This window comes from Rana temporaria, chromosome 8 (genome assembly GCF_905171775.1).
Source record: "Rana temporaria chromosome 8, aRanTem1.1, whole genome shotgun sequence".
Classification (NCBI taxonomy): domain Eukaryota; kingdom Metazoa; phylum Chordata; class Amphibia; order Anura; family Ranidae; genus Rana; species Rana temporaria.
The window spans coordinates 48,099,554-48,387,911 of record NC_053496.1 but is presented as its reverse complement, the minus strand read 5'-3'; the positions used below and the strand labels follow the sequence as shown (position 1 = coordinate 48,387,911).

The following is a 288,358-nucleotide window of genomic DNA, read 5'->3' as shown; positions in this document are numbered from 1 at the left end:
CACGCAGTCAATATGACCATCCTCCCAAAGATTCTTTATTTTTTTCGGACTCTTCCTGTTCGGGTTCCTGTATTTTATCTACGGTTGCTCCAGAACAGACTGCTGTCTTTTATCTGGGCATATAAGCGCCCTAGGGTCTCTCGCGCTACCCTCTATGCCCATAGATTGCGGGGCGGGCTGGGTGTTCCGGATGTTGCAAGGTATTATCGGGCAGCTCAAATTTCCCAACTTACCATGCTCCATGCAACGTCCGATGTTCCTCTTTGGGTTCTGCTGGAGGTGCCTAATTGTGCACCGGTCCCTATTTCCGCTTTATTATGGCTACCCCCTAAATTGCGACCCCCCTCTGTTAGCCCCCTTATGATTCACAGTCTGAAATTATGGGACTCGATTCGGTACTCGAGCAAACTTATGTCTCCATTCCTGCCTCTACTCCCCCTCCTGAATAATCCTATGTTCCCGCCTGGCTCAGAACAACCCCACGTTTTTTCTTGGTGGCCTGCTCATGGGTTCTCATTGGTTCACCACTTTCTTCGCACTCGAGCCTTTCCCTTGTGGCCCTCGATTTGTGAGACCCATGATGCCCTGTTTACTGAATTTTTTCGCTATATTCAGCTGCGACACTGGATAACCTCCCTTCGGCGTCTTGGCTCCTTCCCGTATCAAATAACTGCCTTTGAGCGCTTATGTCAGCATTGCCCAGGTGCTCGCGGCACCATCTCTACGATCTATTCTTTACTTGCTTCCGGTAGTTCTCCTACTACCCTTACTTATGTGGTTAAATGGGAGCGTGACCTATCCCCTATAGATCTTGCAGACTGGAGTAAGGCCTGGTCCAGCATAGCAAAATGTTCCTTCAACACTGCTACCTTGGAGGCAGCTTATAAGGTCCTCCTACGCTGGTACTGGGTCCCAGCTCGCATTGCCAAGTCGAACCCTTTGTGTACTGACAGGTGCTTTTGTGGTTGTGGTCAACGAGGAGATGAACTGCACACATGGTGGTCCTGCCCCCGCCTAGTTGGATTTTGGTCAAGGGTCTTTGGCCTATTATCCTCCCTATTTCATGTCCCCTTCCGTAAGGATGCCAAATATGCATTACACCATTGCCCAAACCCCGGCCTCTTCTCACATCAGCAGAAATTAGCCACATACCTATTTATCGCTGCCAAGCGGACAATAGCGAGGGCCTGGAAAAAGCCTTCTGTGACATTCCCAGAGGTCAAGAATATCCTGACAACTCTTATGATCCATGAAAAGATGTCTAGCGTCCTCCACGACTCTCATGCTAAATTTCTTAAGGTATGGGCCCCGTGGTGGTCCTATACGCTCCCTAGTCTGCACCAGTCTAGTCTGGGGCTCTAGATTTAATCTGTCCGTATTTACAGCCTGAGGGTTCTTTCTTCCTTTCTTTGTTTCTGAGCTTTTGCTCGCTGCTCTGCTCTATTTATCCCTTCTTTCTCCCTATGTTATATGTTATATGTTATATAACATATAACAGAGGTTATATGTTATATGTTATATGTCATATTATGTAATATATATATATTTTTTTCTCCCCCGTTTTGCGGATAACTCCGCCCCCCCCCTTTTACCTGCCTTAGCCCCTGGGTCTTCTGGCTCAGGCATAACGCACTGCCCCCTGGCCCCGGCCGGGGAGACAGTGGTGGTAATTTGTAATTAGTTCCTTTGATTGCATATATTTTGTTATGTGCTTTTGTGAGTGCTTGTGTTTTATGTCCATATTCCCTGCGTGGGAACTTGTTGTTTGTTTTTACTTTTACTTTTTTAATAAAAAATATTGTACCGAAAAAACAAAAACTGGCAATTGTTTATGATACCCATGAATTACTGGATTCCATGCACATTGCATGAACTTTAATTCTTCTTTCTGTTTCTTTTCAGCTCATAGATTATCCCTTTGTTAAAAAAGTGGAGACCAATGAGAACACCGTCTTCATTTATCTGGATGAGGTTGGTAAATTCAAGGTTTACTCTTAAATCTATGAATAGTTTAATCGTCAGGAGATGAACACCAACAAGCCAATTCAGTAAGTCTATCCAAACTGCAACAACCCATAGCAACCAAAGTACAGCCTCCATCATCCAGGAAATAGGCTTTCTCTGATTGGTTGTAACGTGTTGCTGCAAATCCCACATCACCGCTGGTGTTTGCGCTTCCTTATTGGATAAACACCAGAGTTTGCTACAGAATGTACTTCCCAGCACTCAGAATGGCAGGGGGCAGTTCGGGTGTTTGTAAACACTGGAGTTCCCCTTTAACATTTAACTGATTTATTTTGTTTTATAGCAGGGACCGCCACATTTTCCAGTACAAGGGCCACATTGTGGGTTTTACAAACATTCACAGGCTGAAAAAAACTCTGTTTTATAACGAGCCCTCCCCTACACCCGGGATTGTCCATCAGAGTTTCCCCTTACATCTGGGAGAGCCTATCCAAGTCTCCTTTAAATCCAGGATTGCCCATCAGCGTCCCCCCCTTACATTGCAAAGTGCCCATTAGAGTCCCCTCAGATCCAGAAGTGTCCTCTCTTACACCCAGAAAAGCCCATAAGAATTTTCCCTTACATACAGAAGTGCCCATCATAGTCACTCCATACATCCAGAAGAGCCCATCATTTTCCCACTTGCATCCAAGAGTGCCCATCAGTGTCCTACCTTTGTCCCAGAGTGCCCATTAATGTCCTACCTTCATCCCAGAGTGCCCATTAGAGTCCCCCCAGATCCATGAGTGTCCTCCCTTACATCCAGAAATGCCCATAAGAGTTCTCCCTTACATGCATAAGTGCCCATCAAAGTCACCCAATACATCCAGGGGAGCCCATAATTTTCCCTCTTACATCCAAGAGTGCCCATCAATGTCCCCTCTGAGATCCCAGAGTGCCTATCAGTGTCCCCCTATCATCCCAGACTGACCATCAGTTCCCCCCTTACATCCAAGAGTGTCCATCAGTTTCTCCCTACATCCCAGAGCCCCCAAATGGAATCCCCCTGTACCTTTCAGAGCGCCCATCAGAGTACCCCCTTACATCCAGGAGTGTGCATCAGTGTGCCCTCTTACATCCAGGAGAGCTTATTAGAGTCCCCCTGTTACATCCAATAGAGCCCATTAGAGTTTCCCCTTACATTAAGAAGTACCCATCAAAGTCCCCCCTTACATCTCAGAATGCCCATCAGAGTCTCCATATTACCATACATGGACCACTGCCAGCCTGTTGGGGTATTCTCAAGGACAGTTGCTGTGGCCAGACATGTTTTGAATGTAGTTTGAAGACCTTTCAGAAAAGGTTACAGGTCTATAACCACTTCCGTGACATTTTTGTTTAACCACTTACCCCCCGGACCATATTGCTGCCCAAAGACCAGAGTACTTTTTGCGATTCGGGACTGCGTCGCTTTAACAGACAATTGCGCGGTCGTGCGACGTGGCTCCCAAACAAAATTGGCGTCCTTTTTTTCCCACAAATAGAGCTTTCTTTTGGTGGTATTTGATCACCTCTGCGTTTTTTATTTTTTGCGCTATAAATAAAAATAGAACGACAATTTTGAAAAAAAATGAATATTTTTTACTTTTTGCTGTAATAAATATCCCCCAAAAATATATAAAAAAACATTTTTTTTCCTCAGTTTAGGCCGATACGTATTCTTCTACATATTTTTCGTAAAAAAAAATCGCAATAAGCGTTTATTGATTGGTTTGCGCAAAAGTTATAGCGTTTACAAAATAGGGGGTATTTTTATGGCATTTTTATTAATATTTTTTTTTACTAGTAATGGCGGCGATCAGCGATTTTTTTTCGGTATTGCGACATTATGGCAGACACTTCGGACATTTTTGACACATTTTTGGGACCATTGGCATTTTTATAGCGATCAGTGCTATAAAAATGCATTGGATTACTATAAAAATGCCACTGGCAGTGAAGGGGTTAACACTAGGGGGCGGGGAAGGGGTTAAGTATGCCTGGGTGTGTTCTTACTGTGGGGGGGGGGGGGTGGCCTCACTAGGGGAAACACTGATCCTCGGTTCATACATTGTATGAACCGAAGATCAGCATTTCCCCTGCTGACAGGAACGAGAGCTGTGTGTTTACACACACAGCTCCCGTTCCCCGCTCTGTACCGAGCGATCGCGTGTGCCCGGCGGCGATCGCGCCCGCCGGGCACACGCACGGGAGCCAGTGGCGGCTAATAGACAGGACGTCATATTACGTGCTCTCGCCTAGGAGAGCCACCTTGTGGACGTATTTCGGCGGTGCGCGGTCGGCAAGTGGTTAATTTTCGCACCTGTTAAAATCTGCAATTTTGTGCTGGAAATTATCCGAAACCCAAAAATCAATTCGATAGTCTCTGAAAGCAAAGGCCCTGGAGAATAAAGTTGGATTTTTTATATTTAGCACGATATTTGCGCAACTATCTACCAAATACACATTTTCAAGAAAATAATACAACCCCAATTCCAAATAAGTTGGGGTGCTATGTAAAATCTACATAAAAACAGGATGACATGATTTACAAATCCCATAAACCCATATTTCTTTTTTTGGTTTCATAACGTTTTCCATATTTCATTCACAATATAAAATAGAAAACTTTTCTGGCACTTTTTGTTCACATGTAACAATCAGCATTTTTTACTAGATTAAAATGACTTTGAACCCCAAAACATATATGTGTGTGTGTGTGTGTATGTATATATATATATATATATATATATATATATATATATATATATATATATATATATATATATATATATATATATATATATATATATACATACAGTACATACCAAAAGTTTGGACACACCTTCTCATTCAAAGAGTTTTCTTTATTTGCATGACTATGAAAATTGTAGATTCACACTGAAGGCATCAAAACTAAATATAAAAATAAATAAATTATATTTCATATTCTAGGTTCTTCAAAGTAGCCACCTTTTGCTTTGATTGCTGCTTGGCACACTCTTGGCATTCTCTTGATGAGCTTCAAGAGGTAGTCACCTGGCGCAGCACCCCATCACTCTCCTTCTTGGTCAAATAGCCCTTACACAGCCTGGAGGTGTGTTTGGGGTCATTGTCCTGTTGAAAAATAAATGATGGTCCAACTAAACGCAAACCGGATGGAATAGCATGCCGCTGCAAGATGCTGTGGTAGCCATGCTGGTTCAGTATGCCTTCAATTTTGAATAAATCCCCAACAGTGTCACCAGCAAAGCCCCCCCCACACCATCACACCTCCTCCTCCATGCTTCATGGTGGGAACCAGGCATGTAGAGTCCATCCGTTCACCTTTTCTGCGTCACACAAAGACCCGAGGGTTGGAACCAAAGATCTCAAGTTTGGACTCATCAGACCAAAGCACAGATTTCCACTGGTCTAATGTCCATTCCTTGTGTTCTTTAGCCCAAACAAGTCTCTTCTGCTTGTTGCCTTTCTTTAGCAGTGGTTTCCTAGCAGATATTCTACCATGAAGGCCTGATTCACACAGTCTCCTCTTACCAGTTCTAGAGATGTGTCTGCTGCAAAAGGTGGAAGAACCTAGAATATGAAATATATTTTCAGTTGTTTCACACTTTTTTGTTATGTATAATTCCACATGTGTTAATTCATAGTTTTGATGCTTTCAGTGTGAATCTACAATTTTCATAGTCATGAAAATAAAGAAAACTCTTTGATTGAAAAGGTGTGTCCAAACTTTTGGTCTGTACTGTATATCAATATGTATATATATACAGTGGCGGAACTACCGCCATAGCGACCCACGCGGGCGCTATGGGGCCCGCAGCCGAGTGAGGATCAGGGGGGCCCGGTGAGGATAAGAGCATCGCCGGCATGGTCTCCCAGCCAGGGGAAGAGAGAGGAGAGGAAGAGGCGAGCTGTCCGTATCAGCAGAGAGCGCAATTGCCCGCTGTAATAGCTTTCATTTGAACTTCCAGTGTTCCCGGGGCTCATGTCACATAGCTCCACCTCTTGGCCCGGCACCTTTGATCAACAGAACGCTGGTCCAGTGTGGGACATGTGACATCATCAAAGGCGTTGGGCTAAGAGGTGGGGCTATGTGACGATGAGCCCCGGGAAGACGGGAAATTCAAATGAAAGCTATTACAGCGGGCAATCCCGCTCTCTGCTGATCCGGCCGGCTTGCTTCTTTCTCTGCACAGGTGAGGCTGTATTGGGCACAGGCAGGCCAGGCTGTATTGGGCACAGGTCATGCTGTATGGGGCACAGGCAGTTCAGGCTGTATTGGGCACAGGCCAGGTTGTATTGGGCACAGGCAACGCTGTATTGGGCACAGGCAATGCTGTATTAGGCACAGGTCATGCTGTATGGGGCACAGGCAGGCCAGGCTGTATTGGGCACAGGCAGGCCAGGCTGTATTGGGCACAGGCAGGCCAGGCTGTATTGGGCACAGGCAGGCCAGGCTGTATTGGGCACGGGCAATGCTGTATGGGGTACTAGTCACCCTGTATGGGGCACAGGTCAAGCTGCATTGGGCACGGTCACGCTGCATGGGGCACAGGTCACGCTGCATAGGGCACAGGTCCCGCTGTATGGGGCACAGGTCACGCTGCATTGGGCACAGGTCACGCTGCATGGGGCACAGGTCACGCTGCATGGGGCACAGGTCACGCTGCATGGGGCACAGGTCACGCTGCATAGGGCACAGGTCACGCTGCATGGGGCACAGGTCACGCTTCATTGTTCATTGGGCACAGGTCACGCTGTATGGGGCACAGGTCACGCTGTATGGGGCACAGGTCACGCTGTATGGGGCACAGGTCACGCTGTATGGGGCACAGGTCACGCTGTATGGGGCACAGTTCATGCTGCATGGGGCACAGGTCACGCATTGACACTAGGGCGGCTCTGGGGGGCCCCATACAACATTTTGCTATGGGGCCCTGTGATTTCTAGTTACGCCCCTGTGTGTATATATATATATATATATATATATATATATATATATATATATATATATATATATATTAGGGGTGCACCGAAATGGAAATTTCAGAACCGAAACTAAACCGAAAAAAAAAAAAAAAAACAGTCCGAAACCGAAAATGACTTTTCTTTTTTTCCCCCTATTTCAATATTTTTTAAATAATTGTATGTATTACATGAGACATTTTAATTAGCTTCATTTATTGGCACAGTGGCTACGTGTGATAGGCACAGTGGCTGTGTTTGATGTATCGATGCATCCCTAATATATATAGTACCTCACTTTGCTACAATGTAAAGTAGTAAGTGTACAGCTTGTATAACGGTGTAAATTTGCTGTCCCCTCAAAATAACTCAACGCACAGCCATTAATGTCTAAACCACTGGCAACAAAAGTGAGTACACCCCTAAGTGAAATTGTCCAAATTGGGAACTGCCTTAACACTCTTGGGCATGGAGGTCACCAGAGCTTCACAGGTTGCCACTGGAGTTCTCTTCCACTCCTCTATGATGACATCACAGAGCTGGTGGATGTTAGAGACCTTGCGCTCCTCCACCTTTCATTTGAGGATGTCTCACAGGGTTTAGGTCTAGAGACATGCTTGGCCAGTCCATCACCTTTACCCTCAGCTTCTCTAGCAAGGCAGTGGTCGTCTTGGAGGTGTGTTTGGGGTTGTTATGTTGGAATACTACCCTATGGTCCAGTCTCCGAAGGGGGAGGATCATGCTCAGCTTCAGTATGTCACAGTACATGTTGGCATTCATGGTTCCCTTAATGAACTGTAGCCCCCCAGTGCCTGCAGCACTCATGCAGCCCCAGACCATGACATTTCATCACCATGCTTGACTGTAGGCAAGACACACTTGTCTTTGTACTCCTTACCTGGTTGTCGCCACACTCGCTTGACACCATCTGAACCAAGTACGTTTATCTTGGTCTCATCAGACCACAGGACAGGTTCCAGCAATCCAAGTCCTTAGTCTGCTTGTCTTCAGAAAACTGTTTTGCTGGCTTCTTGTGCATCATCTTTACAAGAGGCTTTGTTCTGGGACGACCAATCAATTTGGCGTATAGTCTGAGCACTGACAGGCTGACCTCCACCCATTCAACCTCTGCAGCAATGCTGGCATCACTCATACGTCTATTTCCCAAAGACAACCTCTGGATATAACACTGAGCAAATGCACTCAACTTCTTTGGCCGACCATGGCGAGGCCTGTTCTGAGTGAAACCTGTCCTGTTAAACCTCTGCCTGGTCTTGGCCACCGTGCTGCAGCTCAGTTTCAGTGTCTTGCCAATCTTCTTAAAGCCTATGTCATCTTTATGTAGAACAACAATAATTTTTTTTAGATCCTCAGAAAGTTCTTTGCCATGAGGTGCCATGTTGAACTTCCAGTGACCAGTATGAGAGAGTGAGAGCGATGCTGCTTATAAATGTACCTTGGTAGACAAGAGGTTAAAGTCATAGTAAAGGTGGTTTTTGTATGTATATCTACAGGTAAGCCTATAATAAGGTACAGTGACTATCTCTTTAACGTGTACAGTTAAGGCGATATTTAACTAAACTTCATCAGTGATGTCACTGGTGGATGCGCACTGCACTCTCAGTGGACGGTGTGCTGTCCATTGAAAGAGCTGTGCCACAGTCGTGAATCCCACGTGCGTGCATGGTAGTCGCGGCTCGACATCGCAGCTCGGCCAATCCGATAGCCGCAGCTCTTCCCGGAAAGAAGACCGAGTGAAGATGGAAGCCATGTCAGCAGTCGCAGAGCGCCGCTGGAGGGCTTTGTTTTCAGGCAAGTCTTTCATAATGCACATTGTGACACTACCTTGCAGGGAGAAGTTTTTTTTTTTTTTTTTTTTTTTTACCGTTTACTACTTTAATGTGCAAAGGTTAATTGAATTTTTTTCTCTTGTTCTCTTTTTCAGCTGGACCACTCAATTCAAGATTACAATATTCTCATTGTGCAAAATATGGTTGTCTTTGGCCTCAAACCAGTCAATGTAAAAATATACGACTATTACCAAAATGGTAAGAAGTAGACCAGCATGCAGTATGAAAACGACTTCCCCAAACATTATATATACCGTATTTTTCACACCATAAGACGTACCTGACCATAAGACGCACCTCGGTTTTAGGAGGAGGAAAACAACAAAAAAAATTCTGAGGAGGTTACTACACATTACTGCTTGCTGATTAGTTGCTAGTGGTTACTACACATTGCCACTCACCATTCAGTTGCTAGAGGTTACTGCACACTAATTTCCTGCAACTCAGTGTCCCCCTCTGCAAGCTGCTCAGTCCTGCTGCTGCTTTATTAATCCCGAACCCGCTGCAGACAGAAGGGTGAGGAAATAGAATGCACACACAGCCCACTCTGTGTGTTTTTGATCTCCTGCTCGGCTCGTGCTGCTGCCCAGAGAAGAAGGGGGGAACAGAGAACCCGTTATGCCCGGAGAAGGAGGGGGGACAGAGAGCGCGGTGTGCCCGGAGAAGGAGGGGGGACAGAGAGCGCGGTGTGCCTGGAGAAGGGGGGACAGAGAGCGCGGTGTGTCCAGGGAAGGAGGGGGGACAGAGAGCGCGGTGTGCCCAGGGAAGGAGGGGGGACAGAGAGCATGGTGTGCCCAGATAAGGAGGGGGGACAGAGCGCAATGTTCCCGGAGGAGGAGGGGGGACAGAGAGCGCGGTGTGCCCAGAGAAGGAGGGGGGACAGAGAGCATGGTGTGCCCAGATAAGGAGGGGGGACAGAGAGCGCGGTGTGCCCAGAGAAGGAGGGGGGACAGAGAGCATGGTGTGCCCAGATAAGGAGGGGGGACAGAGAGCGCTGTGTGCCTAGAGAAGGAGGGGGGACAGAGAGCATGGTGTGCCCAGATAAGGAGGGGGGACAGAGAGCGCGATGTTCCCGGAGAAGCAGGGGGGACAGAGAGCGCGGTGTGCCCGGAGGAGGAGGGGGGACAGAGAGCGCGGTGTGCCCGGAGAAGGAGGGGGGACAGAGAGCGCGGTGTGCCCGGAGAAGGAGGGGGGACAGAGAGCGCGGTGTGCCCGGAGAAGGAGGGGGGACAGAGAGCGCGTTGTGCCCGGAGAAGGAGGGGGGACAGAGAGCATGGTGTGCCCAGATAAGGAGGGGGGACAGAGAGCGCTGTGTGCCCAGAGAAGGAGGGGGGACAGAGAGCATGGTGTGCCCAGATAAGGAGGGGGGACAGAGAGCGCGATGTTCCTGGAGAAGGAGGGGGGACAGAGCGCGGTGTGCCCGGAGGAGGAGGGGGCACAGAGAGCGCGGTGTGCCCGGAGAAGGAGGGGGGACAGAGAGCGCGTTGTGCCCAGAGAAGGAGGGGGGACAGAGAGCGCGGTGTGCCCGAGGAAGGAAGGGGGACAGAGAGTGCAGAGGGGGAGGGGGAACCAAGAGCACGGTATGCTTGGAGAAGGAGGGGGAAAAAGAGAGCCCACTATGCCCAGAGAAGGAGGGGGAACACACTCCCTGTCACATACTCAGTGCCTGCTTCCCTCTATATTCGCTCCATAAGACGCACAGGCATTTCCCCCCATTTTTTTGGGGGGGGGGTGCGTCTTATGGTGCGAAAAATACAGTATATTTTAAGCAGAGGCCCTAGAGAATAAAATGGTGGGTGTTGCAATTTTTTATGTCGCACAGTATTTTCACATTTTGTTTTTTAAAACACACTTTAAAGAATTTACTAAAAACAAACACAATATAATACCTAATTTTTTGCTAAAATATAAAAGATGATGTTACACTGAGTAAATAGATACCAAACATGTTCCGCTTTAAAATTGCACGTGCCCATGGAATGGGGACAAACTACGGTACATCAAATTATTCATAGGTGACACTTTAATGGCCTTTACAGGTTACCGGTTTTGAGCTACAGATGAGATCTGGCAGGAGAATTATTGCTCTTGCGCTGACGTTTGCAGTGATACCTCACATGTGTGGTGCAATCACCTTTTACATATGTGCGTGGGACCTAAGTTATAAACTTTATTGTTATTGCAAAGGATGAACAACTTCCCTTGTGATAGCATGAGCTTTAACAGGTCCTCTTTTAGGAGAGATCTGGGGTCTATTAGACCCCATATCTCTGCCCTGGCCTCCAAAGCATCTGCTCACACCACCACATTTTTAACTTGGGCTGCAAAGTCTGACAGGCTGCACCACCTGTCAAACTGTCTCATTGAGATCAATGGGGCCAACCTGCAACTGCTTGCTATTTTCAATTAAAAAAGTAAAAAATAAAATAGGCCTTAGGAAGGGGGCAGTAGTGCCTCCTGGATGCCCGTCAGCCGCTGCTCTACTACTGATTGGAGGATAGTTTTTTAGGGATCATTCACACCAGGTGCAGTAGGACTGCGTTGAGCAGCTATTCCAGTTGTGTCCTACCACAAGACGAGGCAAAATGCCTCCTCTCCTGCCTGGCCGGTGCACACCACCAAGTACAAGGGGTGTGCACTGGAAAAAAGTATGGCAGGCATGACGCTTTTTTTTTTTTTTTTGTGCCAAGCGACGCAGTCCACCACAATGGGTTAAATGGAACCCAATGACGTCTCACTGTATAACATTTATAATAAAGTTAATATAAAAAAAGGAAATAGTGTAATGCGCCATGATCAGCGCTTATGCACTTCTTTCATCCAACCTCCGTCTTGCACAGCGGCGTAGCATTTAGTGGTAGAAGCTGCCGCCCATGTCAAAGAGGCCTATGCGGAAGCCTTTTGACAGCATTTGACAGGCGGTGAGGAGGTGTCGTATTACCTCCTCACCGCCTGCTTTAACCCCTTTGAATCCAGCACTAGCATGCCGCAGCCCAGTGTTAATTTTGGCAGCAAATTTCAATTTAGTTTTAGTCTTAATCTTAGGACTAAAATGGCATTTTAATATTAGTCCCATGTTAGTCTTTTGCAGTTGTTTTAGTCGTATTTAGTCGACTAAATCTCCAGTACATTTTAGTTGACTAAAACTAATTTTATTCGTCTAAAATCTAATGAGTGTAATTAAACTGTAATGCATTAGTTAACATTTCTCTACAATTTCCAAACTCATTATATACTGCTGGAGTGAAAAATCGAATATGTTTATTATTTAGGGTATTGAGGTATTATGAACATGCACTACAGACCAGTGTTAAAAGTGTTGTGAAGGCAACATGTTATATTTACCTCCACTGTGCAGCTCGTTTTGCACAGAGTGGCCCCAATCCTGGTCTTCTGGGGTCCCTCGGCTGTCTCGGTTCCTCCCCGCAAGACCTAACCCCTTTTATGCAAGCTCTCTCGCATGGTGGTTAGTTCTTGCGGGCACGCTCCCGTGATACAGCTGGCGGCTATAGCCGCTCACTGTATCACTCAGCCCCGCCCCCGGCACGCCACATCATTGGATGTGATTGACAGCAGTCCGAGCCAATGGCTGCACTGCTTTCAATCCATCCATTCTAGCCAATCAACAGCCAGGCTGAGCGGCGAAAAGGAAGTCGGGGGCAAGCGCAGCAGGTGAACGGGCTCAGGTAAGTAAAATGGAGGGGGGGGGGGGGGGGGGGGGCCGGTATTGTCGGATGTTTTTTCACCTTAATGCATAGGATGCAGTAAGGTGAAAAAACATGAACCTTTACAACCCCTTTAATTTTGAAGTAAAATTTCAATTTAGTTTTAGTCTTATGCCGCGTACATACAATCATTTTTCGGCTTGTAAAAAACTTAATTTTTCAGCCTCTAGAAAAAACAAAGTTTTTTCCAACTTCATCATTAAAACGGCCTTGCTTACACACGATCGTGAAAAAAAATGCTCTAGCAAAGCGCGGTGACGTACAACACGTACAACGGCACTATAAAGGGGAAGTTCCATGCGAATGACGCCACCCTTTGGGCTGCTTTAGCTGATATTGTGTTAGTAAAAGACGATTCGTGCTTTTCTGTCTGTTACAGCGTGATGAAAGTGCTTACTCCATTACGAACGCTAGTTTTACCAGAATGAGCACTCCCGTCTAGGGTTGAGCGAACCCGAACTGTAAAGTTCGGGTTCGGTACGGACTTTGGTTTTTTTTGTACCCGAACCCGGACATTTTGCTCAAAGTTTGGGTCCGGTGTTCGGCAATGTTACGGCGGGCTGCAGGGCAGCCAATCACCATTGGTTTTACTTGTTTTACCTAGAAGCCATCACAGCAATGCCTACTATTGGCATGGTGGTGATTGGCCAGTGCAGCATGTGACCCAGCATGTGACCCAGCCTCTATATAAGCTAGAGGCACATAGCACAGCTCGTCACTCTGCATTAGCTAGGGTAGGGAAAGGCTGCTGCTGATCTGAGGGAGAGATTTAATTAGGAATATCCTGCTTCAGAAATCTACACCAGCAACGTTTCTTTCTGTGAGATACTCTACATTAGATAGTTTAGGGCAAGGTTCCTGCTGATCTGAGGGAGAGATTAAGATAGGACTATCCTGCTTCACAAATCTACACCAGCACTGCATCTGTCCCTGTGAGATACTCTGCATTAGACAGTTTAGGGCAAAGTTCCTGCTTGTTCTTATAGGGAGAGAAGTATATAGGAGATACTCTGCATATTACAGCAGCACTGCATCTGTTCCTGGGAGATACTCTGCATTAGACCGTTTAGGGCAAGGTTCCTGCTTGTTCTTATAGGGAGAGAATTATATAGGAGATACTCTGCATATTACAGCAGCACTGCATAGGTTCCTGTGAGATACTCTGCATTAGCTAGTTTAGGGCAAGGTCCCTGCTTGTTCTTATAGGGAGAGAATTATATAGGAGTGAGTCCTGGTTCACAAATTAAATTGCAGCAGCACTGCATCTGTTCCTGTGAGATACTCTGCATATTACAGCAGCAGCACTGCATTTCTTTCTGTGGGATACTCTGCATTAGCTAGTTTAGGGCAAGGTTCCTGCTTGTTCTTATAGGGAGAGAATTATATAGGAGTGAGTCCTGGTTCACAAATTAAATTGCAGCAGCACTGCATTTCTTTCTGTGAGATACTCTGCATTTTACAGCAGCAGCACTGCATTTCTTTCTGTGAAATACTCTGCATTAGCCTAACCCCCTAACCCCAACCCCAACCCTAACCGTCCTCCTAGGTCAAGATTTTTTATTGGTTTTATTTTTATTTTTTATGTTATTTTAAGTGATTTTCCAATCCACATTTATTTGAAGAGTCCTTGCCATGCTCTTCACGACATTTTGCTGCCATTTGCAGCCCTCTAGCCCTTTCCATTCGTTTTTTAGAGACTTTTTAGTAGTCAAAAGTCCGGGTCCCCATTGACTTCAATGGGGTTCGGGTTCGGGTCAAGTTCGGGTCCCGAACCCGGACTTTTTTCTGAAGTTCGGCCGAACCTGTCGAACCCGAACATCCAGGTGTCCGCTCAACTCTACTCCCGTCTCATAACTTGCTTCTGAGCATGCGCAGGTTTTTTTTACGTCATTAAAGCCCACACACGATCATTCTTTACAACCCGAAAAACGACATTGTTTAAAACGTCATGAAAAAATAGAGCATTATCGAAAAAAAAATTGCCGTTTTTCAGAACCCGAAAAATGCTCTGAAGCCCACACACGATCGTTTTAAATTACATTTTTTTAAAACGTCGTTTTTTACAAGCCGAAAAATGATTGTGTGTACGCGGCATCAGTCTTTTGACTAAAATTGTATTTTTATTTTAGTCACCTGAATTGTTTTAGTCGTATTTTAGTCATCTGAATTGTTTTAGTAAAAGTTGTATTTTAGTCGATTAAAATAGTATTCATTTAGTCGACTAAAATGTTTTAGTCGACAAAATTAACACTGCCGCAACCGCATGCATTGACTGTGGTTGCAGGAGGCTTGCAGAGTAAATGGATCACATTTGGTGAGCAGTAAACACGTACAGTTTGTTTCAATTCGAATCAAAATTCGCACAAATTTTTTGTTTTCCGGGAAATCAAAAGTATCTGAATTCCTGAATTACAATAGTAATGAATTTAAACAAATCCAAAATAACAAAATGAAAATTTTCGAACAAAATCCAAATTGTTTTTGAATCAAATTTGAATTCGCATTTCAAAAGAGAATAAAATAGACTAGAAAATAAAGGAATGAAATTGAATAAAATAGGAAGAAAATATAACATCTTCTGAAAATCGAATTTCAAATAGAATAGAATAGAATAGATCCCCACAGGATCTTATGTCTATCCATTCTGTCAGAAACACACAAAGAAATCCAGAGTTGTTAAGTCGTGCTCCACAGGTAAAGAGCTCCCAATCCGTGGTCACATTAATTGTGGTACTAATAATGTGATCTATTCAGTAGAGCGAACTTCCCGCAATCTACAATATGTAGGATGCACCACAAGACCATTGAGAACAAGGATAGGAGAACATTACCATGCAGCATCTTATCCAAAGGACTCTCCAGTGGATCAAAACATTTCAAACATCTTCATGCAGGGAATATGTCTGCTTTTTCTTTTTATGGCTTTGAAAAAATAAAATAAAATATACCGCAGGCTTCTTAAGAGAGAAGTCTGGTGGATCTTTAATTTACATATCAAAGTGCCCTCAGGTATGAATCTCCGCTATGATGTTGACCTTTTTCTTCAATAGGATTAGTTTTAGCAACTTTTATTTTTTTTAATTTTGCAATACACATTTAGCTTTTTTTTTTATTAAATTTTTTTGTGATACACATTTAGCGATTTAAAAAAAAAATTGTGATACACATTTAGCATTTTGTTTTATTTTTTTTGCAATACAGATATTTGTCTATTTTTCTATTTTATTTTGTATTTTTTTGCTATTTTTAAATGATGATATTTCTTATACTGATCTCTGTTTCTTTTTCTTTTCTTTCTCAGTGATTCATGTTATGATAAGTCTTGCTTGTTATCACTTCCTGAGAAACATACACCTGCAGCGGTGTTCTCATTTACCTTCAATTACTGACATCATCTAATTAGTGGGAGTGACATGCATTATCCTTTTATTTTTTTTGCACTATTTATGTGTTGTATTTTTCTATGGTGACTGTGCTGTGAACAAGGCTAAGTGCCGAAACGCGCCAGTTGTCGCGTTTTAATGGTCATGTTATAATAAAAGTTTACAGAAGAATTGATAGCATTTAGTTTTCTTAACCTCCCTGGCGGTATGATTCTGTCTGGAATTACGTACCAAAAGCGGTACAATTATTTTGCATGGAAATTCTGCGTTTTATACTGTAGGCCTGCAATTCTTAGGAATAACTCACTTAAATCTGTCCGAACAAGAGTCTAATAGGCATCCCGGGTATGATAAAGTTTGAAACACCAAATCATAAAATTATAATATAATAAATAACTATAAATAATTAAACCAAATGATAATGTAATTATAATAAAAATGATTCAATAATGTAATCAAATCAAAATCACTGAAATTTGCTCAGTTGCAGAATTGTCGCTGTCATTACTTTTATTTTTTTATGACGAATTTCCCCACAAATCGCTATCGCACAATTCTGCAAGTGATTATAATTTATTATCGCTGTTTTCTAGCTGCTCTAAAATCACTTTTGACATAAAGGGACACTTTTGGTTGCTATGGACAATATACAGTTTGCAGGCACAAAAAAAATGTTTTTATTATATAAAACAACATGCAGGACACTGGGCAGACTACTAGGGACAAGGGGTGTGTGTATTTTTTACATACAGTACTGTAATCTATAAGATTACAGTATACTGTATGTAATGTGTTTGTTTACTTTTTTGAATTTGCCGCCGGTCTCCGCCCCCGTGCGTCGTAACGTCGCAGGGAACGGAGATCGGCGGCACGCGGGTACTGTGTGAATCGAATGGAGGACGTCGCTCGCTCACACAGCGGGGATGCATCGCTGGATCCATGGACAAGGTAAGTACAGTAACCCTGCCTGGAAAAGGTAAGCCAGCGCGCGCTGCAGGCTCTGCACATCTACCCCGAGTAACGCTCGGGAATACCGCTAAGGGGGTTAATCTTTTCATTCTGCACATGTCGTGGGCAGTACACCCCCCCCCCCCCAAAGCAACAGGGGCTATAATTCCACGGCAGCTAAAAGGAGTTGCTTTGGGGTTGGGGCAGTGGTGGTAAAAGCATGGCCCGATCCTGGGTTTACCACCTCTCAACCACTAGTGTGAATGAACCCTTAGTATGTGAATAGTGTGGGCGAGGATTAGTATTTTGTCACATGAAATTAATTGTTTTCTATTCACTTTACACAGAGGATAGCGCCACTACTACCTATGGCCCATGTCCTACTGATGGGAGAAGCATTGTAAAGAAATTAATCATTAAAGAGGAGCAGATATAATCAACATCAACAGATCACAAGGTGGAGGACAGCAGAGAAAAACATGGACTGCTATCCTTTGAGTTCTTATCCAGAAACCCCAATAACCAATCATTATAAATGATTGTTCATTCATAGTATTACAGGGAAAATGTACGTAGCTTATTAGATATTTATGGGAAGATTGGATTTCACCATTAAATACAAATATTATAATGCACTACAATGTTAATGTTAGATGTGTCAGAGTCTAATATCAAATTAAACTTGTAATTTTGCCTACAAAACAGTTTGTCAGAAAATCTGTATTTTGTGCCAACTATCTCTTAGGCCCCTTTCACACTTGTATGACTTGTCCTGCGACTTGGGACAAGTCGTACCCCATGATTTCCAATGAGTATCTGTGCGACTTCAAAGAGCTTGATTCTGGTCTCATCTCACCACAAAGCTTTCACCCAGTTTTCCTTTGAATCATTCAGTTGTTCATTAGAAAACTTCAGATGGACCTGTACATGTGCTTTCCTGAGCAGGGGGACCTTGCGGGCATTGCAGGATTTCAGTCCTTCACGGTGTAGTGTGTTACCAATTGTTTTCTTGGTGACTTTGGTCCCAGCTGCCTTGAGATCACTGACAAGATTTTCCCGTATAGTTCTGGGCTGATTCTTCACCGTTCTCATGATCATTGAGACTCCACGAGGTCTTGCATGGAGCCCCAGACCGAGGGAGAGTGATAGTTATTTTCTGTTTCTTCAATTTGCAAATAATCACACCAACTGTTGTCACCCTGACATACTCTTTGGTCTTGGTCATGGCGAAGAGATTGGAATCTGGTTGATTGCTTCTGTGGACGAGTGTCTTTTATACAGGTAACAAGCTGACTTCAAGTGCCGGTTCACACTGGGGCAGCTTCAAAGTCGCGTGACTCTGAAGCTGCCCCATACAGAGCGGCTTGCTGACAGGTCACCTTAGACCCCTTTCATACCGGGGCATTTTTCAGGCACTTTTGGGCTAAAAATAGCACATGTAAAGCGCTTGAAAAATGTCTCCCCTGCATTCTCAGTGTGAAAGCTCGAGTGCATTCACACTGAGGCGATAGGACATAAAAAAAACTCCTAAAAGCAGCATCTTTGGAGCCGTGAAGGAGTGGTGTATACACCGCTTCTTCACCGCTCCTGCCAACTGAAATGAATGGGCAGCGCGGCCGAACCGCCGGCAAAGCGCCGCTTTGTGGGTGGTTTTAAATTTTTTTCTGACCGTTAGCGGGGGTTAAAATCGGCAGAAAACCACTGCAAAAACGATGGTAAAGCGAAAAAACGTCATTTAAAATGATCGTGTGTGGGCAAAACGTCGTTTTTTGTGTCATTTAAAATGATAGTGTGTGGGTAAAACGAAGTTTAAAACAACGTTTTTAAACACACGCATGCTCAGAAGCAAGTTATGACGCAAGCTTGAATGGAACAGAGTGTCGTCGTACGTGCTGAGCGTAACCGCGCTTTGCTAGAGCATTTTGAAAAAACGATGGTGTGTAGGCAACGTCATTTTTTAAAATGAAGTTTTAAAAACGTCGTTTTTTTTCATGAGAAAAAACGATGTTTTTTTACAAGACAAAAAACGACGTGTGTACGCGGCATTGGTGTGAACCGGGATTAATGCCCCGTACACACAAACCAAAAATTGGATGATAGATTGTCCGTTTTTTTTGCATGCTAGTCAAATATCAAACCTGAAGTGTTTACAACAGTTACGAAAATTCTCGTACAACAGAATCTCTGCACAGTGTGCGGGGACCGCCCTGTCCGCCGACAGCTCAGCGGGGATTTACGGATGATCCCCGCTAAACCGACGGACACACACGGAGCGGATCAATACGGATCCGCTCTGTGTGAAAGAGCCCCAAGAGAGTGCTCCTAATCTTAGCTCATTACCTGTATAGAAGACACCTGGGAGCCAGAAATCTTGCTGATTGATAGGGGATCAAATACTCATTACACTCATTAAAATGCAAATCATTTTATAGCTTTTTTGAAATGCGTTTTGGATATTTTCGTTGTTCTGGATATTGGTGTTGTTGTTCTGTCTCTCACTGTTAAAATAAACCTACCATTAATATTATGGACTGATCATTTCGTTGTCAGTGAGAAAATGTACAAAATCATCAGGGGATCAAATACTTTTTTTCCTCACTGTAAGAGTGGCCACAGTTGGTTATGCAATAGGGCACAGGTGTCAAACACAAGGCCTGCGGGCCGAATAAGGCCTCCTCTGGTCCTACTCCAGACCCTTACTTTCTGCTTTCAAGCAATGCATCCAGCTTCTTCCCAGCAGCAGCATAAAGTTAGGGGGTGCACTGTGATGTAAGGGAGAGTGGGGGACTCAACTTCTGATGGTGGGGTGGCTTTTGACATCTAATGTAAGGGGGAGGATGCACTGGACATCTAATCTTACAGATACAACCGTCCCTTTTGAGGGCAATCATAATGTTGATGCGGCCCACGATGATTTTGAGTTTGACATCCCTGCAATAGGGGATAACAGAGACACTTGCTTGAGATTAGCTGTGAGTGTTTCCTCAAGGGTGTTGCCCATGCCCACACACACACACATGCATACATTAGTACACCTCTGTACCCTTCCAGATCAGTTTCTCTCTGTACACCCCCCCCCACACACACATTAGTTCACCTCTGTATCCCCCCCAAATAAGTTCCCCCCTTGTACCCCCCCAAATCAGTTTCTCTCTGTATCCCCCCCCCCCCACACACACATTAGTTCACCTCTGTACCCCCCCCAAATCAGTTCCCCTCTGTACCCCCCAGATCAGTTTCTCTCTGTACCCCCCCCCCCCACACACACATTAGTTCACCTCTGTATCCCCCCAAATAAGTTCCCCCCCCTGTACCCCCTCAAATCAGTTTCTCTCTGTACCCCCCCCACACATTAGTTCACCTCTGCACCCCCCCCCAAATCAGTTCCCCTCTGTACCCCCCAAATCAGTTCCTCTCTGTACCCCCCCACATTTATTAGTTCACCTCTGTCCCCCCCAAATCAGTTCCCCCCTTTTCCTCCTCCCAAATCAGTTTCTCTCTGTACTCCCATACACAATACAATGCACTTGACAACGGCGGTGGTGGCCTCACCTCGAGGAGAGCGGCGCTGCTGCCTGTCCTCCCACCACAGATCACCGACAGTCCAGGAAGAGGGAGGGGAAATCGCGGCAAGCCCGGACCTAACATGCAGGGCTTCCTTCTCGGGCCGCTTCCATGTATCATGCAGTACTCCGGCTGTCTGCTCTGTTCCCCGGCTCTCTCTCTCCCCTCCTCTTCTCACTGCCGCCGCTTGGGCGGCATTGCAGGTTGGGGACAGAGCTCTAAAAAACAGGTTGGCAGAACCGGGGATGGAGGGATGGAGAGGAGAGGTGGCCGGCAATTAGCCTCACACAGTGGAGTTTGACGGCGAGCGGCAATTTGATTTACAGTGGAGCGGAAAGCGGAGCTGGCAGGCGGCAATTTGCCGCCCCCTTGAAAGTGCCGCCTGGTACCATGGTACCAGCGGGTCCCATGGTAGGGCCGGCCCTGGCTCCATAGCATTTTTATACCAGCCCAACAGCAAACGTCATTATCTTCTTGTTCATGAAAGGGAAAGCCATGCATTTTAAAGCACATTTGAAGAATGTATTATATGTACAGAAGACAGATATGAAAGCACATATTATATAATACATATCAAATTCCAGTTAAAAGTGCTAAAAGTGGTCAAGCTTCAGGGGGGACCCCAGGAACTCTGAGAACCTGGGGGGGACGGGACTCTGTTGAATAGAGACCACCTTCCACAGAAAGAATACACATTCGGGTTACTAATATTGGGAGAAACCTTTATATCAGAACCCCCTCTTATCTTGTTGTATTCACTCCCCCCTTACATCAGTGACCCCCCCCTCAGACTGGCCTTGCGGCGCTGTCACTGACCTCCTCTCAGGTGCACCGTGCAGGGGTCAGTCAGTTGGCTCCAGCTTTGGTTTTATCCTATAGTCTCCTCTCCACAGTCCACACATGTCTGACTTTTCCCATGACCCCCATCCCAGCAGCACTCCCTCTCTTGACTCCTCTCCAGACTCCCTCAGAGACTGCAGACATGATATAAGACAAGAGATGGTTAGAGGTTGCGGACATGATACAAAAGATGGTCAGAGACTGCAGACATGATACAAGAGATGGTCAGAGATTGCAGACATGATACAAGAGATGGTCAGAGACTGCAGACATGATACAAGAGATGGTCAGAGACTGCAGACATGATACAAGAGACGGTCAGAGACTGCAGACATGATACAGGAGATGGTCAGAGACTGCATACATGGTACAAGAGACAAGAGATCAATGCAACCTCACTGTGCCCATCAATGCAGCCTTACCGAGCATATGAATGCAGCCTTACCGAGCATATGAATGCGGCCTTACTGAGCCTTCAGCTGAACTCGCACGATTTCACTCCCGCCGGCAGTCCCGATTTCGGCCGCGATTACAAAGACATCTGTGCAGGATTCTGCACAGATGTCAATGTAAATCGCAGGCCGAAATCGCAAAAAGTAGTACAGAAACTACTTTTAGAAATCGGTGCAGCGCCGCAGATGCGGTGTCGCACCAATTAGGACGGTGTCATTGCCGGCAAATCGCAAGTCAAAACGCACCAGTGTGAACCAGGGCTTACTGTCCATGAAAGCAGCACATCCTTACTGTCCATAAAAGCAGCCCAGCCTTACTGTCCATAAATGCAGCCCAGCCTTACTGTCCATGAAAGCAGCCCAGCCTTACTGTCCATGAAAGCAGCCCAGCCTTACTGTCCATGAAAGCAGCCCAGCCTTACTGTCCATGAAAGCAGCACAGTCCAGCCATACTGCCCATGAAGCAGCCCAGTCCAGCCTTACTGTCCATGAAAGCAGCACAGTCCAGCCTTACTGTCCATAAATGCAGCCCAGCCTTACTGTCCATGAAAGCAGCACATCCTTACTGTCCATAAAAGCAGCCCAGCCTTACTGTCCATAAATGCAGCCCAGCCTTACTGTCCATGAAAGCAGCCCAGCCTTACTGTCCATGAAAGCAGCCCAGCCTTACTGTCCATGAAAGCAGCCCAGCCTTACTGTCCATGAAAGCAGCACAGTCCAGCCATACTGCCCATGAAGCAGCCCAGTCCAGCCTTACTGTCCATGAAAGCAGCACAGTCCAGCCTTACTGTCCATAAATGCAGCCCAGCCTTACTGTCCATGAAAGCAGCACATCCTTACTGTCCATAAAAGCAGCCCAGCCTTACTGTCCATGAAAGCAGCCCAGCCTTACTGTCCATAAATGCAGCCCAGCCTTACTGTCCATGAAAGCAGCCCAGCCTTACTGTCCATGAAAGCAGCCCAGCCTTACTGTCCATGAAAGCAGCCCAGCCTTACTGTCCATGAAAGCAGCCCAGTCCAGCCATACTGCCCATGAAGCAGCCCAGTCCAGCCTTACTGTCCATGAAAGCAGCACAGTCCAGCCTTACTGTCCATAAATGCAGCCCAGCCTTACTGTCCATAAATGCAGTCCAGCCTTACTGTCCATGAAAGCAGCCCAGTCCAGCCTTACTGTCCATGAAAGCAGCCCAGTCCAGCCTTACTGTCCATGAAAGCAGCACAGTCCAGCCTTACTGTCCATGAAAGCAGCCCAGCCAAGTCTTACTGTCCATGAAAGCAGCACAGTCCAGCCTTACTGTCCATGAAAGCAGCCCAGCCAAGTCTTACTGTCCATTAAAACAGCCCAGCCCAGCCTTACTATCTATGAATGCAGCCCAGCCTTACTATCTATGAATGCAGCCCAGCCCAGCCCAGCCTTACTATGATGCAGCCTTACTGAGCCCACATATACACCGGGTATCTCCAGCGATGTGTGTGAGAGCTGGCTGGGTCTTTGTTAGGATGTACTGCCTGTAGAAAGGTCCAATCAGTGTTCCATGATTCATCTACTATCACACGAGCAGGTCTAGAGGGGCGGGACCTTCCTACAGGCAGCACAGCCGAACACAGACCCAGCTCTCACACACAGCGTATATGACACATAGGAGAGAGCGAGGGAAGGGAGCGCTGCATTCAGCCACAGCTCAAAGCAGCCCCAGGACAGGAAGCCCTTCCGGAAATTATCCCGATGGGCCAGTCCGGCCCTGGCCCAGGCTGATTGGCAGAAAGCAGCTGGAGGAAGGGGGGGGGCGTCCCCTCCCACTACTTGTGATAACCGCCGAGAGGCTGCTTAGCCGCATCAGTTGTTATTACAAGTAAGCTGGCTGTCCGCTCTAAAGGATGGTAGTGGGTGATCACCCTGGTACAACCACTTAAAGCGATATCGGTAATACCGGTAAATTTGTTATCGATCCTTCAAAAAAAGTGAATAGCGCCCATAACCGATCGACCCCTAGTAGACACTATAACTTTTGGCAAACCAATCAATGTACGCTTAGAGCCGGTTCACACACAGCCGGCACGATTTTGGGGGCGACTCGGCAAGGCGATCTCAAGGCGACTTGAGAGGCAACTTGCAAAATTACTTCAGTATTTAAGTCAATGCAAGTCGCCCCCAAAGTCGTACAGGAACCTTTTTCTAAGCCGGAGCGACTTGCGTCGCTATTAGAACGGTTCCATTGAATACTGCGGACCGCGACTTGTCAGGTCACCCCTGTGTGAACCGGCTCTTATTGGGATTTTTTTTACCAAAAATATGTAGCAGAATACTACACACCACCAGGTATGCCACCCTAGACCACCAGGGATGCCAATCAGTGCCCACAATGGGCATCACTTATTGGCAGGCATTATTGTTTGGCACTGATTGACATCCATAAGTACAATATAATACAGTACATCCGTGCCACCTATCAGTGCCCATCCATGCCCATCCGTGCCATCTATCAGTGCCCATCCATGTCCATCCGTGCCACCTATCAGTGCCCATCCATGCCGCTTATCTGTGCCCATCCGTGTCGCCTATCCATGCCGCCTATCTGTGCCCATCCGTGCCACCTATCTGTGCCAATCCCTGCCGCCTATCAGTGCCACCTATCAGTGCCGCCTATCAGTGCCCCATCAGTGCTGCATATTAGTGCCCATCAATTCCACCTCATCAGTGCCACCTCATCGGTGCCCATCAGTGCCCGTCAGTGCAGCCCCATCAGTGAAGGAGAAAACTTACTTATTTACAAAGTTTTGTAACGGAAACAAAAAAAAAGCATTTGTTTTTCAAAATTTTCGGTCTTTTTAATTTTTTTTAGCAGAAAATAAAAATCAAATACCACCAAAAGAAAGCTCTATTTGTGGGAACAAAATTATAAAAATGTAGTTTGGGTACAGTGTAGCATGACTGCGCAATTGTCATTCAAAGTGCAACGGTGCTGAAAGCTGAAAATTGGTCTGAGCAGGAAGGTGTATAAGTGCCCTGTATCAGGGGTCGTTAACCCCCGGTCCGCAGCCCACTACCGGGCCGTGGCCCTTCTGCAGCCGGGCAGTGGGTGCGAGTGGGCAGCATGAGAGAGGCCGGCGGCCGGCCGTAGGAAATTAAGTTCCTCGGAGTAGATGAACAATGTAAGTGAGAGCCAAACACACAGTGTTGTTTGTTATGCACCGTGGCCCCTCTGTCTCTCACACGGACACTCCCCATGCAGTGTGAATGGACGTGCCACCTCCTCACTGCGCTCGCCCCGCCCTTCTGTCATAGGGGAAGGCGCAGCACACCATCACCTCCAGGACAGCCCACAGTAACAGGGAAGCCACTGGTGTCCCTTGGTAACGGGGCTGGACAGAGCTGAGAGGAGACGAGTCCACACTTCTTCCCGGGATGCAGGGAGCCGCCCCCTCCCCTCTGATCCCTCCATATATTTACCTGCTGCTAATCCTCAGCCCTCACAACATGACTGAGCTCCGGGGAGCCCAGAGTATAACAACACTACCAGTGACAGGGTGAGTGTGACTGGGACACATGTGTGCATGGAGTGTACAGGGCCTAGTGGGGGCACTACTTTCATCTGTGGAGGGGGGCACTACCTTCATCTGTGGAGGGGGGCACTACCTTCATCTGTGGAGGGGGGCACTACTTTCATCTGTGGAGGGGGGCACTACCTTCATCTTTGGAGGGGGCACTACCTTCATCTGTTGGGGCCTTACCACATCTGGTGGCAGGCAGCGTGGCAAGTGACATTCCGCATCTGGTGGCAGGCAGCGTGGCAAGTGACATTCCGCATCTGGTGGCAGGCAGCGTGGCAAGTGACACGCTCAAAGCTCCCACTGATTCTGCATTATGGTGGGTTTAACTATTTCATTTATTACTACAATGTAATAATAGAAATAATGCGCTGACAAATTGCCCGCGAAAAATCACTTACCCCCCGCGTGCCATCCCCAACCTCCCCCCAACTGGGCCTTGGCAAAATGTTCTTCCACGCAGCCGGTCCCCGGTGCCAAAAAGGTTGGGGACCACTGCCCTGTATGGAAGTGGTTAAACATTAAACTAATTTAGGAACTCTCAGACTTAGAATAATTGTAACGCAATCTACAGTGCGACAAGGACTGAGTCCCTTGAGAATACAAATGATATAAATGCAATCCACTTCCTATAATTTATTAACTACTTGAGCCCCGGACCATTTGGCTGGCCAAAGACCAGGCCACTTTTTGCGACAACCTGACAATTGCGCGGTTGTGCGACGTGGCTCCCAAACAAAATTGGCCTTCTTTTTTTCCCACAAATAGAGCTTTATTTTGGTGGTATTTGATCACCTCTGCAGTTTTTATTTTTTTGTGCTATAAACATAAATAGAGCGACGATTTTGAAAACAATTCAATATTTTTTACTTTTTGTTATAATAAATATCCCCAAAAAATCTATAAAAAAAAAACATTTTTTTTCCTCAGTTTAGGCCGATACGTATTCTTCTACAAATTTTTGGTAAAAAAAAAAAGAATCGCAATAAGCGTTTATTGATTGGCTTGTGCAAAAGTTATGGCATCTACAAAATAGGGGATAGTTTTATGGCATTTTTATTAATATGTTTTTTTACTAGTAATGGCGGCGATCAGCGATTTTTATCGTGACCGTGACATTATGGCGGACACATCGGACACTTTTGACACTATTTTGAGACCATTGTAATATTTACAGCGTTCAGTGCTATAACTGATTACTGTAAAAATGACACTGGCAGTGAAGGGGTTAACCTGTAGGGGGCGCTGAAGGGGTTAAGTGTGACCTAGGGAGTGATTCTAACTGTTAGGGGGCGTGGCTTGCCGTGCCACGTCACTGATCGCTGTTCCCGATGACAGGGAACAGACGATCAGTGACATGTCACTAGGAAGAACGGGGAGATGTTGTGTATACACTGACATCTCCCCGTTCTTCAGCTCTGTGACCCGATCGCGGGGCACCAGTGGACATCGATTCCACTGGTTTCACGGGAACGGTCACGGAGCTCACGACAGGGTCATGAGCGTGCCCCGGGCACGTGCGCAACCACAAATTAAAGGGGACGTATATATACGCCCATTTGCCCAGCCGTGCCATTTTGTCAACGTATAAGTGCGCGCGGCGGTCGGCAAGCGGTTAATAGGGGACAGTGCGGTATTATATTATAGGAGGATAAGAGGTAATATCATTGTGTTTGTGAGCAAAAACGTCAACAATAACATTTTTTTTTTCTTTCTTTATTTTTTACTTTTTTTTAACCTTTAAAAAGCTTTGACCTACGAAAGATCTTACCCCCTTAATGACCAGGCCATTTTTTGATATTCAGCATTGTGCTAAAATACAGTAACTGGCAATCACTCGGATGCAACCCTGTACCCAAATTAAAAACATTACATTTTTACAAAAACAGAGCTTTCTTTTGGCGGTATTTATTCACCACTGTGTATTTTATTGTTTTCTATATAAACAACAAAAAAAAAGGTTGAAAATAAACTTTCTTCATAAATTTAGGTCAAAATGTATTCTGCTACATTTGTTTGGTAGAAAGTAACTCAAATTAGTGTATATTATTTAGCCTGTGTGGAAGTTATAGCGTCCACAAACTATAGAATATTTGAAAATTGGTCCATCCTGATGTACTGACTTCCTATCTCATTTCTAAAATGCCAGGGCAGTACAAATATACACCAAATGGCCCCTTTTTGAAAAGTAGACAGTCCAAGGTATATAGTAAGATGCATGGTGAGTTATTTGAAGTTGTCATTTTTTTTGTCACAATTTTTTGGAAAATTAAATGAAATGTAAAAATATTTTCCACAATTTTTTTTTTTACATACTGTCACTGGTGCAGTATAGCGCCATCATAGGACTGGTGTGGTAGTGATTTAGGAAGCTTGCTGGTAACAGTATGTAAACAAATAAATAAATAAATACGTTTTTCTTAAATTGTATTAATTTGTTTTTCTTTTTTTAAGAATTTTTTTTCTTTTTTTTTTTCTTTTTTATACTGTCTACATCCACCATACTGACACTGTACTACTGTTGGGTACACTGTTGTTGATTATAACAGTGATCATCTCTGTTATAAGCAATAGCTTTAAAGCGGTGTTCCGGCCCAAAAAATAAAATTAAAAGCCAGCAGCTACACATACTGCAGCTGCTTGCTTTTAATAAATGAACACTTACCTGTCCTGGAGTCCCTCGATGTCGGCACCGCAGCTGATGTTCCCATCAGCTGTTGGGTGCTGCCGCCGCCATTGCGGGTAAGGGAACCCGGCAGCGTAGCCTTTCGGCTTCATGCTGGGAACCCTACTGCGCATGCACGAGGCCCTGCTCCTCTCTCCTATTGGCCAAGCCGCCGGGGGGAGGAGGAGGGACCCCCACGGTGATGTCACGGGCCGCGGCCCGGACTCCTGGAAGTGGGAAAGGATACCTGTCAAAGATATCCTGTCCCCCCTCCCCCGAAAGCTGTCGTAAATGGCTTTCATTCATGACAGCTTGCTTACTGTTGTAATCTGTGATTGGCTACAGCCAATCACATGGTACAGGGTGATAGCTGTGGGCCAATGAATTTACAATAGTAAGCCATTCATGACTGTTTTGTTTACATTGAAACCATGTCATGGCTATGATTGGTTATAGCGGTCACATGATGAGCAGCCAGGTACTGAGCGCCATAACAGAATGGTCACAGTACCACTCCGCCTGCTGCCCACTTACGGCAAAAGTACTGTGTGTGGGCGGCAAGTGGTTAAAAAGAAGCATGAGGCTCAAGCTGGCCATATACACTTAAGGGTGTATTTATAAGAAATGTGAAGAGCTATTTGTCCTGCATAACTTCATCTACATATGTTCTGTGCGAATGCTGGCAAAATCAAATGTTTCCAGGATATTTGCTCGTCATGTTCATTGGCTAACTCTAATGGCCATATAACAGCATTTTTCTGATTCACTCTGCATGAATGTATACTATTCAGGGCTGGACTGGGACAAAAATGTGGCCCTGGACTTCATCCAGACCGGTCCAGGGCACAACACATCAGGGTACAATACACATCAGGGCACGGTACAGAGCTCAGCACATCAGGGCACAGCACATCAGGGTACAGGGCACAGCACACATCAGGGCACAACACATACAGGGCACATCACACAGGGCATGGGGCATGTAGCACATCAGGGCACAGGGCACATAGCACATCAGGGCACGGGGCACATAGCACCACAGGGCACATAGCACATCAGGGCATGGGGCACATAGCACATCAGGGCACAGAGCACATCAGGGCACATAGTACATCAGGGCACAGGGCACATAGCACATCAGGGCAAACAGCACATCAGGAAACGGGGCAGATCAGGGCACATCAGGGCACATGGGCACGGGGCGCACATCAGAGCAAATTGTTTACCAGCCAGCATGCAGAGTAGCGCAGGCAGGAAGCGTGTGTAATACGTTTTCTCTCATCATATGTCTCGCTGCTGCTGCTCCCGGCCCCCCGGTGGCCCCTCCTCTCTTCTCATCCAACCCAGATGATGTCACAAGCAAATGGGGATGGACGAGAATAGAGGAGGGGCCACCGGAAGGCCGGGAGCAGCAGCAGCGAGACATATGATGAGAGAGAACGTATTACACACGCTTTCTGCCTGTGCTACTCTGCATGCTGGCTAAGTGGCTAAATCTCAATTTACCCGTCAAGCGCCAGCTGTCGGCGATTGACAGGTAGATTGCCGCGGACCTCAGATGGCCCACTGAGCCATCGGCCCACCGGGAATCTCCCGGTAGTCCCGATGGCCATTCCATCCCTGATACTATTTGACTTGGAGAGAAAATACATTAATTCCAATAGATTTTGCCCCTATTTGTACAGAATATATGTATGTGCAGTTTGAATGAATAGCTCTGCATATATATATATATATATATATATATATATATATATATATATATATATATAAAGCCATTGGATTTTTTTTTTCCTTCAGCTGAACAAAACATATCTAACAGATTTCTCCATCCATGTTGAACAGGATGGAGTAATCTCCCACTGTGGCTATTATTTTCTGAAAGCCAGTACTGTCAGCGGTCAAAGCCTGGATTTGATTGGATGCAGGAGGTGTTCAGATGACGATTTGCCACCCCTCTCCTTTTAATATTTACAGTAATGAAGATACATGTAGGCAGGCATGTTTAAAGTCCAACCACCACTAAAAATAGGATTTTTATAACAGCTTACCTGTAAAATCCCTTTCTTGGAGTACATCACAGGACACAGAGCAGCCATAGTAATTACTATGTGGGTTATACGCCACCTATAGGTGATTGGACACTGGCAACCCAAGAAAGGAAGTCCCCCTCTATATAACCCCTCCCACACAGGAAGTACCTCAGATTTTGTAGCAAAGCAATATATACATATATCCCAAAAAGAGGGGAGGGACCTCTGTGTCCCGTGATGAACTCCAAGAAAAGGATTTTACAGGTAAGCTCATATAAAAATCCTGTTTTCTTTATCGTACATCACAGGACACTGAGCAGCCATAGAAATGACTATGTGGGATGTCCCAAAGCAATGCCACTGAGGGGAGGGGGACACAAATAAAAGCAGGCCGTTATCAGACAAGAGGACCTATACTGCTGCCTGCAGCACACTACGCCCAAAGGCGGCATCCTTTTGCCATCTTACATCCACCTGATAAAATGTAGTAAATGTGTGGGCTGATGACCAAGTTGCAGCCTTGCAAATTTAAGTTATAGAGTAGGGTGACCAGACATCCCCAGTTTCAGGGGACGGTCCCCTGATTGAGGACACTGTCCCCAGACCAAGTCTGTCCCTGGTTTTGTCCCCAGATTGGATTTAATAGGGGGCAGGGGCAATTTCAAAGACAGTCAGTGCAGAATTAAAATAGAATTACACACCCCCGCTCCACCGTGCCTACTAGCTTAGGGGGGGTGTATTTTTCCCATTATCTGTGCCCCTTTCTGATGATCATGTGCTGGTCGGAGCGGAGGGAATAATTCTTCAGCTCCGGGCACATGCCCATTCAGCTCCGCTGGCATGTTCTTCTGCCTTGGCTCAAATCCTGGCCACCTACCTGCCTATCTCCTTGCCTTCCCTGGCGGAGTGATCTTCCTCCGCTCCCCATCCAGTAGTAGCCGGGGGTCCGGAGAGTAAGACTCGAGAGGCTGTGAGGCGGGCGGCGACAGGCAGAGAGTCGCTGATTGGCGCCATTAGTAGCAAAGAAAAAATATGTCCCCGGATTTCATTTTAAAAATCTGGTCACCTTATTATAGAGGCTTGGTGATACACCGCCCATGAAGCACTCGCTGCTCTAGTAATGTGTGCTTTACCTTGAAAAGGCGGAACCTTTCTTTTCAAACCATAAGCCTGGATTATAACTTGCCAAATCAACTTTGAAATAGTCAATTTTGACCCTGCCTTCCCTCTCCTTGGCCCTTTTGGCAGCACAAAGCATCAGTTTGTCGTATCTGAGCTGTCACCTTTAGATAAAGCCTGACAGCGCTTACTAAATCAAGAGAATGTAACAATTTTTCCTCTGGCGTCTGATGTTCTGGAAAAAAGAAAGGCAGGGAGACATCTTGGTTCAGATGAAAACTGGACACTACTTTAGGTAGAAAGGTTGGGTGAGGACGCAACACCACCTTGTCCTTATGAATAATAAAGTATGGCTCTTTACATGAGAAAGCTGCCAATTCTACATAAAGATGGCCTAGGCTATAAGAAGTTTGCCAAGAACCTGAAACAGAGTGGCCAAGACCATACAACAGTTTAACAGGACAGGTTCCACTCAGAACAGGCCTCACCATGGTCGACCAAAGAAGTTGAGTGCACATGTTCAGCGTCATATCCAGAGGTTGTCTTTGGGAAATAGACGTATGAGTGCTGCCAGCATTGCTGCAGAGGTTGATGGGGTGGGAGGGTCAGCCTGGCAGTGCTGAGACCATACTCTGCACACTGCATCAAATTGGTCTGCGTGGCTGTCATCCAAGAAGGAAGGCTCTTCTAAAGATGATGCACAAAAAAGCCCGCAAACAGTTTGCTGAAGACCAGCAGACTAAGGACATGGATTACTAGAACCATGTCCTGTGGTCTGATGAGACCAAGATAAACTTATTTGGTTCAGATGGTGTCAAGCGAGTGTGGCGGCAACCAGGTGAGACGTACAAAGACAAGTGTGTCTTGCCGACAGTCCAGCATGGTGATGGGAGTGTCATGGTCTGAGGCTGCATGAGTGCTGCCGGCACTGGAGAGCTACAGTTGTACTTTGACATACCGAAGCAGAGCATGATCCCTTCCCTGGAGACTGGGCCGCAGGGCAGTATTCCAACATAACAAGTATATATATATATATATATATATATATATATATATATATATACTGTATATAATTACAAGCCTATAATAAATATAAAATACAAGGTGTATCTCCTGGAAAAAAATCCTTACATCCATACAGTGCCTTGAAAAGTAGTCATACCCCTTGATATTTCCCACATTTCCCACATAATTGGGAAGTGGAAGGAAAATTATAAATGGCTTTCAATTTTCTTTTACAAATAAATATGTGAAAAGTGTGGCGTGCATTTGTATTCAACCCCCTTTACTCTGATACCCCTAAACTAACTAAACTAAAATCTTGTGGAACCAATTGCCTTCAGAAGTCACCTAATTTGTAAATAGAGTCCACCTGTGTGTACTTTAATCCCAGTATAAATACAACTGTTCTGTAAAGCCCCTTTAGAGGTTTGTTAGAGAACCTTAGTGAATAAACAGCATCATGAAGGCCAAGGAATGCACCAGAAAGTTCAGGAATAAGGTTGTGGAGAAGTTTAACCACTTACCGCCCAGCCTATAGCAAAATGACGGCCAGGCGGTGGTTCAGTTATACTGACTGGGCATCATATGACGTCCAGCAGGATAACAGCCGCCGTGCGCCGGTGTGGGAGCACATTGCGGCGATCAGTGGTGCGGTGTGTCAGTCTGACACACCGCTACACCAATTTTGGTAAAGAGCCTCTGACGGAGGCTCTTTACCACATGATCAGCTGTGTCCATTCACGGCTGTTCACAATGTAAACAGGAAGAGCCGTTGATCAGCTTTTTCTCACTCGTGTCTGACAGACGCGAGTAGAGGAGAGGCGATCGTCAGCTCCCCTGACAGTGGGGCCTGCGCTGATTGTTTATCAGCGCAGCCCCCCACGGATGCCCACACTGGACCACCAGGGAAGCTGCAAGAAGCCATGTGGGGGATACAGCAATCATGTGGGGGATACAGCAAACATGTGAAAGGTGCTCTGGTCAGATGAGACCAAAATTTAACTCTTTGGCCTAAAAGCAAAATGCTATGTGTGCCGGAAAACTAACACTGCACATCACCCTGAACACACCATCCCCACCGTGAAACATGGTGGTGGCAGCATCATGTTGTGGGGATTCTTTTCTTCAGTAGGGACGGGGAAGCTGGTCAGAGTTGATGGGAAGATAGGTAGAGCCAAATACAGCGCAATCTTAGAAGAAAACCTGTTAGAGTTGCAAAAGACTTGGGACTGGGGCGAAGGTTCACCTTCCAGAAGGACAAAAAAATCCTAAACTTACAGACAGAGCTACAATGGAATGGTTTAGATCAAAGCATATTCATGTTTTAGAATGGCCCAGTCAAAGTCCAGACCTAAATCCAATTGAGAATCTGTGGCAAGACTTGAAAATTGCTGTTCACAGACACTCTCCATCCAATCTGACAGAGCTTGAGCTATTTTGCAAAGAACAGGCAAACATGTTACTCTCTAGATGTACAAAGCTGGTAGAGACATCCCCAAAAAAACTTGCAGATATTGCAGGGAAAGGTGGTTCTACAAAAGTATTGACTCGATGTGGGTATTCTAGCAGTGAATATACTGTATATAGAGTATAAGCCAAGTTTTTTAGCCCTTTTTTTGGGTTGAAAATATCCCCCTCGGCTTATACTCGAGTCAGTACCTTCATTCTTGACAGGCATCCATTTTTTTAAAAGTCACGGCTTCCTCCTGGCATTCCGTTCCGTGATAGGCATTTGACACTGTGTTCCGCCTATCACGGAGGTTCTCTCATCCTCAGACAGTTTCCCAGCAGACACTGTGTTCAGTGTTCCGCCAATCATGGACTTCCTCTTGTCCAAGGATGAAAGAATTTCCGTGATTGGCGGGACACTGAACACAGTATCTGCTGTAAACTGAGTCCGAGGATGAGAGGACCTCCGTGATAGGCGGAACACTGTGCCATACCTCAACCCTCAAAGTCCGTAAGGTTCAATATTGAGTTGGCCCACCCTTTGCAGCTATAACAACTTCAACTCTTCTGGGAAGGCCGTCCACAAGGTTTAGGAGCGTGTCTATGGGGATGTTTGACCATTCTTCCAGAAGCGCATTTGTGAGGTCAGGCACTGATGTTGGACGAGAATGTCTGGCTCGTAGTCTCCGCTCTAATTTATCCCAAAGGTGTTCTATCGGGTTGAGGTCAGGACTTTATGCAGGCCAGTCAAGTTCGTCCACCCTAAACTTGCTCAAACACCTTTGGGATGAATTAGAGCGAAGACTACGAGCCAGGCCTTCTCATCCAACATCAGTGCCTGACCTCACAAATGTGCTTCTGGAAGATTGGTCAAACATTCCCATAGACACACTCCTAAACCTTGTGGACAGCCTTCCCAGAAGAGTTGAAACTGTTAGGCCGCGTACACACCATCGGTCAAAACCGATGAAAACGGCCTGAAGTTCAGTTTCATCGGTCCAAACCGTCCGCGTGTACGCCCCATCGGTCTGTTGTCCTTCGGACAAAAATTAGAGAACTTGCTTTAAAATCGAACCGATGGACCGCTGACCGATAGGTCCAAACCGATGGTTAGTACACAAAAGCATCGGTTCACAACCCGCGCATGCTCAGAATCAAGTCGACGCATGCTTGGAAGCATTGAACTTCGTTTTTTTTCAGCACGTCGTGTGTTTTACGTCACCGTGTTCTGACACGATCGGATTTTGAACTGATGGTGTGTAGGCACATCAGACCATCAGGCCGCTTCAGCGGTGAACCAATGAAAATGGTCTGTCGGACCATTCTCATCGGATGGATCGAACGAACGCGTGTACACGGCCTTATAGTTGCAAAGGGTGGGCTAACTCAATATTGAACCCTACGGACTAAGACTGGGATGCTATTAAATTTCATGTGTGTGTAAAGGCAGACGTCTCAATACTTTTGAAAATATTGTGAATTTATATCCAATTCAGCTGATCAGACACAGATCAGTATAATTGGCTGCTTTCCTGGCTGCTAACGGCCAGGTAAACAAAGAGACAGAGCCGGAAGTGACAAAATCCTTGTTTCTTCTGGGGTCACAGAGAGGGAGGAACAACCTCAGTTCCTCTCTATCTTTGTAGTGATGCCGTCGCCACCAGTCGCGTTCGGACAGCAAAGCCCAGGAAAGGCGGCAGTGGTGGAAGGGGGAAACCCCCTTCCGCCACCCACAGAAGTGACCGAGTGGCTGTTCAGCCACTCAAATCACTTCTGCTGAACAGGAAATCTATCAGTACTATGACCACTTCAACCTAAGCATGTCCATGGGCATCCTACAGTATTGTGGTTAAACATCTTTCGGACAAGGTGCTCTGTAATCATCAGAGAGCACAGGAAGTTAATAAAGAGGAACTGCAGTCTGCTCACATAATCTGTAATAAAAACATCTTTGCCATTCTGAAGCTTCCCTACAACCACGGTGCATTTTATTTTATATATACTGTGATTCTGTACTTGCCAAATATGCTGCAGAAATCTTCCTCCACTGAGTCTGGCTGCAGCCATTTTAACTGTGGGCAGCTGAAGCTGCTGCCTGTTCTCTTCCTGGATTTACACAGACACACCTCCAGCTCTGCAGCTTTTGTTGGCCTTCTTATGATTCACCCCGCCTCCCTTCCTGGAGAGAGAGAGCTGTGCATGGGGTCATAAGCCTAGGCTAATGACCAGACAAGAAGAGGAAGTGGGCTGTATAAGGTAGTTACTGGCAGAAAAAAATTATGTTTTACTATCCAAAAGTAAAACAAGAAGAATTAATAGATGAAAAGATGAAAAAATTACTGATGGTTCGCTTTAATTCACCAGGCAGGATCAACAAATTCGTTTTTGTACTTATCGAACAGATACGATTTTGGCATTTACTAAAGGAATGCGCTGCCAAAGCAGCACAATTCCTTATTTACTATAATGCCGAGTGCGCCCAGGAGGGGGCTGGCGCACGCCATTTAGAAATGTAAAATGAAAGTGTTTGGGAGTTTATTAGGGGGGGGGGGATGTGGGATGATGTGGGGAAGTGTAGTGACATGTGTTTGTTTAACATTTATGGGCCGAATTGAAAGTGAAAGTGACTTTTGTGAAAATGAGCGGCTGCGCCCGCTAGTACATTTAGACCTGTACTATTATATTGTACTAAATATTGGTAAATATCAAGCGGCGTAGCTGCCTTTGCGCGGCTTGAACCGGCGCACGTGAATGCTCGAATCGTTTTTAGCTTACGCTGATCATGAAGGGGAAACAAATTTAAAAAAAAAAACAGCGTGGGTTCCCCTTCAGGAGCATACCAGGCCCCTAGGTTTGGTATGGATTGTAAGGGGGAACACCTACACTGGGAAAACGGCGTGGGGGTTCCCCCAAATCCATACCAAACCCTTATCCGAGCACGCCGCCTGACCGGACAGGAATGGGGGTGGTGACGAGCAAGCACCCCCCCTCCTGAGCCATACCAGACCGCATGCCCTCAACATGGAGGGTGGGTGCTTTGGGGCAGGGGGGGCACTGCGCCCCCCACCCCAAAGCACTCTTGTCCCCATGTCGATAGGGACAAGGGCCTCTTCCCGACAACCCTGGCTATTGGTTGTCGGGGTCTGCGGGCTGGGGCTTATCGGAATCTGGAAGTCCCCTTTAATAAGGTGGCCCCCAGATGCCGGCCCCCCACCCTACATCGTACCCCTAACCATTCATCTGGGGGGAAAATATTAAGTTAAAAAAACACACTACACAGATTTTTTAAGTAATTTATTAGTCAGCTGAGGGGTTTTCTGCCGAACCACCCCTTTCTTCTTTAAGCTCTTTTACAAGGGGGGGTAGGCCCGGTCTTCTCTGCCGTTTTCTGCCGGGGGGGCCTGGTCTTCTCTGTTTCCTCTTCTGCCGGGCTCCACCGCGGGGCCCGGTCTTCTCCTCCGCTGTCTTCTCTCTTCCCTCTTCTGCCGGGCTCCACCACGGGGGCCCTGTCTTCTCCTCTGCTGTCTTCTCTGTTCCCTCTTCTGCCGGGCTCCACCATGGGGCCCGGTCTTCTCTGCTGTCTTCTGTTCCCTCTTCTGCCAGGCTCCCCTGCGGGGGCCCGGTCTTCTTTTCTAGCGATGTTGACACAACGAGCTCTCCCGCTGTAATGCCGTGTGAGCGTTGTGCAAATACTTATATAGGCATGGGGCGTGGTCACCGGGTGATGCCACCCGGCGACCCCACCCTTTGTTACATCACATTCCCATCATGCCCTGGGAATCTGATGTAACAAGGGTTGGGGTCACCGAGTGGCATCACCCGGTGACCACGCCCCATGCCTATATAAGTCATTGCGCAACGCTCACACGGCATTACAGCGGGAGTGCTCGTCGTGTCAACATCGCTAGAAGAGAAGACGGAACAAGACAGCGGAGAAGACCGGACCCCCGCGGTGGAGCCCGGCAGAAGAGGGAACAGAGAAGACAGCGGAGAAGACCGGGCCCCCGCGGTGGAGCCCGGCAAAAGAGGGAACAGAGAAGACAGCGGAGAAGACTGGCCCCCGTGGTGGAGCCCGGCAGAAGAGGGAACAGAGAAGACAGCGGAGAAGACTGGCTCACCCCCGGCAGAAAACGGCGGTAAAGTCCGGCTCCCCCCCGGCAGAAAAAGATGGAGAAGACCGGGCGCACCCCCCCAATGTAAAAGAGCTTAAAGGGGGAGGGGGCCCCGGCAGAAGGCGGCGGTGAAGTCCGGCTCCCCCCGGCAGAAGACCTCCCAGCTGACTAATAAATTACTTCAAAAATCTGTGTAGTGTGTTTTTTTAACTTAACATTTTTCCCCCAGGTGAATGGGTAGGGGTACGATGTACCCCATACTCATTCACATAGGGTGGGAGGCGGGTATCTGGGGGCCACCTTATTAAAGGGGCTCCCAGATTCCGATAAGCCCCCCGCTCGCAGACCCCGACAACCAACGGCCAGGGTTGTCGGGAAGAGTCCCTTGTCCTCATCAACATGGGGACAAGGTGCTTTGGGGTGGGGGGCGCCCACCCCCCCATGTTGAGGGCATGCGGTCTGGTATGGCTCAGGAGGGGGGGGCGCTCGCTCGTCCCCACCCCCATTCCTGTCTGGCCAGGCAGCGTGCTCGGATAAGGGTTTGGTATGGATCTTGGCGGGAACCCCCACGCCGTTTTAATGGCGTAGGTGTTACAATCCATACCAAACCTAAGGGCCTTATATGCTCCTGAAGGGGAACCCACGCCGTTTTTTTTTTTATTATAACTTCTCTCTATGTAAAAATCATCATATTTTTTTACTAGAAAATTACTCAGAACCCCAAACATTATATATATATATATATATTTTTTAGAAGACACCCTAGGGAATAAAGTGGGGGTCATTGCAACATTTTATCACCAAAGGTATTTGCGCAATAATTCTTAAAACACAATTTTTTCCCCCAAAAAAACGGTTTCATGAATTAAAAAATAACAAAACAGTAAAGTTAGCCCAATTTTTTGGGATAGTGTGAAAGATGATGTTACACCGAGTAAATACCTTACTTGTCACGCTTTAATATTGCACACACTCATGAAATCGCGCCAAACTTCGGGACTTAAAAATCTCCATAGGCGACGCTTGTTTTTTTTACAAGTTACCAGTTTAGAGTTACATAGGAGGTCTAGTGCTTAAATTATTGCTCTCACATACACTAGAGACAGGGGCGTTTTAATTTTTGTTAGGTTGTCAATGTATGTTTTAGGGTGTTCACTTTGATGTATTTGTCTGTGCTGCATTATTTTGCGAAATATTTCTCAAGATGTTGTGTGACTAATTAATGTTTTAATCCTTAACCACTTCCATACAGGGCTTTTGTACACACATCCATACCATCCATACACATCCATACCAGGCCAATTCTGAGAATTCTCTCCTACATGTACAAACATTATATATGTTTTTTTAGCAGACACCCTAGGGAATAAAACGACGGTCATTGAAACGTTTTATAATTTTTCAAACGCCTTTTTTTTGGAATTTTTTTTTTCATGAATTAAAAAAATTACAAAACAGTAAAGTTAGCCCAATTTTTTTGTAAAATATGAAAGATGATGTTACACCGAGTAAATAGATACCTAACATGTCACTCTTTAAAATTGCGCACACTCATGGAATGGCGCCAAACTTCGGTACTTAAAAATCTCCATAGGCAACGCATTGAAATTTTTTACAGGTTACCAGTTTAGATTTACAGAAGAGATCTAGTGCTAGAATTGTTGCTGGCACTCTAACGCACGCGGCGATACCTCACATATGTGGTTTAAACAGCGTTTACATATGTCGGCGGGACTTGCATGTGCGTTCGCTTCTGCGCGTGAGCTACCGGGGACAGGGGCGTTAAAAAAAAAATGTATTTCCTTTTTTTTTTTTTACATATTTATTTATTTTTTTACACTTTTTTTTATTTTATTTTTTTTATTATCACTTTTATTCCTATGAGGCCCCGTACACACGACCAAACATGTATGCTGAAACTGGTCCGCGGGCCAGTTTCAGCATACATGTTCGGTCGTGTGTAGGCGCGAGCGGGCCGAATTCCAGCAAACATTTGCCCGCCGGGTCTTTTCCCAGCGGGCAAATATTCCTGGACGTGTTTTAAAACCGTCCGCTGGAATCCTGCCCGCTCGGACATGTACGGTCGTCAGTACAGACCTACCGTACATGTCCGAGCGCCCGCCGTCCCTCGCATGCGTCGAATGACTTTGACGCATGCGTGGAAGCCTTTAAATGGCAGGCCCGCCCACGTCGCCGCGTCATCGTCGCGGCGACGACGCGGACACGCCCCGCGTATTGTTTACGCGTGGACTTCTGTACGATGGTTAGTACAACCATCGTACAGAAGCCCTCTGGCAGGCATGTACGGTGAAAACGGTCCGACGGACCGGTTTCATCGTACATGTTTGCTCGTGTGTACCGGGCCTTACAAGGAATGTAAACATCCCTTGTAATAGGAATGTGTGTGACAGGTACATCTCATGATTACTGTTGCTTAGCAGCCGCAATTGCGGCTTTGTTTACTTACGGGGACCCGGGTGTGACGTCATCACATCGCGCCCAGGTCCTCCGACGGTCATAGAGATGACTGGTGACCAGAGGTCCTTTGTGGACGTCATATGACAATGGGCCGGTATTGAAGTGGTTAATAGATGTCTGTGGGTCTATTTATCCTGTTAATTTCCAAAGCATAAACCATATTCTGTTTACTGTCTCAAATTAACCTATGTTTATTTTTATTTTTTATATTTATTTATTTTTGTTTGATTTTTTTTTGTTTTTGCTTTCCTTGTTTTGTTGACCAACAAAATTACTTTCAAATTTTGAAGTTTGTTTTTTGTTACTTTTTCATGCTACAGATTTTGACAGCTGCAGCAGAAATAGGCTGATTGGCCAAACAAAACAGGTGTGATTTTTGTCTCGAAGCTCCTTTCCTGGTGCCTTCATGCATGGATTGTGTCCTGTCATGGATGGTCACCAGGAAAGGTAAAATACAGAGCGGTAAGTATTATTTTTTTCCTTTTTACTGCAGTGGTTCTCAGCCTCAGTCCTCAAGTACCCCCGACAGGACAAGTTTTGTGGATTTATCTTATCAAGAATTGCTGTCCAGACTAGGGTTGCCACCTCATCCCTTTAAAACAGAACACATATGAATTACACAGGTTCTGTGGCTGATTTAATGCAGGTAAGGCACCAAATGAGTCTAATTACCACCTTAATTAGCCACAGAACCTGTGTAATTCATATGTGTTCTGTTTTAAAGGGATGAGGTGGCAACCCTAGTCCAGACGGTCTTTTAAAGCACATGTGCAAGATGAAGGAAAACCTGCAAACATGGCCTGTTGGGGGGGATTGGCGGACAGGCTTAAAGTGCTGATTTACAGCACTGTGCTTAAATCTAGCGCAAGGCAATCCTATTCTAATTGTGGGTGTTTGAGGGAAGCCAAGTGAGTGTTAGAACCCCTGCTTGTGATTTTTGGGTTGGGCTTTGTTGTTACTTTTCTTAAAATTGGCTTCACTTCCTGTCACACAGCTGAACAGGAAGTGAGGTTAAAACCCTACCAATGTCTTTTCTTGGGGATACACAGGTCAATCTAACTAGTGTCCCCATTAAGCAAATTGCACTCCAGCACCCCAGTGTACACCCCAAATGATTAGTTCGTTTTGTGTTTAGTAAAGGCAAAGCCACTCTGCAGTACAAGCGTAGTCGCTGAAAATCTGAGGGGAAGCAATGATGATTTTAACATCCAATCCTGTAGAAGCAAAGTTTTTTGTTTTTTTTTTGTTATTTTCTTCCTTGCTTGTCCACTTGTAGTGCAAAGTGGATTTGCCTTTAGTAAATGGACCCCAAAGTCCAAGATCCCTAATAATTTGGGGTGTACACCGCAAAATGCTAGAGTGCAATTTACATAATGGGAAACTATTTAGATTGATCTGTGTGTCCCCAAGAAAAGACATTACTAAGGTTTTACCCTCACTTCCTGTTTGGCTATGTGAATGAATTTGAAGTAGAAAGTGACAAAATCTGGGAGGTGACTTCACTTCAGGGGTGCAAACATCCCCAAAAAATGAGCAGACTTTTTATCCCTCTGCACTCTAGCCCCCCAAAAAAATAAGAAAGGATTTCATTTACCGTATTTATCGGCGTATACCGCGCACTTTTTTCTCCATAAAATCAGGGGGAAATCGTGGGTGCGCGTTATACGCCGATAGCATACCTCGGAGGGGAAGGGGGGGGACGAGCGCCCGCCGGAAATCACTGAGCCATCATCTCCTCTCGGCTCTCACTCGGCAGTCACGTCACACACGCACAGTCCAGCCTCCGCCACCAGCATTGGACCAGTGTTCTGTCTATCACAGGAGATGGTCCAATGCCGGAGGCGGGGCTGTGCATGTGTGACGTGAGAGCCGAGTGGAGAGGAGATGACGGCTCGGTGATTTTTCTGGCGGGCGCTCGTCCCCCGCCTTCCCCTCTGAGGTATGTGTGAGAGCCGAGCCACCATCAGCACTGATCACCCGCCAGACCAGGCTGGGCAAGAGAGCACATTTAATTGTTCCACAGCCAAAAATCTGTTCAGCAATCATATTTTCAATGACCTGAAATATTATTGCTTGGCTTTAGACTTTATTTCAAGAGGGCCCTGTGTAGTGCAAACTTATAATTTACTATAAATAAGAGTTCTATAATGAGGTTAAGCCGTTTTACACAATATTATTCATATAATGTAAATTACTATACACAGGATATGTGAGGTATGTGTGTGAGACCCTTAGGCCTCGTACACACCAGCGGACAGTCCGATGAAAACGGTCCGCCGGACCGTTTTCATCAGACATGTCCGCTGGGAGATTTCGGTCTGATGGTTGTACACACCATCAAACTGAAATCTGTGCGGACAGACAGCGCGGTGATGCGCGACACTGGAAGGTCAATGCTTCCACGCATGCGTCAAATCACTTCAACGCATGCGAGGGATGGCGGCCGCTCGGACATGTACGGTGAGTCTGTACAGACGACCGAACATGTCCGACGGACAGGCTTCCAGCGGACATGTTTCTTAGCATGCTAAGAAACATTTGTCCGCTGCAAAACGGTCGGCTGGACAAATGTCCGCTGGAATCCTGTCCGCTCGGGCCGTACACACGACCGAACATGTCTGCTGAAACTGGTCTGCGGACTAGTTTCAGCAGACATGTTCGGTCGTGTGTACAAGGCCTTAGCTTCAAAGCTGTTTATTTAAAAAAAAATATAAATTCCAGAAAATTCCCTCTTAAAATTGGGGTGCGCGTTATACGCCAGCGCGCGTTATACGCCGATAAATACGGTAGTTTAAATTTGCAAAGACACATTCCTCAGATCAACTGTGATGCATGTCAATGGCCAATTTAGCCATTGTTTAATAGAAAACACCAGTTGCCTTTCACTAGAAACATTTGTTAGTCCGATCCTGGAAATCTGCATCTGCTTTACTATCACTTTTCATAAAAATTGGGTTCCTGCACGTAGATGTGCGACCACCGTGTATTGGATATGCACATATGTGGTTCTTGGAAAGCGGTGGTCAGCACACAGGACATCAGGAAGTTGCTTGTACTGCTGCTAAGGTCTCTGGGGAAGAGATTATACTTACCGTATTTTCCGGCGTATAAGACGACTTTCTAACCCCTTAAAATCTTCTTAAAAGTCGGGGGTCGTCTTATACGCCGGTAACCTAACCTTACCTTATCCTAAGACATGCAGAATCTCGGCCGTACGTTTTTTCAAAAGCCGCGCCTCCTACGTCTTCTGTTCCGTGATAGGCGGTACACTCAGCTTCCCAGGAGGCACTGTGTTTAGTGTCCGCCTATCACGGAGGCCCTCTCGTCCTGTGTTTAGTGTCCGCCTATCACGGAGGCCCTCTCGTCCTCGGACGAGAGGGCCTCCGTGATAGGCGAACACTGAACACAGTGCCTCCTGGGAAGCTGAGTGTTCCGCCTATCACGGAACAGAAGACGTAGGAGGCGCGGCTTTTGAAAAAACGTACCTTAGGATAAGGTAAGGGCTTTAGATATAATTTACCGAACAGCGGAATAACTGATTTCCAAGGGCAGAAAACCCCCCAGGTCTGCTCAGCGAGTCTGGCATGTAATGGGGCACAGTCTGGCATGTAATGGGGCACAGTCTGGCATGTAATGGTGGCACCGTGAGGCGAGGCATGACTAGTAGGAAGGGGGTAGTCTTATACGGCGAGTATATCCCAAAACCAACATTTTGGCTGGAAAATCAGGGGGTCGTCTTATACGTTAGGGGGGTCGTCTTAGGCCTTGTACACACGACCGGATCTATCCGCTGGGATTTATCTGCAGATCAGTTCCAGCGGATAGATCCGGTCGTGTGAACGGCCTAGCGGACATTTATCGGCGGATAAAAATCCGAGCGAGCGCCCCCCTCCTCAACCATACCAGACCGCATGCCCTCAACATAGAGGGGGTTGGTGCTTTGGGGCAGGGGGGCACTGCACCCCCCACCCCAAAGCACCCTTGTCCTCATGTTGATGGACAAGGGGCTCTTCCCGACAACCCTGACCGTTGGTTGCCAGGGTCTGCGTGGGGGCCCCACATATCGGCCCCCCACCCTATGTGAATGAGTATGGGGTACATCGTACCCCTACCCATTCATCTGGGGGAAAAATGTTAATTTAAAAAAACACTCTACACAGATTTTTGAAGTAATTTATTAGTCAGCTGGGGGGGCCTTCTGCAGGGGCCCCCCCCTTTCTTCTTTAAGCTCTTTTACAAGGGGGGTGGGCCCAGACTTCTACGCTGTCTTCTGCCAGGGAGGGAGCCGAACTTCACCGCCGTCTTCTGCCGGGGCCCCCCTTTCTTCTTTAAGCTCTTTTACAAGGGGGGGTGGGTCCAGGCTTCTTCGCTGTTTTCTGCCGGGGGGGGGGGGGGGGCCGGACTTCACCACCGTCTTCTGCCGGGCCCCCGCTTCTTCTTTAAGCTCTTTTACAAGGGGGGGTGGGCCCGGACTTCTTCGTTGTCTTCTCCTGGGGGGCTGGTCTTCTCTGCCATCTTCTGCCGGGGCCTCCCCCTTTCTTCTTTAAGCTCTTTTACAAGGGGGGTGGGCCCGGACTTCTTCACTGTCTTCTGCCGGGGGGGGGGTTTTGGACTTCACCGCCGCCTTCTGCCGGGGGAGCCGGTCTTTTGCTGCTCCCCTTTTCTTCTTTAAGCTTCAACGACTATGTCAGAAGACAGAATAGAAGTCCGGGTCCAACCTCCCCAACCGCCCGGCAGAAGGCCCCCCCCAGCTGACTAATAAATTACTTCAAAAATCTGTGTAGTGTGTTTTTTTTCATTAACATTTCCCCCCCAGGTGAATGGGTAAGGGTATGATGTACCCCATACTCATTCACATAGGGTGGGGGGCCGGTATCTGGGGGCCCCCTTATTAAAGGGGGCTGCCAGATTCCGATAAGCCCCCTGCCCACAGACCCCGACAACCAACGGCCAGGGTTGTCGGGAAGAGGCCCTTGTCCCCCTGCCCCCACCGCCCCATGTTGAGGGCATGCAGCCTGGTACGGCTCAGGGGGGGGGGGGGGCGCTCGCTTGTCCCCACCCCCATTCCTGACCGGCCAGGCGGCGTGCTCGGATAAGGGTCTGGTATGGATTTTGGGGGAACCCCCACACCGTTTTTTCGGTGTAGGGGTTCCCCCTTAAAATCCATTCCAGACCTAAGGGCCTGGTATGCTCCTGAAGGGGAACCCACGCCGTTTTTTTATTTAAAATTTGGCGCAGAGTTTCCCTTCATGGTCAGCATAACTTAAAAAACATTCGGCCATTCAGGTGCGCCTCTTCAACCCGCACAAAGGCAGCTACGCCACTTGATATTTACCAATATTTTGCCGGCGTAGTCACCTGAATGGCCGAAAATGCCGCTCACGCATGCGCAGTACATAAATAAACCTACCGTGGGTTTAAATGTACTAGCAGGCGCAGCAGCTGTTTTTTACCAAAAGTCACTTTCACTTTCTATTCAGGCCGTTACACAACACATGTCACTACACTTCCCCACATCATCCCACATCCCCCCATAATAAACTCACCCCCAAACTATTTTTATTTCCATTTCTAAATGCTGCGTGCCAGGTCCATAGTGGCGCACTGTGCGCCCCCTCCTGGGCGCATTCGGGCATTATAGTAAATGCGGAATATGGCTGCATTGCCGGCGCATTCCTTTAGTAAATGCCGAAACGGCCGTTGCACACGCCGATGCGACATTAAACAGCAAATACTTAGTAAGTCAGCCCCTAAGTGTACTCCGTATGGTTTATTTAATAAAACACATATAAAAAAGCTCAGCGCAATGAGCGCTAATGGTAAAATAACCGCTAGGGATAGCTGGTATACAGCAAGATCCGAGGATCGAGCAGAGAGATGGCAGCGGGAGACGTCCGTGCATAAGCTTCTCCCCCCCATACGCGGTGTTACGCCCTAACAGGACTTTGTCAGCATGGGTGGAGCTAAAGTGTCACCTGGCTGTTTAAATACATGTACATAAGCTGGTTACCATAGGAACCAAGGCGAAACCGGAAGTCAGAGATACTAAACGGCTGCCATTCCTTGTGGGGACACAAGCTAATAAGGATATAAAAAGGGGTAAAGTTGGCATGAAAAGCAAAATAGTTGCACAACAGTCCCTATGTTAGAAGTCAAGATAGAAAATAATACTAAAAACGGACATTTGAAAAAATACCCAAGGCCATCTCTTTACATATGTTCAATGTATTGCAAAAAGTAAAAAAAACAGTCAATTAAAACAGTAAACATGTCAGGAATCTCTATTTATCCGATATGAAACAATTGAGGTCAAACTCAACGTTTAACCCCCTAGGTATCCCAAACTTGGTTTCATGGATCCATAGGGATTCACGCTGACTTTCTAATGTAATTTCCCCCTCTCCAATGTTTATTCACTTTTTCTAGACCCCAAAACTTTAGGCATCTCGGATCCCTGTTATGGAAGATTCTGAAGTGCTTGGAAACATTGTGACTTTTCATACCTCTTTTAATGTTGTTTAAATGTTCAGCTATGCGGACCCGGGGACCCCCATAGGTCTGGATGTCCCCCCCACATATTGGAGTCCGCAGTCGCATTCTAATATGTACACCACCCCAATTGTGTCACATGTTATGAGTTTTTTTATCTGATATTTTCTATTGGTGGCAGAGGCAGTAAACTTCTTCGTTTTTTTGAGGTTATGTTTGCATTTCCTACATGTTGGGCATTTTCGGCATGCATAGAATCCCTAATTTTTTTTTGAAAAGTCTATTTTCTCTTATGACAGGGGGGTCCACGACACTTGGAGCCAAAACAGCCAAAACATCCCTCAAGGTGGGTGGTCTCTTGTAGATGAATAAAATAAAAATTTCCCAGTGCTTCATAATTATTCTTTTTAATTTTTTATGTTGACTGTTATAATCTAAAATTATTTTATACTCAAATTTGTTGTCTCTACTGTTCTTATTTTTATTGGTATCTGCGACTAGAATGGCTCGATCCATATATTTTGGATGTCACCTGCAATGTGTTCCTTTGTGTACCTTTTTTGTAAAAATCGATCCGCCAATACATTGGCTTTTGTGTAATAGTCAGCCTCAAGGGTGCAATTTCGCTGTAGGCGAATAGACTGACCCCTTGGGATATTATACAGCCATGAATGGTGGTGACAGCTATCCAATGTTATTTACCCGTTTGTCTGTGGGTTTGAAAAAAATCCTGGTTTTAAAGGAACAACCCTGCATACAGATTTCTAAATCCAAGAATGTCATGCAGGAAGCATCGGCATTCCATTACAAACAAATATTCTTAATGTTCCCATTAAGCTTGGACATAAACATCTGAAGGCCAATGAGGTCCCCCTCCCAAATCATAATTAAATCATCTATGTACCTTTGGTAACCTACTAGCTGAGCCGACCTGCTACCTACGATAGTCTCCTCCTCCCATAGGGCCATGAATAAATTTGTGACACTCGGGGCAAACCGAGCACCCATGGCAACCCCGTGTCTGCAAAAATAATTTACCGTCATACCAGAAATAATTTCAGGCCAGGCAAAACTCTAAAGCCTTGTACACACGATCGGATATCTGATGGAATCTAATCCGATGGATTGTTTCGTCGGATATCCGATGAAGCTGACTTTCATCAGTCTTGCCTACACACCATCAGTCAAAAATCCGACCATGTCCTAACGCGGTGACGTAAAACACTACGGCGTGCTGAGAAAAATGAAATTCAATGCTTCCGAGCATGCGTCGACTTGATTTTGAGCATGCGTGGATTTTTGACCGATGGACTTCCACACAGACGATCGTTTTTTTCTGTCGTCTTTTTATCTATAGTTAAAATTTAAAACATGTTCTATTTTTTTTCACCAATGGAAAACAAACCGATGGGGCCCACACACGATCGGTTTGACCGATGAAAACAGTCCAGCAGTCTGATTTCATCAGACAAACCAATCATGTGTACACGGCTTAATGTTTCTATGAGGACGTTTTTGAGGGGAACAGGCAGATCGGATCTGTCCATAGCCCATTTCACGGATGTTAGAGCATCACGGTGACCTATGATGGTGTATAGTGAGCTAACATCTGCTGTTACTAAAAGGCTATTTTCTTTACAGGGGATAATTTCCAAAATCTGGATAATATGTTTGGTATCTTTAACCACTTGCCTACTGTGCACATACACCCCCTTCCTGCCCAGACGAGATTTTAGCTTCCAGCACTGCGTCGCTTTAACTGACAATTGCGCGATCGTGCGACGTAGCTCCCAAACAAAATTGACGTCCTTTTTTCCCCACAAATAGAGCTTTCTTTTGGTGGTATTTGATCGCCTGTGCGGTTTTTATTTTTTGCACTATAAACAAAAATAGAGAGACAATTTTGAAAAAAAACACAATATTTTTTACTTTTTGCTGTAATAAATATCCAATTTTTTTTAAATATATCTTTTTTTTTTCTCAGTTTAGGCCGATACATATTCTTCTACATATTTTTGGTAAAAAGAAAAATCGCAATAACCTGGTTTGCGCAAAAGTTCTATTGCCTACCAAATTTTTTTTTTTACTAGGAATGGCGGCGATCTGCGTTTTTTTTTCGGGACTGCGACATTATAGTGGACACGTTTGACACATTTTTGGGACCATTCACATTTATACAGCGAACAGTGCTATAAATATGCATTGATTACTATATAAATGTGACTGGCAGGGAAGGGGTTAACCAATAGGGGGCGGGGAAGGGGTTAAATGTGTATCCTGGGTGTGTTCTAACTGTAGGGGGAGGGGGGTGACCGATCTGTGTCCCTATGTAAAAGGGACACAGATCGATCTCCTCTCTCCCTGACAGGACGTGGAGCTCTGTGTTTACACACACAGAGCTCCACGTCCCTGCTCATTTACTGGGCAATCGCGGGTGCCCAGCAGCCATCGCGGCCGCCGGGCACGCGCACTGTGTTCCCAGTGACGCAACGGGTGCGCACACGCCGCCGGCGCGCGCCCTAGAGGCTTTAAATGACAGGACGTCATATGACGTCCTGTCGGAACAATAGAGCATTCCGCCCGCCGTCATTTGACGGCGGGCGGGTGTCAAGGTGTAAAAGGTGTAAAGGTTTGTTTTTTATTTTCTAAATAGGTTCTTTTAAGCTAGTGCATTGTTGGTTCACTTACCTTTTCCTTCGATTTCCCTTCTAAATGTTTTTTATCTTTGTCTGAATTTCTCACTTCCTGTTTCTCCTCAGAACAGGAAGTGAAAAATTCAGACAAAGAAAAAAAAACATTTAGAAGGGAAATCAAAGGAAAAGGTAAGTGAACCAACAATGCACTAGCTTAAAGGGACACTAAAGGCAAGATTTTTTTTGTTTAAAAATAACAAACATGTTATACTTACCTCCGCTGTGCAGTTCGTTTTGCACAGAGTGGCCCCGATCCGTGTCTTCTGGGGTCCCTCGGCGGCTGTCTCTGCTCCTCCTCGCAAAATCTTTCCACCTTCATGCAAGCTCCCTCGCATGGTGGAAATCTTTTGCGAGTGCGCTCCCGTGATACAGCGGCGGCTATAGCCGCCGACTGTATCACTCGGCCCGCCTCCCGTCGCGCTGCGTCATCTGTCCGATGTTTTTTTACCTTAATGCATAGGATGCATTAAGGTAAAAAAACTTTTACCTTTACAACCCCTTTAACCACTTGTCAACCCCCTTCCTCCTGGAGGAAGACCTTGTTGTTCATATGACGTTGCGCCTTTAAAAGCCACTAGGAGGCGCGCGCGCCCGCCGCGTCACTGGGGACCCGATGCGCGTGCCCGGCGGCCGCGATGGCATCCGGGCACCAGCGATTGCCCAGTAACTGAGCAGGACAGTGAATCTGTGTGTGTATTCCAAATCACTAGAGAAAAAAGAAAAAATTGCGCCAACCAAGTAATATGCAATAAAGTCCTTTGTGTATTCACAAATAGATAATCAAATTAAAAAAGAAGAAAAAATCGCACAGATATAAGTGCAAATATAAGTGCAAATAGGTCCTTAATACATGCACATATGCAATAATAAAGTCCAAAAACGGTAAAATCCAGGACAAACAGCCGCGATATCCGCCAGGTGCCCGCAAAAGGCAGTGACAGAGCAAGGACGTGGAGCGTCCTGTCAGGGAGAGAGGAGACCGATCTGTGTCCCTTGTACATAGTGACACAGATCGGTCACCTCCCCCAGTCAGTTCCCTCCCCCCACAGTAAGAATCACTCCCAGGGAATACATTTAACCCCTTCCTTGCCCCCTAGTGTTAACCCCTTCCCAGCCAGTCACATTTATACAGTATATTTATATATATATTTATAGCACTGTTCGCTGTATAAATGTGAATGGTCCCAAAATAGTGTCAAAAGTGTCCGAAATGTCTGCCGCAATATCGCAGGCCTGACAAAAATCGCAGATCTCCGCCATCACTATAACAAAAAGGAAAAAAAAATTGTTGATGTCTTTTTTGGGGATATAAACAGTAAAAAATATTGAATTTTTTTCCAAATTGTCGCTTATAGCGTAAAAAATAAAAACCGCAGAGATGATCAAATACCACCAAAAGATAGCTCTATTTGTGGGAAAAAAATTATAAAAATATAATTTGGGTACAGTGTTGCATGACCGCGCAATTGTCATTCAAAATGCGTCAGCGCTGAAAGCTGAAAATTGGTCTGGGTGGGAAGGGGGTTTGAGTGCCCAGTAAGGAAGTGGTTAAGCACCAAGCCTGTTTTCAGACTCTGGGCCAGATTCTCATAGAATGCACGTTGGCGTAGTTTAAGCCATTTACACTACGCCGCCACAACTTCCTGGAGCAAGTGCCGTATTCTCCAAGCACTTGCTCCGTAATTTGCGGCGGCGTAGTGTAAATGGCCCAGCGTATGGCTGCGTAATTCAAAGGGGGCGGCTTGTATTCAAATTAAGCGCGCCCCCGCGCCGATCGAACTGCGCATGCGCCGGGCGGAAAAATAGCCCAGTGCGCATGCTCCAGCTCATGATGGAACCGACGGAAAAAGACGACGCTGACCCGACGCCATACTTAACATGGCATACGGCGGACTGTCGTAAGGTTACCCCTCATATAGCAGGGGTAACCTTACGCTTACGGAAACGACATAACGACGACGACGCGGCGCAAATTCGTTCGGGAATTGGCGTATCAGGCTCATTTGCATAGTCAAATGAGAACTGAATGTAAACGCCACCTAGCGGCCAGCGTCGAATTACATCTAAGATCCGACGGTGTAAGTGACTTACACCTGGCGGATCTACGCCGTATCTATGCGAAAATGATTCTAGGAATCATACGCATAGATACCCGGGGCCAAAAACAGAGATACGACGGTGTATCCTGAGATACACCGTCGTATCTCTTCTGAGAATCTGGCCCTCTGTGTTTACAAGTTTAAAACATTTTTATTGCTAGAAAATTACTTAGGACCCCCAAACATTATATATATTTTTTCTAACACCCTAGAGAATACAATGGTGGTCATTGCAATACTTTTTGTCACACTGTATTTGTGCAGCGGTCTTACAAGTGCAATTTTTGGGGAAAAAAACACTTTTTTTTATTAAAAAATAAGACAACGGTAAAGTTAGACCAATTTTTTTTATATCGTGAAAGATAATGTTACGCCGAGTAAAATGATGTCACGCTTCAAAATTGCGCCCATTCGTGGAATGGCGTCAAACTTTTTCCCTTAAAAATCTCCATAGGCGACGTTTAAAAAAATCTATAGGTTGCATCTTTTGAGTTACAGAGTAGGCCTAGGACTAGAATTATTGATCTCGCTCTAACGATCGCGGCGATACCTCACTTGTGTGATTTGATCACCTTTTTCATATGCAGGCGCTACTCACGTTTGCGTTCGCTTCTGCGCGCTCGTCGGGACGGGGCGCTTTAAAAAAACATTTTTTTGTCTTATTTATTTTACTTGATTTTATTTATTTTTACATTGTTTAAAAAAATAAAAAAAATGGGTCATATTTATTCCTATTACAAGGAATGTAAACAGCCCTTGTAATAGAAAACAGCATGACAGGTCCTCTTAAATATGAGATCTGGGGTCAAAAAGACCTCAGATCTCATATTTAGACTAAAATGCAATAAAAAAAGTGCCTTTAAGACGCATGGGCGGAAGTGACGTTTTGACGTCACATCCGCCGTCCTATGCTATGGAGACGGGTGGGGGCCATCTTGCCCTCACTCATATCCATGGCAAGCAGAAAGAAGGACCCGATCGCCTCCGCCGCTACCAACGGCTCCGATAAGGGGCCCTCTCCCGCTGCCGATAACGGTGATCTTGCAGCGAATCCGCCGCGGAGACCACCATTATCGTTTACTGGACCGGCCGTTGCCAAGCTGCTGCCGTTACCAAGATATTCATCTTTAAAGTGCCGGCGTATATGTACGTGAGCCGGTCCTTCAGTGTAATTGTGCTAAGCCAATTACTCAAAAGGGATAAGGAGCTTCTTTTGGGAAAACAAAACTTCCATTTAAGTGAATGAGCTGCCGTATGCACGACACACAAAATAGATGTAACCCGTTCCAGCCCGACTTAGCTGATTACAGATGGGGGTAAAGGGCCAATCACAGTGGCCCTTTACCAAGTGATCAGCTGTATCCAATGACACCTGATCATCGAAGTAAACACAAGTCGGTTATTGGCTTTTATTTCCTCACACTGACAGCGTGAGGAGAGAAGAGAGCCAATAACCAGCTTGTGGTAAAGGGACATTGGCACTGATTATCAGTGTTGTCCCAACAGTGCCCACCAGTGCTGCCAATCAGTGCTCATTCGTGCTGCCAATCAGTGCTCATAAGTGCCTCTCCTATCAGTGCTGTCTACCAATACCTATCAGTGTTGCTTCATCAGTGCTGCCTCACAAGTGCCCATCAGTGCCGCCTCATCAGTGCCCATCAGGGCCACCTATCAGTGCTGCCTATCAGTGCCACCTATCAGTACACATCAGTGCCACCTATCTTGTCCCATCAGTGCTGCCTATCAGTGCATCCTCATCAGTGCCCACCAGTGCTGCCTCATCACTGTCCATCAGTTCTGCCTCAACAGTGCCTATCAATGCCCATGAGTGCAGTCTATCAGTGCCCATCAGTGCCACCTCATTAGTGCCTATCAATGCCCATCAGTGCAGCCTATCAGTGCCACCTCATCAGTGCCTATCAATGCCCATCAGTGCAGCTCATCAACACACATCAGTGAACGAGTAAAATTACCTGTTTGCAAACTTTTTTAACAAACTAAAAAATGTTTTTGTTTTCCTTTTCAACATTTTTGTTCTTTTTTTTTGTTTGTTTAGCAAAAAATAAAAAACTCAGTGTTGATTAGATACCACCAAAAAGAAAGATCTATTTGTGTGGAAAAAAAAGGTTAAAAATGTCATATGTTACAAAGTTACATGACCGTGCAATTGTCATTGAAGGTGTGACAGCGCTGAAAGCTGAAAATGGGCCTGGGCAGGAAGGGGGCCCAAAAGTGGCCAGTAGGTAAATGGTTAGTGAATACAAAATTGCACTTTGCAGTTCTTTTATCTCTTCCTGGAGTTAAAGGGGTTGTAAAGGAAACATTTTTTTCATAATAAGCATCCTTTACCTGCAGACATTCCTCTTTTCACTTCCTCATTGTTCGTTTTTGCTCAGAAGTTGCTCTATTTCTTCTCTGTTCTGTTCACTTCCTGCTTGTCTGATTGTTACTCACCACCGTGAAGGGAGGCTTTACTGCGGTGGTCAGTAACGTGCTCACCCCCTCCTGGGAACTACATATGTGCGGCAGGACGCTCTCTACGTGTTAGAGACTTCAAGGAGGTGTGAATTACTGGGTGTGCCGCAATGCATACTGGGAAATGTAGTTCTTACATGAACGAGCGCCGCAAACCAGGAAGTGAATGAGAGAACAAAAACTAGAACGCCGGAGGTGATATAGATGAAGGAATTTAATAGGTATTTACTCGTTTTTTAACAGAATCATTACACTATTCTGTCTGTCTACCTTGCAGACATTAATTTTAGGCAAAAAAATGTTTTTCCTTTACAACTCCTTTAAGCTTTAAAGATCTTCAGACTTTCATGTACTGTGTGTGGACACTGGACACCCCCAAAGCGATGTCCTCCATAGGGTGCTGGCTGGCAGGTAGCTGGCCTCTATGGAGCTGACAATACTTAGCTGTGGTATTTGCTCGGTTGATTTGATGACAAGGTTGTGTGACCCGGGGACACAATGACATTAATGGGTAATAATAGGAGCCATTGTTTAACAATTTACCAACTCTTGTAATACATTAGACACAAATGACAGCATTAATGTCAATGACACTTCCAACTTCTGCATAAAAAAGTGAAGGAAAGGTTCTAACTGAAACTCCTCATCAGGTGGAAATCCAAACCCCATTACATTTCACATCACTGATAACGGCCGTATCTTTGCTTTAGAAAATTCTGCTTTCCGTTTCTATCACTGTGGCCAGTGGGAGTAGAAAATGTCCGATGTCACTGGGTGTAAACAGTGCGGCGGGCTTGGTGGTCAATGAGAGTTAAAAAAAAAACATAACGCCTGTGGTCAGTAGGAGGAGGAATAGTGCCCCATTGTTGGTGTCAGTGGAAGTAATAGTGCCCCATCTCTGGTGTCAATGGGAGGAATAGTGCCCCATCATTGGTATCAGTGAGAGGAACAGTGCCCCATCATTGGTGTCAGTGGGAGGAATGGTTCCTCATTGATGGTGTCGGTAGGAGGAATATCTGGTCCAAGGGCCACAGTTTGGAGACCACTGCACTATAGCAATGCCTGTAACATGTTTGACTATTCTTCCTGAAGTGCATTTGTGAGGTCAGGCACTGATGTTGGATGAGAAGGCCTGGCTCACAGTCTCTGCTCTAATTAATCCCATAGGTGTTCTATCGGCTTGAAGTCAGGAATCTGTGCAGGCCTGTCAAGTTCCTCCACCCCAAACTCGCTCATCCATGTCTCTATGGACCTTGCTTTATGCACTGGTCCAATCACTTGGTGGAGGGGGATTATGGTGTGGGGTTGTTGGGCTTGGCCCCTCAGTTCCAGTGAGGGGAACACTTAAAGCGGAGTTCCAACCTAAAAATGAACAGCTTGCCTTTAATGTAAAAAAATAAAATGTTTTACTCACTTTTATCTGGCTGTTACTAGGCAGTATTCGTAATCTGCTTAGTTCCTGGTTCTAGGTGGTTCAACTTCCTGTCCTAAGACCCCATTGCCTCCTGGGAAATTACGACACTCATTTCCCAGGAGTCTCTGTGCCTAAAAATCCCAGCATGCACCTCTCCCTGAAAACCAGGAAGAAAAATTAACTGGGCTTCACAGGCCCACACATATGATGGATACGGCAACAACATGGGCTGGAGGATATAAGGTGAGTGTTTGCAATGATTTCTGGAACCATTGGGGAGCTTTAATATGTTTTAGGGACTATTTAATGTAATTAGTTTTAGCTTGCAAAAAAAAAGAAGATTATGCCCGGAACCCCGCTTTAAGGCGTCAGAATACCAAGACATTTTGGACAATTTCATGCTCCCAACTTTGTGGGAACAGTTTGGGGATGGCTCCTTCCTGTTCCAACATCACTGCGCACCAGTGCACAAAGCAAGGTCCATAAAGACATGGATGAGTGAGTTTGGGGTGGAGGAACTTGACTTGCCTGCACAGAGTCCTGACCTCAACCCGATAGAACACCTTTGGGAGGAATGACAAGCCAGGCCTTCTCATCCAACATCAGTGCCTGACCTCACAAATGAGCTTCTGGAAGAATGGTCAAACATTCCCATAGATACACTCCTAAACCTTGTGGACGGCCTTCCCAGAAGAGTTGAAGCTGTTATAGCTGCAAAGGGCGGGCCAACTCAATATTGAACCCTACAGACTAATGCCCTGTACACACGATCGGTTCGTCTGATGAAAACGGACCGATGTTTTATCGTCGATGTGTTTTATGTCACCGCGTTGGACACGATCGGCTTTTTAACCAATGGTGTGTAGGCAAGACTGATGAAAGTCAGCTTCATCGGATATCTGATGAAAAAATCCATCAGACCGTTTTCATAAGGCGAACCGATCGTGTGTACAGGGCATAAGACTGGGATGCCATTAAAGTTTATGTGCGTGTGAAGGCAGGCGTCCCAATACTTTTGGTATTATAGTGTATGTGGCTGTATGGAATGAGGTCATCCCCTGTGCTGCCACATATTTGAACATTGCCGGCAGGAAGTGGTTAAAGTAGATGTAAAACCCGTCACTACAATATATAAGCTTCATCATATTAATGTTGTTTCAAAGTGCCCATCAAACGCAGCCACTGTGCCCATCAAACGCAGCCACTCAAATGCAGCCACTGTGCCCATCAAATGCAGCCACTGTGCCCATCAATTGCAGCTACTGTGCCCATCCATCAATTTCCACTACTGTGCCAATCAAACGCAGCCACTCAAATGCAGCCACTGTGCCCATCAATTGCAGCCACTGTGCCCATCAATTGCAGCTACTGTGCCCCTAAAACCCAGCCACTGTGCCCCTAAAACCCAGCCACTGTGCCCATCAAACGCAGCCACTGTGCCCATCAAACACATCCACTGTGCCCATCAACTGCTGCCAGTGTGCCCATCAATTGCCGCTACTGTGCCCATCAAATGCTGCCAGTGTGCATCCCCTGCCCGCCTGGCACTTACCATGTCTCGATGGAGCAGTGGGTCATGGCAGAGGTCTCCTTCACGCTCTTCAATGTCTTCTCCTGTCCTCTCTTCCTGTCCTCTGCTATGATTGGACGTCTGATAGGAGGTGTCCAATCACAGCGCCTCTAGTTTCAGCCAATCAGGTGACAGGTAACAGACCCGAGCACCTGATTGGCTGAGAGGCTGTTCAGTGTTAGGAAAATGAATATTCATTCGCTTTCCTAACAACGCTGAGTGAACAGTGAGCGCCCAGCATTGCGCCGGCTGGTCACCTTTTTGGACGCCTATTAGAGCCTACAGATCTAATCAGGCGCTTCCAAAAAATACCCCACCGCTGTAATTCAGGCTCCCGAAAAGGGTCCGGCGCCTGAATAAGGGGGCGGCGACCATAGATAGATTCATGCAATGCATGAATTTATCTATGGTGATAGAGGTGGTGGCAAGAGAGAGAGGGTGGCGCCCGTGCGCCCTTATGGACGATCCACCACTGGTGACAACACTTTCCCTATCTCCCAATCGCGCTCCTGCGTTGTCACCCTGTCAATAGAAAACTACAAGTTGCTGTTTCCACAAACATTAACCAGGCACATTCCACAAATGCCCTAAGAAATGCCACACAGCCATCACAAGCGGCTGCAAAGGGGCTGCAGGAGACCAACAGCACCGAGTTATATAACAAAGGATGGAAAATAAGGAAAACTTTTTTATTTATTTTTTTATAACTTAAAAACGTGCCAGTTGGTTATGATCCATGGTGCTTTAGCAAAGTAAATCTTTCAATTGGGGTTTAAATCTTCTTTATGAGCATTGCAGGCCGCGGTGAGTTTTGATCAGATGACAGACAATTGTTTTTCCTGTAACAATAGAAGTGAAGTGTGCAAAATATTATTGGTTACCCAATTATAATAGAACAGAGGGATGGAGAGGAGGGCAGGGGCAGAAGGGATATAAATCGGACCGCAGGGAGTGACATCAGAAAATTCGGCCAGGAAGATAGACGGAAGGAGACGGAAGGACGCGGTGGAGAATAATGGGAAAGTCAATGAGGGTGAAGGTGCCTGGTCTGCTGGAGCACTACCTACCTGCTCTGTGCCTCTTCTACCTATCTGCACTCCTCGGACTGTCATCCACACAGTCATCAATGTAAGTGAATGCCGCCCTGATTCCACTTCTAGGATATGTAGGGGAGCTGTGCTTTATGATTTAACTGTAGTGTGGGGGGTCAACTTTCTTGATATGGGGGGCTTGGAAATTCCAACAGCAAATGTCCGATGCAGCCTACATACGGTCGGATTTTCCGACAACAAGTTCACATCCAACATTTGTATTGGAAATTCCGACCGTGTGTACACGGCAACAGACTATGGACATGATAGAGGAGATGGTCAGAAACTGCAGATATGATACAAGAGATGGTCAGAGACTGCAGACATGATACAAGAGATGGTCAGAGACTGCAGATATGATACAAAAGATGGTCAGAGACGGCAGATATTATACAAGAGATGGTCAGAGACGGCAGATATTATACAAGAGATGGTCAGAGACTACAGACATGATGAAGGAGATGGTCAGAGACTGCAGACATGATGAAGGAGATGGTCAGAGACTGCAGACATGATACAAGAGATGGTCATAGATTGTAGACATGATACAGGAGATGGTCAGAGACTGAGCTTAGGACATAATATAAGAGATAATCAGAGACTGAGGACATGATACAAGAGATGGTCAGAGGCTGCAGACATGATGCAAGAGAAGGTAATAGATTGTAGACATGATACAGGAGATGGCCAGAGACTGTAGACAGGATACAGATGATGGTCAGAGACTGAGCTTAGGACATAAAACAAGAGATGGTCAGAGACTGCAGACGTGATGCAAGAGATGGTCATAGAGTAAATACTAGATATAAGAGATAGTCAGAGACATGCTGCAGGAGACATATTACATGAAACAACTAGAAATGACTGCAATAACAGGGCAGTAGGAAAACACAATAAAACAAACAATAGTGTCTGCAGAGACTCTGAAGGTCACACAAAAGGTGCAAAAGGGCCACAAGCATCAAGTGTGACCCCCGACATCACCAAAGGGCCACACATAAAATTCAGTAAATATTCAAGTGTCAGAGGCAGCAGGGACACAATAGGATCTAGCCAAAGACTATGGACATGATACAGGAAATGGTCAGAGGCTACGAACATGGTACAGTAGTTGTTCAGAGACGGCAGACATGATACAGGAGATGGTCAGAGACTGCAAGCATACTACAGGAGATGGTCACAGACTGCAAGCATACTAAAGGAGATGGTCAGAGACTGCAGACATACTAAAGGAGATGGTCAGAGACTGCAGACATAATACAGGAGATAGTCAGAGACTGCAAACATAATACAAGAGATGGTCAGAGACTGCAGACATAATACAGGAGATGGTCAGAGACTGCAGACATGATACTATATCATTGTCCCCCGCTGGCTCTAACACCGAGAACCGAGCAATCAAACACTGCTGATTGCTTGGATCTTAGAGCTCTGTGAGCAGAGAGCTTGTGACTGTCAGTCAGCACCTCTCTGCTCTGCCTCCCTGCGCTCACTGGACCATATGGTTGCGATCCTTCCTGAGCCTGAAACGGCTCGGAGACATCAGGCAACAGCAAGCATCTATGGGCAGAGGGCAGAACGAGCTGCACGCCTGTTATCCACCAACAAGCTTTGGCTGTACTTCTCCTTTAAGCTCTGTCTCCTCAGGGGGCATGTTGGACCGCTGCAGAGAGACTATTGCTTCCACACAGCAAGCAAGGGTCCTTCTCTGCAGCATAATGAAAGGGGAGAGACTTTTCTTCTCTGGATGTGGATGCTTTCTAAGAAAAACTGCAAACCTTTTTTTTGTTTGGAATGTATTTTACTGTTATAGAGCTCAGTTGGGCTATAAGGATTGTGTTCTATGTATCACAAGTCCAGCTTGCTTTGATGTGTTTTTCATATTATCCTATTTATAAAAATGTAAGATTAATGATCTGGATTCCTGAATAAGCTCAGCTGTAACGTGTGATCTTCAAGGTGGAAGAACACGGACAGTGATGAAACGGCTCATCATACGGTTACAATTATGCGGAACAAAATCTTTACAAACATTACAACATACACAACCCATGGTGAAAGTACAGATAACACTTCTATAAAATACTGGACTTCATTTATGTTGTCAATAGATAATTAGAAAATGTTTGATAACTATAATAGTAATAGTTTGGGAGTGAAACTGGGGTGAACAGATTATATATGTTTTTGGGGGGGCTGTTCGACCCCTCAGTTGATTTTCCTGCTCTCATGTGAATGTCCTGAAATACAATCCAAAATGAAACCACACACAGTGCCTTGAAAAATAATTCATACCCCTTGAAATTTTCCACAAATTCACAAAGACATGGATGAGTGAGTTTGGGGTGGAGGAATTTGACTGGCCTGCACAGAATCCTGACCCCAACCCGATAGAACATCTTTGGGATGAATTAAAGCAGAGACTGTGAGCCAGACCTTCTCGTCCACGTCAGTGCCTGACCTCACAAATGCCCTTCTGGAAGAATTGTCAAACATTCCCATAGACACTCCTACACCTTGTGAACAGCCTTCCCAGAAGAGTTGAAGCTGTTATAGCTGTAAAGGGTGGGCCAACGCAATACTGAACCCTACTGACTAAGACTGGGATGCCATTAAAGTTTATGGGCCAGATTCTCGTAGTTTTCCCGCGGCTGTAGCGTAAGCCATTTACACTACGCCGCCCCAACTTACAGGAGCAAGTGCTGTATTCCTCAAGCACTTGCTCCGTAGTTTGCGGCGGCGTAGTGTAAAAGGCCCGGCGTATCCCTGCGTAATTCAAAGGGGGCGGCTTATATTTAAATTAAGCGCGCCCCCGTGCTGATCGAACTGCGCTTGCGCCGGGCTAAAAATAGCCCAGTGCGCATGCTCCAGTTCTCGACGGAAAACGTCAATGACGCCGACGTGTGCGTCATTGACGTAAAGTCATATTCAAGAACGACTTACGAAAACGACGTACCCAATGGGAAAAGACGACGCGGACCCGACGCCATACTTAACATGGCATACGTCGGACTGGCGTAAGGTTACCCTTCATATAGCAGGGGTAACCTTACGCTTACGCAAACGACGTAAGCGACGGTTACGCGACGCGATTTCGTTCGGGAATCGGCGTATCAGGCTCATTTGCATAAACAAATGAGACCTGAACGTAAACGCCACCTAGCGTGACTTACACCTACAGCGTATCTATGCGAAAATGATTCTAGGAATCACTCGCATTGATACGCGGGTCAAAAAACAGAGATACGACGGAGTTTCCTGAGATACTCCGTCGTAACTCTTCTGAGAATATGGCCCTCAGTGCGTCTAAAGGCAGGTGTCTTAATACTTTTGGTAATATAGTGTATATTGGGTATACAACTGAAGCCTTGTACACACAACCGGTTTTCCCGGCAGGAAAACTGCCAGGAGAGCATTTGGCCGGCAATCCTGATGGGGAAAATAGAGAACCCTGCTCTCTATTTTCCCGTCGGGATTCCTGCTGAGAAAACCGGTCGTCTGTATGCTTACCTTCAGGGTAGAAAAAACGTGCATGCTTGATAACTTCACGCATGCACGGTAGCATACAACGTTAGTCTGGGGTGTAGCAAGATGGCGCCGATGGAATCGAATGTGATGAGACACCGGTGACTTGTCCTTAAGGTTCCCCTAACGGGGAAGTTCCTTCAAGGACTGCGCAGGCGCAAACTTGCCGACGAAAATCTCCGAACCTCGCCCGCCATCCAGGCTCATTCTTTAACATCCCCGTGGATTGGAGGATGTTAAAAAAAGAGCCAGGAAGCCGAGCGAGTGGAGCGACTGGCCACTTACCTCGAAATCCAGGTCGCCCTGGATGCCGGCCGAGGTTCGGAGATTTCCCTCGGCAAGTTTGCGCCTGCGCAGTCCTTGAAGGAACTTTCCTGTTAGCCGGAACCAGCTTGGCAGATCACCAGCTCGTCGTAGTCGATGACGTCAGGTCGATGACAGGGTTTTTTTGTGTGGCAGTGTGTATACACGGCTTTTCAGGGCAAGCCTGCCAGGATTCCTGGTCGTGTGTACAGGGCTTGAGAGTATATTTCCTCCCAGCCTTCTGCTTTAATACTATTTGATGATTCATGTCTTTCAGTAACTACATGGTCCTTCTCCCGGCCCAATTGCACTACCCATGCATAGAAACAGCTTGCCTCGTGCTGGATGGTGCTGTTGGCCATCCCAGAATAGATATAACTGTGACCTTGGAGACTTTAGGAGAAACTATCGTTATTTATCCTAAAGATGGGTGTTCCCAACTGCCCATTTCTTGCTGCAAGTTCAAGGTGAGTGCGTTGTTTCGTTGTGGGCTAAGATGATAGACTATGTCTTGTAACTTTTCACTTCTTACCTTTAAAGCAGGGGTGTCCAAACTATGGCCCGTGGGCCGAATCTGGCCCCCAGCTAGGGTCAGTGGCATACAGTAGGTGTTTGTGATATTGTGTTTTTAGCATGACAGCATCGCGCTGATTCTCGGCGACATGGTGCCGAGATCTCGCCGACATCTCGCACTCACTGGAATAGTGACAGCACATTCCAACGTGCGCGTCATAGAAGCGACGGGAGATCCGACTTGGATTCCCGCCAATTTTACACGTGTGCGGCGTTTGTTATGAATCCTGAGGGGGAAGTCCCCGCCGGATTTTAAATAAAAATTCGGCATGGGTTCCCCCCTCAGGAGCATACCGGGCCCTTAGGTCTGTTATGGGTTGTAAGGAGAGCCCCCCTACGCCGAAAAAAACGGCGTAGGGGGTCCCCCTACAATCCATACCAGACCCGTATCCAAAGCACGCTACCCGGCCGGTCAGGAAAGGAGTGGGGACGAGCGAGCGGCCCTCCCCCTCCTGAGCCGTACCAGGCTGCATGCCCTCAACATGGGGGGGTTGGGTGCTCTGGGGCAGGGGGGCGCACTGCGGGGCCCCCCCACCCCAGAGCACCCTGTCCCCATGTTGATGAGGACAGGGCCCCTTCCCGACAACCCTGGCCGTTGGTTGTCGGGGTATGCGGGCGGGAGGCTTATCGGAATCTGGGAGCCCCCTTTAATAAGGGGGCCCCCAGATACCGGCCCCCCACCCTAAGTGAATGGATATGGGGTACATCGTACCCCTACCCATTCACCTGGAGGAAAAGTGGTAAAAACACAAATAAAAAACACAGGGTATTAAAATATTTTATTAGTCTGCTCCGGAGGCTCCCCCTGTCTTCTTTAGCTCTTTTACCAGGGGAAGCTTCTTCTTCCGATTTCCGGGGGTCTTCTCCTGCTCTCCGGGGTCTTCACCGCTCTTCTGTGACGTCTTCTCCGCTCCGGGGGGTCTTCTTCTATGTTCGCCGCTCTCCGCTCTTGACTCGGCGCACCCCGGTTCTTCCTCCCGCTGTCCGGTGCCTTCTCCTTCTTCCGCTGTTCTGTGACGTCTTCTCCTCTTCTTCCGCTGTTCTGTGACGACTTCTACTTCTCCCTTCAGGCCGCTGTGCTGTGACGTCTTCTCTTCTTCTCTTCTCCCGATGTTGACACGCCGGCTCTTCTCGCTGAAATGGCAGGTGCGCTGCTTTCATCGGACCTATATAGGCCTCACAGTCCCATCATGCTCTGTACCTACCCATGTGATACCTACCCACGTGGGTAGGTATCACATGGGTAGGTATTATTTTATTAATCATTTTTTTTTTACTACTAATGGCGGCGATCAGCAATTTTTTTCGTGACTGCGACATTATGGCGGACACTTCGGACAATTTTGACACATTTTTGGGACCATTGTCATTTTCACAGCAAAAAGTGCTATAAAAATTCATACTGTGAATAGGACAATTGCAGTTTAGGAGTTAACCACTAGGGGGCGCTGTAGGGGTTAAGTGTGACCTCATATGTGTTTCTAACTGTAGGGGGGTGGGGCTGGACGTGTGATGTCATTGATCTTCTTTCCCTGTATCAGGGAACAGACGATCAATGACACTGCCACTGTGAAGAACGGGGAAGGTGTGTTTACACACACCTCTCCTCGTTCTTCAGCTCCTGTGACCGATCGTGGGACACCGGCAGCAAAAGGCTCCTTGGGTCTCGCAGCCACGGTCACGGAGCTTCGGACCGGGTCGGGTGCGCGCGCGATCCACAGCTGGGCTCTTAAAGGCAACGTACATGTACGTGCCTGTGCCCAGTCGTGCCATTCTGCCGACGTATATGTGCAGGAGGCAGTCCTTAAATGGTTAATGGGGTTTTGCATATCTCTAAATGGGTCTAGCTTTAATTAACCACTTAAGGACAGGACCAATATGCAGCTAAATGACCCAAGGGGTTTTTACAATTCGGCACTGTGTCGCTTTAACAGACAATTGCGCGGTCGTGCGACGTGGCTCCCAAACAAAATTGGCGTCCTTTTTTCCCCACAAATAGAGCTTTCTTTTGGTGGTATTTGATCACCTCTGCGGTTTTTATTTTTTGCGCTATAAACAAAAATAGAGCGACAATTTTGAAAAAAATGCAATATTTTTTACTTTTTGCTATAATAAATATCCCCCAAAAACATATCTAAATTTTTTTTTTTCCTCAGTTTAGGCCGATACGTATTCGTTTACCTATTTTTGGTAAAAAAAATCGCAATAAGCGTTTATCGATTGGTTTGCGCAAAATTTGTAGCGTTTACAAAATAGGGGATAGTTTTATTGCATTTTTATTTTTTTTATTTATTTTTACTACTAATGGCGGCGATCAGCGATTTTTTTCGTGACTGCGACATTATGGCAGAAACTTCGGACAATTTTGACACATTTTTGGGACCATTGTCATTTTCACAGCAACAAATGCATTTAAATTGCATTGTTTATTGTGAAAATGACAGTTGCAGTTTTGGAGTTAACCACAGGGGGCGCTGTAGGATTTAGTGTTCACCTAGTGTGTGTTTACAACTGTAGGGGGGTGTGGCTGTAGAACTGACGTCATCGATCGAGTCTCCCTTATCATGAGATGAAAGAAAAATCCTGGATCGCCGCACTCCTCAAACGATGTCTTTATTCAAAACATGAAAAAACAACACAAATTCAAATGGAAAAAACAGCCAAAATTCATGCAGTCAACCAAGAAGTGGATTAGGAAAAAAGAGCTGACATGTTTCGCATCCTGTGATGCTTACTCATAGTCTCCCTAATAAAAGGAATCACCCGATCGATGCGCCGCCACAGTGAAGCACGGGGGAAGCCGTGTTTACATACGGCTCTCCCCGTTCTTCAGCTCCAGGGAGCGATCGCGACGGAGCGGCTATAAACGAATAGCCGCGCCGTCGTCCCGGATCGCTCCCCGAGGGGATCCGACCGCCGCATGTAGCGGGGGGTCCCGATCGGACCCCCGACCCACGTCTAGGCAGGCACGTACAGGTACGTTGATGTGCCTGTCCGTGCCATTCTGCCGACGTATATCTACATGAGGCGGTCGGGAAGTGGTTAATATAACAAATTATGTATATAACACATATGTAAACCATTGTATGGGTAGTTATAGAATTTTTTAATAAAGTCTTTCTTTCCTCTTACCCAGGTTCCACCTCCCAGCCAGCTCGCCGAAGTGGCAACAGTCAAAATTGTGGCGAAGGGAGACCTCTCTTTTACGGAAACAAAACAAGTCTTCATCCAGGGGATATCGGATGGTATTGTGGTCCAAACAGACAAACCTCAATACAAGCCTAGAGACATGGGTAAGGTTTGGAATGGGATTGGGGGTATAGTAGACAAGACAGAACACGATAGACAATGTCAAGGCCTACTTTTTTCCCAGATGGCTCTGTTGTCTTTATTTTCAATATTAATTATTTAATAAAGCCATAAGGGGACCAATGATGAGCAAAATGGAAGAATGTAAAGCAGTCAATCAAACCTGAATCAAAGGGTTGCGGGGATGCAAACGTGTTTTTTTTGTTTTTTTTTATCAACTTATGTTTGTCTTTTGGTTAAACTTGAAAATGTCATGTGTTTTTTTTTTTTGTTTTTTTTTTTTTAACCTGACTATGTAACTACACTAAGTGGCTAAAGGTTTGTGGAGACTTGACCATTAAACGTATCTGTTTCAACAGCCAGCTCCATAAAGACATGGTTTGATGAGTTTGGTGAGAAGGAAATTGAGTGGCCTGCACAGAGCCCTGACTTTAACCCTACAGAACAGCTATGAGATGAGCTGACAGGCCAATTATAGACCATGTCTTCTCATCCAACATGATAATGTACACAAAGCCAGCTCTATAAAGATATCGTTTGATCAGTTTGGTGTGGAAAAACTCAAGTGGCTTTCACAGAGATCCAATCCTCACTCATAGTCAACAACCACGTGCACAAAGCTAGCTCCATAAAGACATGGTTTAATGAGTTTACTGTGAGGGAACAGGAGTGGCCTCCACAGTGCCCTGACCTCAACCCTACAGAGCATGACAAACTACACAAAGCTAGCTCTATAAAGATATGGTTTAATCAGTTTGGTGTGGAAGAGTTCAAGTGGACATCCCAGAGGTCCAAACCTCAATTATAGTGAACACCACAATGTACAAAAAGCCAGCTCCAAAAAAACATATGTACTACCCTCTACCTATAAAGGAGTTGTAAAGATAAAAAAAAATTCCCTAAATAGCTTCCTTTACCTTAGTGCAGTCCTCCTTCACTTACCTCATCCTTCCATTTTGCTTTTAAATGTCCTTATTTCTTCTGAGAAATCCTCACTTCCTGTTCTTCTGTCTGTAACTACACACAGTAATGCAAGGTATTCTCCCTGGTGTGGAGAAAACCTCTTGAGGGGGCGAGCAGGAGGGTCAGGATGCTCTCTACTTTGCAGATAGAGAAAGGTGCTGTGTGTTAGTGGGCGTCTTGACACTCCTGCTCGCCCCCCTCAAGAGGCTTTCTCCACACCAGGGAGAAAGTGTCGCATTACTGTGTTTAGATACAGACAGAAAAACAGGAAGTGAAGATTCCTCAGACGAAATAAGGACATTTAAAAGCAAAATTGAAGGATGAGGTAAGTGAAGGAGGACTGCACTAAGGTAAAGGAAGCTATTTAGGGTTTTTTTTTTTACCTTTACAACCCCTTTAAGTAAGTAGGTGCTAGTGAGGGTTTTGTGTAAGCTGCCAGGGCAGGTAAAATTAAGCAGGCCTATACTGTGAGCTAGGCCTGTTTGTTTAGATCTAGGGCAGTGGTTCTCAACCCTTCTAGTGGCGTGACCCCTTGATAAAATTTCCCAAGTTGTGGGGACCCCTGGGTGGCCACCGACTCCAGGGACAGCCCTGCTGAGTGGCCGCAAAAAGCCTGGGAGAGGCTTCAGGAACAGCCCAGGATTCTGTGACCCCTGGCAAATTATCATTTGACACCCGAGGGGGTCCCGACCCCCAGGTTGAGAACCACTGATCTAGCGGCAGGGGAGTGGTTTCGTGTAGCAGCAGGTGACTGACATGTACTTCAGCTCTTTGGCGCCTCCTCTGTTTCCAGGGAGAATGTTCTGGAAAAGGGGCAGGGCAGAGAGCTGGAGTGACATGGGGTGCATGTGAGGTGCTCTGATCAATCCCCAACTAGGGAGCTGGGAGGGAGCCTCTCCTTACATGGTCATGGAGAGGTGTCTTGGAACAGAAGCTGGAGGAGTCAGTTGGTCGCACGTCAGGAGTGAAGTCATTTAGGAAAGATCCAGGGCAGGTGTCAGTGAGAGGAAAGCACAGTGGAGAGATGTGGAAGAGACATGCCATGGGAGCTGGATGTAAAACCAGAGGGAGAGACTGTGGGAGTTTTGTGTCAAGTCGCTTCAGCCAGGAGGGTGGGCAGGATTTGCAAGTCAGACTTGCTGGGATCAGTAGTCCATCTACATTTATTCTTCTCAAGTAAATCGGTTGCTGCCACAAAGGGGTACTGCAGGCCCCGGCCTACAAAGGGTCATCAAGTAAAGACACTGAGACTAATTCAGAGTGAGGCCTAGTCATGTTCTGATGGTGTGACAGGATTACTAAACTTGGACAGTGAAGTAGTGTGCTGGAGGAAGAAGTGTTCTGAGGTAAAAGTCTGTCAAGTTTAGCTTCAGCCATCTTGTTCTGCTGAGAAGTGTGATGCAGTTACTTTATTCTACTACTTTATCCTATGGGTCTCCCATGTCCCTTTTACACAACCAATCCCCTAATAAAAACAACAAAAATAAGCAAAATTGTTCATTGACTAAGAAGTGTGTCTAATAGATGTCTGGCAGCAGGGTGAAATGTGTGGATGCTGTAACACGTAGCGACCCCGCTGGGTCAGCGCTACACATGGTTCAACCAATTTGGCGTGGAAAATCTTGAGTGCCCTGCACAGAGCCCTAACCCCAACCCTACTGAACACCTTTGGGATAATCTGAAATTCTTCTCATCCAACATTAGTACCTGATCCCACAACTGTTTTTATTTTATTTTATTGGCAGAATGGTTGCAAATTCCTATAGACAACCTCCAAAATCTTGTGGAAAGCCTTTCTAGATGAGCTTAGGCTTTAAAACCAAAGCTCTGTTTTCATTTGTTTATAGCTTCGCAAAGAGTCATTACTTCTGTCACATTCTTTAGTTGCTGCCCATAACTTCATTATACAGATTCCACCTCACCTTCAGTTCTTATTTATTCTGGTGACCGCTGACATATGTAAGTGAAAATGCAATGTTTTGTGTTGTAAAGGGAATAGTTATGGGGACACTTGTTCCAGAGAAAAGATGGGAATGCCTTCATTTTCAAGAGATTTTCTTTTACTTCCTGTTGTGTATACAGGTCAGTGAGTAAAGGAAAATCTCTCCAATGCCCTCCAAGGATATTTCCTTTCACTTCCTGTCCCAGAGGGCTAAAAAAACTACTTTTCGTTTCCCTTGTATTTTTATAATTCATATTTTTTTTTTTTTGTTTTTTATTCTTTTATTTTTATATTTTTGTTTTTTATTTTATTCCTATTTTATCTTATTTTAATATACTTTATCATACACTAAAATACTCTAAACTACTCAGGTTTTTGACAAGTAATCTAGAATTGTTAAAATGTTAAACTGATAATGGTCCAACTGTTCATCCATGCTTAACAATTATTATTACGTTAAGAGTACAAATTATTATGAACTGCACATACTGTACCATTCTTCCAATATAAGCGTTATTTGCACATTCTGTATGATAACCTTTTTGTTTGTACCAATTATCCAGAAAAAAAAATTATGGGGGGGAAAAAAGAAACCTTTTTTTGCTTTATATAGATATATACAGTGGGGTAGATTCAGAAAGCAATTACGCCTGCGTATACATAGATACGCAGCGTAATTGCTAAGTAGCGCTGGCGTATCTACTTTCTGTATTCAGAAAGCTAGATACGCCGACTGTAGCCTAAGAGACGACTGGCATAAGTCTCTTATGCCGTCGTATCTTAGGGTGAAATCTGCCGCTGGCCGCTAGGTGGCGCACCCCGTAGTTGTCAGCGTAGAGTATGCAAATTGCATACTAACGCCGATTCACAAACGTACGCGCGGCCGGCGCTCGTTTTTTACATCGTTTGCGTACGCCGTTTTCGCCGTAAGGCTGCTCCTGCTATTAGGAGGCGCAGCCAATGGTAAGTATGGACGTCGTTCCCGTGTCGCGATTTTGAAATTTTGCGTAACTCGTTCGTGAATGGCGCTGGACGCCATTTACGTTCACGTCAAAGCCAATGACGTCCTTGCGACGTCATTTACCGCAATGCACGTCAGGAAATTTTCCCGACAGGGCGTTGCGCAGGACGTTTGGCGCAGGAACGCGCCTAATTTAAATGATCCACGCCCCCTATGCGATCATTTAAATTACGCGCGCTTACGCCAGCCCCTTTTACGATACGCCGCCGCAAATTACGGAGCAAATGCTTTGTGAATGCAGCGTAGCTCCAGTAATTTACGGAGGCGTAGCGTAAAAACAATACGCTGCGCCGCCGTATCAGTGCGCGCCCCTACCTGAATCTGGGCCCTTATATCTATATAAATGCTGATGTCTTTTTGGGTACTTTTGGGTCCCTGAACATCACTGCTTTTTAAATTTTATTACCAATTTAAGTCATAAAATATTAGAACAAATATATTGTACACAGGTTAGTCTTATGTTTTGTCTTTTTTTGCAGTTGGCTTTCGCATTGTGACGTTAGATGAGAACTTTTTGTGCAAAAAGCCGATGGTAATATATTGATATTTAAAAGCACACTGCAGTCAGAACTTTAACATGTAAGCCCTGAAATCCATACAGTGAGCACAGCCTAGCTGCTCAGTACTTCGGTTTCTCATCTAGACCTTGCCATAGGGTACCAGCTCATGCCACTTCTTATTTTGATAGTCCAACTCCAGTCGAAATGCATTCACTTGTTTTAAATGTGGTAGGGAAAGGCTAGAATGTCAAGTTTTTCTATCTGTGTCCTTACTGGGGCAATTATCTCTCACTTCCTGTTGAAACACGGGACACAAACAATGGGGACACATACAAGGAAAGAAAAAGTTTAGTACAAGTGTAGAGTAGTACAGAGGAAGAGTTAGACTGCATTCACACCTAGGCATTTTTACGCCCGACGCTGAAATACGCTGGAGGGGTGATTAACATTGTCGGCTATGGAGATGGTTCACATCTCCACGCCGAACGCCGAAACGCTGTACGCCTGAAGCTCAAAACAAGTCCTGGACCCTTTTTTTCAGGCGGCTTTTGGCTTTCGGCATAGCCGACAAATCACCCCTCCGGCGTATTGTAGGCTTAAAAAACGACGCGTTTTGTTGCGGCAAATCGAGGGACAAAACGCTGCAATTTGTCACGGCAAATCGCGGTACAATACGCCGCGTTCAGGTGTGAATGCAGCCTTAGAACAGGGGTTATCAAACTTTTCGTTACTAAGGGGTCTATTTATAAAACATTCATTGCACAAATGTCAGAAGCATATAATGGCCAGTATTCTATCTAAGAGATTGATGCCTGTATCGTCCGCTCCATCTAATGGCCAAAATGCGGCACCATTTTCTTATTGAGGATTTTTAGAAAACTGTACTGCATTGTGGCCTTTTGATGGAGCTGATGGTACAGGCATTAATCTCTTGGAAAAAATGTGGGACATGTTTTTAATTTGCACGAATGCCTCTGACATTTGTGCAATTAATGTTTTATAAAAAAAAAAAAAACATAAACCCATGACTTCGGATCAGCCCTGTTACATAAACTTTAGACCTCAGATCAGCTCAGTACATGCACTGCAGTGCTCAGATCAGCTACAATGTATGCACTTCAGACCTTAGATCAGCTCCAATGCATGCATCTCAGATCATCCCCAATGCATGCACTGCAGAGCTCAGATCAGCTCCAATTCATGAACTTCAGATCTCAGATCAGCTCCAATGCATGAACTTCAGATCTCAGATCAGCTCCAATGCATGCATCTCAGATCATCCCCAATGCATGCACTGCAGAGCTCAGATCAGCTTCAATTCATGCACTTCAGATTTCAGATCAGCTCCAATGCATGCACCTCAGATCATCCCCAATGCATGCACTGCAGAGCTCAGATCAGCTCCAATTCATGCACTTCCGACCTCAGATCAGCTCCAATGCATGAACTTCAGATCTCAGATCAGCTCCAATGCATGAACTTCAGATCTCAGATCATCCCCAATGCATGCACTTCAGAACTCAGATAACCTCCAATGCATGAACTTCAGATCAGCTCCAATGCATGCACCTCAGACCTCAGATCAGCTCAAATGCATGCAATTTAGACCTCAGATCAGCCCCAGTACATAAACTTCAGATCAACCTCATGATCTTCAAACCTCAGATCAGTTGCCATATGTGTGTTTGGAATTGCGCCAGAATCACGGCAATTCTGCCCACATTTCCAAATCGCCTAATGTGTACAGGGCCTTAACTAATAACCTGCACAGTAGGCTTTTAAAGTGTCCACAGTTTTTAACTATTTTTGGGGCGCATGCAATTTTGAGTCTTGATGTGTTTGGTGTCTGTTTTCTCAACGCAAACCCCAACTTTTATGTGTTTTTTCCCCTGAACATTCGTGTTTCATAGACAGTTGCACAACGATTGTGTCACATAAAAAATTGTGACCACCATTTTATTCTCCAGGGCTTCTACTTTCAGAAAATATATAATATTTGGGGACCTTAAGTAATTTCCTAGCAAAAAATTGTGCGTGAAAATGTAAAAACTGCCCTGACATGAAGTGGTTAAGGTTAGACCCCTTTCACACTGGGGCCACTCGTTTTAGTGGTGCTTTACCGCTGTTTAAACATCGCTTTTAACCCCCAAAAAAGGGCCTGTGATGCAGCGCTTCCGAAGCACAGCAGGGTGCTTTGGTAGTGCTAAATACATTGCTCCCAAACCACGACAAAGATGCTGCTTGCGGGACTTTTTGTAATGTCCCGCAAGTGCACTGCCCCAGTGTGAAAAAGACACACTGAAATTTATGGGAGGCAGTTTTCAGGCGCTATTTAGAGGCTATTTCTAGCGCTAAAATGCCGGAAAACCGCCTCAGTGTGAAAGGGGTCTTAGTGTTAGTCCATGTTAAATGCATTGGGTGCAGGTATTATACATTCTAATTAGAGATAAGCAAATCAGCTTGAGCCTTGATTCATTCCAGACCAGGCAGATTTATGGAAACCTGGGTAATGGACAATCCTGCCTGATCGGAGAACAGATTTAATGTGAATTGGAAATGTGTTTGGAAACCTTCTTCTTTCACTTCTGCAGCAAATGTTCTTTTCCACCCCCAGGAGCGTGGGCACAGTGGTCTCTTTTCCAGATACAGTGAATAAGCCAATAGGAAATCTCCTCTGAGAGACCTACACATTATATGTTCTCCTAGATATAATTTTGATTTATTATATACAAGAGACTGCACAGCGGTATTTCTGTGCTGTACTCTGTGTTCTTTGCATAAGAGGTGAGATATGTAATTAGACCGATTGTTTCCTCTAATTTAATGTTCTTTTTTCTTGCAGTATTCCATAGTGGAGCTGACGGTAAGTGTTGGTGGTCGGCTCTGGTATTTTTTGAAAAGTGAACTGAACAGACATTAGACACAATGAAATTAGATCAGAATTTCGTATTTAACCACTTGGATAAGGAAAAAATGTAGCGCTAATAATATATATATACAGGTGTTGTGATCGACCTGTTTGTGAATAAAATATAAGGAATGCAATGCAATAATCATACATTAGACACCTCTATATAAAAAAAACTTGAATTAAATAGATAAATTATTAAAGTGACCACAGACGTGAATCATGTGTGACTAATAGTCCAAACAAAATAAAAGTTAAGATCCAAGGAACTAAACAAAGTCCAAATGAGGATGTTTCTTTTCAAGTGAAGAGCAAAGTTGCTAGAAGGACCACCACCAATTGAAAAGAGGCTTACTGGATATCACAGACTTAAAGAGGCTTATACCTCATAAGTCATGAAAGGCTTGTTGGTATTAACCGAAAAGGTACAGCTGGTCCTGGTAAAGCTCAGCAAACCGAGTCTTCAATTGGGATTCAAAAATTGTATGGCGTGGTTCTTATGAAGGACAAACAGCCGGTATCCACATATTCATGCGTAATGATCAAAATTGAAAAAGAACACTGCATAGCGTTATACCGTTATAGAAATTTTTAATGTTTAATGTAAAGTATAGATAAAAACACTCACATTTTAGGTAGTAAAAAAAGGCATATCAAGGTGCTGGAATTGGTGCGATGTTGTAGATGTGGTCCACCCGACACGTTTCAACTAACCACATCTACAGGAGAGTATTGAAATAATGCACTGGAAGTTTCTAGTTTGCAGCAATAGCTTTGCTTTTATGGAGATTTGGCAATGCATGTTTTTACAGCATGAGAACATGAAGCAGGAGCTAACCACATACAAGTGCACTGAACTTAGATAGATGGTACATCCTGTCATATCATAGAATACACATTATAACACTATAATACTAGAACACCACCTGCTGCATAGATAAGTGTAATGCATACAGTATATAGTTCACAGTACTTTACATTACATGCTGTTGCTCTTCTAACATCATGTACCTGGTAGAAGAGCCTGACACGATAACAAAGGCCTATTTTACACCTCTGACTCGGGGCCCATATTAGAGCAGACAGAAGGCACAGGAGTACAGAGTGGCACGAGTGCCTGTTGGTCTTGCTAGCAGCAGGGCTGGAGGCACACTCTGGGTCAAGCAGGGGAAGACTGTCAGTAGACCACAGCGGAGCAGGAGTGCCAGATGGACACCAGTGAGCAGGAGACAGAAGCAGGCTGGCACTAGCAACAGCAGACAGGTACAGGCTGGAAGCAGACAGGTGGTGAACAGGTGCCAGAGGAATATAGGCAGAGGCTTGCAGCCAGAGGCCCAACATTGATGGGAACAGAGACAGAGTCAGACAAACCAGGTCATACACAGGCACAAATCAGGTGCAGATGCGTAGGCAGGAGTGAATTTAGGATACAGGCCAAGTCTCTAACAGATCTGTGGAGCAGCAGCAAGGGGCACAGGGAGAAGCGAGGTCAGAGGCAAGCCAAGGTCTGTGCAGGTGGAGTTCAGGAGTAGTCAAGACAAGCCAGGTCGGAAACAGTAGCCAGGTGCAGAGGAACAGGTTGCAGGAATGCACGGAAACACTGTAGACAAGACAGTACTGAAGCATAGCACAGACTCAGTTTAAATAGCTGTGTGCATATACCCACGATCATGCGCGTGTGCACATGCATTAGCACATTCACATTTCCTACATGCATGTAAAGGACATGAATAAGCCAGTGCCTATGCACAGGATGCTGTCCTTCCTGACAGATAGACTATAAAATGAGGATTGGAGATTTTAGGCATTGAGAGCTTGCTATAATTTCCAAATAGTTTCCTTGCTTTACGTTAATTTTGTCACTTTGTCCCACAAGTTCTATTAGTCAAGCATGGTGATGTAACTGGATGTTTCTTGGCTTTCTCACCTTTATTGTTCAGGATCCCCAAAATAACCGAATCGCTCAATGGCTCAAAGTCCCCACCAGAATGTGCATCGCAGAACTGAGCTTCAAACTGACATCTGACCCTATTCTGGGCACCTACACCATCCTTGTGGAGAATACCCCAGTACAGACCTTCATTGTTCTAGAGAAGGGTGAGTGCCTGAAACTAAATAGAGAATGAATTACTTCTAACTGAGTAGTAGTGATTATGTAGGAAGTTAAATTACACCTCAATCAAAACTGAAATGTAAAGCTTTGAGGTGCATAAATGAGACATAGACTCTCTATTAAGGGAATATGATGGGGAAGGGGGTTATATATCAGACATGGGTGGCATAGCCTTTCCGCTACCTAAATATAAGGGCATAGTCTAAGTGGATACAAGGGCATAGCCTTTTCATTGAGTGGCTAAGGGTGGCATACTCTTTCCATTGAATAAATACAGGGGCATAACATTTTCATTGATTAGATATGTGGGTATAGCCTTTCTATGAAGTGGATATGGTAGGCATAACCTTTCAATTTGGTGGATTTGAAGGGCATAGCCTTTCTACTGAGTGCATATAAGTAACATAGCCTCTCTATTGAGTGCATATGTTAACATACAGTAGGTGGCATAGCCTTTCCATCTAGTGTATACGGGGGCATAGCTTTTCCATTTAGTGGATATGGGGCACATAGTATTTCTATTGATAAACAGCGCTTAGTTATTGGTTAAAATGTCCAATTTCATAGAAGCATTCGTTGGTGACAGATTTGCAAATCAGAAAAGTGAAGACAGTCTATAACGTATCCTACACCTCTTCCCAGAGAAAACACCACACGTGGGGCACACTCCCCTTCGGGGTACTCACTCACCAGAAGGCCAGGTAATAAAGGCAATAAGAGGTATCTTTTTTCACTGGATCATCCGTTACTCAAGCTGGGGTCAATGAGGGTAAAGTTCCACATAAAAATACAAAAGGGTACCAAAAATAGTGTAATCCCGTTTATTATTTTCTAAAACAACAATCCCTCCACAACATGTAAGACCCCCGCTCCGAATGCACGTACCATCAGCAGATGTAAACAAGCAGAGGATAGGATAGTGGCAGTGTCTTCCTAATGGTGTCCAATTCCCCAGAGGATAATAGTCAGCACAGCGCGCTGGACTCCTTCCGGCGTTTCATCCAGGAAGGAGTCCAGCGCGCTGTGCTGACTGCACTGAGTGCATAACATTTCTATTGAGTAGATACAGTAGGGCTTTCTGCTAAGTGGGTAGATTTTTATTGAAGTTTATCATAAACAAGATAAATATAAACATACATTGTATGGCGTTGTCATACATTAGGAGACGGTAACAAACGTCTCAGGATTAGGGATGAGCCGAACACCCCCCTGTTCGGTTCGCACCAGAACTTGCGAACACACCAAATGTTCGTGTGAACTTTAGAACCCCGTTAGTCTATGGGATTTGAACATTTGAAATATTAAGTGCTAATTTTAAAGGCTAATATGCAAGTTATTGTCCTAAAAAGTGTTTGGGGACCTGGGTCCTGTCCCAGGGGACATGTATCAATGCAAAAAAAAGTTTTAAAAACTGCCGTTTTTTCGGGAGCAGTGAATTTAATAATGCTAAAAGTGAAACAATAAAAGTGAAATATTCCTTTAAATTTTGTACCTGGGGGGGGGGGGTGTAAAGTTAGCATGTGAAATAGCACATGTTTCCCGTACATAGAACTGTCCCTGCACAAAGTGTCATTTCTGAAAGGGAAAAAAAGGCTTTTAAAACCGGACTTGCGGCTATAATGAATTGTCGGCTCTGGCAATTCAGAGAGAATTCATTCATAAAAAAAAAAAGAAGCATGGGGTCCCCCCAAATTCAATTACCAGGCCCTTCAGGTCTGGTATGGATATTAAGGGGAACCCCGCCAATTAAAAAAAAAAGACGTGGGGTTCCCCCCAAATATCCATTCCAGACCCTTCAGTGCCCCCCTCTTTTCTGCGGCCGGCCAGGTTAACATGCTCGGATAAGGGGTCTGGTGTGGATTTTTGGGGGAACTCCATGCCATTTTTTTTTAAATTTGGGGTGGAGTTCCCCTTAAAATCCACACCAGACCTGAAGGGTCTGTAATGGATATTTGGGGGGAACCCCACGTAATTTTTCTTTTAAATTGATGGTGGGGTTCCCCTTAATATCCATACCAGACCTGAAGGGCCTGGTAATGGAATTTGGGGGGACACCACGCTTTTTCTTTTTTTAATGAATGAATTCTCTCTGAATTGTCAGAGCTGACAATTCATTATTGCCGCAAGTCCGGTTTTAAAAGACTTTTTTTCCTTTCAGAAATGACACTTTGTGCAGGGACAGTTCTATGTACGGGAAACATGCCCTATTTCACATGCTAACTTTACACCCCCCCTAGGTACGAAATTTAAAGTAATATTTCACTTTTATTGTTTCACTTTTAGCATTATTAAATTCACTGCTCCCGAAAGAACGGCTGTTTTTAAAACTTTTTTTGCATTGATATTTGTCCCCTGGGCCAGGACCCAGGTCCCCAAACACTTTTAGCACAATAAATTGCATATTAGCCTTTAAAATTAGCACTTTAGGTTTCTCCCATAGACTTTAACAGGGTGTTTCGAGGCTTTTCGAATTTGCCGCGAACACCCCAAATTGTTCGTTGTTCGCCAAACAGGCAATGTTCGAGTCGAACATGAGTTCGACTCGAACACGAAGCTCATCCCTACTCAGGATTGTGTGCTTAAACACAAACAGGTTAAAAAACTGATAACATGGCCATACAGAGTGAAACCTACATAACATCAAGTTTAAGGCAATCAAAGTCCAACTTATCGTTATGTCACAAAGAGAAAAACATTAATTTTAAATAAGTTATAGAAATTAATCATAAAAATGTTGCTGCTCTAGACCACCTTTCCCACTGTGACCAAGTGGCCTTACCTTTATTCAAATTACCAGCGCCGGATGCTAGAGTCAACTCATATCCGTAGGGACCCTCCCTTTTTTTGAACACTATCCAGGGATGGAGATGCGTTTCAGGAGTGGAATAAAGTGCCTCCACAGATCTACCACTGAGAGTTAATTATGCATTGTCATTTTTGACTAGCTGACCCAGGTTGATGTGGTCCGCCTTTAGTTTGGTGGTATTTTGGTTTGGTAGGCATGTTTGGTTCCACTCCTGCATTTCTTTTGTTTTTCCAGTGCTCTTTTTTGCCAGACCAACTATAGGTAGGGGCGGGTTTAGGTGATCACCTGCCCCCTATCTATTGATTGGCACGCCTGTGCTCCTTTTTAGGAGACTATAAAATTCATAGTTAGGACTGCAGGACACGGAGTGCCTTGACGTTGGCCTGCAGCTTACACAGGTATTTGCAAATACATGCAACTAAACCTCTGTTTTTAATGCATACAGCTAGACAGATTAATTTGGTTTAGTGCTTTTTTGGTTGGCAACTTTGAGCCTGGCTATTATGGAAATATTTTTTATATTCCATAGATATATATTTAATCGCATACTACTTAAAACGAATCTCATTTAAAGTCCCAAACCCTCCCCCCCCCTTTGTATCAATTTACAGGGATGGAGGCCTGTGGTAGTTTCTATCATATGCCTCATCTAAAGTCCCAACCCTATCCCCCCTTTTTTTGAACGGCTTTAGCAGAAGTTGCCCAAAGGGTGGCGCTAAAGAGCTGAAAAACAACTTAGTTTTGTGTATGTTGGCTGAAAAAGTTCTGCCGTCTGTATGCAGAACAAGTTCACGGCCAACGCCCTTCGGAAAAAAATGCACAGATTTGTCCAATGGAAATCCGATTGTGTGTACGAGGCTTTAGACTCCTTGGCTGGAAGGAGAATTAGGAAGACAATAGCGAATATAAATTTGCACGCATATGTAAACGGTGCTTGCACCACACATGTGAGGTACCGCTGCAAGCGTTAGAGCGAGAGCAATAATTCTAGCGCTAGACCTCCTCTGTAACCTGTAAAGGCATTTAAAACACTGCCTATGGAGATTTTTAAATACCGTAGTTTGTCGCCATTCCATGAGCGTGCGCAATTTTAACCACTTGCCTACCGAAGACGTTCTCGACTTTGTGCAGTGATATCTGAATGATGCCTGCAGCTACTGGGGGTGATGGATTGACCCAGAATGGGCGGGGGCGTCCATGTTGTTGCGGGATAAATCTTCCGATTGGCCTGAAACAGGAGAAGTTCTGTTTTTGAGCCATTGAGTTTAAGGTAACTCTTTGTCATCCACTTTTCTATCAAAGAAATCCATTTCTCTAGTCCGAGATAATGATCCTTTTTGTTGCAGATGCGAAAATATAGTTGTGTGTCATCTGCATAAGAGTGATAAAGTAACTTCTGGTTGCTGATGATTTCAAAACGAGGGCGGAGATAGATATTAAAAAGAACAGGCGACAGAGGGGATCCCTGGGGGACTCCGCATGACACCGTGCATTTTTCAGAAGTGAAAGGGTTCAATTTCACCAGCTGGAGTTGTTTTTCTGGATGCACGTTGTGCGTTTTGGCGCTACTAAGTCGGCTGACTGTAGTAGAGCCTTGTTTATAGCATCAATAGTTTCTGTGGCTGTTTGATGTAGTTGGATTGTTTTTATTTTGTTCCCTAATGTAGTTTTGAAGAGTTCCGAGTGGAGCTTCTTCTTCTGAGATCTAGTCCAGTGTGTTGTCACCGTTTTTACCGTTTTTTTGAGGGGGTGTTTATGTTGATTGTGAATTTAATGGCATGGTGATCAGTCCATGGTTGTGGCTCATTTTCCAGAAAATTGATTTCCAGATCTTGTCTGAAAATGAGATCGAGCGTGTGACCTGAAGCATGTGTGGGCCCACATACTAGTTGCTGCAGACCTAATCCTTCCAAGTGGTCAATGCAGGCGTCGGCGATGGGGTCCTGTGAGGAGTTGGCCCAGAGGTTAAAATCCCCGAGCAGCAGGAGATGTTTGGTGTTTAGGGTATAGGTGGAGATGAACTCTTTTTTGCATTTTTGGACCCGGTGGTCTATAGCACAGGAGTATGTGAACAGTGTCCTGGGGATTTGTTTGCAGTTGCAGAGTGAGGGTTTCCATAAATGGAAGTAAGTACTGAAGGCCTGGTTTAGTGATCGAGAGGTGAGTCTTGTGGATCACCGCCAGGCCTCCTCCTCTTTGCCCCACTCTGTTTTCTGTTAGAATGCGATAATTCTCTGGCACCAATTCTCCTAGAATGGTGTTACAGTCGGCTGTGAGCCAGCTTTCTGTGATAAAAAGGCAGTCTAAATCGTTTTGTAGAATGAAATCATGGATTTCTTGTCGGTGTTTTACTGCCGACCTTGTATTGACCAAAGCGCATGATATGTGCTTAGGTTGGGGTAAATGCGTGTAATTTTTGACTGTCGATCGTAGATTGATTCTTAACAGTTGCTCATTCCTTAGAGCTTTTTTGGTGACGGCTGGTAATATTGAGGCAAATGGCTTTAGACCCCAAATGATTTCTGCAGAGTATCTCAGATTAGACATAATCGCAGAAAAACGCCGGGGAAAGTTATAATTGGTCGGGGAGGTATTCAATGATAAGAAGGGCGATTTCCAAGTGGGTTCCCCAATCTTCCTCCCCGTTTGATCCAGAGGAAGGCGATGCCAATCTGCCGTGACCGGGGGAAAAAAATATCTTCCTGATCCCACAAGGGCGATCGGGGGAGCCCTGGATCAAACACTAAGTGGTGGCGGACCCTGGAATTGGAGCTGTTGGACCTGAGGATGTGGGGGTGGGAGCCAAATCCCAGCTTTAGGGCTGGGGAAGGGGAGTGGGGCTATGTCCCAGCAATATCACAGTTGCTGGGGTGTAGCAAGGTGGCCGCCGACTGGGACTAGGCCCGAGCCGGGGGCTGTGCAGCTGGATGAGGCACGGTTGTAGGGAGGAGGGGGCTCTGGGGCACCAAGGGCCGATGGTAGAGATCCTCCAGGGGCAGGGGTGGTTTAGTGAAGTTTGAGGGGGTTTGTGAGGAGCAAGCGCGGCACACCGCTAGGCCTTTCCTAAATGCGGTCGCCGCGAGCTTGCCGCGGAATTGTTCAGGCCGATGTGGGATTGAGGAATGGAGGCAGCGGGGATGCCCCGATCGCGGCTGGAAGTGTGGGGGGTGGAAGATCTATCCGTTATCCCCTTTGCTGCCGAGACAGCCACACAGCAGATTTTTTTTATTTTTTATAAATAAGCCCCAATGTCTGAATAGGCCCTTACTGAGGTTCTCTGAGCATGTTACATTAGATTTATTAGCAACAGGGGTTGCAACCCAAAAGCTTGTCAATGCTTTGCAGGAATTTGGGGAACAGTCTCTTCTGCTGGTCAGAGAGTGAAAATTCTAGTCTTTAAAATGCTCACCAGGCTGAAATTCAATAGCTGAATAGCCAGAGCCCATTGTGAGTATTGCCTTACCTCTAACAAGTTTGTTTGTCTTTTTTTCAGTTCTTCCCCGCTTTGATTGTACGATAGAAGCTCCTTCAAAAATATATACTTTAGAGGACAATTTTCCAGTTAAAGTGTGCGCCAGGTGAGTTTGACCGATGGGAGCCTTTGCTGTGGATAGACCTGAATATTAAAATATCATATTATACACACAGCTGAATGACTTAGGAGATCGGCCTCACCTTTTGCCCTAGAGAGATTATTTTGTTTATTAACCATCCATACATAGTGGCCGAGCAGGACAAGCATCATTCTAAAGCCTCATACACACGATCGGACTTCCATCAGACTTTTCCGTTGGTTTTGGTCCGAAGGGGCATTGGCCATGAACTTGTTCTGCATACACACGGCAGTACTTTTTCAGCCAACATTCACCAAATCACATGGTTTTTCAGCTCTTTACTGCCACCCTTTGGGCAACTTCTGCAATTGTTGTCTGATCTTTAGCATTGGTTCTGAGCATGCGTGTTTATACTTTGGACTTTAGTCTGATGGACTTGTGTACACACGATCGGATTATCCTCCATCGGACATTTGTTGCCGGAAAGTTTGAGAGCGTTCACAGCGAACATTTGTCCGATGAAAAACCGAAAACAATTGTCCGATGGAGTATACACACAGTCAGATTGTCCGAAAAAACACGTCTGTCGGACCATTGTTGTCAAAAAGTCTGATCGTGTGTATGGGCCTTAAGAGGACGTATCCATATGTCCTTCAACTCCGGGTGGAAACTGATTGCTTATACGGTCATGATGACTGTATAAGCAATCACAGTGTTAGAAAAAAAAACATTGCCTCCCCAGAGCAGTACAGGGACAATATGGTGACACTGCTTTGCCCTGGTGATGGTATTTAAAAAATTTTTTTAATTACATTTTTTTTTTTTTTTACATACTGTCACCAGAGCAATAGCAATGTCACTATGATGGCATTGTACTGTGGTGGTGGTGATCATGTACAATGGCTAGCTGCTCTGATATCACTATGTCAGTGCCGCCAGCCATTGTCTCTGATCACCACCACAGCAGTACAATGTTGCCAGACCAGTGCTGAAACTGTCTCTAATCACCGCCACACCAGTCATGTTTCTCTGATCACTGCCACTCATGTTAAGTGTTACTGATTTACTAAAGGCAAATAGACTGTGCACTTTGCAAAGTGTGGTTGCAATCTACAAGAGTTGTTGCTCCAAACCTTAGTAAATGAGCAGAAGCTCTGCTGACTTTCATCATCCAATTATGCACGTGCACGTGATTGGGAATTCTTGCATGTGATTGGAAATTAGTGCAAAGTGAAGCTTTACCTTATGCTCTGGAGCAACTGCATTTTGCAAAGTTTACAGTCTGTTTGCCTTTAGTAAATCAACCCCAAAGTGTCAATACGCGGTTGATTTATTAAAGGCAAACAGACTGTGCACTCTGCAAGTGAAATTGCTCCTGAGCTTAGTAAATGAGGTAAAGTTTCACTTTGCAAAAAGTACCCATTCACGTGCAAAGAAAAAAATAATTTTACTTGCACATGATTGGATGATGGAAGTCAGCCGAGTTTTTCTCATTTACTAAGCTCTGGAGCAACTGCTCTTGCAGAGTGCAACTGCACTTTGCAAAGTGCACCATGTATTAAATCAACCCCTATAAGTCACCATTAGGGCTCGTTCACACGTGAATAACCACCCGTGTTCGGTTTGCTCTTCAAAGAGCTGATGCACCCTTGTTCCTAAAGCAGGGCTAAAGATAAATTTAGTCGTGCTGGGTGGTAGCCAGCCTGTCAAATTTGTAGTGTTTAGTGATCAAATGCTTCTCTCCTAATCCTGTTTAGCTGTGGTTTCTCACTTTTGTCAGTAGGTGGCGCTGTTGCCTTTGACATTAGAGTGATGAGCTACAGTGAGTTCAGGTTATGAATAAACATACCTTTCTCAGCCAATTAGATTTGCTGCTATGAATGCTGGGAGAAGCTATTTATTTGGAAGAAGTCAGGTGATCTTGGTCTGGGCGGATGTGTGTTAAACAGCTCCTGGCTGTTAGACCTGAGGCCTATCCAGGTGTTCTCCTGGCTGCTAGGCCTCTCCGGGTGTTCAAGATTCACAGCCTGAAAAGCCTGCTCAATATCCAGAAACAATTCTGTGAGGGATGGAGTTCTAGAGAAGTGCCAGAGGTGACTCTTCATGGACTGGAGATCCATGAGGTGCCTGGGAGAGCTTCAAGAGAGAACTCATCCAAAATAATTCAGCATGATGCAGTGAGTTAGGTTCAGTTACTATAGCAGAGATGTATCTAGGGCGACACTTTGCGGGGGGCGGCGTTTCGTGGCCCCCCCCGCACGAAAAACCCCCCAAACATCTTTCCAATTCAGAGGCAGCCACCCGCTGAAATTGCTTGCCGCGGAGCTGCCGCCTCCCGCGGCTGGCTTCCGCCTTCCGCGGCTGGCTGCCTTTCTGTGTGTCACCGTTAGGTCCGTCACGCCGCATACTGTGGGGAGCGACTGCCAGTGCCGCCCCCATAGATCTGGTGCACGGCGTGCACGTTGCTTAGCTGGTTGGATGCTCCGCCTCCCAGCGGCATCATAGCATCTGGTCGGGACGAGAGGAGGAGCGAGAGAGAGCAGAAGAACGAATTTTCGATTTTCAAAATTTTGAATTTTGAATTTTCAAATTTCAATTTTTTTTCGAAATTTCGAATTTACGAACTTTCGAATTTACGAATTTTTCATTTTTGAATTTCGAATTTTCGAAATTTTAACTTTCGAATTTCGAAATTTTCAATTTTCGACTTTTCAAATTTCGAATATTTCATTTTATTTTCTAATTAAGAATTTTAGAAATTTTGAGTTTTTCATTTTTTCGAATTTACGAATTTTTCACATTCGAATTTTCGAAATGTCGAATTTTCGAAATTTCGAATTATAAAAAATTCGAAAATAAAAAATTTGAAATTTCGAAATTGTAACATTCAAAAATCTCAAGTTCGAAAATCGAAAATGGGAAATTTCCGAATTTTTTGAATTTCCGTTTTTGTTTTCGTTTCATTCGTTTTTTTTCGGAAATTTCGTTTTTTCTTTTCTTTCTTTTTTTTTCTTTTTCGGAAATCCGAAAATTCAGAATTTTCGAATTTCCGAAGTTTTCGAATTTCCCGAACTTACGAATTTACAAATTTACGAAAAAAGAAAAAAAAAACGAAAATAACATAAACGAAAAAAACATTCACTTGAACAGGTCATGATTGGCGTGAGTAGGAGAGGGTATAATTGCTGCCACGGATGCAAAGCATTGTAGCTGTGGCATGTGTACTCCCCCAGTCACTGCAGCTAAAAGGGGGCAGTGAGGGCCAGTAAAACTGTGGCTCAACCATGCAGTTTTACCCCTACCCCAGCCTCACTTATGAAGAAGCAGCCAGTCGCAGTTTTCTCAGATCACTGTGACACCAGTCAAAGTGTCGTCAGACCAGTGTAGCTAGAGTCAGTGTTCCTGATTGCCACCACACCAGACCAGTGCAGCAAGGAACAATTTTCTCATCACCGCCACACCAGTCCCAGTGTCACTAGACTAGTGTTTGCCGACAACGGTGTTCCTTATAACCGCCATATATCAGTTGCAGTGTCACCAGACCGGTGTAAGCTAGCACCTGATTCTCACACCAGTCCCAGTGTCACCAGACCAGTGTAAGCTAGCACCTGATTCTCACACCAGTCCCAGTGTCACCAGACCAGTGTAAGCTAGCACCTGATTCTCACACCAGTCCCAGTGTCACCAGACCAGTGTAAGCTAGCACCTGATTCTCACACCAGTCCCAGTGTCACCAGACCAGTGTAAGCTAGCACCTGATTCTCACACCAGTCTGTGTCACCAGACCGGTTTAAGTCAGCAACAGTGTTTCTGATCATTGCCACACCAGTTCAGTGTTGCCTCTGCCTTCCGCCTGTACTGACCTTGACTGTTTATTGACCACATTTCTGACTGCTGCCTGGACCAATCCTTTGCCTGTTTGCTGACCATATCTCCACCTGCTGTCTCAAGTGACCAATCTGACTATGTTTCTGAGAGACCCCAGTCCCTGCCAACCCCTGTGGGCAGATGCACATCTGGAACCACAAGAACTCCTTTGTTTATCCTTTCTTCACCCTCCTTTACTACTTGGCCAATGAACATGGCATTCCTGGGGGGAAGCCGCATACCATTATCCTAGGCTTACTTGGCTTATAGGAATAGGTACTGCTATAGCTGGCCCAACATGCAGGGAGCACCATCAGGGGTTCTCGAACACCCAGACCAATTCTGACATTCCTCTCCTACATGGAAAAATCATAATTTATTTGCTAGAAAATTACATAGAACCCCAAAACATTATATATGCTTTTTTAGCAAAGACCCTAGAGAATACAATGGCGGTCGTTGCAACTTTTTATCGCACACGTTATTTTCGCAGGAATTTTTATTTTTTTTGGAAATAAAACGATTTTGTGCTTTAAAAAAAAAAAAACATTAAAGTTGGCCCAATGTTTTTGCATAATATGAAAGATGAAGTTACGCCGAGTCAATAGATACCCAACATGTCACCCTTCAAAATTGCACACACTTGTGGAATGGCGCCAAACTTCGCTACTTAAAAATCCCCATAGGTGACGCTTTAAATATTTTTACTGGTTACATCTTTTTTGTTGGAGAAGAGGTCTAGGGCCAAAATTATTGTTCTCGCTCTAACGTTCGCAGCGATACCTCACATGTGTGGTTTGAACAAAGTTTTTATATGTGGGCGGGACTTAAGAGTGCGGTCGCTTCTGTATACGAGCACACGGGAACAGGGGCGCTTTAAAAAATTTTTTTTTTTTATTGGTCATTTTACAATATTTATTTTAGTTTGACATGTTTTTCCCCAAAAATAAATGTTTTTATCACTTTTATTCCTATTACAAGGAATGTAAACATCCCTTGTAATAGGAATATAGCATGACAGGTCCTCTTTACAGTGAGATATGGGGTCAATAAGACCCCACATCTCACCTCTAGGCTGGGAAGCCTGAAAAAAAAACGATCCCTGCTTTGATCGTAGCGGTGAGTCGGAAGAAGCACCGGAGGGAGAAGGGAGGGGGGTGGTCCCCTTTCGCCTCCCGTAAGAACATTTAAGAGGCGGAACAGCCGACATGATTGTTCCTATGGTGTAGAGAATCGACGACTGAAAAAGAGGATATCTGAATGATGCCTGTAGCTGCAGGCATCATTCAGATATCCCTGCACAAATTCAAGGACGTCATATGACGGCCGGTGGGCAGGACGTGGTTAAAACGCATTTTTTTTCCGGGTATTGCAGAGTATTGTGCGGGGGGTATTGCAGAGTATTGTGCGGGGGGTATTGCAGAGTATTGGCGCGGGGGGTATTGCAGAGTATTGGCGCGGGGGATATTGCAGAGTATTGGCGCGGGGGGTATTGCAGAGTATTGGCGCGGGGGGTATTGCAGAGTATTGGCGCGGGGGGTATTGCAGAGTATTGGCGCGGGGGGTATTGCAGAGTATTGGCGCGGGGGGTATTGCAGAGTATTGGCGCAGGGGGTATTGCAGAGTACTGGCGCAGGGGGTATTGCAGAGTACTGGCGCAGGGGGTATTGCAGAGTACTGGCGCAGGGGGTATTGCAGAGTACTGGCGCAGGGGGTATTGCAGAGTACTGGCGCAGGGGGTATTGCAGGGGGTATTGCAGAGTATTAGCACAGGGGGTATTGCAGAGTGTATTGCAGGGGGTATTGCAGAGTATTAGCGCAGGGGGTATTGCAGGGGGTATTGCAGAGTATTAGCGCAGGGGGTATTGCAGAGTATTGGCACAGGGGGTATTGCAGAGTGTATTGCAGGGGGTATTGTAGAGTATTGGGGCGGGGGTTGCAGGGATGGCTGAGCAGGGATGGATGGATCTGTGACTGCAATAGTCACAGATCCAGCCACAGCGCTGCTGACACCCGCGCTCCCCCCTCTCACACTGTACAGAGAGAGGAGGTAGGAACTGGCGTCATCAAATGACGCCGGTTTGTTTACATGTGATCGCTCCGTCATTGGACGGAGCGATCATGTGGTAAATGGCCGCTATCAGCGCCAATTTACCGCGATCCGTGATGCGCCGGGTCCTCTGGACCCAGCGGTCATGGAAACTCCCGTGTGCGCGCCCCAAGGACGTCCTCCCAGAGTTAAGCGGCCGCCTTGTAGACGTATATCGTCTATAAGGCGGTGATTAAGTGGTTAAAACATGGTCATCTTGTGGATGTTTGCACTGCCCTGGTGCTCCAGGGCCTCAAGAAATGTGATAGGTAGTCGGGAAATTACATGTGTAATTTATGCCCCTTGTAAGCCAAAAGGTGCCCTTTGGTTTGCGGGCCACTCTATGCATATAGGCTTTGACGTTCTTTGGGGTGTAATTGTATATACTGTATGCCTATGCTGTGTGTGAGAAAAACCTCAAAATGACATGTTTGTGCAAAAACCAATGCAGCCTTCATATAAGTAAACTGCAATATATTACATATTTTGTTCTTGATCATCTTCCTTGGTATAAACTTTAAACCTGCAAAGGCAGCCTGCAGGAGTGCAGACAGTGCTGGGCTTCAAAAGCCCAATTCAGTTAAACCTCGGAATACGAGCATGGTCCGTTCCAGGAGTATGCTCGTAATCCAAAGTACTCGCATATCAAAGTGAGTTTTCCCATTGAAGTCAATGGAAACGAAAATAATTTGTTCCGCATTGACTTCAATGGGATGCAGTACTGAATGTGGCTAAATAAGGTACTGCAGGCCAATGTTCGGCTCCTGCGTCCCCGTACCTCAGGCCAAATGAGGTACTGCAGGCCTATTTTCGGGTTCTGCTCGGCTTCTGCGCCCCCGTACCTCAGGCCAAATGAAGTGCTGCAGGCCTATTTAGCTTGAATTCTGCTCGTCTTGCGAGTCAAAACTTTAAATAGTGATATAAACTATTACTTTATAAATGTGTAAAGGTAATTAAACTTAATGGGCCAGATTCACAAAGAGATACGTTGGTGTATCTACAGATACACCATCGTATCTCTGACTTACACTGGTCCTATCTATGTGCCTGATTCATAGAATCAGTTACGCATAGATAGGGCAAGATCCGACAGTGTTACACTGTGTTACACTGTCGGATCTATTTTTAAATTTAAAAATGGCGCTGGGGGCGTTCCCGCTGATTTACGATAAATAATATGTAAATCAGCGAGATACGCAAATTCACGAACGTACGCGGACCCGACGCAGTCTTCTTACGACGTTTCCGTAGCGGCGTACCCGTCGTATACTTACCCCTTCTTTTATCAGGCGCAGCCAATGTTAAGTATAGCCGGCGTTCCCACGTCGAATTTGAATTTTTTAACGTCGTTTGCGTAAGTCGTTCTCGAATACGGACGGACGTCGTTTACGTAAGCGTCAAAACCACTGACGTCCTAGCGACGTCAGTGGGAGCAATGCACGCCGGGAAATTTCCCGGACGGCGCCTGCGCATTTAAATCGGCGCGGGAACGCGCCTGATTTAAATAGTACACTCCCCTAGCCGCGGAATTTGAATTCCGCCGGGGGAGTTAGGATCCGCCGTCGCAAGTTTGGAGGTAAGTTGTTTGTGAATTAGCCACTTGCCTCCTAAACTTGCGGGAGCGGATCTTAATTCACGTAGATTGAGCGGATCTATAGATCCGCTGCGCTACGTGAATCTGGCCCAATACATTTATTATACGTTCCCTTTAAAGCAGAGAAGTAGTCAGTTATAAAGTAATTTCTACCATCATCCGTGGCAGACAGATAGGAAAGCTTCTGTGCAACAAACTGCCACTTATCTCCTCCGATAATAGATTACCATTGAGATAACTTGTAGAAAATAGTTGTTATCTAGCCAGTCAGGTGGCTCTGGTTGTTATATAATGTGACTTAAATTACAACACAACTGTGTTCCAACACACATCACACAATACAAACCACAATCTAACATTGTATGTTGGCACATTGATCACAAGGCCGTTACAATGAATAAAATAAATATAATAAATACTAATAATAAAAATACATATGATAAAATAATAAAAATATAATAAAATGTACATATACAATATAAATACAATAAAATAATACCATAAAATATAATACATTTACTACAGTAGGGTATTTTTATTAAAAACAAAGCAAAAAAAAAAAATAACTCTGCGAATGTCTGATGCTGCGTACACACGATCATTTTTCGACATGAAAAAAAACGAAGTTTTTCAGCATGTAGAAAAAACGTAGTTTTTCCAACTTCATCATTAAAACGACGTTGCCCACACACCATCGTTCTTAAAAAATGCTCTAGCAAAGCGCGGTGACGTACAACACGTATGACGGCAGTTCCATTCGCCTTTGGGCTGCTTTAGCTGATTCCGTGTTAGTAAAAGATGATTCGCGCTTTTCTGTCTGTTACAGCGTGATGAATGTGCTTACTCCATTATGAACAGTAGTTTTACCAGAACAAGCGCCCCCATCTCATAACTTGCTTCTGAGCATGCACAGATTTTTAACGTCATTTTAGCCAACACACGATCATTTTTTTACAACCTGAAAAACAACATCGTTTAAAACGATGTTAAAAAATGCAGAATGTTCTAAAAAAAAAAATTGTCGTTTTTCAGAACCTGAAAAATGATGTGAAGCCCACACACGATCATTTTAAATGACATTTTTTTAAAACAATTTTTTTCCATGCTGAAAAATGATCGTGTGTACGCGGCACCAATCATTTTGCAGAGTCAATCACAGTAATTTCCAGAATACATTTATAACCTATGATTGTCAGCACCATCTAGTGGCCATAATGCAGTATATTCCAGAAAAATCAGGATAATGAGGAAATTACCACATTATGTGCACTTGAAGAAGCTGACGATCACAAATGAATAGCTCCCAAACGTCCCTAAATTCGAGGGACTGTCCCTGATTTGCAAAGTCCCTCTGTCCCTCCCTCCTCCTTGTTTGTCCCTCATTTGGGTCTGCTATATATATATATACAGTGATACCTCGGTTCACGAACGCTTCTGTTCACGAACAACTCGGTTCACGAACAGAAAAGTTCATAAAAATATGCTCCGGTTCACGAACTCCGCCTCGGTTCACGAACAGGAGCCGCGGCCATTTTAATGCTATTTCCAGGCTCTCACATGGTCGTGACTTCCTGTAGGAAGACTGTGGAGAGAAGAAGACACACAGAAATAAGTACTGTGAGTACTCTGCAAACATTTTAAGTGATGTTTGGATTTTTGGTGTGCTTTTTAGCACATACAGTACTGTACTGTACTACAGTACTGTAAGTGCGGAGCAGCAATGAAGGTGACAAGAACAGCAATGCAGGTGATAATGTGCAAAGTGGAAATGCAAGTGATAATGTGCAAAGTGGAAATGCAAGTGACAATGTGCAAAGTGGAAATGCAGGTGACAAGAATGTGCAGCGCAAGCATGGTGGCAAAAAGAAAGTGCAGAGCAGTAGTAAAGGTGGCAAGGTTGTGAAGAAAATATACATTACTATACTGTACTAATGTGTATTGTAATTTGTTTCATACTTTTGTGCTTCAAAAACCCCCAAAAAAAGGTCAGCACGGATTAATCGGATTTACATTGAACCCTATGGGAAAATGTGCCTCGGTTCGTGACCAATTCGGTTCGCGACCAGAGTCAGTTCACGAATTAAGTTCGTGAACCGAGGTATCACTGTATATATATATATATATATATATATACTTATATTGTCAAAAGTATTGGGACACCTACCTTTACACACACATGAACTTTAATGGCACCCCAGTCTTAGTCCGTAGAGTTGGCCCACCCTTTGCAGCTATAACAGCTTCAACTCTTCTGGGAAGGCTGTCCACAAGGTTTAGGAGTGTCTATGGAAATGTTTCACTATTCTTCCAGAAGCGTATTTGTGAGGTCAGGCACTGATGTTGGATGAGAAGGCCTGGCTCGCAGTCTCCACTCTAATTCATCCAAAGGGTGTTCTATCGGGTTGAGGTCAGAACTTTGCACAGGCCAGTCAAGTTTCTCCACCACAAACTCGCTCATCCACACTATATTGTCAAAAGTATTGGGCCACCCAATATTGTGATGGGGGGTTGTATTTCAGGGGTTGGGCTTGGCCCCTTAGTTCCAGTGAAGGGAACATTTAACCACTTCAGCCCCGGACCATTTTGCTGGTCAATGACAGGGCCACTTTTTGCGATTCGGCACTGCGTCACTTTAACTGACAATTGCGCGGTCGTGCGACGTGGCTCCCAAACAAAATTGGTGTCCTTTTTTTTCCCCACAAGTAGAGCTTTGGTGGTATTTGATCACCTCTGCGGTTTTTATTTTTTGCGCTATAAACAAAAATAGAGCGACAATTTTGAAAAAAATTTAATAATTTTTTGCTATAATAAATATCCCCCAAAAATATATAAAAAAACTTTTTGTGTCATTGTCATCCCTGGTGGTCTAGGGTGGCATACCTGTGTTTTTTTTTGCATCCCTGGTGGTCCAGTGGGCATCCCTGGTGGTCCAGTGGGCATCCTCCGGGGGGGCTGTGCTGATAATCGATCAGCACAAACCCCCCCTGTCACAGGCCGATCAGCTCTCCTCTACTCGTGTCTGACAGACGTGAGTGAGGAAAAGCCGATTTACGTATTTTCTTGTTTACATCGTGATCAGCCGTGATTGGACATGGCTGATCACATGGTAAAGAGTCTCCGTGAGAGACTCTTTACCTAGATCGGTGTTGCGGGGTGTCAGACTGACACCCTGCAACAACGATCGCCGCGATGCGCGCCCCCGGGGGCGTGCAGTGGCTCAATATCCTGAGGACGTCATATGACGTCCACTCAGGATATTGAAACCACTTTGCCAACGTCAATTTGTCATTGGCGGGCGGCAAGTGGTTAAAGTTTCTTCACAGGAAATGTCAGTTCTCAGACTACAGACAGAGGTCATGCATTAACATGTGCAGACCCATGCCACATTTCTCATGTTTGAACACAAAAATAAACTTGTGACATCAAAATGTAAAGATTAAGGCTCCGTTCCCACATATGCAAATTGGATGTGGGGCAACAAATGGCACCATGAAACTACAGGATCCATACCTCCCTAACCTTTGATGATCCGTTCCTAATTTTTGAGATGGGAACAAGGGACACCTATTAGCAAAAGTATGTAGGCATAGGACACACCCCTAGCCACACCCCCTTAAAGAAGAAATGTACAAAAAACACTTTTATTCCTATTATATATATATATATATATATATATATATATATATATATATATATATATATATATATATATATATATATATATATTGTAAGGGGTTAGCCGGGGGGGGGGGGGGTGGCCTCCTGAGTGGGTGCACTACACACTGAACTATACAGAGAGGCAGCTGAGGGTGGTTGAAAAACAAGGGTTATGGTTTATTCTTCCATATTTCTGGAAACAAGTGCAAGCATCCAAACAGCATAAACAAAACAAAACATAAAATATACCCTGGCCACTTGGGCCGTCTACCTTCACAACACAGGAACCTACCAATGGCACAGCCTACTGTTGGGCAGACACTGCTGGTCTTCCAGCAGAAAACGATAGTCTTTTTGATTTTCTTATCACACAGCAAAGATATCAACAACCACTTCACCTTCAGAAGTCTTCCTCAGCTCACTGCTCTCCTTAACTCAACAAGCCTCAGGATGCAGCATTGAGCAGTAATCCTCTGGACAACTTATAGAGGCCTTAATTTCCTCATTCTCAACAGCTGAAGCTATCCAACGTCCTTAAACCTTTCTGGCTACCTCTGCAGCCGACACCTGATAGTAATTGGTGAATTTTCTAAACAAGGCAGAAATGTATCTCCCGTCTGTGAAAACACCCCCAGATTAACCTGACTTCCTGTCACAATATCTCTATATATATATATATATATATATATATATATATATATATATATATATATATATATATATATAAAATGAAATTTGCAAATGCAGCAATTTTAAAAATTGGATGAAAGGTTTAGCACTGGGAAACACTTTTTGAAAGGTGAAAAATTCATTTTACATATAACTATATAGATCAGACCAAAATGATGGACAATGAGAAGGAAATAGGGACTTTGTTCCCAATCAGGGACAGTCCCTCGAAATCAGGGACATTCCCTCGAAATCAGGGACATTCCCTTGAAAGCTGGGACAGTCCCTCGAAATCAGGGACAGTCCCTCAAAATCAGGGACAGTTGGGAGCTATGCATGATCCATGGACATTTTATGCTGGTGAAAAGCACAGGGTGCAGGTAGGAAGATGTGTAATGCCTTTAGTCCATAAGGATATCGCCTATTATTAGAAACACCTGATTATTCGTGCAATTTTCAGCCAATCATAAAACCATGCAGATACAGGTCAGGAGCATCACTAAGACCCGTCTTGCATTAATGCAGTGACAACATCTTATCTAATTTCTGATATAGTTGTCACAGGGACAAGAAGTCATGAAAAATCTCTCTCTTAATGAGATCATAGACAAAAAAAAAAAACCTTCCTGCATTGGATGAAAGCATTGTATTGTCTTTTACAGATTTACTTATGGGAAAGGAGTCATCGGAAGTGTCAGTGTACAACTTTGTCATATGAGTTACCCCAACAACATCTGTATCTCAGTGAGTGGAGAGGTAAGCTCAATATTTAAGGGGCTTTTCCTGTAGACATTTTACATTGCATATTACTATATACACTATATTGTCAAAAGTATTGGGATGCCTGCCTTTCCACACACACAAACTTTAATGGCATTCCAGTCTAAGGCCTTGTACACACGATCAGTCCATCCGATGAGAACGGTCCGAAGGACCGTTGTCATCGGTTAACCGATGAAGCTGACTGATGGTCCGACGCGCCTACACACCATCGGTTAATTAACCGATCGTGTCTGAACGTGGTGCCGTAAAACACAACGACGCGCTGAAAAAAACTAAGTTCAATGCTTCCAAGCATGCGTCGACTTGATTCTGAGCATGCGCAGGTTTTTAACCGATGCTTTTGCATACAAATGATAAGTTTTGACTCATCGGTTAGGCTTCCATTGTTTCAATTTTAAAGCAAGTTCCTATTTTTTTGACCGAAGGTTAACTAACCGATGGGGCCCACACACGATCGGTTTAGACCGATGAAAACGGTCCATCAGACCATTCTCATCGGATGGACCGATTGTGTGTACGCGGCCTTAGTCTGTAGGGTTCAATATTGAGTTGGCCCACACTTTTCAACTACAACAGCTTTGACCATTCTTTCAGAAGCGCATTTGTGAGGTCAGGCACTTATGTTGGACGAGAAGTTCTGGCTCACAGTCTCCACTCTAATTCATCCAAAGGTGTTCTATCGGGTTGCGGTCAGGATTCTGTGCAAGCCAGTCAAGTTCCTCCACCACAAACTTGCTCATTCATGTCTTTATGGATCTTTGTGTACTGGTGCGCAGTCATGTTGGAACAGGAAGGGGCCAATCCCAAACTGTTTCCACAAAGTTGGTAGCATGAAATTGTCCACAATGTCTTGGTATGCTGACGCCTTAAGAGTTCCCTTCACTGGAACTAAGGGGCCAAGCCCAACTCCTAAAAAACAACCCCACACCATAATCCCCGCTTATCAAATGATTTGGACCAGTGCACAAAGCAAGGTCCATAAAGACATGGATAAGCGTGTTGGCTAGACTGTCCTGCACAGTTCTGTCAAACATTCCCATAGACACACGCCTAAACCTTGTGGACAGCCTTCCCAGAAGAGTTGAAGCTGTTATAGCTGCAAAGGGTGGGCCGACTCAATATTGAACACTACGGACTAAGACTGGAATGCAATTAAAGTTCATGCCTTCCTTAGATGCCATAGTAAATGGGTAGAAGAAATTGGGGATATAGACTGGGACCAGTGGGATATTGCGTGATTCTGAGCATGCGCACTGGGATACGCCCACAGGACGGCGCATGCGCCGTTCATTTTAACTACTTCTATGGCGCTTGGCCCATCATTTGCATGGAGTCACGCCTCATTAGCATGGCTCACGCCCACTTCCACCTACGCTGGCTTACACCGAGGAAACCCAGCGTATCTTTAACGGCGAGTGGGAGCAAGTGCTTTGTGAATCCAGTGCTTTCCTCTGTGTGCTGCGCCGGCGTAGCGTAAAAGAGATACAGTTGTATTTAAAATTATTCAACCCCCACTGAAATTGATTGTTTTGCCCAGTTTGACATTGATTTTGATCATTCAGTCATCCTGCTTACAATTAAATCAAAGAGGCACGTGTAGGTCAGACAAATTTAACATAACATTTATAATGAAATAACCACAAATGTCTTTTCTGTGCTCACATCATTATCAGTTTTATTCAACCCCCAATTGACATTCAATCTTAGTACTAAGTACAACATCCTTTTACAGTTATAACAGCTTTTAAACTTGAAGCATAGCTTGACACAAGTGTCTTGCAGCGATCTACGGGTATCTTCGCCCATTCGTCATGGGCAAAAGCCTCCAGTTCAGTCACAATCTTAGGCTTGCTCACAGCAACTGCTTTCTTTAAGTCCCACCAGAGGTTCTCAATCGGATTTAAGTCTGGTGACTGCGATGGCCACTCCAAAATGTTCCAGCCTTTAATCTGCAACCATGCTCTAGTGGACTTGGAGGTATGCTTGGGATCATTGTCCTGTTGGAAGGTCCAACGTCTCCCAAGCCTCAGGTTTGTGACGGACTGCATCACATTGTCATCCAATATCTCCTGGTACTGAAGAGAATTCATGGTACCTTGCACACGCTGAAGCTTCCCTGTACCTGCAGAAGCAAAACAGCCCCAAAGCAAGATTGACCCCCCGCCATGCTTCACAGTAGGCAAGGTGTTCTTTTCATCATAGACCTTGTTCTTCCTCCTCCAAACATAGCGTTGATCCATGGGCCCAAACAGTTCTAATTTTGTTTCATCAGTCGACAGAACACAATCCCAAAACTTCTGTGGTTTGTCCACATGACTTTTGGCATACTGCAGTCGACTCTTCTTATTCTTTGGAGACAGCAAGGGGGTGCGCCTGGGAGTTCTGGCATGAAGGCCTTCATTACGCAGTGTGCGCCGTATTGTCTGAGCAGAAACTTCAGTACCCACATCTGACAAATCTTTTGTCAGTTCCTCAGCAGTCACAAGGGGACTTTTCTCCACTCTACGCTTCAGGTAGCGCTCAGCAGTCGAAGTCAGCATCTTCTTTCTGCCACGACCAGGTAGCGTTTCAACAGTGCCCTTTGCCTTGAATTTGTGAATGATGCTTCCTATGGTGTCTCTTGGTATGTTTAACATCTTTGCAATCTTCTTATAGCCATTGCCCTTCCTGTGAAGAGTAATCACCTCTTCTCTTGTCTTCCCGGACCATTCTCTTGACTTCACCATGTTTGTAACCACACCAGTAAATGTCTAGAAGGAGCTAGGTATCACAGTCATTTTAAAGCTGCCTGATTGGTGCTTATTAGGCTTTATTGCTGCTCCCTGACATCCACAGGTGTTTTCAATACCTGATTGAAAACACTTCAATGAACCTCTGTTCTTCAGAGTGGTAGTCTTTAAGGGGTTGAATTATTGTGTAAATGAAGAATTCACAAAATAAACATTTACTACTGTATTACAAAACCAATTGATGTCATTTTAGTTGCATATGGTTCTTTAAGAAGTCCTTGTAGGATTTCATTCTGAATACAATTACAAATGTACACTAAATTCCCTAAAACCCTTTACAGCATTGGGGGTTGAATAATTTTGAACACAACTGTACGTTACGGCGGCATAAATATGCGCCGATGTATGTGAATCCGGGCCTTAATTTGGAGATGCCCAAAGCTCCAACGGTACTGGGAGGAGGTTTCTCAGAGGCGATTCAGTTGGCATGTGTTGCGCTATATAAGTTTCTCACTCACTCACTCACTCACTCACTCACTCATCACTAGATTAGCCCAGGTACCTGTTCCCTTGGACCCCCTGGTGTACTTGCTTGTGGCCATTGATGCCGAAAAGTTTCTGAAAGGAATGTACTATATGATAACTAGATTGATTTACTTAGCTAGAAAGCTTTACGCACAATATTGGATGGCATCTGCGGTCCCCACGGGGAAGCAATGGATTACTTATGTTAACTCCTTACTTTTTAGAGAAAGGCTGGTCTATAGTCGCAGGAAGGTAGTGGGTAAAATCGACCTTATATGGTAACCTTGGTTGGGGGATCCTAGCCTTGCACCACCACAACTGGAAATGAATAGACTTCTTATGTAGAGACCCCTTGGGGTGGCTGGGGGGGGGGGGGGAGTGGGAAACTACAGTTTGAAAGTGTTAATGGTCATGCACCAGACCCAGGAAAGTCTGGGGGTTGAAGAAATGATTCATGCTGTTTAGACATAAAGGGTCTTGTATGCGTTGGCAGTAGTTGGGGGGGGGGGGGGGGGGTAAAAATAAAAATGCTCTAGTTGCATTGTATATTGTTATTGTTCATATTATATGGACTCATGTTCTACTACATTTTTCTCTTGCACTAATTAGTAAGATCAAATGCACTGATTGTATGTACTAATTGAGCAATTGTATAATAAAATGGCTTTGATTTAAAAAAAAATTCATGTGCATGTAAAGGCTGGCATCTCAATACTTTTGACAATATAGTGTATCAAAAAATTATTTAAATAAATACTAACATATATATATATATATATATATATATATATATATATATATATATATATATATATATGATAAAGCACCAGGTCATGTAGAATAATATTATTGGCTATTATTAGTTGTAAATGAACACCCCTCTTTGTTTCTATGGGTTTTTTTTTGTTGGTCATGCAGTGGCTTGGCTTCAATTTGGGGGGTGTGGCCGGGGACACCTGCCAGAGGGGTGACACCATCAAGTAGGAAGTGCGATGGTGTCATACCCATCCTTGACAGCACATGGACTGGGGCGCTGGCACTAACTGCATCATTTACACTGTTGGGCCGAAAACCTCAGCAGGCCACTTTCAGGTTAGACAGGAGAGAGCCTGATGGGAGGGCGTCACCTAGTGTTTTACTGCACCAGGGGACACCAACCTTGGTGATGCCACTGTGGTCAAGCATGGCAAGTTTAGCTTTTCTTTAGATTCCTGAGACTTTAGATGAAGTATCATGATGGTATCTCTCACACACTAGTAAAAAAAGCGTTTCTGGTCAAGACCCGATTTTATGGAATAACCTCTTATGGCCCACATTCTGTAGATTAACACTCCCCTACACCAGTGTTTTTCAACCTTTTTTCAACCAAGGCACCCTTTAAAATCTGTCAGAATCTCGAGGCACACCAAACCAAAAATTTGGAAAAAAAAATAAAATTCTATTGAAAAGCCTGTGGCGTGCAAAACACAACCCAAAAACTCCACCTGGTGCAGGAAAAAATGTGCACACACATAAAGAGTGAAACACAAAAAACTGCGACGGGTGCCATCGTCAATGGTCCTCCGAAAAAGGACCCAGCTCTGATCCCCTGGGACAGGGAAAAGAGTAACTGTGGTCCATACAGCCAAAGCCATATGGACCCATCTTGGTCCAAGCAGCCAAAGCCACAAGGACCCAACATCCTCAGAGGGACTGCCGAAACAGAACCCTCCTCGGTGAGTCTCCCCCGAAGGGAGACCCCATGATAGCCAGCGAACTAAGCCAGAAGGCCATGTCCACCAACTCCCAAGACTTTCAGAGGCAGGCCCGAGGACCAGCACCCTACTCGCCACACTAAAAGTGCAAGCACCAACAAAAAAAAAGTGACAAAACAAAACAAACACGGGGTAAAATAAAAAAGGAAAGTGGGGAAGAAGGAAGATGGGAGAGTGAGGTAAAGTGACCAACGTGCAATAAGTTGGCCGGCCCTCCTGCGAGGAAACAAAAATTCCACTGGTCCTAGCCAAAAGGCCCGGCCCTAGCGGCAGGTGTCAAAAAGGTGTATGTGGAGATTAGTGACCAAAAAGGTGCCACACGTTGAGTGTCCCTCACACACTCAGTGCAATGTATGGCACCCCTGGACTGCCACTCCAGGGGCACTATCTCCACAGGCTTTTCAACGGTCCCTAGCCCCCGGTCCGGACCAGAAGCACCCTTCCCAGCCAGGAAGGTAGGAGAAGAGGTCGGGGAGAGCCCACCTAAGCAGGCTACTACCCACAACCCCTATCTCTCCCACCTAATCACATTCTGGAAATACTACCCGCTCCTCCTGGTAAAAGGAGGAGCAAGGGTTCTCTCCAGAACAACTGACTGGGGCAGATACCACCAAATCCAGGCCAAAGGCCAGGGACCCGGCCTCCTGGCTTTGATCTCATGCCTCTCTGTCCGATCAGAAGGCTTTCACCTCCACGCCAACAGGCTTAGCGTCCGCCGACTGCCATCCCTTTCCCTCTGCCCAGGTACTGGGGACAGTCAGCTTAGCACCACCTATTGGCAACTGATAAGAACAGATACTACACTTGATCTTAGCCAAAAGGCCGAGAAGGTGGACATAACCTGCTATTTTGAGTTTACAGATGATTATTTGTCTTGGCTGGCTCTATCAGATAAAACATGTACTGGATCTCTCTCTCCATCAGAGGAGTCTGACTGACAGGGTGACACGAGGAGAGCGGAGTGGGCAATGGAGGTGTCAGGAGGGAGACATGATATTAAAGGATCCCTCTCTTCCTCCATGCAATGACCTTCATGGCTCATCTACTACAAGTACTGTACCTGTGTCTCCTCGCTGTTTTGTTTCCTACTCGTGGTGTTCTTCTTCTCCTCCCCTCAGGGAAAAGCGCCAGCCAGCATCTATTCCCGAGGCTCACGCGTTACAGATATCAGTGCGTGCGGCGTGCGCCCGACCCTCCCATAGCAACCGATGATGTAATCGGTTGGCAAGACGCGGTCGGAAAGGTCCGCACAGCTTCCCGAGTGCCTGTGGCAGCGGGAAGTGAGCTTTACACAGTGGACCGGCACCACTGTAATAATAAATATTAACCAAGTGGCCATCAGATAGCTGCCTATATTGGGGGTCATTTTGCCGCGGCACACCTGGGGACTCTTCACGGCACACCAGTGTGCCGCGGCACACTGGTTGAAAAACACTGCCCTACACCATGCTAATATATATGTTTTAATTTTTAAATACTATAATGGTATCAGACAGTTACAGTATTAAAGAAGAAGCACACTGCCATGCGCAGGCTGCAGTGGCTTCTGCAATCCAAAACCATTTTTTTTTTTTCAAGTCAAACCTGAACACTTTAGTGGCGCACAGCAATTTTTTTTTCTTTCATACACTATAGGATTGTTACAAACCTGGGACACCTTTGGGCACTCCAAAGAGAATATTCGGCCCCGTACACACGGTCAGACCGAACCTATGAGAATGAACCAAAGTTCAGTTTCATCGGACCAAACCGACCGTGTGTATAGGCCATCGGTCTGTTTTCCTTCGGTCCAAAATTTTAAAACATGCTTCAAAACCGAACCGATGGACCGCTGCCCAATCGGACCAAACCGATGGTTAGTACAGAAAAGCATCGGTTCAAAACCAGCGCATGCTCAGAATCAAGTCGACGCATACTTGGAAGCATTGAACTTCGTTTTTTTCAGCACGTCGTGTGTTTTACGTCACCGCGTTCTGACCCGATCGGATTTTGAACTGATGGTGTGTACACACATCAGACCATCAGGCCACTTCAGCAGTGAACCGATGAAAACATCAGTTTTGTCCGACCGTGTGTACGGGGCCTTAATGTGGCGTGCATAGTGCTCCTTTACCCTCCTGTCAGGCCCTGTTCCGAGCCACATTCCTGTCTGAATTATTGTGTCTGGGACTGAAACCTGGACACACGATTCAAAACCCGGACTGTCTGGGTGAATCCCGGAGAGGTTGCAACCCTACTTACAGTATATGTGCTAACATTGGGGTCACATGATTGAGAACCACTTTGATTGGTTCCCAATCATTAGTATGGACCAAATTTGTCTGTGAGTTTGACAGCTAGCAAACTTACTGATTAAAGTGATGAAATCGATCAGTATATCTACAGCACGGTGCAGGGGAGCGTTAATCTACAGATTGTGTGCCATTAGAGGTTATTCTATAAAATCGGGTCTTGACCGGATACTTTTTTTTACTAGTGTGTGAGAGATACCATCATGATACTTCATCTAAAGTCTCAGGAATCTAAAGAGAAGCTACACTTGCCATGCTTGACCACAGTGGCATCACCAAGGTTGGTGTCCCCTTGTGCAGTAAAACACCAGGGGCCCCCCCCCCCCCCCCAAATTAGGCTCTCTCCTGTTTAGCCTGTCAGTGGCCTGCAGAGGTTTCAGGCCAACAATGTAAATGATGTAGTTACTGCCAGCGCTCCGGTCAATGTGCTGTCAAGGATGGGTATGACACCATCGCACTTCCTATTTGACGGTGTCACCCCTCTGGCAGTTGTCTCCGCCCACAACCCCCAATTGAAGCCACTGCATGACCAAAAAACAACCCCCATAGAGACAAAGGGGTGTTCATTTACAAGTAATAATAGCCATTAATATTATTCCACATGAGGTAAATGCACATGTAACGTGGGTTACCCGCACCCTGTTCCTGTATAAACAAGCTCTAAAATAAAAAAAAAACGCCCCACTACCTGTCCTACCCAACCCCATCCCTAAACACTTACCTGGCTCTTGTCACCGCTTTAGCACGGTCTCGGCTCCAGCATCGCTCCTGGTCTTACAGGAGACACTGGCCATAGGCTTCCCCTGCTGTCAGTCAAACTCTTTTTGTAAGTTCAATGTTTTTTTTTCTTTTTTTCTATCTATCCAGACAGACATCACCGGCTGCTTCACTACCACGGTCAACACCAACGCTGTGGCAGAGTATTATTATGATAGCGGTTACACTGTTGCAATGGATGCATTCTTTACAGAGCAAGACACAGGTAGGATGATGGAACAGCGTCACATTAGGCACGGGATTGGGGATATGAAGTCGATTGTTTTCATTTTCTGGGCTGATTGAGCACAGAAATCCAGGAGAATCATCGTATTAATATTTGGAACTGTCACGGTAAAATAATAACAGTATATTAAAAATACAATTCATAATAATAATAAAAAATTAAAAATACATTTTGATATGATGATAATGATTGTTAATAATATATTAAAAATAAATGTTGATGATAATGATTATTATTTGTTGTTAATAATAATAATATATTAAAAAAATAATATGTTATTGTAGTAGTAATAATAATAATAATAATAAATATATCCACTTCTGGATTACCCACTGTATATACATTGCTCCCAACCGTCTGAAGGAACGGTCCCTAATTTGGAACAATGTCCCTCTGCCCCTCATTCCTCCTCATTTGTCCCTCATTTTGGTCTGATCTATATAGTTGTATATAAAATGCACTTTTTGAAAGATAAAAAGTTTTTTTCCAGTGCTAAACCTTTCATCCAAATTCAAAATTGCTGCATTTGTAAATTTTTAAAAGCCAATATAAAAGAATAAAAGTGGTTAAAAAAAGCCCTTGTGCATTTAATTAACCTTTTTATTTATTTTTGTTGGTTAATTCTCCTTTAAGGGGGTGTGGCAGGGTGCGTGTCCCATGCCTACATACGTTTGCTAGTAGGTGTCCTTCATTTCCATCTCAAAATGTTGGGCTATATGTATATATACATCATTACTTTGACGTTGTTATATACCATGGTTATGGCAGCAGCTAGCTTCCATAACCTCTGTATTATTTTTTTAAACAATGAGCCATCCTCTTTCACATAAAAGTGGTTCTGGCGGCAAGTTCGCCACAGAGAATCACTTTTATGTTCAGTGGAAGAGGTGCCCCTGCCGCCTCCTGGTCATTTTCCCCGCTTACCGGAGCCATCGGTAGCAGCAAAAACTATCCGAGGTTCAGTGGTAACTGCCCTGATTAATGCAAGGAAGCCGGCTTCCAGGACCGTTTATTATTGGGTCTGGAGGGCCTATGTTTCCTGGTGTGAAACCAAAAGATGGCTTCCCCAGAAGTATGCCATAAGCAGAATTCTTGCCTTCCTACAGTTGGGGGTAGAAATGAAGCTAGCCTTGAGTACGATCAAGAGTCAGATCTCAGCCTTGTCAGTGTTTTATCAAAGGTCTCTTGCTTTGCATTCTTTGATCCGGGTCTTTATACAAGGGGTAACACGTTTAGCTCTGCCAGTTAGGTCACCCTTGTGCCCATTTGAATCTAGTTTTGTCAGTTTTACAAAGACAACCCTTTGAACCAATGCACAATGTTCCCTTGGTTCTTTTGACAAAGAAATTGGTGTTCTTAGTTGCAGTAACCTCCGCAAGAAGAGTATCAGAATTGGCAGCTTTTTCTTGTAAAGAGCCATACTTAGTAAGGACAAGGTGGTGTTGTGTCCTCACCCAATCTTTCTGCCTAAGGTAGTGTCAGGATTTCATCTCAATCAAGATGTTGTTCTGCCTTTTTTTTTCCAGAACCTCGTTCTGTGGAAGAGAAGTTGTTACACTCTCTCGATGTAGTGAGAGCAATTAAAGCCTATCTGAAAGCAACAGCTCAGATACGGAAAACTGATGTTTTGGTTGTACTGCCAGATGGCCTCAGAAAGGGGCAGGCAGTGTCAAAATCAACCATTTCAAAATGGATTTGTCAGTTTATTATTCAGGCTTATGGCTTGAAAAGAAGGGTTCCTCCTTTTCGAGTTAAAGCGCACTCTACCAGGGCAGTCAGTGCTTCATGGGCAGTGCATAACCAGACTTCTAGGAATTAGATTTGCAAGGCTGCAACTTTGTTGTCAGTACATACATTTACAAAATTCTATCAAATGGATGTAAAATGGCAAGAGGATGCTGCCTTTGTGCGTAATGTGCTGCAGGCAGCAGTATAGGTCCTCGCGTCTGATGGCGGCCTGACTTTTTGTTTTGTATCTCCCTCCCCTCAGAAGGCATTGCTTTGGGACATCCCACATAGTTATTACTATGGCTGCTCTGTGTCCCCTGATGTACAATAAAGAAAATAGGATTTTTATAACAGCTCACCTGTAAAATCCTTTACTTGGAGTACATCACGGGACACAGAGGTCCTGCCCCTCTTATTGGGATATATGTATGTTGCTTGGCTACAAAAACTGAGGTACTCCCTGTATGGGAGGGGTTATATAGAGGGGGACTTCCTGTCTTTCAGTGTACCAGTGTCCATTCACCTATAGGTGGCGTATAACCCACATAGTTATTTTAATGGCTGCTCTGTGTACTGTGATGTACTCCAAGAAAAGGATTTTACAGGTAAGCTGTTATAAAAATCCTATTTTTGTTTTCACTTTGGACCTATATGATTTTTTTTTTTTTCATGAACACTTGATGTTGATTACTTTTTCACAACACTACCGACAGAGTGGTGAATTTTGCACTGAGATAAGATTTTACACTTTGTTGTATATTGTTTTTCAGCAGATTATGTCAATATTTTTGAGATGGGTTTGTATATGAAAAGAACTAACAGTCGTAAGCTTTTCGTGAATGTTTTCTTCATTTCCCATGATGGGTCTGATTTGAAATATTCTCTATGTCTCCTGTGTTTTAGGTGCCCAGGCTGCTGCCCATAAGGATGTCCCTGTTGCATTGTTTTCAGAGACTATCATATTCAAAGAGATTGGCACATATTATAGGACAGGATATCCCTTCTTGGTGACGGTGAGTTGGACATTTACTGCTTGCAGATTACTTTGTATTTGGATTACAGTAGAGAAGGTCATGATGTGTTTCTAATCTGGTAGAGTAGGTCAGGTTCCTATTTGTTTAATTTCTGGCAGAGCACATTGTGTGACTTGTTTCCTATCAAGTAAAGCAGGTCATGAGATGTGTTTTTTCGGGGGTAGCACAAGTCATGTGATATGTTTCTTGTCTGGTAGAGCAGGTCACATGATATGTTTCCTATCCAGTAGAGCAGGTCATGTGATGTGTTTTCTATCCAGTAGAGAATCCACAGATTCAGTGATTACAGTGTACTGCAGTCTGCAGTGCACACACTTACCCACGGTCCAGGCTAGAATCTCCGGCATCATTCACACACAAACAGGAATGCTCTGATATGTTTCCTATTTAGTAGAGAAGATCATGTGATGTGTTTCCTATTCAGTAGAGAAGATCATGTGATGTGTTTCCTATCCAGTAGAGCAGTTCATGTGATGTTTTTTCATTTGGGGGTAGCACTTTGGGCAAGTTTTTCCTATCTGGTAGATTAGGTCACATTCCTATCTTGTTTACCAAGGGCGTGTGACCGATTTTCTATCTGGTAGAGGAAGTCATATTTCCTTGGGTTAGCACAGGTCATGGGATACGTTTCCTATTTGGTAGAGTAGGTCACATTCCTAATTGGTTGACCAGGTCACATGAGGGATTTTCTATCTGGTAGAGCAAGTCATACTTTTTCTATCTGGCAGAGTAGGTCATATAATGTGTTTACTATATGGTAGATCAGGTCATGTGATATGTTATATTTGGTAAAGCAGGTCATGTGATGTACTTCCTATCTGTTAGAGCAGATCATGGGATGTGTTTTTTATATGGTAGCGTAGGTCAGGTTTCCCAAATTGTGGAGCAGGTCATGTGGTACGTGTCCTATGTGGCGGATGAGGTAATATCATGATTGTAAAATCTGATATAAAATACTATGCTATAAGTGTCCTACCTAGTAGTGGTAGTAATGTGTGTTAGATCTGGTAGGGCAGGTCACGTGATGTGTGTTAGATCTGGTAGAGCAGGTCATGTGATGTGTGTTAAACCTGGTAGAGCAGGTCATGTAACCAATATTATGTCTGCCATAGCTGGCAGTTACGGACCGGAATGGCTCGCCAGTCCCAGCTAGAAAAATTGAACTGGAAGTTAATTACGGAAGTGACGTATCAATTGGAACCACAGACCAAAAAGGAGAAGTGACATTCAGCCTGCAAACATCATCATGGGATAACCAAGTCTCTATAAGGGTAAGTTGTCATCATACATGTATTCTTAGTATGCCATTTTATAGATGAAATGTGATCATCCTCATTTTATAGCCTCCATATGTCTCCGATATTTCTCACACTTGGACTCCAGGCAGATATAAAAGACACACATCAATGCAGCTCTGTAAACAGTAATACATTCTTAAACATATTTTACTTACAAGCAGCACAAGGAGTCAATTGGTTGTGTTGCAGCGCACAGAACATGCTGATGAGAGGAGAGAGCAAAATTATGGGGTTGAGGAGGGACTATAAGTGTTTCTTGCCTTATAGCTGTGTGATTTTCAGAACTGGATGGACAAAAATACAAATCCTTATAAGTTTATATATACTGTAAGCTTTCTTGAATGTGTTTTAACCACTTGGCGCCCAGAGGACGTCATATGACATCGTGGGCTTTGTTGTGGTATATCTGAATGATGGGTGCAGCTACAGGCATCATTCAGATATTGCTGTTTTCAGCCGGCGATTCCCTACACCAAAAGAATAATCATAGCAGCTGGCTTTTCCGCCACTTGATCTTTCTTACGGGTGGCGAAAGGGGACGTTCCCCCCCCCCTCCCGCCGCCCTCCGGTGCTTCTCTTAACTCGATGCTGCGATCTGTGAGTCGTGAGAGGATCCGCTGATCATAGAGATTTCCGATGGACCAGATGGTTACCGTAGTCTCTATGATCATCGGAGTTATGACGATCGCAATGTTATGACGTCACGCCTGGCCTCTGCATTAAAAAAAAAACATCGCTGCCTCGGGCTGTGTATTTTTATTGACCCCATATCTCACTGTAAAGAGGTCCTGTCATATTCCTATTACAAGGGATGTTTACATTCCTTGTAATAGGAATAAAAGTGATCAAAATGTAATTATTATTTTTTTGAAAGTGTCAAAATATTTTTTTTTAAAGTAAAATTAACAATAAATAAAAAATTATTTAAAGTGCCCCTGTCCCCGTGTGCTCGCACGCAGAAGCGAACACATACGTAAGTCCCACCCACATATTAAAAAAGGTGTTCAAACCACACATGTGAGGTGTCGCCGCGAATGTTAGCGCAAGAGCAATAATTCTAGCCCTAGACCTCCTCTGTAACTCAAAACATTTAACCAATAGGGATGAGCCGAACACCCCCTGGTTCGGTTCGCATCATGGGACTCGAACGTTCGAAATTGAAAGTGCTGCTTTTAAAGGCTAGTGGCTAAAGGCAAGTTATTGTCCTAAAATGGGTTTGGGGACCCGGGTCTTAATCCAGGGAACATGTATCGATACAAAAAAAAAGTTTTAAAAACAGCCTCTTATTTGGGATCAGTGATTTTAATGATGCTTAAAGTGAAAAAAATAATGAAATATTCCTTTAAATATCGTACCTGCTGGGTGTCTATATTATACCTGTGAAGTGGCACATGCTTAGAACTGTCCCTGCACAAAATTACATTTCTATAGAAAAAAAGTCATTTAAAACTGCTTGTGGCTTTAATGTAATGTCTGGTCCCTGCAATATGGATGAAAATCATTGAGAAAAATAGCATGGGTTCCCCCCCCCCCTCCCCCCAGGTCATTACCAGCCCCTTTGGCCTTATATACTTTGAACAGCAGTATACATTCAGTGCAAATAAGACAGGGACTGTAGGTTTATTGTTAAGTAGAATCTGTTTGTAATTTTGAACTGGTACATTTTTAAAGTGTAGCTCCAGCCAAAAAAATCTATTTTTAAGCTTTTTGGAAAACATAGAGAAGGGTTATCACCCCTGTAACATTTGTTTTGCTGTCTGTGCGCATCTGTTCAGAAGATTTCACCTCACTTTCTGTCCCAATGACAATTTTTTTTTTTTTTTTTTTTTTTTGTGAAACAAGGATTGCTGATAAAGCATCAGTGGACAGGAGACACCTCTTACAGAAGAGAATTTCCCTTCCTATGGGTAGATTTCCTCTCACTTCCTGTTGTCTCCTTCTATTTGCAAGTAGGAGTTGTGTGTAAGTTGGATGTTTGAAAGTTGGGGCCTGCTGTATATACTCTGCAGACTTTTGGGCCCTAGGTGTTGGTGTTGCAGTTACTCTTGGTGGGCGCAGGAATGGGCCCCGCTGTGAAATATTAGATCAAGAATTGTAATTACATGCCCCTGTTGAACAGGGGCAGAACAATTGAGCCTCTGTTGGTGGTGCTGGAGCCACAACACTGTAAGCCCTCACAGTTACTCTTGGTGGGCGCAGGAATGGTCCCTGCTGTGAAGTATTAGACCAAGAATTGTAATTACATGCCCCTGTTGAACAGGGGCAGAAAAATTGGGCCTTAGGCACTGGTTCCACAACACAGCAACCCCTCACAGATACTATAGGTGGAGCACACCTGCTGCAAAGTATTGCATCAAAAATTGTAATTGCACGCCCCTGTTAAACAGGGGCAGAAAAATTGGGCCTTAACCCCAAATGTTCTTACAAGCTATCAGCATGATCATTGAGGAGGAAAAGGATAGTCACTCAGCATGACAGGATAGTCACTCAGCATCAGCATAGGCAGTCTTGAAGGGGTCTGACATTTCCAAAAAAATTATTCAGTTACATCAGCATCAGGTGCTTGGTAGCTGGTGGTGATCCAAGCCTGATTCATTTTTATGAAGGTCAGTCGATCGACCGAGTCGGTGGAGAGGCGCACCCTGTGATCAGTTACAAAGCCTCCAGCAGCACTGCATGTACACAGGATGTCAAAAATGTCACCTTTGCAGGCGTCTGACCTTTTTTTAACCTTTAAAACACTCCTCTAGGCGGAAAAAAAGTCCAGTCTGCGTGAGGCCTATTTGTTTTGTTTTGATTCGATATTTACATTATTTTGTTTACTTTGTTTTTGGAATACATTTTGTTCATATTCTAATCGATTTGAATTTTCTGCATTTGGAAAATTCGAGACGATTAAAATGTGAATTCTATTGAAATGCATTCAAATCAAATTCCATTTGCAATTTAATTCATTCTATTCAACATTTGAATTTAGGAAGATGGTTATATTCTTTCTATTTCATTCTAGTCTATTGTTTTTTTTATATTCTATTATTTTATTTTCTATTCTATTCTTCTACATTCTATTAAAATGTATTTGATTCTATTTTTTATTCTATTCTATGTTTTTCTATTTTATTTTCTATTCTTTTCTGTTCTACCTAAATTCAAATTTATTCTATTCTATATTTTATTCTATTCAGTTTTTTTCTATGATTTTATTTTCTATTCTATTCTTTTCCATTCTATTTGAATTAGATTTTTTTTCTATTCGAATTTTAGCAGAAGGTTATATTCTTTCTATTCTATTCTTTTCTATTCAAATTCAAATGTATTTTTTTTTTAATGTTTCAGAAGATGGTTTTATTCTTCCTGTTTTATTCCATTCAATTCCTTTATTTTCTGTTATGTTTTATTCTGTTCCTGTATTTTCTATTCTATTTTGTTCTGTTTTACTTTTATTTTCTATTCTATCCTTTTAGTTTCAATTCTATTCTTTTTCTATTTGATTATATTCTTTCCAATTCTATCCCTTTATTTTCTATTTTGTTTTTCTATTCTTTTATTTTTCATTATTTTCTGTTTTACTCTATTATATTCTATTCTTTTATTTTCTATTCTTTACTATTCTATTCCTTTTATTTTCTAAGCTATTTTATTATTTTCGGAAATTTGAAGTAGATTTGAAAATAATTGGAATTATTATATACTATTCAAATTTCGTCCGAAATTTTGTTTCGTTATTTTGGATTCATTTAAAATTTGTTGCTATTGTAATTCCAAAATTCGTATACATCCAAATTTCCGAATAAGGAAAAATGTGTCTGAATTTCAAGGCGGAACGAAATGAACTGCACATGTCTAGAAAGTCTATTAGGCTCATGTATGGAGCACTGGTGTTATTATTTTTTTGTACTAACTATTACAATTCTATTTTGTTTTTAGCCTTTTATAGAGGGAAAGAATGGCAGGGTGACGAACAATGACTTTCAACAGGTTTTTCCCTTTTACACCTCAGCCAAGTCCTTCTTACGGCTGCAGCCAATCAATGAAGTTATCAAATGTGGCAATAGAGAATTGGTCCAGGCTCAGTACATTATAAACCCAGAGGACCTGGAAAAGGGCGCCAAAAGCGTGAACTTCTATTATATAGTAAGACTTTCCACTCGTGGCTCTTCTTTCTGCCGGTTTCTATCACATGCCTCTAGGGGTAGCTTTAGCTTAGGCTTGGTTTACACTTATAGGGGCAGATCCACGTAGAATTGCATGGGCGCAGCGTATGTGCGATACGCTACGCTGCTATAACTTACTTTTTGTATCTTCGAATCCAGAAAGAATTTGCGCCATAAGTTACGGCGGCGTAGTGTATCTCTCACGGCATAACGGCGCGTAATTCAAATCGGCGAGTAGGGGGCGTGTTTCATTTAAATGAAGCGCGTCCCCGCGCCAAACGAACTGCGCATGCTCCGTTCCTAAATTTCCCGCCGTGCATTGCGCTAAATGACGTCGCAAGGACGTGGACGTAAATTACGTCCATCCCGATTCACGGACGACTTACGCAAACGAAATTAAATTTTTTAAATTATACACGGGAACGACGGCCATACTTAACATTGCGTACGCCACCAAATAGCAGCTTTAACTATACACCGAAAAAAGCCGACTAGAGACGACGTAAAAAAATGCGACGCCCGCTCGTACGTTCATGGATCGTCGGAAATAGCTAATTTGCATACTCGACGGCGAAAACGACGGGAACGCCACCCAGCGGACGCCGAAGAATTGCATCTAAGATCCGAAGGCGTACGAAGACGTACGCCTGTCGGATCTAACCCAGATGCCGTCGTATCTTGTTTTGAGGATTCAAAACAAAGATACGACGCTGGAAATTTGAAAGTACGCTGGCGTATCACTAGATACACCGGCGTACTCTCTTTGTGGATCTGCCCCATGCAGTTTACTTTTGATCCATTTCTGCTTTTTATGGTACGTTTTTTCACACATGTATTTCATGCTTTTTCTATGCGTTTTGCATTTTTTCAGTTTCTTTTTTTCTTTTGGCCAATTTGTTGTTGGGTAGAAGACCGCCCACTGTATATATACAAGTCCTTATTTTGATGTTATATTCCATGGTTATGGCAGCAGGCAGCTGCCATAACCTCGGTATCGTTTTATACAGTGGGTGATCCTCTTTCAGATAAAAGTGGTTTCGGTGGTGGTTTCGTTACAGAACCACTTTTACGGGCGGCCGGAGAGGTGCCCCCCCCCCCCTCCCGCCGCTTACCGGTAATTTTTCCCCGCTTCCCGGAGACGTTGGTAGCAGCAAAAATGATCAGGTTTTTTTTGGACTGATGTGCAGGAAGTCCATTGAGAGAAAGATGGTCCCCACTCGGCTCAATGTCCTTGGAGGACTGGGGCGACGTCAAACATCCCCCTGCCCCCTGGTCTTAAAGGGCCCATTTTTGTTTTGCCTTTAAGTGTAAATGTGAGGTCTTTTTGATCCCAGATCTCGCATTAAAGTGCTTATTTCTATTACAAGGGATGTTTACGTTTCTTATAATAGAAATGGCCGTGATCCCAATTTTTTTTTTTTAAAGGGACAGTGTAAAAATAAAAAGTTAAATAAATAAGACATTGACTTCTGATGTAAGGGGGGATCTGGGCATCTAGTCTTACAGAAACAATCGGCAGGTTTGACACCCCTGGCCTAGAGTGAACTAAAGGCAAAACCTTTTTCTTCTAGTTTTGGATAGAGTGGAGAGGGATTACAACCGCTGTCAGTTTTTATTGCTGTCTGTGCCCATGTTAGGGAGATTCCCCGTCTCTATTGGTCTTGTTTACCAGTATTGTTAAAAGTGAAAGTAAAAGAAAATCCCAAATTTTGGGCTGTCCCCAGAAAAGTAAGAGACATCTTTTAATGGGGACACTGGTGAGCTGGGGAAGGGGGTCCAGGGCATTCCCTTTATTTGCAGGGATGTCGCCTCACTTCCTGTTTGGCTTTGGGACAGGAAGTGAAGGGAAATCTCTGCAATGGGACACAGATGGTGAAAAATCTGACAGGGATTTTAACCCTCCCTTACTCTATCCAAAATAGTAGTTCTACTTTAACTCACAATCTCTGAAGCTTGGCAGACAGTGACTCAATCCAAATGACATCTTGCACATCGTAAAAAGCTTTCATCCAAAACTTGTGCAGATCATAACACAAACATCAGTTAGGTCAAAAAAATCATTGTGGGTCTAGCTTCCTGCAGAATACAGTACAGTATTGGTGTCATTGAGAGGAAATGTGCCCCATTATTATTGTCATTGGGAGTAATTGTGCCCCATTATTGGTGTCATTGGGAGGAATTGTGCCCCGTTGTTGTAATCAATGACTAAAATAGTGTCTCAAGGGCCGGATAAAAGCAAGCAAAGGGCCACAGTTTAGAGACCACTGCTCTAGGGCAAAAGGTCTCCAAACCCTTTGCTTGCCTTTATCTGGCCCTTGGGGCATTATTCCTCCAACTGACCACATTTATGGGGCAAATTCTTTCCCACTGATACCAACAATGGGGCACATTTCCTCCACCTGACACCATTAATGGGGTACCATTTCTTCCACTGACACCATTGATGGGGCACCCTTCCTTCATCTGATATCAATAATGGGTCACAAAACCTCACATTTTAACCAAGGATGAGGCATTGTTTATTCCAACTAATCATGGGGTATATTCTACTCCAATGGCCACAGTACAGCCCCCCTAAAGCCTGAAGGGCAGTAAACTGGCCCTTTGCTTTGAAAGTTTGGAGACCCCCTGCTCTAGGACCTTTGCTTTCAGAAAAATACAGTATATCATGTTTGGGGGTTTGGGTTAATCTTCAGATCTAAAATTATTTTTTTAAACATGTTTTCCGAAAAATGCTAAAAACAGGTCTGGCAGTTAAAGGGACAAAGATAGTGACGTGTGCTTTTACCTGATTTTTTCTAATATTTTTTAGGTTGTTGGCAAAGGTGGGATTATGGCAAAAGGAACTGAAATAATTAAACTGAAAGACAACTCCAGTAAGTACAATCACTGAACCCAATATGACCCAAACCTGGGTCAACCATGTGGGGCTTTCATGAGCTCCCTTATGTGCCCCCCACAGACCTGTTGTGTATAGCGGTAGAATCCTTTTTAGTTCTTGGGGGCCAACTCATTATTGAACCCTACGGACTAATACTGGGATGCCATCAACCGCATAAGGACTGCCCCAGGTACATATACTGCAGAAGGGCGGTCCTTTAGCGCAAAATCACATACCTATACGTGATTGTTTCCTTTGGCTCTGGGACAAACACGTGCGCCACCGGAGCCCCACTCCTGTTGTGTTTGGTCACAGCGGGAGCCAATCAGCGGGTCCAGCAGCCTGAATGTCCGCTGGATACTCAGTGATTGTTCCAAAAGAGGTACAACAGCGGTCTGCCTATGTAAACAAGGCAGATCGCCGGTCTGCTTGGATAGAAGATGGAGATCATGTGTTTCTGCTAAGCAGGAACATGGATCTCTGTTTTCTTTCAGCAAACCATTCTCCACACAGTAAGAAATCACTCCAGGGAACACATTTAACCCTTTGATTGCCCCTGATGTTAACCCCTTCCCTGCCAGTGTCATTAGTACAGTGACAGTGCATTTTTTTTTAGCACTGATCAATGTATGGGTGTCACTGATCCCCGAAAAGTGTCACTAAGGCCTTGTACACACGGGCAAACATGTATGATGAAAACGGTCCGCCGGACCGTTTTCAGCGTACATGTCTGCCCGGAGATTTCTGTATAATGGCTGTACACACCATCATACAGAAATCCGCGCGTACTCGATACGCGGCGGCGACGACGTGCGTGGCCCTGCCAGTTCAATGCTTCCACGCATGCGTCGAAGTCATTCGACGCATGCGAGGGATGGCGGCCGCTCGGACATGTACGGTAGGTCTGTACAGACGACCGAACATGTCCGACGGACAGGTTTCCAGCGGGCTGTTTCTAAACATGTTTAGAAATATTTGCCCGCTCGAAAAAGGCCCGGCGGGCAAATGTTCGCTGGAATCCTGTCCGCTTGGCTGTACAGACGACCGAACATGTCTGCTGAAACTGGTCCGCAGACCAGTTTCAGCAGACATGTTCGGTCGTGTGTATGGGGCCTTAGTGTCCGATTTGTCTGCTGCAATGTCGCAGTCCCGCTAAAAATCACTGATCATCGCCATTACTAGTAAAAAAAAAAAGAGGTTAATAAATATATCCCAGTGGTTATAGACGCTATAACTTTTGCGCAAACCAATCAATATACACTTATTGGGATTTTTTTTAATCAAAACTATGTAGCAGAATACATATTGGCCTAAATTGATGAAGACATTTTGATTTTTTTTACATTTTTTTTTACATTTTTTTTTATATATGTTTTATAGCAAAAAGTAAAATAATTTTTATTTTATTTTTTAAATGTCTGTCACAGAGGTGATTAAGTGATCAAACCGTGCAATTGTCAGTGCCGTATCACAAAAAATGGCCTGGTCATGAAGGGGGTTAAACCTTCCGGGGATGAAGTGGTTAAAATTTATGTGCGTGTAAAGGCAGGCTCCAATACTTTTGACAATATAGTAAATAGTATTAAGAGCAACTGCAATATGCTAACTTGCCACTAGATGTGAGTGTTGTCCATAATTACAGACAGCAAATGATTTTGGCAAGAGACCCACAAAGGGGGAAAAAAAGCATCACTGAGAAGGAATATCAGAATTGCTTTAGGCTGGGTTCACATCTAGGACGGATGCGGCTCACAGCAGGGGTCCGGTGCGTCTCTGTTTCAGGGAAGAATCAGGGCTGCATTTTTGCCTGAATTCGGCCCTGAAACGGAGCCAAAGACGCACAGGACTCCTGTGCAATTCACAACGCGGCCGCCCCCGGAGATGTGTGAATCGGCTCCATAGAGAGCCAGTCACAATCTCCTGTCATGTAAATTGGATGTGGGGAAAACCCTCATCCAATTTGCACTAGTGTGAACCCAGGCTTAATGCGTTATACCCCCTAGACATGTGCATTCGTTTTCGTTAGAATGCATTTTCGTCCGAAAATCTGGTTTTTTCGTTATCGTTTTAACAAACGATAACGAAAGTGCAAGAAACGAAAACCGAAAGATCCAACATAAAAAATGCTTTATTTTCATTTTCGTTGCGGTAAAAATTCGATATAGAGAGATTCGACATTATAGGGAAAAGATTCGACATTATAGAGAAAAGATTCGACACTATAGAAATAATAGATTTGACATTACAGAGAATAGATTTCGATTTATGAGAAAATAGATTCGACATTATAGAGAATAGATTCGACATTATTACTAGTCATACAACATTAGAATTCTTGTAGGCGGAATATTCGAACGGAAATGTACAATTCGGACCATTAGACAGAAACCAACAAAGATTCGACGTTCCGTTGAATATTCTTTTGACCATTCAACAGAAACCAAGTATTATTGGATTTTCGGACGAAAGCTATTCCCCAACGAAAAACGAAATAAATCAAAACGATTTTCGGGAGTAACTAAATAAATTTATTTTCCAAACGAAAATGAAACGAAATATTCCAGTCTGCACATGTCTAATACCCCCTATGCATAGCTCCCAACTGTCCCTGATTTTGAGGAACCGTCCCGGATTTGGAACAATGTCCCTGTGTCCCTTCTTCCTCCTCATTTTGGTCTGATCTATATAGTTCTATATAAAATGCATTTTTTATCTTTCAAAATGTGTTTCCCAACCCTAAACATTTCATCCAATTTTTTAATTGCTGCATTTGTAAATTTATTGATTAGTTTGCGCAAAAGTTATAGCGTCTACAAAATAGGGGATAGTTTTATGGCATTTTTATAAATATTTTTTTTTTACTAGTAATGGCATCTGCAATTTTTATCGGTACTGCGACCTTATGGCGGACACATCGAACACTTTTGATCCATTTTTGGGACCATTGGCATTTTTTATAGCGATCAGTTCTATAAAAATGCATCGATTACTGTAAAAATGTCACTGGCAGGGAAGGTGTTAACACTAGGGGGCGATTATGTTCCCTGAGTGTGTTCTAACTGAAGGGGGGGGTGGGACTGACTAGGGGAAATGACAGGCTTTTCATACATTGTATGAACATACAATCAGTCATTTCTCCCCCTGAAAAAAACTGGGAGCTGTGTGTTTACACACACAGCTCCCGGTTCTCACTCTGTTACGAGCAATCGTGGGTGCTCGGCGGTGATCACGCCCACCGGGCACTCGCATCAGCACCAGGGGCGAGCAGGGGGCGCACGCGCTCCTAGTGGCCGCAATACAAAATCACGTTGTATTACGTGATTTTGTGCAGCCGAGCCGACCTGCCGTCGTAAAACTACGGTGGGTGGTCGGCAAGCGGTTAAGGACGCGTGGCAGGGTGTGTGTCCTATGCCTACATACTTTTGCTAATAGGTGTCCCTCGTTCCCATCTCAAAAAGTTGTGAGGTATGCCTATGGTCCAGAGCAGTTTTTCCTGTTCTACCAGGGGCCTGCCTATTTAGTAATAACTTTGTCATTACTTAAAATAACACACTAGGGCTCCTTTTGACAATTTTTTCCTGCAAAAATTATTTGAATTTCTATGTAATCTAAATACAAAAAATTATATTTTTACAAAAATGAAAATAAAGTGGGTATTACATATGCCTAACAGCACCTGGGTCCCTGGTTTAAGCTCCCACACTACAAAGACATGCTGGTAGGTTAATTGGCTCCTGTTTAAATTGGCCTTGTTATGCATGTGACATAGGAGCGTTAGATTGTAAGCTCCTAGAGGGGAGAAACAGATGTGAAAAATAGTAAAAGTAAAATAATTAATACGTTTTCTTTTAAAAAAAACACAGAGGTGATCAAATAACACCAAAAGAAAGCTCTATTTGTGGGGATAAAAGGACGTACATTTTGTTTGGGTACAATGTCACACGACAGCGCAATTGTCAGTTAAAGCGACGCAGTGCCGTATCGCAAAAAATGGCCCGGTCATTAAGCAGCCAAATATTCCGGGGCTGAAGTGTTTCGGGTTTTCACTTGCTGTAAGCCATAATAATCAGAATTAAAAGAAAAAAAAAAATGCTTGAAATATATCACTCTGGGCCATATTCTGAGAGAAGTTACGATGGAGTATCTCAGGATACTCCATCGTATCTCTCTTTTTTGGCCCGTGCATCTATGCGACTGATTCTTAGAATCATTTTCGCATAGATACACTTAAAGCGGTTCTCCACCCTAAAGTGGAGTCCCGCTGATCGGAACCCTCCCCCCCTCCGGTGTCACATTTGACACCTTTCAGGGGGGAGGGGGGTGCAGACACCTGTCTAAAGACAGGTATTTGCACCCACTTCCGGCCACACGCTACGGGCGAAAGACGGGCATTCCGTCACATCCCGTCTGTCGCCCGTTGTGTGCTGGGAACACTCGGCTCCCAGCACACAGCGTGTGAGCCAATCGGCGGGCGCAGCGCGACTCGCGCATGCGCCGTAGGGAACCGGGCAGTGAAGCCGCAGCGCTTCACTTCCTGGTTCCCTCAGCGTGGATGGCGGGGGGAGCAGCAGAGTGACGAGCGATCGCTCGTGCTCTGCTGCGATCGGCGCTGGACTCCAGGACAGGTAAGTGTCCTAATATTAAAAGTCAGCAGCTGCAGTATTTGTAGCTGCTGGCTTTTAATATTTTAAAATGGCACATGGCACATCCGCTTTAAGATCCGCCATGTGTAAGTCACTTACACTGTCGGATCTTAAATGTAATTACGCCGCCCGCCGCTAGATGGCATTTCCGTCAAGGTCTCATTTGTTTATGCAAATGAGCCTGCTACGCCGATTCCCGAACGATTTCGCGTCGCGTACCCGTCGCTAACGTCGTTTGCGTAAGCGGAAACTTACTCCTGCTATATGAGGAGTACGTTTCCGCATGTCCCACGTAGGCCGTGTCGGGTCCGCGTCATGTTTTTCCGTCGGCTACGTAGTTTCCCTAAGTCGTTCTTGAATACGACTTTACGTCAATGACGCACACGTCGGCGTCATTGTTGTTTTCCGCCGAGAACTGGAGCATGCGCACTGGGCTTTTTTAAGCCCGGCGCATGCGCAGTTACTTAGAATCGGGGGCGCGCTTAATTTGAATAGAAGCCGCCCCCTTGAAGATACGCGTGGATACGCCGGGCCATTTACACTCCGCCGCCCCAAACTACGGAGCAAGTGTTTGGGGCGGACAGCACTTGCTCCTGTAGTTTGGGGCGGCGGAGTGTAAATGCCTTACGCGCCGCCCGCGGACATTTAGAGAGAATATGGGCCACAGTGTGTAACGCATCTATATATAATACATGTTTTACTTTTTAAATTGAATTACAGAAATAAATTCACTTTTTGATGATTTTCTAATTCTTTGAGATGCACCTGTATGTGCGACTTAAAGTTGCAGCAACTTCAAAGAAGTTCATGCACTACCTTGGTCCAACTTTCATGCAACTTGAGGGCCATAGACTTCAATGTTCCTTCAAATGTTGCATGAAAGTCGTACCTGAATGTTATACAAATGCAACAGTTGTCCATTATCACTGGTCAAAGTGAATGGAGCTTGGTTTAATACTGCTTAATACAAATATTTGACCACTGTAGTTTTAGTAACCACATTTTTTTCTTTCTGATGAGTAGAAATAGAAGTAATTCCTTGGATCTTTTCATTTTCTAATAGCCCTGAAAGGCATTTGCAAAATCTTTATTACCTTCACACACAAGTTTGGGCCGAAACCCAAAATGATCGGTTTCCTTTTACTGAAGAATCAAATGGTCGCAGATAGAATCTTTTTAAACCTGGAAATGTGTTTCCCCAACATGGTAAGGCATGATTCCTATATGTATTGCATCTAACTGAATAACTGTCTGTGTTTACCCCATCGACCAATGGCATTTCCATTTGCTGTAGAGCAGGGGTGGCAAACACAAGCCCCGCGGGCCGAATCCGGCCCGCGGGACCTTGTAATGTGGCCCGCACAGCAGCCACCTCATATTGCCAGGTTTCAGCGAGCGGCCAGTCTGAGCAGGCATTGATTACAATGTAGATAGAACGAGCGGAGGGGGCGGTGGAGGCGGAGACAGGGTGGAGGAGGAGGCGGGCCCCAGAGCGGCATTGTAAGCTATCTTGGCTGCAGAAAGGGAGGCGGAGACAGGGCAGAGACCAGAGTGTCAGCCTGAGACGCATCGTTGGAGGCGGGGGCGGAGGCGGAGACGGAGACGGAGCGACACAGAGTAAGGGGAATATATAATTATTACATATTCCTTACTGACTGTGCCGCTCCGTCTCCGCCTCCGCCCCGCCTCCAACGCTGCGTCTTATGCTGCCACTCTGGTCTCCGCCTCCGCCCTGTCACCGCCTCCGCCTCCCTTTCTGCAGCCAAGACAGATACATTGCCGCTCTGGGGCCCGCCTCCTCCTCCGCCCTGTCTCCGCCTCCACCGCTGGCTCCCGCTGTGGGTCTGTACCCATCCCTACAGCCGCAACCACCCGCACAGAAAACCCAAGAAATCTTAATTTATCCTAATGGCCCCCACACACACACTGGAAATCACAGCAGACACTTCCTGCACTTGGAACCATACTTCACTTGTGGTTTCCAAAAAAAAAAAAAAAAAAAGCAGGGACCTTTTCCCTACCCTTTCAGGAGGAACGGTACTGGCACAGCCCATTCAAATGAATAGGATGCCATGTCTGTGCAAAATGTGTCTTGGAAAGGATCACAGGTGAAAATAAGAGACAAAAAGAGTGATATAAGAAAACAAATGTACTACACCAGATCAAATAAATCGTGAGATATATTATATTTTTGTTCCTGGGTTTAGATATACTTAGAGTTCATCCAGAGCTAATATTTCTGCTTTGGATAAATGCCTGAACATTAATTTGCTGGCTCTTATTGCTCTCAAGGACTTTACAATGCCGATCTGGCTGGTTGAAACCTTAGGGCCCCCCTCGCAGATTTCTAGGAAGTTTCTAGTGCCCAGGTCGGCAACCCGTTGATTGTGAGCTACCTGTCTACCACCTGACAGGTAGATCACGAACATGTCCCTGTGTTGCCGACCCAGTCTTTTCCTGAGTTTCATGGAGCGGCGCAGGCGCACACTCATTCAGTCCTAGGGTGCAGCACCCGTCCCTTTCATACGTGTGGCTGCGGGGCAGTGAAAACCTCCTGAATAGCTTGGGCGGGTTCGGGCTCTTTTCTGAACATGTTCAAGCTCTTTTTTCTCCGTCCTCCTCCCCACCGGCCCTCCTTCCTGATCTAAGGGGGCAGGGCTTGTGAGTGATACCTGGTGGAAAGGCGGGATTGCCAGCAGCATCAGAGCCAGGACATGTGGGTTTGCCATTGCACATTCCCTGCGCCACTCTGCATTAAAAAAACAACAACTTCTGTGCCCTCCTAATACCCAACACTGACCCCCAGCTTCTTGCCCCCCTTTAGCTCCATGCCCTCCTAACCCCCAGCACCATGCCCCCCTGACCCCCAGCACCAACCCTCAGCACCATACCCTCCTGACCCTCAGCACCAACCCTCAGCACCATTGCAATCTGATCCCCAGCATCATGGCCTCCTGACCCCCTGCATTTCTGACACCCAGTAACAAACCCCCAGAACCATGCCCATCTGACCCCCAACATCATGCCCTCCTGACACCCAGGACCAACCCCCAGCACCATACCCTCCTGACCCCCAGCACCATGCTATCTGATCCCCAGCACCATGCACTCCTGACACCAGGATCAACCCCAAGCACCATGCCCTCCCGACCCACAACACCAACCCTCAGTGCCATGCCCATCTGATCCCCTGCACCATGCCCCCCCCCGTCTTTGGCGGGAATTCCACATGGTAACGGATGTGCCACAGGGCTCTGCTGGGGGCCTGAGGCTCTACAGCATGTCTGAATCTGGGGGGGAGTGGGGGGGGGGGACCTGAAGGTCTGCTTTAATCTCCCGTCCAGTAATTTTGCCCAGGAGAGCACTTTGGAAAATATCTTTCCTGGAGGTGTTCTTTAGGAATCAGGGGCTAAATAAATGGGCAGCTTTCTGTGAACATTCTCCCAGTTCATTATGGCTGACTCCTAGAGGTTAGCGTTGGGGATGAGTGAACTGGGCCAGGTTCAGTTTGCAGGAGGTTTGATGAACCAAGTGGGAAGCCTGCAAACACTGAACTTAAAGTGGTTGTAAACTCTGTTACACCACTTGTACCTACAGCTAAGCCTATAATAACGCTTACCTGTAGGTGCTGTAAATAACTCCACAGTTTAAAAGATATTCACTAAATGCTCATCTGCCAACGTTATCGGGGCATGCACACTGAAGAAACGGCCTGCTCGAGCCATTTCTTTAGTACCCTGCCCTGACTGGCAGCACCCGCGTGCATGCGTGGTAATGACGTCATCAGGGCTCCATCCAATCATAGCACCGAAGCCCGTGAACCCGGAAGTAACTCAGGTTTACAACCTTTTTAAGAGCAAAACCCATTAAAGTCTATGTAAGCTGAAGCTTGAAAACACATTCTCGTCTTTTGTAAAGCTATTAGGCAATTTATTTAAAAAATGGGCATGGGGACCTTGGCACCATGTACCAATTAAAAATATTTTTTTTTAAATTCAGTTTGTTGGGTAGATAGATGGTCTTTTCATACAATCCTCTTTAAGGCCCTTACACACGATATGCAAATAGAAGTAAAATTTTGTCTGACGAACGATCTGATGATTTTCGGATCGTTAGTACGGTGCTTTCGACAGGCGATTCTGGTTTCAGACAAAAGCTGGATGTGCAGACTATTGAAATTTGGGCGTAAGTTAACTTAACATCTGATTTTCATTCAATTAGTATGGTTTTCGTACGGAAAAAATCGTAAGAGCAAGACTACGCATGCTCAGAAACGAAAGAATACATACAGAACAATTAAACACGTTACGTCACTTCTGAAGTTCAATTCTGTCGTCCGAAAATCTGATCATGTTTACGAGGCTTTAGACTTTTTTCCTTTTAGATTTACCAAAACCATATAATATAAGGTCAAACCTAAACACTTTCATTTTGCATGCAATCAGGTTGGCCCTTGCACTACATAGTTGAAGGTAAATCTAACAACAAAAGTTGTATAGTGTTTATCCAGCTTTATCCAGACATGCAACCTATTTTTCCAACCAGACCCTTATCCGGGCATGCAACCTACTTTTCCAACCAGACCCTTATCCGGGCATGCAACCTACTTTTCCAACCAGACCCTTATCCGGGCATGCAACCTACTTTTCCAACCAGACCCTTATCCGGGCATGCAACCTACTTTTACAACCAGGTAGGAAGAAAGGGGAACGCTGGTAGCGTTTTGGGACTTTAAATGAGATAAAATATAAAATGTATCTCCATCCCGGGTTCAATATGAAAAATATAAGGAGATTGATACTTTAAATGAAACAGTAAATTAATGGGAATTAAAGAAAGAATGAAACAAGCCACTGAAAGTAGTATACATGTATTAAATAGATAAAATATCTACACAGTAAAAACAGGCAGCGTGTACAGTGACACATGGCAAACCCAACGTTTTTTACGTCTTTTTACGTCTTAAAATACAGTGTTTAACATATGACAATGATTTGTACAATTCAAACAATAAATGTGGACACATGAGAACTGAACAGCACACCACAGATAGTGTAACAGAGCTTATAAAATATGAAAGAATCATCACATTGATCAAAGTGAAATCCCATTAGTGCATATGGCTACATTTTAGTAAGCCCTGGCGGATTTGGATCTGATGGCTGTACACACCATCAGATCGAAATCCGCGCGGAATACATCCGTGATGACGTGTCGCGCCGTCGCCGCGACGATGACGCGGCGACGTGCGCGACGCTGGAAGGTAAATACTTCCACGCATGCGTCGAATCATTACGACGCATGCGAGGGAGGGGAGCGGACGGACTGATCTGGTGAGTCTGTACAGACGACCGGATCAGTCCGCTGGACTGGATTCCAGCGGATAGATTTTGTAGCATGCTAAGAAATTTTTATCTGCTGGGAATCCGTCGGCTGGATTTTTATCCGCCGGGAAATGTCCGCTCGGACGTACACACGACCGGATCTGTCTGCTGGAACTGATCCGCGGATCAATCCCAGCGGATAGATCCGGTCGTCTGTACGAGGCCTCAGGTTCACAAATAGAAGTGTAGCAGGAACCCTCTCTCCAAGGAGGGTAAATCCACAAAGCGGTAAAATAAAATAGGCTTGCACTCATTAAGTGGATATTTAATACGGCCCAAGTTTTCACAAATGTGCCTTCCACATCATAGCTCCTAAAATGAGAATACCACCTTGTGAAGATTTGAAAGAGAATGCCTTTACTGCTGTAGGTCGGCTGGCACCTGTTGTTCCACAAGCTTGTGTTCAGCTCTGGCTAGATTAGGAAAAGTAGTTTAGAAGACCAAACTCTTCCCAGTCGTTTCTTGATTCCGAGCATGCGTGTTTGTACTTTTGACTTTTGTGTGACAGATTTGTGTACTGACCATCTGAAAATCTGACGTGGAGTTCACATCAGACAAAAATTTTATAGCTTGCACATCCAGCTTTTGTCTGATGATGTAAAAGTCAAACTGTCTTTTACTAACGATTTGAAAATCCGAAGACAGCTCGTCTTCAGACTTTTCCCTTCTGATTTTCTATGGAAAATTGTATAGTGTGTATACAGCTTTATCCAGGCATGCAATCTAATATTCCAACCAGATCCTTATCCAGGCATGCTGCCTAATATTCCAACCAGATCCTTATCCAGGCATGCAATCTAATATTCCAACCAGATCCTTATCCAGACATGCACCATAATATTCCAACCAAATCCTTATCCAGGCATGCTGCCTTATATTCCAACCAGATCCTTATCCAGGCATGCACCGTAATATTCCCACCAGACCATTATCCAGGCATGCTACCTGATGTAAATGTACAATGTATATGTAAAGCGTTGCGTAAATTGACAGCGCTATATAAGTACCTTAAATGATAGTAATAATATTCCAACCAGACTCTTTTTTTTTTTGTTTACAAACGTTTTTATTGTAAATATTGTATTGCATACAACCATAGACAATATAAGTGAAACCGTCTCAAGAGGAATATAAAACAGTACAACAGAAGGTCATGGTATGATAGAGTTACATTAGGAAGATCATCTTATTGAGTCCATTAACATCGAAAAATAACCTTATCATGGTGCAACATGGGGATGACACTGGAATTACTGTGTGATTGTCCAGTATGACCATTTGTTATCAAATATATGGAGGGTGTCGCTAAGTGTGTGGTAGATTCTATCCGATAATTTCAATAGTTCCATCCTGTCTAGTACTTGTGACCATATCAAAGTACTTGATCTCCAATTAAGAGCTATCATCCATTGGATGGAGCTACAGAGAGAGTGGAACAATCTGCTACAAGGGGGAGGGACATCTGGGATGTTAGCATACAGTAGGCAAATTTGGGGGGTAAGAGTAAATCTGTGTTTTGAGGATCTTTCAAATTTATTCAATGCATCCTCCCAGATTTGAGTGAGATGAGGGCAACTCCAGAAAATATGTAGTAGTGAGCTCCAACCAGACTCTTATCCAGGCATACAACCTAATATTTTAACCAGACCCTTATCCAGGCATGCAACCTAGAATTCAAACCAGACCCTTATCCAGGTATGCAACCTACTATTTTAACCAGACCCTTATCCAGGCATGCAACCTAATATTTTAACCTGACCCTTATCCAGGCATGCAACCTAAAATTCCAACCAGACCCTTATCCAGGCATGCAACCTAATATTCCAACCAGATCCTTATCCAGGCATGCACCATAATATTCTAACCAGATCCTTATCCAGGCATGCACCATAATATTCTAACCAGATCCTTATCCAGGCATGCACCATAATATTCTAACCAGATCCTTATCCAGGCATGCACCATAATATTCTAACCAGATCCTTATCCAGGCATGCACCATAATATTCCAACCAGATCCTTATCCAGGCATGCTGCCTAATATTCCAACCAGACCCTTATCCATGCATGCAACCTAATATTCCCACCAGACCATTATCCAGGCATGCTACCTGATGTGAATGTACAATGTATATGTAAAGCGTTGCGTATATTGACAGCGCTATAAAAGTACCTTAAATTATAGTAATAATATTCCAACCAGACTCTTATCCAGGCATGCAACCTGATCCAGGCAGCGTTGCGTATATTGACAGCGCTATATAAGTACCTTAAATGATAGTAATTGTTCTGACTCCGATTGTTGTGATAGCGATATATCCCTTGCTGAGACCTCTATGCCTGGCCTGTATAAGCAGATATACTCACTGCGGACAATCCTTGTCAGACAGCTGAACTCGTCAATACCGATTCATTCAAAAGAGGTGTTTATTCCTTAAACTTCAGAGGTTACAGCAGATAACAGGAACAGCAGATGAATGGTGATAGTATTGTGCGGTCAAAAGATGATGCCTTTCCTACCTTGGGCAGAGTACATGAGTGTCCTTCTACATGTGGCTTGCTGGCTGAAGAGATGACACAGGAAGTACTCCACACAGGAAGCAGGGAGGGGCATACATACAGTGAAAATATGTGGTAACTCAAAGAATCACATAAACATGTGCATTGCAACAAAGGCCACTAGATGGCAGCATAGGATAACACATAGATTTAGCTATGAGAAAATAGTAGGCAAACCACACTATATAAACTCTAATCTATATAACAATGCTAATATCAACTGAGGCTATGCATCTCATATTCTATGCCCCTATTGGGGCAGCACACTCCCCGTCTGGCATGATAATGCCACTATTTACATAATACAACGGTAGTTATGCAAATAAACAACAGCGCAATTTGCTTGATGTCTTGAAAACCTGAAAAACATAATGGAGAACATGCATATAATACAACAACTATAATATAAGGCTTCAAGTTGTGACAACTAAAGTTCCAGATACTTCCTTCTCGAAGTTGCAGGTAGGATCCAACAGCACACCCAAGTAAGTTCAGCCTCCAAACGGCAAGAGCAAAATGAGTTCCGTGATAGGTCTGATGAAAGTCTTTACAGTCCCTTTAATCCAAAGGCCTGCAACTCTTATGGCTCCCTCTGTGAAGTGTCTACCTTGGTGTTTCACCCTTTCATGTTAGTGCCGTATGAGCAAAGTGGTGATGTGATGGCGACCAACCCTTAACGTGCCATCATTGTCAATGAATGGGTTCAGGTTAGCAATTGGACTGTTTTTTGGAATGTCCCCCTTGTCACGGATACGTCTGATTTCTGAGCCAAAGACATCCTGTTGTACACTGCGTATTATGATCAGTTCAGCTTCAGCAATGTCTTTTGCAGAAAGAAGCTTTTGGCACATGTGCCAACCTTGACAGTGAGCATCTGTGAGCTTCGTGTGAAAGCAGTGTGCAATATGAACTAACCTTGCGGTGGTGCGTACCAGCCTTGTCCACTTGGAGAAACGTTCAAAGCGTTGACAGCCCAAGGCACATCTTTGTTCAGTTCTGGTGACAAGGGTTTTAACTTCAGGACGAACCTCTGGATCTTTGTCGGGTTCTAGAAGACTGAAGATGTCAGCCGTGGTTTCTTCTGGATCAGCCAACAAGAATTCAGGACCTGTTAACCAAGAAGAATTTACGAAGGCACTCGCAGACACTGGCCTGGTGCCATGATCTGCAGGATTAATTTCAGATGGAACATAATGCCATTGTTCAGGTTTAGATGATTTTCTTATTCTTTCTACACGGTTGCTGACATAGACATAGAAACGTTTAGTCTGGTTGTATATGTAGCCCAGAACAACCTTGCTGTCTGTGTAGAATTTGATGTCATCTATCTGAATGTCTAGCTCACGCAGTATGAAATCTGCAATCTCTACAGCTAGCACAGTCCCACAAAGTTCAAGCCTAGGAATTGTGTGTTCAGGCTTGGGTGCTAACTTAGCCTTCCCAAACAGAAACCCTACATGGGTTAGATTAGCTGAATCCCTTACCTTGAGGTAGGCAACAGCCGCTATGGCCTCAGTAGATGCATCTGAGAAGATGTGCAGCTCTTTCCTCCGACTGGTGGCAAGGGAAGTCGGAGTGTAGCAGCGTGGTATAAGGATTCCATCTAAGGCATGTAACGACTGTTTCCAGGACTCCCACCTTGAAAGTTTGTCTATTGGTAGTGGGGCATCCCAATCTTTGATAGTCTCTGAGAGCTGTCTAAGTATGGATTTACCTTGTATGGTGATGGGAGCCACAAATCCCACTGGATCGTATAGGCTGTTCACCACTGACAGAACTCCACGCCTGGTAAATGGTTTGTCTGCAGAGCTGACTTGAAAGCCGAAGCTGTCCTTTAATAAGTCCCACCGTAGGCCCAGACTTCTCTGCACAGGTGGCATGTCCATCCCCAGATTTAAGTCTTTAAACCCTGTGGCATGATCGCCAGGTTGAAAGGCTTTCATAACAGCAACACTGTTTGAGGCAATCTTGTGTAGTCTGAGGTTAGCCTCAGAAAGCATAACTTGTGTCCTTTGGAGCAGGTCTATGGCTTCTTCCGCTGTAGGTAAAGATTTAAGTCCATCGTCCACATAGAAATCTCTCTCGACGAAATGTCGAGCATCTGCACCATACTCCTGTTCTCCGTCAAGAGCAGTCCTTCGTAAACCGTATGTTGCGACGGCAGGTGAGGGGCTATTTCCGAAAACATGAACCTTCATGCGGTATTCAATCATCTCATTGTTCATGTTGTTGTCACGGTGCCACAGAAACCTTAGGAAGTTCCTATGGTCTTCTCGTACAATAAAGCAATGAAACATTTGTTCAATGTCCGCAGTTATGGCAACTGGCTCTCTTCTGAACCTCATGAGTACACCTACAAGGTTGTTGGTAAGGTTAGGACCAGTGAGAAGAATATCGTTCAGGGATACGCCCTGATGTTTGGCACTGGAGTCGAACACTACCCTAATTTGTTTTGGCTTACGTGGATGGTACACTCCGAAGAAGGGTAGGTACCAGCACTCATCGTGTATTTGAAGAGGTGGAGCTGGCTCAGCATGCTCATTGTCAAAGATCCTCTTCATAAAGGTAATGAAATGGTCCTTCATTTCAGGCCTGTTCTTTAATGTTCGTTGAAGTGAGTTGAATCTGGATAAAGCCTGTTCCCGATTGTTTGGCAGTTTGACCTTTGCAGCACGAAGAGGCAATGGTGCAACCCAGCTGTTAGACTCATCCTTGAAGAATTCTTTGTCCATTATTTTGATGAACTCTCTGTCTTCAACTGACAAGGCTATTTTGTTGTCGTCACTTGTGGTACAAAACACTGTGGTACCTAGGTTGTCATCACACAGGATAGGAGTGGCATCAGGTACTTGGATGATGTCAAGAGGCTTCTCCTTTATTTCATAATGGTGAGGGCACTCTTTGAAGTGGGATGCGCGTCCATTTCCTAACATGTAAGTTTTGAAGGAGTGGATCTCAGATGATGTACACATTCTATCCAAGCATACATCGCCCACTATTACCCAGCCTAGATCAAGTCTTTGTGCATAAGGGGCATCCTCAGGTCCATCACACTGCTCACGTACCTTATGTACTCTAAGAATGTCTCTTCCTAGCAAGACTAAGATTTCAGCATTCATGTCCATTGCGGGAATCTCATCAGCAAGGTGCCTTAAGTGAGGATGGTGATATGCAACCTCTGGAGTAGGAATCTCTTCTCTTTCGTCTGGTATCTGGTCACACTCGACTAATGTTGGTAGGAGTATGCCCTCTTTCCCTTCGATATGAGACACCATGAACCCATCGACCCTTCTGCCGAAAGTCTCTACGCGACCAGAACCGGTTCTGAGAGTATACGGTGTGGCATGACCCTCAATGCCAAAGATCTCAAAGAATTTAGGCTTGACCAGGGATCTGTTGCTCTGTTCATCTATTATGGCATACATCCTGGCAGCTTTTTCAGGTTGACCCTCTGGGTATACCTTAACAAGGCATATCTTGGCACAGCACTTGTGATCTAAACCTTCTCCACAGACTTCTGTGCATGAAGAAGAAACATTCTCCTGGGCTAGAGCGTGGCTTCGTTGCTCCCCGCCATGATTTGAGAGAGGGGTGGAGGTAGGTAGCTGCTGTGGGCTGTCTGTAAGTGGAGTAGGATGCATAGCTGTCACATGTCTTTCGCTGCTGCATTCTGTGCACTTGATGACAACTTTACAGTCCTTGGCAAAATGACTATAAGAAGCACAGCACCTGTAACATACTCCAAGTTTCTGGAGAATCTCCCTGCGCTCTTGTAAAGTCTTTGCTCTCAGCTCTCGGCATTTCTTAAGAGGGTGAGGCTTCTTGTGAATAGGGCACTGACGATTAGGATCTTTATCACCCGAATCACTCTGGTATGCATGAGAGGATACGGGTGGTGAGATGTCTGTCCTTTTAACAGATATTGCTCTATGAAAGTCTCTGTGTTTAGCTGCTGTGTTGTCATACCTTGGAGATGGTGATGAAGCAGGCAAGTTGGGTTCACTGAAGCTGAAATCATTTCTCATCCAGGCTTGTTCACTGATGAACCTGCAAAAATATGAGAATGGAGGAAAGGATACGTTATAGTCTCTTTTGTACCTTGAGCCCTGCTGCGCCCATCTCTCCTGCAGGCCGTATGGCAGTTTAGACACCACTGGATTGACACCATGAGCAGTGTCCAGGAAGCTTAGACCAGGTAGACGTGGGTCTGTCTTTGCCAACTCTAACTCCATGAGGAGGTCACTTAGATCTTGGAGCTTGCGATAGTCTTTGTTCCCTATTTTTGGGAAGTTTTGCAGTCTCTTGAATAGAGCGCTTTCTATGGCTTCTGAGCTACCATAGGCTTGCTCAAGTCTTGCCCATGTGGCAACAAGACCTGCATCTGGGTGGTCAACATGTACTGTCCTCAGTCTTTTAACACGATTTGCAGATTCTGGCCCCAGCCACCTTATGAGCAAATCAAGTTCGTCCTTGCTATTAAGGTTGAAATTAGCAATAGCAGCCTTGAAGGTTAATCTCCAGGCCCTGTAGCTCTCTGGACAGTCATCAAACCTTGAGAGGCTGGTGATAATGAGCTCACGGCGTGCCATATAGCTGGCTAAGTCATTCAAGTCTGATCTCTCACTCTTTGGTGCCAAAGTAATCTGTGGAACCCCTTGGGTGTGAAAGTTCTCTGGTGAAGAAAGGTGAGGTTTACCAGGATGAAATGATGTTGCATGAGCGCTTAACTTTGGTGTAGTCTTTAAGGCTTCTGCTGGCTGTGGCTGGAGCTGCGGCTTGTCGCTGGAAGTCACCTTGTTGATGGCAGGAGTTGATGTGGTTTGCTGCGTAGATGCTCTGGCGTTGTGGACTTGAGGAGACTCAGGCATTTTGAGCTGAGAGGTCCCTGAGTTGAGAGTCAGAACAGTGTTGTTAGTAGGAGGTACAGGAGATGACTCTGTATCTTTGTAAACATTATGCTTTAGCACATAATCACTGGTGCGATCAATTGGATCTTCCAGTTCTGCTGGGATAAGACAGTCTGAATTAGTACTTTGACCCATTGCTTGTTCAAGGACTTTCAGCCTTGCTAGCGCACCTGCTTCCTCTTTCTCTATTTGCAGAATCTTTATTTGGGATTCCATTTCTGCTTGGCGAGTTTTGCTCTGGGCTTCCATCTCTGCTTCAAGAGCTTTGCTTTGGGCCTTCATCTCTGCTTCTTTCTTAGCAAGGGAGCTTTGCGCTTTTTTGGATTCAGCATCAGCGCGGGCCTCTATTAGCTTGTCGCTTAATGTTGAACTTCTGGAGCGAGAGGATCTAGAAGAACGTGCAGTGTGCTTGGTTGATGTTGATCTGTGAGATCTGGTCTCTTGCAGTTGAGCAATGCGGAGTTCTGCCTTACACTGAGCATTTTTCACTAAGAGATCCCTTTGTTGGTTCAATGCATCAGTCTTGGTCAGTTCTGCTGAAGAGTCCTCTATATTACAGTCTTGCAAGAAAGCAGTGTATTTTGCAGACAGCCGTTGGTAATGTTCATACGCAGCAGATAGGCGAACTATAGAATCTCCTAGTTCAGCCGGTTGATCATTAAAGTGTGGCAAAACTGACATGCAGTGTGAAGTTCTGTCCCAGAAGTCCGATAGCTTGCTGGAGAACTTATCTCTAGTGTATTCATAGTTTTCTCTGAGTTTCTGTATTGGTTTTATTGTACGCTTGGGTCTTACACTCTGTTCAGCAATATCTGCAGAGTCTGCTCCCTGTACGGAGCGCACGTTGAAGCGCACGCTTGTGGATGCTATGGTTGCATCCACAAGCGTGCGCTTCAACGTGCGCTCCGGCGTCTCCATTGGCACATCTGTGCAACCAACAATACCTACAACCAAGCGCATGGACCCAGCAAGGTTACACCTACAACACAGCAAAACACCAGCGCTGTGACAGAGACCCAAGGATACTCACATCTATCGGTTGGACCCGGACGAATCGCAGGACAACAACTACATGCCTGAATTCCATAACTTCATGTGAGTACTTTTATTTCAAACATTGAGTAAAAGCTGTACAGTTCACCTAGTGGCGCCTGCTCCTTTTTTGTTGTTTCTTTTATCATATGTACTTGGAGTGTTGCTTCAGCTCCCCCTGCATGGCTGCCCGGTAAAACAAACTGTAACTCATGGTATAAGCTCACCTAGCTTACAGGACTTATTGCTCAGAGGACTCTCTTTTTCCTTTACAGGATTTACCCCATGCGCTTTATTGTATATAATTGCATTAGTATCCCTTACCCATTCCCACAAAGAGTAAATCCACTGCAAATCATGTTGTCTAGTGATGTAGAACCATTGTCAATCAATGAAGGAAAAGATTCCCTGCCATCTACCACCACTAAGAAAGATTCAGTCCCTGGGATTCCTGATTGAAATTATTGACAGATATGGTCTTGATCATATTTGGTCAAGGATGGTACCTGGGATCCCTGGCTCGCTGCTTTGACAATATAGCCGCTGATGATTCGGGTGGGCAAACTGTCCAAATATGGCGAGTGTGTCATCAATTTGCTGAACCGCAAACAGCCTAGGTATGGGTCAAGTTCATGTGTGACACGATCCATAATCTTATCCCTAGTTAGCATCACTTGGTTATGAAACATCTTGTTTTTGTTTTTGTTTTTGTTCATAGCATTGACAATCTATTGCTCCCCTTGCAGGCAACGTTGAAGTTTTCAAGCTCGGAGTCCCTCCCAAAAGGTAAAGTCAACCTCCGCATTGCCTCCTCTGCCAAGTCTTTGTGTGCACTACGTGCTGTAGATAAAAGCGTCCAGATCGGTTTTGAAGATAAGGAATTAACCAATGAAATGGTAAGGAAAAATGTCAGTTTGGGGTTTAGAAAAGGACTTATACTGCGGGCAGTAACTGTATGTATACTGTATAGGAAATACTGCATTAAAAACCTATAAGAGCACCTGCTAGCGCCACAATTGATTTATTCAGAAAGAACTTGCTCCCTTAGTTAGAGCGGCGTAGCGTATGTGTTGTGGCGTATGGCCGCGTAATTCAAATGGGGATGTAGGGGGCGTGTTTTATTTAAATTTCCCTTGACCCCGCATTTGACGTTTTACTTGAACGGCGCATGCGCCGTCCGTAAAATCTCCCAGTGTGCATTGCTCTAAATGACGTCGCAAGGACGTCATTGCTTTTCACGTAAACGTAAATTACGTCCAGCCGTATTCGCGAACGACTTACGCAAACAACGTAAAATTTCAAAACTCGGCGCGGGAACGACGGCCATACTTAACATTAGCTACCCCTCATATAGCAGGGGTAACTATACACCGGAAAAAGCCGAACGCAAACAACGTAAAAAAAAAAGCGTCGGGCGGTCGTTTGTTTCTGAATCGGCGTAAATCCTCATTTGCATATTCCTCGCGTAAAAATACGGAAGCGCCACCTACCGGCCAGCCTGGAATTGCAGCCTAAGATCCGATGGTGTAAAACACTTACACCTGTCGGATCTTAGGAATATCTATGCGTAACTGATTCTCTGAATCAGTTGCATAGATACGACCGTCGGAACTCAGAGATACGACGGCGTTTCAGGAGATACGCCGTCGTATCTTTCTGATTCTGGCCCTGTATGTAAAAAAAACAATATAATAAACAAGTGCTATTCCTGAAAGTGACACAAAAATAGTGTATGATACACTCAAGTATCAAAGTGCTATTGTGTACCAAATAAAGTGCTAAAAATACAAATCAATTGAAACAAACAAGTCTAAAAATGTATAAGGATAAAAAAATATCAATAATCAATGGTAGGAGAAATCAATGTATATTAACCACTTAAGGAGCGTCTAACGCAGATATACGTCGGCAAAACGTCACGGCTGGGCATAAGCACGTACAGGTACGTCGCCTTTAAGAACCGTGGGTTTGCGCGCGCGCGCGCTGCCGACGGCGCACTGGCGACCCGGGCCTGAGCTCCGTGACCGCAGGACCCAATCGGTGCCGGTGTTCCGCGATTGGGGTCCCAGAGCTGAAGAACGGGGAACGCTACGTGTAAACAAACCTTTCCCCGTTCTTCCTAGTGAAAGTGTTCCCTGTCATAGGGAACGACGATTAGTGACATCACACGCCAAGCCACGCAGTAAGAATCACTCCGTTAGGGCACACTTAACCCCTCCAGCGCCCCCTACAGGTTAACCCATTCACTGCCAGTGTAATTTTCACAGTAAGCAGTGCATTTTTATAGCACTGATCGCTGTAAAAATTACAATGGTCTCAAAATGGTGTCAAAAGTGTCCGATGTGTCCGCCATAATGTCGCAGTCACGATAAAAATCGTTTATCGCCGCCATTACTAGTAAAAAAAATAATTATTAATAAAAATGCCATAAAACTATCCCTATTTTGTAGACGCTATAACTTTTGCGCAAACCAATCAATAAACGCTTATTGCGATTTTTTTTTTTTTTTAATTTTTTTTTTACCAAAAATATGTAGAAGAATACGTATCGGCCTAAACTGAGGAAAAAATATATTTTTTTTATATATTTTTGGGGGATATTTATTATAGCAAAAAGTAAAAAATATTGGCCCAGATTCTCGTATCTGGGCGTAAAACTGTGCGGGTGTAACGTATCTGGTTTACGTTACGCCGCCGCAAGTTTTACAGGCAAGTTTTACAGGCAAGTGCTTTATTCACAAAACTTGCCTGTAAAGTTGCGGCGGCGTAGCGTAAATCACCCAAATTCAAATTAGGCGGGTAGGGGGCGTATAGCATTTAAATTAGGCGCGTTCCCGCACCGAACGTAATGCGCATGCGCCTTCCCTAAAATTTTCCGACGTGCATTGCGCTAAATGACGTCGCAAGGACGTCATTGGTTTCGACGTGAACGTAAATGGCGTCCAGCCCCCTTACGCCTGTCGGATCTAATGGATATCTATGCGTAACTGATTCAAAGAATCAGTTGCATAGATACAACGGCCCAGATTAGGACTAACGATCTGTGAGTCACCAGCATACTATTAGCCACTCCCTGTCCACACAGCCACTCCCAGCACACACTGATGCCTCTGAACCTGAGAAGGCCGATCTACGCCCCTCCACAGCTCATTGCTACAATGATCGTGGATGAGCAGCGAGGAGAGCTACTGACAGACAGCAGTTCTCTGCTCCAGGGATCTGTGAGAACCGAGCCATCGGCAGTGTTCGATGGCTCGGTTCTCAGTACAGAGGCGGTGGGGGACAGACGCAGCATCAGACCAATGTTGCATCCACCTAGGCAACTATAAAAACGTGGAAAAAAAATACCATTCTTCTCTTTAAATTAGCACTAATGAAGTCGCTCCGACTTTAGAAAGTTTCTGTGCTACATTCTATCCGACCGTGGGTGCAGAGTTAGAAAATACCTCATTCAATTTTATTTCTCTGGTCTCCAAAAATTGGAAAACCTCCATTAATGCTGCTAAAGGCGATAGTGAAAAAACACAATATAGGAAAAAACGAAGATACAATCGGCGCAAAAAAGTTTGGTGTATAAATAAACAGTTCCCCTCCCCTAATAATGCAAGCTGAACACTAAAAGGATATTCACAAAATCCACAAATATACAATATATATAGGAAATAAGTGCAGCGCAAAAATAAACTAAATCAATTGCAGGATAATAAATAATACATAAGTGGATACATAAAGTGAAAAAAATCCCAAAATTGTGTGACAACAACTTCCGAGAATCTTCACCGGTGACTTTTAGCTTCAAAGTAAAGTGATCCCTCCACCATTAGAAATGGCTACTCTCACCTTAAGGTATGGACCCCTGTTTTACCAGACAGTCATACAAGCAGAGATCAAAACACCAGGTTGATGTGTTTAAGACAGACTCCTCAAACTCAGCAGCATTGGGATCATGAATGAAAAAGACACAGATCTAAGTGCTCTCTATATAACAAGCTAAAATGTATTAAAAATATGTTGCAGGCTACTCACATTAGCTAGTAAGGAAAACGGCAGCAAATCTGTACACACAGCGTGTGTTTTCAAAAGGATGGCAGCGAGCGACGTCGGGCTCCTTCACCCGTACACGTTATGTTATCATAAAACTTCCTCAGCGGGGCGGAGCCTAATACGTCACTGGTCTGCCCTTAAATTAGCCGCCGTCGTTATGGAGACCAAAAGCCATCTGACGTAAACACGCCAATCTGCGTCATGCGTCGGTCAAAGCCCAAAACTTTATTGCTTTGCACTGGATGGATACAAATGATCGGCGGCATGTTGCATCCAAAACCTACTATGCGGTATTCACAGATATTCAGATATTTATTTATATATATATTATTATTTTTTTATTGTTATTTATATTTTTTTATTTATTTTCATTCATTTTCATTTTTTGTACAAAAATATTTGTATTTTTATAAAACAATATTGTTTATGTATTCTCTAGGATGGCATCGAGTGAATATTAAATAAAACGGATTAGGTAGTAATTTTTAATTTGACCACAAGATGACGATATTTGATATTCGTTCTGAAATAGAACGGTTTTAAATAAATAAAAATTCTATCAGCAATATTTTCCAAAGGGTGCTATGTGGAAACACATTAGCAATCATGTGGCTGAATATCTGTGAATACTGCATAGCAGGTTTTGGATGCAAAATGCCGCCGATCGTTTGTATCCATCCAGTGCAAAGCAATAAAGTTTTGGGCTTTGACAGACGCATGACGCCGATTGGCGTGTTTACGTCAGATGGTTTCGGTCTCCATAACGACGGCGGCTAATTTAAGGGCACACCAGTGACGTATCAGGCTCCACCCCGCTGAGGAAGGTTTGTGATAACGTAACGCATACGGGGGAAGGAGCCTGACGTCGCTCGCTGCCATCCTTTTGAAAACACACGCTGTGTGTACAGATTTGCTGCCGTTTTCCTTACTGGCTAATGTGAGTAGCCTGCAACATATTTTTAATACATTTTAGCTTGTTATACAGAGAGCACTTAGATCTCTGTCTTTTTCATTCATGATCCCAATGTTGCTGAGTTTGAGGGGTCCATACCTTAAGGTGAGAGTAGCCATTTCTAATGGTGGAGGGATCACTTTACTTTGAAGCTAAAAGTCACCGGTGAAGATTCTTGGAAGTTGTTGTCACACAATTTTTGGATTTTTTTCACTTCATTGGATTTTATATATCCACTTATGTATTATTTATTATCCTGCAATTGATTTAGTTGATTTTTGCGCTGCACTTATTTCCTATATATTTTGAAATAGAAACTAGCATAGTTCTTCACCTGATTAACAGAGGGAACATGGTAGTTTTCCCATATAGAGAACTGCCACAAATCCTCACCAGGGGCAACCTTGTTGTATGGGATGTCAGCTGTTAGTTCACATCTCTCTCTCTGCCCGTGTAGTGATTGCATTACACAAGCAGAGACTGCACTGGGTTAACACCCACTCCTCCTTTCTCTAATCTGAGCAAGGGGGGTTGGACAGGCAGAGAGGGAGGCAGCTCCAGCTCTTTTCTTTGTGTTGTTTGCTGTGCCTGCCACAGTCATAAACAGAGAATGGATTGCTTTTAATTAAAGTGGCATGCACCCCTTTTGTTAGATATCTGCTTCATGTTCCAAATTTAGAAGAGTTGTGGAAGCAACTCTTTGTTAATTCCCCCCATTGTTTTTTTATCAGGGCCTGCTCACACTGTTGGTTTACATTACATTGCAGTCCATTGGAAAAAAAGTCCACAGACCCCTTTCACACTGAGCCGCTCATAGCGTCCGCAGTAAAACGCAGCTATTTTTACCGCCGACGCTATGGGCGGATTTGCGGCGCATTACGGCCGCTAGCGGGGCGATTTTACGAGAAAGGGTTAAAACCGCCCGCAATGCGCTGCTGCAGCAGCGTATTGCCAGCAGTATAGCCACGCTCCTGCCGTGCAATAGGCAGGAGCGGTGGAGGAGCGGTAAACACACTCCTTCACCGCTCCAAAGATGGAGCGAATGTGACAGCTGTTTAAGGGCAGATTGCAGGCACTATTTTTAATGCTATATCACATGCAATACGCTCCAGTGTGAAAGGGGTCTAAGAGCCTCATAAAAGCTAAGACACCTGGATAATCATACTTTAAAAAAAAAAAGTGACAGTTATTTTCAGCTATGTGTCTATCAATGAGATTTGATAATTAGAGTCAAACGGTTAAATTAAAGAGCCTTACCCTTACTTTATAACTTTGTGCATTAGGCCTAAAGTCTGTTATTTTGTTACAGCTCAAGTTCAGTATTATGGCCACTACCGAGAAGAAGCTCTTTCACACATACTCTGCAAAAGAGACAGCACATTTTATAACCCAAACAATTTATTTTTCAGGTCTTCAGTTTGTTTCCGTACTCGATCAGAGGAGGATATCCTGAGGGTGTTAAGGAGGAGAACCCAATCCTTAATTGTTGGTGGTGGTGGTGGTGGTATCAATCCTCTAGTAACCTTGTGGATGTACTCGACTTATTTCAGGTGTGCCGATAAGAATTGAAAAACCCAGAGACCTGCAGAAAATCAGAAGTTATGACGCGTACACACGACCGTTTTTCATGACGTGAATTTTTTTTTTTTTTTAATGTCATTAAAAACTATTGTGTGTGGGCTCCAGAGCATTTTTCACGATGTGAAAAATGGCCATTAAAAATTTAGAATTTAGAACAGGCTCTATTCGTGAAAAACTTTTGTGTGTAGGCTTTAACGACGTGAAAAAAACGTGCATGCTCAGAAGCAAGTTATTAGACGGGAGCGCTCGTTCTGGTAAAACTAGCGTTCGTAATGGAGATAGCACATTCGTCACGCTGTGACAGACTGAAAAGCACGAAGACTGAAAAGCACGAACACTGAAAAGCATGAAGAATCGTCTCTCACCAAACTTTTACTAACACAAAAGCAGCCCCAAGGGTGGTGCCATGCGAATGAAACTTCCCTTATAGTGCCGTCGTACGTGTTGTACGTCACCGCGCTTTGCTAGAGCATTTGTTTTTCACGATCGTGTGTAGGCAAGGCAGGTTTAACAAGAATCCGGTTGAAAAAAAAAACTTTTCTAGACCATTAAAAATGTCCGTGTGTACGTGGCATTAGAGTTTGATTGTCAATATGTGTATAGTTTGTATAAAACGCAAAGTGCGCTATCTAAATCCTGTATAATAATATAGTTTGCAAATAATTGTTACATACCGTAATGCTGAACTCCGGGCCAAACACTTAAAGAGGAACATCAGTCATGTAATGCTGACTCCATCCCCCCAGGTTTTAAAATCTGCCAATGTGTGGACGATCTGAAAGGCTCTGCAAGGACATCGGAGCCTGGCAGAGACCTGCGATGCTGTTCTGAGGTTCTCCCTGCTTGTGCAGACAACCTGTGATCTGTGACCTCTATAACTTCAGTGTCTTTGCGCATGTGCAGAGGAACCCCCTGCGTGTGCCCAGATGTGCCAAAGATCTCATCCGAGTCTCAAAGGCTGGGCAGAGCCCTTTGGCACATCTGAGCACATGTGGAATCTGTGATGTGAGGCACCAGGTGTGCAAAGTCATTCTCACCTAGGCAAAAAACATGGAGCCCAGGTTCACACTGGGTACGATTTGAGATGCGATTTCACATGTCAAATCGCATCTCAAATCGGCAGCGATTGTCGGCAATGACACCGTCCTAATCGGTGCGACACCGCATCTGCGGCGCTCTACCGATTTAAAAAAGTAGTTCCTGTACTACTTTTTGCGATTTCGGGCCGCGATTTACATTGACATCTGTGCAGAAACCTGCACAGATGTCTCTTAAATCACGACCGAAATCAGGACTGCCAGCGGGAGTGAAATCGTGTGAGTTCAGCTGAACTCGCACGGCTTCACTCCCGCAGCCCAGTGTGAACCTGGGCGGAAGCACAAAAATATTAAAAACTCCTAAAAAAAAATCTAATTGTGGGAGAAGGAGGTAAAAATACCTTTTTGTCCATTTTAACATCAACCTACCCTAAACCTAAACCTTTAAGTGTATCTAAACGCAGAGACAAACATTTTTTTATATTGCAGCTTACCAGGCCTTAAATGTTGTGGACATTAAGGTGAAAAACCTTCTGTGCTGCAGCTCCGCCCAGACCCCCTTCCCTTTCTAACCTGAGCTCATCCGATCCAGTGATATACATGAGTGCAGTGGCTCCAGCTGCTGTCAATCAAATCCAGTGACACAGGAGCGGAGGGCAGGATTGAGTCCTGCTGTCTGTGTCAATGGATGCAGCAGCGAGCCCACATGAGTGCCCCCAAAGAAAGTGGCACCCAATTAAGAGGACTGCCGGTGGGGCACCCCAGAAGAAGAGGATCGGGGCTGCTCTGTACATAACAATCATAATAAAATACATTTATGTTTTTGGTTATAACATGACAAAATGTGGAAAATTTCAAGGGGTGTGAATACTTTTTCAAGGCACTGTAGATTCTGGAGCGCAAGCGGTTAAGTAGGTAGTAAACCTTCCCTTGAGGCCAACCCAAAATGTAACCCCTAACTCTCTGATGCTGAACCTAATCTTCATCCAATGTACTATCACACTCTCACTAACACTGGTACTGGGTAAAATATGTTTGCATCTAATTACAGCACACTAAAAAGAAATCTTCACCAAATACTTTTGATTCTTTTTTATATTTGTGGACTTTTTAATTAATCGTGATCATTTTGTAGATCGTTCTCACATGCTTGTCTTTGTATCCTTAACAGGATGTTGGTTTGAAGGTCCTGACAAATTTGCAAATCAGGCGGCCTCCGCCAACTTGTCCTCCACCACCCATTTTCTCTGAAAATATGACTTTTGCCCTAGCAGCAGGAATGCCAGGTGTGTAAGGAATGATATATTGTGTTTGAGATTGTTTTTTAAAAAGCAATGTTTTGTAGCAGTGCCAAGAATAGGTTGGTTGTACCCAACAGAGATGGACAACACAGACTATAAAGTCTAAAAAAAAGCTGCTTGTGCCATAAGACACTTTTAACACTGCTTTTGCAGCTTGTAGCGCCCCCTTAGGTTGTTTTTTTTTTTTTATACATCTCCTGCCACACTGCCTAGAGCACATTTTCAGTGCTGGTAGGTTTGGGACCCGTAATAAAACCACCAGTCCACTTTGCTATTCCTAATCCTAGGCTTTCAAGCCACTTTTTGAAAAACTTGTTTACAAACACAAGAGGGGGCCCCTCAGCCTATTGTAGCTACAGGCCCAGTCTGCAGGGGTTAAATGAACACTCAGGTCCATGTGACATGAGGTTCAGGTTACCAGGTACACTGTACATGGCGCTACAACGTGACCCTTCTTACCACTAACTACAGGCTGACCTTCTTATTAAGCCATCACCAATTTTCCGACCAGAACTTACTGGCCTCAAGACTCTGTTACTCGGGTATAGGCTTACCCTCTGTTTCCATAAAAATTAGAAAAGACGAAGCGCTTTCAACTTGAGCATTTTATTTACTTAACCACTTCCATACAGGGCACTTATACGCCTTCCTGCCCAGACCAATTTTCAGCTTTCAGCGCTGTTGCACTTTCAATGACAATTGCGCGGTCATGCTACACTGTATCCAAACTAAATTTGTATCATTTTGTTCCCACAAATAGAGCTTTCTTTTGGTGGTATTTGATCACCTCTGGGATTTTTATTTTCTGCAATTTTTTTTTAAAAAGACCGAAAATTTTGAAAAACAAATGCTTTTTTTTTTGTTTCCGTTAGAAAACTTTGTAAATAAGTATGTTTTCTCCTTCACTGATGGGCACTGATGGGGCTGCACTGATGGGCCCAGATGAGGTGGAATTGATGGGCACTGATGGGGCACTAATATGCAGCACTGATAGGGCACTGACAGGCAGCACGGATGGGCACTGATAGGCGGCACAGATGGGCACGTATAGGCATCACGGATGGGCACAGATAGGCGGCATGGATGGACACTGATGGGTGGCACGGATGGGCATGGATGGGCACTGATAGGTGGCACCGATGGGCGTGGATAGGTGTCACGGATGTACTGTATTGTACTTATGGATGCCAATCAGTGCCAAACAACAATGCCTGCCAATCAGTGACGCCCATTGTGGGTACTGATTGGCATCCCTGGTGGTCTAGGGTAGCATACCTGGTGGTGGGCATCCCTGGTAGTCTGGTGGCATCCCTGATGGTCTAGTGGCATCCCTGGTGGTCTAGTGTGGGCATCCTCGGGGGGCTGTGCTGATAATCGATCAGCACAAACCCCCCCCCAGTCAGAGGAGCAGCCGATCGGCTCTCCTCTACTCGCGTCTGACAGATGCGAGTGAGGAAAAGCCGATAACCGTCTCTTCTTGTTTACATCGTGATTAGCCGTGATTGGACATGGCTGATCACATGGTAAAGAGTCTCCGTCAGAGACTCTTTACCTAGATCGGTGTTGCCGGGTGTCAGACTGACACCCTGCAACATCGATCGCTGCAATGCGCGCCCCCGTCATATGACGTCCAGTCAGGATATTGAAACCACTTTGCCGCCGTCTTTTTGTAATAGGGCGGGCGGCAAGTGGTTAAAGTCCAATTCTGGGATAATATTAATCCCCTTCCTACCCCTACCTCCCACTCCTTTCTCACTGATCGCTGGGATGACATTTTTTTTTTTTTAAATATTTAAGTCCATGTCGACATGCTAGGCCATCCAGTAACTGTATCAGGCGAGCCTGGCAGGGTGGACCAGGTCTAAACTGATCTTTCTTCTCTTCAGCTTGATGTCTCTCCGCACCTTCTCTCTCTCTCTCTCTCTCTCTCTCTCTCTCTCTCTCTCTCTCTCTCTCTCTCTCTCTGAATCCAGACCTCTTACTGTATATCACACAGGACCAGGTGTCAGACTCAGCAAAACCCAGGAATAACAGTTAACCCCTAATTTTTCCCACTGGGGCAACAGTAACCACTATCTGCCTAAAATTCCCATTGGTTGTCCACTGGAGGGGTTCTTTTAGGATCCAGAAGACTACTGCTGTCAGCCAAATGGCAGTTACAAGGACAGGGCGGTGAAAGTTAATCTGAGGTTCTCTGTTTAGGAAATGGCTGGAGCAAAGGGCACGGATGGGGGGAATTAGAAAAGATTAATTTGGTAGGTAAGAAAATCTAAACACCTGAGGTGGAGGGACGGATGGTAGGAAGAGTTGAGATTTAATGTAAAGTTATATGTAATAGTTCAATGTTCACCTTTAGCTTTACCAAACCTTACTTAATATTTTGTGGCTGATTCAGTCTAGATCCATTGTCCACTAGTACTACAAAGGAATGTTTATTCCAAGCCTTTCCTTGCTAGGTGGCATCTAGCTATCCTGGAGGGCATGGTATAAGAGAACAGGTTCTGGTTGACCCTAGAGGGGAAGCCACACATCACGCTGATTATTTTACATTGCCTGAAGCTAGGTTTAGACTCTCTACTCATCTCGCTCTAGCTCTCTTTTCCCTTTCGTTTTACACCACTCTGATTCCACTCAAAAACGATACCCATTCCTAGAAAAGGCAAAACCTGCCTACTCTTAATAGGCCTTACAAGCTGCTTACATACAGAAACTTTAACGTGCTAAGATGCATCAAATTAGATTTTCGGGTCTATTTAAAAAGTTTGCAAACTCAGTGAACCACCTGCAGAGGAGTTAAACTCCTCAGACTTTGATTCATTTTCGGACGATGATGTGATTGATGACCATCTGTTCGAACCTGCGTCGCAGGTGTTTGGAGGATACCGAGCCCCCAGCACGAAGCGGAAGAAACGCTCCGGCCGGAGCGCACTGCATGGGTCTGGCACACCGAATCCAAATACCCCACAGCTGACCTGGGGAGAGGGTAAGTCCGTTTCTGTTTTTACTCTCCCCTGCTCCCTGCCGTGCTGGCTCTCAGAAGGGCACCGGACGCTGTTGTGCTGCCGGGAAGTGGAGATCGACATACGCTGCCAAACTTGGCCAGGCTGCAGCGCATGGTGGTACAAAAGGTTGCCACCAACTACGGGTATGATTACCCATATGTGCCACCCCCTCTCCTTTACCGGATTGACCAGGAGAGAGAGGGATGGTGCCGTGGGGCCATATGGGAACGGTTGCATGTTCCCAAGGAAGAGCATGAGACACCCTATGCTTTTATTTGTGTGGGGAAACAATTTGAAGACTGCCTTAGAGAGTGGAGTTGGGGCCGCCACATCTACCGTGACCGAGTAGTGCTGAAATGTCCCGGGAAGGAAGACCAGACTTTTTCTGTTTCCTCCACTACCGCCCGAGGGGACACCATATATTTGCCTGACCCTCGGTTTTATAAGTATGTCGTATGCCTGTGTTACCTGGCCTACTCTTTTTAAGAAGTTATTGGACAAGGGTTCTCGCCCCCACTCAAGTTTGTTCTTTTGTTTTTTTTCTCCTGCCTTTCCGGATCCACATTATCTTATATGTGAAGAACTTCGGGGGGTGGGTTCAGCTAGTTAGAATGGGGCCTTGCCAACTTCTTTACAGCATCGAAAGAAGACTCATCGAAGGGAACATTTCATTTTTTATTTCCCTCTTGCTGCTATATCTTCTGAGTTGATATTGGACTGCCGTGTGATACCAGCGCACTGACCGCTATGGGCAGCGTTCTGCAATATGTTTTTTTTTTGCAGGGTTTAAATGTACATATTGAGTTTTATTTCTTGCAGCCTAAAAAAAAAAAAGAAGTAAAAAGTAACGCTCAGCACTTATTATGGTTAAACTCCCTGGGAGGAAAGGAAATTTCACTCTCTGACAAGAGGGTGCAGTTTCACTTCTGACCTTGGAGGTTGTAAATAGTGACATCATTAATATATTAGAGTATATGTATATATTGTGTATGTGTCTTGTTTTTTTTTTTAAGGTAAAATGGATCCACCTACTATCAACGCTGTCGGAGACTGGGGCAGAACAGATAGATAGGGCTGTGTATGTGATTGTAGTGTTATGTAATACCATAGTTGTTCTTGTAGTGTTCAAAGGCACTAATATTTGTAATCCAAAGTTGCAATTATGTTTTCTCTCTTCTTTCTTCCTTCTTTCTTTACTGTTTAGCAGATATCAGGCTGGCATTCAGACTTGAATGCCTTAGGACACTGGGGACAATGTCATTTCAAGTGGGGGGAGTATGTAGCGCCTGTGTACTTTTCGTACAGGTGCTATATCAAATTTAGTGGGGGTATGAGAGAGTTATGTTACTCTCATTCATTTGATTTGTTAAATTTGGCTGTCGCCAAATCTGGATTGTCCTGTGGGTCAGTCTGTGCTCCAGAGATGCAGTCTCATCTCTGGGCGGCAGGTGGCACCAGAGGGGTCCAGGCGGATGCCGCTTCTTCTCAGCAGCCAATTGGAGGAGTTTTCCCTCGTGGGGCATGCTGGGAAGGGGTATTTCTGTGGCGGAGGCGGCTGTTCTGGGTTCTTCTTCGTGGGTTCCTGGTTCCAGGTACGGCACCCACCTTTAGGGTGTGCGCACACCACTTTTTCCCGGTGATATGGCCTACCAGGCCGGGGCGCACGTGCTACGCAGAGTTCCTGACTCTGGGCCCTCATGGCCCGGAGCAACTGATGCTTCAAAGGGGCCCCAGTGACGTTCTGGGTCCCCATCTCTATTGTAAAGATCCCAAGCGAGTTGTGCTGTTCGGTGGGGGATCGGTCTGAGGAGAACCCGGAGGCAGGTGATCCAACAGGGCTTGAACGAACCATCGGGGATCTGGGCAGCGGACTCTGACAGGTTGTAGTCGGCAAACTGTCAGTCGGTGACCCCAATTTACATCCCGGGAGGATTCGCTCTACTATCTAACTTTTGAAGCACTAGGCCTGTGGCACAGGTCTCACCAAAAAATCCAAATTCTATTAGAGCCAAGTCTGTGGACTTGTTCCTTCCCGGGGAAACTAAGTGACACTCTGGCTGCCAGGCCTGTGAGAGGGACCTGTCCAGGGGCACTTTACCCACTTCAGCTGAAGTGGCGACGAGAAAGAGTTACTACAAGAGGCAGGACTGCTTCTGTTCATCCATTGCCTGGGTCTGCAAGGTTATTCTTTCTTTCACCAATCTGTCCTATCTACCTCAAGTTGACTGTTGGTCATGTTGGGCCAGAATAAAAGCATTGAAAACGTCAACCAACTGTCTGGACATTCCGTAACTGCTCTCACTGCCATCATCACCCCTAGACACATCACGGAGGTAACTTAAACATGCCGATCCCAAATCAAACCAGCAGCCCCTGAGGGGGTGAGCGCTACACATGGAATGGAGTAAGTGGTAATAGGGGTATCCAAATTGTCCAGCAAAGCCTTACCAGTGTCCAATCACCCGAAGGTGGTAGCCTACAACCTAGGGTCTATGAATACTCAGCCTCTGTCCTGTCCTGTACTCCAAGATGTGACATTTACAGGCAAGTCAGTTTCATTTTATTTCCATCCTGGCAAATTCATTTTACGATTATTGTTATTGTCTCCCAGAATTCTTACAACAAACCACAACGCCTGAATTTGTCGCAAAGCAAGAGATTCGCAAGTATTTTCCTGAAACTTGGCTCTGGAGTCTGGTGGAGATCACGTAAGTGGACTGTTAGAGATTTTGAGTTTATTACTATTTTTAAGTGATAACATTTTCTGAAATCTATATGAAACACATGAATGTTATAATGTAATAGTAATGTTGGTTTCTGAAGGTTACTGACAGAGGACAGAGAAGAGTCATTTGCTGTGTATTTACTTCTATTCTGAGTTACTATAGTACAAAGGGTGGAGTTATGTTACTTAAAGCGGATCTCCACCCTAAAGTGAAGTCGCGCTGATCGGCACCCTCCCCCCCTCCGGTGTCACATTTGACACCTTTCCGGGGGAAGGGGGTGCAGATACCTGTCTACAGACAGGTATTTGCACCCACTTCCGGCCAAACGACACGGGCAAAAGACGGGTTTTTTCCTGGCATCCCGTCCGTCCCCCGTTGTATGCTGGGAACACTCGGCTCCCAGCACACAGCGGGAGCCAATCGGCGGGCGCAGCGCGACTCGCGCATGCGCCGTAGGGAACCGGGCAGTGAAGCCGCAGCGCTTCACTTCCTGGTTCCCTCACCGTGGATGGAGGGGGGAGCAGCAGGGTGACGAGCGATCGCTCGTCATCTGCTGCGGACGCCGCTGGACTCCAGGACAGGTAGGTGTCCTAATATTAAAAGTCAGCAGCTGCAGTATTTGTAGCTGCTGGCTTTTAATATATTTTTTTAGTGGCACATCCGCTTTAAAGGGTCACTAAAGGATTTTTTTTGCTTTGATGTTGCTGTAATCCTTCTCTGTTCTAGACACTTCCTGGTTGTCTGTTTCCTGATGACCACAGTACTAGGAGATTCTAGTTTTATTTTCCAAACCATCACTGCTCTATGGCTCTGTCTAGCACAGAGGCAGGATAACATGCAAAAACGAAACTAGACCAAGAGGATTTGCAAACACTCATGCAACCATTCCGCTATACAGATTGGTATCTCAAACAGAACCTTGCAAACTCGCTAGGCAGCCTCAAAGTATCCAATCTGTCTGACCCTTCTGTGTTTCTGCCACCCTGAACCATGACACCATATGCTAGTTGCTCCTTGACGTTCGTGACTCCTTCATACCTTTTCTCTGTAAACTTCACCCATCGCCACCTCAACAGCCAGTTTAATATCCGGGTTACTGTTTGTTTCATTATTTTAGTTCCTTATTGCATTCCTAATGCTCCAAATGTTGCTTCCGCTCCTCCTAGCACTAGGTCTTGTACTGTCACATCCTCCTGCTACTGCAACATTGTTATACAGGTAATCACTGTACTATTGGTTTAATTGTGCTTTTATTTCTATTTTATATTCTTATTCTTATTTTTATTTTTGTTGTTGTTTTTATTTTTTCTTGTACATGACTGTATATGAATCAAATTATTTTGCCTTATTCCAATGTACTGTGAAAATTCCAATAAAAATGTATATAAAAAAAAAACGAAACTAGATGCAAAAACGAAACTAGAGGTACATTATATGATTGATTTTTATCTATTTTTTATCAATTTTAAAAGGAATCAGTTAACTATTATGTCTCCATACCCTGTAAACAGTCATTTCAGCAAAAAAATGTTTTTCCTCTACAACTCCTTTAACTATAGACTGAAGCCATATAAGCAGCTGTCAGTGATAGGGCAGTCTAGTGCTGCAAGAGCAAGTGGTAAAGTAATCATATGTGTTCATACTGCAGTCAAATTGTTATGTTTTTGTATGTATTTATGTTTAACACTTCTGCCTCTAGAGTGTCTCCAACACCATTTTGGAGGAGCCCTGTGTTCTGATAGGCCGCACGAGATCTCGAGAGATTTGGGCGACCATCTTTGGGTGGTTTCTTTTTATAGTAAAGGTCAGGCAAGTTTTTAGGCAGAACACGTGTGGATGTAGATGGGGACAGAGACCCTGCTTGTGAGGGAGAGAGAGGAGAAGACAGGGAGAGTGTTCTGGCCTGTGAGGGATAGTTCAGGGGTCCTACGGAAGTCCTGCAGTGGTAACCTTGGTCTGATGAAAGACTCCCAGCTGCTACGGGTAACGTGTTTCCAGCCTCTTCCAATACGCATTGTGTGCTGGGGTATATAATGTACCATTAAGTGGGAAGTGCCTGTGATACTCAGAAATCCACATCGCTTAGAACAACAGTATCTGTACTGCATATCTGTGCCTCCCTGCCTGTAGAGGAACCATTTGCTGTGTGATTGTAAAGACTGTTACTACTACCGCCTCTCGGTAATAAACGTCACCTTGTTCAAAGAACTTTACATGTGTCTCCCTCAGTGAATCGCCGCACCGCTCACCCCGCTTACAAGCATATATGCAAGAACGGGCGTTACTTTTGTGAAATTCTGACATAACTTATGAAACAGTATTAGAATCCAAGAGGGTTGAATGGTGGGTTAGGAAGAGATTAGGAAAGGAAGGAACCCTACACTCTTGAAGAATGTAACATCCATCTCTACCTCTATGAAGAATAAACACCTTTTCTTGAAGTATTGTACAAGCTAAGGTTTCTTTAATTTCTACTATGAAACAAATTTCTAACATGGACAGGCACAGAATTTGGGAGTTACACAAGCTCTCAAGCAGATTGGCATGCGAAGACCCATCAACAGGCACAAACGTTGGATTTTCCCTGGCAACATTCTTAGAATTAAATATTCAAAATCTAATATTTTCTTTATAGTTTTGGATAGAGTGGTGAGCAGTGTTAACTTTGGCAGCAAATTTCAATTTAGTTTTAGTCTTGGGACTAAAATGGCGTTTTAGTCCCATTTTAGTCTTCTGCAATTTTTTTAGTTTTAGTCGTATTTAGTCGACTAAATCTTCAGGACATTTTAGTAGACTAAAATCTCCAGTACGTTTTACTCGACTAAAATAATTTTAGCCTTCTAAAATCGAATGGGTGTAGTTAAATTGTAATGCATTATTTAACCTCCCTGGCGGTATGATTCTTTCAGAAAAAAGGTGCTGAAAGCGGTACCATTATTTGCAAGGAAATTTGCCGTTTTATACTGTAGGCCTGTAATTCTTAGGAATAACTCACTTAAATCTGTCCAAACAAGAGTCTAATAGGCATCCCGGGTATGACATTTTTTTAAAAACAAAATTATAAATTATAATATAATAAATAATTATAACAAATAATAATATAATTCTAATAAAAATTATTCAATAATGTAATCAACTCAAAATCACTGAAATTTGCTCAGTTGCAGAATTGTCGCTGTCATTTTTTTTTATTTTTTTATGATGAATTTCCCCACAAATCGCTATCGCACAATTCTGCAAGTGATTATAATTTATTATAATTTATTATCGCTGTTTTCTAGCATCTTTCATTTTTGACATAAAGGGACACTTTTGGTTGCTATGGACAATCTACAGTTTGCAGGGAGAAAGATCCGTTTTTTTATTATATAAAAGAACATGTAGGACACTAGGGACAAGGGGGGTGTGTATTTGTTACACACAGTACTGTAATCTATAAGATTACAGTATACTGTATGTTTAGTGTTTGTTTACCTTTTTGAATTTGGCGCCAATCTCCGCCCCCGTGCGTCGTAACGTTGCAGGGAACGGAGATCGGCGGCACAGGAGGACACTGTGTGAATCGAGCGAGGACCCGCTCGCTCACACAGCGCGGTGGCATCGCTGGATCCAGGAACAAGGTAAGCCAGCGCGCGCTGCAGGCTCTGCATAGCTACCCCGAGCGTGACTCGGGGTTACCAATTTTGGCACAAAAAATCCACCCCGAGTCACGCTCGGGAATACCGCCAGGAGGGTTAAAGTGTTTGTAAAAGTAAATGATTTTTCACCTTATTGCATCCTATGCATTAAGGTGAAAAAACATCCGACAGTACCACCCCCCCGAGCCCCCGTTTTACTCACCTGACCCCTCGAAAGTCCCGTGCTCGTCCCCGTCATCCTATTTGGTTCCCAGCCTGGCCGTTGATTGGCTACACTGGATGGATTAAAAGCAGCGCAGCCATTGGCTGGCGCTGCTGTCAATTACATCCAATGACGGGGGGCGGGGCCGAGTGATACAGTCGGCGGCTATGGCCACTGCTGTATCACAGGAGCGCGCCCTCAAGAGCTTTCCACCATGCAAGCTCGCTCGCATGAAGGTGGAAAGCTCTTGCGGGGGGGGGGGGGGCAAGACAGTCGCAGAGGGACCCCAGAAGACGTGGATCGGGGCCACTGTGTGCAAAACAAGCCACACAGTGAAGGTAAGTATAACATGTTTGTTATTTAAAAAAAAAAATAACTTTAGTGTTCCTTTAAGCATTTCTCTATGATTAAATAAAAGAAAAAATCAGCGCAATAAGACAGATGAAATACAAACAGCAGCTGAACACTGGGATTCAATTTATAAATTCCTGAAAGTCAATGTAAGAAGGTAGTGCAGCGCTACAATAATAGTCCAAATATAAATCATCCAGGTGATCCTTATATAAGTGACTGGTAATCAAAAACATGCAGGTGATGTAGCGTGGGATAGCTGGAGACCTCCACCAACAATAGCAATGGCCGCTTACCTCACTGAAAATCAAATACGTTTTCCCACATGGGTAAATCCAAGGCACATATCAGCATAATCCAAACAGGGGAAAGGAACCTCTCAGGATGAATCAGCATGGATAGCAGGCATGGAATCCAATGTTAAAAAGAAGACAGAACATAGTGTTTCTCCGCAATAACAATAGTAAAATTTAATAATGTTGTAAATGCACTCACATAAAAGGCACTATATCCAGTGCCAGGAGTAAAAAACAGACAATCAGCACAGTCCGATGGCAGCGGGTGACGTCACGTGCTTCCCTACCGAACGTTGCGTCCCAGGGGCGGGACTTCTTCAGCGGATGTCGAAGAAGTCCCGCCCCTGGGACGCAACGTTCGGTAGGGAAGCACGTGACGTCACCCGCTGCCATCGGACTGTGCATTTACAACATTATTACATTTTACTATTGTTTTTTATTACAAACCAGTGTTAATTTTGACGTCAAATTTCAATTTAGTTGTAGTCTTTTGACTAAAATGGCATTTTAGTTTTTGTCCCATTTTAGTCTTTTGACTAAAATAAAATTTTAGTTTTAGTCGTATTTTAGTCATCTCAATTTTTTTTGTTTAAGTTGTATTTTAGTCGACTAAAATGGTATTAAAGCGGTTGTTTAGTCCCATAAAATATTTTATTTTTTTGTCACCTGTAAGGCAAAAGGCATAATGAGCTAATATGCACCACATACTAGCTCATTATGAAATACTTACCTTAGAACGAGGCGTCAGTAACTTACCCGGTCCACGCCGAGGTAGCTATGTTGCCTCGGCGTGTCTTCCGGGTATTGCGGCCCCAGCGCTGTGAGTGGTTGGAGCCGCGATGTCATCACTCCCGTGCATGGGCTTAACCACTAGCCAACCTGCCGTGAACACACACATCCCAGTTCTGTGAGGAGAGAGAGATTGTGAGTTCCTACTAGCTAGGAACCACAATCTCTCATTTCCTCCAGTCACTCCCATCCCCCCTACAGTTGGAACACACACTAGGAACACAGTTAACCCCTCAATCGCCCCTAGTGTTAACCCCTTCCCTGCCAGTGACATTTATACAGTAATCAGTGCATTTTTATAGCACTGCTCGCTGTATAATTGTCAATGGTCTCAAAAATGTGTCAAAAATGTCTGATCTGTCCGCCATAAAAATCGCAGATCACCGCCATTACTAGTAAAAAATGTTATAATAAAAATGCCATAAATCTATCCCCTATTTTGTAGATGCTATAACTTTTGCGCAAACCAATCAATATACACTTATTGCGATTTTTATTAACAAAAATATGTAGAAGAATACGTATTGGCCTAAACTTAGGAAAAAAATAGCTTTTAAAAAAAAAATGGGGATTTTATTTTTTCTAAATTGTCGCTCTTTTTTTGTTTATAGCGCATAAAATAAAAACCGCAGAGGTGATCAAATACCACCAAAAGAAAGCTCTATTTGTGGGAAAAACAGGACATCAATTTTGTTTGGGTACAGCGTCGCACGACCGCGCAATTTGTCAGTTAAAGCAACGCAGTGCCGTATCACAAAAAATGGCCTGGCCATTGAGCAGCCAAATCTTCCGGGGCTGAAGTGGTTAAAGACTGAATGTGGTTAGAGGCAAAACTCAAACCCATTAGTTTTCTTTTTTAGACTTGTTTCCCTCTGTTTTCACCTGGTGATCTGGCCGGTAACGCATCTCCTGTATTAGAGCACCCCCTACTATGGATGAAGGAGCACAGGGGGCACCTTTGGACGGCAGCATTGTCAGTCTAAGGGGGAGGGGAGTGTTAGATTCACTAACAAATTGAAGTTAAACCCCATCTAACAATTTAAAAATCAGTTACAGCATACATTTTTTTTTCTTTTTGGGGATAAAGGTTTTACATAAAAATGTAACATTTTAAGCACCCCTGTCAGTGTTCAATGGTTTTTCTCATCCCTGTAAACATATGCATCTGGAAGAGAGTTTGTTCTTTTGAAAAACAACAGACGCATTGGCTGGATTACCTGATGAAAATAATAGAAAGAAAGTTTAGAAAAAGAAAACGAATGCAGCCGTCACATCTAAGAATTGGTAATTTGCAATATAAGAAATGTTTGCTTTAGGGTTTAATGCTGCTCCATATAGAAGGGGATGGAGAAGTTTGGGAACCCAAATGCCGGGAACCTTGAAAATAAGACTCAGCCTTTTATTCCAACATTGTTGGATTCTGGGGCATTCCCACCATATGCGCCATATTGAGCCATACTCAATATTTTTACCTGATCCACTCTAATCCCATGTTATTCTGTTTGTCTTTCATAGTCAATTTGGCTTCACAACCATCTCGGTGACCGCCCCCGACACCATCACTACATTTAATGCCAAGACCTTCTGCATAGGGAACAATGGCTTTGGTCTCTCAGCACAAGTATCCCTGACCGTCTTCAAGCCGTTCTTCGTGGACCTCACCTTACCCTATTCCATCATCCGGGGGGAGACAGTGACATTGAAATCCCTGGTCTTCAATTATCTGAAACAATGCATAAAGGTAACTAAATGATAAGAAAATAAAAGCCAAATGCCATCCTTTTTATTCAGTCTTGCTTATTTTGATTCCAGTGCACACTGTGAGCTTCTTACAATGTGCATTAGAAGCTGAAGCATGTCAGATAGAGCCTGGCTGGAGAACATCCGGGATCAGCACTTCCATTTAACAGCACTGGGGTCTTTGGTTTGATTCCCAAACCACGACACTACCTGCATGAAGTTTGCACGTTCTCCCTGTGCCAGTGTGGGTTTCCTCCGCGTTATCCGGTTTCCTCCCACACTCCAAAGACATGCTGATGGGTTATTTGGCTCCTGTCTAAATTGGCCCTATTATGTGTATGTATGAATGTGAGTAAAGCCTCACACACACGGTTGGACTTCAAACAAACTTTTCCGTGGCTTTTTGTTTGAAGGGCGTTTTCCATGAACTTAGTATGCATACACACGGCAGGACTTTTTCAACAAACTTTCCCAAAATCACATGATTTTTCTGTCAACAAGTCAGACCGTGGGCCGGATTCAGATACATTGGCGTATCTATCCGGCCCGCGTAACGTATCTCCGATACGTTACGCCGCTCTAACTTTGGGCGCGAGTTCTTTATTCACAAAGAACTTGCGCCCTTAGTTAGAGCGGCGTAGCGTATGTGTTGCGGCGTAAGGCCGCGTAATTCAAATGGGGATGTAGGGGGTGTGTTTTATTTAAATTTCCCTTGACCCCGCGTTTTTTACGTTATTTACTTGAATGGCGCATGCGCCGTTCTTGAAAACATCCCAGTGTGCATGCTCGAAAATCCGCTGCAAAACGGCATTGCTTTCGACGTGAACGTAAATTACGTCCATCCGTATTCGCGAACGACTTACGCAAACGACGTAAAAAAATTCAAAACTCGGCGCGGGAACGACGGCCATACTTAACATTAGCTACGCCTCACATAGCAGGGGTAACTATACGGCGGAAAAAGCCGAACGCAAATGACGTAAAAAAAAAGCGCCGGGCGGTCGTTCGTTTCTAAATCGGCGTAACTCCTCATTTGCATATTCCTTGCGTAATAATACGGAAGCGCCACCTAGCGGCCGGCCTGGAATTGCAGCATAAGATCCGACGGATCTTAGGGATATCTATGCGTAACCTGATTCTATGAATCAGGCGCATAGATACGACCGTCGGAACTCAGAGATACGACGGCGTATCAGGAGATACACCGTCGTATCTCTTTCTGACTCCGGCCCTGTGTGTATGGGCCTTTAGGAACCTTAGATTGTAAGCTCCTTGAGGACAGGGACTGATGTGAATGTACAATATATATGTAAAGTGCTGTATAAACTGATGGTGCTATATAAGTACTTGTAATAAATAAATCTAGCACTTTCTTCTATAGCAGGGGTCTCCCAACTGTCTAAACAATGGGCCAGTTTACTGTCCTTCAGAATTTAGAGGGGGCCGGACTGTGGCCAGTGGAAAAAATAAATTTCCTGGTGTCAGTAACAATGCCCTATCATTGGTGCCAGTGGGAGGAATTGTGCCCTACTGTTGGTGTCAGTAGAATTATGCCCCATTTTTAATGTCAGTGGGAGGAATAGTGCCCCAAGGGCCAGATAAAGGCAAACAAAGGGCCGCTCCGTCAATCCCCGCTGAGCAGGCAGATGACAGGTCTGTCTCTGTAAACTGTGCAGGGACCGACCTGTCAGAGCGCTGCTCTCCCCTATGGGGGATCCGATGACGACGGAAAAACAAATGACTATTTGCTTTCCTAACACTGAACCGCCTCTGCTCGGGTCTGTTACCTGTCACCCGATTGGCTGAAACGCCAGGCGCCGCTATTGGATGCCTATCAGGAGTAGAGGACGGGAGATAAGGGCGGCAGGAGACGCATGAAGGATTCCGTTCGTCGCCATCACACGCTGCCCCACAGGGACAGAGTAAGTGCTCAGCAGACGACGAGCGGCCGGGGGTCACGTGGCAGCAATTGATGTGCACAGTGGCAGCGTTTGATGGGCACAGTGGCTACAATTGATGTGTTTGTTTGTTTTTTTTCAAAAAAAAATTCAGTTTGTTTGCGCCTCCCAAAAAAATTAGAGCACCAGCCGCCATTGCTGGCAGCATAAGGATTCAAAATAGTCAATATTGATTAAGAGAGTAAAGTTCCACTTTAATATCCAAGCTCTTCTATACAGTACCTCTATTTGGCCACAAGATGTCCTCAGTGTTCCAGGTTGAATGACACTCAACCTGGAAGACAAACTGTGAGTGTTGGGTGACTGCCCACCATTGGAATTAGACAAATAGGACCCGGTGCATCACATATCCAGTCAGAAAACTTCAGAAGAAGGTAAAAAATAAAATGCATCCCGAGGTGGATAATGCCCCAGATCCCAAGGGGGGCAGGGAGGCTTTGGAGAGGAGAGCACAAAGTCTGGGTTTGGGTTTTAACTCTGATTTTGTCTTCAGGTCCAGGTATCGCTGCTCAATTATTCAAATTTCACCGTAGAAGCCTGCAACGATTGTGTGTATACCAAATGCATCTGCGCAGATGAATCCGACACCTTCCTCTGGAATATTACTGCTAAAGCAATAGGTAATAATCAATGAAAGGCGGACCTATCCACAGTCTGTCACTTTGGAGGTATTCAAGGCACAACAAATGACTTTTTTTAAGGCAACCTGCTAACTCTATGAGAACCAGACACATTTTTACAGCTCTTACAGCAAAGAACCCTACAGCAAAGAAACCTGCCAGGTTTTCATTGGTGTCTGTGTGCCCATCACCCCTCCATTTGTCCTGATGACCATTGTCACTGAGACAAAAAGTCATAGGAAATCCAAAATTTTAGTATTGTCACCAGGACAAGAGGTGAGGGGAAATCTTTTAATGGGGACACCTGTTTCAGCAAGGCCTAAAAATTTCCTATCACTTCCTGTTGCATCTCAGGAGCAGGAAGTGAGGGGAAAATCAGCCCAATGTGACACTAAAATGGAAAATTCAATACTCACCTTATTGTAATTTTCCTTTCCTGGTGCCTATCCATGGCAGCATATTCATGCGTATGTGTATGCTGGCATGAAGACACCAAGAAAACTGAAAATTCAGTACTTACCTTTTTGTAACCTTTCCTTAACCACTTACGGACCGACCGCCGCAGTTTTGCGTGATGACTTTGAAGAGGAATACCGTTGTTATGGTAGCAGCTAGCTACTATAACCCCGGTATCCTCTTATTCAGCGGGCGATCCTCTACAAGATAAAAGTGGTCTCTGCGACGGATTCGCCACGAGATCTCTTTTATCGGTGGCGGGAAAGGGGCCCCCCTCCCGCCGCTCTCTGGTGCCCTACGCCGCTGACTGGAGCCATCGGTAGCAGCGGAGGTGACTCGGTCCTGTCCCTTGCTAGGGACGAGTGAGGGGAAGATGGCCCCACCCATCTCCATATCACTGTCAAAACGTCACTTCCGCCCATACGTCTTAGAGGGAAAAAAATTTTTGTATTTTTTTTTCAAATTACAACATTTTTTTTTTTTTATTGCATTTAAGTCCAAATATGAGATCTGAGGTCTTTTTGACCCCAGATCTCATATTTAAGAGGATCTGTCATGCTTTTTTCTATTACAAGAGATGGTTTTTTTTTAAAACAGTTTTAAAATCAATAAAATTAAGTAAAATAAATAAGCTTTTTTTTTAAAGCGCCCCATCCCGACGAGCTCACGTGCAGAAGCGAACGCATAGGGGAGCAGCATCCGCATATGAAAACGGTGTTCAAACCACACATGTGAGGTATCGCCGCGAGTGTTAGAGCGAGCGCAGTTTTGAAGCATGACATGTTGGGTATCAATTTATTTGGCGTAACATTATCTTTCACAAAAGAAAAAAAAATTGGGCTAACTTTACTGTTGTCTTATTTTTTAATTCGATAAGGTGATTTTTTTCCCAAAAAAGTGCGCTTTTAAGACCGCTGCGCAAATACGGTGTGACAAAAAGTATTGCAATGACCGCCATTTTATTTTCTATGGTGTTAGAAAAAAACATTATAATGTTTGGGGGTTCTAAGTGATTTTATAGCAAAAAAAATATGTTTTTAACTTGTAAACACCGAGTCTGAAAAACAGGCTCGGTCTTAAAGTGGTTAAGTTCCCCACCATATCCAAAACAAAAAATGTTATTTGAAAATACATGCAGGTTAAAATTAAAACAGGATTTTTTTTTTTGTTTAGGAAACTTCTATTATATGTTGTAAACTATAAACTATTATAAACGGGTTGTTCTGTGTGTTGCCTGTTTGTCCAGGTTTTGTACCAATCACTGTGAGAGCCGAAGCCATCAGAAGCACTGAACTCTGCAAAGGCAATCCGGTATATACGCCCTCTAGTGGAAATGTGGACACAGTGCAGAAACAGCTGCTTGTCAAGGCAAGTCTTCTCTTTGTGTGTATGTTGAGCACCCTTTGAAGCAGGACTCTCCTTCATTTCAAATTTAATATTTTTTTTTTTTTTACCAGCAGTAAATTATTTGACATTTTCCAATATATATTATTTGCCATAAAGAACTGATTTCAGATCTAATGTCGCGTACAAACAATCATTTTTCGGCATGAAAGAAAACGTTGTTTTTTAGCATGTCCAAAAACAAAGTTTTTCCAACTTCATCATTAAAAACGATGTTGCCCACACACCATCGTTTTAAAAAAATGATGAACAAAGCGCGGTGACGTACAACGCGTACAACGGCACTCTAAAGGGGAAGTTCTATTCGCCTTTGGGCTGCTTTAGCTGATTCCTTGTTCGTAAAAGACGATTCGCGCTTTTCTGTCTGTTACAGCGTGATGAATGTGCTTACTCCATTATAAAACGGTAGTTTTACCAGAACGAGCGCTCCCGTCTCATAACTCGCTTCTGAGCATGCGCGGGTTTAAAATGTCGTTTAAGCTCACACACGATAATTTTTTACAACCCGAAAAACAACATTTTTTAATGTGAAACTGAAAAACGATGTGCAGCCCACACACGATCATTTTAAATTACGTTTTTAAAAATAAAGTTTTTTGTTCATGCCGAAAAATGATTGTGTGTACGCGGCATTATTCTTTCCATGGCCAAAGATATAGTGACTTTTGTGAAGGGTTGGAGCTGTTTTGCGTCCTTTCCGTCCTTCTCTCTCAGAACAAAATAATGTTTTCTCTGCCATAGAACAATACCCAATTCCACAGCCAGATCTGCCCCTCCTGCACATGGGCAATTTGGGTGGTGGACAGTGTAGTCCATCTCCACTCCCCATCAGGATTGGGAAAAAAAAATGTATCAGATGCACTCCACTCTTGGCTCCTCTTGCCCTATTTACTAGTCATCAATGAAATAACTGCATACAGCAATGTCTCCACCTGGGAGCCAACCTTCCTCAACTGGTTTCACCAGCCCTGGCTTGCTTCTTATGAGCAATGTCATATAGCAATGTCTCCACCTGGGAACCAACCTTCCTCAACGTGTTTCACCAGCCCTAGCTTGCTTCTTTTGAGCAATGTCTCCACCTGGGAACCAACCTTCCTCAATGTGTTTCACCAGCCCTGGCTTGCTTCTTATGAGCAATGTTATATATCAATGTCTACACCTGGGAACCAACCTTCCTCAACGTGTTTCACCAGCCCTAGCTTGCTTCTTTTGAGCAATGTCTACACCTGGGTACCAACCTTCCTCAATGTGTTTCACCAGCCCTGGCTTGCTTCTTATGAGCAATGTTATATATCAATGTCTACACCTGGGTACCAACCTTCCTCAACGTGTTTCACCAGCCCTGGCTTGCTTCTTTTGAGCAATGTCATATAGTAATGGATGTCTCCACCTGGCTACCAACCTTCCTTTAACGTGTTTCAACAGCCCTGGCTTGCTTCTTTTGAGCAATGTCTCCACCTGGGAACCAACCTTCCTCAACGTGTTTCACCAGCCCTGGATTGCTTTTTTTGAGCAATGTCAGAGCTGAGGCTGTCAATCACAGGCTGTCAATCGCATTGTGCTGGAGTTTCCTCGCCTGTCATCTTGTCAGAAGTGACTCATAAAAACTTGTCAGAAGTGAGTCATACAGATAACAGAGGAAGGAAGCAGCAGATGGAAATAATACGTGCACAGGATTGAGACGAGTACACACTACAGAAGGATATGCCTTGTTCATATTTTTTGTCTGAGGTTTACAGCCACTTTAGGAAGTTTACCGGCACCGTCCATTGTACAGATTGTGTGATGTATACAGTCACAGAACATCTGGGTTGAAGTCGTTTTGCTGTCAGCCCCCTTGTCAATCCTTGTTGTGAGACTCCAGGGCACCAACATTCCAGCAAGATGCCAGGGCCAAATCTGCAACCCACTTTCTGAGGTGACCCTATAACGTACCTCTAAATTTGTATGGAAACTGTGCGATCAGCTTGTCTGTGTACTTTACTGTAATCTTGTATCTCTCTTACACTGATCTCCTATTGTCTTGTTTGCAGGCCGAAGGCATCACAAAGGAAATTTCCCAGAACATGTTCCTCTGCTTGAAAGGTGAAAAAAGAGAAAATCAAGGTCATGTGTATTGGGTCAAATTAGCATTTTCATGGAAAAATGCATTTTTATTTGTTTTCAGCAGGAACGCAGGGAACACAGTTCTGGCACCTCTATGGGGGGGGGGGAGGGGGGGACTGGGTTGTGCTGGAGGGTCTATTGATGCCGACTGCTGGGGGATCTATTGTCGATGGGGGGATCATTTGTTGCCGGGGAGGTCTATTTCTTGCTGGGGGGGGGCAGATTTATTTAGCTAGAGGGCTGATTATTGGTGGGAGGGATCTACTGTTGAGAGAGGGGTCTATTGTTGCTGGCTGCCATTAGATCTACTGTATTGTTACTGGTGGGGGTTTATTGTTGCTGGAGGATCTTTTTTGCTAGTGGGGATCTTATGTTGCTGGGGGGGGGGTCAATTGTTGCTGAGAGAGATCCACTGTTGATATTCGCTGCTGGGAGATCTACTGTATTGTTATATAGGGGGGTCTATTGTTGCTGGGAGGATATATTGTTGTTGGGGAGGGGATCTATTGTTACTGGGGGGAATCTATTGTTGCTGGGGGAACCCATTGTTGCTGGTTAATCTATTGTTGGGGTGATCTATTGTTTATGGTAAATCTGTTGTTGCTGGGGGGAAGCTATTATTGCTAGAGGGGTTTTTATTGTTGCTGAGGGACCTATTCTTTCTGGTTAATCTATTGTTGGGGGGGGGGTCTATTGTTGCTGGGAGGATATATTGTTGTTGGGGAGGGGATCTATTGTTGCTGGGGGGAATCTATTGTTGCTGGGGGAACCCATTGTTGCTGGTTATCTATTGTTTATGGTAAATCTGTTGTTGCTGGGGGGAAGCTATTATTGCTAGAGGGGTTTTTATTGTTGCTGAGGGACCTATTCTTTCTGGTTAATCTATTGTTGGGGGGGGTCTATTGTTGCTGGGGGGAATCTATTATTGCTAGAGGGGATTTATTGTTGCTGGGGGGACCTATTGTTGCTGGTTAATCTATTGTTGGGGGGGGGGGTCTATTGTTGCTGGCTGCACAGAATGGTGCTCGGAAGTGGGTAGAGGATGGAGACAAAGGGGAAGTAACTGCTCCTATTCTCTGAGAAAAAAGCCCTGGAAAAAAAATTTAATCACTAGTGCAGGATGAAAGAGGTGGGAGGGAAAGGATGCATTCCTCTGACTTCTTTAGCTGTGTGTGTAATCTGAACTTTGCTATGCAGCTCTGCAACCAACTATTTTGTTAGGGTATATTGACAGCAGATGCACTAGGGTGGGTGCCATTCGCAACACTGAGGACAAGGGGGCACTCTTTACGTCTAGAGGAAAAGAGATTTCACCTCCAAATACGGAAAGGTTTTTTCACAGTAAGAGCTGTGAAAATGTGGAACAGACTCCCTCCAGAGGTGGTTCTGGCCAGCTCAGTAGATTGCTTTAAGAAAGGCCTGGATTCTTTCCTAAATGTACATAAAATAACTGAGTACTAAGATTTGTAGGTAAAGTTGATCCAGGGTAAATCCGATTGCCTCTCGGGGGATCAGGAAGGAATTTTTTCCCCTGCTGTAGCAAATTGGATCTCATGCTCTGCTGGGGTTTTTTGCCTTCCTCTGGATCAACTGTGGGTATGGAGTTGGGTGTATGGGATTGTATTGTGTTTTTTATTTTGTTTGTTTATTTTTTTTGTGGTTGAACTGGATGGACTTGTGTCTTTTTTCAACCTGACTAACTATGTAACTATGTAACTATGTAACTATGCAACTCATAGCAACCAAAAAATAATTGTTCCCTATGAGTGCAGTTCACATAGAGCATTGCAATGCATTTGCCCAGTGCTGAAAGAACAATACAAAAGGCACTACTTTTTTTCAGTTTAACATAATGCACGCAGACGCACACAAATGTGCATAAACGCAACACACTGCAAGGCAAAAAAAAACAAAACAAAAAAACACAGTTACATAGTTAGTCTAATTGACTAAAAGTCCATCTAGTTCAACCAATAGAAGGGGAAAAAAATATCCTCAGTTGATCCAGAGGAAGGCGAAAAACCCCAATAAAGCATGATAAAATTTGCTCCAGCTTGGGAAAAAATACCTTCCTGATCCCCCGAGAGGCAATCAGATTTTCCCTGGATCAACTTTGCTTGTAAATGTCAGTACCCAGTTATATTATGTATATTTAGGAAAGAATCCAGGCCTTATTTAAAGTAATCTACTGAGCTGGCCAGAACTAGCACTTGAGGGAGTCTATTCCATATTTTCACAGCTCTTTCTGTGAAGAAGCCTTTCCGTATTTGGAGATTAAATCTCTTTTCCTCTAGCCCAGGGGTGCCCAACCAGTGGCCCGGGGGCCACATGTGGTCCACAGACCCCTTTGATGTGGCACATGACCTCCTGCCCTGGGATTGCGGGTAGTCAAGCCCAGATTGTGGGTAGTCGACCAGGCTCAGACTGGCCATAGGGCATACTGGGAATATGCCCGGGCCGCATGTCACGTGAAAGAACGTCATTCATTTGACGCTCCAAAAAAAAAAACGCTACTTAGTAAAAATATAATTTGTGAGTACAGAATAGACTGCAGTGCTACTGACTTCCAATATATATACCGTATTTATCGGCGTATACCGCACACTTTTTCCCCCTTAACATCAGGGGAAAATCGTGGGTGCGCGATATATGCCGATACCCGCTTCCCGCACTGTGTTTGAACGCCGCCGCCGACATATACCGAGCGCAGTACACTCGGGTACACTCGGCAAAGGCTCGGCTCCGCTCGCAATCACGCCCTGTGCCGCCTCCTAGCCTTTATGCGAGAGGAGCCGAGCGTGCCCGAGTGTATGCGCTCGGTATATGTCGGCGGCGGCGTTCAAACACAGTGCGGGAAGCGGGGATCGGCTCAAAAACAGCATGGGAGAAGCAGGGAGGACACCGGACCGGACAAGGCCGCCGATGGACGCCGGGCAAGACGCCGACGAGGGGCATTCAAACTGTACGTTTTTTTTGTTTTTTTTTTCTGAAATTTCCCTTCTGGTTTGGGGGTGCGCGCTATACGCCGGTGCACGCTATAGGAAGATAAATACGGTAGATATATAATTGATTGTTTCTTTATTTCTAGGTTCCAATCAAACTATTGAGAGAAGTTTCGTGCTGGAGCTACCGAACAACTTTGTGAAGGACTCTGAGAGCGCATACGTTTCTGTGATAGGTGGGTCTATAAAAAAAAAATTTACTGTCATTCCTGACCTCCTTCTGAAAATGCCAGGTGCCTGGCTACCATGTGACTGCAATACACCCTGAACCCCAAAGACCCGTATCAAGGAGTGGTGCCTTTATTCTGACTTGGGATGAACTGCCCTGGATTTGGCTCAAGCAGGGTTAGGTAAGGTGCTGAACCCAAACCCCACTCAAATCAAGGGGGTACCTAGCCCTTGCCAAAAAAAAAATGCATGAGATTTTAAAGGTAAATGAGAAATGTTGGGTCCCCGGATCACTCAATAAAAAGGACCTGTCATGCATATTTATATTACAATTTGATTCAATCGAGAGCAATAATTCTACCACTAGACCTCCTCTGTAACTCTAAACAGGTAACCTGTACAAAATGTCAAAGAATCTCCTATGGAGATTTGTAAGTACTGTAGTTTTTCGCCTATCCACGAGTGTGCGCAATTTTAAAGCATGACATGTTAGGTATCTATTTACTCTGTGTAGCGTCATCTTTCACATTAAACAAAAAAAAAATTGGGCTAACATTACTGTTTTGATTTTTTTATGTAAATTGCGTTTGAAAGGCTGCTGCACAAATATGGTGTGATATAAAATAAAATAAAATATTGCAAGGACCGCAATTTTATTCTCTAGTGTCTCTTCTAAAGATATATAAAGGAAATTATGGGATGCCCAGAATCAATAATGAAATCAATAAGATGATCAGTTGGAACCTCTATTTACAAGTCTAGAATTCCAGTCTCCTCCAGCACAATGCTTATTTGTAGACTGTTCCTCTCTTTCCTGTAAAATACCTGGTTGCTGGTACAGCTTGCACATGATTAGGCCCAACTGTGACTCTGTCAGGCCTTAGCAACTGCCATTTGCAGGCAGGGACCACAGGCCCCTTTAGTGTAGCAACAAAAATAGAAAAGTCTTTGGTGCTAGCTGACCTTGGTGGACTACTGTGCCCAGTCAGTCCTCTTCAGGCCATGCCAGCCCTCCCAGCTGCAGCTGCCCAACTTCACTGCCCGTGACATCATGGTCTCTCCTGCTGGCTCTACATCCATCTTGGACTGCGCACTCCCAGTCCACTCCGGCATGCCTCCCCAGCTCTCCCAACTGTGCCTGTCACTCACTCCGGTGGATCCCTCCTGGAGACTTGCCCGGCAACACTAGCTCCCATTGTTTCTCTCGGTTCCTCTTAGTGCCTCCTGTCCAGATCCTTCTTTGTTACCCAGGTAGTCTCTGACTTGCACCCAAACCCCTCAGGCCCAAGGTCACCCACCCCCTCAAAGGCCCCGGCAACCTAGTGCTCCATCTCCAACTTCTTCCACCCGACAACTCCTCCTCAGCTGGGCTGACCCTGGGCATAGCAAGGAGGCCTACCCCCTGCCAATCCTAGTTGAGGATTGGTCAGGGCTCACTGAGACACTCCAGAAAGCTCCACCTCTCTTCTAGAATCCTCTAGAAGCAGAAGGGAGGTAACTAGGGTTGCCACCTGTCCGGGGTTCACCCGAACATTTCCGGTTTTGAACCATGTCTACGGGTTTCAGTCCACCTGAAACCTGGACACAATATCCAGATATGAATGTGGCTCGGAACAGGGCATGATAGGAGGGTGAGGGCGCACTATGCATGCCACATTACTATTCTCTTTGGAGCGCCCAAAGGTGTCCCAGGTCTTTTACAATCCTATAGATTATGCTTACAGCTAGGCCTGATCAAATGTACCAGCACTACAAAAATCCTACTTCTAACACCTACCTAAAGTAGAGGGTGCTACAGAAGAGATCACATTCTCTCTGTTCTCAGATGCGTAAGAGCTAGGGGAAGAGAAGCAGAGGCACACTGAGATTCCCAGTGAATGGCTGTGCAGTGGGGGGGGGGGGGGGTGTCAGGAGAAGTCTGATCATTGGAGGAGAGTTCCCAGCATAGCTAGCAAAACTAACCACGGCGTTCTTCTGCTTAGTGTGGTCAGTTTTTAATAGGGAAGCAGAGGGACTAGCAGGAAAACCAGGGATTTCACATAAAGGAAGCAATACAATATGGGATACTTTTTCATAAAAGTAAATGGTACAGCAGGCTCATATCAGAAAGGTGTAACAAACACTTTAAGCTTCCAAAGGAACATTGATTGACGTTAGTTCCTGTTGGAATTTGTTTCCATCCACCGACAGTTACGGGGCTCGCTATGGTCGTGCTAAGAGAAATACTGATGTACACAATGCAGTATTCTACAAAACAATCAGGTCTCAGTTTACAGAAGTCATATCATTTGAGATCATTTCTTATCGGTCATATTGGGTTGCTGAACTTTCTATATTAGTATTGCACTTTGTAACACGTTTTTGTACATATTCACACCCTGTATAATTCAAATAAAGGCGTCCTTTATGCAATTTTTCTCAGGTGACCTTCTGGGCACAGCGCTGCAGAACCTCAACAGTCTGATCGTAATGCCATATGGCTGCGGAGAGCAGAACATGCTGACGATGGCCCCGATCGTATATGTGTTGGAATATCTTACAGCCACAGGGCAGCTGAGCTCTTCACTGAAGACAACAGCCTTTTCCTACCTACAGAGCGGTAAGATATGAAAATGACAAGGGGGGGGGGGGGGGGGCTCTGGGGGGAAAAGAAGTTTAACCACCATATACAGAAAGCTGGGTCCAGCCAACTTTGCAGATTATGAAAAGAAAATAGCTGGATAGCCGCACTCCAAATATTCACCTTTATTCAAAAGTATAAAATCAAGGCATCAAGGGTAGGTTCCGACCAACTGCACTGCCGCTGACATGTTTCACACCAGACACGGTGCTTAGTTATAGCTAAAAGAAATAATTAAATAAAATAAATACATTTCCTGGAGCAGTGTATTCTCACAACTTTGCAGATTGCTTTTAAAAAAAGGAAAAAAGCACTGGATGTCTTTATAAATGCTTAGAATATAATTGGCTGTTAATATTCATAGGTAATAACACTGCAGAAGGTGGATCCAGGGATTATCTGATTGCCTTCTAATTTTTCAGGGCCACATTTTATACTTTACAAAATGTTTCCAGGCTATCAAAGTCTCCCCTTACATCAGACCCCCCTTATCATCAGGTTCCCAATTTACATCTGAGTTCCCATCAGAGTCCTACTTTATATCAGGATCCCCATCAGACTCCTCTCTTATATCAGGGTCCCCACCAGAGCTCTCCTTACAACAGGGTCCCTATCAGACTCCCTATCAGGTCCCCAACAGAGCACTCCTTACATCAGGGTCCCCACTTATATCAGGGTGACCATCAGACCCCCTCCCCCCTTAGACTGGGTTCACATATGTGTAGGGCCAGTTTCAGTGTAGGGCCAGTTTCAGTGCGATTTGTAACAAAAAGTCCAGTGCAAATTTTTTAAAGTGTATGACACGGGAAATTGCACCTAAATCGGACTGAAAATCATACCTGACTCTTCTTAAAATCGCACTTAACCGGCTCAATAGAAAACCAGTTTGTCATGCAAATTGGATGAGGTTCAAAATGCATCCATTTCACAAATATTTGAACTGGGGCTTACATCAGGGTCCCCACTCACATCAGAGTTCTCATCAGAGTGCCTCATTATATTAAGGTGCCCATCAGACTCCTCCCTTATATTAAGGTGCCCATCAGAAATCCCTTACATCAGGGTCCCCACTTATATCAGAGTTACCATCAGAGTGCCCCTTTATATCAGGGTCCGAATCAGACTCCCCCTTATATCAGGGTTTCCATCATAGCCTCCTCACCTACATCAGGGTCCTCATCAGAGCACCCCTTACATCAGGGTCCCCACTTACATCAGAGTCCCCATTAGAGTGCCCCTTCACATCAGGGTCCCCATCAGACTCCCTCCTTATATCAGGGTCCCCATCAGAGTCCCCACTTACATCAGGGTCCTCATCAGAGCCCCCACCACCTACTTTATAGTCTCCATCCATTCACCCCTTACATTAGGGTCCCCACTTACTGTATATCAGAGTTCCCATCAGAGTGCCCCTTTATATTAGGGTCCCCATCAGACTCCTCTCTTATATCAGGGTTCCCATCAGCGTGCCCACTTACATCAGTGTTCCCATCAGAGGGCCCCTTTATATCAGGGTCCCAAACAGACTCCCTCCCCTTATATCAGGGTTCCCATCAGAGTCCCCTCTTACATCAGGGTCCTCATCAAAGCCTCCCCACCTACATCAAGGTCCCCATCAGAGCACCCCTTACATAAGGGTCCTCACTTATATCAGAGTCCCCATTACAGTGCCCTTTCACATCAGGGTCCCTATCAAAGTCCCCACCTAAATCAGGATCCCTATTAGAGTTTCCACTTTCATCAGAGTCCCCTTTTCTGGGGCAAGTACATTATTGGTTGATAAAGTGCCAGTTGAAGCAGAAACCATAGTCAGCCTTTTTCTGACCCTAATCTTCAATCTTTGCACATTGAGGATACTCCACTCACCCTAGCTGCGAGCCAGATATAATCTTGTATGGGGTCAGATGTGGCCCAAAGGCCAAAGTTTGGAGACCCCTGCCTTAGGAGTCAGGATATAACAGTGTTTGGTATGCAGTTCTAACTTATTGCCACTAGATGCCCTCAATTGTATTTAGTTCCTTTATTGGAATATTTTTTTATATTGGTGGGGGACAGGCATGGCAACAGTGTGTCTTCTGCCATAGACTCTAGGCACCATCTCGGGAGAGCCTGTTTCTGATTGGACACAAAGTTCTTTTGAGATTTGGGCAACATATTTGAGACAGAAGGATTATACAATATATAACCCCTGCTGTACCATTTTTTGTGTTGCTGCAGTGTGGGAAGTCTCAGGTAGGGCAGAGATCCGTTTGTGAGGTTTAGCAGGTTCCTGACAGGGAGGGAAAGTTTAGGGACTCTCCCAGCTACCCTTGGAAACTACTTGGCATCCAGGGAAAGTATGCATACCAATTTTCCAACTAATTGGACTGGTGCGTTTCTGTGCACCACAGTTTTAGGACAGCATCCCTTTGGGAAGGTCACCTCCAAGAAGCTTCATGGGTACACATTTAAGGAAGCATGCCTCCTGTATGTAAGCCCTGCCGTAAGACTGATATACATAAGTGCCTTGTTGTATAGAAATGCATTTTGGAGGAAAAATACTGCATTGTTTTTGAATATTCTGCATAAAAACACGTAAAGGTGTTGTGTTTCCTGTTCCCTTAAAGAGGAAAAAACAATCTCCTCTGGATGATCTATGTACATTGCAGGTATTTTAATTTTTTGTAGCAGATTGCGACCTTTTGTTGCTCTGAAGAAATAGTTTTTCAGCATGTCCTGATTCTGAATGGGAAGGTCTGGTTCATTATAATCACCCGGTACACTCTCAGTGTACTCATGAGTAAAGCTGCAGTGTTTGCATCCCTTTATAAGTATTTACCCCTTGGGGAGTACCTCACAAAAACTGAAATTCCAATTACAGGTGGTTCCTAAAGATTTATGTGTATCTTAGTGCAGACCTCTGGAAAAAAAAATCAGTAAGCCAATCACACAAGCAGGAAATGACACTTCTGGGGGCATTGCTGACACCAACGGTGTACTGAATGCCTCCAGGTTGCCATATTGCATTGAATGTTACAGACAATTACAGCACTGCAGAGTGAAATGCAAAGGTCATTTTTAATAAGAGTTCATTTCAACATAACTTTTTTAGTGACTGTTGCTATAGTTTGGAAACCACACATGTCAAGTCCATAGAGAGCTCCTGACCAATGACCTGAAAGTCCAAAAATATTGGTGTTTGTTAAGCAGGATAATAAAACACGGCTATTGCCTTTCAAGTAGCATAGAGGTATCCAGCTTCATCACAGCTCAGATTTTTCTTAAAAGCATGCTCAGCATGATGTATGTTTAGCACACATATGCCAAACACTAGGCCCGTGGGCTGAATCTTGTCATATGGCCCTAGCACCCAGTTTTGCGCCAAGATGTAGTGGAACGCCATTCCGCCATCTCCGGCTCTCGCCCTCCGCTCCTGCACCCCACTGTCACTTGTAAACACACACGCCTTCTGTGCTTACAAGGAACAGCTTTGCTCTCAGCAGCTTCTGATACAGATCCCTGAATGCACTCACGGCGGGGACAGATCTCAGGAATCTGAGTGAGGGAACGATATCCGTGCAAGGCGAAGCAGAGCCGCCTTTACAAGAGATGTACTAGAGCTGGGCCAGGTAGGAGAGATAGATCTGAGTAAGCTTTGGGGGGGTAGTGATGGACAAACATCCAACGGGACGGTTCGCGAACGCTAACCGCAAACAATCGCAAATGTCCGCGAACCGCAAGTTCGCGGCGGGCCCTATTGACTTTAATGGCAGGCGAATATTAAAAACCTTCAGGTCATATTTGCAGCCACAAAATACTTACTATCTGTGCACAAATAGTCCCACAACATGGACACTGACCTACCAGAAGTATTAACCACTTAAGCCCCGGACCAAAATGCTGCCTAAAGACCCAAGGGGTTTTTACAGTTCGGGACTGCGTCGCTTTAACAGACAATTGCGCGGTCGTGCGACGTGGCTCTCAAACAAAATTGGCGTCTTTTTTTCCCCACAAATAGAGCTTTCTTTTGGTGGTATTTGATAACCTCTGCGGTTTTTATTTTTTGCGCTATAAACAAAAATAGAGCGACAATTTTGAAAAAAATGCTATATTTTTTACTTTTTGCTATAATAAATATCCCCCAAAAACATATATAACATTTTTTTTTCCTCAGTTTAGGCCGATACGTATTCTTCTACCTATTTTTGGTAAAAAAAATCGCAATAATCGTTTATCGGTTGGTTTGCGCAAAATTTATAGTGTTTACAAAATAGGGGATAGTTTTTTTTTTTTTTTTTTTTTTTTTTTTTTACTACTAATGGCGGCGATCAGCGATTTTTTTCGTGACTGCGACATTATGGCGGACACTTCGGACAATTTTGACACATTTTTGGGACAATTGTCATTTTCACAGCAAAAAATGCATTTAAATTGCATTCTTTATTGTGAAAATGACAGTTTGCAGTTTGGGAGTTAACCACAGGGGGCGCTGTAGGAGTTAGGGTTTACTTTGTGTGTGTTTACTAGTGTAGGGGGGTGTGGCTGTAGGAATGACGTCATCGATCGTGTCTTCCCTATAAAGGGAATGACGCGATCGATGCGCCGACACAGTGAAGCACGGGGAAGCCGTGCTTACACACGGCTCTCCCCGTTCTTCAGCTCCGGGGAGCGATCGCGACGGAGCGGCTATAAACGAATAGCCGCGCCGTCGTCCCGGATCGCTCCTGAAGCCACGGGGACCGCCGCATGTACGGGGGGGGTCCCGATCGGACCCCCGACCCACGTCAAGCAGAGGACGTATATATACGTACATGTGCCTGCCTGTGCCATTCTGCTGACGTATATGTACATGAGGCGGTCCTTAAGTGGTTAAGTGAAAAACCGGATACATAAGTAAGTGCCGGCCATTACAAGCCCCAAAAAGTAGCCGACAGGCGTTCACCTGACAGTAAACAACTTTGTATTCTGTGGCTGGAGGTACATTAAGCTATTCACCGGATACAGAAGTAAGTGTCGGCCATTACAGGCCCCAAAAATTGGCCCACAGCCACAAGTGTTCACCTGACAGCAAACAACCTTGTATTCTGTGGCTGGTGGTACATTAGGCATTGTAACAGCACTGGTGAACGGCGTGAACCACAACTGCGGTTAGCAAGGAATTCAATGCGATTCTCTATGCGACAACTCAGTATTAGGCCCCAGGCGTCACTCCTCGCAACAGGAGTCTGGGGGATCTATACATCATCTCTGTGTCACATAAAGAAAGGCATTGAGCTACTAAGCATGGACGCATTACAACATGCGACCAAGGCTTAGCGTTTAAAATTAGTTCAAGGTCAATATCCCAATACACCACTACATGCAGGTGATTATCAGTAAGGGACCCCAGGCGTCACGCCTAGCAACAGGAGTTTGGGGGTTCTCTACATCATATCAACCTTAGCATGCAGAGATGTATTTAGGCCACTAGGAGAGATGCTATGAAATAGCATCAACCCCTAGCATAGAAAAGTTAGAGCGAACATGTTCAACAAATAGGATGAGGCCTATACGTATTTTATACTTCTGTCAAGCACATAGTAAATTGTATTTGTAGTAACAAGTATTAATTACGTATGAGAGGCAATATAGCTCAGGTACTTTGAGAGTACATATAGTATTAGTAGTAACAAGTATTAATTGCATATGAGAGGCAATATAGCTCAGGTACTTTGAGAGTACATATAGTATTAGTAGTAACAAGTATTAATTGTGTATGAGAGGCAATATAGCTCAGGTACTTTGTGAATACATATAGTATTAGTAGTAACAAGTATTAATTGCATATGAGAGGCAATATAGCTCAGGTACTTTGAGAGTACATATAGTATTAGTAGTAACAAGTATTCATTGTGTATGAGAGGCAATATAGCTCTGGTACTTTGTGAATACATATAGTATTTGTAGTAACAAGTATTAATTGCTTATGAGAGGCAATATAGCTCAGGTACTTTAAGAGTACATATAGTATTAGCCCATGGCCACAGGCGTTCACCGGACAGCAAACAACTCTGTATTCTGTGGCTGGTGGTATATTAGGCATTCACCGGATACAGAATAAAGTGTCGGCCAGTACAGGCCCAAAAAATTAGCCCACAGGCGTTCACCAGAATTTGAATTAAACATGGTCTACTAGTCACATGTGTTGAATTCCTCCGAGATCCATGCTTCATTCATCTTTATAAATGTGAGGTAGTCAACACTATTGTGAGCTAGGCGAGTGCGTTTATCGGTCACGACCCCCCCCCCCCCCTGCTGCGCTGAATGTCCTTTCGGACAGGACACTGGACGAGGGGCAAGCCAACATTTCCTTTAGCAAATTGTGCAAGCTCTGGCCAGAGGTCAAGCCTGCCCACCCAGTAGTCCAGGGGTTCATCACTTCTCAGAGCGTGCACATCGGCTGTTAACCCGATGTTGTCGGACACCTGTCGGTCTAGGCATTCCCTGATGCTGGATCCGGAGGACAGCTGTCGATGGGTCGGCTGAAAGAATGATCTCATATCATTAGTGACTAAGACATCTTCAGTGGAAATTCCTCTGCCAGCGGACGCAAAAGCAGAATGCAGCATTTCTCGCAGCAAGGCCTGGAAGTGCTGCATTCTGATAGCCCTCTGTGATGGTGGTAACATTTCCGCCATGTTTTGTTTGTACTGGGGTCGAAGTACGTTGCCACCCAGTACTGGTCCTTGCCCTTTATGCTTTTTATACGGGGGGTCCCTCTTAAAACACTGGAGCATGAAGGCCCCCATTTGCACTAAATTGCTCCTGCTCATCATCCAGGATAATGTAGTCCTTGTTCTCCTCCCCCCATCCACAGACAACACCAGGGATCCCAGAAAGGTTTAAAGCATGCTCTTCTTTCTCCTCCTCCGCCCCTGCACCATCCTCTTCTGACTCCTCTTCAGACTCCCGTTGTTGACTTGTCTCAGGGGGAGTAGCCCCCCCTGGGAATTCATCCAGCATTGCGACTTCCTCATCTTCCTGTTCCTGCTCCTCGACGGCTTGATCAATGACACAACGCAATGCACGCTCCAGAAAGAAGGCGTAAGGTACGATGTCACTGATGGTGCCCTGGCTGCCACTGACTAGTTTGGTGATCTCATCAAATGGCTGCAGAAGTCGCGCATGAGCAGCCACTGGCGCGGTGAAAAAAAACAAGCTCCCCAGAACCTGTCCTGCCGCAGAGTTGTACAGGTAGTCGTTAACTGCACGCTTCTGCTGGAGCAGCCTATCAAGCATATAAAATGTTGAGTTCCATCGCGTCGGGCAGTCACAAATAAGATGTCTGACGGGCAGGTTGTGTCGCCGCTGAATGTCAGCAAGACGAGCCATGGCCGTGAAAGATCTTCTGAAATGGGCCAAGATTTTCCTGGCCTGCCGCAAGAAGTCCTGGAGCCCAGGGTATTTGGCAACGGATCTATGCACGACCAAATTCAGGACGTGTGCCATGCATGGCACGTGTGTAATTTTGCCCTGTTTCAGCTCGCTCAGAAGATTGGCACCGTTGTCGCACACCACTTTACCAACTGTCAAATTGAGCGGTGTTAACCACTGATCTGCCTGTGAACGCAAAGCTGAAAGAAGTGCAGAACCAGTGTGGCTCTTGTCTTCCAGGCACAACAGACGCAGCACAGCATGGCAACGTCTCACCTGGCATGTCGAATAGGTTCTGGGGATCTTGGGTGGCACAGCGGAAGAGACGGTAGCATCGGAAAATGAGGAGTCGGCCGAGGAGGAGAGGGAGGATGGAGTAGGAGGAGGAGAAGAAGAGGCAGACCTGCATGTAATTCGTGGTGGTAAAACCAAATCTACATGGGAGCCACGGGTTACATGCTTGACGGCCGTCAGAAGGTTCACCCAGTGGGCAGTAAAAGTTATATACCTTCCCTGCCCGTGTTTGCTAGACCACGTGTCTGTGGTCAGATGTATCTTGGCACCAACACTGTGTGCCAGAGATACATTCACTTGCCGCTGAACATGGCCATATAGCTCTGGGATGCCCTTCTGTGAGAAATATATCCTTCCTGTGACCTTCCATTGTGGTGTTCCAATGGCCACAATTTTTTTGAAAGGCCTCCGAGTCCACCAGTTCATATGGCAGTAGTTGGCGTGCTATCAGTTCCTACAAGCCAGCAGTCAACCGTTGGGCAAGAGGGTTATCCCGCGTCATCGTTTTTTTACGATCGAACATTTGGGCCACGGAAGCCTGCCTTTTTGCAGAAAAACGTGAGGACGGCATGATGGGAGGTGCAGTGGAGGACAATTGTGAGTATAAAGGAGAAGAGGCTGAACGGTGAGAGCCTGGAGTGTGGCTTTGTGGGTTCTGATGGCGTTGCTCCCACTGGGCTCAGTGATGGGAGGCCAGGTGCCTTCTTAAGGCGGTCATCCCTAGGTGAGTGTTGGGCTTACCGCGACTTATGCGTTGACTGCAAAGGCTGCAGATGGCAACACTATTGTCAGCAGCGGACATGTTAAAAATAAGCCCACACCGCGGAGCCATGGGCCGGCATCCTGGGAGTGCCAGATGTGACCGTACATGGTTGATGCCTTGCTCCTGATACATTAGGAGTCTGGTTTGTCCCTCCTGTGCAATGTAAGTTCGGCCTGCTTCTCCTCCCTATCTGCTGGTCCATCTGAACTCCCCTCCTCTTCCTCTCTTGTGGGCACCCACGTGACGTCTGTAGACACGTCATCATCGACGTCCCCTTCCCCATCACTAACATTCGAGATCTCGGAGTAGGCAGCAACAGTGGGGACTAATCAACTTGGGCTGATCTGGGTACTGTCATCAGACTGCTGAGTGGTGGCTGTTGCTACCTCCTCTTCCTGATCCAATGCCAAGAATGGCTGCACATTGGAAATGTCTTCTGATGGATCGGAAAATAATTCCTGTGGAGGGTATATGGTGGTGGTGGTGTTGGTGGTGAGCCACTCAACCAAGTCTGGTGCGTCCTTTGACGTAATTTTTTTTTCAGTAACTTTTGTCACTGTGTGTAGCAGAGGTAACACAGTGAAAGAGGCAAAACTTCTGCAGTACCCAAATACACCACCAGTCACAATGCTGCACAATACAAATCCACTATAATATGCTTTCTATATTAGAAAGTATATTATAAGCGTATTACACCCCTATATACTGCACACCAAACAATAGTACACCTATACCAGTCCTTAAAAGGACTTTTATGGACCTGTTGGCTAACGATTTGTGTCACTAAAGTCTGTCCCTGCTCCGCACAGCAACCTCTCCCTACACTGAAAAAAAGCAGAATGTATCATACCAGTTATAAACCTTTTTTTTCAGTATCGTATGTCACTGTGTGTAGCTAGAGGTAAAGCAGCAAAACAGAAAAAAAATTCTTCAGTACCCAAATACACCAGTGACAATGCTGCACAGTGCACAATACAAATCCACTATAATATGCTTTCTATATTAGAAAGTATATTATAAGTGTATTACACCCCTATATACTGCACACCAAACAATAGTACACCTATACCAGTTCTTATGTAACAGGCGCTCCGCGCGCCTGTTCCTTTTACTATTACAGGTGCTTTCAGCGCCGTAATGCGTTCTATGCTGGAATGCATACGGCACTCGTGCAATGCCATCATCGCCCAGCGCCGCTCTGCGTTCCAGCGTGGAACGTGGAAGTGCGCCGCACTCGGCGCCCTGTTTGAATTCTGTGCAATACACTGCAGCTGATCTCCTGCCTATAAAGGCATTCACTGGAGATACAGCTGGCATTCTATTATTGTCAGCCGTAGCCTGTCAGCCTTGTCAGGCCTAGCCTGTCCGCTCAGCCATGCTGTTGTCTTTGCTCCCTTTGCCGGAACACTGTTCCAGGAAACGACTACTTTGCTGCGAAGACTTCCTACAACTGCATTGCTGGGGACTACCTTCATGCCATGAACATCCTGCACCATGGACATTCCATCTCCTGCATAGATACCTACAAACGGATAAGTAGTCATTCCTTCACTTGTAGTTCTAGAGAAAGAGCTAATGCAAACTGTTTCATCTATAACAACTGTAGTATTACAAATACCGTGTGGATATTACTATATCTTCTGGGAGATACTAATCTGCTTAAGCTCATTGCAAAGGAGTACCTAAAAGGCACAGCTACCTTTAAATCATTATAGCAATATTACCTCATGTATGCTACTCTAATTACCTGAGCTATATTGCCTCTCACAAATGTAACCATTGCTACATCTATAATTACCGCTCATGTCTGCAACTCTAATTACCTGAGCTATACTGCCTCTCATATGCAATACTACTATATTTACTATATGCACCTCAAGTATGCTACTATAGTTACCTGAGCTATATTGCCTCTCATATGCAAGTACTATTGCTCAACTAAAGTACCCATCATATGCATGTAACAGTTGTCACTACAACTTCTACTACTACGAGCCCGACATAAGTACAAATCCTCATAGGCCTTGTCCTAATTGTATGAACCAGTTCGCTCTAACTTTTCTATGCTAGGGGTTGATGCTATTTCTTGGCATCTCCCCTAGTGGCCTAATACATCTTTACATGCTGTAAAATGTGGAAAGGGGAGACATTTGGCACGTGTCATGTGTTATGTCAATAGTCTTCCCAGGCGTTTCGTTACCAATATTCAAGACTTAGCTTCCTTCAAAAATGTGAAGTTTATTCTTCCAGATAGACAAGCAAAAGTCAATGCTTACATAATGACAGCTGGTAACACATGGCAAGATGGTAGTTTCAGAAGGAGGAATGTGGTATGGGGTGCCTTCCCCTGACCTTCCATAGTGAAGGCTTCCTGCTGGGTGGGCTTCTTACCCCCATCTCCCTGCAGGGTCAGGTCACCCTCAACTTCATAACTAGCTACTCAAACTACATGGATTCTTACTGTTCTTAAAGCCAAGCTAATCATTTTTACATTTAGCATAGCTCCAAGGAAGGTGATGATGCTACTGTCACAAAAGTAACACCCACTTGTGTATATTAAGTAACATAACTCCACCCATTGTCTTGACGTAGATCTTCAAAAATAGATGTAAGCTACAACAGATGACATTCGTCTTTCCTCAACAACCTTTAAATTTAACATGTTTAAATAGTGATTCCAGAAACTTTTATCACATAAAATAGTAATGAATTCAAAATCTAACACATGCCAAGGTGATATGATGTAGAGAACCTCCAGACTCCTGTTGCGAGGAGAGACGCCTGCGGTCCCTTACTGATAATCACCTGCATATACAGTAGTGGTGTATTGGGATATTGTCCTTGACCTATAATTTTAAACGCTAAGCTCTGGCCGCATGTTGTAATGCGCCCATGCTTAGTAGCTCAACACCTTTCTTTATGTGACTCAGAGATAATGTATAGATCCCCCAAATTCCTGTTGCGAGGGGTGATGCCTGGGGCCTAATACTGAGTTGTCGCATAGAGAATCGCATTGAAGTCCTTGCTAACCGCAGTTGTGGTTCACTCCGTTCACCAGTGCTGTTACATCTTAAAAGGACTTTTGTGGACCTGTCAGCTAACGATTTGTGTCACTAGTACTACAGCCTGTCCCTGCTCCACACAGCACAGCAACCTCTCCCTACACTGACAAAAAGCAGAATGTAAAATGGCCACCAGATCAGGTCTATTTATAAGGTAGGGGGTATGTCCATGTGCTGAAATGTCTTAATTGGCTGTCCTGTACCACCTGATGGATGGGTCAAAGTTCTTCTCAATGTAAAATGGCGGACCGCCGCGAATATCGCCAGATGTCCGCCTGTTCGGCGAACCGCGAACGAGCAAAGTTTGCCGCAAAACGACCGCCGGGCGAACCGCCAGGCCATCTCTAGCGCTCAGGATACCAGCATAATGGGTCACAAATTAAAATCAATAAAGGAGAATAAAAGCAGGAATAAAGAATAAATGAACATGAATAAAATGTCCACAGGGAAAAGAGGTCCAATCAATTGTGGTTAATCGTGGATCTTGGAGGCTGATAATAATGGCAGAGTCTTTTTTGGAAATGAGCACTAAGGGCAGCTCTTCTCAGTAGTGAAGTCAGCTCAGGAATCAGATATCAACATAGAAAAAAGACAGAAAAGCACCTCTGAGTACAATGTTTAATATATAGTACAGCAAGGATATCCAACACTTACATGTGAGTAAGTACAGATGTGCTCGTAGGAGATCAGCATCTCATGGTGTAGTCCCAGTGTCTAAAGTGTGTCTAGAGCCGTCTCAAGTCCGGGCTTTGAAAGTGGCAAGGAGACAGAAGGGAAGCCGGCTGTTTCCTTCGGTAGAAATGGTAACAATCTGCTCGTAGAACAGCGTGTGACGTCAGTGAGATTAGGGGGAATACAACGCGTTTCAGAGCATGCGCGAGTCCCGTATGGAGCATGCGCGCTCCTTACTCAAGTGTAAAGGGAAAAGGACAGGACAGGATTCTAATGCTCTGCCCGGAAACAAATGTCAGCTGGCCAAATGCTTGATGAAAGTAACGAGCAGCAATTAACAACGTGTGGGAAACAATAAAATAATGTAATATAATGATGCAATAAAGCAATAAGAATAAAATAGATTATTGTTTAGACAACATTAGTATACATTTACAATTGATTAAAGGATTATTATCTGTATGTTTTATGTTAATATATGTATGCGTGTATACAGGCACACAGTGATTTCTAAAAAAAAGACATTAAATTAATGAATTAAATAATTTAAGATAAATTTAAAATGATAAATTAGGTAATAAATGTATTGGGTCATGATAGTTACTGAGTAGATAAGACGCAGTAGCTCGCATGCAAGGGTATGTACAATGAATTTGATGATCAAAATACAAGGCGATGATTAATATGGTAGATCATTGCAAAGTAACCAACAGAGTATGAGAAGAATTATTGTTTTATATATTAATTATTTTTATTGGGTAGAAAGTTAATTTAGTTAATTGATTCATTATTTGGATATGGTAGGAAATTAAGCAGGATATGTGGAATACAGTGTATAATAATATAGTATTGTATGACCCGTTCTCATTTAGTAAAATAAAAACACAATTCATGGTGGTGACACAATAGCAGCAATGGTGATCAGCAAGAGACAATTAAAAATTATTAATTATTAAAAATTGATTAAGAATTCAAAAATCTAAAATTAAAAAACAAAAATGAATTAACATAATTAAATGATGGTGTTTACTTCCAGTTCCTCGTTTAGTCCAATTTTCACTGGCGTATCTAAAGTATATATCCAGAACGTTTCACGTTCACATAGTCTGGAGAAATGTTTGGCTTCGGACAGACTTCTGGGTATGGCTTCTATAACCCATATCCATAAGCCCATTGTGGACTGGCTATGATGCTCCTGAAAGTGACGTGACACACTGTGTTCGTCGCCGCCCACTTCCACAAAGCGACGATGTTTGCCGAAGCGCTGTCTCAAATATACCCAAAGGATAGTTCTGTAGATTGACGCAAATCTGCACAAGAGATAACGACTACCGTATTTATCGGCGTATACCGCGCACTTTTTTGCCCTGAAAATCAGGGCAAAATCGTGGGTGCGCGGTATACGCCGATACCCGATTTCCCACGCCGAGTTTTGAATACTGCGCCGACATATACCGAGCGCAGTACACTCGGGTATAGTCGGGCAGTCTCGGCTCCTTCCGCACTCACGTCCTGGACGTACAGGACGTCAGTGCGGGTAGCCGAGCATTGCCGACAATACACGAGTGTACTGCGCTCTGTATATGTCGGCGCAGTATTCAAACTCGGCGCGGGAAACGAGCGGGGAGGACGCGAGGACGCCGCAGAAGGACGCCGGACCCGCCGAAGAGGACACCCGACCCGCCGAAGAGGACACCCGACCCGAAGAAGAGGACACCCGACCCGCCGAAGACGGACGCCGGACCCGCCGAAGAGGACACCCAAAGCCACAGAAGGACGCCGGACCCGACGAGGCCGCCGATGGACGCCGCGCAAGACACCAAAACTGTAAGTACAAAAAAAAAAAAAAAAAAACTTTTTTTCCACAGGATTCAGGGCAACTTTAGGGGTACGCGGTATACCGCGATAAATACGGTACATCTCTCTCAAAGCATACACAGCATACAAAAATTCCTTAAAAAAGGATATCCAGAAAAACTAGTAGATCAATAATTAATACTTTTTAATGCTATCTTGCTGATCACCATTGCTGCTATTGTGTCACCACCAAGAATTGTGTTTTTTTTTTTTTTTTGTTTACTAAATGAGAACGGCTCATACCACACTATATCATTTTATTACACATATCCTGCTTAATTCATTTCCTACCATATCCAAATAATTAATCAATTAACTAATTCATTTTCTACTTAATTAGTATAATTAATATATATAACAATAATTCTTCTCATACTCTGTTGGTTACTGTGCCATGATCTACCATATTAAATCATCTCCTTGTATATTGATCATCAAATTCATCGTACATACCCTTGCATGCAAGCTACTATCAAATTGACTTGCGTCTTATCTACTCAGGAACTATCATGACCCAATACATTTATTACCCAATTTATCATTCAAAATGTATCTTAAATGATTTAATTAATTTAATATCTTTTTCTAGCAATCACTGTGTGCCTGTATACACGCACATATATATTAACATAAAACATACACATAATAATCCTTTCATCAATTGCAAATGTATACTAATGTTGTCTAAACAATAATCTATTTTATTCTTATTGCTTTATTGCATTATTGTATTACATTATTTTATTTCCCACACGTTATTAATTGCTGCTCATTACTTTCATCAAGCATTTGGCCAGCTGACATTTCTTTCCAGACTGAGCATTAAAATTCCGCCCTCTCTTTTCCCCTGTACACTTGAAAAAGGAGCGCGCATGCTCCATACGGGACTCGCGCATGCTCTGAAACACGTTTTGTCCCCCCTGATCTCGATGACGTCACACGCTGTTCTACGAGCAGACTGTTACCATTTCCACCGAAGAAAACAGCCGGCTTCCCCTCTGGCTCCTTGCAGCTTTCATAGCCCAGACTTGGGACGGCTCTAGACACGCTTTTGACTCTGGGACCACACCATGAGATGCTGTACTCCTACGAGCACATCTGTACTTACTCACATGTAAGTGTTGGATATCCGTGCTGTACTATATATTAAACATTGTACTAAGATGCGCTTTTCTGTCTTTTTTCTATGGTAATATATCTGGGCAGTTTGCTCTGCATGGGATAACAGTATGATGTATAAAGTGTTTCCTTCAGCAGTTCTACATTACAATGTTTTTTATTTAACCTGACATGTCCTCTTTATCACCAGGATATCAGAGAGAGCTGAACTACAAACACTGGGACGGATCATTCAGCGCCTTTGGAAATAATGATGGTGAAGGCAGCACATGGTGAGGTTAATACAAATTCTAGATCCACTCTCCATGTGAATATTATCTATATTTCTATACAGGATTTATATAGCAACAATTTGCACAGTACTTCACAAAATGAAGAGAGAACGTACACTAACAATACAAATCAATGCTAGAGGGATCAGTTGGCCCTACTTGTTAGAGCTTACAATGCAGTGTATAATGATATAGTGTGGTATGACCCGTTCTCATTTAGTGAATTGAAAACACAATAGAAGCAATGGTGATCAGCAAGAGACAATTAAAAATGATTAATTATTAAAAATTGATTAAGAATTAAAAAATCAAAAATTAAAAAACAAAAATTAACAGAATTATATGATGGTATTTACTTTCAGTTCCTCGTTTAGTCCAACTGGCACAGGAGTATCTAAAGTATATACCCAGAACGTTTCACGTTCACATAGTCTGGAGAAATGTTCGGCTTCGGACAGACTTCTGGGTATGGCTTCTATAACCCATACCCATAAGCCCGTTGTGGACTGGCTATGATGCTCCAGAAAGTGACGTGGCACACTGTGTTCATCGCAGCCCACTTCCACAAAGCGATAATGTTTTCCAGAGCGCTGCTTCAAATATACCCAAAGGACAGTTCTGTAGATTGAGGCAAAACTGCACAAGAGATAACGATAAGATAAACATTAAGATAACATTGAATCATGGCACTAGCTGCACAGAGTTTCCATGTTCTATGTACACAAAAGGCCTATTTCTCGCCAATATTGTTCACAAATCTGTCTCAGCCCAGGTTCACACTGGGCTGCGGGAGTGAAGCTGTGCGAGTTCAGCTGAACTTGCACGATTTCACTCCCGCTTGTCAGTCCTGATTTCGGACGCGATTTCAGAGACATCTGTGCAGTACAGGAACTACTTTTTGAAATCGGTGCAGCTCCGCACCGATTAGGACGGTGCCATTGCCGACAATTGCCGGCAAATGCCTCCGATTTGAGATGCGATTTAACATGTAAAATCGCATCTCAAATCGTACCAATGTGAACCAGGGCTAAATCTGTGTTAGTGAGCACTTCACATGTGTGGCATATCAAAATGCTGATTAGACAGCATGATTATTGTACAGGTGTACCTTAGGCTGGCCACAATAAAAGGCCACTCTTAAATGTGCAGTTTTATTACACAGCACAATGCCACATATGTTGCAAGTTTTGAGGGAGCGTGCAATTGGAATGCTGACTACAGGAATGTTCACCAGAGCTGTTTCCCTTGAATTGAATGTTCATTTCTCTACCATAAGCGGTCTCCAAAGGTGTTTCAGAGAATTTGGCAGTACATCCAAGCGGCCTCACAACCACAGACCATGTGTAACCACTAGGGAGGAGCTTCGAGTTTGAGTCGAACTCATGTTCGACTCGAACAATTTGGGGTGTTTGCGGCAAATTCGCAGAACACCCTGGAAAAGTCTATGGGAGAAATCTAAAGTGCTAATTTTTTAAGGCTTATATGCAATTTATTGTCATAAAAAGTGTTTGGGGACCTGGGTCCTGCCCCAGGGGACATGTATCAATACAAAAAAAGTTTAAAAAAAGGCAGTTTTTTCGGGAGCAGTGATTTTTAATGATGCTTAAAGTGAAACAATAAAAGTGAAATATTCCTTTAAATTTCGTACCTGGGGGGTATGTTAAGTATGCCTGTAAAGCAGCGCTTGTTTCCCGTGCTTAGAACTGTCCCTGCACAAAGTGTAATTTCTGAAGGATAAAAAGTCATTTAAAATCACTGCTCCCGAAAAAACTGCAGTTTTTAAAACTTTTTTTTGCATTGATACATGTCCCCAGGAGCAGGAGCCGGGTCCCCAAACACTTTTTAGGACAATAACTTGCATATTAGCCTTTAAAATGAGCACTTTACATTTCAAACGTTCGAGTCCCATAGACTTGAATTGGGTTCTAAAGTTCACACAAACTTTTGGTTCTGGTGCGACCAAACGGGGGGGGGGGGGGTATTCGGCTCATCCCTAGTAATCACACCAGTCCAGGACCTCCACATCCAGAATCTTCATCTCCAAGATCGTCTGAGACCAGCCACCGGACAGCTGCTGCAACAATCGGTTTGCATAACCAAAGAATTTCTGTACAATCTGTCAGAAGTCGTCTCAGGGAAGCTCATCTGCATGTTTGTCCTCATCGGGGTCTCTGCCTGACTGCCGTTCACCATTGTAACCACCTTAAGTGGGAAAATGCTCACATTCGATGGCGTCTGCCACTTTGGAGAGGTGTTCTCTTCACGGATGAATCCCGGTTTTCACTGTACAGGGCAGATGGCAGACAGCATGTATGGTGTTGTGTGGGTGAGTGGTTTGCTGATGTCAACCCTGTGGATCGAGTGGCCCATGGTGGCGGGCGGGTTATGGTATGGACAGGCGTATGCTATTGACAACGAACACAGGTGCATTTTATTGATGCCATTTTGAATGCACAGAGATACCGTGACGAGATACTGAGGCCCATTGTTGTGGCGTTCATCCATAACCATCACCTCATGTTGCAGCATGATAATGCATGGCCCCATGTTGCAAGGATCTGTACACAATTCCTGGAAGCTGAAAACATCAAAGTTCTTGCATGGCCAGCATACTCACTGGACATGTCACCCATTGAACATGTTTGGGATGCTCTGGATCGGCATATACGATCATTCCAGTTCCTGCCACCATCCAGAAACTTTGCACAGCCATTGAAGAGGAATGGGCCAACATTTCACAGGCCACACTCAACAACCTGATCAACTCTATGGGAAGGAGATGTGCTGCACTGTGGGAGGCAAATGGTGGTCACAACAGATACTGACTTGTTTTCGGAGCCAAAGGACCCCCTAATACAGTAAAACTGCACATTTTAGAGTTGCCTTTTATTGTGGCCAGCCTAAGGCACACCTGTGCAATAATCATGCTGTCTAATCAGTATATTTTTGATATGCCACACCTGTGAGGTGGATGAATTATCTTGGCAAAGGAGGAGTGCTCACTAACACAGATTTAAACAGATTTGTGAACAATATTGAGAGAAATAGGCCTTTTTATGTACATAGAGAAAGTCGTAGATCTTTAAATTCAGCTCATGATAAATAGGGGCAAACACAAAAGTGCTGCGTTTAGAATTTTGATCGGTGCTAGGGGTTAGATTTTTCTATAGAGCAGGAATATTTAGGCAGGCCTGGCTGGTGGCTAGGTCTGTTTGTTTTGATTCTGGGCTGGGGAGTGGCTCAGGACAGGGCTGATTGACTCACAGGTAGCATCACTGAGACCTCCTTCTTGTTTCCAGAAGATTCTGAAAAGAGGAGGAGAGGTGGAGCCGCCTGGGGTATGCTAATGAGCCTTGACCAATCCCCAACTTGGATTGGCAGGGGGCAGGCCACCACAAATACCCAGGGTCAGCCCACCTGGGGGGGAGTTGTCAGGTAAAAGAGCTGGAGTGAGAAAGTGTGGAGGCTGTCGGGGGCCCACAGGGAGCTCCCCAGTCTGGGGGAGGGTAACCTTTGGCCTGGGCTCGGGTGCAGCCAGGAGGAGAAGAGATCCTGGAAGAGAGGCACATGAGAGAGCTGAGAGAGGACAGTGGGAGAGAATACTGCTAAGAGACTCCAGAGAGGACAACTAGTCACAGCCAGGAGAGCTGGTGAGTGAAGCACAGTCGGGAGGACTGGGGAGGCAAGCCCGAGAGAACTGGCAGTTGCAGTTTGAGATGGGTGCAGAACCAGAAGAGTGGACTGTGGGAAAATCAGTGAAAAGAGGCAAATGTAGCCATGAGGGCTGGCAGGGCCTGAAGAGGGTTTACTGGGATCAGTAGCCGAGTTGAGGAAAGTTAGCACCGGAACTATTTCTACATTATAGGGGTTTGGGGTTCCTTCCCGCATAAGGCAATTCACTGAGGCCTGGCTAAGTTGGCGTCATGTGGTGCCAGCTGTTCTGGGAATCTGCATGAGTACCGGTCTGCAGCAAGTGACGTGCTGGAGGGGTAAGGTAAAGGGGTCTTAAGCAAGAGTTGTGCTGGGGAAAAGACTGGAGTGTACATACAGGAGTCTAAATAGAAGTCCAAAGCAAGTTACACTGAATCTTTCTGGGCATCCCATAATTTCCCATACAAGTTAAATCCCCTCAATAAAAAACAAAACAAAAAAAAAAAGCTTATGGACTGTTCTATGTCTCTGAGTGCATGAGAGATGAATGCCGGGCTGGGCAGGGCGACAGGTGAACCACAATGTAGAAGCAAACCCTATGGGGGCTTGGCAACATGTTCAGTGGATTTAAAAAGTATGTTAAAATGTCAGGTTTCTGTGATGCAAAACAAATTAGACAAAGATAAATAATTTTAGAACTTTTTCCACCTTTATTGTGACCCACAAACTGTACAACTTAATTGAAAAACAGACTGAAATATTGAAGGGTGGGGGGAGTAAAAATAAAAAAATAAAATAATGTGGTTGCATAAGTGTAGAAACCCTCCTAAACCTGGGGATATAGATGTGTTCAGAATTAAGCAATCACATTCAAACTCATGTTAAATGGAGTCAGTACACACCTGCCGTCATTTAAAGTGTCTCTGAATAACCCTAAATAAGGTCCAGCTGTTCTAGTAGGTCTTTCCTGACATTTTCTTAGTCACATCCTACAGCAAAAGCCATCATCCAGAGAGAGCTTCCAAAGCATCAAAGGGATCTCATTGTTAAAAGGTATAAGTCAGGAAAAGGGCACAAAAAATGTCCAAGGCATTAGATATACAAGTGTAGACAGTCATTATCAAGTGGAGAAAATATGGCACAACAGTGACATTACCAAGAACTGAACATCCCTCAAAAATTATTCAGCCTGCTGGGTTAAACGGAAAAAAAACAAAAAACGGATAGTTTTTTAAAATGATCGTGTGTGGGCTTCACATCGTTTTTCGGCTTCTGAAAATGTAGTTTTTCGGGTTGTAAAAAATGATCGTGTGTGGGCTAAAACAACGTTTTAAACCCGCGCATGCCCAGAAGCAAGTTATGAGACGGGAGCGCTCGTTCTTGTAAAACTACCATTCATAATGGAGTAAGCACATTCATTACGCTGTAACAGACAAAAAAGCACAAATCGTCTTTTACTAACAAGGAATCAGCTAAAAGCAGCCCAAGGCGAATAGAACTTCCCCTTCAGAGTGCCGTTGTACGTGTTGTACGTCACCGTGCTTTGTTCATCATTTTTCAAAAACAATGGTGTGTGGGCAACATCGTTTTTAATGATGAAGTTGAAAAAACGTAGTTTTTTGGACATGCTGGTTAACATCCCGAAAAACGACTGTGTGTACGCGGCATTAGAGTCCCTGAGGAACCCACCAGAGCTGATTCAGCCCAGTGGTTTGGAATGCATTGACCTGTATTCAGCTTGTACTGTACATACTGTGTAATAAGCTCCCTTTATGACCCTTGGAACTTGTGTTTCTTCAGGCTTACAGCATTCGTGATTAAGTGTTTCTATCAGGCTAAAGAGTACATATTCATCGATGACCTGATTCTCATTCAGGCCGTGTCATGGCTGAATAATGAGCAGAGACCAGATGGATGTTTTAACAACAGGGGCAGGCTGATTCACACTCCCATGAAGGTAATGCAGGAAAACTGTGGTTGACGGAGTTTAGACTTAGATTGTTTTTTTTTTACTAACTAGTAAGCAAATTGAATATTTATTTTGGTATTGTATTCTGTGAATTGCCCTGCCCATGTGGTCCATGCTATCCCTAGTAACATTGATTTGAACGAGTGCCATTTTTATGTGCTTGTCGGATTTGATATAGCTATGCTGGACTATTTCAACTGCCTCTGTGCAATGCTGGCTTCTGTAGTGTCCCTGTTCCAACTTAAAAAAATGCTCAAAAGTACTGAGTATTTCAAATGCTAACTTGCAGCGTTTTTACTTTTCATAAATTATTTTCCATTCACTTGTAATGTGCCTTGAAATTGTTAGTCCACTGTTACAGAAAAAATGAAAGGGTGAAATAACACCCTTCATTCAGCCCCCCCCCCCCCACCACAGTTTCACCGTCCACGCAGTCTGGTGCAGTGGTCCAGGGGTTTGAAAACCACACCGTTCTTCCTCTTTATTCCCTAGGGACATAGGGACACCGGGACACACCAGAGTGGTTTAGATTGGTCAACACCAGCATGTGAACTGATCTGATCCATCCCAGCGCTTCCATCACTTCCCTTAGTAGACTTGGAATCGCATACATCTGCAAATGCCTCTAGATTAAAGGGGTTGTAATGCCTCAGCGTTTTTTACCTTAAACGATTCCCGACCAGCTCACGCAGATATACTGAGGCAGAATGGCTCCCTTGGGCGAAATCCCGTACGGGTACGTCCTTCTCTTTTTCGACCACCAGAGGGCACGCGCATGCCACTGGAGGCACCGGCCATGCACGAGTGCCAGTGTGCTGTCAGGGAAGAGGAAACATATTTGTTCCTACTAAGTAGGAAAAACTATGGGCCAGATTCATGGTAACTCATTTACGTTACACCGCCGCAACTTTTCAGCGCAAGTGCCTGATTCACCAAGCACTTGCGTGTAAACTTACGGCGGTGTAACGTAAAGCCGTCCGGCGCAAGCCCGCCTAATTCAAATGGGGTGTGTACCATTTAAATTAGGCGCGCTCCCGCGCCGAACGTTCTGCGCAGATTGCGACGGGAAAAACCTACTAGCGACGACGTAAGAGAATGCGACGAACGCGCGTACCTTCGTGGATCGCCGTAAACAGCTAATTTGCATACCCGACACTGGAAAACGACACAAACTCCACCCAGCGGCCGCTGGAGAATTACACCTACGCCTGTCGGATCTATGTCAAAAGCCGTCGTATCTTGGTTTGAGGATTCCAAATCAAGATACGACACGACAAATTTGAAAATACGCCGCCGTATCAGTAGATACGCCGGCGTATTTCTGCTGTGAATCTGGCCCTATGTTTCGCCTCTCCTAGTCACTCACATCCCCATACAGTTAGAACACACTGAGGGAACACACAGTTAACCCCTTGATCGCCCCCTCGTGTTATCCCCTTCCCTGCCAGTGACATTTACACAGTAATCAGTGCATTTTTATGGTACCGATCACTGTATAATCAATAAAAAGTGTCAAAAGTGTCCCATCCGTCCATCGCAATGTCACAGTACCGCTAAAAATCGCAGATCACCGCCATTACTAATAAAAACAAAATAATAATAAAAATGACATAAATCTTTTCCATAGTTTGTAGATGCTATAATAATCCATATACGCTTATTTACTTATTTTTTCTACCAAAAATGTGTAGAAGAATATATATTGGCCTAAACTGATGTAGAAATTCGTTTTTTTTTTTTTTTTAATTATTTGGGATATTTATTATAGTAAAAAGTATTGTTATTTTTTTCAAAATGTACGCCCTTTTTTTGTTTATAGCGCTCGCTAAAAATTTAAAACCACAGAGGTGATTAAATGCCACCAAAAGAAAGCTCTGTTTGTGAGAAAAAAAAGGACGCAAATTTAATTTGGATACAGCATTGCATGACTGTGCAATTGTCAAGCGATGCAGTGCCAAATTGTAAAAAGTGCTCTGGTCAGAAGGGGGGTAAAATCTTCCGGGGCTGAAGCGGTTAATGCATTCTATGCAGTAAGGTGAAAAACCTTCTTTACTGCAGCAGCCCCTCCCCCGAGCCCCCCTTATACCTACCTGAATCCTGTAATTCCCATGATGGGAATGAGCACACCAGCTCCAGACGTTGTCTCGTGTCCTGATTAGATAGATTGATAGCAGCACAGCCATTGGCCCCTGCTGCTGTCAATCAAATACAATGACGTGGGCGCCGGGGGGCGGAGCCGAGTCCTGCTGTCTGTGTCAACAGACGTAGCAGGACACGGAAGGGCACCCGCATGGGTGTCCCGTAGGAGAGCTCTTCTCTGATAGGACACTTTAGAAGAAAAGGAGCCAGGAGCACCGTGGAGGGATCCCAGAAGAGGAGGATTAGGGCTACTCTGTGCATAACCAACTGCACAGCAGAGGTAAGTGTGAAAGAAAAAACCTGAGCCTTTACAACCCCTTTAATTATTATGCATTCAGTCTGACAGGTGGTGCGGAGGTGATACAGCAGTGAACAGGCAATACCAGTATGTATGTACTGGCTATCATTAGGTTAGGATGATTAAATAGAACCTGTGCCCCCTTATATCGGGTGACTCTATCAGAGCCCCCCCCCCCCCCCCCATCATAAGGTGTTCTAATCAGAGTTAACATCTAGGTAGAACAGGTAGAACAGACTTAATGAGTTAAGGAGCTCTGTCGCTACAGAATGAGGTATGCATAGTTACCACCGGATATTAGGAATACAAGACCAACAACAATAGCAACCATATTTTCGTTGTCATGCTATTTACATTATGTCGTATATGATATATTTGAACCGGACACATTTCTTTGTACTTATGTTTATTGCAGCGGCTGCATCCGCAATTATGCTTTCGGATTTTATGTCTTTTATATCCAAAATAAAAACTTCTTAATAAAAAAATACAAATAAAAATATGGGTCCCCTTTTACACCAGGTGTCCCCATCAAAATGTCCCCTTACATCAACAGTCCCCATCTGAGAGCCCCCATGAGAGTGATCCCTTACATCAACTGTCTCCATCAGAGTGCCCCAATCAGAGTGTGCCTCTCAGAGTTCTACCTTAAATCACTTGTCCCCCTCAGGGTGCCACTTACATCACTTGTGCCCCTCAGAGTTCTATCTTACATCAATTGCCCCTTACATAAACAGCTCCCATCAGTGTGTCCCTTACATAATTTACCCTCATCAGAGTGCCCCCTTACATCAATTATGCCTATCAAAGACCCGACTTACATCATTTGTCCCCATTAGACTGGCTCCTGGATCAGTATAAATATTCTCAGAGACTTGGGGGGTGCAGACCAACCCAGAAACCCCCTAGATCTGGGCCTGCACTGAATAACTAACAGGGTTACATAGTTAATCAGGTTGAAAAAAGACACAAGTCCATGTAATAAATAGAAAACCTTCATATACAGATTCCTATAACGCCTGGTCCAAGTTGCGCCAGTGGAGGGAAATTTATTAATTCCTGATCCCCCAGAATTAATTTGGGTAATCCCTGGTGTTATTACCTATATGTTAATATCCGGTTATATTTTGTACATTTTGGACTGTATCAATACTTGTATATTTAACTATGGCAATGCTATGTTCTCAGGGTGGAGTGAATGATGACCTGTCACTCTGTGCTTTCATCACATCTGCGCTACTAGAACTTGGAACTCCCAAAAATGTAAGTATCTTGAAACATACAGTAGAAAAGATGTGAAAGCTAATGTCTTTGATTTAATCTGTTCAAAAACTGACCAAGAGGAACCTTTTTTTGCCTAATACTGTCCATTTCGGTTCAGCAGAGTTGGTATCATCTGCTTGATGAGGTCTATAGCACACTGTGTGTCCAGTTTTTGGGGCAAATGCATAAACTGAACTTGTGCTGTACTCATAAAGGACAAAGCAACATGTCAAATTACTTGCCTCCCTGCCCTGCTCCACTATAACACCCATATGATTTGGACAATCCATTCCAAAACTATGGCTATTAATATGGAGACCCCTACCTCACTTTGTTGGTATAGCAGCCTCCACTCTTCTGAGCAGGATTTGTAAGAGCACCTGGCTCGCATTTAGCATTCTAATTCATCCCAAATGTGTTCAGTAGGGTTGAGTCAGGGCTCTATACTGGCCACCTAAGTTTCACCACACCAAACTGGTCAGACCATGTCTTTATGGAGCTAGCTTTGTTTACAGTGGCACAGCTGGAACAGAAAAGGATCTTCCCCAAATTGTTGCCACAAGGTTGGAAGAACACAATTATCTACATTGTCTTTGTATGCTGTAGTATTAACAGTACCCTTTAATGGAAACACCCAAATTCAATTCTTCAAATGTGGGATCCACATTATTTTGGCCATATAGTGTATGTGACGGGACGCCTGACACCCAGCTTGGGTGCTTCCACCAAACAGTGCCTCCTGCTCTCCAAACCCTCCCAGCAGACCGAGAGCTAATACCAGCCCTTTTACCCCAAGCATCGTACACAGACACTATGTTGAGGTAAAACCAAAGGAATGACTGTTTATTGAACAGAAATACATGTTTTTATATACTTCAAAGGTAGGTCACCACATGAACAATATAAACAAATATTACCCAAAACATCACACAATGGTTAGATAACGAAGTAAAGTTGACAAAAGTCATGGAGGACCCAATAGTTAGCCAAATTAGCCAACAGACAGAAACAATAGGTGAGTCAATTAACTCAATTAACAATGGGAATTCACACCTAAGAGGCTCACAAAGGGAGAGACACATTTAACAATAAACACATACCAAACAGTGATCCCACTCCACCTCAGACTGGCTGGCACCAGGCTACAACAGTCTGAGACAAACTCATACAATGTTCCAGCAGTCGGAAAAGATGTAATTAATTTATCTTCATAGATTTCTTGAGGGAGATTGTTGAAAAATATTTCTGTGCAGAGGCTTTTCCAACTCAGTCTACAGGAAGGACACCATATTCCCTCTGACCATTAACCTATACAAGATTAATATTACACCTTTCCATCCAGTCCAGAAGGGAAGCTTTATTGTCCTTATTCAGAGAGTCAATCCAAGCCTCACTCTCACTGTTCATCACGTTGTTGTCCATCATTAGAGAATTATTTTCTGTCTCCATGGGATCAGAAGCTGAATTGAGCTCTTTTTCATGCTCTGACCTGAAGAAACAGACAAAATCCCCAGTCTCCTCCATGGCCATAATCAGTTGGTAGGAGGCAAGCCCCTAGTCCCCTCCAAAAGCCCCTGTCCCACTTGGGTCCTTTACAGTGTACTTGGCTTCCATTTTTGCCTGAGTTAGAGGAACATATCTTTTGTTGCCTTCAAGATGATCTTCACAGAGCTTACACAGGGCTGATTCCTCCCCATTCCACTCAGATGCCCCCCAGATTGTATTTTTTGCCTTTTTTCTGACCTTTTTCAGATGTTTTTAGACCGGTTATGTGACATACAGGATCCCCTATGCTTCTTCTCCAGCACTGGGAGATCAATGACGCAAAGAGCATTGCTGATATGATGACATCAGCGCCATTCTCAGCACCATTAAGCTCTGATCACAGGTCACTGTGATAAGAGTTCCCAGGGAATGGGTCCATGACACCCTGCAGTAACAGCAAGTAGATTGAATGAAGTTGGGTGTCACTCAACTCAAGAGGACCAACCCTGGATCACAAAGTGGTGACTCAGATTTGCATCAGCGTTACAGATCTGTATCCCTGTTTCTGGGACAATGAGGCCAGTAGGGTCAGTACAGCAGTTGGGCAGTTTGTATAATTAGGTTTATTTAAGCAGAGCTTTACCCATAACAACTTGATAAAAAGTAATGTTCTTTAGCAAGGAACTTTCATTCCACATTATTAATTGTGCTTCCAAAATGAGTGTGTGCTGTAAATTGCCTCCAGCATTGCTCCTGTTTCTTATTGCTGGAGGCTGCTATTTTGCCAAAGCCATGGGCCCACAAGAAGCAGTAAATCTTTAGCACATTATGTTAAACTTACCTTAAAACAGCGCCAAGATGTAAGCCCTGCAGACGCTCTCATCTTCACCCGTCTTGCTTCTGGGTTTTGCCACTGGCAATGACATCACTCCAACACATGCGCGTGGGAGCAGCCATTCACGGCACAGGGCTCTGAAGAAACGGCATGGGTGGCCGTTTCTTCACAGCGCACGAGCCAGTGATGTCACTGGCTGAATGTACACAGAATATCTCCTAAATGGTACACATTTAGAAGATATTTACACTACCTATAGGTAAGCCATATTATAGGCTTACCTGTAGGTAAAAGCAAAAGATGGAAGTTTACTTCCACTTTAAAACCTTCTGCAACGTACTGATCATGCTAAAGCAGTGGTTCTCAACCCTTTCCTCAAGTACCCCCAAAAGCCCATGTTTGCAGGTTTTCCTTTATCTTACACAGGTGCTTTAAATCAGAGTCAATGGCTTGGTATTTTGGACAGCCATTTTATCTAAGAGAAATTCCCAAAACATGGCCTGTTGGGGGTACTTGAGGACAGGGTTGAGCTAAAGGACCGTGCGCTGGAGGATTCATACTTTTTTGCAAGGGTACCCCAAGACTTATTTTATCAGTTTATAGTTCTAGACTGATTAATTATACTTCTATTTATTTAGCACATCTTCCCTTGGTGAGCAAAATTATAAAAAAATAAAAATAAAAAAAATTCAGTTAGGGATTGTGATGGGACTATAGGGGTGCTGATGATAAATCAGGATACAGGTATTCGATAAAAATATATTCTATTTAGTTATAGCATATAGAAAAAAAGTAAAAAAATACAATGACAGAGAAATATACGTGGGCGATATTTTCCAAAAAAATGTTCAGCATTCGTCGTTCTACAAGTTTCGCCAAATGGCTTCGTCAGGAACAGATGTGAACATTCTTTTCTAATATATAAGTATAAACAGAGATTACATTGTTACAAATGCATATATAGCACATATGTATTAAATCAAAGAGGAAAAGAAAAACCACAAAAGAAAAGGAAAACAAGCATCTATTGATAACAATTTAAGCGATACCTGAGATGATCAATGAAACCGTTAGAAAAGTTTCTCTGAACCCGCTTGTGGTTGGCTCAGAGTTTGATTAGTGTATTCCCTCTAGTTGCTGAGCATCACTTCTTGTGGGTGGGCTGGACAACGGTCCAAATATGATGATCCACGAGTGAGGAGTATATCCCTTTAAAAGTATGTGTGGCCCTTTAGTGATCTTTGAATGCCTACAGACAACATTAAATTAATTAGTATATATGTATATTGAGTTGGTCCTTCCTAGGGCTCCCAGACCAAGGCCCCGTACACACCATAGAATCCATCCGCTGAAAAATCTCAGCGGATCGGTTTCAGCGGATAGATCCTATGGTGTGTACAATCCAGCGGATCTGTTTCCGCGGATTTTTCTCCCATGCGATGGATTTCCAGCAGATAAATATTTGAAGACATGTCTTCAAATCTATCCGCTGGAATCCATCCCAACGGATTGATCCGCTGGTCTGTACAGACTCACCGGATCAATCCGTCCAAAGGGATCCCCCGCATGCGTCGTAATGATTCGACGCATGCGTGGAATTCCTTATATGACTGCGTCGCGCACGTCGCCGCGTCATCATCGCGGCGACGGCGCGACACGTCATCGCCAGAGGATTTCGGCGCGGATTTCGATTCGATGGTGAGTACACTCCATCGCATCAAAATCCGCGCAAATCCTCGAGAGGATTTATCCGTGGAAACGGTCCGCTGGACCGTATCCGCGGATAAATCCTCCCGTGTGTACGGGCCCAAGTGTTAAATGTTAACCCTTTTATGTAAGAATAAGTCTTTACAATTTACATAATTAAAGCCTATTAATTATCCAGACTAAGCCTTAGGAAGGGCCAACTAAATATACATATATACCAAGCTGGTTCAGAGAAACTTTTCTAACGGTTTCCTTGATCATCTCAGGTATCGCTTAAATTTTTATCAATAAATGCTTGTTTTCCTTTTCTTTTGTGGTTTTTCTTTTTCCTCTTTGATTTAATACATATGTAATATATATATGCATTTATAAAAATGTAATCTCTGTTTATACTTATACAGGTGATACTCGAAAAATTCGAATATCGTGCAAAAGTTCATTTATTTCACTAATGCAACTTAAAAGGTGAAACTAATATATGAGATAGACACTTTACATGCAAAGCAAGATAGTTCAAGCCGTGATTTGTCATAATTGTGATGATTATGGCTTACAGCTCATGAAAACCCCAAATCCACAATCTCAGAAAATTATAATATGGTGAAAAGGTGCAATATTCTAGGCTCAAATAGCTAGATTCAGATTGGCGAGCGCATACTTGCGGCGGCGTAGCTTATGGCATTTAGGCTACGCCGCCGTAAGTTCGCGAGGCAAGTACATGATTTACAATGTACTTGCCTACTAAGTTACGGCGGCGTAGCCTAAGCGGGCGGGCGTAAGGGCGCCTAATTCAAAATAGGCTGAGGGGGCGTGTTTTATGTTAATTAGGCTTGACCCGACGTGATTGACGTTTTTTTGGAACTGCGCATGTGCCGTGCGCCTACATTTCCCAGTGTGCATTGCGGCTAAGTCCGCCGCACGGGCCTATTGATTTCGACGTGGACGTAAACGACGTAAATCCCTATTCAAGGACGACTTACGCAAACAACGTCAAATTTTCGAATTTCGACGCGAGAACGGCGGCCATACTTAACATTACTATTCCATCTATTTGATGGAATAAATTTAGGCCGCTAATGCGCTACGTAAACGGCGTATCTGTACTGCGTCGGCCGGGTGTACGTTTGTGAATAGGTGTATCTACTGATTTACATATTCTACGCCGACCGCAATGGAAGCGCCACCTAACGGTCAGCCTAAAAATTACACTTTAGGATACGAGGGTGTAAGACACTTACGCCTCTCGTATCTAAACCTAATTTAAGCGTATCTGGTTACCAGAATACGCTTAAATTAGCGCGGGCGCACATTCAGACTTAGGCTGGCGTATCTACTGATACGCCAGCCTAAGTCTCTCTGAATCTGGCTAAAAGTGTCCCTCTCTAATCAGCTCATTAAGCCATAACACCTGCAAAGGGTTCCTGAGCCTTTAAATGGTCTCTCAGTCTGCTTCAGTAGGAATCACAATCATGGGAAAGACTGCGGACCTGACAGTTGTGCAGAAAACCATCATTGACACCCTCCATAAGGAGGAAAAGCCTCACAAGGTAATTGCAAAATAAGTTGGATGTTCCCAAAGTGCTGTATCAAAGCACATTAATAGAAAGTTATGTGGAAGGGAAAAGTGTGGAAGAAAAAGGTGCACAAGCAGCAGGGATGACCGCAGCCTGGAGAGGATTGTCAGGAAAAGGCCATTCAAAAGTGTTGGGGACTTTCACAAGGAGTGGACTGAGGCTGGAGTCAGTGCATCAAGAGCCACCACACACAGACAGATCCTGGACATGGGCTTAAAATTGTATTCCTCATGTCAAGCCACTCCTGAACAACAAACAATGTCAGAAGCATCTTACCTGGGCTAAAGAAAAACAGACCTGGTCTGGTGCTCAGTGGTCCAAAGTCCTCTTTTCTGATGAGAGCAAATTTTGCATCTCATTTGGAAACCAAGGAGCCAGAGTATTGAGGAAGAATGGAGAGGGACACACTGCAAGATGCTTGAAGTCCAGTGTGAAGATTCCTCAGTCTGATTTGGGGAGCCATGTCATCTGCTGGTGTTGGTCCACCATGCTTCATTAAGTCCAGGGTCACCGCAGCCATCTACCAGGAGATTTTGGAGCACTTCATGCTTCCTTCCACAGATGAGCTCTATGGGGATACTGACTTAATTTTCCAGCAGGACTTGGCACCTGCCCACACTGTCAAAAGCACCAAAACCTGGTTTAACGACCGTGGGATTACTGTGCTTGATTGACCACCAAACTCACCTGACCTGAACCCCATAGAGAATCTATGGGGCATTGCCAAGAGAAAGATGAGAGACATGAGAACTAACAATGCAGAAGAGCTGAAGGCCGCTATTGAAGCATCCTGGTCTTCCATAACACCTCAGCAGTGCCGCAGGCTGATCGCTTCCATGCCACGCCGCATTGAGGCAGTAATTGCTGCAAAAGGAGCCCAAACCAAGTACTGAGTACATATGCATGCTTATACTTTTCAGAGGTCCGATATTGTTCTATGTACAATTCTTGTTTTATTGATTGCATGTAATATTATAATTTTCTGAGATTGTGGATTTGGGGTTTTCATGAGCTGTAAGCCATAATCATCACAATTATGACAAATCACGGCTTAAACTATCTTGCTTTGCATGTAATGAGTCTATCTCATATATTAGTTTCACCTTTTAAGTTGCATTAGTGAAAAAAATGAACTTTTGCACGATATTCTAATTTTTCGAGTATCGCCTGTATATTAGAAAAGAATGTCCACATCTGTTCCTGACAAAGTCATTTGGCGAAACATGTAGAACGTCGAATGCTGAACATTTGTTTGGAGAATATCACCCACGTATATTTCTCTGTCGTATTTTTTTAGTCCCATCACAATCCCTAACCGGATTTTTTTTTTATTATTTTAACAGTTCTTTAAACTAATAAACAGTTTGAGAGAGGCTGTTCTAGCCCTTCCCAACCTTATATTGAATAGTAATTGGATTAATGTGGATAGAAGGATATATACATAAAAAATGGTCAGACTTTGGAGGCACCACGGGACAATACAAATATAAAATCAATATTTTTTTTATAAGAAAACAAAAATTAAAGCATGTGAAATCATGTGTGAATAAAATCATTCATGGTAAATATACCAATTGCATAAGCAGTATACAAAAGTACATCTCATTGGTAAAATTGGCTATTGTACAAGTGCGTCTTCATGAGTCAACGCGCTTCGCTTGTCTGTTTCCTTAGGACGTGCAAAGAGACAAAGTTCACTATGTACATAGAGAGAACAGACGACAATTTACATAAATTAACAAAGTAAATATAAATATCAATCACTCTCTCTATGGATGTACATCAATAAGTAATATGCACTATATTACCAAAAGTATTGGGAGGCCTGCCTTTACACGCACATAAACTTCAATGGCAACTCAATCTTAGTTCGTAGGGTTCAATATTGAGTTGGCTCGCCCTTTGAAGTTATAAAAGCTTCAACTCTTCTGGTAAGGCTGTCAATAAGGTTTAGGATTGTGTCTATGGGAATGTTTTACCAATCTTTCAGAAGCGCATTTGTGAGGTCAGGCACTGATGTTGGATGAGAAGGTATGGCTTGCAGTCTTCAATCTAATTCATCCCAAAGGTGTTCTATTGGGTTGGGGTCAGGACTTTGTACAGGCCAGTCAAGTTCTCCACCCCAAACTCGCTCATCCATGTCTTTATGGACCTTGCTTTGTGCACTGGTCCAAATCATTTGGTGGAGGATGGATTATAGTCTGGGGTCGTTTTTCAGAGTTTGGGCTTGGCCCCTTATACACACGATCGGTTCGTCTTATGAAAACGGACGGATGGACCGTTTTCATCGGACAAACCGATCATGTGTGGGCGCCATCGTTTTTTTTTATCCATCAGTGAAAAAAAATAGAACCTGTTTTAAATTTTTCTTATGGTTAAAAAACCGATAGAAAAAAACGATCGTCTGTGGGGAAATCCATCGGTCAAAAATCCACGCATGCTCAGAATCAAGACGACGCATGCTCGGAAGCATTGAACTTCATTTTTCTCAGCACGTCGTAGTGTTTTACGTCACCGCGTTGGACACAATCGGATTTTAAACTGATGGTGTGTAGGCAAGACTGATGAAAGTCAGCTTCATCGGATATCCGATGAAAAAATCTATCGGATTAGATTCCATCAGATATCCGATCGTCTGTACAGGGCATTAGTTCCAGTGAAGAAAACTCTTAAGGCGTCAGCATACCATGGCATTTTGAACAAATTTTATGCTCCCAACTTTGTGGGAACAGTTTGGGGATGGCCTCTTCCTGTTCCAACAGGCAAGGTCCATAAAGACATGGATGAGCGAGTTTGGTCCTGACCTCAACCCGATAGAACGCTTTTGGGATGAATTAGAGCAGAGAATGGGAGCCAGGCCTTCTTGTCCACATCAGTGTCTGACCTCATAAATGCACTTCTGGAAGAATGGTCAAACATTCCCATAGACACACTCCTTAACTTTGTGTACAGCCTTCCCAGAAGAGTTGAAGCTGTTATAGCTGCAAAGGGTGGGCCAACTCAATATTGAACCCTACCAACTAAGACTGGGATGCCATTAAAGTTCATGTGTGTGTAAAGGCAGGCGTCCCAATAATTTTGACAACATAGTGTATGTTCCCACCTTGCCTGGTTGAGCGAGCACGTGCCTCTAAAGTCCAACTATTTTTTATGTACTGTATATATCCAAACTTATACTGTTTAAAACTGTTTGGGCTGGAGTTGTTTAAAAGAAGGTACTTTAACAGATTACTGGATGTTGATTCTTATGTTTGGAAACCAGGATGCCCCGTTGGGCCCTGCTCTCTCCTGCCTTAAAAACAGCATCAGTGGCACTTCCAACACATACACGCTGGCTCTATTGGCATACACGTTCACCCTGGCCAATGACCTGGAAACACGGCAGACGCTTCTGGACAGGCTCTACCTGCTTGGTCAGTCTACAGGTAATGTGCAAGAAGGGGTAAGATTACATCTCATGTATGTTTTTCATTTGTCACACCAGGGCTGTATGGCACTCGAGGGCTAGTGCCTAGGGGCAGATCCAAGCCTCGATATGTACAAATGCTAAAGCATGGGTCGAATTACAAAAATCGCAGCTAAGAATTTTCCTATAAATTTCACACCATTTAGTGGGCTGCAACAATGGCTGATTTTTGTGCGGCCATTGAATTTGGGTGATCGGGCATGTTGGAAATTTTTGGAAAAACAAACAAATTTCTAATCAATGATGGGAGAAGCGTACGAAAAATATAATTTAAAAAGAAATGCGTATGAGCTGTGACCTGGAGAGAAAAGAAGATTCCGGCCACAAACTCTTTTCTGTAGCAACATGAGGTGAAATTGAATGCTTGGTTGCTCGAATTTCGAAATAAATGGTGGCACCATCAGATCACAAAACGCACTAAAATTCAGATTTTGAAAAAAAAATTGTTTGGAATTCGACACATGTATGGCTGGCCTTAGAGTTCTCAGACGCTTCTTTATAGCTCAGGAAACATAAATCCGTCTCTCCTTTCTCTTATCTGGTCATAATTCCCCTTATTGCAAGACCAGGTGCCAGGTGCCAGTTGCCAACATCCTATGATAATGTAGACAAAGACCAAAACCCCCATAGGGGTTTTAAGGGGAAACTATTACACCACAATCATATAATTAAAAAATATACATTTATTGTAACAAGATTAAAGTTAAAAAGACGTCAACAATGAAAAGAGCACCAAATTATGCAAACGTTAAAGACACGACTTCGGCCTAGCTCCGGAGCCGTGGCCATCTTGGTACACCCGGCGGCGGTCTAGTAGCCGCATGAGCAGGGAGATGTGGACATTACAGTATGGGGGAGATGTGGACATTACGGGGGAGATGTGGATATTACAGTATGGGGAGATGTGGACATTAAGGGGGAGATGTGGACATTACAGTATGGGGGAGATGTGGATATTACAGTATGGGGAGATGTGGACATTATGGGGGAGATGTAGATATTACAGTATGGGGGGGAGATGTGGATATTACAGTATGGGGCAGATGTGGATATTACAGTATGGGGGGAGAGTTTAATAAAAAAAGTAAAAAAAACTGTGCGTTATAATTAATCGAAATTAGTCGAAGTGTTTGGTGGATGTTTGAAAGTTGAACCCTCTAACAGTTTCTTTTGTATTACTGTATTAGTAAGAGCTTTGTGCTAAGTTCTTGGCTCTGAACACTTGGTGTACCCATTATGCCATCCCTACACTGGGTTCTTGGGTCAGCACACCTGCTGTGCCTTTATGAGGGATTCCAGCCATCCTTGTACTGAGTTCTTGGTTCTGCACACCTGCTGTGCCCATTAAGAGGGTCTGCCAAATCCATGCACTGAGCTCTTGGGTTTGCACACCTACTGTGCCAATTATCAGGGGTTCCTACCATTCCTGTGCAGTCTTTCTAGGTCTGCACACCTGCTGAGCCCATTATAAGGGGCCCCCACTATCTATAATGGCATTTTACTGATGCTATAGTATATAGAGATTGTAACAAAGGTGGACAGACATGCCCCAAACTCCCAGGCAGACAGGAGCAGAACTGAGAATTATGGCAGAGAGATCTCACTGTTTGAGCAACCAAGATATATTAGAAGCCAGGGGCTGACTCTCCGGCCTCCACCTATCTCTTTTGGGTAGGTTGATTCTTGCCACTGTTTTTTTTTTACCTGTCACTTACTCAATCCTTCTGTTCTCCAGGAAGTGACTTGCATTGGCCATACTCTTCAAGCTCTTCAGAGGGTTATGTCCTAGCATCAGCCAGTGTAGAACTGACAGCTTACGTCTTGCTGGCATTGGTCTCTGGCCCTCCTCTAAGCACAGAAGAGCTAACGACTTCTTCCCGCATTGTCAGCTGGCTGTCCAAACAACAAAATCCTTATGGAGGATTTGCATCCACACAGGTGAGGAAACTGCTGATTTGTCGAATTTTTCTCAATTTGATTACATTTCTTATCTTCACCCATTCCTTAATTCTTCACTTTTGCTCTTCTTATCCTGTACACCTGACTGAGGTATTGCAATGTCCTACAGCCGTCATGACCTCAAATTTACCCCACCCTAACCCAGTTTACGGACAGGGGCATATAGAGCGCAGAGTGAACATGCCAAACTGCCCCTCCCCCCAAGATATGTGAGCATTATGTGTCAGCAAAAATTTCCCCCCTCCCTGATCACTAATCTGCATGCTTTCCCCCTAAGCATAATTTCCCCTTTCTCCCAGTACAAATTCACCCCCTTGCTGATATCCCCCCTTCCAGCACAAATCTTTGCCTCCCCATCCCCCAACTCAAATGCCCCTTCTCCCCCAAAAAATCATTCCTTCCAGCACAAATCCTCTACGCCTAAAATGTCCTGTCCATTTTTTAGCTCATTCATGCATCCAACTCCTGATGATTGGCAATAGGCCATGAAACGCGTTGAGTGTTCATCCATGGGTGCCAAGTATAAGTTTTCCCTGATAACCATATCATATTACGTCTTTCTATCAACTATATATATCATATATTAATTATTTGTATGCATTTGATTTTTATTATTTATATTTGTCACAAATCATGTTCATCAATTAATCATTTGCTATTAAATGTTGTATTATTATTATTATTATTATTATTATTATTATTATTATTATTATATTTATTGATTCTTTATGACTACATTCTGTATCATAAATGCATTACCGTTATCTGTTTTAATATGCTTATTATTATTATGGATTACCCTTAGGGGATTTTGACATTAAACTTACTCATGATTATCTCATACATTATTATATACATCAACATGCTTAATGCAAAGTCCCAACCCCATTTCCTATCGGTTTCGCATACATTTAGGGATGGAGGTAGGCTGATGTTGTCTTAGGTTGAGACAGGTCACATTTGTTTCCATTTTTGTGAATATGTAAGAGAGCACCCACTCATCCATTGTAAACACACAAAACATGAAATTAAAATGAGAGAAAAGCTCATGAGTCCTCCCCCCATTATGACTTCAGCCTGCCCCACCCTTGCTTCCTCCAATCAGGTAAGATCCGATAACATGTCCGCCTTCCTTCTATGCTACGCTTCCAGCTCCAGGTCTATTCTTTCTCAGGTTTCTGTAATTTGACCATTGCTAGTATACACATAGGACCCCAAAAAGGGACAAAAATAGCTTATAATGATTGTAGTACATTGACCTTAAAGTGGAGGTTCACCCTCAAAACAATTTCTGACATCACACGGAGCCGCGCCATCCTACCGACAGAATGCCGTTTTTTTTTTTCCTCAGCACATACCTCTTAATCACGATTTTGACCTCATGGCAATCCCGCGGGAGTGGGCGTTCCCAAGCACTGCCTGTGATTGACAGGCTTCCGAACGGCGCATACTGCGCGTCACAGGTTGCAGAAAAAACCCGAACGTCGGTGCGGCTCTATACGGCGCCTGCGCACCGACGTTCGGGTTTCACTGTTATGCATGGTGTTGTTCACAGCTACACCAAAGCTAAAAAATGCAATACCACTTTATTAAACCCAGAAGACTGAGGTCCATATTGCTCTGCACTTACAGTATATGCTCTGGGTCTCTGTCTTCTGGGTTGAAGGTACTAGCAGACATCTGGAAGTAGGGCTTTTACTTTCAGACATCTTCTCTAGCACTTTCTTCGATATGTAATACTAATGCCTTGTACACACAGGCGGAATTTCCGACATAAAAACTCAGACGGAAGCTTTTCATCTGATATTCCATCTGTGTGTATGCCCCATCGGACTTTTTCTGTCTGAATTTCCGTTTGTCTGGATGCAATTCCGACGGACTAAAAACCACGCATGCTCAGAATTAAGTCGATGCATGCTCGGAAGCATAGAACTTCCTTTTTTCTCTGCTCGTCGTAGTGTTGTACGTCACCGCGTTCTTGACGGTCGGAATTTGGTGTGACCGTGTGTATGCAAGACAGCTTGAGCGGAATTCTGTCGGAAAAACCGTCAGTTTATTCCAACGGGAAAACCGGTTGTGTGTACAGGGCATTATAGTTCCCAGTCATTTTGATAGCTAATGTGCACCTTAAACCTCCCTTTATTGGCTTATCACTATGATAGGGGACTTCTTTTTACAGGCCAATAGTAAGGTATAGGAGGCGATAGGGAGCTTTCCACATTTAGGCACTATTAGGGCCAGATTCACATACCCGTGGCGCAGCGTAACGTAAACCGTTTAGGTTACACCTCCGCAAGTTTTCAGTCTAAGTGCCCGATCCACAAAGCACTTACCTGGAAATTTGCGGCGGTGTATCGTAAACACGTCCGGCGCAAGGCGGTCCAATTCAAATGGGGTGGGTACCATTTAAATTAGGCGTGCTCCCGCACCGGACGTACTGCGCATGCTCCCATCGCAATTTTTCCGACGTGCTTTGAGCGAAATTACGACGCGCCGATGTTTTGAGAATCGCGACGTCAACAAAGGCGTAACCGGGAAAAAGAAAAAAATTAAAAAAAATTCAAAAGCGACGCGGGAAAGACGGGCATACTTTAACATGGTGGAGTAATTTTCCATCATGTTAAAGGTGCACTATCTTTGCGACGGGAATCTAACACTTGCGACGACGTAACGACGGGAAAAATCTTCGTGGATCGCCGTAACTCCTAATTTGCATACCCGACGCTGGTTTACGACGCAAACTTCCCCCAGCGGCGGCCGCGGTATTGCATCCTAAGATCCGACAGTGTAAGTCCATTACACCTGTCGGATCTTCTGGCTATCTATGCGTAACTGATTCTATGAATCATTCGCATAGATACTCTGAGAGATACGACGGCGTATCTGAGATACTCCGTCGTATCTCCTTTGTGAATCTAGCCCTTAGTATTTGTTTATTTGCCTAGGGCTTGGGGCTTCTCAGCTACAGGAGGTCACATCTGTATGGGTATGTTTTACTTCTGGTAACATTTTAGTTAACTCCATACTTTAGTTTATTACAAAGCTAAATGAGCTACATTATAGTTGGTTTGATCTTTACTCTTCTTTGCTCACAGGATACAGTTGTGGCCATCCAAGCTCTTGCTAAATACACCGAACTCACATTCAACCCCAACTCAAACCTGCTGGTGACGGTCTTTGAAAAAAGCGGCTCTCTGAAGCAGTTCCAGGTGGACAAGACCAATCGTCTACTCCTTCAGAAACAATCTCTGCCTAACATTCCTGGGACATACAAACTAGCCGTTAAGGGCGATGGTTGCATTTTCACTCAGGTGCCTCTCCTCAACTTTTTTTATGTTTTACTCTGAGATACTAAGCACAAACAAATGTTCAGTATGGGGTTCCTGTTCCCCAACAGGTACCCTTGGTTCAAAAACATCTACAAATGCCTCGGGTAACTGAATGACATAAGTCTCTGCAGTGCTGTCCTTAACCACTTGGGATCCGCCTGCCGTCAATTGACGGCTACAGCGCGGATCCCAAAAGCCAACAGGACGTCAATTGACGTCCGCCCCTTTGGGCGGTCCCTGCGCGCGCTCCAGAGCGCGCAGCGGGGAAAATCTGTGTTGGCCGTGTCCCTTGGACACAGCCAATTACAGATCGCCGCGAACGGCCAATCAGAGTGGCCGTTTGCTAGGCGATCTGTGCGGCCAATGAGAGATGATCTCATATGTAAACATATGAGATCATCTGTCATTGCCGTTTTACACAGAGACAGCGGTGCTGTCTCTGGAGAGGAGACCGATCTGTGTCTCTTGTACATAGAGACACAGATCGGTCACCCTCCCCCAGTCACCCCCCCTCCACCTACAGTTAGAACACTTTATAGGAAACATATTTAACCCCTTCCTCACCCCCTAGTGTTAACCCCGTCAATGCCAGCCACATTTATACTGTAATTAGTGCATATTTATAGCACTGATCGCAGTATAAATGTGAATGGCGCCAAAAATGTGTCCGATGTGTCCACCATAACGTCGCAGTCCCAATAAAAATCGCAGATCGCCGCCATTTCTAGTAAAAAATAAATAAAATAATAATTCTGTCCCCTATTTTGTAAGCGCTATAACTTTTGCCCAAACCAGTCGCTTATTGTGATTTTTTTTTTTTTTACCAAAAATATGTAGAAGAATACGTATCGGCCTAAACTGAGAAAAAAAAAATATATTTTTTTTTTAATTGGGATATTTATTATAGCAAGAAGTAAAAAATATTGTATTTTTTTCAAAATTGGCGCACTTTTTTGTTTATAGCGCAAAAAATAAAAACCGCACAGGCGATCAAATACCACCAAAAGAAAGCTCTACTTGTGGGGAAAAAAGGACGTCAATTTTGTTTGGGAGCCACGTCGCACGACCGCGCAATTGTTAGTTAAAGCGACGCAGTGCCGAAAGCTGAAATTTCACCTGGGCAGGAGGGGGGTATATGTGCCCAGTAAGCAAGTGGTTAAAAGTAACTGCTGCTCTTTGGTGTTACAGGAACCTGAAGAACAACACTAACGTACATGTAAGGAGGATGCTATTAATCAACATTAAACTTGGTTACTGCCCCATAGTCAAAAGACGTCCTGTTTTTAAAGATGGATATCTCGGTAACGGCAGCAGCTGCTGCCACAACCGAGGTATTCATCTTTAGTGCCAACGGTCCTGTAAATGATAACGGCGGTCTCCGTGGCGGATTCGCCGCGAGATCGCCGTTATCGGTGGCGGGAGAGGGGCCCCCCCTCCCGCCGCTCTCCCGCGCCCTCCGCCGCTTACCGGAGCCGTCGGTAGCGGTGGAGGCGATCGGGTCCATTCGGCAGCTGTGTGGGTATGCGACTGAGGGAAAAACCGCGCCCACCCGTCCCCATAGCTCTGCTGGGCGGAAGTGACGTCAAAACGTCAGTCCCGCCCAGCGTCTTAAAGAAACAATTTTTTTTTCTGCCATTTGAAAAAATGACAGTTTCATATTTTTTTTTTCTTTTTTTTGCATTTAAGTCTAAATATGAAATGCGAGGTCTTTTTGACCCCAGATCTCATATTTAAGAGGACCTGTCATGCTTTTTTCTATTACAAGGGATGTTTACATTCCTTGTAGTAGGAATAAAAGTGATCATTTTTTTTTTTTCAGTGTAAAAAATGATAAACTAAATAAAAATAAATAAGAAAACAAAATTTTTTTTTTTTTAAAACGCCCCGTCCTGATGAGCTCGCGCACAGAAGCGAACGCATACGCGAGTAGCGGCCGCATATGAAAACGGTGTTCAAACCACACAAGTGAGGTATCGCCGCGATCTTTAGAGCGAGAGCAATAATTCTAGTCCTAGACCTACTCTGTAACTCAAAAAATGCAACCTGTAAAATTTTTTAAACGTCGCCTATCAAGATTTTTAAGGGTAAAAGTTTGACGCCATGCCACGAGCGGGCGCAATTTTTAAGCGTGACATGTTGGGTATCATTTTACTCGGCGTAACATTATCTTTCACAATATATAAAAAAATTAGGCAAAATTTATTGTTGTCTTATTTTTTAATTCAAAAAAGTGTTTTTTTTTTCCAAAAAAAGTGCGCTTGTAAGACCGCTGCGCAAATACGATGTGACAAAAATTATTGCAATGACTGCCATTTTATTCTCTAGGGTGTTAGAAAAATATATATATAATGTTTGGGGGTTTTAAGTAATTTTCTAGCAAAAAAAACTGTTTTAGTCTCGTAAACACCGAATCTGAAAAACAGGCTCGGTAATCAAGTGGTTAAAGTGGTTGTAAACCCTTTACAACCACTTTAACCTACAGGTTAACCTAGATTAAGGCTTACCTGTAGGTGCTTGAAATATCTCCTAAACCTCCACGGTTTACGAGATATTTATTAAAACCACGGGTGCCGATGGCTACGGCGCACTTTAGCAACGGCGATCGTGCCGTTCCAAAGGGAGGCCGTGCCGTGACTGGCGGCTCCTGCTCGCATGCGAGGGAGTGACGTCATCATGGCTCTGGCCAATCACAGCGCCGGAGCCGTGATACATGGAAGTAACCCCCGGGAAAGATGTCGGCCACCCCGAGCGGTGTAAGAGGACAGCTGCGGGGGCTTTGTTCGGAGGTGAGTATTACATAATGAGCTAGTATGCTATGCTCATTATGCCTTTGTCTTGCAGGGTTTGTTATTTTTTTGGTGCCTTTAAAGTGGATGTAAACCCTGACATATACCCAGTGAAATGAAGAGCCTCACATGATACACAGGGATGGAACAAATCTCCCTACATAAGTTTTACATGTATCTGCTGTCTTCAGCTTTATATATTCACTAGAAGGAGCACATCCTGTTAGAGATTTTCTCTTCCTGTTCAGCACTGGGAGTGGATTCTTGGCATACAGCCAAGACAGCTGATTGGACAAAAGGCACACATCCCCTCTCCTCATAGGCAAAGGAAGGAAAAAATGTGCAGAGCTGTGCTGTGACAAGACAAGCTCTCTGCTAATCTATTTATAGCAACCTCCCCCGACACAAATTTCAGGCTTGTTTTATCTTGGTTGACAGAACTTTTCAAAAGTTATATTGCTGATAACAGAGCAATGAAACAGCAGAAACACACAGGACTTAGTGCTTTGGAGAGAGAGTAGAAAACACTACAGATATATGTGCTTTAGTCAAATTTCATGAATCGGGTTTACATCCACTTTAAGGCGTACCCCATGTGACCTGCTGTCTTTGTGATTGGTGGATTTCCCTCAATCAGGTAACAATATATCAGTGTGCATGTCATGGTATGCTGTAGTACCTTGGAGACCTAGAGGGTGGAAGGTCCTATCCCTGGTCTTTCACATGTTGCTAATGGATGATGGTTGTAGCCCAGTTTTGGGTTTCTCCTGCACAGGAGAGTATGGCACTATTGGCTGTGCTCCTCCCAGGGGTCACAAGCATCTTGAGTTTACGTCAGAGGTCTCCAAACTTTCTAAACAAAGGGCCAGTTTATTATCCATCAGACTTTAGAGGGGCCAGCAAGAGTAGAAAATGTCCTGGTGCCTGTAACAATGCCCCATCATTGGTGTCAGTGGGAGGAATTGTGCCCCATTATTGGTTTCAGTGGGAGGAATAGTGCCCCATCATTTGGGTCAGTGAAAGGTATAGTGCCCCATTATTGGTGTCAGTTGGGAGGAATAATGCCCCATCATTGGTGTAAGTAGGGGGAATAGTGCCCCAGCATTGGTGTCAGTGGCAGGAATAATGCCCCATTGTTAAAGTAGTTCTAATGGCTCAAGGTTTTTTACCTTCATGCATTCTATGCATGAAGGAAAAAAAAACCTTCTCTGTGCAGGAGCCCCCCCCCCCCCCCTAATACATACCTGAGCCCAATCACAATCCAGCGATGTGTACGAGAGCCTTGTCTCTTCTGGGATTCTCTCTCCTCATTGGCTGAGATCACAGCCAGTGAGCCAATGAGGAGAAAGAGGGGGGTGAATGTACACTCAGAGCAGCGGCTCGGGATTGGGCCTGCTTGGGTGCCCCCATTGCAAGCTGCTTGTTCTGGGGGCACTCTGCAGGAGGGAGGGTCCAGGAGCGCCGGCGGTGGACCCAAGAAGAGGAGGATCAGGGCCGTTCTGCGCAAAACCATTGAACCATTGAACAGGGTTCATCTGTAGTGGAGAAGGATCTGGGGGTTTTAGTTGATCATAAGTTTAATAATGGCATGCAATGCCAAGCTGCGGTTTCCAAAGCGAGCAAAGTCCTTTCTTGTATTAAGAGAGGTATGGACTCCAGAGACAGAGATATAATTTTGCCCCTGTACAAATCATTAATAAGACCTCATCTGGAATATGCAGTTCAGTTTTGGGCCCCAGTTCTCAAAAAGGACATCGGGGAACTGGAGAAAGTGCAGAGAAGAGCAACCAAACTGATAAGAGGCATGGAGGAGCTCAGCTATGAGGAAAGATTAGAGGAACTGAATTTATTCACTCTTGAGAAGAGGAGAATAAGGGGGGATATGATCAACATGTACAAATATATAAGAGGTCCATACAGTGAACTTGGTGTTGAGTTATTCACTTTACGGTCAACACAAAAAACAAGGGGGCACTCTTTACGTCTAGAGGAAAAGAGATTTCACCTCCAAATACGGAAAGGTTTTTTCACAGTAAGAGCTGTGATTTTTATTTTTGTTTTTATTTTGTTTTTTTGTTTTTTGTGGTTGAACTGGATGGACTTGTGTCTTTTTTCAACCTGACTAACTATGTAACTATGTAACAGAGCAAGCATGTATGACACGTCTGTTATTAAAAATAGAATAAAAAGTCTGTGGGAAGAATAGTGCCCAAAGGGCTAGATAATAGCAAGCAAGGAGCCACATCTAGCCACCAGGACACAGTTTAAAGACCAGTGGTTTAGGTGAAGAGACCTGCAAGGTAAAGCCATAATGTGCTAGTATGCATCGCATTATGTGAAACTTACCTGAAAACAAAGCATTCCATCAATGCAATGTCATGACTGGAGGACGCTTCCATCTTCACCCATCTTCCTTCTAGGTCTGCAAACTCCGTCTGTGTGACTGGCTGAAGTTGCGATGACGTCACTCTCCCGACAGCGCAGGCAGCCACCGGTTACAGCACAGGATTCGGAAGGAATGACCCGGGTGGCACTTCCTTCAGAGTGCATGCGTCGATGAAGTCATCAGCTGCATATATAGTAAATATCTCCTAAAACGGTGCATGTATAGGAGATATTTACAGTACCTATAGGTAAGCCTTATTATAGGGTTACCTATAGGTACAATTCATTTATACGAGTTTACTCCCACTTTAAGGGTTTATTTTCTTTATCGTACATCACGGGACACAGAGCGGCATTCATTACTATATGGGTTATATGGAGTACCTTCAGGTGTAGACACTGGCAATCTCAAACAGGAAATGCCCCTCCCTATATAACCCCCTCCCATAGGAGGAGTACCTCAGTTTTTACGCCAGTGTCTTAGGTGTTAGTCATGGTTTAGCTTGCCTCCGCATCCTTGGGATTAGGTGAGCTACCGGTTCTGTCCAAAAAAGCCTCAGCGCTAAAGTGGTCAGTAACCGGACCCCAAACCCTTGGGGTATAGCCCATAATGCTTTTCTTTTTAGAGAGCTGGACCCTGGGCCCAGAACTTAGAAACCTTTGCGTACCTAAAGTTTTCTGTTGCCAGGGTGCTATATGGGCCCAGGACAGTGGATCCTTCATAGGAACCCAGGGCCTGAAGGTCTAGACATCCCCACGGAGATGGGGGAAGATTGGGCCTCTTGCTTGGCAAAGTCCTGCGGCATGGAGCAGGTAAGTGAGGGGAAAACTTGCGGAACTTGGTTCTTAGCAGGTTTTTTTCTGGGGGGTCACAGGGGACATGCCTAAAGTTATGCACTGCATCTGGCAAACTAGTCACATATCATAAAGATAGGATGGCTCTCTATGTATTATTCCCCATAAGATGTGACCTCCCTTGTAGTGTTGGAAAAGCATTGAGTGGGGCCTGTGTTATATAAAAATATATGTGTGTGTCAGAGAGCTTTGCTTACCTGCAGGCCTCCAGGCGATGCTCCATTCAGTCTTCCTCCTCAGAGCCTGCAAGCAGGCAAAACGCTGACCTCCTCATGGTTCCAGGCTGCAGGCTGCAGTTTGCTGGAACAGAGAGGTCCCTTCCTCCCAAAATCCCCCCCCCCTCCCCCTGTCGGGAGGGGCATTTCCTGTTTGAGATGGCTGGGGGGGAAGGGCGGGTCAGTGGCTTAAAGGAAGGGGCGGCCCTTCCTTGTTTGTTCCATTCAATACTTTGGAACTGAGGAGAAAGACCAGAGCGGCAGCACGGGGCGCCGAGGACACACAGTGGCCAGAAAGGATATTGCAGTCTTCAGAGGACTGTTTTTTCAAGCCTAGAAATAGGCTGTTTCTTTTCCATCTCATAGTTTTTCTTTGCAATACTACTCAGGGGGACAGAATGTTTTTTCTTTCCTGGATTTGAAACAAAAAACGAAAAAAAAAAAAAAAAAAAAAGTCATCTAGGGGAGAGGAAGCATTTTTTTATCCCCCAAACAGGTGTTTGGACAATTAACTTTTATAGTTCCAAATACCAATAGGTAGCAGGTGTACCTCGGTATTGTACCACGGTATGCCGCTGTTTTCCCTACAGGGAGCCTTGAGGCCATCGGGATCTGGGGCTGGAGCTGACGCGGGTCAGTCCAACCCTAAGATGGTCACGGAGGAGGTATTACTCACCTCTTTAAAAGAGGGCAGTAAGCGGAATAGATCTCCGTCGCCCGAGCGCGGACCCTCAGAAGAGGAGGTCCTTTCCTCAGGGGAATTGGACGACCTCTTGGACAAGGACCAAGTAGGTTCAGGGATCGAAGACCCGGATACAGAGGAGTCTGGGGCAGTCTCCCTGAGGGAGAGCTGGTGGATTCAAGGATTGTCGGACTTGGTCCATAGGGCATTCAACTTGCCAGTACCAGATCTCCAGGTATCGACGGTTTCAGCTTTGGGCTCACTGAGGGCGCCTCAAAGCAATGCTGTGTTTCCGATCCATCCTCTATTAGAGGGAATTTTGTTCCAAGATTGGAACAAGCCAGATAAGATCTTCTTACCACCTAAAAGGTTCTCTGTCCTATATCCTATGGAAGAAAAATTTTCCAAAAGATGGGCTACTCCTGCAGTGGACGCAGCCATCTCATGTGTTAACAGATCGTTAACATGCCCTGTAGAAAACATACAGGTGTTCAAGGATCCAGTTGATAAGCGCTTGGAAGCACTACTTAAGAACTCCTTCACTACTGCAGGGGCAGTAGTACAGCCAGCTGTGGCTGCGATTGGGGTCGCTCAAGCATTATCGGATCAATTTAAGCAGATGCTTAAACTTATTCCGGCCCAGCAGGCAGAAAAATTTTCGGATGTCCCTAAGGCCATATGTTTTACGGTAGACGCAATCAAGGATTCTATCCAGCAAGCGTCACGTTTATCGTTATCCCTTATCCATATGAGAAGACTCTTATGGTTAAAAAGCTGGGAGGCTGAGCCCCCATGCAAGAAGCTCCTGGTAGGGTTCCCCTTCCATGGAGGACGACTCTTCGGAGAAGACCTAGATAAATACATTCAGACCATTTCAAACGGCAAGAGTACTCTCTTGCCAACTAAGAAGAAGGTTCAGGGACCTGCGTTTAAACGACAGTATTCCCCTGGGCAGGGGCCCTCTAATGCCAAGCAGTATCGACGGCCTCCTGCAAAAGCAAACTTCGGCTTCAACAGCAGATCACAAGGACAGGCTGTTAGAGGCAAAAGGCAGTGGTTTCGCAAACCAGCAAAACCAGCCCCCAAGCCAACCTTATGAAGGGGCGCCCCCACCCACGAAGGTGGGGGGAAGGCTGCGACTCTTTTCAGAGATTTGGGAAGCCAGCATTCCCGACGAGTGGGTACGGTCTTCCGTGGCCACAGGCTACAAATTAGATTTCCTAAGGTTTCCTCCTCCTCATTTCCAGAAGTCGAGGATTCCAAACGATCCGGAAAAGGGAGCCGCATTAAGATCGGCATTAGATCATCTACTTTCCCAGGAAGTAATAGTAGAGGTACCAGTCCTGGAACAGGGGCTGGGTTTCTACTCCAACCTATTCATCATCCCAAAATCCAATGGAGATGTCAGGCCAATTTTGGACCTAAAGATGGTAAATGCATATCTAAAGATCCGCTCATTTCGGATGGAATCCGTGCGGTCAGCAGCTGCCACACTCCAGAAGGACGACTTCATGGCGTCCATAGACATAAAGGATGCCTACCTTCATGTTCCAATTTATCAGCCACATCAAAGATATCTACGCTTCATGGTGGCTTCGCGTCACTTCCAATTCGTGGCGCTTCCCTTCGGGTTGGCTACGGCCCCCCGGGTGTTCACGAAGGTCCTAGCCCCAATCCTAGCCAAACTAAGGATCCAAGGGGTCACGATCCTAGCATACCTGGACGACCTCCTAGTCATAGATCACTCGTCTCCCGGCTTGGAGCGAGCAGTGGCCCTCACGGTCCAATACCTCGAGAGGTTCGGCTGGGTCCTAAATCGAGAAAAGTCAGCTTTCCAGCCCACAAAGCAGTTGGAATATCTCGGCATGAGATTAGACACAGAACAACAAGGAGTGTTCCTACCTCTAAGGAAGGTAAAAGCCATCAAGGAATTAATCCTACTGGTTCTAAGCAAGAAAGAACCGACTATTCGCCTATGTATGAGGTTACTAGGCAAGATGGTGGCCACATTCGAGGCGGTACCATACGCCCAGAGCCACACTCGCATCCTACAGGCAGCCATCCTGTCAGCATGGAGCAGAAGGCCACAGGCCTTGGATATCCCGTTGCCGCTCTCATCAAGAGTCCGACAAAGTCTGTGTTGGTGGTTAGACCCTCAGAATCTACTGAAGGGGAGGTCTTTCAGCCCAGTGGCTTGGAAGATAGTGACCACAGACGCCAGCCTGACGGGCTGGGGAGCAATTTTGGATGGTTGCACTCGCCAAGGTACTTGGGCAAAGCCAGAGAAGCAGTTGCCCATCAACATCTTGGAGCTCAGAGCTGCTCGACTAGCCCTCAGGGCTTGGACGTCAAAATTGCAGGGGTTCCCGGTGAGAATTCAATCAGACAATGCCACGGCCGTGGCATACATAAATCACCAAGGGGGAACCAGGAGTCAAGCCGCTCAGAGAGAGGTGAGCTTGATTCTTCTATGGGCAGAGGCTCATGTGCCCTGCATATCGGCAATATTCATTCCAGGAGTGGACAACTTTCAGGCGGACTTCTTAAGCCGCCAGACTCTATGGCCGGGGGAATGGTCTCTGCATCCACTAGTCTTTCAAGCACTCTGCCAAAGATGGGGAGTGCCGGACGTGGATATCATGGCATCGAGACTCAACAAGAAACTAGACAGGTTCATGTCCCGCTCAAGGGATCCGATGGCCTGCGGAACCGATGCGTTGGTTTGCCCTTGGCATCAGTTCAAACTTCTTTATGCGTTTCCCCCGCTCCAGTTACTACCCCGCCTGCTGCGCAGGATCCGGGGGAGCACATACCAGTCATCCTGGTAGCTCCAGCATGGCCCAGAAGGGCATGGTACTCACTAATCTTAAGGATGGTAGTGGGAGACCCTTGGACTCTTCCTCTACGGCCAGACCTGCTATCGCAAGGTCCGATCCTCCACCCTGCCTTACGGCATCTAAAATTGACGGCCTGGAAGCTGAATCCCTGATTCTCAGGGGTAGAGGTCTGTCTCAGAAAGTAATCTCTACCCTAATCAGAGCCAGGAAACCGGTCTCTAGGGTGATTTATTACAGGGTCTGGAAGGCCTATGTAGGCTGGTGTGAGTCCAAGCGATGGCTTTCTCGCAAATTTACCATCGATAGAGTATTAAGTTTTCTCCAGCTAGGAGTGGATAAAGGATTGGCATTAAGCACAATCAAAGGACAGATTTCTGCTCTGTCAGTGTGGTTTCAGCGGCCGCTGGCCACCCACTCCCTGGTTAAGACCTTCCTTCAAGGGGTCTTACGTATTAGACCTCCAGTTAAATCCCCGCTTTGTCCGTGGGATTTAAATCTTGTTCTGTCAAGTTTACAGAAACAACCGTTTGAGCCGTTGGCTGATATTCCTTTGGTTCTACTGACAAGGAAGTTAGTATTTTTGGTTGCCATAGTTTCCGCAAGAAGAGTTTCGGAACTGGCGGCCTTATCCTGTAAGGAACCATATCTTATTTTTAAGGACAGGGTCGTTCTCCGCCCTCATCCTTCCTTCCTACCGAAGGTTATATCCAGTTTTCATCTGAACCAGGATTTGGTATTACCATCCTTCTTCCCTAAACCTACTTCCAGAAAGGAAGGGTTGCTGCATACCTTGGATATTGTCAGGGCCATGAAGGCCTATCTTAAAGCTACAAAGAAGATCCGGAAAACAGATGTGCTGTTCATTCTACGGATGGGCCCAAGAAGGGGCAGGCAGCTGCAAAATCCACCATTTCTAGGTGGATTAAGCAATTAATCACTCAGGCCTACGGCTTGAAAGGGTTGCCTCCTCCAGTATCATTAAAGGCTCATTCTACTAGGGCCATGGGCGCCTCCTGGGCAGCACACCACCAGATCTCTATGGCTCAAGTTTGCAAGGCGGCAACCTGGTCTTCTGTCCACACATTTACAAAATTCTACAAGTTGGACGTAAGAAGGAATACTGATACTGCCTTCGGGCAGGCAGTGCTGCAGGCTGCAGTTTGAGACCCTCGGATTCCGGGGGCTCCTCTTTTTTTGAGTTAAATTTAAAAATTTTATTTTTCTCAACTAAGTTGGATTTATTATGATTTGAGTATATCTCTAAATTAAATCCTTTTGTCTTGGAGATGTTCTCCCTCCCCTCATTGTAAGCATTGCTTTGGGACATCCCATATAGTAATGAATGCCGCTCTGTGTCCCGTGATGTACGATAAAGAAAAAGGGATTTTTAATACAGCTTACCTGTAAAATCTTTTTCTTGGAGTACATCACGGGACACAGAGCTCCCACCCCTCTTTTTTGAGGACCATTTTGGGAGGCATACTGCTTGCTACAAAACTGAGGTACTCCTCCTATGGGAGGGGGTTATATAGGGAGGGGCATTTCCTGTTTGAGATTGCCAGTGTCTACACCTGAAGGTACTCCATATAACCCATATAGTAATGAATGCCGCTCTGTGTCCCGTGATGTACTCCAAGAAAAAGATTTTACAGGTAAGCTGTATTAAAAATCTCTTTTTTAGGGTTTAGGGTTTTTCCACGGGCCACATGCTGCCCAAGACGGATATGAATGCGGCCCAACGCAAAATCATAAACTTACATGTGATGAAAAATTAAGTTTTAATTAAAAAAAGGTCAAAAATTAAAATTGCACCCAACCATTTAACCCCCCCCCCCAAAAAAAAAGGAAAAATAGTTGACCCCCTACCTCCACATTACTCTCCGCAACCTCAACTTTTATATTTTACCAAAAAAAATTGGGTATTATATTGTATCTGTGGGCCCTAGAATTTGTGTATTTTTTACTGAAATTGTATGCTTGATTAACCTTTGCGCTAATATCCTGGGCCATAAAAAATGGAGCTACTACTATTTTATTCCCCAGGGTCTCTGCTTTCAGAATGTTTATATTATTTTGGGGCTTTTAAGTAATCTTTAGTCCTAAAATTATTTTCTAAACGTGTGTCAAAAATGCAAAAAAAATAATTAAAGGCATTGGCAGTGAAAGAGTTAGTTTGTCCGATTCTGGGTAAAAGCTTCCGAAGGTCAAAGGTAAAAGCTTCCGAAGTTGTGCATAACCTCTTCTGGACCGCCCCACACAGATATACTGCGGCAGGGTGGCCCTCATGCCCAAAATCTTGTACCTGTACATGATTTCATCCACTGGGTCTGGGGCGCGTGCGCGCCACCGACGACCCACTCCCGCTGTGATTGGATACAGCGGGAGCCAATCAGCGGGTCCGGTGGACCCTATGTTCGCCGGCATCCCATCTCATTCTCAGGAGAGGCATAATGGCGGTTGTGACGGTATCGGTATGATATCCCCGTCAAGCATTCCCTCCTCTCCATACAAGAACATCACAGGATTCCCCACACATGAGTCAAGACTGGATGCTGGAACCAAGACTGTTTATTGACACAAAAACTCAGCTTATATGTGGTTACAGCCTGTTAGGAACGTCCCCCTCACACAGTGGGGTTTCCCATACAGATTATAGGAGACAAGTCGGAGCCGACCATGCAGACACGTTTCTTTAGATAAAGACATCAGGGGAGTTAATTAATACACTGAAGCAATCAGAATAATTAACATACTACTTCTCTAATCATTTAGCCTGATGATACAATACACATCTTTTAAGGGTAAACACAGATCTTCTTCACACAACACAATAGATCAATTAACCTTTAGAATAGTGAGGGGACATTAGCACGTCAATAACCTGTCAGAGGAATGAATCACACATGAAATTCCTTTCTACCTCTACAGACATGGCTAGCAGGGAGCAGTAAACTGAGACATATAGGCAAATGTATCACAGCGGTCTACCTTTGTAAACTGTAAGAGCCGAGAAAAATTAGGTTCAATGCATCCGAGCATGCGTCGACTTGATTCTGAGCATGCGTGGGTTTTCCTCTTAAGGATTTCCACACAGATAGGAATTTCCCATCGGATATTTTTCCATCTGAAGAATTTAAAACATGTTCTTTTGTTACGATGGAAAAAAGTCAGATGGGGCCCACACACGATCGAAATTTCCGAGGAAACAAGTCCATCGGAAAATCCGATCGTGTGTACGCGGCATTAGTTTTTTGACTAAAATGGTATTTTAGTTTTAGTCACATTTTAGTCTTTTGACTAAAATGCCATTTTAGTTTGAGTCGTACTTTAGTCATCTCAATTGTTTAAGTTGTATTTTAGTCGACTAAAAATAGTATTGATTTAGTTGACTAAAATGTTTTAGTTGACAAAATTAACACTGGTTATAGGTGTTAACACATCATTGCTTCTTTTTCTCGTGGAATTACATAAACCTGGTTGCTAAATCTTCTAATTCCATCTGTTTATTCCTAATAGATTGTCCTAAAGTACAATGAACGCCCTTTGGTGGAAAAGTCGACATTTAAAATCTTTGCAGAGATCACTGGCTGTACACAGGGAACGTTGTACCTTCAAGTAGTTTTCAGGTACTGTTCTTCGGCAGGGACACAGGACTAAGGAGTAGAATTTTGTTTGAAATATTTTGTTTTAAGAACATTCTATTTTCTAAGGGTTAGTGGGATCAATTGGGAGTTAAAGCGGATGTGCCATGGGAAAATAATATTAAAAGCCAGCAGCTACAAATACTGCAGCTGCTGACTTTTAATATTAGGACACTTACCTGTCCTGGAGTCCAGCGCCGATCGCAGCAGAGCACGAGCGATCGCTCGTCTCTCTGCTGCTCCCCCCGCCATCCACGCTCAGGGAACCAGGAAGTGAAGCGCTGCGGCTTCACTGCCCGGTTCCCTACGGCGCATGCGCGAGTCGCGCCGCGCCAGCCGATTGGCTCCCGCTGTGTGCTGGGAGCCGAGTGTTCCCAGCACACAACGGGCGACAGACGGGATGTGACGGAATGCCCGTCTTTTGCCCGTAGCGTCTGGCCGGAAGTGGGTGCAAATACCTGTCTTTAGACAGGTATCTGCACCCCCCTCCCCCCTGAAAGGTGTCAAATGTGACACCGGAGGGGGGGGAGGGTTCCGATCAGCGGGACTCCACTTTAGGGTGGAGAACCGCTTTAACAGAGACGGCAGCGGGAGCCAGTGGCAACCAATGTCAATCACAACCAATGAAGAGGGGGCCTATGGACTCACAAAATGGGCTTGGGAGCGAGCACACACGAGTGCCCCCCCAGGTCAAGAAGCTTGCTATGGTGAGTACTTGGCAGAGGGGGGCAGAAGCCAACAGCATCGGCGAAGGACCCAAGAAAAGGAGGATTGGGACTGCTCTGTGCAAAACCATTACACGGAGCAGGTAAGTATAGCATATTTGTTATTTTAAATGAAAAAAATATTATGGCTTTACTATAACTTTGAAGCCTAATGCCCTGTACACATGTTCGGTTCGTCTGATGAAAACAAACCGATGGATTTTTTCATCAGATATCCGATGAAGCTGACTTTCATTAGTCTTGCCTACACATCATCGGTTAAAAATCTGATCGTGTTCAACGCGGTGACGTAAAACACAATGACGTGCTGAGAAAAATGAAGTTCAATGCTTCCGAGCATGCGTCGGCTTGATTCTGAGCCTGCGTGGATTTTTGACCAATGGATTTCCCCACAGACGATCGTTTTTTTCTATCGGTTTTTTAACCATAAGAAAAATTTAAAACAGGTTCTATTTTTTTTCACCGATGGGGAAAAAAACTGATGGGGCCCACACACGATCGGTTCGTCCGATGAAAACGGTCCATCGGTCTGTTTTCATCAGACGAACCGATCGTGTGTACAGGGCATAACTCCATGTTTATTGTGGCCCAAGCTAGCTATTTACTGCAGTAATAGGTGCACTTGCTGGGCACGCTAAATTGAGACCTCATACATACAAGGAATTAAAAACGCCACTTTTACAGACTTATTTTTTCTGCTTCTTAGCGTCCCTTTGCGTTACCTATGGGGTGGAATTACAGTGGGGGAAATAAATATTTGATCCCCTGCACTTTGCTCACTTACAAAGAAATTAAGACTCTATGGCACGGATTCACGTACAGCGGCGTATCTTTGAGCGGGCGTAGCGCATCTCATATGCGCTATGCCGACGTAACATAGAGAGGCAAGACCAGTATTCACAAAGCACTTGCTCCTTAAGTTACGGCGGCGTAGCGTAAATGGGCCGGCGTAAGCCTGCCTAATTCAAAGTAGGAAGGTAGTGGGCGTGTTGTATTAAAATGAAGCGTGACCCCATGTAAATGAAGGGCCGAACGAACGGCGCATGCGCGCGCATGCTCAGAATCACGTTGCATATACTCCCTAAGATACGACGGCTCAATGCCTACGACGTGAATGTAACCTACGCCCAGCCCCATTCACGTACGACTTGTGTAAACGACGTAAAATACGACGGCTGTTCCGTCGTCCATACCCTAACATGACTTACCCCTGCTTTATGTGGAATAACTTTACGCCGGACGTACGCCTTTACGTAAACGGCGTAGCTTACTGCGACAGGCACAAGTACGTTCGTGAATCGGCGTATCTAGGTCATTTACATATTCAACGCGTAAATCAATGGAAGCGCCCCTAGCGGCCAGCGTAAATATGCGCCCAAGATACGACGGCGTAGGAGACTTACGTCGGTTGTATTAAGCCAAAATTCAGGCGTATCTTGTTTGCTGAATAAGGCGCATAGATACGACGGCGCATCCGTGGACTTACGCGGCGTAACAATAGATACGTTGGCGTAATTTTTTCTGAATCCGGGCCTATATTCTTATTATAGGTGTATTTTAAATGATAGAGATGGAATATCAACTAGACATGTGCATTCGTTTTCGTCCGAATGCATTTTCCTCCGAATTTCAGGTATTTTCGTTATCGTTTTAACACACGATAACGAAAGCACAGAAAACGAAAACCGAAAGATCCGACATAAACAAATACTTTATTTTCGTTTTTGTTGCAGTCGAATGTGCCTAACCTTAACTCTATTAGTCCAATATTATTCTACATAAAGAGAAAAGATTTGACATTATAGAGACATGAAGAAGAGTCGACATAGAGAGAAAAGATTCGACAATTTAGACATGTGCACTGCAAAAAAAATTGTTTTTTTCATTTGTTATTTTTTTTCGGAAATTCGGGAAATTAAAAAAAAAAATCGTTTTTGTTTCATTCGTTTATTTTTATTTTTTCGTAAATTCGGGAAAATGGAAAAAAAAATTTTTGCATCTTATTTGTTTTTTTGCTTTTTTCGTAAATTTGTAAATTCTGGAAATTCGAAAATTCGGGATTCGGAAATTCGAAAAAGAAAAAAAATTAAAAAAAAATGAAAACAATTTCTGAAAAAACCCGAATGAAACGAAAATTAAAAAAAAAAACGGAAATTCAAAAAATTCGGAAATTTCCCATTTTCCATTTTCGAATTTTCCATTTTCGAATTTTTCATTTTCAAATTTTTAATTTTCGAAAATGAAAAATTCGAAAACTAGAAAATTTGAAAATTCGAAATGTCAAAATTGTAACATTTCGAAAATGAAAAAGTCGAAAATTCGAAAATTTCGAAATTCGAAAATGGAAAATTCTAAAATTTACAAATATTCGAAAAATAAAAAGTTCTAAAATTGAACATTTCGAAATTCGAAAGTTAAAAATTCGACATTTCGAAAATCGAAAATGAAAACTTCGAAAATTGAAAAATTCGAATTTTCGAAAAATTTGAAATTTGAAAATGAAAAATTCTAAAATTTGCAATGTTGAAAAAATTCGAATATTCGAAATTCGAAAATGAAAAATTCGCAAATTTAAAAATTTGAAAAATAAAAAATTCGAAAATGAAAATTTGAAAAATAAAACAAAATCGAAAATTCGAATATTCGAAATGTGAAAATTCGAATATTCGAAATTTGAAAATTCGAAATTTGAAATTTAAAAAATTCGAAATTCGAAAATAAAAGATGAAAATTTTGAAATTTCTAAAATTCGGAATTTCTAAAATTCAAAAATTTGAAAATAAAAAAAAAACGGAAATATGAAAATTCGGAAATGAAAAAATTCGAAATTCGAAAGGTCCGAAAATTTGGAAATACGAAAATTTCGGAAAACGAAAATTTCGGAAATACCAAAATTAGAATTTTCGGAAAATTCGAAATTTTCGGAAGTCCGAAAATTCGGAAATAAAAAATTTGTTAATACGAAAATTCGGAATTAACCAATTTCCGATTTTTCATTAAAAAACGAATTAGAAACTAAACGAATTGCACATGTCTATTCGAAGTAAAGAGACATGAAGAGTCAAATTTTTTTTTTTTTTTAAAGATTCTGTCGAATCTTCTTTTTTTTTTTTTTTAGAACATTCAACAGACACCATAAGCCTTCAATGACAGATTCGACCTTAATTTGGATTTTCGGACGAATGCATTTTTTGAACGAAAAACAAAATAAAAACGAATTTCGGGAGTAACTAAATAAATTTATTTTTCGGACGAAAACGAAATTACGAAATGAAATATTTCAGTGTGCACATGTCTAACATCAACCAGAAATCCAGAAAAAGAACACATAAAACAAATGTTATAAATTGAGTTGCAGTTCAGTGAGTAAAATGAGTATCTGATGATTCTGATCATCAGATTACCTGCAAAAAAAAAAGTGCATTTATTATAAATTTTTTTAAGTGAACTTATCTGACTGGCCCTCTTTATATAACCAGAAGGGAGCTACCACATTAATGAAATGAATATTTTGATATTTCATAACTTTCCACTATAATGAGAGAATATCTGTTTAAAACTCAGCTTAAAAAAAATATATATATTATTGTATTACCCACCATTTATAACAATGTCTGTCTTGAATAGACTGGTGAAAACTGATGGTCTGCTGGGTGTTTTTTTGCAGCTACAATGGGCCTCGGACAACCACCAATATGGTCGTTATTGAAGCTGAAATGCTGTCGGGTTTCAGTACAACAGAAAACACAGCACTGGAGGTAAGAAAATGCTAACAATATAACAAATGGAAATAGAACTAAAAAGAAAGAGAAATAGTTGTATACATCAATGGAGGCTCCTCTACTCCCTAAGGAAAATTTTGAATCAAGACCCCATTGCAACAAATTGCATTCATTTTACAAAAAGACCCAAGGTTATCAGGTTAACCGTATTCTAGCTGTAATAACCTTTTTGGATAGAATCAATCACTTTGGGCTTGTGGAACCACCCAGCTTACCTTAGATAGTTTTGGAAACTATTAGGTAGATTCAGTAACTAAGAGTTAGGCCGGCTTATCAGTAGATAAGCCGACCTAACTCAGAATCTACGCCGACCTATGTTTAAGCGTATGCTCAAACAGAGATACGCTTAAACATATCTAAGATAGGACGGCTTGCGCCGTCCTATCTTAGGTTGCAATATTTTGGATGGCCGCTAGGTGGCGCTTCCATTGCGGCCGGCGTAGAATATGTAAATGAGTTTATACGCCGATTCACGAACGTACGCCCGGCCGCCGCAGTCGATTTATGCCGTTTACGTAAGGCATTAGCAGGCCTAAAGTTATTCCACCTATTAGGTGGAATAACAATGTTAAAGTATGGCTGCCGTTCCTGCCGTGAGATTCAAATTTTTTATGTCGTTTGCGTAAGTCGTCCGTGAATCGGGATTTACGTTGTTTACGTTCACGTCGAAATCAATAGGCCCGTGCGCGTACGTAGCCGCAATGCACACTGGCAAATGTAGGCGCCCGGCGCATGCGCACTTAAGAAAAAACGTAAAAAACGTGAGGTCAAGCCTCATTACCATCAAACACGGCCCCCTCCAACACATTTGAATTTGGCGCCCTTACGCCCGCCCGATTTAGGCTACGCCGCCGTAACCAGCAACAATAGGTTACCCCCTTCCCTGCCTGCAACAATAGATCTCTCAGCACAAATAGAACCTCCAGCACACCCCACCACCCCTTGCCATTACATACAGTAAGTGCTGGAGGTGCTGGAACTGTGCTGCTCTGCTATATACAAATTTTGGGACAGATCCACATACATCGGCGCATATTTGCGTCGGGCGTAGCGTATCTAAGATACACTACGCCGCCGTAACTTACTTTTTTTTTGGTATCCTCAAAGAATGCGCGCCGTAAGTTACGACGGCGTAGTGTATCTTTGGCGGTGTAAGGGCGCGCAATTCAAATGGATGTGATGGGGGCGTGTTTTATGTAAATACGTCGTGACCCGACGTAAGTGACGTTTTTTTTCAACTGCGCATGTGCCGTTTAAGGAGGTATCCCAGTGCGCATGCTCGAAATCAAACCGGAACAAGTCAATGTTTACGACGGTGACGTTATTCTACGGAAATCCCTATTCGCGAACGACTTACGCAAACGACGTAAAAAATTCAAAATTCGACGCGGGAATGACGGCCATACTTAACATAGGATACGCCTCATATAGCAGGGGTAACTATACGCCGGAAAAAGCCGAACACAAACAACGTTAAAAAATGCGCCGGCCGGACGTACGTTCGTGGATCGCCGTATCTAGCTAATTTGCATACTCAACGCGTAATTCGACGGAAACGCCACCTAGCGGCCGATGGGAAAAATGCACCTACGATCCGACGGCGTACTAAGACGTACGCCTGTCGGATCGATCCCAGATGCAGTCGTATCTTGTTTTGTAGATTCGTTCGTGGATCTGGCCCTATGTGGCTAATTACTCCCAACTCAAGGTTGGGCCTCACCTACATCCTTCTTCAGGCACTTCCTGTTATAGGAGGACACCCTCTGTCCAAATCTCCCAGTAGTTGTCCTGCGATGTCACTCTATCATATGCTGTCCCTGTGGAGATTACAAGTGGCCATTTCAACATGCAATACACAGGCATGGTCCATTGTTGTCCGCCTACCCTGAGAAATGCCATGCAGCCATTGCTGGAGTGCATGTAGACAGAAAGTGGCTGCAAAGAGGCTGCAGAAGATCAGGAGCAGTGAGATGCAACGTAAGGGGAAAACCGTAATTTTATTAAAAAACAAAAACTGGCAATTGTTTGATACCCCTGAATTACTGGATTCCATGCACATTGCCTGAACTTTAATTCCTCTTTCTGTTTCTTTTCAGCTCGCATATTATCCCTTTGTTAAAAAAGTGGAGACCAATCAGAACTCCGTCTTCATTTATCTGGATGAGGTTGGTAAATTCTCAAGGTTTGCTTTTAAATCTATGAATAGTTTAATCATCAGGAGATGAACACCAACAAGCCAATTCCAAACTGCAACAACCCATAGCAACCAAAGTACAGCCTCCTTAATCCAGGAAATAGGCTTTCTCTGATTGGTTGTAACATGTTGCTGCAAATCCCACATCACTGCTGGATTTTGCACTTCCTTATTGGATAAGCACCAGAGTTTGCTACAGAATGTACTTCCCAGCAATCAGAATGGCAGGGGGCAGTTCGGGTGTTTGTAAACACTGGAGTTCCCCTTTAACATTTAACTGATTTACTTTGTTTTATAGCAGGGACCTCCAAATTTTCCAGTACAAGGGCCACATTGTGGGTTTTACAAACATTCACAGGCTGAATTTTTTTTTTAAAAAGAGCCCTCCCCTACACCCAGGATTGTCCATCAGAGTTTCCCCTTACATCTGGGAGAGCCCATCCAAGTCTACTTTAAATCTGGGATTGCCCATCAGCGTCCCCCCTTACATTCCAGAGCGCCCAGTAGAGTCCCCTCAGACCCATGAGTGTCCTCCCTTACATCCAGAAATGCCCATAAGAGTTCATACCCCTTACATACAGAAGTGCCCATCATAGTCACCCCATACATCCAGGGGAGCCTATCATTTTCCCTCTTACATCCAAGAGTGCTCATCAATGTCCCCTCTGAGATCCTAGAGTGCTCATCAGTGTCCCCCTTTCATCCCAGACTGCCCATCAGTTTCCCCCATACATCCCAGAGTGTCCATCAGTTTCCCCTTACATCCCAGAGCCTCCAAATGGAGTTCCCCTGTACATCCCAGAGAGCCCATCAGGGAATCATGGCAAGTGCCATGGGCGCCATATGAAGGGGGCGCTGTTGAGTGGCTGGGCAGCAAGGCACTTATCAGGGTCTGAGGGTCTCTTCTTCCCTCCTCCTGAGCATAGGCAGGATCTCCTTTTCAGCAGCTTTGCTAATGGACAATGGCAGCGCTATCCCTGCTGCGTTCAGCCACAGCCCCCCCCCCCCCTGTTCTCTCAGGCTCTCCCATTCCATCTAGTCGGATTGGCAGCGTACAAAGAAGGAGAGACATCAGTTTCTCCCTCTCCTCTGTGAAAACTGAGGCCTTAAGTGATGAAGATTTCATCACTTCCAGTATTGGTTCTGCATTTACCTGACCTTGGAAGGCAGATGAGGGATCAGGGGTCTAATAAACCCCACATTTCTCCATAAAGAGGATATGTCACTACCCAAGGTATCACAAGGGATGATACATTTTACTAGTTTTGTTAGCTGTTTTTTTTGTTAAGGTTATCTGAAAGATGGGTTTCAAATGTTTCGACAGGGGCGCAGTTTCAGTGCTTGCCATAGGCGCTATTTTCACTAGATATGCCTCTGCTGACATGTGTGGCAAGATCGCTGTTTGCGTGCTGGCGGGACCAAAGCGCATGTTCGTATTTGTGCGCAAGCACGTGAGGACGGGGCGCTTTACATTTTTTTTTTACATTGTTGCTGTTTTTTTCTTTATCAGTTTTATTGCTTTTACAAGGAATGTAAACATTCTTGTGGCAGCAATAGGCACATGATGGGTCCGCTTTATGTAGAGATCTGGGGTCTATAAGACCCCCACATCCCTCCTCCGCACTTAAAAGCTTTCAAAACACCAAGATCCGTGTTTCTGAATGCTTTCAATTTTCAAAAATGGCGCAGATGATCACTGGAAGTGATGTTATGTCATCACTTCCAGGTTAATGTTACGAACAGCCGATCAAAGCCGATTTTGGCTTTATTCGGCTGTCCAGCAAGCTGGTGGATGCGTCGGCTGATCGATCGGGTCTCTCTTTTTGCGCCCCCCCCCCCCCCCCCCCCGGGCTCTCCCGTCCCACCAAGAGACCCGACCCACCAGCTGGCACGTCCGCAGGCTGGCCGGAGACCCGAACAAAGCCGGCATCAGCTTTGATCAGCTCTCCGATGTAGTAACCCAGAAGTAACTTCACTTCCTGTTTACTCGGCAGCCAACGGCGCCATTTAAAAAAAAAAAAATAGAAAGTATTCAAAAACGCAGATTTGGGCGTTTCGAATAATGTCAAGTGCAGAGAAGGGGTTTGGGGACCCCAGATCCCTCCATAAAGAGCACCTGTCACAAGGGGTTTACATTCCTTGTGACGGCAATAAAAGTGATCAGAGGGACAGGGTAAAATAAATAAATAAGAAAAAATATATATATTTTTTTAAAGCACCGCATTCCTCTGTTCTCATGCACCAAGGCATACGTAAGTCGCGCCCGAAAATGTAAACAGTGTTTAAACCAACACAAAATAGTATTGCCTATGGAGATTTTTAAGTACCGTCGTTTGTCGCCATTCCACATGTGTGTGCAATTTTAAAGCGTGACATGTTGGGTATCTATTTACTCGGCGTAAAATCATCTTTCACATTATACAAAAGATTGGGCCAACTTTTCTGTTTCGCTTTTTAAATTAATGGTGTATTTAAGAGGTGTATTTAAAAAAAAAATTACGTTTGATAGACCGCTGCACAAATATAGTGTGACATAAAATATTACAACGACTGCCATTTTATTCTCTAAGGTCTTGGCTCTAAAATATATATGTTTATGGGTTCTAAGTAATTTTCTAGAAAAATATTACTGTAAACAACAAATGTCAGAAATTGTTTGCCTCAATATGATTGCTCTCACATGGGTTTGCAGTGATACGATGAAATGTATGCATACATACAAGCCCCGCCCCCCGTATTGCGTAGGCGCGTCCGAGTCACAGGGTTTCCAAAAGAAGTCGAACATGCAGATCTGCTAGTCGGCTCTATACGGTGCAGGCGTTCTTTCGGAAACGCTGTGACTCGGACGCGCCTACGCAATATGGGGGGCGGGGCCTTATCCGCCGGGGGGAGCTTTTGCTGAAAAGACGTCAATCATCTGGGCGACCTCCCAGATGACATGCCTCCTCAGCTTGGAAACGCCTACTCCCGCGGGAAGAAGTACCCGGAAGCCGGAATGAAAAGATAGATTATAAGGTATGTACAGCATAAAAAAATAATAATTTGCTCCTTTAGTTAAGGACATTTAGCACAGTTCTGGGCCCCCAGAAGAACATGAGAGCCAAAGAACCACTGCGGGCGCCAGTGGAAGATGGAACCTTTGGAACCCTATAAAAGTGATCACTTTTGCCTTAAAGGCCTCGTCCAATGTACCAATTGGTACCAAGCTCATGGCTGCAGTAGAACTTGTTTTAACCCCTTGTTTACCATGCTGCTTATAAATGTACCTTGGTAGACAAAAGTGGTAGTAAAGGTGGTTTTTGTATGTATATCCACAGGTAAGCCTATAATAAGGTACAGTGACTATCTCTTTAACGTGTACAGTTAAGGAGATATTTACTTAAACTTCACCGGTGATGTCACTGGTGGATGCGCACTGCGCTCTCAGTGGACGGTGTGCTGTCTATCAAAAGAGTTGTGCCAGAGCCGTGAATCCCACGGAAGTCGCGGCTCGACATCGCAGCTCGGCCAATCCGATAGCCGCAGCTCTTCCCGGAAGGAAGACCGAGTGAAGATGGAAGCCATGTCAGCAGTCGCAGTGCGCCGCTGGAGGGCTTTGTTTTCAGGTAAGTCTTTCATAATGCACATTGTGACACTACCTTGCAGGGAGAAGATTTTTTTTTTTTTTTTTTTTACAGTTTACTACCGCTTTAATGTGCAATGGCTAATTGATTTTTTTTTCTCTTGTCCTTTTTTTCAGCTGGACCACTCAACACGAGATTACAATATCCTCATTGTGCAAGATATGGTCGTCTTTGGCCTCAAACCGGTCAATGTAAAAATATACGACTATTACCAAAACGGTAAGAAGTAGACCAGCATGCAGTATGAAAACGACTTAGAACCCCCAAACATTATATATATAGATATTTTAAGCAGAGGCCCTAGAGAATAAAATGGTGGGTGTTGCAATTTTTTATGGCACACAGTATTTTCACATTTTGTTTTTAAAAATACACTTTAAAGAATTTACTAAAAAACAAACACAATATACTACCCAATTTTTTGCTAAAATATAAAAGATGATGTTACACTGAGTAAATAGATACCAAACATGTCGCGCTTTAAAATTGCACGTGCCCATGGAATGGTGACAAACTACGGTACATCAAATTATCCATAGGTGACACTTTAAAAGCCTTAACAGGTTACCGGTTTTGAGCTACAGATGAGATCGGGCTGGAGAATTATTGCTCTTGTGCTGACGTTTGCAGCGATACCTGTGTGGTGCAATCACCTTTTACATATGTGCGTGGGACCTAAGTGCACGCTCATATTTGCGCATGAGCACGAGGGGACAGGGCACTTTATTATAATTTTTTTTTTTTCAAATAAGCAATCCCTGTTTTATTTGGTTTTGTGGTTTAAATTAGAAACAACCCATTTACAAATATGATGATCCTCACATTGGTAACCGCAGACTTTTTGACTTGTACTGCGACTTCTGTGCGGCTCTGACAGACTGAGAGTAGTGGATGTAGCTGAGGCTGGCCTGTCTCCACGGTTACACCAAGCAGTCAATGTGCGCTGTGCTGACAGGGAACGGAACGCTTTCATTTATTTATTTTTTTTATGCTGTCATTTTTTTTTTATAAACTTTATTGCTATTGCAAAGGATGAACAACTTCCCTTGTGATAGCATGAGCTTTAACAGGTTCTCTTTTAGGAGAGATCTGGGGTCTATTAGACCCCATATCTCTGCCCTGGCCTCTAAAGCATCTGATCACACCGCTACATTTTTAACTTGGGCTGCAGAGTCTGACAGGCTGCACCACCTGTCAAACTGTCTCATTGAGATCAATGGGTCCAACCTGCAACTGCTTGCTATTTGGCAATTTAAAAAAAAAAATAGGCATTCGGAAGGGGGCAGTAGTGCCTCCTGATGGCCTGTCAGCCACTGCTCTGCTACTGATTGGAGGATAGCTTTTTAAGGCTCATTCACACCAGGTGCAGTAGGACTGCGTTGAGCAGCTATTCCAGTTGAGCCATGCCGCAAGACGAGGCAAAATGTCTCCTCTCTTGCCTGGCCGGTGCACACCACCAAGTACAAGGGTGTGCACTGGAAAAAAGTATAGCAGGCATGACGTTTTTTTTTTGTGCCAAGCGATGCAGTCCACTACAATGTGTTCAATGGAACCCAATGACGTCTCTCTGTATAATATTTATAATAAAGTTAATATAAAAAAAAAAAAGAAAATAGTGTAATGCGCCATGATCAGCGCTTCTGCTCTGCTTTCATCCAACGTCCGTTTTGCCCAGTGGCAAGAAAATATTCCCAAAGTGGCCACAGTGCGGAAAAAACATGTGGTTGATCAGCTTTTTTACCGCCCACCTACAAGCAGACATGCAGCGGGGGGATTGTACACATGCCGGAGCAAATTTAACTTGGCATGCTGAGCTTGACAGCGGGATCACCTGTCAAACTCATGCATTGAAGTCAATGGTGCAGAAGAGGGCAGTAGAAGCTGCCGCCCATGTCAGAGGCCTATGTGGAAGCCTTTTGACAGCATTTGACAGGCGGTGAGGAGGTGTTGTATTGCCTCCTCAACACCCGCTTTAACCCCTTTGAATCCAGCACTAGCATGCCGTAGCCCAATGTTAATTTTGGCAGCAAATTTCGATTTAGTTTTAGTCTTAATCTTGGGACAAAAATTGAGTTTTAGTCACATTTTAGTCTTTTGCAGTTGTTTTAGTCGTATTTAGTCGACTAAATCTCCAGTAGATTTTAGTAGACTAAAATCTCCTACATTGTAGTCGACTTAAATCTCCAGTACATTTTAGTCAACTAAAACTAATTTTAGTCGTCTAAAAGCTCATGGGTGTAATTAAATTGTAATGCGTTAGTTAACATTTCTCTACAATTTCCTCATTATAAACCGCTGAAAAATCTAATATGTTTATTATTTAGGGTATTGAGGTATTATGAACAAGCACTACAGACCAGTGTTAATTTTGAAGTCAAATTTCAATTTAGTTTTAGTCATAGGGCCAGATTCACAAAGAGATACGACGGTGTATCTACAGATACACCATCGTATCTCTGACTTACACTGGTCCTATCTATGCGCCTGATTCATAGAATCAGTTACGCATAGATAGGGCTAAGATCTGACAGTGTTACAATGTGTTACACTGTCGGATCTTTTTTTCAATTTAAAAATGGCGCCGGGGGCGTTCCCGCTGATTTACGATAAATAATATGTAAATCAGCGAGATACGCAAATTCACGAACGTACGCAGACCCGTCGCAGTGTTCTTACGTCGTTTCCGTAGCGGTTTTCCCGTCGTATACTTACCCCTGTTTTTATCAGGCGCAGCCAATGTTAAGTATAGCTGGCGTTCCCGCGTCGAATTTGAATTTTCCAACGTCGTTTGCGTACGCCGATTCACGAACACGCGCGTCGCAAGTCCCGCTCACGTCGAAACCACTGACGTCCTAGTGACGTCAGTGGGAGCAATGCACGCCGGGAAATTTCCTGGCCGGCGCATGCGCATTTAAATCGGCGCGGGAACGCGCCTGATTTAAATAGTACACTCCCCTAGCCGCGGAATTTGAATTCCGCCGGGGGATTTAGGATCCGCCGTCGCAAGTTTGGAGGCAAGTGGTTTGTGAATTAGCCACTTGCCTCCTAAACTTGCGGGAGCGGATCTTAATTCACGTAGATCGAGCGGATCTATAGATCCGCTGAGCTACGTGAATCTGGCCCTTAATCTTTTGACTAAAATGCCATTTTAGTCGTGTTTTAGTCATCTGAGTTGTTTTAGTCATCTTTTAGTTGACTAAAATAGTATTCATTTAGTCGACTAAAATGTTTTAGTCAACAAAATTAACACTGCCACAACCGCATGCATTGACTGTGGTTGCAGGAGGCTTGCAGAGTAAATGGATTGCATTTGGTGAACAGTAGAGACCAAATTCAGACAATTTTTTTCTTATTCGGGAAATCGAAAGTATCTGAATTCCCGAATTACAATAGTAATGAATTTAAACAAATCCAAAATAACAAAATAAATAGAATAAATATGAATTCAAATATAAAAAACCTCTTTCCAAAATTCTAAATTTTTAATAGAATAAATTCTAATTTGAATAGTATGAAAAAGAATAGATTTGAATAGAATAGAAAATGAAATAATAGAATAGAAAAAGCAATAGAATAGAAAAAATTTGAATATAACCATCTTCCAGAATTCGTATAGAATACATTTGAATAGAAAAGAATAGAATTCAAAATGAAATAATAGAAAAGAATAGAATGAAGAAAATAATAGAATGAATATAACAGAACCATCTTCCAAAATTCAAATTTTGAATGGAATAAATTTGAATAAAATAGAAAGGAATAGAATAGAATAGAAAATAATAGAATAGAAAAAAAAATAGAATGGAATAGAAATACTATAACCATCTTCTGAAATTCAAATTTGGAATATAATAAATTTGAATTAGAATAGAATAGAAAAAAAAAGAATAGAAAATAAAAAATAAAATAGAAATAATATAACCATCTTCCGAAATTCAAATTTGGAATAGAATACATTTGAATTCAAATAGAATAGAAAAGAATAGACTAGAAAATAAAAGAATAGAAAAGAAAAGAAAAAATAATAAAATAGAATGGAATAGAAATAATATAGCCATCTTTCGAAATTCAAATTTCGAATAGAATAAATTTGAATTCAAATAGAATAAAAAATAAAAGAATAGAAAAACACAATGAAATATAATAGAATAGAATGAATATAATCATCTTCCAAAATTTGGATTTAGAATAGAATACATTTGACCTCAAATCGATTTAGAATCAAATTTAAAATGGTTCAAATTTTCCGAATTCAGTCGAATTGAGTTTGAATAAATTAAATGAATTCAAAAAACAAATTCAAATAATTAAACAAATTTTATGTAAATTATGAATGGAAATTAAACAAAACACATTTTTTCATTTTACATTTTTTACGTACTCACAGGAGTTTAATTCGATTAGGAACATAGGGCCAGATTCACGAATATCTGCGGCGGCGTAACGTATCCCCTTTACGTTACACCGCTGCAAGTTTTCAGCGCAAGTGCCCGATTCACCAAGCACTTGCGTATAAACGTAAAGCCGTCCGGCGCAAGCCCACCTAATTCAAATGCGGCGTGTACCATTTGAATTAGGCGCGTTCCCGCGCTGAACATTCTGCGCATGCTCCGTGTGAAAATTTCCCGACGTGCTTTGTGCGAAATTACGGCGCCCCGACGTATTTTTTGAACGGCGACGTGCGTTACGTCGTTTCGTATTCCCGGACGTCTTACGCAAAAAAATAAATAATTTGAAATTTGACGCGGGAACGACGGCCATACTTTAAATGGCTGTTCTAAAGATAAGCCATGAAAAAGCAGGCCTAAGTTTGCGACGGGAAAAACCGACTAGCGACGACGTAAGAGATTGCGACGAACGCGCGTATCTTCGTGGATCGCCATAATCGGCTAATTTGCATACCCGACGCTGGAAAACGACGCAAACTCCACCCAGCGGCCACCAGAAAATTACACCTAGGATCCGAAGGCGTACGAAGCCGTACGCCTGTCGGATCTTAGCCAAAAGCCGTCGGATCTTTTTTGCGAATTACAAATAAAGATACGACGCGGCAAATTTGAAAATACGCCGGAGTATCAGTAGATACTCCGGCGTATTTCCTCTGTGAATCTGGCCCATAATTTTGAAGGTTCTACCTATCTTGTCAACTGATGAGGATTTAACATCCATTATAGAAGCTGGCTGTAGATTTAGTAGTGGACGGGCTAATACTTTGGGTGGCAGTCCAAAGTTTCTGGAGGTACAGTACATGGTTACACCACAGGATCTTATGTCTGCGGTGTTAGCGCCTGTCGTTTCTGTCAAACACACAAAGAAATCCAGGGTGGTTAAGTCGTGCTCCACAGGAAAAGAGCTCCCAATCCGTGGTCACTTAATTGCGGTACTAATAATGTGATCTCTCTTGTATCAGTCTCAGAGGGTGTTTGAACAGGGGGAAAGGACGGGGCGGCTGCTAGCGTGGATTTCTAGGGACCCGACCAACTCTGTTCCTATTGCCAATGTCCGGAATGTGTCAGGGGAACTAGTCTCGGATCCAAGTGGGATAAACGCCTGCTTTGCTGCCTACTATGAAGGGCTGTACTCGTCCAGAGTTGACTATTCCCCTGAGGAGCTACACTCCTTCTTAAATGGCCTGGTCTTTCCTGCTCTTTCGGAGGGGGCTCGCGCGTCACTGGACGCTCCGATCACCCTGAAGGAGGTGCAGGGGGCGATTGCCTCTTTGCAGGCAGGGAAGACTCCTGGAGATGACGGCCTGCCGGCCGAATTCTTCAAGACGCACGGTGCCTCCCTGGGAGGGCGATATCGGGGAGCCCTGTTGACCTCCCTTCGGGGACACTCGCTGCCCCCCTCCATGCAGCGGGCGGTTGTCGTGGTGATTCCCAAACCCGGAAAGGACCCGGCACTCTGCTCGTCATATAGACCGATATCGTTACTAAATGTCGATGCGAAGATATTCACTAAAGTATTGGCGAATCGGCTCAGTGCAGTGATACTATCTTTGATTAACGGGGATCAGACTGGTTTTATGCCGGGCAAAGGGACGGACATAAATTTACGGAGGTTGTTCACGGTTATTGATCGGGTGGCTGGGGGGGGGGTGAAGAGGTTATTGCTTCCCTTGACGCCGAGAAGGCCTTTGACTCGGTGGAGTGGGAATACCTGTGGGAGGTTTTAAAGAGATTTGGCCTTGGTCCGCAGTTCATCTCCTGGCTCAGGATGTTATATGCAAACCCGACTGCAAGGGTGCGGACGAATGGCTCCCTCTCTGCATCCTTCCCACTCCACCGGGGTACAAGGCAGGGGTGCCCCCTCTCCCCAACCCTGTTCGCCCTAGCCATCGAACCACTGGCCATTATGCTTCGATCTGCCTCCGAGGTCGCTGGTATTACGGTCTGCTCTGTTGTCGAAAGGGTGTCCATGTACGCAGACGACACTTTACTTTATCTTAATGACTCACGCAGCTCCCTGTCTGCTGCCCTTTCAATTATCAATAGGTTTGGCAGATTTTCGGGCATTCGGATTAATTGGGACAAATCGGTCCTTTTTCCTCTGACTCGGTCCCCCCCTCCCGATGATCTGCCGGCCCCGCTGCAGTGGGTTGGCAGCTTTAAGTATCTGGGCATCATGGTTCGCAGAAACCTGTCTGAGTACATCGAGGCCAATGTGAACCCTGTTCTCCAGAAGTTTCTTCATCGGTGCTCGGCATGGAAGACCTTGCCTCTCACACCTGTGGGCAGGGTTAACTTGGTTAAAATGTCCTTCCTCCCCAAGTTTCTATATGTCTTTAGGCATACGCCGGTGATTATCCCTAAATCATTTTTCGACAGACTGGATCAGGCGGTGGGTGCGTTTGTTTGGCAGGCCTCGGTCCCGAGGGTGGGTAGGCCCATACTCCAGCTCCCCTTGTCGGAGGGCGGTCTAGCCCTTCCAAACTTTAGGAAATACTACTGGGCGGCTGTGCTGGTGTCAGTTAGGTGGTGGTTTACGCAGGATCGTACTAACCCGTCAGTTACCCTTGAAGCAGCTATATTAGGGTCCTATGCTGGACTGAGCAATCTGGTATATCGGGGGGTTAGGGCTAGCGCTGAGATTACCGCACCAATGAGGGCCACGGTTGTGGTGTGGGGACAGGTCTCGAGGCTTGTGGTTGAGCCCGGATCGGTCTCCCCCCACATCCCTCTGTGGGGCAACCCGTCCCTGCCACAGCTGGGGACCGTGCCAGATCCACAGCTGTGGGCACGGCATAACGTAAAAACCCTGAGAGATGTCATGCCGGAGGGTCGATTGCTCTCTTTTGGCATCTTAAAAACTAAGTTTGGACTTCCCCCCTGGATGTTCTTCAGGTTTCTTTAACTTAGACATGCGATCCGAGCGCAGTTTCCAGACCCTGTTAAAGTGGAACCCCACTCGGTGGAGAGGCTCCTTACTTCCCGCGTGATGGACAGGGTGCTTTCCTCTATCTACTTTAGGTTGACCTGTGCCGGGGGGGCGGGGGCCTCACGGGCCTTCTCTGCCTGGCAGCGGGACTTGCCGGCCCTCACATCGGAGGACTGGTCGGAGGGACTGCAGCAGTACATTCCCCTCATGATATCGGCGAAGGAGCGTTTCATTCAGCTGAAATTTATCCATAGAGTCTATTATACGCCTCAGAGGCTGGCGGTTATTTACCACACTTCTGAGGATAAGTGTCCCAGATGTGGCCGAGAGGTGGGGAATTTTATTCACATGGTCTGGCTCTGCCCGAGGGTGCAGGAATTCTGGCAACGGGTGGCGGCAGAGATTGAGTCGATTGGTGGCATGGCTGTTGGGCTGAATCCCTTGATCCTATTGCTCGGTATCACGGATAACCTCCCTACCTCCAAACATAAGAAGCTTTTTATCTTCTACGCGGCATTTTATGCACGTAAGGCAATCCTACTCCACTGGAAGGCAGCTAAACCCGCCTGGTTTGTCAACCTGGCGGAAGTTGGTGAATGACATCCTCCCCTTGTACAAGCTAACGTACATGGGACGTAACTGCCCCAAGAAGTTTGACAAGATCTGGGGGGATTGGGTGGCGGCCAGGAGACTGACGGTCTGAGGTATTTGGGTCTAGGTGTATGCCCCCTTTCCCCTCCGGGGTGGCCATGGTGTTCCCCTACTCACCCTGGGTCTGGTGAACGGGTTGGTGGAGCCCTCGCGCTTCGGTTCTGGTACTCATTCAATGTTCAGGACTCGCTGTGACTATACGTTGTACTGTATGCTGTGATTACTTGGCTATCACGTTTGGCCTGCTGGATGGGATGTGACCCCCTCCCCTTTCCTTCTCTCCCCCCCCCCTCCTCCTTTTTTTTTCCTTTTTTTCTCTCCCCCCCTCTCCCCCCCCTCCCCCCCCTTCCTTTCTTTTCTTCCTTCTTTCCTTTTCTTCCCCCCCTCCCCCTTTTTCCTTTTTCTCTTCCTCCTTCCCTTTATTTATTTTTTTGTTTTCCCTCTCTCATCCGGACAAGCTAACATGATGTTTCATACTGAAGATGGCTATCCTTGCACTGTCTGTAACAATTGTTTAGAGTCTTGCGGCCCTGTGTGTACTGTTTGGCCTGTATAAGCATGTAACCATCTGATTCTCTTCAATAAATATTCCTTCTGTTAAAAAAAATAAAAAAATAATGTGATCTATTCAGTAGAGCGCACTTCCCGCAATCTACAATATGTAGGATGCAAAAAAATTTGGGGAAAAAAATTGCGCTAGTTAAGGAATTTAGACCATGTAGCCATGTAGCAGCCAGCACACAAACAAAATATGTAGGATGCACCACAAGACCATTGAGAACACGGATAGGAGAACATTACCATGGAGCATCTTATCCATCAGACAAGGGAATCTCCAACGGATCAAAACATTTCCAACATCTTCATGCAGGGAAAATGTCTGCTTTTTCTTTTTATGGCTTAGAAAAAAATGACACTGCAGGCTTCTTAAAGCGGATGTCCGCTGAAAAAAAAAAAATTGAAAGCCAGCAGCTTCAAATACTGCAGCTGGTGACTTTTAATATCCGCACACTTACCTGTCCTGGAGTCCAGCGCCGTCCGCAGCAGAGGACGAGCAATCGCTAGTCACTCTGCTGCCCCCCCGCCATCCACGGTGAGGGAACCAGGAAGTGAAGTGCCTCGGCTTCACTGCCTGGTTCCCTACGGCGCATGCGCGAGTCGCGCTGCGCCTGCTGACTGGCTCCTGCTGTCTTCTGGGAGCCGAGTGTTCCCAGAACACAACGGGGGACGGGGACGGGAGGTTACGTCCTGCCTGCAGTCTACCTGCAGACTGTGTGGCCGGAAGTGGGTGCAAATACTTGTCTTTAGACAGGTATCTGCACTCCCGTCCCCCCTGAAAGGTGTCAAATGTGACACCGGAGGGGGGGAGGGTTCCGATGAGTAGGAGTTCCACTTTAGGGTGGAGCTCCGCTTTAAGAGAGAAGTCTGGTGGATCTTTACATATCAAAGTGCCCTTAGGTATGAATCTCCACTATGATGTTGACCTTTTTCTCCAATAGGATTAGTTTTAGTTTTTTTTTTTTGCGATACACATTTAGCCTTTTTTTTTTTTGCGATACACATTTAGCGATTAAAAAAGATGTGTGATACACATTTAGCCATTTTTTTTGCAAAACAGATATTTTTTTATTTTATTTTGTATTTTTTTTTTAAACTATGTGGTTTCTTATACTGATCCCTGTTTCTTTTTCTTTTCTTTCTCAGTGATGATAAGTCTTGCTTGTTATCACTTCCTGAGAAACATATACCTGCAGCGGTGTTCTCGTTTACCTTCAATTACTAACATCATTTAATTAGTGGGAGTGACGTGCATTATCCTTTTATTTTTTTGCACTATTTATGTGTTGTATTTTTCTATGGTGACTGTGCTGTGAACAAGGCTATGTGCCGAAACGCGTCAGCTGTCACGTTTTAATAGTCATGTTATAATAAAAGATTACAGAAGAATTGCTACAATTTAGTTTTCTTAATTTTTTCATTCTGCACTAGTCTAGTGGGCAGTACACCCCCCCCCCCCCCCAAAGCAACAGGGGGTATAATTCCTGCCACGGCAGCTAAAAGGAGTTGCTTTGGGGTTGGAGCAGAGGTGGTAAAAGCATGGCCCGATCCTGGGTTTACCACCTCTCAACCACTAGTGTAAATGAACCCTTAGGGGCAGATCCACAAACAATTAGATGGGCGCAGCGTATGTGAGATACGCTACGCCACTGTAACTTACTTTTGGCAGCTTTGAATCTACAAAGAATTTGCGCCATAAGTTACGGCGGCGTAGTGTATCTCTCGTGGCATAACGGCACCTAATTCAAATCGCCGAGTAGGGGGGGTGTTTCATTTAAGTCCACGCACCGAATGAACTGCGCATGCTCCGTCCCTAAATTTCCCGCCGTGCATTGCGCTAAATGACGTCGCAAGGACGTCATTTTTTTGTGACGTGTACGTAAATTACGTCCAGCCCGATTCACGGACGACTTACGCAAACAAAAAATTAAAATTATATGCGGGAACGACGGCCATACTTAACATTGAGTGCTCCACGAAATAGCAGCTTTAACTATACGCCGAAAAGAGCCGACTAGAGACGCCGTAAAAAAATGCGACGGTCGCTCGTACGTTCGTGGATCGTCGGAAATAGCTAATTTGCATACTCAATGCGGAAAACGTCAGGAACGCCACCCAGCGGACGCCGAAGAATTGCATCTTAGATCCGAAGGTGTACGAAGACGTACGAAGATGCCGTCGTATCTTGTTTTGAGGATTCAAAACAACGATACGACGTGGGAAATTTGAAAGTACGCCGGCGTATCAGTAGATACGCCGGCGTACTCTCTCTGTGGATCTGCCCCTAAGTATGTGAATAGTGTGGGCGAGGATCAGTATTTTGTCACATGAAATTAATTGTTTTCTATTCACTTTACACAGAGGATAGCGCCACTACTACCTATGGCCCGTGTCCTACTGATGGGAGAAACGGTCCGGGCATTGAAAAGAATTGAATCATGAAAGAGGAGCAGATATAATCAACATCAACAGATCACAAGGTGGAGGACAACAGAGTTCTTATCCGGAAACCCCAATAACCTGGGAGGGTTCATCCATAGTATCACATGGAAAATTTACGTAGCTTCTTATTAGATATTTATGGGAAGATTGGATTTCACCAATGAATACAAATATTATAATGCACTACAATGTTAATGTTAGTAGGTTGCCAGAGTCTAATATCAAATTAAAGTTGTAACTTTGCCTACGAACCAGTTTGTCAGAAAATCTGTATTTTGTGCCAACTATCTCTTAGGCCCCTTTCACACATGTGTAACTTGTCCTGCGACTTGGGACTGCAAAGTCGCATGACAAGTCTTACCCCATGATTTCCAATGAGTATCTGTGCGACTTCAAGTCGCAGCAACTTCAAAGTAGTCCCTGCGTTACTTTGGTCAGACTTTATTGCGACTTGAGGCCCATAGAACTCAAGATTACACAGGCATTGCTTTAAATCGCAACTAATTTGCGCCAAAATCGCGCAACTTTCAGGTCGTACAGGTGCGAGTTAGGTTGATGCCAAAGGGCTAGATTTTGGTCCAGGGATGGACTGGCCATTGGGACTACAGGGAGTTTCCCGGTGGGCCGATGGCTCAGTGGGCTGGCTTCAGTGACAGCGGACTGCCGCCCCCCTCTGCTCCTCTGTCTCTCCCTCCCCGCAGTGCTCACCTGGGGGGAACAAAGAAGCAGGGGGGGAACCAGAGGAGCAGGGGGGACGACAGAGGAGCATGGGGGGAGGGGACAGACAGCTGACTCAACAGCTATGGCCTTGGAGTTTCTCACTTCTGCCTAATCTTGTCCCATAAGGGGGAGCACTGAACTGATTCTTTGGCCCTGGTGAAATAATGTCTAGCTTCCCCACTGGTACTGCCTATAAGAGTACCAGTACCAGCCGTTCTACTCTAATAAAGTAGAACGGCTAGTGGGTAGTGAAGGTGGAGAGGGGGCTTGGGTGGCCGGCGGGGGGTGGGATTTGTCCGGCCACCATGGGAGAGACCTGTCAAAGTGGGCCAGTCTGGATGAAGTCCAGGGCCAAATTTCTGTCTCAGTCCAGCCCTGTTTTGGTCTCATCTCACCACAACATTTTCACCCAGTTCTCTTCTGAATCATTCAGATCTTCATTAGAAAACTTCAGATGGGCCTGTACATGTTCTTTCCTGAGCAGGTGGACCTTGCGGGCGCTGCAGGATTTCAGTCCTTCACGGTGTAGTGAGTTACCAATTGTTTTCTTGGTGACTTTGGTCCCAGCTGCCTTGAGATCACTGACAAGTTCCCCCCGCGTAGTTCTGGGCTGATTCTTCACCGTTCTCATGATCCTTGAGACTCCACGAGGTGAGATCTCACACGGAGCCCCAGACCGAGGGAGAGTGACAGTTATTTTCTGTTTCTTCCATTTGCAAATAATTGCACCATCTGTTGTCGCCCTCTCATCAAGCTGCTTAGCGATGGTCTTGTAGCCCATTCCAGCCTTGTGTAGGTCTAAAATGTTGTCCCCGACATCCTTGGACAGCTCTTTGGTCTTGGCCATGGTGGAGAGATTGGAATCTGGTTGATTGCTTCTGTGGACATGTGTCTTTTATACAGGTAACAAGCTGACTCCAAGTGCCAGTTCACACTGGGGTAGCTTCAAAGTCGCGTGACTCTGAAGCTGCCCCGTACAGAGCTGCTTGAAAACGACTTCTGTAATACAAGCCAATGCAAGCCGCTCTGAAGTCGCCCCCATGTAGTACAGGAGCCTTTTTCCAAGTTAACCACTTAAGGACCGCCTAACGCTGATATACGTCGGCAGAATGGCACCGCTGGGCACAATCACATACCTGTGCTTGATTGTATGAAGCCCAGCGGTGGGACGCGCGCCCGCAGTGCGCTCCCGCGACCTGGTCCGAAGCTCCGTGACCTTGGCCGCGGGCTTCCCCGTTCTTCACTGTGGCGCTGTCATCGATTGTGTGTTCCCTAATATAGGGACGCACAATCAATGATGTCAGACCTACAGCCACACCCCCCTACAGTTGTAAACACACATGAGGTCACACTTAACCCCTTCAGCGCCCCCTTGTGGTTAACTCCCAAACTGCAAATGTCATTTTCATAGTAAACCATGCATTTTAAATGCATTTTTTGCTGTGAAAATGACAATGGTCCCAAAAATGTGTCAAAATTGTCCGAAGTGTCCGCCATAATGTCGCAGTCACAGAAAAAAATCGCTGATCGCCGCCATTAGTAGTAAAAAAAAAATTAATAAAAATGCAATAAAACTATCCCCTATTTTGTAAACGCTATACATTTTGCGCAAACCAATCAAACGCTTTTTGCGATTTTTTTTTTTTTTACCAAAAATAGGTAGAAGAATACGTATCGGCCTAAACTGAGGAAAAAAATGTTTTTTATATGTTTTTGGGGGATATTTATTATAGCAAAAATGAAAAAATATTGAATTTTTTTCAAAATTGTCGCTCTATTTTTGTTTATAGCGCAAAAAATAAAAAACTGCAGAGGTGATCAAATACCACCAAAAGAAAGCTCTATTTGTGGGAAAAAAAGGACGCCAATTTTGTTTGGGAGCCACATCGCGCGACCGGGCAATTGTCAGTTAAAGCGACGCAGTGCCGAATCGCAAAAAGGGGCCTGGTCTTTTACCTGCATTTTGGTCCGGGTCTTAAGTGGTTAAAGCGTCTTGAGTTGCTCTGATTAGGGCGGTTCCATTGCACTGCATGAAGCTCGCCTGACAGGTCGCCTTAGACCCCTTTCACACTATGGCATTTTTCAGGCACTTTTGGGCTAAAAATACCTGTAAAGCGCCTGAAAAACATCTCCCCTGCAGTCTCAATGTGAAAGCCCAAGTGCTCCACACCTCCCACACTCCACAGCTCTCCCAACTGTTCCTGTCACTCATCAGCCCTCCTGGCTGCACTCTGGTGGATCCCTCCTGGAGACTTTCCCGGCAACACTAGCTCCTGTTGTCTTTCTCGGTTCCTCTCTGTGACTCTGCCTGTTCAGATTCTTTTTTGTTTCTTAGCAAGGCTTGCACTCGAACCCCTCAGGCTCAAGGTCACCCCCCCCCCGGGTGGGGAGTGTCTCAGAGGCTCCGACAACCTAGTACTCCATCTCCAGCTTCTTCCTCCCCAGTTGGACTGACTCTAGGTATTTAAGGATGCCTGCCCCCTGCCAATCCAGATTGGGGATTGGTCAGGGCTCCTTAGAACACCCCAGGCAGCTCTACCCCTCTTCCCCTCCCCCCCCTTCTCCCTTCTAGAATCCTTTAGAAGCCAGAGGGAGGTAACCGAGAAGTGATGATGCATGTGAATCACCTACTACTACTCTAGGCCACTCCCAGCACACACAGATCAAAACAAACAGGCCTAGCTTAAAGCTAGGCCTGATTCAATTTACCTGTACTGACAAAAATCCTACTACTAGCACCTACTTATTAGTAGAGGGTGCTACATAAAGATGGCCTAGGCCCTAGGCTATAAGAAGATTGTCAAGACCCTGAAACTGAGCTGCAGCACGATGGCCAAGACCATACAGATTTTTAACAGGACAGGTTCCACTCAGAACAGGCCTTGCCATGGTCAGACAAAGAAGTTGAGTGCACATGCTCAGCGTCATATCCAGAGGTTGTCTTTGGGAAATAGACATATGAGTGTTTGCCAGCATTGCTGCAGAGGTTAAAGGGGTGGGGGGTCATCAAATTGGTTTGCATGGCTGTCGTCCCAGAAGAAAGCCTCTTCTAAAGATGATGCACAAGAAAGCCTGCAAACAGTTTTCTAAAGACAAGCAGACTAAGGACATGGATTACTGGAACCATGTCCTGTGGTCTGATGAGAGAGCAAGACAAATGTATTTGGTTCAGATGGTGTCAAGTGTGTGTGGTGAGAACTGGGTGAGGAGTACAAAGACATGTGTGTCTTGACTACAGTCAAGCATGGTGGTGGGGGTGTCATGGTCTGGGGCTGCATGAGTGCTGCCGACATTGGGGAGCTACAGTTGTAGACGCTATAACGTTTGCACAATTCAATCAATATACGCTTATTGCGATTTTTTTACCAAAAATATGTAGAAGAATATATATCGGTCTAAACTGAGAAAGCAATTCACCAATAAATATTTTCCAAAAGGAATACACCAGGCGCACTGAGAATGACAGTTTTCTCAATGGCTAATGCCGGCTTTGCTGGCTCCCGCGGGCATGCACGGGGTGACATCTTTGCCACTCAGGCCAATCACAGCGCCGGAGCGGCGATACCCGGAAGTAACCCTTCCGGAGAGATGTCTGCGGCCGGAGGGGGAGACGAGGATGGCTTCGATCTCAGGTAAGTAATTCATAATGAGCTAGTATGCTAGTCATACTAGCTCATTATGTCTTTGTCTTGTAGTGTTTTTTTTTTTGGGGGGGGGGTTAAAACTGCTTTAACTGCATCTAATGATAACAAAATGAAAATACTATTTATTTATTTTTTGATATTCAAAGCAGACTCCCCCATCGATTCAATGCTTTATTTTGTTGAGGAATCACTTTAGAAAACAACCCCCTCGAATTTCTAGCCGGGGGCCATGTTGAGTAAGGGCAGATGATTCATGTAGCATTTACGTCCTGGTATCCATCTGCTCTTAACTCAGGCACGCAGGCAGGAGGGTATGCTTAGCTGGGAACACCCCTCCTCCCATGGAGACTCCGGGTATATATGATATCACCTTGGCCTAGGCCTGAAACCAGGAAGAAACTAAAGAAATTTAAAAAAAGTAAAAAAAACAGTAAATATACCTTCCTATCTATTTACTAATTATAGCAGCCTAAGGATTAAAAACAATTCATGTTGGTTGAGAGAGTTTAGTTCCGCTCTAGGGTCTACATACACTTTAATGATTTTTAATAGATACCTATGTGCATTAAATGTTTGTTTTTAATTTTTTTATATCAAAGACTGACTGAAAAGCTAAATTAATATTTCTTTCATGCATCCAGCTAAAGATTGCCGCTGCAGAGAGACAATGACAGATTGGATCCCATATGATTCATTAAACATCATATTGCCCAAAGGAGATATTACTATTCTGGCAACAACATTTCAATAAACAGACTGATTTGTCCCAGTACACGCTGAGATCACCTTCTCTAGAGAAGAGGCTAGAGGGAAACAGAGCTTCATAAAAAACTGGCAGAGAATAACATCAGAAAATGCTGATCTGTTTCTCTTAAAAGTTAGTAGAAACAAAGGGGGTAATCCACAAAGAATCGGCGCAACGTAACTTTTCGGATTTAAATTACACCGCCGCAAAATTTCCACGTTAGGTGCTGATCCACAAAGCACTTACCTGGAAATTTGCGGCGCTGTAACTTAAATCCGGCCGGCTCAAGGAGTTCCTATTCAAATGGGACTCGCCCCATTTAAATTAGGCGCGCTCCCGCGCCGGACGTACTGCGCATGCTCCGTCGGGTAGCTTACCGGACGTACATTGCGCTAACTGACGTCGCTTCGACGTCATTTGCTTAGACGTTAACGTAAATGGCGTCCAGCGCCATTCACGGACGTCTTACGCAAACGACGTAGAATTTAAAATTCGACGTGGGAACGACGGCCATACTTAACATGGCTTAAGACAACTAGGGCTCAGCCCTAGTTTTACGCGGCGGAACTCGACGTAAACGACGTAGATTTAGAGCGACAGGCCCGTCGGAGCGTTCGTGGATCGCCGTAACTGGTCATTTGCATATTCTAGGCCGGCCGCAATGGCCTCGCCACCTAGCGGCCGGCCTAGAATTGCATCCTTAAGATCCGACAGTGTAATTCAATTACACATGTCGGATCTTCGTCCTAACTATGGGAAACTGATTCTGTGGATCAGTTCCATAGTTAGGACCAGGGATACGACGGAGTAACAGCAGTTACTCCGCCGTATCTCTTTTGAGGATTTGGCCCAAAGTGAGAAAAGGATAGAAAGATACATTATATTACCAAAAGTATTAGGACGCCTGCCTTTACAAAAAAATTTACTTTAATGGCTTCCAAGTCTTAGTCCGTAGGGTTCAATATTGAGTTGGCCCACCCTTTGCAGCTCTAAAATATAAAATATGCTGATTATACCACAAATAAAGGTCTAATAACATGACAGATCCACAATAGAATGGAGCCCATCATGTTTAGTGATAAATGGTAACGAATATTGACTATACATTCACTTTTCTATTACATTCATGGTGCATCTAATGTAATGATGGAGATTTTCATCAAACATATTTTTAAACATTAAACTAATTTAGGAACTCTCAGAGACTTATGCCGCGTACACACAATCGTTTTTCGGGAAATGAAAAATACTACGTTTTTAAAAACGTCATTTAAAATGATCGTATGTGGGCTTCACATCGTTTTTCGGCTCATGAAAAAGTCATTTTTCGTGTTGTTAAAAATTATCGTGTGTGGGTAAAAACAAAGTTTTAAACCCGCGCATGCCCAGAAGCAAGTTATGAGACGGGAGCGCTTGTTCTAGTAAAACTATAATTCATAATGGAGTAAGCACATTCATCACGCTGTAACAGACAAAAAAGCGCAAATAGTCTTTTACTAACAAGGAATCAGCTAAAAGCAGCCCAAAGGCGAAAATAACTTCCCCTTTAGAGTGCCGTCGTACGTGTTGAACGTCACCGCGCTTTGTTCATCGTTTTTCAAAAACAATGGTGTGTGGGCAAAATCGTTTTTAATTATGAAGTTGGAAAAACAATGTTTTTTCCCATGCCGAAAAACGATCGTGTGTACGCGGCATAAGAATAGTTGTTAAACAATCTACAATGCGACAAGGACTGAGTCTGAGTACGGTAGCATCGGAAAATGAGGAGTCAGCCGAGGAGGAGAAGGAGGATGGAGTAGGAGGAGGAGGAGAAGAAAACCAAATCTACTTGGGTGCCACGGGTTACATGCTTGACGGCCGTCAGAAGGTTCACCCAGTGGGCAGTGAAAGTTATATACCTTCCCTGCCCGTGTTTGCTAGACCACGTGTCTGTGGTCAGATGTATCTTGGCACCGACACGGTGTGCCAGAGATGCATGCACTTGCCGCTGAACATGGCCATATAGCTCTGGGATGCCCTTCTGTGAAAAAAAAATCCTTCCTGGGACCTTCCACTGTGGTGTTTCAATGGCCACAAATTTTCGAAAGGCCTCCGAGTCCACCAGTTTATATGGCAGTAGTTGGCGGGCTATCAGTTCCGACAAGCGAGCGGTCAACCGTTGGGCAAGAGGGTTATCCGGCGTCATCGTTTTTTTATAATCAAACATTTTGGCCACGGAATCCTGCCTTTTTGCAGAAAAACGTTAGGAAGGCATGATGGAAGGTGGAGTGGAGGAAAATTGGTAGCATAGAGGGGAAGCAGAAGAGGGCTGGATGGTGAGAGCTTGGAGTGTGGCTTTGTGGGTTCTGATGGTGTTGCTCCCACTGGGCTCGGTGATGGGAGGCTAGGTGCCTTCTTAAGGCGGTCGTCCCTAGTTGAGTGTTGGGCTTACCGCGACTTATGCGTTGACTGCAAAGGCTGCAGATGGCAACACTATAGGCTGCAGCAGACATGTTAAAAAATGGGCCGGCATCCTGGGAGCGCCAGATTTGACCGTACCTGGTTGTTGGCTCGCTCCTGATACATTAGGAGTCTGGTTTGTCCCTCCTGTGCAATGTAAGTTCGGCCTGCTTCTCCTCCCTATTTGCTGGTCCATCTCTCCCTCTGAACTCCCCTCCTCTTCCTCTCTTGTGGGCACCCACGTGACGTCTGTAGACACGTCATCATCGACGTCACCTTCCCCATCACTAACAATAGAGATCTCTGAGTAGGCTGCAACAGCGGGCACCAACCTCCTTGGGCTGATCTGAGTACTTTCGTCAGACTGCTGAGTGCCGGCTGCTACCTCCTCTTCCTGATCCAATGCCAAGAATGGCTGCGCATCCAAAATGTCTTCTGATGGATCGGAAAATAATTCCTGTGACTCAAGCGGAGGGTATATGGTGGTGGTGTTTGTGGCGCTCCACTCAAACGAGTCTGGTGCGTCCTTTGACCTAATCGAACGAACATTGTGCCACTTTCAACTTTGGCTCCGGCCTGGTGCTCCTGCCCTACCCCTACCACCCCTGCGGAAGGGCCTGCCTCGTCCTCTGCCTGTCATTCTGCAGTACCCAAATACACTATTACTAAAGTATATTTTTAGATAACACCCCGCTTCAATCTGACGTTTTTGGGGGGCCACTGGTTTATCGTACCAGTTATGGAACTTTTTTTTTCAGGAATTTATTTTAATGTGTGTAGCAGAAGTAACGCAGCGAAAGAGGCAAAAATCCAGCAGTAACCAAATACACCGCCAGTCACAATGCTGCACAATACAAATCCACTATAATATGCTTTCTATATTCGAAAGTATATTATAAGTGTATATTACACCTATATACTGCAGAGCAAGTAGCACACCTATACCAGTGCTTGAAAGGACTTTTGTGGACCTGTTAGGTAGCGATTTGTGTCGCTAAAGTCTGTCCCTGCTGGAAACGCCAACCTCTCCCTACACTGACAAAAAAATATATGAATGTATTAGACACTAATATACTGCAGAGCAAGTAGCACACCTATACCAGTCCTTAAAAGGACTTTTGTGGACCTTTTAGATATCTATTTGATTGAATACAGCCTGTCCCTGCTCCAAACAGCACCCTCTCCCTACACTGACAAAAATCAGAATGTAAGATGGCCGCCAGATCAGGTCTATTTATAAGGTAGGAGGTATGTCCATGTGCTGAAATGTCTCAATTGGCTGTCCTGCACCACCTGATGGATGTGTCATATAGGTCAAAGTTCTTACCCATGTAACATTGCGGACCGCATTGAACATCGCCATATGTCCGCCGGTTTGATAGGCCGCGAACATGCAAAGTTTGCCGCAAAATGACTGCCGGGTGAACCGGCAGGCCATCTTTAGTCTCCAGTCCAGACCATTGTCTATGTGCCATTTACCAACACAATTAGACACAGGAACAAGAGGGGGGGGGGGGGAGGGATGTAGCATTACATTACATTATCTAAATGCCAGGTTGTACCCAGGTCTCCAGTCTCTTCTGGGCCATTATCTGTGGGTAAGAGAACCACAGTCCCTTCCAAAACACACAGTGACAGTGGTTTCTGTTACACAAGGTATTATTACTTCCACTGATACTGTGATACAAGGTATTATTCCTTCCACTGACACCAATGATGGTTTATATATCCTGTCAATGATACCAACAATAGGGCACTCTTCCTTCCACTGACACCAATGATGGGGCACTATTCCTCCCACTGATACCAATGATGGGGCAATATTCCTCCCACTGATGATGGGGCACTATTCCTCCCACTGACACCAATGGTGGGGCACAATTCCTCCCACTGTTACCAATGATGGGGCACTATTCCTCCCATTGATATCAATGGTGGGGCACTATTCCTCCCATTGATACCAATGATGTGGCACTATTCCTCCCACTGACACCATAGATGGGGCACTATTACTACCACTGACAATGATGGTTTATACATTCTGTCACTGATACCAACAATAGGGCACTCTTCCTCCCGCTGACACCAATGATGGGATACTCTTCCTCCCACTAATATTAATGGTGGGCGCTATTCCTTCCCATGATACCAACAATGGGGCAAACCCCCCCAATAATACCAATGATGGGGCATTTTCTACTCCCACTGGCCACAGTCTGGCCCCCCCTAAAACCTGAAGAACAGTAAACTGGTCCTTTGTTTAGAAAGTTTGGGGACCCCAGCACTATAGTAATCTGATCATACTACAATAATGGCCTGATAACATGGCAAATCCAAAATGGAACAGTGGCCTTCATGTTTATTGATTAATGTTAACAAATATTGTAATGATGGAGATTTTCGCTACATTACTCTTTTTTCTTTTTTTCTTTTTTTTTAACATTAAGCTCATTTGCAAAACCTCAGAGATTTAGAATAATTTTAATGCAATCTACAATGCGACAAGGACTGAGCCCCCAGAGAATAATACAGATATAAAAGCATGCTATGAATTTCCAACATAACATTGAGCATAAACCATCATTTGCACAAGTAAGTTTTTCCTTGCAGTTGTTTTATAATAGAGGACAGTGCGATATTATAGGAGAACAACAAGATACTGTTGCGTTTGTGAGCAAAAACATCATCAATAAAGTTTTTATTTTTTTAGTGCTACAGTATGAAGGCAGGAGAAACCTTGCTCTGCTTTAGATAACCTCTGGAAAGATATAAACAGAAGCACAAGGCTACAGCTGACTTAGGGGTGTGTTTATAAGAAATATGCCTTGTCCTGCAAAACTGCATCTACATTTGTTTTGCGCGCATGCCAGCAAAATCAAATGTTTGTTGGCTATTTTCTCTCAGAGTCAGATATTCATAACAATAGCCTGAATTAGGAAAATCCTGCATTATGGCCACTAGATGGCACTGACAAGCATAGCAAATAAATATAGTGGCCCAGATTCATAGAGAGCAAGGCGCACATTACGCCGCCGTAGAGCACACACCGTACGCCACGCCAACGTATGGCGGAGAGGCAAGCATTGCATTCAGCAAGCTATTGCTCCCACCGCTGCATCAGCGTGGCGTAGGTTTCGAGGGCGTACGTCGGCGTAGGTGGAAGTGGGCGTGACCCATCCAAATGAGGCGTGACCCCATGAAAATGATGGGCCGAGCGCCAGACAGATACGTATCACGAACTGCGCATGCGCCGTGGGCGTGGACGCATCCCCCTGTGCCTGCTCACAACCACGTCGGAACAACTGCCTAAACTAAGCTGGATCACTGCGTACGACGTGATTGTAACCTACGCCCAGCTAGACACACGTCCAACCACGTCCAACGTAAAATACGCCGCCTTGTGTTCCCTGGTGCAGACCTTTGCATGTCTGCTGCTGGGTTGCACCTCCTTTATGGGGAATAACTTTACGCCGGACGTACAACTTACGCGCACCTCGCGTAGCCTGCGTCGGGCGCACGCAGGTTCGCGAATCGCCGTATTTCCCTCATTTGCATGTTTAAATGGCTAATCAATGGGAGCAGCACCATGCACCCAGCCTAAATGTGCGCCCACCCTACGCCGGCGTAAGCAAGCTACGTCTGCGGGATGTAGCCTGGTTTTAGGCGCATATCTGTTTGTGGGTCTGGCGCACAGATACGACAGCGCACATTTGCACTTACGTCGGCGTAACTTGTTATACGTCGGCGTAAGTGCTTTGTGAATCTGGGCCATATTTTCTACATTTATTGCCTCCATCTAGTGGCCATAATGTGGCATTCTCCTGATTCATCCAATTCTGTATGAATTTGACCTAGAGAAAAAATACCCTAATAACAACATATTTTTCTCCCATTTGTATAGAATGCATGCACATGCATTTTTTTTTTTAATGAATAGCTCTGTAATTGATTTATAAAGACAGCCAATAGATTATTATTTTTTGGCTGAAAAAACAAAAAGAAAACTAACATGCTAAACAGTGCGGATGGATGATTCTCCCGCTGCAAATATTGTATCCTGATAGTCAGCGCCATCAACATCAACTGTCAAAATCCACAAACAGTGTCCACATTTGATTAAATGCAGGGGCTGTTCAGATGACAATCCCCCCCCCAACAAACTTTACGTATTTTTTCCCTTACAAAATAGAGATTTATTTTGGTGGTATTTGATCACCTTTTGCGATATAAACAAAAAAAGAGTGACAGTTTTGAAAAAAATATATATTTTTTACTTTCTGCTATATATATATATATTTTTTCTAGTGCTGTCAAACGATTAAAATTTTTAATCGCGATTAATCGCATTAATGTCATAGTTAACTCACGATTAATCTATCTAATTTATGACGAATTTCCCCACAAATCGCTATCGCACAATTCTGCAAGTGATTATAATTTATTATCGCTGTTTTCTAGCTGATCTAAAACCATTTTTGACATAAAGGGACACTTTTGGACAATCTACAGTTTTTCAGGCAGAAAGAATAGTTTTTATTTTATAAAAGTACATGTAGGGCACTGGGCAGACCACTAGGGACAAGGGGGGTGTGTATTTTTTACATACAGTACTGTAATCTATAAGATTACAGTATACTGTGTGTATTGTGTTTGTTTACTTTTTTGAATTTGGCGCCGTTCTCCGCTCCCGTGCGTCGTAACGTCGCAGGGAACGGAGATCGGCGGCACACAGGCACTGTGAATCGAGCGAGGAGGACCCGCCAAGCGAGGAGGACCCGCCAAGCGAGGAGGACCCGCTCGATCACACAGCGGGGTGGCATCGCTGGATCCAGGGACAAGGTGAGTAACTTGCCTGTGAATCCAGCGAGAAGGTAAGCCGCGCCGCTGCACACTCTGCACGTCCACCCCCGTTAATCGCGCGATAAAAATATTGACGGCGTTAACATGGGTTTGCGTTAACGCCGTTAATATCGCGTTTAACGCACAGCCCTAATTTTTTCCTAAATAGCTTACCTTAGTGCAGTCCTCCTTCACTTACCTCATCCTTCCATTTTGCTTTTAAATGTCCTTATTTCTTCTGAGAAATCCTCACTTCCTGTTCTTCTGTCTGTAACTCCACACAGTAATGCAAGGCTTTCTCCCTGGTGTGGAGTGTCGTGCTCACCCCCTCCCTTGGACTACCGGAGAGTCAGTACGCCCACTAACAAACAGCACCTTTATCTATCTGCATCGTAGAGAGCATCCTGACTCTCCTGTAGTCCACGGGAGGGGGCGAGCATGACACTCCACACCAGGGAGAAAGCCTTGCATTACTGTGTGGAGTTACAGACAGAAGAACAGGAAGTGAGGATTTCTCAGAAGAAATAAGGACATTTAAAAGCAAAATGGAAGGATGAGGTAAGTGAAGGAGGACTGCACTAAGGTAAAGGAAGCTATTTAGGGAGAAAAAAAAAATGTACCTTTTACAACCCCTTTAGTTTGCGCAAAAGTTATCACGTCTAAAAACAATGTGATAGATTTAGGGATTTTTTTTATTGTTTTTACTGGCAATGGCAGCGATCTGTGATTTTTAGCAGGATTGCGGCGGACGAATCTGACCCCAAATGACACTTTTTGGGGACCAGTGATATTATTACATTGATCAGTGCTATAAAAATGCACTGATTAATGTATAAATGACACTGCCAGGGAATGGTAACATTAGGGGGCGATCAAGGGGTAAACTGCGTTCCTTGCGTGTTCTCTAACTGTAGGGGGGATGGGCTGCCTGGAACGCCACAGAGATCACTGTTCCCGATCACTGGGAACAGCAGATCACCATCATGTTCTCTGTCAGAACGGGGATCCGCCTTGTTTACATTGGCAGATCCCTATTCTGCCTCTGTATATCGTGATCGCGGGATTGCTGACAGACGTAGAGTCCGCCGAACCCGCGGGCACGCTCCCGCGGCGCGCCCGCTATGTCACATGAAAGGACCAATGTACACCTATGACTATTTGCGCTATACAGCCACCTTGCTGCAGTATAACCAATTTAAGATTTATAACTTGGATGGAGAATAGAGAATATGGGATGCCCAGCTGGACTGGAATAATAAACAGCTGTCTCTTGGCTGTGACAGCTGTTATATAGGCAAGGGCAGGTGCCATTGGCGCAAAAGAAGCTTCTATACTTTTTGAGCTTCAATCGTCGTTACATTCAGGTATGAATAGGCACAACTGAAAACCGTAGGATTTGGGATTTTGAGCGGTTTGGCGCTTTGTAAATTTATTTTACTTACTGGCAATTGAGTAAAGCCATGCAAAAAAATGGATGATGCTGCAGGATTTGCTTGTATGAACCTTCAGCTATTAAAGGCAAACGCAGATCATCATAATGTTTATTTGAGAAGGAATAACATTTTGATTACAGTGAAACCTCGGATTGCGAGTAACGCAGTTAACAAGCGTTTCGCAATACAAGCATTTTTTTGGGGAAAATCCTGACTCAGTTTGCAAGTGTTGTCTCGCAAAACGAGCAGAATTCACAGCAGTGTGCAGTACCGCATTTGGCCTGAGGTGCTGTGGCTCCGGAGCCTAGCGGAGCTGATCTGAGCCAATCGGTTTTCCGAGTTCAGCCGGGCTGTCCCAGAGCCTTTCCAAGGCTCTCTGGCGCCCCCCCACCTCACATTCGGTATTGCAAGCCATAGAAGTCAATGTGGAACAAATTATTTTCTTTGGATTACAAGCATTCTCCTCGAACAGATTATTATCCGAGATTCCACTGTAATTATATTTTGTTTATTTTAATGCTGAACTGTCTGCCTAAAGACAGAATAAATCTTGATGTGCTTGAGCTGCCTACCTGCTAACTTGCAGGAAGAACACAAAAAGTGCATTAGGGTTGGTCAAAGGGAGGCCAAACACATAAAAGAGAGGTTTATGTAGTATATCTGAAACAGTGTTAACAACTAGCCATGCTGTCCTCTAACAAATAACTTGATAGAGGTAAAATGCACCTCTTTTTTGTTTTTAGTATGGGATAAAGCAATGTGTCTTCCAGTAAAAAACAAACTGAAAAAAAAAAAAAAAGAAACCATTTTCAGGCTCAGCCCTACCCATACTACCCATACAGAGGGGTGTCCATATAATACACCAGAGAAAGTTTAGAATATACAATACAATATAAATACAATACAATTATAAAGCAGTGCATTTGCACCACAGGAGGCTATATATCAGGGGTAAAAAATAAGATAGAAAAAGTGCAGCGCAAAACTCAAATATATAAATGATACTGGTATACTCAAACACCAATACCATAAGTGTGAATATGAATATGCAGAAAAAATGAAAAAAAAATAAAAAATATTAAAAATTAAATACAATTCAAACAAACAGTCCAAAAGTCCATAAGTGTCAGAAGATGAGTGAATTAAACGAAAATAAATCTCCACCACGTGACAATCCACCAAAATTTTGAAGTGATCCCTCCAAAATTTTGGTGGATTGTCACGTGGTGGAGATTTATTTTCGTTTAATTCACTCATCTTCTGACACTTATGGACTTTTGGACTGTTTGTTTGAATTGTATTTAATTTTTAATATATATTTTTTTTTTTCATTTTTTCTGCATATTCATATTCACACTTATGGTATTGGTGTTTGAGTATACCAGTATCATTTATATATTTGAGTTTTGCGCTGCACTTTTTCTATTTTATTTTTTACTTGCTTAGGATTTTTGCAAATTTCAGCTGGCATTACCAGTGATCTGAACCCTGGGGGTCTGTATCACATAAATACACTTTTAATATCATCATTTTTTGATCTATATATTTGCGCTGATTGCACCCTGTTTTTTATATATATATCAGGGGTGCCCAACCTTTTGAAGGCCGAGGGCCACTTAAGCGACTTGGTAACCAGTCGTGGGCAGATGACAGGTCTGTGTCCAGTATGCATATGCAAAGCGGACACAGACACAGCCTCATCTACTCTATGGGTCCTCTGATCCAATCAGATGGAAGAGGACAGATCCACTTCTGTATTTTTTAGCAGATCGGATTGGAGGTAGGCAGGTGTAAACGGACAAAAAAGTCTGTTTACATCTGCCACTCCATAGAGTTGAATGGAGTGTCCGATTAGGTCGTACCGATCGTGTGAAAGGGGCCTAAGGCTGCTTTTACACTAATGGTCTGCGGTCTACCCACACTGTGGGTGCGGCGCAGTGTACCTGTGGTTTTCCCGCCGGTTAGCTGCACTTTGCCATTGACGTCTATTATATCCTGCAGGTGTGGTGCACTTTCTGAAAAGCTGCTTGCTTCCTCTACCACCAGCTTTATTCACAACACTAAAGCTCTGGGATGGCAGGTTGGTAACCTGCAATCTATCTGGGTTTGCCAACAGCCATCCCAGAACAGGAGGTCGTGGGCCACATCAGAGGGCTCCGCAGGCCACATGTGGCCCCCAGGCCACTGGTTGGGCACCCCTGCTATATATAATGCACTTTATTATACTGTATATAAAATGCTGCTGAGAGTATATATAATGTGCAAGAGTGTGTATAATTATTGATAAATGTATGATTTATAAAGCTACCTGGAAGTGGGGGCCGGATTCACACCTATGCGAATTGGTTGCGGCTTAAACCGCATCCAATTCGCATAACATTATAAAATACATTGTTTTCAATGAGGCTGGTTCACATATGTGCGATGCATTCGCACTGCGCATTGCTGAAAAAACGTGTGCCTTTTCTAGGCATTACGATGCGGCTCAGTTGCGAATTCAGGCCCATTATCTTCTATGGGCACGCATCTGATTCGCAGATGTGTTCATTTCTCTTCAGAATTTGTCTCATTCACCTCAATACACTTCCCCCCTCCCCCTCCCCTCTCCCAGGTCTCCAAATGTGCAGCTAAAATGGAGATGATCTTCTGAACAGTTCTCTTACCTCTCTGCAGAGATAAGAGAGCTGAAATTCGAACCGCACTAGTGTGAATCCGGCCTTAATGTCAGTGTGGGGTAAGCAAGCCATAGGTTTTCAGTCTATGGGAAATTTTATTTTATAGGAAATGATTGGTACCTTGTGGGAATTACGGTGGGTAAGCCATAAATCAAAGTACACACCGTTAGGTTAGGTAACTTCTATAGCCTCAATTGCATCACTCCGTACCTTTAGCAGTCATCTTTCTTGGATTTCTTTAGCATAATGACTAGCAAGGGGACCATCAACTCAGAGGCTGCATGTAGCAGTAATAAAGTTTCAGAGGGTACACAAAGGGTAACGGGTAAACTAACAGGGATCAGGACCAGATAAGTGTTGAGAATTCCAAAGGATGAAAGATGAAAAAGGGGTGAAACAGGGATGTTTCGACTTCAGGGGGTGGCACAAATGGCTATCGGCTTGTAGCCAAACAGTGGCGGTGCGTCCATAGTCGGCGCAGGAGCCCCGCCCCATCTCTCCTCCGCACTCATCAATCAACAATACATAGCTTCATGAAGCTATGTATTGTTGCTACTGCCGCCCACTATTCAGATGTCCGGCTCCCTGTTGAGCGCCGGCCATCTGAATAACAGCGGTTGGCATGTTTTGGAAGTGCCTGATTAGAGCGAGATGCCTGCGGGCTCTAATTGGATTCCAAATTGTTAACCAGAGGGCGCACAGGCTGTGCGTTCCCTGGTTAAACAGTGCTGTGTTGGGGAATCGCTTCCCTAACACTGCCCTGCCTCTCAGTCAATTTAGGTGCACCAGGTCTGGTTACTGGTCACCTGATTGGCTGAAGCGACATCGAGGGCGGGAGAAGACATCGAGGGAGCGTGGAAAAGACGGCTGACCCGAGAAAGGTAAGTGTCGGGCTGGGGGGAAACTGGCTGCATTTGGGGGCATAAACTGGCGGAAATTGGGGGCACAAACTATCTGCATTTGGGGGCACAAACTGGCTGTATTTGGGGGCACAAACTGGCTGCATTTCAGGGGGCAAACTGGCAGCGTTTGATGGGCACATTGGCTGTGTTTAATGGGCACAGTGGTGGCAATTGATGGGTTTTTTTTTTCAGTTTGGTTGCACCCCCCAAAAATTATGAGCACCAGCCCCAACTGTTGCCAAAGGTTACCAGAACCCCTTGTGAAACAAGGACAAGGGACAAACATGAAATCAGCAAACACAGTGAGGTCATAGGTAGAGTTCAAGTAATGTCAGAACAAGCAGGCTCAGCAACAAGGTCAAAGAACAGTAACAAACACACTACAAGCTAACAAACTTTAAAACGGGCAACAATAGTGTGAAACGCTTTGGCCTTAAATAAGTCGACCCAAAAAGAGATGAGACGAATCAGATTGCACGCTGACCTGTTGGCATCGAGGAGGTAAGGGTGTAAAGGGAACAGTAATGCATGTGCTTGGCTATTTGAGTGGAATCTGAAGATCTTGGAGAGGTAGACAATGAGTAGGTAGTACTATCAGCAACAGCAGGTAAAGAGGTTATTGCACCAAAGAGGTGCAATCACTTGATGGGTAACTGCACCCCAAAAAGCCAATCCTGATGCTGATGACCACAAATCGAATGGATAAGCTGACAGAGGGTTGATCTTTGACTCTTTGACAATTACACCCTGAAGGTTTTAGCTGCTTAGGGACTTCAACTCTGTCCACTTTTTCGTCTTGTGTAGGCTTTTGAGATTAATTTTCGTTGCAGCAAAAATTCAAAGCCATTGAGCAGAAGACTTCTTCTTTCATATCTAGCTCTATGTCCTTTCTTGATATTCTCAGGCCTCGTACACACGACCGAGAAACTCGACCTGCGAAACACATAGTTTTCCTCGTCGAGTTCCTTGTCAGGCTGTCGAGGAACTCGACAAGCCAATTTTCTCCATTCCCGTCAAGGAAATAGAGAACATGCTCTCTTTTTGGCTCGTTGAGTTTCTCGACAGTTTCCTCGACGAAAATGTACACACGACCGGTTTCCTTGGCAAAAAAAAATCTCCCAGCAAGTTTCTTGCTGGTTTTTGCCGAGAAACTCGGTCGTGTGTACAAGGCCTAAGAAGCCCCTGACAGCAACCTAATCATATTTGCCTATGCTGTTATTTTCCCATAGCCTATCAGTCTCCTTCTGAAATGATCAATACTGCTGCAGTTCCAACCCTCCCACTGAGCTTCAATAGCACATTCGGCAACTGTAGCTCTTTAAGAGAGGGAAGATTAGACAAATGGGTGGAAGGTACACGTAAAACTCGAACATAAACATAAAAGTTCTTTTTTTTCACTAATGCAACTTAAATGGTGAAACTAATATATGAGATAAACTCATTACATGCAAAGCAAGAGAGTTCAAGCCGTGAGCTTACAGCTCATGAAAACCCCAAATCCACAATCTCAGAAAATTAGAATATTATAAAAAGGTGCACTATTCTAGGCTCAACGTGTCCCTCTCTAATCAGCTAATTAAGCCATAACACCTGCAAAGGGTCCCTGAGCCTTCAAATGGCCTCTCAGTCTGGTTCAGTAGAAATCACTATCATGAGAAAGACTGCGGACCTGACAGTTGTGCAGAAAACCATCATTGACACCCTCCATAAGGATTGAAAGCCTCAAAAGGTAATTGCAAAAGAAGTTGGATATTCCCAAAGTGCTGTATCAAAGCACATTAATAGAAAGTTATGTGGAAGGGAAAAGTGTGGAAGAAAAAGGTGCGCAAGAAGCAGAGATGACCACAGCCTGGAGAGGATTGTCAGGAAAAGGCCATTCAAAAGTGTTGGAGACTTTCACAAGGAGTGGATTGAGGCTGAAGTCAGTGCATCAAGAGCCACCACACAGACGGATCCTGGACATGGGCTTCAAATGTCGTATTCCTCTTGTAAGCCACTTCTGACCACCAAACAATGTCAGAAGCGTCTTACCTGGGCTAAAGAAAAACAGACCTGGTCTGTTGCTCAGTGGTCCAAAATCCTCTTTTCTGATGAGAGCAAATTTAGCATCTCATTTGGAAACCAAGGATCCAGAGTATGGAGGAAGACTGGAGAGGCACACACTGCAAGATGCTTGAAGTCCAGTATCCACTGGGCTCCATTAGCACATTCGGCAACTGATGTTCTTTAAGAGAGGGAAGATTAGACAAATGGGGGCAGGTAAATATAAACATTCCTTTTTATTATGGTGCTTCTTAATATTTTTGATAGCAGCTTGGAGTTGTTTAAAGGCAGCCAGCTCCCCCAGGTTAATATAAAAACAGAGACTGGTATCACTCAGTAGATCGGCTATGTCTTTTGAATTAGTATATAACCATGTTTTTGGCAGTATGGCAGGAAACACATGGTTTGCTGCCATAAGTTGCTGGGTTTAATTACCTTTGGGTGTTTTTACTTTATCCCACAACTCCATAATATATTTGAGGCTCATTAGCATCAATCTATAAACTGGTCCAAGGGTCTATAACTGGTCTCATACATCTGGAAGACTGGGGTAGGGTCATTACACTGTAACTTCCTGTGAGGCAGGGTTGATGTGAATGATACAAAGAAAGCACTGTAGAATTTGAATAACTTAACCACTTCGTTACCGGGCCTATTTTGGCACTGTTCTCCTTTATGTAAAAATCACAATTTTTTTGCTAGAAAATTAATCAGAACCCCCAAACATTATATATATTTTTTAGCAGACACCCTAGGGAATAAAATGGCGGTCATTGCAACTTTTTTTCTCGCACGGTATTTGCGCAATAATTTTTCAAACGCCTTTTTTTAGGGAAAAAACAGTTTCATGAATTAAAAAATAACAAAACAGTAAAGTTAGCCCAATTTTTTTGTATAATGTGAAAGACGATGTTACGCCGAGTAAATAGATACCTAACATGTCACGCTTTAAAATTGCGCACACTCATGGAATGGCGCCAAACTTCGGTACTTAAAAATCTCCATAGGCGACGCTTTAAATTTTTTTACAGGTTACTATTTTTGAGTTACAGAGTAGCTCTAGTGATAGAATTGTTGCACACGCTCTAACGCACGCGATGATACCTCACATGTGGGGTTTGAACGGTGTTTACATATGTGGGCGGGACTTGCATGCGCGTTCGCTTCTGCACACGAGCGACCGGGACAGGGGCGTTTTAAAATTTTTTTTTATTATTTTTTTTATTTTTTTACTTCATTTTTTTATTTTTACACTTTTTTTGACATTTTTTTTTTTTTGATCACTTTTATTCCTATTACAAGGAATGTACACATCCCTTGTAATAGGAATCACTGTGACAGGTCCTCTTTATGGAGAGATGTGGGGTCAATAAGACCCCACATCTCTCCTACAGGCTTACAAGCATGAAATCGGTGAAAAACATTTCACCGATTACATGCCGACAGCCGCGATTGCGGCTTTGTTTACTTCCGGGTACCGGGCGTGACGTCATAACGTCGCGCCCGGCCCTCCGACGGTCATAGAGATGACTGTGACCATCTGGTCACCAGTCATCTCTATGGTTCAGCAACGCGCGCCGGCCGATTCGCTCTCCGGGCCCCCGATGGCACGGGAGAGCCCGGAGAAGCACCGGATGGCGGCGGGAGGGGGGGGACGTCCCCTCCCGCTGCCTAGAAGAACGATCGAGCGGCGGAACCGCCGCTTTGATCGTTCTTCTGGTGCACAGAATCGCCGGCTGAAGACAGAGATATCTGAATGATGCCTGCAGCTGCAGGCATCATTCAGATATCACCACTCAAAGTCCAGGACGTCCTACGGATCTGAAGTGGTTAAAGGGGTTGTAAAGACAAAAATATTTTCCTCTTAAATTAAAGTCTGACAGTAGCTGATTAAGTAAAAAGTAATGTTTTGCATTATAACTAGTTTGATACCTGTTGAAATCGAGCTGTTTTATTCGCCTCCATGCCTGTGAGGGATAAGAGAGCATCTTCACGCAGGGCTGTAGTCATAGGGAGGGGGTGAGCACATTCTGCTTTCCACCATGCAATACGGCTCAGATGCTGGTGGAAAGCAAGAAGAGGAGAGACAGGAAATGGCATTTTCAAACCTGGATTTCTGTATTTTGAAGGTCAAAAGGAAAAACGAGGCAAGTGATATTTAAATGCTCTAGCTTACAGCAATCAATTTATCTAATAAAAAACAAACCTTTAGTGTTCCTTTAAACATCTTTTACCAGAATATGCCTATCGTCAAGTATTTACAACATTTATCTTGCTTATTAAACAGATAGAGAACATCTTGATTTATTGGAAATGAATAAGACTTCTGTGACAGAATTTATACTCACGGGGCTCTCTGACAACACCGAACTGAAAATTCCATTGTTCGTCATATTTCTGCACGTTTACATCACAACCGTGGTTGGAAATGTTGGCTTTATGTCCCTAAACATAGCAGAAAAACGTCTTCACAAGCCAATGTACTTGTTTTTGAGCAATCTTTCTTTTGTGGACTTTACATGTTCCTCAGTGGTCTTGCCTAAAGCGTTGAGAGACCTTCTAAGTGAAACCAAAGCCATCTCTTTTGCTGGCTGTGCCATGCAGCTTTTCTTCTTTGGGTCCTTTGCAGGCACTGAAAGTCTCCTTTTAGGAGTCATGGCATACGATCGATATGTAGCCATTTGTAGCCCATTGCTATACCAGGTCCACATGAGCAGTGTCTTGTGTCTCCAAATGCTAATTGCTGCCTATTTTGGAGGTTTTGTCAATTCCCTTGTGCACACAGTGGCCGCATTCCATCTGAATTTTTGCAGATCCAATATTATTGATCATTTCTTCTGTGACCTTCCACCAATCTACAAGCTGTCCTGTTCTGATACATCCATGAACTTTGTTTCTTTGATTATTTTAGGTAGTTTGGTCAGCATAAGCAGTATCATCCTCATTTGTGTGTCATACACCAATATTGTCCGGGCCGTTCTGAAGATACAATCAGCCCAGGGTAGATACAAGGCTTTTAACACATGTTCTTCTCATATCACTGCTGTCAGTGTCTTCTATGTAACCGTCTTCTTCATGTATTTTCGTCCATCCTCCAGCATTTTAGATCAGGACTGGGTGGCTTCTGTCTTCTACAGTATTGGTATACCAATGTTAAATCCTCTGATATATAGCTTTAGGAATGCTGAGGTCATAAAAGCTTTAAAGAGTTCTTGGAAATGTTTTAAATAATATTTATTTTTTCAGGACACAGGAACTATTACCACAAGCTCTTGCTTGCTACTGCTTAAAAGAAGGTCCTAAATATCTAAGAATAGTTTAGAGTTGACCAGCTAAAAACTCAGAGGTGCATGTCAGACCAATTTGACCATGGGAAAATAAAGAGCAATGCTATGTCTCCTCAGTTATCCAGATATGTGTTTGGTAGAAACTGGCTAGTGTCAAAATAGTAGACAAGCACTTGAATAGGCAGCAAATAGAAAGGATAAACAAACAGAAGGCGCTTCTAAGTGTAGTAAAACACACAACTTTATTGCCCAAAAAGATTAAAAACATACTTACTAGAGATTAAAAGTAAACAGGTTCTTCATAACACATATTTTGTCCAGCGATTGAATTTTCCAAGGATATCACAGATTGTAGATGTTTCCCAGCTGACCGGCATTGGGGAGAAACCAGGAAGGACAGCTGCGCTGCCGGGACCAGCGTGGAACGCAGGTACCCTGATGTGACGTTATAGGAGGTGGGTGTGTTTCGGAGCATGCATATTGGCATTACCCTGAGCTCTTGCTTTCTACTGCTTAACCTCCCTGGCGGTATGATTCTGTCTGGAATTACGTACCAAAAGCAGTACAATTATTTTGCAAGGAAATTTGGCGTTTTATACTGTAGGCCTGCAATTCTTAGGAATAACTCATTCAAATCTGACCAAACAAGAGTCTAGTAGGCATCCCGGGTATGAATTTTTAAAATAAACAAAATTATAAATTATAATATAATAATTAATTATAAATAATTATAACAAATAATAATATAATTATAATAAAAATTATTCAATAATGTAATCAACTCAAAATCACTGAAATTTGCTCAGTTGCAGAATTGTCGCTGTCATTACTTTTATTTTTTTATGACGAATTTCCCCACAAATCGCTATCGCACATTTCTGCAAGTGATTATAATTTATTATCGCTGTTTTCTAGCTGCTCTAAAACCATTTTTTACATAAAAGGACACTTTTGGTTGCTATGGACAATCTACAGTTTGCAGGCAGAAAGAACAGTTTTTATTATATAAAAGTACATGTAGGACACTGGGCAGACCACTAGGGACAAGGGGGGGGGGTGTATTTTTTACATACAGTACTGTAATCTATAAGATTACAGTATACTGTATGTAATGTGTTTGTTTACTTTTTTGAATTTGGCGCCGTTCTCCGCCCCCGTGCGTCGTAACGTCGCAGGGAACAGAGATCGCGGCACACGGAGACACTGTGAATCGAGCGAGCACCCGCTCACACAGCGGGGATGCATTGCAGGATCCAGGGACAAGGTAAGTAATTCCCTGTCTGTGGATGCTGCGAAAGGTAAGCCAAGCCGCTGCACGCTCTGCACATCTACCCCGAGCGTGACTCGGGGATACCGATTCTAACATGGAAAAACCACCCCGAGTCACGCTCGGGGATACCGCTAAGGGGGTTAAAAGAAGGTCCTAAATATTTAAGAATAGTTTAGAGTTGCCCAGTGTCTTAAACCCTCAGGCCTCGTACACACGGCCGAGGAACTCGACGTGCCAAACACATCGAGTTCCTCGGCCAGTTCAGCCCTGAAGCCGCCGAGGAGCTCGGCGGGACGAGAGCTCCCATAGAACAACGAGGAAATAGAGAACATGTTCTCTATTTCCTCGCCGAGCTCCTCGTCGGCTTCCTCGGCCGAAAGTGTACACACGGCCGGGTTTCTCGGCAGAATTCAGCCAGAAACTCGGTCGGAAGCTGAATTCTGCTGAGGAAACTGGTCGTGTGTACGGGGCCTCACAGCATACAGCTGGAAAAAAAAAAGACTAATTGGAACATGGGAAAATAGAGAGCAATGCTATAGAGTTGATTTACTAAAGGCAAATAGACTGTGCACTTCATAAAGTGCAGTTGCAATCTGTAAGTGCAGTTGCTCCAGATCTTAGTAAATGAGGTAAAGCTTTACTTTGCAAATACTAGCCAATCACTTGCAAGGAAGATACAAAAAAAAACAGCATTTTTGCTTGCACATGATTGGATGATGGAAGTCAGCAGAGCTCTTTCTCATTTACTAAGCCCTGGAGCAATTGCATTTGCAAAGTGCACTGTCTATTTGCTTGCTTTTGATAAATCAACCCCTATGTTTCCTCAGTTATCCAGATATGTGTTTGGTAGAACTTGGCTAGTGTCAAAATAACACACAAGAAATTGAATAGGCAGCACATAGAAAGAACCAGGCAGGTTTTTATTTTGTAATGAAAATTAGACTGTATTGTCTAAGAGACAATAGCCACAAAAACTTTCAGTGGTTGGACAGTTTGTAAGCAGCTTGGTTAGGCAGCAATAAAGAGGGGGAGACAAGACAGGATTTATCTTCAAATAGAAATTAGAGTGTATTATTTGAGAGACAATAGCCTCAAATATTGTACAGTGGCTGGATAGTGCAGCTCCAGGTGGAAGTTGGCATAAGGAAAGCTACACAATAGGGTGGGTTTACTAAAGGCAAATAGACTGTGCACTTTGAATGTGCAGTTGCTCCAGAGCTTAGTAAATGAGACAAAGATTCACTTTTCAAAAAAATACTCAATCACACACAATGAAAATGGAAAAAAATAGCATTACTGCTTGCACATGTACAGTGCTTACCCCAGAGTAGCTACTTGGTATGATCCCGTCTAATCAGCATCTTGATATGCCACACCTGTGATGTGGATGGATTATCTTGGCAAAGGAGAAGTGCTCACTAACACAGATTTAGACAGATCTGTAAACGATATTTGAGAGAAATAGGCCTTTTGTGTACATAGAAAAAGTCGTAGATCTATATATCTCCCCCTATGTATAGTATGGTTATACATATTCATATAACCATACTATACTATACTACCAGATCTGGCAGTCTGAGCGCCAGCTACTTGTACTGCATCCCCTCCCATACAATCTTCTGTCCTAGGCTGACCCAGTGTGGAATATTCCCAGCCCTAATTTCTTTTTATTGTTCACTTAAAATATGTTTTTTTTTGCATGTGTATTTGTATTTTTTTTATTTACATTTTTTTCTGTCTATCTTACGATTGATGTGTGGGTTGATCTGTACACAGCAGAGGTCCAGGACATCTGCAATTCCTCTGCTTTGCCTGTGGGTGAGGCTTAGGCACCCTAATGGGGACAAGTAGAATTGCACTCACTCACTAATGTCTGAACTCCAGGCTGGGTGCTGCATTCAGGTATGCAGCATTTTGAGGCCGGCACTGCTGAGCCTGTACTGAGCTCCATCAATCCAGCAGTTCATGTTACCTTTCACTCAGTGACATATGCCATGGTTGCTATGGGATACTCTCTCCCCAACCTCTGCATTTCTCCTCTTCACGGGTCCCTAGGTACTCTGTGCAGCGGGTCCTGTCCCAATAAGTGGGAAACCGGCCGCTAGTGTAGGTGTCAAACACTTAACCCCCTCCACTACCAGATGAACTGTTACCCCCACCAGTCACCTGTCTCCTGGCTGATTGGCTGCATTACTAGCAACAAAAACTGTCTGCCATATTTTGTCCTTATATTTAGCTCTGGACACTTGGGGCTAGATTAAGGTAGCCCTGCGTAATATTGTGCGGGCGTAACGTATCTCTGATACGTTACGCCACCGTAAATTAGGGTGCAAGTTCCGTATTCAGAAAGAACTTGCGCCCTAAGTTACGGCGGCGTAACGTATGTTCTCCGGCGTAAGCCCGCCTAATTCAAATTTAGATGATGTGGGCATGTTTTATTTAAATTTAGTGTGACCCCAGGTATTAGACTTTTTTTACAAACGGTGCATGCGCCGTTCGTAAAAGAATCCCAGTGCGCATGCTCGAAATTCCGCCGCAAATCGTCAATGCTTTAGACGCGAACGTAACTTACGTACAGCCCTATTCGCGAACGACTTACGCAAACGACGTAAAAATTTCGAAATACGACGCGGGAACGACGTCCATACTTAACATTGCGTACGCCTCATAAGAGCACGAGCAACCTTACGCCGAAAAAGCCTAACGTAAACCACGTAACTAAATAGCGCCGGGCGTACGTACGTTTGTGAATCGGCGTATCTACCTAATTAGCATATTCCTTGCGTAAATCGACGGAAGCACCACCTAGCGGCCAGCGTAAATATGCAGCCTAAGATACGACGGTGTAAGACACTTACGCCAGTCGGATCTTAGGGAAATCTATGCGTAACTGCTATGAATCAGGCGCATAGATACGACGCCGCAACTAAGAGATACGCCGTCGTATCTCCTACCTGAATCCGGCCCACGGTGGTTTATCTCTTTCTACTGGTACACTCATTTTTCTGTGGACTAAACTTCGAGACCTGGGTGCATTTCCCTTCGCTATACCACCAGGTGCAGCTCTCTTCATGTTTCAAAGGCTCACTATATGTTTGCCATTCACTGTTAAATTGCAGCCAGCATTGCACATCATTATTTTTGTTGCTTATTATCCGTTTAATTATTCATTATCACTACAATGCATATTCAACTTATTTTTATAGCAACTACTTTGGGTGCCATCATGGAGTGCCCACCCATGTTTAATCTACTTCCTGTTTGTCCTCTTGGATTCTCGCCAAGTCATACTTCCACAGCTCTTGTGTGGAACTCCCCTGGCAGTCACAATTTGGAAATATTGTCACTCAGGTGTTTTTTTGAGGTTGAAATTATTCTATGTAATTAGGATACCATTAGGTATGTTACATGCCTGATGTTCTATCTTACAGATACTATACATGCATCTGCTCCTGAAGAATGAACAAAGAGTCACGAAACGTGTCGAGTTTAAGGTTGCAGGACTTGAGGCTGTAATTGGAGCCAAAGGTGCTTCAACAATGTATTAAGCAAAGGCTGTGAATACTTATGTACATAGGATTTTTGTTTCATTGTTTATTTTTAATAAATTTGCAAAGATTTCAAAGAAAACTTCTTTTAATCCATTTTGGAATAAGGCTGTAACATAACAAACTATGGAAAAAGTGAAGAGCTGTAAATACTTTCCGGATGCACTGTATTTAATTATGTATGAAATGCAACAATATGAATTCAATGTATGAAATGTAATAATATGGATTCACTACAGATCAGCTTATTATCATTTTATCTTGTTTTGTATGCAATATGTATTCATTTATTAAACAAATAAACAACAATGGAGGAAACTAGTTATTCATTGGTCATATGTGCTGTGCCCCATTTAAAGCCCCAGGACAAATAAATTGGTTGTATAGATATATGAAGGGATGGAGGCACATCACTGGGTGCACTAGGCCACATTCTATTTTGTAATAAGTGGAGAACTGGACACTAGTGTAGGTGCTTAACTCCCTCCACTACCAGAGGAAGTTACCCCTGCCAGTCACCTGTCTCCTGGCAGATTGGCTGCTTTGCTAGTGACAAAATGACTCTACAGGGTGGGCCATTTATATGGATACACCAAAAATAAAAGTTGGATTCAAAATGGCCGACTTCAAAATGGCGGCCATGGTCACCACCCATCTTGAAAAGTTTCCCCCCTTACATATACTAATGTGCCACAAACAGAAAGTTAATATCACCAACCATTCTCATTTTATTAAGGTGTATCCATATAAATGGCCCACCCGGGTGGATCCATATAAATGGCCCACCCTGTATATAGTATTTAGCAACAACATTTTAAAGGGGAGTTCCAGCCTTTTTTATGTTTATTAAAGGTCAGCAGCTACAAAAAGTGTAGCTGCTGGCCTTTAATAAACAGACACTTACCTGTTCCACTGTCCAGCGTGGCGGCCGCCCGGAGCGTCGCTCCTGTCCCCCCCTCTCCGCCGGCGCCTCCATTCTAACTGTGGGCACCCGGCCCTGACAGCATTCGGCTTCACAGTCAGGCACTCACTGCGCATGGGCGAGTGGCTCTGCACTCCCTGAGTGGACAGGCGATTGCCTGTGACATGTCACGTATCCCAGGCGATCGCCTACAAGGAGGGGCCGCCAAAAGGCGATATGACGAGTCTCCTAAGCGGTCCCCGGGCGAAAGGAGGAAGTGGGACAGGAAGTCCCACTCCTACTCAAGCCCCCACTCCCCCCCCCCCCCAAAAAAATACATGCCAAATGTGGCATGTAAGGGGGCGAGGAGTGGTTTAAGCGGAAGTTCCACTTTTGGGTGGAATTCCGCTTTAACTTCCTCTGGACAGTACTCTGTGTTAGACTCAGGTGTTGTATCTTCTTTTAGCTCAGTCCCTTGTTGCATTGCAAGCCCCGTTCTTTAGATACGCTGTTCTTGCACCCCTTTGAGAGACTTCAGACAGTTCTCAAAAAGTAGTTTTAACACAATTCCTATACAGAGCTCTTCTAACAATCCATAGAGTGTGCATGTCTTATTCAGAAGGCAAGTCCAGAAAGCAAACTTTTTTAAGACAAGAGTCCATTAAGGCAATAATCCACAGGAGGCACTACAAGTCCCTTAGAACCCACGAGTCCATAATTAACAGTTACAAGTCCATAAGGTCCCCAGGCTGGACATCCTCTCCAGGACCCCCCGAAAATGCTCCTATCACCCCCCCCCCCCCCCACACACACACACATACACACACAAAGGGGGTGATCTTTCCAGCAGAGTATCACAATACATATTTTTTTTTGTATTTACCTATGCAGAACTCTAGGGGCTTGGAGGCCATCCCTATTATGTTGGGTGACCTGTGGGGGGCAGTAAACTGTCTGAAAATGGCAGGATAAATGTTAAACCTTACAGCCCCCCTCCCCCGCATTTGGCACCTGGCTGGCTCAGCTAACATGAGGAAATGCTCACAGCCAGGGGAGACAAGTGCTTACACGGGTAGATTTATAGGCACCTGCCTATAAATATTTAATAATGACATTTGATGGAAAGAATTATACATTAAAGGGGTTGTAAAGGTTTGTTTTTTATTTTCTAAATAGGTTCCTTTAAGTTAGTGCATTGTTTCTGTTCACTTACCTTTTCCTTCCATTTTCTTTCTAAATGTTTTTTTTCTTTGTCTGAATTTCTCACTTCCTGTTTCTCCTCAGTAAGCTTGCCCCCATCAGCCCTGGGGGTTAGTCAGCCAGAACAGCTTACTGAAGAGGAACAGGAAGTGAGAAATTCAGACAAAGAAAACAAAGAAAAAAAAACATGGGAAGGGAGATCAAAGGAAAAGGTCAGTGAACCAACAATGCACTAACTTAACCGTTTGCCGACCGCTCCACAACTATTTACGTTGACACAATGGCACGGGCAGGCAGATTGGGTACAGGTACATCCCTTTAAATCTGCCGCCCAGCGGGTGCCTCACGAGTTGGTCCCGGGAACGTCGAGTCCCGCGATTGCAGTCAGCAAGGGCAGAACAGGGGAATGCCTTTGTAAACAAGGCATTCCTCTATTCTGCCTAGTGACACTGTCACTGATGACCATTCCCCGTGATCGGGAACAGTCATCAATGACGTGTTGAATCACTTCCTAGGGAACACTTAACCCCTGCAGCGCCACCTAGTGGTTAACCCCTTCACTGCCAGTGTAATTTTACAGTAAGCAGTGCATTTTTATAGCACTGATCGTTGTAAAAATTAGAATGGTCCCAAAATGGTGTCAAAAGTGTCCGATGTGTCCGGCATAATGTCGCATTTCCGATAAAAATCGCTGATCGCTGCCATAACTAGTAAAAAAAAAATATTAATAAAAATGTCATAAAACAGTCCCCTATGTTTTAGACGCTATAACTTTTGCGCAAACCAATCAATAAACACCTATTGCATTTTTTTTTACCAAAAATATGTAGAAGAATACGCATCAGCCTAAACTGTGGAAAAAAAAAAATTGTATATATTTTTTGGGGATATTTATTATAGCAAAGATTCTAAAATATTGCATATATATATATTTTTGTTTATAGCGCAAAAAAGAGAAATTTTTCAGGGCCTGGTGCTTTTTTTGTAGGGAAGGATGTTGTAAGTTCATCTAAGGTTCTGGGGAATTTTAGGAATTTGTTATGTTCTGGTAAGAGGGAAGGAAAGGAAATCTAAATATTACCTTTAATGAATACCCGTGTATTTTGCTATATACTATAAATATAATTATATATATATATATATGTGTATATATATATATATATATATATATATATATATATATATATACATTTAGAGTGACAGAGACAGAGATATTGTATATTTTTTTCATAGATTCTTCAATTAATACTGCTGTACTTATCAATCATTTAATGAATGTTTGTTAAATCTAATTAAAATCTAATCTAATTAAATTAAAAATAAAACGACATTAAATGTGTAAAATCACAAGGGCTAAGTCCCAAGAGGTAAATAAACATATAAACATGATCCTCTACCTGCACACACGGCTTTCAGACAAGAATTCCTGACACATTATTTGAGAGTGTTATTCTTATCAATTGTATCACTGTAGCTGGGGGATATAGTGCAGTATTAGAGGAGAATACTACACTATTCTTTATTGTTTTCAAATAATGAAATGACAAATCTACACCTTGTAGGTTGCATTTGCACTTGAGCGCTTTTGAGCCTTTTTTTTTTAGCATTTGTACAGGCGTTTTTCATTGTTTTTGAAGCCATTTTTGCTTGAGCATTTTTTTTTTGCCAATATAAAGCTAGTTATTAGGGGAAAAATATTTAATACACTTATTTTTTGCAATTTTTTTTCCTGGGTGTTCTCATTGATCTCTACTGAGGCCAAAAAAGCTTCAAACTTTTAGCTCAAAATAAGCTTATTTACTTGAGCTACAAGCTTCAAGCAACGCTATGTTCAGGTATGAATAGGTACAATTGTAAACCATGGGATTTTGGATGTTGAAGGGTCTGGAGCTTTGCTGAGCTTCAGGCCGGGTTCGAACTTGTCCGACGAACGCTCTGACATTGGGAGCTCATGTCGCATGACATGTGAAAATCAATGTTTCCCTATGAGAGCCGGCTTAACTGGTCCGACACAAGTCGGTCCAACTTTGAAAATGCTCCCTGTACTACTTCTTTGGTCCGACATTGATCCTACCTCAGCCCATTGAATATCATTGAAGTCGGACTAAAGTAGTATCCTGTTCATGAAAGTCGGATGGATGTAGGACCAATGTAGGACGGATGCCGCAGAGTAAAGTAGGATGAAAGTGTACTCCTGTCGTGTAGTATAGTGTGAACCCAGCCTCAAGCTACACAATGCTCAGGTGTGTATAGGCCCTTATTTAATTGCATTAAAATCAAGACTGCTGCAAATTAAAGGACAAAATACAAACTAGAAATTACTTACTGCCAATTGATTGAGTAAAGCCTCACAAGGTAAGAGCCCAATACAGCAAAAGGAAATATCTAACATATCAAAGAGTGTCCAACCTGCAGCCCACAGACCACATGCGGCCCAAGACGGCTATGAATGCAGCCCAAAACAAAGTCATAAGCTTATTTAAAAATGTTGATTAAAAAAAAAAAAAAATTTGACTGTCTCTTTACTGGAATTGTATGTGTTTTTATCTTCCCAAAGAAAAATCTCCCACTCTTCACAATCATGCGTTATTCATATCATCAGTTTTCTGCAGCACCTATATTTGTGAGTGACTATTTTCAAGGATGAAACACACAAAGGGCAAAATTAGAACCAAAATATCTAATGGGCACCTTGAGAATTCATTGAAAATTGCTACTACATCCATCCAACCAGATATTGATGCGTAGGGCCTCGTACACACGAAAGGTTAAACAGAGGACACCGGTCTGATGGACCGTTTTCATCTGTCAAAACCGATCGTGTGTGGGCCCCATAGGTTATTTAACCATCAGTTAAAAAAAGCCAACTTGCTTTAAATTTAACGATGGATTCCTAACCGATGGGAAAAAAACGATCGTTAATAGGCATAACCATCGGTTAAAAATCCGTGCATGCTCAGAATCAAGTCGACGCATGCTTGGAAGCATTGAACTTATTTTTTTTCAGCACGTCGTTGTGTTTTACGTCACTGTGTTCTGAGACAATCGTTTTTTTAACCGATGGTGTGTAGGCGCGACGGACCATCAGTCAGCTTCATCGGTCAACCTATGACAACGGTCCATCGGTCCGTTCTCATCGGATGGACTGATCATGTGTACGCGGCTTTAGTTGATCAAAAACCCTGTCAAATATCACTCTAGTTTTATGTTGTACTCTTTTACTTTTATATTAAAAATGATTTAAAGAAATTAAGTTTTATTACTCAGATAGGTACATTATCTGTATCAGTGATCAATAACTTGAGAACCTTCACTTTTTCTGCTTATCAGCTCTCTTTATTTAGTGTAATTTATGTGCGGCCGAAGACACTTCCTCTTCTTCCAATTTTGTTGGGGAAGGTCAAAAGTTTAGACACCCCTAGTCTAACAGGTTTCAGTTTTCTGATTTGCAATTCTTATAACTTTATTTCTGAATCTACTGAAACCGTTAATGACGATGGAGGATTTGCTTGTATAAACCTTCAGATATAGAAACCAAACACACAGATTATCAAAATGCTTATTTGGGAAGGACTATTGCTTTGATTAATAACATTTTGTTTATTTTAGTGCTGCACTATCAGAATAAAAAATAATAAATTCCACTGCGCTACTGTGAGTAAACAGAGTAATGAAAAAGTGATGTGTAAATAATACCTGAGGCAGCTATATCTAAAAGGTGTTCACATAACACAATAAGAGAAAACAAACTGAATAAATGGTGATAAGCGCTCCAGGTATGTGATGGAACACAATACAGTATATGAGCAAATGAATAAAACACAATCAAATAAAAAGGGGGTGAGTGACCAAACTCAAAAATGTGCTGTGCGTGTCAAAGTGAACACTGAAATTAACTGAAAAGCAGTAGTGTAAGGACACCGTGAAACACTATGGGGGTGTCGCGTCCCCTGTGTATCAAGAGTCACTACAAAGTGCACATGTGCATATAAATAATGTAAAAAGATAAATGGTGATAATAGGTAATCCCTAGATAGATCTAAAATAGGCAGCAATATTGATGGTGATATGACAGTCTATTGGTGAGGATGGTGGAATGTTCACATATGACAATTCCTGTATGCAAGGCAGTGATATGGGGATCCTTATTGGTATTGTAGTTCCCTTACCATGAAGGTGCTATATGTACGCATATAGGGATATCCCTCAGGGTTTCCAAACGCCTATTCCCTTGGGTCACTCAATGCAGGTATTTTCAGCAGGTGTATGCCTTGAAGATGTTGATAGTATTGGTCCTCCGGGTCTCCAATTACTCGGTTGGCTGCAGCTGCTGCATCGCTCCAAAAGGGGTCCAAATGGTGGTATTCCAATGGGTAAAGCAATGGGATAAGGAGAAAAAATTGCCTCCGATTGTGTAGTGGGTTTAGGGATCCAAAAATTATTTATTTAAGAACATATAAAAAGCAGGTGATACAGAGGATAGCTCAGACGGCGGTTAGATATTTCCAAACAGCGCTGGTGGATACAGTGCAGACGTGGCATTTGAAATTACCGCCTACGTCCCCTGATTACCGCCTACTATCCCCTGATGAAGTCACGAGGTGCGTGACGTAACGCCGTAGGGAGTCGCAAGCCGAGACCGAGGAAATCACTCACACAAGCCGGAGGCCACAGGACGTAGGCGGTAATTTCAAATGCCACGTCTGCACTGTATCCACCAGCGCTGTTTGGAAATATCTAACCGCCGTCTGAGCTATCCTCTGTATCACCTGCTTTTTATATGTTCTTAAATAAATAATTTTTGGATCCCTAAACCCACTACACAATCGGAGGCAATTTTTTCTCCTTATCCCATTGCTTTACCCATTGGAATACCACCATTTGGACCCCTTTTGGAGCGATGCAGCAGCTGCAGCCAACCGAGTAATTGGAGACCCGGAGGACCAATACTATCAACATCTTCAAGGCATACACCTGCTGAAAATACCTGCATTGAGTGACCCAAGGGAATAGGCGTTTGGAAACCCTGAGGGATATCCCTATATGCGTACATATAGCACCTTCATGGTAAGGGAACTACAATACCAATAAGGATCCCCATATCACTGCCTTGCATACAGGAATTGTCATATGTGAACATTCCACCATCCTCACCAATAGACTGTCATATCACCATCAATATTGCTGCCTATTTTAGATCTATCTAGGGATTACCTATTATCACCATTTATCTTTTTACATTATTTATATGCACATGTGCACTTTGTAGTGACTCTTGATACACAGGGGACGCGACACCCCCATAGTGTTTCACGGTGTCCTTACACTACTGCTTTTCAGTTAATTTCAGTGTTCACTTTGACACGCACAGCACATTTTTGAGTTTGGTCACTCACCCCCTTTTTATTTGATTGTGTTTTATTCATTTGCTCATATACTGTATTGTGTTCCATCACATACCTGGAGCGCTTATCACCTTCTATCAGAATAAAGACTGAATAAATCTTGATGTTCTTGAGCTGCCTACGGAAGAAGAACACAAACAGTGCATTAGGGCTTGGTCAAAGTGAGCCAAAAAATATAAAAGAGAGGTTTATGTAGAATATCTGCAACACTGCTAACAACTAGCCACGCTTTCCTCTAAGGACACTTTTACAGTGGGGCAGGGGGGTAGCTAGCGTTAAAGCAACGCTAATATTAAGCATGCCATACACGGTCGAATTTCGAACAAATTTTCTTTTTTTTTGTGATCCGATGATGCCACCATTGATTTTCGAAATTCGGCCGACCAAGCCTTCATGTTGCTACAGAAAATCATTTTCGTGGCCGGGAATATTCTTTTCTCTCTGGGAATTTTCTTTTCTTGCACATGCGCATTTTTTTCTATTACATTTCTCGCATGATTCTCCCATCATTGATTAGAAAATCGTTTGTTTTTCCAAAAATTTCCAACATATCCGATTCCTCAAATTTGATTGCCGCACCAAATTGCTGCAGCCAACTAACGGTGCAAAATTCGTACGGAAATTCTTTCATATGATTTTTGAAAAGAAAATTATTTCGAAATTCGAACCGTGTATGGCCGGCTTTAGTGATGCCTACTGCTCTAATAGCTCTTTTTGACCGCAAGCAGGGCGCTTTTAACCCCTGCTAGAGGCCAAAGGGTTAAAAGTGCCCACAAGGCTCCGCTGCCAAATCGCTTTGCTGGTGCTTTGGCAGCTCTGCCCCTTGATGAAAAATGCTGATTGCAGGGCTTTTTCTAACATCCTGCAAGCGCACTGCCCCAGGATGAAAGCACTCAGGCTTCCACATTGGGGCTGCAGGGGAGGCGTTTTTAAGGCACTCTACAGGTGCTAATTTAAGCCCCAAAGTGCCTGAAAAAGGTCCCAGTGTGAAAGGGGTCTAACAAATAACACAATAGAAACAAATGCATCTCTTTATTGTTTTTAGTATGGGATAGAGTAATGTGTCTTCAAGTAAAAAACAAATTGACAAAAAAGAAACCCATTTCAGACTCAGCCCTATTCATACTTATACAGTCTACACAATATGCAGAAGGGGGCCCATATAATACATCAAGGAAAGTTTACAATGCAAAAGCATGTATAAGGTAATGAGGTTGTAGTGAGGTTATGGGTAGAGTTCAAGCAATGTCAGAACAAGCAGGATCAGCAACAAGGTCACTTAAAGAACAGTAAAAATCACACTACAAGCTAAGAAAGTTTAAAATGGGCAACAACAGGGTGAAATGCTTTGACCTTAAAGTGATCCTGTCAGTTAATAAGAAAACATTTGTAAATAAGTTGACCAAAAAAAGATGAGGCTAATCAGATTGCACATTGACACATGTGTCTATCTGTTGGCATGTATGAGGTATGGGTGTAAAGGGAACATTAGTGCCTGTGTTTGGTTACTTGAAAGGGATCCCTAGACCATGGAGAGGTGGGCAAAGAGTTGGTAGTATAATCAGCAACAGAAGGTAAAGAGGTCAATGCACCAAAGAAGACTAATCTCCAAGAAACCACTTGATGGTAACTGCACCCCAAACAGCAAAACCTGGTGCTGATGACCACCAACCAATCAAATGGATAAGCTGACAGAATGTTGATGTTTGACAATTGCACTTTGAACTACTCTACCCTCTTTTCACTCTTGTGTAGGTTTCAAGATGCTGGAGATCTCTTATAACATATCTTTTTCCATGTCCATCCTGGATAAGTCCCTGACAGCAACTCAACCATGCTTCCCCCTGCTGTTCTTTTCCCATAGCCGGTCAGTTTTCTTTCTGGAATGATCAACACTCCTGCAGTTCCACCCCTTCCACTGAATTCCAGTAGCACATTTGGCAACTGTAGCTTTTTAAGAGATGTCAGGAGCGTTGCTGGAAAATAAGCCAGGGGGTCATTAACAGCCGAGCAGAGCAGGTCCAGGAATGTGGGGCTGAAGCGGAAATAGGATACAGGCTGGGTTTGGTACACAATCGAGCAGCGAGGTACAGGAGCAGAGTCAAACACAAGCCAAGGTCACAGGTAGGCAGGCGGAAGGAGGGTACAGGGGAAGCCGGGTCAAACACAGTTAACAGGAACAGGTTCAAGCACAGGTTTATCAGGAACAAGCTGAAAGACCACCCAGCAATGTGTATGTGTCATTGCTTGGTTTAAATAGGCAGACTGGCGCCAATGCGTGCACGTGTGCGCACACTCGCGAATGCGCCAATACATGCCTTTCCTTGTGCATACCCTGGTATGCCCGTGCCTGCGCGCCAATGCATGCTTGTCACCCGGGTTTCTCATATATATATATATATATATATATATATATATATATATATATAGAAGACTGGGGTCGGGTCATCATTACACTGTCAGGCCTCGTACACACGACCGAGTTTCCCAGCAAAAACCAGCAAGAAACTTGCTGGGAGATATTTTTTTGCCGAGGAAACCGGTCGTGTGTACATTTTCGTCGAGGAAACTGTCGAGAAATTCGATGAGCCAAAAAGAGAGCATGTTCTCTATTTCCTTGACGGGAATAGAGAAAATTGGCTTGTCGAGTTTCTCGACAGCCTAACAAGGAACTCGACTAGGAAAACGATGTGTTTCGCCCGTCGAGTTTCTCGGTCGTGTGTACAAGGCTTAAGTTCCTAGGGGCCAGGGTTGATATGAATGATAAAAGGCACTGTAAACTTTGAATAACATTAACATCTTTTACCGGACATACTTTTGGTCAGGTATTTAAACATTTATCTTGTGTATTAAACAGATAGAGAACATCTTGATTTATTGGAGATGAATAAGACTTCTGTGACAGAATTTATACTCACGGGGCTCTCTGACAACACCAAACTGAAAATTCCATTGTTCGTCATATTTCTGCATGTTTACATCACAACCGTGGTTGGTAATATTGGTTTTATGTCTCTAAACATAATAGACAAACGTCTTCACAAGCCAATGTACTTGTTTTTGAGCAATCTTTCCTTTGTGGACTTCACATGTTCCTCCACTGTCTTGCCTAAAATGTTAAAGGACCTTCTAAGTGAAACCAAAGCCATCTCTTTTGCTGGCTGTGCCATGCAGTTTTTCTTCTTTGGGTCATTCGGAAGCACTGAAAGTCTTCTTTTAGGAGTCATGGCATACGATCGATATGTAGCCATTTGTAGCCCATTGCTATACCAGGTCCACATGAGCAGTGTCTTGTGTCTCCAGATGCTAATTGCTGCATATTTTGGAGGTTTTGTCAATTCTCTTGTGCACACAGTGGCCGCATTCCATCTGAATTTTTGCAGATCCAATATTATTGATCATTTCTTCTGTGACCTTCCACCACTCTACAAGCTGTCCTGTTCTGATACATCCATGAACTTTGTTGCTTTGATTATTTTAGGTAGTTTGGTCAGCGTAAGCAGTATCATCCTCATTTGTGTGTCATACACCAATATTGTCCGGGCCGTTCTGAAGATACAATCAGCCCAGGGTAGATACAAGGCTTTTAACACATGTTCTTCTCATATCACTGCTGTCAGTGTCTTCTATGTAACCGTGTTCTTCATGTATTTTCGTCCATCCTCCAGCATTTTAGATCAGGACTGGGTGGCTTCTGTCTTCTACAGTATTGGTATACCAATGTTAAATCCTCTGATATATAGCTTTAGGAATGCTGAGGTCATAGAAGTTTTAAAGAGTTCTTGGAAATGTTTTAAATAATATGCATTGTTTCAGGACACAGGAACTGTGAATCCCGAGCTCTTGCTTGCTACTGCTTAAAGGAGTTGTAAAGGAAAAATGTTTTTTGCTCAAATGACTGTTTACAGGGTATAGAGACATAGGGCTAGATTCAGAGAGAAATGCCATTCTGAATCTGGCCCTATGGGGACATTAGCATACAACACGCCCCCTACCAGCCTATTTTGAATTAGGCTGGCTTACGCCGGCCCATATACGCTGCGCCGCCGTAACTTCGGGCGCAAATTCTTTCTGAATACGGGACTTGCCTGTCAAAGTTACGGCGGCGTAGCATATATGAGATATGCTACACCCGCCCAAAGATAGGCATTTCTCTCTGAATCTAGCCCACAATAGTTAACTGATTCCTTTTAAAAACTAATAAAAATACCGTATTTATCGTCGTATACCGCACACTTTTTTGCCCTTAAAATCAGGGCAAAATTGTGGGTGCGCGATATACGCCGATACTCGCTTCCCGCGCTGTGTTTGAACGCCTCCGCCGAAACATACCAAGCGCAGTACACTCGGGTACACTCGGCCAGGCTCGGCTCCCCTCGCGGTTATGCGAGAGGAGCCGAGAGGAGCCGAGCATGGCCGAGCGTGCCCGAGTGTACTGCGTTCGGTATATGGCGGCGGCGTTCAAACACAGCGTGGGAAGTGGGGATCGGCTCAGAGACAGCGCGGGAGAAGCGGGGAGGACACCACGAAGGCCGCAGATGGACGCCGGACCGGACAAGGCCGCCGATGGACGGCGGGCAAAACACCAAAACTTTAAGTAATAAAAAAAAAATCCAGGAATTTCACGTCTAGATTAGGGGTGCGCGCTATACGCCGGTGGGCGCTATAGGCAGATAAATACGGTAGATAAAAAACAATCATATAATGTACCTTTAGTTTCAGTTTCGTTTTTGCATTTTATCCTGCCTCTGTGCTGTATAGAGCCATAGAGAAGTGAGGTTTTATTTACCTGACAGCTTATTATTCTAAATAGGAAACCTTCATTTTGTTTTAAAATATTAAAGACTCTAACTACCAGCAAGAATAATTCCTTACGTTTACAGAGCACCTGTCATTTCAAATCTATCATCACAGCGCTTTTTAGCGAGAATCCACTCACCTGCCGCCGCCACGTCCCTCACCTTGTTGTGCCACTGACGCATCACCAGCCATCCCATTAAAGTGAATGGGACTGTGGATGAGTCATCAGCGGGTCAGAGGAGGAGCCACAGTGGGACAGAGGACAGTTGCTCTTTAAAAATTGTGATTTAATTTGAGTTGATTTAAATCAAGCCTATTTACCAGTGATTTAAATGATGATTAATATCGACTTCATTTAAATCAAATCTACCCTGGCGGGAACCGCAGGAAAAATCGCTTGATGCAAAGAGAGGCAGAAGAATTGTATTGGCTGTCCACCATCTCTCAAATCAGGAAAATAAATATGGCGTAAAAGGAGAGGTAGAGGTGCTTCATTTGGATGTACTGTAGGTAGCAAGTGCTGTTGATGTGCCCTCCTCCTTCTTCTTCTCTGCCTCTTACTTCTCCACCATCTTCTCATCCTTCATCTCCTCCATCAATTTCCTCTGATCCCTTCTTACCCCAACAAGACCAATGCTGCCCTCTTCCTTCATGTGGAATGAGAAGCTGACTTTTAATAAAACAAATCAATACATTTATTTTATACACTTTGTGGGTGCGTGGGGGTATGGCCACGAGTTGCAGTGCACCTCGGTTTAGGCTGTGCAGTGTTTTTGCAGTTTTTTGGATGCAGTGAGGTGAAGACAAGTAGCAGAATACATTTTGGCCTAAATTTTTGAAGCATTTAAATTGTATAGAATATGTTTGAAAATGTTGTTTTATGCAGGATGCTCATTAATTTTTGGTTACATAATAAAAAAATTAAAACCCAGTGCTGAACAAATAGCATCAAAAGAAAACTCCATTTGTGTGACAAAAAATATAAATTTAATTTGGGTACAGTGTTTGCATGGCCACGCAATTGTCAGTTCAAGTGGATGTAAACCCGATTCATGAAATTTGAGCTGGGCACATATATCTGCAGTATTTTGTCATCTCTTTTCAATGAGCCAAGTCTTATAGCTCTCTTCTGAACGGTTCCTCTGTTATCAGCCTGAGAACTCCTGACATATTTTTTTGGCTTTTTTGATAAAAGCAGCCTCAATCTTTTGTCAAAGGAGGTTGCTAAAATAGATTAGCAGAGAGCAGCTCCTATTACAAAACAGCTCTGAGAGTGTCTGCCTATGATGAGAGGGGGTGTGTGCCTTTCCTCCAATCAGCAATGTTAGCTATCTTGGCTGTATGCCCAGACATCAAACTCTCACTCTGTGTTAATCAGGAAGAGAAAATCTCCCAACACAATCTCAACTTTCTAAACAGTATATAAATGTGAAGACAGCAGATATACATATAAAACCTATGTAGGGAGATTTGGTTAATCTCTGTGTATCATCTGTGGCTGTTTACTTCACTGGATATATGGAGGGTTTACATCCCCTTTAAAGTAATGCAGTGCTGGATAGCAAAAAATACTCTGGCCATGAAGGGGGTAAAAGGAGGTCAAGTGGTTAAATAGCCTGTTCATTTTTATCTTATATTATTTGATTCTTTTATTTATTTATATTATTTATTATTTTTGGCTGGAATTGTGTTTTAAAATAAAATTGATTCTAAACCATTATAGTTTCTCTATGTGTGTAGAACAATATTGAAATATATATGCAGAGCCCCCTTACTTTCAGTAATGGGAGCAAAATAACTCTCCCATTCCCCACTTACTTTAGCGTAGCGCTAAAGTTAGTGGGGAATGGGAGAGTTATTTTGCTCCCATTCACAATTTTCTAAATTCGGGCTGCTGTCATTCCGGGAACTGTCCTGTAGGTCAGTCTGCGCTCCAGGGATGCAATCCCATCCCTGGGCGACAGTTGTCGCTAGAGGGGTTCTGGCAGAGCTGCTTTTTCCTCGCGGGGCATGCTGGGGGAGAGTATATCTATGGCGGACGCCATTTTGTGTGGTTCTTCGCGGGTTCCAGGTTCCAGGTGCGGCACCCAGGGTGTGCGCATCCAACGGACCCCGGCGATGGCCTTCCAGGCCGGGGTCGCATGCTACGCGGAGCTCCATGTTCCTGATAGGGGCCCCAGTGACTTACTGGGTTCCCAACTCTTCTGAGGAGATCCCAGGCTGTGTGCCGTTCGATGGGTGGTCGGCTTGAGGAGAACCCGGAGGCAGGTTGTCCAACAGGGCTTGAACGAACAATCGGGGATCTGGTGACTGAGACATTGACAGGTACACTTCAACTGTCACCCGGTGACCCTAACTTAATCTACTGGGAGGATTCGCTCAATTCGTTCACCTCATTTAAGTGTTAGGCCTCTGTCAGAGGCCCTAGAGCCAGGCCTGTGGCAGAGGCCTGTTCCTCCCAGCAATCTAAAGTGACACTTCGGCTGCCAGGATTGCTCTTTATCATATCCAGGCCTGATACTGCAAGGTTCTCTCGCTTCATCAACCTTCTTGCTCTACCTCATGTTGATGTTGGCCATGTTGGGCCTGGAAATAAAGCATTTAAAAACCTTTATTCATTGACTGGACATTCGCTCACTACTCTACTCATCAACTACACCCCTAGACAACACTGAAAGGTAACTTAATATGCCGATCCCACCAACAACCAGCGGCTCCTGAGGGGGTAGCGCTACATATATATATATATTTGGTGATGATATGATATGGTGTTGGGAAGGGCATATTCAAAAAGGGCTATAACAGCCTAATATCAAAAGATCATCAGCCCGGTATTTTGATTAAACTAGGAGAGAAGAAGAAGAAGAGAATAGGCGTTTAGCGATGACCACCTGGTGTATCCAGTCTTATCAAACTGTACACAACTTATTATATGTTAAAAAAAATGTATTACAAAAATTTAAAAAAAGATATATAACATTAGGTGAGCAATCAATGGCCCCCATACGTAAAATCAGACATAAGAGCTTGCCTACACGTTTCGTGGTACAAACTGCTTCTTCAGGGCTTTAGTTTCTCCTCATCTGACTGGGTACCTTATGGGCACATCAAGTTCATTCAGGCTACAGTGAGACCATACACAGTAGCCTAAAGCAATGAGACCAATCCATTGATTGGGACAGGGCCAGCCCTACCAAGGGCACTGTGAGAGGGGTGGCAAATTGATGCACAAGAAGATTTTTTTTCCAGCAGTTTGAAGCTTACCATCGGCACCAGATCAGATGTACAGCTTTCCTCCACCTGGCCCAGCAGGCGGGGCCGGTCTGTCCCTTCCAGAAGATCACAGCTCTCCCCCTCCCCTACATTATTTACACAAGAAGGGAAGCATGGCAGGTCCAGACAAAGGGTGGGACTTTTCGAGTTTAGAAGCAGGTGATTGGTTACTGGACAGTAGGGCAGTCCCAGCAATCAATCACCTGCCTTTCACATGAAAAGTCCCACCCTTTGTCCGGACCTGCCATGCTTCCTGTCTTGTGTAGGGGAGGGGGCTGCGATCAGTTGTGGCTGGTGCTCAAAATGTTTGGGGGGGGGGTGCAAAATCAATTGCAGACATTGTTCCCATTAAATGCAGCCACCGTGCCCATCAAATGTAGCCACTTGTGCCATCAAATGCAGCCACTGTGCCCCATCATATGCAGCCACTTGTGCCCATCATATGCAGCCACTTGTACCCATCATATGCAACCACTTGTGCCCCATCAAATGCCGCCAAATATTAATTGGCTTTTTTAACACATCTGGGTGGAATGCTCTGAGCTCCAAGTCCACCTTTTTTTAAGCCTATGGCTCTAATTAGAGCCAAATTAGCCTAATTAGCACCTAATTAGAGCCTATGGCTCTAATTAGGTGCTTAAAAAAAAACACTCCCGCCGCTGGAATTCAGGCACTCAGTGTCCGAAAAAGGGCCAGACGCCTGAATAGGGGGTGGGAGCGGCGGCCATGGATAGATTTATGTAATGCATGAATCTATCCATTATCTATAGAGGGGGGTGGCGTGACAGAGGGGGCGGCGCCCGTGTGCCCTTAATGGATGCACCGCCACTGGCTTCGATATTATGGAAGGGCAGTAATATCGATGGAGGACTGTGATGGGGGGTCTGTGATGAGGTGGTTTGTGATGGGGGGTCTGTGATGGCGGGGCTCTGTGATGGGGGCTCTGTGGTGAGCGGAGTCTGTGATGGGGGATCGGGGACAAAAGTGTGGCGCTAAATGTGTTGTGCACAATACTTATAGTGACATAAGATAAAAAATCATATATAAATTACAACGTAATATATGTGAAAAAGTCAATGTAAAGACTATGCACCACAAACAAATGCGATGCTGGATCAGTGAAATGATCACACAACCTGATGTGTGAAATAATAGTCCATAGAAAGAAGTGACTTTTCAATAGTTGGCATATGATGTTGAATCTCTAGTTGCCTGAAGGGATCACCAAGGCTTCACAATATAGATATAAATATGATGAGGTACTCTTACCATAGGGTACAACAGTAAGTCTCATACACTTGATGGTCACGCCGGACCTGGATCACTGCATAAAGGATCTCCCTCAACGCTGGTAGGTGTTCCAATCACTCAGGTGGGATGGATGACGAGGGCCACAGGAACTGGACAGATGGGCCTTCCAATGCAGCCGTCACCAGGGCAGCGCCTGGTGACGGCTCTCTAAGCCGAAACACGTTGGGTTCCGCTTTACAGCATCCCATACTGCTTTTACTATTTTCATGTGATCACTTTTTATCCGCTTATTTTTTTGTTACATGAATTTTAAAATAAAACCTGTCACGGTTTATTTTTTGACCTGCACCATCTGGAGCACTCATTTTTGTTTCCTTCTTGTGGCTCTGTGAGCTTGTTGGAGTTTTTCTATCTGCATCCTGCAATGGAAGGCCCATCTATCCAGTTTCTGTGGCCCTCATCATCTATCCCACCTGAGTGATTGGAACACCTACCACCGTTCAGGAAGATCATTTATGCAGTGATCCAGGTCCTCCGTGACCATCAAGCGTATGAGACTTAGGCCGGGTACTCACGACCAAACATGTACGATGAAAGCGGTCCGTCGGACCGTTTTCACCGTACATGCCTGCCAGAGGGCTTCTGTACGATAGTTGAACACACCATCGTACAGAAGTCCGCGCGTAAACAATACGCGGGGCGTGTCCGCGTCGTCGCCGCGACGATGACGCGGCGATGACGCGGAGACGTGGGCGGGCCTGCCATTTAAAGGCTTTCACGCATGCGTCGAAGTCATTCGACGCATGCGAGGGACGGCGGGCGCCTGGACATGTACGGTAGGTCTGTATTGACGACCGTACATGTCCGAGCGGGCAGGATTCCAGCGGACGGTTTTAAAACACGTCCACGAATATTTGCCCGCTGGGAAAAGGCCCGGCGGGCAAATGTTTGCTGGAATTCGGCCCGCTCGCGCCTACACACGACCAAACATGTATGCTGAAACTGGTCCGCGGACCAGTTTCAGCATACATGTTTGGTCGTGTGTACGGGGCCTTACTGTTGCAAAACAGCTGAGTCCACACCCTATGGTAAGAGTACCTCATCATATTTATATCTATATTGTGAAGCCTTGGTGATCCCTTCAGGCAACTAGAGATTCAACATCATATACCAACTATTGAAAAGTCACTTCTTTTTATGGACTATTATTTTACACATCAGGCTGTGTGATAATTTCACTGATCCAGCATCGCATAGTCTTTACATGGAATTTTTCACATATATTAAGTTGTAATTTATATATGATTTTCTATCTTATGTCACTATAAGTATTGTGCACAACACATTTAGTGCCGCACTTGTGTCCCCTATTTCTCATTTACTTTGTTTGTTTGTGTGCTGGCTGCTTTCTTACACATTTTTTTTGATTTAGCACAGTTTTTCCCCCTTTTTTCCACATGTGATGGGGGATCTGTGATGGAGAGGAGTCTTTAATAAGGGGGTCTGGGGTGGGGGTGGGGGGATCTGTGATGGAGAGGGGTTTGTGATGAGGGAGGTCTGTGATGAGGGAGTTTGTGATGGGAGGGTCTGTGATGGCTAGGCTCTGTGATAGGGGCTCTGTGGTGAGGGGAGTCTGTGATGAGGGATCAGTGATGGAGAGGAGTCTGTGATGAGGGGGCTCTGGGGTGGGGGGGATCTGTGATGGAGAGGGGTTTGTGATGAGGGAGGTCTGTGATAGGGGGCTCTGTGATGGGGGGCTCTGTGATGAGGGGGCTCTGTGGTGAGGGAAGTCTGTGATGGGGGGCTCTGGGGTGGGGGGGATCTGTGATGGAGAGGGGTTTGTGATGAGGGAGGTCTGTGATAGGGGGCTCTGTGATGAGGGGAGTCTGTGATGGGGGGGCTCTGTGGTGAGGGGAGTCTGTGATGGGGGATCTGTGATGGAGAGGAGTCTGTGATAAGGGGGGTCTGGGGTGGGGGGGGATCTGTGATGCAGAGGGGTCTGTTGGAGTGGTATGAGATGAGGGGAGTCTGTGATATGAAATGTGTGGTTTGGAATTGAACATAATGGTATGTCATATCATTTTGCATATAGACAAGGTGCTGTTGCATGTAAATCTGACTTTCCTGATACATTTTTATTTATTTTAAATGATCATGATATAAAATCATGGATGTCGGGGTCCTTTGGTGGGCATGATTTTTTTTGGGGGGGGGACAGCATTTCATTCTTGGACCCATGAGTATTAGCATGTTATTGAATCATGTTGTTGTTCTTCCAACAGGCAACACAATGTCTTGGGCCAGCCCTGGACATGGAGCAGGCAATAACACCAATAGTCACATACACTGTACGAGAAGACACATAATCAAAACCTGAAACACTGGGAGTAAGTAAGTGTAGATGATTGATTCTAAAAGGCGCAGTAATGGTCACTTTAAGAGTATCCGTTAACCACTAGGGGCCAAGGTATGTCTAATTCAATCAAGGGCTGTGTATGAATAAAAAAACAACAAGTGGAGTAAAATTCCAGAATGATAGGTCCATATAACCCACAGAGCCTCCCTGCATATAGTCCAAGAGGTTACTGGTGTCCAGGAAGGTGCCTGGGTCTCCCGAGGGCCCGAAATCGCCAGCTTATTCCCATCAGGGGGACTGTGATTGTCCACTTGATGTAATATGTATTTTTAAAATTTTTGGGATAAAATAAATACATTTTTAACATATAAATAATTTATGTAGAGTTTGATAAGACTGGATATACCAGGAGGTCATCGCTTATCGCCCATTCTCTTCTTCTTTCCTAGTTTAATGAATGTATATATTTACTGATTTTCCTTTGAGCTAATGCAGCATCTTTGGTAATTACTGAATCTATCATTTAATTGATGCTTGTTGAGTCTCATTAAAACCTCAGAGACCAGAAGCGACTGCACAACGAACGTGAATAACAAACCCATGGCCCCTAGAGGGCAATAAGTATATAAAATTGATCCACCGCCTGCACACGAGGCTTTCCGCCAAGAATTTAAGACGGATTGTGATTTATAACAGTAGGTTTATTCCTATAGCTGTTTAAGAAGATATGATGTAGAATAAAAATATTATCCTATATCAAGTTTTAAAGAAAACAAATGCTGAGCAACAAGTCAGAGAGGTCCGATGCTGTGTGCTCTTTGCTGTGCTTGCTTCCAAATTTTTAGCTTCCGTTTTTGTGAGAGATCTCTGTGATCCATAAGATTTTTATTTTTTTTGCTTCTTTAAAAAAATTTATAAATTACAATACTCTAAAAATGAAGTCAGTAAGATCTACAGTTAACTAGGATATTTGGAAACTCCGGCTGGGTTTACACCATTGCAAATTGAATATAATAGTTATAAACTATTAAATGTTAGGTATTGGAATTTCCTGTCAAATTTGGCTGTTAGTGAACGTAACGAATTATTAACCATTATAGTTTTTTTTTTAATATTAATATTATTTAATAATAATTAATAATAAAAACTATAATAATAGTTATAAACTATTAAATTATAGGTATTGGAATTTCTTTTCAAATTTGGCTACCTGTTAGTGAACGTAACAAATTATTAACCATTATTATAGTTTTTTTTTTTATTATTAATATTATTTAATAATAATTAATAATAAAAACTATAATAATAGTTATAAACTATTAAATTATAGGTATTGGAATTTCTTTTCAAATTTGGCTACCTGTTAGTGAATGTAACAAATTATTAACTATTATTATAGTTTTTTTTTTATTATTAATACTAGCTGAATACCCGGCGTTGCCCGGTCTTCCTATCTTAACCTTTTGGGAGGAAAATCATAGTAATATAAATATACCCATCTTTTATATAAGGGTGTAGGTAATAGTTAATTTTAATGTCATATATTTTTATTTGGCATATAAGTAATATGTGTACCAGGTATTATTGAAATATCTCCAGGCGTACAGAAGTTACGTGGGAACATACATTTCCCATTGATTTGCATGGGACTTTAAACAAAAACCCAGACCCTCACAAATGGGGGTAGTTAAGGGATGAATTAACTATCCTATAGTTTAAGTGGACA

General features: G+C 44.2%; 3 protein-coding genes and 1 pseudogene across 3 annotated transcripts; 3 read left to right on the top strand and 1 right to left on the bottom strand.

The window, feature by feature from the left end:
- Positions 1-57,875: 57,875 nt before the first annotated feature.
- LOC120910393 (alpha-2-macroglobulin-like protein 1) lies at positions 57,876-240,152 on the top strand. Its single transcript, XM_040322150.1, has 36 exons — positions 57,876-57,988; positions 62,057-62,246; positions 65,489-65,645; positions 70,067-70,119; positions 72,930-72,950; positions 74,936-75,092; positions 81,408-81,492; positions 94,007-94,100; positions 102,294-102,408; positions 105,061-105,170; positions 106,304-106,462; positions 110,417-110,623; positions 113,456-113,519; positions 119,231-119,373; positions 132,796-132,945; positions 138,455-138,595; positions 140,835-140,949; positions 143,726-143,947; positions 146,578-146,674; positions 153,484-153,709; positions 156,160-156,286; positions 157,989-158,110; positions 160,180-160,231; positions 163,341-163,430; positions 165,845-166,021; positions 181,392-181,473; positions 186,925-187,081; positions 190,719-190,793; positions 199,657-199,819; positions 201,596-201,798; positions 204,915-205,130; positions 218,425-218,534; positions 222,942-223,032; positions 225,153-225,221; positions 228,990-229,092; positions 239,821-240,152. Exons 1-36 carry the CDS (start codon positions 57,876-57,878, stop codon positions 239,892-239,894), a joined length of 4,530 nt encoding a protein of 1,509 aa, XP_040178084.1. The 3' UTR covers positions 239,895-240,152.
- On the bottom strand, positions 99,841-99,969 carry LOC120912520 (annotated as a pseudogene).
- Positions 240,153-261,651: 21,499 nt separating the features above from the next.
- Positions 261,652-262,572, top strand: LOC120910392 (olfactory receptor 1020-like). Its single transcript, XM_040322149.1, has one exon. The coding sequence runs from the start codon at positions 261,655-261,657 to the stop codon at positions 262,570-262,572; it is 918 nt and encodes a 305-aa protein (XP_040178083.1). The 5' UTR covers positions 261,652-261,654.
- A 529-nt stretch (positions 262,573-263,101) lies between these two features.
- Positions 263,102-278,753, top strand: LOC120910391 (olfactory receptor 1020-like). The gene is made up of 2 exons (XM_040322148.1): positions 263,102-263,156; positions 277,810-278,753. Exons 1-2 carry the CDS (start codon positions 263,102-263,104, stop codon positions 278,751-278,753), a joined length of 999 nt encoding a protein of 332 aa, XP_040178082.1.
- The last annotated feature ends 9,605 nt before the right edge of the window (positions 278,754-288,358 follow it).

Excerpts from the sequence above, each read along its gene's own strand:
- LOC120910393 (XM_040322150.1), top strand. The coding sequence starts at position 57,876 with ATGGGAAAGTCAATGAGGGTGAAGGTGCCTGGTCTGCTGGAGCACTAC. Across the intron at positions 113,520-119,230 it reads TAAACTGAAAGACAACTCCA|CCCTGAAAGGCATTTGCAAA; the intron begins GTAAGTACAATC and ends ATTTTCTAATAG. Across the intron at positions 190,794-199,656 it reads AACTTGGAACTCCCAAAAAT|GATGCCCCGTTGGGCCCTGC; the intron begins GTAAGTATCTTG and ends TTTGGAAACCAG.
- LOC120910392 (XM_040322149.1), top strand. The coding sequence starts at position 261,655 with ATGAATAAGACTTCTGTGACAGAATTTATACTCACGGGGCTCTCTGAC.
- LOC120910391 (XM_040322148.1), top strand. The coding sequence starts at position 263,102 with ATGCATATTGGCATTACCCTGAGCTCTTGCTTTCTACTGCTTAACCTC. Across the intron at positions 263,157-277,809 it reads ACTGCTTAACCTCCCTGGCG|ATAGAGAACATCTTGATTTA; the intron begins GTATGATTCTGT and ends TGTATTAAACAG.